Genomic DNA, 224,796 nt, shown 5'->3' on the forward strand with positions numbered 1-224,796 from the left:
CCACAAATCACTTAATTTCAATATATCATGGAATTACCCAGATAGCTGCAATCAAATCTCTGCCCCAGATTTTCGCTTGGCCGACTTCATGGGACTGAAAAATTACCTGGGTGGGCTAAATTGGGATGTCCTGACTATGGGTCAGGTAGGTGAGCTTGGTTGCCAATATGACGTTTTTCAGAGCATAGTTCTAGCTGCCCAGATAACTTTTGTTCCGAGTAGGGAAATTAGATCAAACAAAAATGATCCCAAATGGATGAACAATAGATTAAAACATCTCATTGGTCAAAAGAGAGGCATATATAGGCATATCAAAAGAGGGGATGGGCAGTTAAGAAATCAATATATTCAATTAGAGAGAGAAATATTGAAAGGAATAAGAAAAGCAAACAGAGATTATGAGGCTAAGGTCCCAAGGGATTCAAAGACTAACCCAAAAGGGTTCTTTCAGGTATACAGAAGTAAGACTAGGGACAAGATTGGCCCACTTAAGAGTAACTCTGCTCAAATCACTGACATTGATAAGGATATGTGTGAAATTCTCAATACCTACTTCCTCTCAGTTTTCACCCAGGAAAATACTAGCAATATTCCTGAAATAATAGATTATGTAGAACAGGATGATAAACTATGCACGATTGTGGTAACTAGTGACATGGACCTCAGACAAATAGAGAAACTAAAACCTAACAAATCCCCAGGTCCTGATGAACTGTTTGCAAGGGTGTTAAAGGAATGTAAAGAGGAACTTAGCATACCTTTGGCTAATCTTTTTAACATATCGCTACAAACTGGCATAGTGCCTGATAAGTGGAAAATGGTAAATGTAATACCTATTTATAAGGCAGGTGACAGGTCCTTGGCTTCGAACTATAGACCAATAAGCCTTACCTCCACAGTGGGAAAATTTATGGAATCAATAATTGCCGAAGCAATTTGTAGCCATCTTGATAGGCACAGATTGATTAACGAATCTCAACACGGTTTTACAAAGGGGCGTTCCTGTCTTACGAATTTACTAACTTTTTTCACTAAGGTGTTTGAGGAGGTAGATCATGGTAATGAATATGATATTGTGTATATGGACTTCAGTAAGGCTTTCGATAGAGTTCCACATCAGAGGCTATTGAGGAAACTTAGGCACACGGAATAGGAGGAGAAATTTTTTCCTGGGTAGAGGCATGGCTAACAAATAGGCAGCAGAGAGTTTGCATAAATGGGGAGAAATCAGAATGGGGGCACGTCACAAGCGGTGTTCCTCAGGGGTCAGTGTTGGGCCCGTTGTTGTTCACAATTTACATAAACAACATAGATGAGGGATACACAAATAACCCGCACATAAAAGACAGAAGCTTACGACGACGTTTCGGTCCGACTTGGACCATTGACAAAGTCACACGACATAGCGACATAAGCAAATTTGCTGATGACACCAAAATAGGCCGTCCAATTCATTCTAATGAGGACAATAGAGCACTCCAGGATGATTTGAATAGACTGATGCAATGGTCGGAGAAGTGGCAGATGCAGTTTAATATTGACAAATGCAAAGTTCTAAATGTTGGACAGGTAAATAACCATGCCACATATAAACTAAATAATGTAGATCTTAATACTACTGATTGCAAAAAGGATTTAGGAGTTCTGGTTAGTAGTAATCTAAAACCAAGACAACAGTGCATTAGTGTTCGCAATAAAGCTAACAGAATCCTTGGCTTCATATCTAGAAGTATAAATAATAGAAGTTCTCAGGTTGTTCTTCAACTCTTATCCTTGGTTGGGCCTCATTTAGACTATGCTGCTCAGTTCTGGTCACTGTATTACAGAATGGATATAAATGCTCTGGAAAACATACAGAGGAGGATGACAAAGATGATTCCATGTATCAGAAATCTTCCCTATGAGGATAGACTGAGGGCCCTGAATCTGCACTCTCTCGAAAGGCGTAGAATTAGGGGGGACATGATCGAGGTGTATAAATGGAAAACAGGAATAAATGAAGGGGATGTAAATAGCGTGCTGAAAATTTCCAGCCAAGACAGGACTCGAGCAATGGTTTCAAGTTGGAAAAATTCAGATTCAGGAAGGATATAGGAAAGCACTGGTTTGGTAATAGAGTTGTGGATGAGCGGAACAAACTCCCGAGTACAGTTATTCAGGCTAAAACGTTGTGTAGTTTTAAAAATAGGTTAGATAAATACACGAGTGGGTGTGGGTGGGTGTGAGTTGGACCTGACTAGCTTGTGCTGCTGGGTCTGGTGCCGTGCCCCTTCCTTGAGTGGAGGTGACCAGACTGGGTGGGTCATTGGGCTAATCCAGGGGGAACATGGCCCTGCTCCGCATGGGTCAGTAGGCCTGTTGCAGTGTTCCTTCTTTCTTATGTTCTTAACACAAACTCCATCTTCACAGTAACCCCCCACAGTTCCTCGTCAGGTTGCCCGCTTCCCCAACCCCTACGTACCCCCCCCCCCAACTAAAGTTTTAGAAAAGACACTGAAGATTTGGTATACACAGATGGAATAATAAATAAATGTGAAGGGTGGCATGAAAGAATCAAGGAGATGTCCCCAGACATCATAGCACTCACAGAAATGAAACTCACCTGCATGATAACAGACACAATCTTTTCACCCAGATATCAGACCCTGAGGAAAGATAGAGGGAGCAGAGGGGAACTAGGAGTTGCACTTCTCATTAAAAACCAGTGGGGATACGAGGAAACAGATGGAATGAGCGAAAGGGACTACATAGGAACAATTCAGTCTGGGGGCATTAAGGTGTTAATTGAAGTAAGGTACAACCCACCACTGAACTGCAGGAGGCCAAAAGAAGAATACGAAGAGAGCAACAGAGTAGTGGACACACTAGTTGAGGTAGCCAGAAGAGCTCACATGGGAAGAACAAAGTTATTAGTTATTGGTGATTTCAATCACAAGGAGAGTGACTGGGAAAACCTGGAGCCACATGGAGGTCCCAAAACATGGATAGTCAAGATGATGGATTATTATTTTTTTTATTAACACACTGGCCGATTCCCACCAAGGCAGGGTGGCCCGAAAAAGAAAAACTTTCACCATCATTCACTCCATCACTGTCTTGCAAAAAAGGGTGCTTTACACTACAGTGCAGACACTGTACTTCCCATCTCCAGGACTCAAGTCCAGCCTGCCGGTTTCCCTGAATCCCTTCATAAATGTTACTTGGCTCACACTCCAACAGCACGTCAAGTATTAAAAACCATTTGTCTCCATTCACTCCTATCAAACACGCTCACGCATGCCTGCTGGAAGTCCAAGCCCCCTCGCACACAAAACCTCCTTTACCCCCTCCCTCCAACCTTTCCTAGGCCGACCCCTACCCCGCCTTCCTTCCACTACAGACTGATACACTCTTGAAGTCATTCTGTTTTGCTCCATTCTCTCTACATGTCCAAACCACCTCAACAACCCTTCCTCAGCCCTCTGGACAACAGTTTTGGTAATCTCGCACCTCCTCCTAACTTCCAAACTACGAATTCTGTGCATTATATTCACACCACACATTGCCCTCAGACATGACATCTCCACTGCCTCCAGCCTTCTCCTCGCTGCAACATTCATCACCCATGCTTCACACCCATATAAGAGCGTTGGTAAAACTATACTCTCATACATTCCCCTCTTTGCTTCAAAGGACAAAGTTCTTTGTCTCCACAGACTCCTAAGTGCACCGCTCACCCTTTTCCCCTCATCAATTCTATGATTCACCTCATCTTTCATAGACCCATCCGCTGACACGTCCACTCCCAAATATCTGAATACATTCACCTCCTCCATATTCTCTCCCTCCAATCTGATATCCAATCTTTCATCACCTAATCTTTTTATCCTCATAACCTTGCTCTTTCCTGTATTCACTTTTAATTTTCTTCTTTTACATACCCTATCAAATTTATCCACCAATCTCTGCAACTTCTCTTCAGAATCACCCAAGAGCACAGTGTCATCAGCAAAGAGCAACTGTGACAACTCCCACTTTATGTGTGATTCTTTATCTTTTAACTCCACACCTCTTGCCAAGACCCTCGCATTTACTTCTCTTACAACCCCATCTATAAATATATTGAACAACCACGGTGACATCACACATCCTTGTCTAAGGCCTACTTTTATTGGGAAATAATTTCCCTCTTTCCTACATACTCTAACTTGAGCCTCACTATCCTCGTAAAAACTCTTCACTGCTTTCAGTAACCTACCTCCTATACCATACATCTGCAACATCTGCCACCTTGCCCCCCTATCCACCCTGTCATACTGAAAACCTCATGTATCAATATGTTAGGGACACTACCAGAGTGAGAGGTGAGGATGAACCAGCAAGACTGGACCTAGTATTCACTTTGAGTAGCTCAGACATTGAGGACATCATATACAAAAGGTCCCTCAGAGCTAGTGATCATGAGGTTCTGAGCTTTGAATACACAGTTGAGTTACAAGTGGAGAGGGTAGCAGGAATAGGATGGGAGAAGCCAAACTACAAAAGGGGGAACTACATAGGCATAAGGAACTTCCTGGAAAAGGTTCAGTGGGAAAGAAAACTGTTAGGAAAATCAGCAAATGAAATGATGGACTATGTGACAACAAAATGCATGGAAGCAGAGGAGAGATTTCCTCCCAACGGCAACAAAAATAATGGGAAGACCAGAACAAGCCCTTGATTCACCCAAAAGTGTAGGGCAGCAAGAAACTAAGTGTACTAGAGAAAGGAAAAAGTAGAGAAGGCAAAGGACCCAGGAAAATAGAGAGATTAGTCAGAGAGCCAGAAATGAATATGCACAAATAAGGAGGGAGGCCCAGCAACAATATGAAAATGATATAGCATCGAAGCTCAAGTCTGACCCGAAGCTGTTGTGTAGCACATCAGGAGGAAAACAACAGTCAAGGACTAGGTAATTAAGATGAGGAAGGAAGGTGGGGAGGTCACAAGAAACGACCAAGAAGTATGTGAGGAGCTCAACATGAGATTTAAAGAGGTATTCACAGTGGACACAGGAAGGACTCCAGGAAGTCAGAACAAGGGGATTCACCAACAAAAGATACACCAACATGTGCTGGATGAAATACACATAACCGAGGAGGAGGTGAAGAAGTTGCCATGTAAACATGATACCTCGAAGGCGGTAGGACCGGACAGACGCTGTGTGTGCCACTAACAAAAAACTTCAACACATCTACTGAAACTGGGCGACTACCTGAGGTATGGAAGATGGCAAATGTAGTCCCAATTTTTAAGAAAGGAAACAGACATGAGGCATTAAACTACAGACCAGTGTCACTGATGCATATGTTATGCAAAGTCATGGAGAAGATTATCAGGAAAGTGGTGAAGCACTTAGAAAGGAACAAGCTTATAAACGACAACCAGCACGGTTTCAGGGAAGGGAAATCCTGTGTCACAAACCTACTCGAGTTTTATGACAAGGTAACAGAAGTAAGACACGAGAGAGAGGGGCAGGTAGATTGCAAGAAGGCCTTCGACATGGTTCCTCACAAGAGGTTAGTACAAAAAATAGAGGCTCAGGCATACATAACAGGAAAGGCACTCAATGGATGAGAGAATATCTGAAAGGGAGGAAATATCAAGTCATGGTACGTGACGAGGTGTCAGAGTGGGTGCTTGTGACGAGTGGGGTTCCACAGGGGTCAGTCCTAGGACCAGTGCTGTTTTTGGTATATGTGAATGACATAATGGAAGGGATAGACTCAAAAGTGTCCCTGTTTGCAGATAATGTGAAGTTAATGAGAAGAATCAAATCTGATGGGGATCAGGCAGGGATTCAAAGAGACCTGGACAGGCTGCAAGCCTAGTCCAGCAACTGGCTCCTTGAATTTAACCCCACCAAATGCAAATTCATTAAGATCGGGGAAGGGCACAGAAGACCATAGACAGTATAGGGTAGGTGGCCACAGACTGCAAACCTCACTCAAGAAATAGGATCTTGGGGTGGGTATAATACCGAGCACATCTGAGGTGCACATCAATCAGATAACTGTTGCAGCATATGGGAGCCTGGCAAACCTAAGAATAGCATTCTGATACCTCGACAAGGAATCATTCAAGACTCTGTACATTGTGAATGTCAGGCCCTTATTGGAGTATGCAGCACCAGTTTGAAACCCACACCTGGTCAAGTATATCAAGAAATTAGAGAAAGTGCAAAGGTTTGGAACAAGACAAGTCCCAGAGCTAAGGAGATGTCCTACAAGGAAAGGTCAAGGGAAATCGGCTTGACAACACTGGAGGGCAGCAGGGTTAGGGGAGACATGATAATAACAAGGTGATGACCCAGATGAGTCAAAGGGATGTCAGGAAGTATTTTTTTCAGTCACAGAGTTGCCAGGAAGTGGAATAGTCTGGACAGTGATGTAGTGGAGGCAGGAACTATACACAGTTTAAAGACGAAGTTTGATAAAGTTCATGGAGCAGGGAGAAGACCTAGTAGCAATCAGTGCTGCGAATTGACCCCTGCAACCACAGATAGGTGAGTACATAAGTGCTCTCTCCCTCACAGTACTACTGTGTCTAACTTGTGTTAGAATCTAACCTCCTGACTTATAATATGTGATGTTATGGTTAATGTTATTTGTGATGTTTGCTTGTGGATAATATCTGACCTTCAGTCTTAGAGTAAGACAGGTTGTGGGTAGTTAGTCTGAAGAAGCGAGTTTTAAAATTCTTGATTCCAAATTTTTTTCTTCCTTGCGCTCGCTTGATCATTATTCTGAAAAAATAAGTAAAACATTAGAAAACATTCCAAAATAATGGGTTTTTTACACACACACACACACACACAAGGAGACATCCCCAGACATCACAGCACTCACAGAAACAAAACTCACTGGGTTGATAACAGATGCAATCTTTCCACCTGGATATCAGATCCTGGGGAAAAACAGAGGGAGCAGAGAGGGAGGAGCTGCACTGGTCATAAAAAATTGGTGGGGATTGGAGGAAATGGAAGGAATGAATGGAATGGGCAAAAGAGACTACACAGTAGGAACAATTCAGTCTGGGGGCCCTAAGGTGGTAATTGCAGTGATGTACAACCCACCACAAAACTGCAGGAGGCCAAGAGAATATGAAGAGAGCAACAGAGCAATGATGGATACACTAGCTGAGGTGGCCAGAAGAGCTCACATGGGAAGAACAAAGTTACTAGTTATGGGTGATTTCAATCACAAGGAGACTGACTTGGAAAACCTGGAGACACATGGAGCTCCCAAAACATGGAGAGCCAAGATGATGGATGTGGAACTGGAAAACTTAATGCATCAACATTTTAGGGACACTACCAGAGAGAAAAGTGAGAATGAACCACCAAGACTGGACCTTGTATTCACCTCGAGTAGTTCTGATATCGAGGACATCACGTATGACAGGACCCTGGAGCTACTGATTACATGGTTCTGAGCTTTAAATACATCAAGTTACAAGTGGAGAGGGTAGCAGGAGTAGGATGGGAGAAGCCAAACTACAAAAGGGCATGAGGACCTTTCTGCAAGAGGTTCAGTGGGAAAGAGAGTTGGTAGGAAAAATCAGTAAATGAAATGATGGGATATGTGACAAGAAAATGCAAGAAGGCAAAGGGAAGATTTGTTCAAAGGGCAACAGAAAACCAGAATGAGCCTTTGGTTCACCCAAAGGTGTAGGGAGGCAAAAACTAAGTGTGCTAGAGATTGGAAAAAGACAGAAGACAAAGAACCAAGGAAAATAAAGAGATTAGTCGAAGAGCCAAAAATGAGTATGCACAGATAAGGAGGGAGGCCCAGCGGCAATACGAAAATGACAGAGCTTCGAAAGTCAAGTCTGACCCGAAGCACTGGCATAGCCACATCTAGAGGAAAACAACAGTCAAGGAGCAGGTAATCAGGTTGAGGTGGGGAGTTCACAAGAAATGGCCAAGAAGTATGTGAGGAGCTCAAAATGCGATTTAACCCTTTGACTGTTTCGGTCGTATATATATATATATATATATATATATATATATATATATATATATATATATATATACATCTTACACGCCAATGTGTTTGACGTAGTAATACACATAAATTCTAGAGGCTTCAAATCAAGCGGGAGAAAGCTGGTAGGCCTACATGTGAGAGAATGAGTCAACTTGATGGGTGTGCGCAGTATAAAAAAAAATTGGGGTTTCAGTGGTGCATCGTGGGAACGCCATTTAGTAGTCCTTGTTCACGATGCCTTGCGGTAAGAAGTACCTTACTCCTCGCTGAATTGGAGGTCTTCTGTTCCCATGGAACAGAAGACCAGTGAATAGGGACGTGTAGCAGACGAGGGCATAGTCACTGGTAGGCGAGATTCCCCAGTGGAAGTAGGTCCTTCCTTGAAGGAAGTAGGTCCTTCCTTGAAGGAAGCAGGTCCTTCCTTGAAGGAAGCAGGTCCTTCCTTGAAGGAAGCAGGTCCTTCCTTGAATGAAGCAGGTCCTTCCTTGAAGGAAACAGGTTCTTCCTTGAAGGAAGTAGGTCCTTCCTTGAAGGAAGTAGGTCCTTCCTTGAAGGAAGTAGGTCCTTCCTTGAAGGACCTACTTCCACTGGGGAATCCCGCCTACCAGTGACTATGCCCTCGTCTGCTACACGTCCTTATTCACTGACGCCTATATAAGCGCCAGTCTCCTTACCTGTGCTTCAGAATCTCTACAACCATGGTGCTGTAAACACCACCTCCAAGGCTGAGGGACTGATTACCTCATCTTTTGTACATAGTTCTTCTCTTTTCTAATTATGTCCAAGAATCTGTATTGATAAAGCCACTGGATGGCAAAACATCCAGATAGCCAGATGTTGCACAAGTGTCTTAACTTTCATCTGTCACTCTATGTTGCAAAATTTTTGGAAAAAAAAAATTATTTTTTCTTATGAAATGATTGATAATCTTTTCCCAATGGTAATGACACCAAAGGTACAAAATTTGATCGAAAACTTACGGAATTATGCTCCCGCGAAATTAGTGATCTCTGCGACCAATTCCATTGTACCAGTCAACCAAGCTCATAGCTATTTCTTTAGAACACCATTTTTTCTATCAATTGAGTACAAGAAACTGCCCATTTACCGATTTGAACTACCCAATAAAGTGGTCAGAAATTGGCAATTTGGCCAATTTTGTGCAAATTAAAAAAGATGCCAATTTCAAAATAGGGTCCAGAATAAACAATGTAGACATTCTTGGCACTAAAATAACATATCCTCTGTTCATTAGTCACGTCTCCAGGCCCCTCTTACATTACTCTTGCTTTCTATTTTGATTTTTTATTCACACAAAAAATAGAAGATTTACTGTTATGCAGACTACTGCATTATTGTAAAAATGGTATAAATAATATCAGTGCACTAGTGAAAGAATATTAGACTCCCCAGCTGACGTGTATTGGACGTGTGGTATGATTTGCTTACTCTTGAACGTTGGTAAAAATCTAACATTTCCACTATTTTGAGCTTGATTTCAAGGCCGTTTTCTTCGTGAAACTAATCAAAATCACATCTATTTCTGTAATATGTTTTCTATGCTATCAAATGAGACCAAGAATACAACAACAAATTCTAAAGGAAAATACACCTCAAAGTTGGCATTTTAATCCAAAAACACAGTTTTTTTTTTTCTCATTATGGACTGCATGCTGAAGGATTTTTTTATACAGTGCACACTGACCACACAGACCCATTCTCTCACATGTGGGCCTACCAGTTTTCTCCTGCTTGATTTGAAGCCGCTAGAATTATTGAGTAGTATATATGTATACATCTGAAACACTGGCTCATAAGACGTATATATACGGCCGAAACAGTCAAAGGGTTAAATCAGATGAGGATCAGGCAAGACTACAAAGAGACCTGGACAGGCTGCAAGCCTAGTCCAGCAACTGGCTCTTCGATTTTAACCCCACCGAATGCAAAGTAATGAAGACTGGGGAAGGGCAAAGAAGACCGCAGACAGAGTAGTATTGGCTAGGTGGACGAAGACTTCAAACCTCACCCAAGGAAAAGGATCTTGGAGTAAGTATAATACCGAACACATCTCCTGAGGTGCACATCAACCAGGTAACTGCTGCAGAATATGGCTGCTTGGTAAACCTAAGAATGGTGTTCCAATACCTCAATAAGGAATCGTTCAAGACTGTACACTGTGTACGTCAGGCCCATATTGGAGTATGCAGCACCAGTTTGCAACCCATACCTGGTCAAGGATGTCAAAAAATTAGAGAAAGTGCAAAAGTTTACAACAAGACTAGTCCCAGAGCTAAGGGAAATATCCTGTGAAGAAAGGTTAAGGAAAATCGTCCTGACAACACTGGAGGACACGAGGGTTAGGGGAGACATGATAACGACATATAAAATACTGCAAGGAATTGACAAGGTGGATATAGACAGGATGTTCCAGAGATGGGACACAGAAATAAGGGGTTACAATTGGAAGTTAAAGACTCAGATGAGTCAAAGGGACATTGGGAAGTATTTCTTCAGTGAAAGAGTTGTCAGGAAGTGAAATAGTCTGGAAAGTGACAGAGGCAGCAGGAACCATACATAATTTTAAGACGAGGTATGATAAAGCTCGTGGAGCAGGGAGAGAGAGGACCTAGTAGCGATCAGTGAAGAGGCAGGGCCAGGAGCTATGATTCGACCCCTGCGACCACAAATAGACGAGTACTAATAGGTGAGTGTACACACACACACACACACACACACACACACACACACACACACACACACACACACACACACACACACACACACACACAAATCACACACAAATATGCACACACACACACATACACAAAACACAAATAAAGCACATACACATAGTAGTAGTTAACACATGATAGAGTAAGTGGGTTACTATAATGGCTAAATGTGCTAAACCCACAAGAATCACAAGACAAAGGTGACATACACAATAGAACCCCCATATCCATGGATTTGGTATCTGCAGTTTCAGTTATTCATGGTTTACTGTGGGACAAAAATAACTCTTAATTATGCTTAATAATGAAATCAAAGTGCTGGCAGGTCTTCAAACCCTAAGCATTGTTGTGAAGTGCTTCCCATCAGTGAAAATGCTAATTCTAGACTTATTTTGCATAATTTATTAATTAAACTTTATCATGGGTATGTATGTAAATGAAGAATGACCTATATATAGTGTTCATTAGTACCCAGGATTTAAGGTATCCATGGCAGATCTTGGAAGATATTCTCAGCGGATACAGGAAGGGCTACTGTATTCCACTTTACAAGTGAGAACCTCCTCACAGTAATATACTGAGGAGGACATCAAATGCATGGTAAGGTACAGTAGTCTTCCCTCGTACCCACGGCAGATACCTTCTAAGATCTACCCAGGATGCCCAAAGCCCACGACAGTAGTGAACCCCATATACAGTGGACTCCCGGATTTTGTAGTCGTCGGATTTCGTAATACAGCGCATTCGGAAATAGTAACGTTTTTTTCGTCAAAATATTGGCTCGGTAATCGTCACTGAGCTCGGTAATAGTCATTCCTCCCGAACGCGTCTGCACAGCAACAGCAGCCTGACACTCAGTGTGCCACTGTTTATCAGCCAGTGAGCATGATCCCAAGCATTAATAAAATACATTTCATATTATTTCATTCTTTTTAGTGCTTGCAACTGCTAAATAAGCCACCATGGGCCCCAAGGAGGTTCCCAGTGCCAGTCAGCCCTTTGGTAAAGGGCTGAGAGAGAGGGAAGAATGTGCCTTCTTCAGTGATTTTGTGATATGTACGATACTAAAGCAGTAGGAGTCGATAAAGGCTATAGTGCCAGCCAGCGATGAAGTGTAGCAAGCAAGTAAGTTAAGCGATTAATCGACAGAAAAAGGACGGCACGAAACTGACTCCTCCAAAGTTGTTGGAGTTATATAGGGCAACTGACAACACCGTTGTCTCTGCTGCCGCCATCACCACCACTATGTAAGGCTTATCTTTCAGTGGCCCCTTATACACCCAACAACAAACAACAGAGACATATGACGTATTTTATTCATTCTAGAGTATATATCATGTTTCTATGTTATTAATATTGTTTATTATGTCATATTAGATGAATTGTGCTATATAGATAAGCCGCAGAGTTGATATTAGTGTCATATTGAAGGACTATCTTGTCCTGTCTTCCAACATAATTCCTAACATATGCCAAAAACAGACCTCTCTGGGACACTTTTTTGAGCGACAGGGGTCCAGTGATTTTCAACCTGGTCCTAGTGGCATTAACCCTTTCAGGGTCCAGAGGCCAAATTTCAAAGTGCACACCAGGGTCCAAGAATTTAAAAAAAAAAATTATTTTGTCTTATGAAATGGTAGAGAATCTGTTTCTGAAGGTAATAAAATAAAAAGTACAAAATTTGATGGAAAGCTGACAAAATTATGCTCTCGCGAATTTTGATGTGTCAGCGATATTTATGAATCGGCGATTTTGCCGACTTTGACTCCCATTTTAGGCCAATTACATTATTCCAGTCGACCAAATTATTAGCTATTTCACTAGTATTACTTCTATTCTATCAATTGAGCACAACAAATCACCAACTACAAAACAAAGTGATCGGAAATTTGTAATTTGGCCAATTTAACACAAAGTTCAAAATATTCAATTTCAAAATAGGGTCCAGAATAAACAATGTATGTATTCCTGGCACTAAACTAACATTTCCTCTGTTTATTAGTTACGTTTTGAAGCTTTAGAAATGAATTCCATTTTGATTTTTTATTCACAAAGAATTTTTATTCAAACCAAAAAATAGAAGATTTACTGTTATGCAATATTGTAATAATTGTATAAATATCATCACCACATTTGAGAATGTATATTAGACCCACCAGCTAGCGTGTATTAGACGTGTAAGGTCATTTGTTTACTCTTGAACATCGGCAAAAATTTAACATTTCTGCTACTTTGAGCTCAATTTCAAGGTACTTTTCATTGTAAAACCAGTCAAAATCATCCCAATTTATGTAATATGTCTTCCATTCTATAAAATGAGACTAAAAAAACTAGAATAAAACAATAAATACTATACGAAAATGCAGTGCAAAGTCGCTGTTTTAATCCAAAAACACGGTCAAAGTTTTTTTTTTTTCATTACGCACTGTGAGTTGCAGGATTTTTTTTATACTGCGCACACTGACCACATAGACCCATTCTTTCAAATGTAGACCTATCAGCTTTCTCTCACTAGATTTGAGGGTGCTAGAATTTAGGAGTACTAGTACGTCAAGGACCCTGGGGTGTAAGCCGTACTAGTTGTTTTTTTTTCATTACGCACTGTGAGTTGCAGGATTTTTTTTATACTGCGCACACTGACCACATAGACCCATTCTTTCAAATGTAGACCTATCAGCTTTCTCTCACTAGATTTGAGGGTGCTAGAATTTAGGAGTACTAGTATGTCAAGGACCCTGGGGTGTAAGCCGTACTAGTACGGCCAAAACCCCCAAAGGGTTAAGCAAAATTAAGGGCTATTTCCACAACAACACTGCAATAACATGGCAACGAATGCAGATAGCAAGAACACTTGAGGCTAAATGGATGAGAGTATAGTGGGTCAGCATGGGTACTGAGGACAGAGAGATGACTCACATACTGAGCACAACAGGGCGGGAGGCTTTCACAAATTACTCAAAATGGTGTACAATCTGAAACTTACAAATCATTTGATACTTTCGTACCGCAGTAAACAACTGATAACAAACTATGGAAAGTGAACCCGTGAATGCGGGGGTCTTCTGTACATACAGGTATATATACATTAAAGCTCTCAGCTTGTACTGGATTATTACCCCATGTAGGTTACCTTGTACTAGTGATCAATGCTTATTACACTTCTATATACTATACCTCAAAAATTTAGTCCTCTTATATTGCTAAGATATAGTTAGTTTGAACAAGAGATATTTAATCTATATGGTTAATATATAGTTTTGTTTATAAAACTATAGAATAATAACTAACCTTCTCATTCCTGTGTCAGCAACAAGGAAATACACACATATTAACTTTTATTATTATTAAATTAACAATATCCTATAATGTAGAAATTATAACATAAGTCAACTATTTAACACTAGATTCTTGATTATTATTATTACAATAAATTAACAACAACCTATAATGTAGAAGACATGACATAAGTCAGCTTGCCATTACTATCTAGTCTTTGAGAAAGTAATTCATAAGAGAGCTTATGCCTACCTAGTACCACAACATACTCAACCCTGGCCAGTTTGACTTTAAATAAAAAAAGTACTTGTGATGCAATTATAAAAATGCTTGAACTACTTTAAGCAGCTCTTGAAAATATTGAATATCCTCTGGGACTCTTCAGGGACCTGTGGAAACTTTCTGATACAGTGGACCATAACATCCTGCATCTTAAACTAGAACATAATGGGGTCAGAGGACATACTCTTGCATACTTAGTCTTAGTAAGAGACACCAGTATGCTCCACCAATGGTGTAACCTCATCAACTCAGACTTTAGACCTAGGAGTGCCTCAAGGCAGTGTTCTTGGCCCTTTGCTCTTCTCATATACTTCAATATCTCCCCAGTATATTTCATCTCCTTGAACATGTTCCATTCACAGACGACACAACATTTGTCAACTCTTGCTAAAATCCAACCACTCTCAGCAGCACTTAATGATGAACTCCTAAAAATATCCACATACTAAACAAACTGATCAACAATTATCCCAATGCAAGACACAATGAGCCTTGCAGGCAACCTGAAATTTAATACCCAGTGGGGTAATACCAGTGGGGAGAAATAAATGGGATTAGGTCAGGGGTTTCAAATAGAGAGAGCTAAATGAGTAGCAATTATATGGAGTAAAATAAAGGTTGGATGTGAAGTGGGTTAGAGTAAGCATTTATGCACCAGAGAAGAGAGAAGTGTAGAGGAGAGTGTGTGTGTTTGGGAAATGTTGAGTGAGGGTGTGGGGAGTTTTGAACCAAGTGTGAGAGTACTTGTGGTTGGAGATTTCAATGCTAAAGTGGGCAAAAATTTTGTGGACAGAGTACTAGGTAAATTTGGGGTGCCAGAGGTAAATGAAAATTTGGAGCCTTTAACTGAGCTATGTGTAGAAAGGGGTTTGGTAATAAGTAATACATATTTTATGAAAAAGAGGATAAATAAGTATACAAGATATGACATAGCACGTAAGTGCTATGTCATATCTTGTATACTTATCTTGTATACTTATCTTGTATACTTATCTTGTATACTTATCTTGTATACTTATCTTGTATACTTATCTTGTATACTTATCTTGTATACTTATCTTGTATACTTATCTTGTAGTATCATATCTTGTAGTTTGTTTATGTATTGGTGGATAAAAGGCTGATGGGTAGGCTTCAGGATGCACGTGTTAATAGAGGGGCAACTGATATATCGGATCATTATTTAGTTGTAGCTACAGTTAGAGTAAGAGGTAGATGAGACAAAAGGAAAATGCCAACAACAAGAAAGAGAGAGGTGACAGGGTATAAACTAAGGGAGGAGGAAGTTAGGGTGAAATATAAGCAACTACAGTGGACCCCCGCATAACGATGGCATCGCATAGCGATTTTTCCGCATAACGATTACTTTTATCGCAAAATTTTTGCCCCGCATACCGATTAAAAACCCGCATACCGATTTTCGTCCGAGACGCGTCCAATGTGCCCTCACATGTGCCGGCCGTCCCATTGTTTACCAGCCAGCCTCCGCGGTAACATCCAAGCATACACTCGGAATATTTCGTATTATTACAGTGTTTTCGGTGGTGTTTCTGGAAAATAAGTGACCATGGGCCCCAAGAAAGCTTCTAGTGCCAACCCTGTGGTAAAAAGGGTGAGAATTAGTATGGAAATTAAGAAAGATTTTGAAGGGTTTGGGGCTAACCCTGAGAAGCCTATGCCAGTTGTGGAATCCATTGTGCCTACTTCAAAGATTAAGGAAATGTGTGCAGAGTGGTTTGAACTGCAAACCTTTATAGATGAAAATCACCCTGACACAGCTGTTGCAAGCCGTGCTTGTGACTATTTCAATGACAATGTTATGGCCCATTTTAGGAAAGTCTTGAAGAAACGGGAGGTACAGAGCTCTATGGACAGATTTGTTGTGCGACAGAGGTCCAGTGACTCTGAAGCTGGTCCTAGTGGCATTAAAAGAAGAAGGGAAGTAACCCCAGAAAAGGACTTGCTACCTCAAGTCCTAATGGAAGGGGATTCCCCTTCTAAACAGTAAGAAGATAATGCTCTCCCCTCCTCCCATCCCATCAATCATCACCAGATCTCAATAAAAGTAAGTGTCATGTAATTGTGCATGCCTTTTTCAGTTTGTGTGTATTAAAATTAACATTTCATGTGGTAAAAAAAATTTTTTTTCATACTTTTGGGCGTCTTGCACGGATTAATTTTATTTCCATTATTTCTTATGGGGAAAATTAATTCGCATAACGATTATTTCGCATAACGATGAGCCCTCTTGCACGGATTAAAATCGTTAACCGGGGGTCCACTGTATTGGCAGAAAGGTGGGCTAGTGCAAGTATGAATAGTGGGGGGGTTGAAGAGGTTTGGAATAGTTTTAAAAATGCAGTATTAGAATGTTGGACAGAAGTTTGTGGTTAAAGGAGGGTGGGTGCAGGAGCAAAGAGGAGTGATTGGTGGAATGATAAAGTACGTAAAGGGTGTGATAAAAGAGAAAAAGGTAGCTTAAGAGAAGTTTTTACAAAACAGAAGTGTTATAAGAAGAGCAGAGCATATGGAGAGTAAAGGAAAGGTGAAGAGAGTGGTGAGAGAGTGCAAAAAGGAGAGCAGATGATAGAGTGGGAGAGGCACTGTCAGGAAATTTTGATGAAAATAAGAAAAAATTTTGGAGTGAGATAAACAAGTTAAGAAAGCCTAGGGAATGAATGGATTTGTCTGTTAAAAACAGAGTAGGGATGTTAGTAGAGGGGGAGCTGGAGGAATTGGGTAGATGGCGGGAATATTTTGAGGAACTTTATATGTCGGTGAAGTAAGGGAGGTGGTAATTTCATGCACTGGTCAGGGAGGTATAACATCTCTTAGGAGTGAAGAAGAGCAGGATGTGAGTGTGAGGGAGGCGCATGCAGTATTACATAGAATGAAAGGGGGTAAAGCAGCTGGAACTGACAGGATCATGACAGAAATGTTAAAACCAGGGGGGGATATAGTGTTAGAGTGCTTGGTATTTTTGTTTAATAAATGTATGAAAGAGGGGAAGGTACCTAGAGATTGGCAGAGAGCTTGTATAGTTCCTTTATATAAAGGGAAAGGGGGACAAAAGATATTGTAAAAATTATAGGGGAATAAGTTTACTGAGTGAGTGTAAAACGAAAGCCTCTAATTGTTTTACACGATGGTAGGATTGCTGGTGTCCTTTTTTTCTGTCTCATAAACATGCAAGATTTCAGGTACGTCTTGCTACTTCTACTTATACTTAAGTCACACTACACATACATGTATATATATACACACCCCTCTGGGTTTTCTTCTATTTTCTTTCTAGTTCTTGTTCTTGTTTATTTCCTCTTATCTCCATGGGGAAGTGGAACAGAATTCTTCCTCCGTAAGCCATGCGTGTTGTAAGAGGCAACTAAAATGCTGGGAGCAAGGGCCTAGTAACCCCTTCTCCTGCATGAATTACTAAATTTAAAAAGAGAAACTTTTGTTTTTCTTTTTGGGCCACCCTGCCTCGGTGGGATACGGCCGGATTGTTGAAAAAAAAAAAAAACATGCAAGATTTCAGGTAAGTCTTGCTACTTCTACTTACACTTAGGTCACACTACACATACAGATACAAGCACATACATACACACCCCTCTGGGTTTTCTGCTGTTTTCTTTCTAGTTCTTGTTCTTGTTCATTTCCTCTTATCTCCATGGGAAAGTGGAACAGAATTCTTCCTCCGTAAGCCATGCGTGTTGTAAGAGGCGGCTAAAATGTCGGAAGCATGGGGCTAGTAACCCCTTCTCCTGTATAAATTACTAAATTTAAAAAGAGAAACTTTTGTTTTTCTTTTTTGGGCCACCCTGCCTTGGTGGGGTATGGCCGGTTTGTTGAAAAAAAAAAAAAGTTTACTGAGTATACCAGGAAAAGTGTACAGTAGGGTTATTATTGAAAGAATTAGAGGTAAGACAGAGTAGGATTTCAGATGAGCAAAGAGGCTTTAGAGTGGGTAGGGGATGTGTAGATCAAGTGTTTGCATTGAAGCATATATATGAACAGTATCTAGATAAAGGTAGGGAAGTTTTCAATGCATTTATGGATTTAGGAAAGGCATATGATGTACATGTTTATAGAGGGGCCACAGATATATCAGATCACTTTCTAGTTGTAGCTACACTGAGAGTAAAAGGTAGATGGGATACAAGGAGAATAGAAGCATCAGGGAAGAGAGAGGTGAAGGTTTATAAACTAAAAGAGGAGGCAGTTAGGGTAAGATATAAACAGCTATTGGAGGATAGATGGGCTAATGAGAGCATAGGCAATGGGGTCGAAGAGGTATGGGGTAGGTTTAAAAATGTTGTGTTAGAGTGTTCAGCAGAAGTTTGTGGTTACAGGAAAGTGGGTGCAAGAGGGAAGAGGAGCGATTGGTGGAATGATGATGTAAAGAGAGTAGTAAGGGAGAAAAAGTTAGCATATGAGAAGTTTTTACAAAGTAGAAGTGATGCAAGGAGAGAAGAGTATATGAAGAAAAAGAGAGAAGTTGAGAGAGTGGTGAAGCAATGTAAAAAAGAGAGCAAATGAGAGAGTGGGTGAGATGTTATCAACAAATTTTGTTGAAAATAAGAAAAAGTTTTGGAGTGAGATTAACAAGTTAAGGAAGCCTAGAGAACAAATGTATTTGTCAGTTAAAAATAGGAGAGGAGAGTTATTAAATGGAGAGTTAGAGGTATTGGGAAGATGGAGGGAATATTTTGAGGAATTGTTAAATGTTGATGAAGATAGGGAAGCTGTGATTTCGTGTATAGGGCAAGGAGGAATAACATCTTGTAGGAGTGAGGAAGAGCCAGTTGTGAGTGTGGGGGAAGTTCGTGAGGCAGTAGGTAAAATGAAAGGGGGTAAGGCAGCCGGGATTGATGGGATAAAGATAGAAATGTTAAAAGCAGGTGGGGATATAGTTTTGGAGTGGTTGGTGCAATTATTTAATAAATGTATGGAAGAGGGTAAGGTACCTAGGGATTGACAGAGAGCATGCATAGTTCCTTTGAATAAAGGCAAAGGGGACAAAAGAGAGTGCAAAAATTATAGGGGGATAAGTCTGTTGAGTATACCTGGTAAAGTGTATGGTAGAGTTATTATTGAAAGAATTAAGAGTAAGACAGAGAATAGGAGAGCAGATGAACAAGGAGGCTTTAGGAAAGGTAGGGGGTGTGTGGACCAGGTGTTTACAGTGAAACATATAAGTGAACAGTATTTAGATAAGGCTAAAGAGGTCTTTGTGGCATTTATGGATTTGGAAAAGGCGTATGACAGGGTGGATAGGGGGGGCAATGTGGCAGATGTTGCAGGTGTATGGTGTAGGAGGTAGGTTACTGAAAGCAGTGAAGAGTTTTTACGAGGATAGTGAGGCTCAAGTTAGAGAATGTAGGAAAGAGGGAAATTATTTCCCAGTAAAAGTAGGCCTTAGACAATGATGTGTGATGTCACCGTGGTTGTTTAATATATTTATAGATGGGGTTGTAAGAGAAGTAAATGCGAGGGTCTTGGCAAGAGGTGTGGAGTTAAAAGATAAAGAATCACACACAAAGTGGGAGTTGTCAGAGTTGCTCTTTGCTGATGACACTGTGCTCTTGGGAGATTCTGAAGAGAAGTTGCAGAGATTGGTGGATGAATTTGGTAGGGTATGCAAAAGAAGAAAATTAAAAGTGAATACAGGAAAGAGTAAGGTTATGAGAATAACAAAAAGATTAGGTGATGAAAGATTGGATATCAGATTGGAGGGAGAGAGTATGGAGGAGGTGAATGTATCCAGATATTTGGGAGTGGACGTGTCAGCGGATGGGTCTATGAAAGATGAGGTGAATCATAGAATTGATGAGGGGAAAAGGGTGAGTGGTGCACTTAGGAGTCTGTGGAGACAAAGAACTTTGTCCTTAGAGGCGAAGAGGGGAATGTATGAGAGTATAGTTTTACCAATGCTCTTATATGGGTGTGAAGCATGGGTGATGAATGTTGCAGCGAGGAGAAGGCTGGAGGCAGTGAAGATGTCATGTCTGAGGGCAATGTGTGGTGTGAATATAATGCAGAGAATTCGTAGTTTGGAAGTTAGGAGGAGGTGCGGGATTACCAAAACTGTTGTCCAGAGGGCTGAGGAAGGGTTGTTGAGGTGGTTCGGACATGTAGAGAGAATGGAGCGAAACAGAATGACTTCAAGAGTGTATCAGTCTGTAGTGGAAGGAAGGCGGGGTAGGGGTCGGCCTAGGAAAGGTTGGAGGGAGGGGGTAAAGGAGGTTTTGTGTGCGAGGGGCTTGGACTTCCAGCAGGCATGCGTGAGCATGTTTGATAGGAGTGAATGGAGACAAATGGTTTTTAATACTTGACGTGCTGTTGGAGTGTGAGCAAAGTAACATTTATGAAGGGGTTCAGGGAAACCGGCAGGCCGGACTTGAGTCCTGGAGATGGGAAGTACAGTGCCTGCACTCTGAAGGAGGGGTGTTAATGTTGCAGTTTAAAAACTGTAGTGTAAAGCACCCCTCTGGCAAGACAGTGATGGAGTGAATGATGGTGAAAGTTTTTCTTTTTCGGGCCACCCTGCCTTGGTGGGAATCAGCCAGTGTGATAAATAAAAATAAAATATGATAGAGTGGACAGGGGAGCAATGTGGCAGATGTTTCAAGTATAAGGAATAGGTAGTAAGTTACTAAATGCTGTAAAGAGTTTTTATGAGGATAGTGAGGCTCAGGTTAGTGTGTGTAGAAGCGAGGGAGATTATTTCCTGGTAAAAGTAGGTCTTAGACAGGAATGTGTAATGTAACTATGGTTGTTTAATACATTTATAGATGGGGTTGTAAAAGAAGTAAATGCTAGGGTGTTGGGTAGAGGGGTAGGATTAAGTTATGGAGAATCAAATACAAAATGGGAGTTGACAAAGTTACTTTTTGCTGATGATACTGTGTTTATGGGAGATTCTAAAGAAAAGTTGCAAAGGTTAGTGGACGAGTTTGTGAGGGTAAGGTGATGAGGGTATCAAATGATTTAGATAAAGAAAAATTGGATATCACATTGGGGAGAGGGAGTATGGAAGAAGTGAATGTTTTCAAATATTTGGGAGTTGACATGTCAGCAGATGGGTTTATGAAGGATGAGGTTAACCACAGAACTGATGAAGGAAAAAAGGTGAGTGGTGCGTTGAGGTATATATTTTTATTTTTTTTTATTATCACACTGGCCGATTCCCACCAAGGCAGGGTGGCCCGAAAAAGAAAAACTTTCACCATCATTCACTCCATCACTGTCTTGCCAGAAGGGTGCTTTACACTACAGTTTTTAAACTGCAACATTGACACCCCTCCTTCAGAGTGCAGGTATATGTGGAGACAAAAAACATTATCCATCTAGGCAAAGAAGGGAATGTATGAAAGTATAGTAGTACCAACACTTTTACATGGGTGTGAAGCTTGGGTTGTGAATGCAGCAGCGAGGAGGCAGTTGGAGGCAGTGGAGATGTCCTGTCTAAGGGTAATGTGTGGTGTAAATATTATGCAGAAAATTCGGAGTGTGGAAATTAGGAGACGGTGTGGAGTTAATAAAAGTATTAGTCAGAGGGGGCTGAAGAGGGGTTGTAGATGTGGCTTGGTCATTTAGAGAGAATGGATCACAGTAGAATGACATGGAGAACATATAAATCTCTAGGGGAAGGAAGGCAGGGTAGGGGAGGGGGTAAAGGAGGTTTTGTGGGCGAGGGGCTTGGACTTCCAGCAAGCATGCGTGAGCCTGTTAGATCGGAGTGAATGGAGACGAATGGTTTTTGGGACCTGTCGAGCTGTTGGAGTGTGAGCAGGGTAATATTTAGTGAAGAGATTCAGGAAAACCCGTTATTTTTATATAGCAGAACTTCAGTATTGGAAATGAGAAGTACAATGCCTGCACTTTAAAGAAGGGGTTTGGGATATTGGCAGTTTGGAGGGGCATGTTATATATCTTTATATATGCTTCTAAACTGTTGCATCTGGGCACCTCTGAAAAACCAGTAATTATGTATAAGTGAGGTGAAAGTGTTGAATGATGAAAGTATTTTCTTTTTGGGGATTCTCTTCTTTTTGGGTCACCCTGTCTCGGTGGGAGACGGCCGACTTGTTGAAAAAAAAAATGCAGCACATAGAAAGCGGAGCAGAATTCTTCCTCCATAAGCCATGTGTGACTTAAGAGGCAACTAAAATGCCAGGAGCAAGAGGCTAGTAACCCCCTCTCTTGTATACGTTACTAAATTTCAAAAGAGAAACTTTTTCTTTTTAGGTCACCCTGCCTCAGTGGGATATGGCCGGTTTGTTTAAAAAAAAATCCTGTACATATCCAAGGTCTCGAAAACAGTTGGTATTCTCTCCGAGATGCATTGCTGTGTACCTCAAACAACAATACTTACACTGTACTACTCTCTTATCTACCCTTACCTCACCTAAGGTATTTGTGCCTGGGGATCTATTAATAAAATCACATAAAACCATTAATAACCCAACAAATAGCAGGTGTGCAGACTATCACCCACTCTAGTGCCAGACAACACATTCCCTCACTCTTCAAAGCTTGAACTTACTTAATGTACAAAATATGCACTCATACTGCAACAGAACACAAAGGCCTAATTCAAGACACAATAACCTCTTGACATCCCCAGTGTCCAACTCAACCTGTGTAAAAAGTCAATGCACATGAAAGGCCCTCAGATCTAGAATTCACTACCTGAAGCATCAAAAGGTCCCCTGACTGCCAATCAATTCAGAGCTGTTGTTAAAAAGCACCTCATCTTCCTAACTAAACCTGCAATATGCTATGTCAAACAAAACAAGCTTTCATCCAACTCTGCCACTGTTCTTCCATCTTCCTTCAACTCTATCCCTGTTCTGCTTCCATCTTCCTTCAACTCTGTCCCTGTCCTTCTTCCAGTCTTCCTTCAACTCTGCCCTGTTCTTCTTCCAATCTTCCTTCAACTTTGTCCCTGCTCTTCTTCCAGTCATTCTTCAAATCCCATACATAAATGGCAACATATCACGTCTCATTATTTTCATTGTAACTAAGTAACCTGCTGTATTTTCACCATTTCAATTCAATTATTTCCCTGTACAGTGCTAGTACTGTACTTCCCACCTCCAGGACTCAAGTCAAGCTAACCAGTTTCTCTGAATCCTTTCATAAATGCTACCTTGCTCACACTCCAACAGCATGTCCAATTCCAAAACCAGTTTGACTCCACTTTGATCTAAGAAGCTGACACAAGCCTAATAATACTCAAACATTTACTACTCAAAACCTTTTTCAAGCCTTTCTCCAACCATTCCTGGGACAGAAGGCAAGACTTACCCTTCCTTCAGTATAACTGGGGTATCATAGGCTTTATGGCTTCCATTGGGCATCGATGAGATGATCTCCAGGAACTGAAGAAGAAAACTTTGTTAGAATAAATCACGATACTGCAGCTGCAATAATTTACAATTAACCCACAATACTGTCTACAAAAATTTACAACTAACCCACAATACTTAGTCTACAACAATTTACAACCCAGAATACTGTGTCTACAACAATTTACGACTAATCCACAAAACTGTGTCTACAACAATTAATGACTGACAATACCTCGGCTGCAACAATTCACAGCCAACCCTTAATACACTGTCTGTAACAATTCATAACTAACCCACATTATTGTGGCAGCAATAATTCACAGCTAACCCTAGGTAAAGTTGAGAGATAAGCCAGGATAACCCAGGAAAGTCAAGTAGTATGGCTTATGGACACTGATGTCATTAGGTCCTCTCCCAGGATGCCACCCACAACAGTCCATTAAATCTCAAGTTCCTGTTTACTATTAGGTGAAGAGGGACAGTAGCAGGTGCAGAGACTTGCCCATACTTCTCACCCTGCCCAGGATGTCACATAGCAGTGCACTAATACCCAGATACCTATTTACTGCTAGGAGAACAGGGGTAACAGGTGTAAAGAGACATACCCACAAGTCTCCCCCTGCCCAGGATTAACCCTAAGTGTTTCAATTGTGGGAATTACTTCCATAATACAGTACTCTGCTATAGCTTGTCACAGTAACAAACCTTTCTATCAAATGTCTTGTCAGGATTTTTTTTTTTCAATACACCGGCCGTATCCCACCAAGGCAGGGTGACCTAAAGAGAAAAACAAGTTTTTCTTTTGAAATGTTGTAATTTATACAAGAGGAGGAGTTATAGTATTGTTATTTTTGAACCCATCAGCTGTCCCCCACCAAGGCAAGTGGCCCAAAAAATAAGAAACAAAAATTTTTCTTCATTTTAAATTTAGTAATTTATACAGGAGAAGGGGTTACTAGCCTCTTGCTCCAGGCATTTTAGTCGCCTCTTACGACACACATGACTTACGGAGGAAGAATTCTTCTCCACTTCCCCATGGAAAATTATTATTACTATTATTATTAATCATTGGAAGGGTAGACACAAATGCAGTATAGGGACGGGCTCTGCTTTACAGCGCTTCACTTTATGGTGTTTCACTAATACAGCAGTTTTCAATTCTAGTCATTCTTCATTCATTCAGACTTGCTACAATAAATATATTCACCAATCACTATAAGCTAAAGAAGAAAATATTTTAAGGTAATTTTTGTACTGCATATGCATTTTTGAGGCCTAGCATTATTGCTCACTTATTTATGATAGTGCAAAAACATGTTATCAGGCTTTCATATGCATCTGAAAGTGAAAAAAAAGACTGTTTCAGTTTAGAGCAGCAGCCTGGAACCTGACCTGCTGTATAAGTGGGACTGGAACCTGACCTGCTGTATAAGTGGGACTGGAACCTGACCTGCTGTATAAGTGGGACTGGAACCTGACCTGCTGTATAAGTGGGACTGGAACCTGACCTGCTGTATAAGTGGGACTGGAACCTGAGTATAAGTGGGACTGGAACCTGACCTGGAACCTGACTGGAACCTGACCTGCTGTATAAGTGGGACTGGAACCTGACCTGCTGTATAAGTGGGACTGGAACCTGACCTGCTGTATAAGTGGGACTGGAACCTGACCTGCTGTATAAGTGGGACTGGAACCTGACCTGCTGTATAAGTGGGACTGGAACCTGACCTGCTGTATAAGTGGGATAACCTGCTGTATAAGTGGGACTGGAACCTGACCTGCTATATAAGTGGGATTGGAACCTGACCTGCTGTATAAGTGGGACTGGAATCTGACCTGCTGTATAAGTGGGACGATCCTGTGCAACTTTATCAAGTCACAACCCACTGTTTTGGGCTAAACTTTGCCAATAAAACACTGCATTATACTACAGCATTTGTGTCTTGTTTTATACTGTGTCGGTATTTTAAACCTTTTATCTCCATTTATTCTTATTATTTATTACACATAGCAAGAGCATCGGTGGGTGGTAGAGAGGGTAAGAATGACCATGTGGGCAGTAAAGAGAGTAAGAGTGACTGTGTGGGTGGTAAAGAGAGTAAGAGTGACTGACCGTACGCATGCCTTCCACATGTTTGTCAGTCACACAGTGACCAAACACTTCCCGCATGTAACTCTCCCGGAAGTTGTGGTGTGAGGTGCGAGAACTGACCAGGTTGCCCACACTCTGAACCGTCTTGCTCAACAATGTTAGTGTTCGATGAGTTGATGAATCCTGCAACCATTACCAACACTCAACAACACACAAACAAAAAAAATTCCAGAATGAAGAAATTAGCAAAAATACTTTGACTGATGATTTATTATTGTTATTATCATTATTATTATTATTATTATTATTATTATTATTATTATTATTAAAGTGAATAATTGTCTCTGCTAAGGCAGGGTGATCAAAAGAAGAAAATACATTAACTAATTACTATTATTATATTATCAATGTTTTGTTACTATAGTATTATGATAATATAAAAACCTAAGGCTGGAGGAACACTGCAGTAGACCTACTTGCTGAAAAATGAGACTTTTTTATTTATATCATAGGCCTATGGCCTGCACAAAACCCATAAGGTCATACAAAAGGCAAGCTAAAAAATTGAGACAGCAAAATTCAAAATTATTTTTTGACAAGCATAAGGAGTATTTTAAATCGGTTTTTAACACAAGTAAAATAGTTCAAACTTACTACTCTCAAAACCTTAATTTTGAAAAGCTTCATAAGTACTTTGAAGAAATAATGATATTAACTTTTTCAGGTCCTTACTAACTGTAACAAGTGTTACAATGTGTTACTGCAACACAAGCATCTACTTACTATCTGGTCAACACAAACATTAACTAATTTTCTTTAATAGAGAGGCTAAATGACCACTTATTACTTGTTCAGTAGTGAGGTTAAACCACCACTATCTCTTCAACAGAGGTTTATCTCTTCAACAGAGGTTTATCTCTTCAACAGAGGTTTATCTTTTCAATATCAAATCAATCAAATCAAAATTTATTTATTTCCTAAGGTTACAATGTGTGTTTACATTTCATAATTTAATTGGTACAAAGAAAGCCACTATCATGCTGAGGCATTTCGGGTTTATCTCTTGAACAGAGGTTTATCTCTTCAATGGAGAGATTGAACAACCACTATCATTTCAAAAGAGAGGTTAGTCCTTTCGGTGTCGGTCCCGTCATATAATGGCTTTGATGCCATTATATGACAAGGAATACTAGCAAAATAGTTATGAGTTTGGTTCACTGGAACAATGGAATTAGTCGAAAGACTGGGGCACAAAGTGGACAAAATCACCAATGCGAAAACATTGCCGAAACCACTAACTTTGCAAGAGAGTAATTCCCTAATTTTTCCATCAAATTTCATACTTTTGGTTTCATTACCTTCGGAAAAAGATTCTCTATCATTTCAGAAAAAAATTTAATTCTTTGACCCTGAGAGCAAGTTTGAGATCAGGGCTCTTGACCCTAAAAGGGTTAAACAACAACTCTCTCTTCAACAGAGCTTAAACAACGACTATCTCTTCAATAGAGAGCTTAAAAGACCACCAGCTATCTCTTCAAAAAAGAGCTTAACCTTTCAGGGTCTGAAACTTGAGCACGGGGTAAAAGAACATTAAAAAGAAAAATATTTTTTTTTATAAAATGGTAGAGAATCTTTTTCTGAAAGTAACAAAAAGTACAAAATTTGATGGAAAATTGACAAAATTACACTTTCAGGAATTTTGTTGAGTCAGTGATATTTACGCATCAGTGATTTTGCCTACTCTGTCTTATGGCCAATTACATTGTTCCAGACAACCAAATTCTTAGCTATTTCGTTAGTATGTCTTCCATTGTATTGAGTAAACACAAAAAACACCTAACCAACATTTCAACTCCCCAATAAAGTGATCAGAAATTGGTAATTTGGCCAATTTTACACAAATTTCAAAATATGCCAATTTCAAATTAGGGTCCAGAATAAACAATGCAGGCATTCCTGGCAGTAAAATGGCATTTCCTCTGTTCATTAGTTACATTCCCAGGCTTTACACATGAATTCCATTTTGAATTTTTATTCAGACAAAGAATTTTTATTCACAAAAAAATTGAATATTTACCGTTATGCATTACTGTAATAATTGTATAAATAATGTCAGCACTAATTATCTCTTCAAAAGAGAGGTTAAATGACCACTATTTCTTCAATATAGAGACTGAACCAGCACTTACTATTTGTTCAGTAGTGAGGTCAAACAACTTGGGATAGAGTATTGCTGGAGCGAAGAACCTGAGGAAGACGAAGCCGGATATCACTGAGTAACGCACTTCTCGCTCATCTGTTCAAACAATAACAACATAACAACATAAGAAAGGAGGAACACTGCAGGAGGCCTGCTGGCCCATACTAGGCAGGTCCTTTACAATTCATCCCACTAACAAACATTTGCCCAACCCAATTTTCAATGCTACCCAAGAAATAAGCTCTGATGTGAAAGTCCCTCTCAAATCCAACCCCTCCCACTCACGTACTTATCCAACCTAAATTTGAAACTACCCAAAGTCCTAGCCTCAATAACCCAACTAGGTAGACTGTTCCACTCATCTACTACCCTATTTCCAAACCAATACTTTCCTATGTCCTTTCTAAATCTAAACTTATCTAATTTAAATCCATTACTGCGGGTTCTCTCTTGGAGAGACATCCTCAAGACCTTATTAATATCCCCTTTATTAATACCTATCTTCCACTTATACACTTCGATCAGGTCTCCCCTCATTCTTCGTCTAACAAGTGAATGTAACTTAAGAGTCTTCAATCTTTCTTCATAAGGAAGATTTCTAATGCTATGTATTAATTTAGTCATCCTACGCTGAATGTTTTCTAACGAATTTATGTCCATTCTGTAATATGGAGACCAGAATTGAGCTGCATAATCTAGGTGAGGCCTTACTAATGATGTATAAAGCTGCAGTATGACCTCTGGACTTCTGTTGCTTACACTTCTTGACATAAATCCCAGTAATCTATTTGCCTTATTACGTACGCTTAGGCATTGCTGTCTTGGTTTAAGGTTGCTGCTCACCATAACCCCCCAAGTCCTTTTTGCAATCTGTATGGTTAAGTTCTACATCATTTAACTTATAAGTACTAGGGTTATGGGCACTCCCAAGCTTCAGAACCTTGCATTTATCTACATTGAACTGCATCTGCCACTTTTCTGACCAAGAATAGAGTTTGTTTAAATCCTCCTGAAGTTCCATAACATCTACGTTTGAATCAATTATCCTACCTATCTTTGTGTCATCGGCGAATTTGCTCATATCACTAGTAATTCCCTCATCAAGATCATTGATATATACATGTATTATAAACAACAACGGGCCCAAGATTGATCCCTGTGGAACGCCACTTGTTACAGATCCCCACTCGGATTTAACCCCATTTATGGACACTCTGCTTCCTGTCAGTGAGCCATGACTCGATCCACGAGAGCACTTTTCCCCCAATGCCATGAGCTGCCACTTTCTTTAACAGTCTATGGTGCAGAACTCTATCAAAAGCCTTACTAAAATCTAAGTAAATAATATCAAATTCCTTATCGTGGTCAACAGCCTCGAAAGCTTTACTGAACAAAGTTAATAAATTAGTTAGACAAGACCGGCCTCTTGTGAATCCATGCTGAGTATCATTAATCAAGCTATGCTTATCGAGATGGCTTCTTATAATCTCAGCTATAATTGACTCTAGTAATTTGCCTACAATTGAGGTCAGGCTTATTGGGCGGTAATTTGACGGTAACGACTTGTCCCCTGTTTTAAAAATAGGAATTACATTAGCCATCTTCCACATATCAGACACTACACCTGTTTGAAGAGATAAATTAAAAATATTAGTTAATGGTTCACAGAGTTCCATTTTGCATTCCTTAAGAACCCTTGAAAAAACCTCATCAGGACCCGGCGACTTATTTTGCTTCAGTCTGTCTATCTGCTTCACAACCATTTCACTAGTGACTGTGATGTTACATAATTTATCTTCTTCTAGCCCACTATAAAAATTAATTACTGGAATATTGTTAGTGTCTTCCTGTGTAAAAACTGAGAGAAAATAATTATTAAAAATCGAGCACATTTCATTCTCTTTGTCAGTAAGGTGCCCATAGTTATTTTTAAAGGGACCTATCTTATCTCTAACTTTTGTTCTATAGACCTGGAAAACACTCTTTGGGTTAGTTTTAGAATCCCTAGCAACTTTAATTTCATAGTCCCTTTTAGCTTTTCTTATCCCCTTTTTAATGTCCCTCTTAATGTCAATATACTGATTCATAAGATGACCCTCACCTCTTTTGATACGCCTATAAATTCCTTTCTTATGCCCAAGTAGATATTTGAGCCTATTATTCATCCATTTTGGGTCATTTCTATTTGATCTAATTTCTTTATATGGGATAAACGTTCTTTGAGCAGCATGTATTGTGTTCAGAAAACTGTCATATTGATAGCTCTCTTCGTTACCCCAGTCAACAGATGATAAGTGTTCTCTAAGCCCATCGTAATCTGCTAAGCAAAAATCTGGGACTGTTACTGAGTTATTGCTACTATCGTACTTCCATTTAATGCTAAAAAAAACTGGACCATTCATTCTGAAAATAATCAGATATTCTATTTTTTCTTCTAAGAGTAAAGGAAGAAATCTAACAATGATTTTAGGTTGTGCATCTCACGTTGAATATTATCGTCATCGTTAACAGGGAACACTAAACCTGTAGGGGTCATATAACATTAGATTAAGAGCCCTTTGGCAGCATCAAGAGACCTCCCCCAGCCCGAAAGACAGACTTAGGAAAAATTAACATTGAGAATAGATTACAAATTACATTTATTTATATGTGATAAAAACACATGATGTTGCAACTATGTATGTCGTATATTGTATACATTTTGGCAGAATTACCAACAATATGTAAAGTAAAAGGGTGCAAGTGCAACTAATGTGATATTTTATTGTGGCAACGTTTCATTTTCCAGGAGCTTTGTCAAGCCGTCAACGGCTCAACAAAGCTCCTGGAGAGCAAAACGTTGCCACAATAAAATGTCACATTAGTTAACCATGTGTCTTTTTACTTTACATGTTGTATATTGTATGATGTATACCATATATTGTATACTGCTAGAAACAAACCCAACTGACAAAGAGTGAACCCACTCACAGCCGACCCAAATATAGCAAATTTAGGTACAAGAAGAGATTACTGGTCTGTACTTGCATTCTCACACCTTATTGAACACTCAACACTAAGTGCAATATTGTTTGACACCTTATTGAACACTCAACACTAAGTGCAATATTGTTTGACACCTTATTGAGCACTCAACACTAAGTGCAATATTGTTTGACACCTTATTGAACACTCAACACTAAGTGCAATATTGTTTGACACCTTATTGAACACTCTCAACAGTTTAAGTGGAATAAAATACTGACACCTTATTGAGCACTCTCAACAGTGTAAGTATAATAAAGATTATTTACACAGCATAAAACAAAACCTTACTGACACTTTGCCTGTTTAATTAAAGAATATCTGTAGAGCATAAACAAAAAGTGTTGAACTTACTTGGAAAGTAAGTGTTGGCTAGTTCCTTGAGTTCTGAGAATATTTGGCACATGACTGGCGGACAGTTGAGTGCTGAGTTGATGATGGCCTTTAAGATGAGACTGATATATTCCTGAGAAAGACGACAATCCTTTAGTTATTACTGAGAGATATATTCACCATTATGGATTGCCTTCAAGACAAAGCTAAAAGAGGAGTAAGATTATATTAGGATCATTAACCAGGAAGGTTATTAACCCAGGATAACCCAACAGGTGTGCGTGAGCACGTTCGATAGGAGTGAATGGAGACGAATGGTATTTGGGACCTGACAATCTGTTGGAATGTGAGCAGGGTAATATTTAGTGAAGGGATTCAGGGAAACTGGTTATTTTTATATAGCCGGATTTGAGTCCTGGAAATGGGAAGTACAATACCTGCACTCTAAAGGAGGGGTTTGGGATACTGACAGTTTGGAGGGATATGTTATGTATCTTTATAGGTATATGCTTCTAAGCCGTTGTGTTCTGAGCACCTCTGCAAAAACTGTGATTATGTGAGTGAGGTGAAAGAGTTAAATGATGATGAAAGTATGTATTTTCTTTTTGGGGATTTTCTTTCTTTTTGGGTCACCCTGCCTTGGTGGGAGACGGCCGACTTGTTAAAAAAAAAAAAATAATGCCACTGCTATCAAACTGGCTCATTTCCATAGTGGTGCTTTAATCCTCTTCCCCAGGATGTCATACACACCAAAATTCAAACAGATCACAGCTGGTCACTGCTTATATGCTGCATATAAAGTCATTTTTTAACACACCGACCATCTCCCACAAAGGTAGGTAAGCCGCAAAAGAAGAAACACTTTCACCATCACTCATGCCATCAATGTCTTGCCAGAGGCAAGTTTTAAATCTTACTCCTGAAGATCATTGTACTTTCAATGTTGAATATACATTACTGGAAGACATAAGTGTTTTCTACTGTGTAAGATGAACACTTCTTCAAGGCAACTTATACTCACTTCTACTGTGTAAGATGAACACTTCTTCAAGGCAACTTATACTCACTTCTACTGTGTAAGATGAACACTTCTTCAAGGCAACTTATACTCACTTCTACTGTGTAAGATGAACACTTCTTCAAGGCAACTTATACTCACTTCTACTGTGTAAGATGAACACTTCTTCAAGGCAACTTATACTCACTTCTACTGTGTAAGATGAACACTTCTTCAAGGCAACTTATACTCACTTCTACTGTGTAAGATGAACACTTCTTCAAGGCAACTTATACTCACTTCTACTGTGTAAGATGAACACTTCTTCAAGGCAACTTATACTCACTTCTACTGTGTAAGATGAACACTTCTTCAAGGCAACTTATACTCACTTCTACTGTGTAAGATGAACACTTCTTCTAGGCAACTTATACTCACTTCTACTGTGTAAGATGAACACTTCTTCAAGGCAACTTATACTCACTTCTACTGTGTAAGATGAACACTTCTTCAAGGCAACTTATACTCACTTCTACTGTGTAAGATGAACACTTCTTCAAGGCAACTTATACTCACTTCTACTGTGTAAGATGAACACTTCTTCAAGGCAACTTATACTCACTTCTACTGTGTAAGATGAACACTTCTTCAAGGCAACTTATACTCACTTCTACTGTGTAAGATGAACACTTCTTCTAGGCAACTTATACTCACTTCTACTGTGTAAGATGAACACTTCTTCAAGGCAACTTATACTCACTTCTACTGTGTAAGATGAACACTTCTTCAAGGCAACTTATACTCACTTCTACTGTGTAAGATGAACACTTCTTCAAGGCAACTTATACTCACTTCTACTGTGTAAGATGAACACTTCTTCAAGGCAACTTATACTCACTTCTACTGTGTAAGATGAACACTTCTTCAAGGCAACTTATACTCACTTCTACTGTGTAAGATGAACACTTCTTCAAGGCAACTTATACTCACTTCTACTGTGTAAGATGAACACTTCTTCAAGGCAACTTATACTCACTTCTACTGTGTAAGATGAACACTTCTTCAAGGCAACTTATACTCACTTCTACTGTGTAAGATGAACACTTCTTCAAGGCAACTTATACTCACTTCTACTGTGTAAGATGAACACTTCTTCAAGGCAACTTATACTCACTTCTACTGTGTAAGATGAACACTTCTTCAAGGCAACTTATACTCACTTCTACTGTGTAAGATGAACACTTCTTCTAGGCAACTTATACTCACTTCTACTGTGTAAGATGAACACTTCTTCAAGGCAACTTATACTCACTTCTACTGTGTAAGATGAACACTTCTTCTAGGCAACTTATACTCACTTCTACTGTGTAAGATGAACACTTCTTCAAGGCAACTTATACTCACTTCTACTGTGTAAGATGAACACTTCTTCAAGGCAACTTATACTCACTTCTACTGTGTAAGATGAACACTTCTTCAAGGCAACTTATACTCACTTCTACTGTGTAAGATGAACACTTCTTCAAGGCAACTTATACTCACTTCTACTGTGTAAGATGAACACTTCTTCAAGGCAACTTATACTCACTTCTACTGTGTAAGATGAACACTTCTTCAAGGCAACTTATACTCACTTCTACTGTGTAAGATGAACACTTCTTCAAGGCAACTTATACTCACTTCTACTGTGTAAGATGAACACTTCTTCAAGGCAACTTATACTCACTTCTACTGTGTAAGATGAACACTTCTTCAAGGCAACTTATACTCACTTCTACTGTGTAAGATGAACACTTCTTCAAGGCAACTTATACTCACTTCTACTGTGTAAGATGAACACTTCTTCTAGGCAACTTATACTCACTTCTACTGTGTAAGATGAACACTTCTTCAAGGCAACTTATACTCACTTCTACTGTGTAAGATGAACACTTCTTCTAGGCAACTTATACTCACTTCTACTGTGTAAGATGAACACTTCTTCAAGGCAACTTATACTCACTTCTACTGTGTAAGATGAACACTTCTTCTAGGCAACTTATACTCACTTCTACTGTGTAAGATGAACACTTCTTCAAGGCAACTTATACTCACTTCTACTGTGTAAGATGAACACTTCTTCTAGGCAACTTATACTCACTTCTACTGTGTAAGATGAACACTTCTTCAAGGCAACTTATACTCACTTCTACTGTGTAAGATGAACACTTCTTCTAGGCAACTTATACTCACTTCTACTGTGTAAGATGAACACTTCTTCAAGGCAACTTATACTCACTTCTACTGTGTAAGATGAACACTTCTTCTAGGCAACTTATACTCACTTCTACTGTGTAAGATGAACACTTCTTCTAGGCAACTTATACTCATTTCTACTGTGTAAGATGAACACTTCTTCAAGGCAACTTATACTCACTTCTACTGTGTAACATGAACACTTCTTCTAGGCAACTTATACTCACTTCTACTGTGTAAGATGAACACTTCTTCAAGGCAACTTATACTCACTTCTACTGTGTAAGATGAACACTTCTTCAAGGCAACTTATACTCACTTCTACTGTGTAAGATGAACACTTCTTCTAGGCAACTTATACTCACTTCTACTGTGTAAGATGAACACTTCTTCAAGGCAACTTATACTCACTTCTACTGTGTAACATGAACACTTCTTCAAGGCAACTTATACTCACTTCTACTGTGTAAGATGAACACTTCTTCAAGGCAACTTATACTCACTTCTACTGTGTAAGATGAACACTTCTTCAAGGCAACTTATACTCACTTCTACTGTGTAAGATGAACACTTCTTCAAGGCAACTTATACTCACTTCTACCGTGTAAGATGAACACTTCTTCTAGGCAACTTATACTCACTTCATACATAATGTTACAGAAGGTTTTTAAATAAGCTGAGATAAGTAACAACTCAAAGCTTGTAAAATAGTTTATCCTAACTGAGCTGAGGTAAGTACCAGTTCTTAACTTGTAAAATAAGGTAGTTTATCCTAGCTGAGCTGAGGTAGGTACCAGCTCTTAACTTGTAAAATAAAGTAGTTTATCCTAGCTGAGCTGAGGTAGGTACCAGCTCTTAACCCTTTGATTGTCGCAGCCCCTTTCTAAAACTGTCATTCTGTCGCAAAATTTTTGGGAAAAAAATTTTTTTTTCTTTTGAAATGGTAGAAAATCTTTTCCCGATAGTAATGACACCAAAAGTATGAAATTTGGTCAAAAACTTACGGAATTACACTCCCACGAAGTTAGCGGTCTCAGCGACATATACGCATTGGCAATTTTGCCGACTTTGAGCCCTGTTTTTGGCCAATTCTGTTGTTCCAGTTGACCAAGCTCATAGCTATTTCTTTAGAACTCCATTTTTTCTATCAATTGAGTACAAGAAACCGCCCATTTACCGATTTCAACTACCCAATAAAGTGGTCAGAAATTGGCAATTTGGCCAATTTCACGCAAGTTAAAAAGATGCCAATTTAGAAATACGGTCCAGAAAAAACAATGTAGACATTTTTGGCACAAAAATAACATATCTTCTGTTCATTAGTCATGTCTCTAGGCCCCTCTTATATTACTATTGCTTTCTATTTTTATTTTTTATTCATACAAAAAATACAAAATTTACTTTTATGCAGACTACTGCATTATTGTAAAAATGGTATAAATAATATCAGTGCACTAGTGAAAGAATATTAGACTCCCCAGTTGACATGTATTGGACGTGTGGTGTGATTTGCTTACTTGAACATTAGTAAAAATCGAACATTTCCGCCACTTTGAGCTCAATTTCAAGGTCGTTTTCATCGTGAAACTAATCAAAATCATCTCTATTTATGCAATATGTTTTCCATTTTATCACGTGAGACCATGAAAATGAGAATACAACAATAAATACTATACGAAAATACACCTCAAAGTCGGCGTTTTAATCCAAAAAAACGGTCAGTTTTTTTTCTCTTTATGCACTGCGTGTTGAAGGATTTTTTTATGTGGTGCACACTGACCACACAGACCCATTCTCTCGCATGTGGGCCTACCAGCTTTCTCCCAGTTGATTTGAAGCCGCTAGAATTAGAGTATATATACGTCTGAAACAGTGGCTCAAAAGACGTATATATACGACCAAACAGTCAAAGGGTTAACTTGTAAAATAAGGTAGTTTATCCTAGCTGAGCTGAGGTAGGTACCAGCTCTTAACTTGTAAAATAAGGTAGTTTATCCTAGCTGAGCTGAGGTAGGTACCAGCTCTTAACCCTTTGACTGTTTCAGTCATATATATACGTCTTACGAACCACCACGTTTGACGTATATATACAGTGGACCCTCGCCTAACGATATTAATCCGTTCCAGAGAGCTCAACGTTAGGCGAAATTATCGTTAGCCATATTAATTTTCCCCATAAGAAATAATGGAAATCAAATTAATCCGTGCAAGACACCCAAACGTATGAACAAAAAAAATTTTTACCACATGAAATATTAATTTTAATATACACAAACTGAAGAAGACATGCACAGTTGCATGACACTTACCTTTATTGAAGATCTGGTGATGACTGATGGGATGGGAGGAGGGGAGACTGTGGATGGTGTTAATGTTTAGAAGGGAAATCCCCTTCCATTAGGACTTGAGGTGGCAAGTCCTTTTCCAGGGTTACTTCCCTTCTTCTTTTAATGCCACTAGGACCAGCTTGAGTCACTGGACCTCTGTCGCACAACATATCTGTCCATAGAGGCCTGTACCTCCCGTTCCTTTATGACATTCCTAAAGTGTTTCACAACACTGTCAGTGTAATAGTCACCAGCATGGCTTGCAATAGCTGTCTGAGGGTGATTTTCATCAAAAAAGGTTTGCACTTTAAGCCACATTGCACACATTTCCTTAATCTTTGAAGTAGACAACTTCTTCAATTTCTCAATCCCCTCCTCCGGAGCTGTTTCCTCAGGTCTGGCCTCTTGTTGTTGAAGATGATCCAGCAGCTCATCAGTGGTTACTTCGTCATTGTCCTCCTCTAACAACTCTTCCACATCCTCCCCACTAACCTCCAACCCCAAGGACTTCCCCAATGCCACAATAGATTCCTCAACTGGCAAAGGATTCCCAGGGTTAGCCTCAAACCCTTCAAAATCCCTTTTGTCTACACATTCTGGCCACAGTTTCTTCCAAGCAGAGTTCAAGGTCCTCTTAGTCACTTCCTCCCAAGCCTTACCTATAATGTTTACACAATTGAGGATGCTAAAGTGATCTCTCCAAAACTCTCTTAGAGTCAATTGAGTTTCCGAGGTCACTACAAAGCACCTTTCAAACATAGCTTTTGTGTACAGTTTCTTGAAGTTGGAAATGACCTGCTGGTCCATGGGCTGCAGGAGAGGAGTGGTATTAGGAGGCAAAAACTTGACCTTAATGAAGCTCATTTCCGCAGAAAGTCACTCTGCCACGTCTGAAGGATGACCAGGAGCATTGTCTAATACGAGGAGGCACTTAAGGTCTAATTTCTTTTCAATTAGGTAATTTTTCACAGTGGGGGCAAATGCATGGTGTAACAAGTCATAAAAAAAGTCCCTAGTGACCCATGCCTTACTGTTTGCCCTCCACAGCACACACAAATTAGCCTTGAGGACATTGTTTTTCCTGAACACACTGGGAGTTTCAGAGTGATACACCAATAAAGGCTTCACTTTGTAATCACCACTAGCATTAGCACTCATCAACAGAGCAAGCCTGTCTTTCATAGGCTTATGTCCTGGGAGTGCCTTTTCCTCCTGAGTAATGTAGGTCCTGCTTGGCATTTTCTTCCAAAACAGGCCTGTTTCGTCACAATTAAACACTTGTTCAGGTTTCAGTCCTTCACTGTATGTACTCCTTGAATTCCTGCACATATTTTTCAGCCGCTTTGTGGTCCGAACTGGCAGCCTCACCATGCCATATCACACTATGTATGCCACTGCGATTCTTAAATCTCTCAAACCAACCTTTACTGGCCTTAAATTCACTCACATCACCACTAGTTGCAGGCATTTTTCTAATTAAATCGTCATGCAACTTCCTAGCCTTTTCACATATGATCGCTTGAGAGACGCTGTCTCCTGCTATCTGTTTTTCGTTTATCCACACCAATAACAGTCTCTCAACATCTTCTATCACTTGCGATCTCTGTTTCAAAAACAAAGTTGCACCTTTGGCAAGAACAGCTTCCTTGATTGCCATTTTCTTGGCCACAATAGTAGCAATGGTTGATTGGGGTTTTGTGTACAACCTGGCCAGCTCGGAGACACGTACTCCACTTTCATACTTAGCAATGATCTCTTTCTTCATATCCATAGTAATTCTCACCCTTTTTGCTGTAGGGTTGGCACTAGAAGCTTTCTTGGGGCCAATGGTGACTTATTTTGCAGGTGCAATCACTAAAAAGGCTGTGATAATATGAAATGTTCCGATTGTATGCTTGGAAGCAACCGCGGTGGCTGGCTTGTAAACACTGGCACCCACGGAACAAGTGAGGCGGGCTCAGGCTGCACGTGGACGTGTCTCGAGCGAAACGCGTTGAGCGAGTTTTTTAGCGCTAGCCGAGGCAAAATTTTTGCGTTAAAATGTATCGCTATGCAGATTTAACGTTATGCAATGCGTTTGTTAGGCGAGGGGTCCACTGTACTCAAATTCTAGCGGCTTCAAATCAAGCAGGAGAAATCTGGTAGGCCCACATGTGAGAGAATGGGTAATGTGGTCAGTGTGCACCATATAAAAAAAATCCTGCAGCACGCAGTGCATAATGAAAAAAAAAAAGCTCCGACTGGTTTTTTTTAACCCTTAAATGGTCCAAACGTATATATACGTTCACGTGCGTAGCGCCCCAAACGTATATATACGTTTTCTTTGTCATTCATTCAACACTGCCACGATAAGCCTGAGTCACCTAGACATGAGAGAATGAGTGTGCGCACTCACTGTGCGCCATATTAAAATAACTGTGGACGCCTGGGTACCATATGCTCTTTTTTCCTATTAAAAAAAAAAAGAATTTTTTTTCTCTCAAAAAATTTGAGGCGCTACGCGAGTGAACGTATATATACGTTTGGACCATTTAAGGGTTAATTAAAATGCCAACTTTGTGGTCTAGTATTTTCATTTAGTATTTATGGTTGTATTCTCGTTTTCTTGGTCTCATTTGATAGAATGGGAAACATGTTACAGAAATAGTGGTGATTTTGATTGCTTTTACTATGAAAAGAACCTTGAAACGGAGCTCAAAGTAGGGGAAATGTTTGATTTTTGCCAATGTTCAAAAGTAAACAAATGATGTCATTGTCCAATAAATGTCCAACTAGCCATTCTAATATGCAGTCATGAATGGGTTGACATTATTTATACAATGATTACAATATTGTAGTAGTCTGCATAACAGTAAATCTTCTATTTTTTGTATGAATAAAAATTCAAAATAGAAAGCAAGAGTAATATCAGAGGGGCCTGGAGATGTGACTGATGAACAAAGAAAATGTAATTTTGGAGCCAGGAATGTCTGCATTGTTCATTCTGGACCCTAATTTTGAAACTCATTTTTTAATTTTCGTGAAATTGGCCAAATTGCAAATTTTTGACAATGTTATTGGGTAGTTGAAATTCAGTAAATGGGCAGTTTCTTGTGCTCAATCAATAGAAAAAATGGAGTTCTAAAGAATTAGCTATGAGTTTGGTTGACTGGAACAATGGAATTAGCCGAAAATAGGTCTCAAAGTGGGCGAAATCGCCGATTTGTAAATATCGCCGAGGTTGCTAACTTCGTTACCATCGGGAAAAGATTCTCTATCATTTCATAAGAATAAATTATTTTTTTTTTTTTTTCAAAAATGTTTCGACACCAGGAGACACCTCAGGATTTGGGGTTTCGACAGTCAAGGTTAACTTGTAAAACAAGGTAGCTCATCCTAACTGAGCTGAGGTAAGTACCAGCTCTTAGCTTGTTAAAGAACATATATATCTTAGGCTACTAATGTAATACCTTTGTGTTGCCAATATTTCAGGTTGAATTAGGGACCATCATTAGGTGATATGTGTAGAATAAGACACTTGTGCAACAAATAATCAATCCCTCAGCCTTTTTTTTTTTTTTTCCAACAAGTCGGCCGTCTCCCACCGAGGCAGGGTGACCCAAAAAAGAAAGAAAATCCCCAAAAAGAAAATGCTTTCATCATCATTCAACACTTTCACCACATTCACACATTATCACTGTTTTTGCAGAGGTGCTCAGAATACAACAGTTTAGAAGCATACACATATAAAGATACACAACATATCCCTCCAAACTGCCAATATCCCAAACCCCTCCTTTAAAGTGCAGGCATTGTACTTCCCATTTCCAAGACTCAAGTCCGACTATATGAAAATAACCGGTTTCCTTGAATCCCTTCACTAAATATTACCCTGTTCACACTCCAACAGATCGTCAGGTCCCAAGTACCATTCGTCTCCATTCACTCCTATCTAACACGCTCACGCATGCTTGCTGGAAGTCCAAGCCCCTTGCCCACAAAACCTCCTTTACCCCCTCTCTCCAACCCTTTCGAGGACGACCCCTACCCCGCCTTCCTTCCCCTATAGATTTATATGCTTTCCATGTCATTCTACTTTGATCCATTCTCTCTAAATGACCAAACCACCTCAACATCCCCTCTTCTGCCCTCTGACTAATACTTTTATTAACTCCACACCTTTTCCTAATTTCCACACTCCGAATTTTCTGCATAATATTTACACCACACATTGCCCTTAAACAGGACATCTCCACTGCCTCCAACCGTCTTCTCGCTGCTGCATTTACCACCCAAGCTTCACACCCATATAAGAGTGTTGGTACTACTATACTTTCATACATTCCCTTCTTTGGCTCCATAGATAACATTTTTTGCTTCCACATATACCTCAATGCACCACTCACCTTTTTTCCCTCATCAATTCTATGATTAACCTCATCCTTCATAAATCCATCCCTCAGCCTTGCACAACTATATACAGGAGATAGTGGATGATGAGGTAATCAGTCCCTTAGCTTGAAAGCCAATGTTAAAACTATAAGAACATAAGGAAGAGCACTGCAGGAGAAGAAAATATTTTCATCATTCAACACTTTCACCTCACTCATACATAATCACTGTCTTTGAAGAGGCGCTCAGATACAACAGTTTAAAGCATATATAAAGATATACAACATATCCATCCAAACTGTCAATATCCCAAACCCCTCCTTTAAAGTGCAGGCATTGTACTTCCCATTTCCAGTACTCAAGTCCGGCTATATATTAAAATCACCAGTTTCCATGAATCCCTTCACTAAATGTTACCCTGATCACACTCCAACAGCTTGTCAGGTCCCAAAAACCACTCATCTTCATTCACTTCTATCTAACACAAACAAGCACACTTGCTGGAAGTCCAAGCCCCTCGCTCACAAAACCTCCTTTACCCCTTCCCTCCAACCTTTTCGAGGACAACCCCTACCCCGCCTTCCTTCCCCTACAGATTTATATGCTCTCTATGTCATTTGATCCATTCTCTCTAAGTGACCAAACCACCTCAGCAACCCCTATTCAGCCCTCTGATTATTACTTTTATTAACCCTTTGACTGTCGCAAGCTCATTTCTGAAACTGTCATTCTATGTTGCAAAATTTTTGGGAAAAAAATTATTTTTTCTTGTGATATGAGAGAATCTTTTCTCGATGGTAATGACACAAAAAGTACAAAATTTGATTGAAAACTCATGGAATTACGCTCCCGCAAAGTAAGCGGTCTCAATGATATATACGCATCAGCGATTTCTCCAACTTTAAGCCCTATTTTTGGCCAATTCCACTGTTCCAGTCAACCAAACTCATAGCTATTTCTTTAGAACATCACTGTTTCTATCGACTGAGTACAAGAAACCGCCCATTTACCGATTTCAACTACCCAATAAAGTGGTCAGAAATTGGCAATTTGGCAAATTTCATGCAAATTAAAAAAGATGCCAATTTCAAAATAGGGTCCAGAATAAACAATGTAGACATTCTTGGCACTAAAATAACATATCCTCTGATCATTAGTCACATCTCCAGGCCCCTCTTATATTACTTTTGCTTTCTATTTTGATTTTTTAGTCGCACAAAAAATAGAAGATTTACTGTTATGCAGACTACTGCATTATTGTAAAAATGGTATAAATAATATCAGTGCACTAGTGAAAGAATATTAGACTCCCCAGTTGACGTGTATTGGACGTGTGGTGTGATTTGCTTACTCTTGAACATTGATAAAAATCTAACATTTCCGCTAATTTGAGCTCAATTTCAAGGTCGTTTTCATCATGAAACTAATCAAAATCATCTCTATTTCTGTAATCTGTTTTCCATTCTATCGAATGAGACCAAGAAAACGAGAATACAACCATAAATACTATACAAAAATACACCTCAAAGTCAGTGTTTTAATCCAAAAACAGTCAAGAGTTTTTTTTTTCTCATTATGCACTGTATATTGCAGGATTTTTTTTATACAGTGCACAATGACCACACAGACCCATTCTCTCACATGTGGGCCTACCGGCTTTCTCTTGCTTGATTTGAAGCCGCTAGAGTTATTGACTATACATATGTCTGTAACACTGGCTTGTAAGATGCATATATACGGCCGAAACAGTCAAAGGGTTAACTCCACACCTTCTCCTAATTTCCACACTCATTGCAGCATTTACAACCCAAGCTTCACACCCATAAAAGAGTGTTAGTACCATTTAACTTTCATACATTCCCTTCTTTGCCTCCATGGATAACGGTTTTTGTCTCCAGAAATACCTCAACTCGCCACTCACCTTTCTTCCTTCATCACTTCTATGAGGTTTAGTAGATCTAGAATAATGGCCGGTACACTGGCATGTATTGTTAGTGCTGGTTCATGAAAATTTAGCAAGTTTCTGCTAGTTTTTAGACAAGAGCCTAGTGGTGTTTGAAAATTGCATTTGGCAAACCTGCTAGGGTGGCTGCATCAGTGGTAAATAATCATAGAACAAACCATCGATGTGTATTTTTATAAATAATGCTTCAGGCTTAATCTAACTTTGTTACCATGTGTTGCGACCCCTGAATGGGTCACAATGTATATAATGTATATTACCTGTTCATATAATTTTATATTGCTTATATTTGCGATATTAGCTAAATCGTAAATATATTGCTTTATATTATTATTTAACTTAGTTATATTATTAGGTAGGATGTAACATTTATATATTATTCAGTGCTCATAGTTCGAGAGTGTTAAGTAGCTGACAGCATTGTATAACTACTGTATTATCACTCCACTTGTTTCCCTGCCAGCTTCTCTGTGTTGCTGGGCAGCAGCAGTCCACGGAGAATCACGTGATCGGGGGGGGGGGGGGGAGATGATCACACCTCACCTTGAGTAGTCTGCCTGGCCTGCGCTTGCTCTTGTCTGTTTGACGCTCTTCTAACAAACGTGCCTCTAGCTCTCCCTTGCTGGCCCTTGTTGGAAGATCATCTCTGTCGCTTTCTTGTTGTTGGTTCTGTGTAATTCTGTTCACAGAACATGGTCTAGACTTAGTGATTTTCGACGCTGTACTGAGGTTGTGTGTCTCATAGACACTCTGAGAAACTCAGGTCCTGAGCTGTAGCTTCTGACCTAATTTGTACTCGTATCTGTTTACTGTAAGTAGTAGGTTGGTAGACAGCAACCACCCAGGGAGGTACTACCGTCCTGCCAAGTGAGTGTAAAACGAAAGCCTGTAATTGTTTTACATGATGATAGGATTGCTGGTGTCTTTTGTCTGTCTCATAAATATGCAAGATTACAGGTACGTCTTGCTATTTCTTCTTACACTCAGGTCACACTACACATACGTGTACAAGCATATACATATATACACACCCCTCTGGGTTTTCTTCTATTTTCTTTCTAATTCTTGTTCTTGTTTATTTCCTCTTATCTCCATGGGGAAGTGGAACAGAATTCTTCCTTTGTAAGCCATGCATGTCGTACGAGGCGACTAAAATGCCGGGAGCAAGGTGCTAGTAACCTCTTCTCCTGTATATATTACTAAATTTAAAGGGAGAAACTTTAGTTTTTTTTTTTTGGGCCACCCCGCCTCGGTGGGATACGGCTGGTACATTGAAAGAAGAAGAAGATTACAGGTATGTCTTGCTGCTTCTACTTACACTTAGGTCACACTACACATACATGTACATGTTTATTTATACACACTCATCTGAGTTTTCTTTGATTTTATCTTTAATAGTTCTTGGTCTTATTACTCTTCCTTTTATATCCATGAGGAAGTGGAGTAAGAATCTTTCCTCCGCAAACCATGCGTGTTGTAAAAGTCAACTAAAATGCCGGGAACAATGGGCTAGTAACCCCTTTTCCTGTAAAGATTACTAAAAAGAATAAGAAGAAGAAAATTGTCAAAGTGGGAAGTCTGAATGTGCATGGATGTTGTGCAAATGATAAGAAAGAGATGATTGTGGATGTTATGAATGAGAAGCTGGATGTCCTGGCTTAAAGTGAAACAAAGCTGAAGGGGGTGGGAGAGTTTCAGTGGAGAGGAATAAATGGGATTAGGTCAGGGGTTTCAAATAGAGTTAGAGCTAAAGAAGGAGTAGCAATATTGTTGAAGGATAAGATATGGCAGGAAAAGAGTGACTATAAATGTATTAATTCAAGGATTATGTGGAGTAAAATAAGGTTGGATGTGAAAAGTGGGTTACAGTAAGCGTATATGCACCTGGAGAAGAGAGAAGTGTAGAGGAGAGAGAGAGAGATTTTCGGAAATGTTGAGTGAATGCATGGGGAGTTTTGAACCAAATGTGAGAGTACTTGTGGTTGGGGATTTTAATGCTAAAGTGGGTAAAAATATTGTGGAGGGAGTAGTAGGTAAATTTGGGGTGCCAGGGGTAAATGTAAATGTGGAGCCTTTAATTGAGCTATGTGTAGAAAGAGATTTGGTAATAAGTAATAAATATTTTATGAAATAGAGGATAAATAAATATACAAGGTATGATGTAGCACGTAATGAAAGTAGTTTCCTCGATTATGCATTAGTGGACAAAGGTTGATGGGAAGGCTCCAGGATGTACATGTTTATAGAGGGGCAACTGATGTATTGGATCATTATTTAGTTGTAGCTACAGTTAAAGTAAGAGGTAGATGGGACAAGAGGAAGGTGGCAACAACAAGTAGGAGGGAAGTGAATGTGTATAAACTAAGGGAGGAGGACGTTCGGGTGAGATATAAGCGACTATTGGCAGAAAGGTGGGCTAGTGCAAAGATGAGTAGTGGGGGGGTTGAAGAGGGTTGCAGGAGTTTTAAAAATGCGGTATTAGAATGTGGGCAGAAGTTTGTGGTTATAGGAGGGTGGGGGCAGGAGGAAAGAGGAGTGATTGGTGGAATGATGAAGTAAAGGGTGTGATAAAAGAGAAAAAGTTAGCTTATGAGAGGTTTTTACAAAGCAGGAGTGTTATAAGAAGAGCAGAGTATATGGAGAGTATAAGAAAGGTGAAGAGAGTGGTGAGAGAGTGCAAAAGGAGAGCAGATGATAGAGTGGGAGAGGCACTGTCAAGAAATTTTAATGAAAATAAGAAAAAAATTTGGAGCGAGTTAAACAAGTTAAGAAAGCCTAGGGAACATATGGATTTGTCAGTTAAAAACAGAGTAGGGGAGTTAGTAGATGGGGAGAGGGAGGTATTAGGTAGATGGCGAGAATATTTTGAGGAACTTTTAAATGTTGAGGAAGAAAGGGAGGTGGTAATTTCATGCACTGGCCAGGGAGGTATACCATCTTTTAGGAGTGAAGAAGAGCAGAATGTAAGTGTGGGGGAGGTACGTGAGGCATCACGTAGAATGAAAGGGGGTAAAGCAGCTGGAACTGATGGGATCATGACAGAAATGTTAAAAGCAGAGGGGGATATTGTGTTGGAGTGGTTGGTACTTTTGTTTAATAAATGTATGAAAGAGGGCAAGGTACCTAGGGATTGGGAGAGAGCATGTATAGTCCCTTTATATAAAGGGAAGGGGGACAAAAGAGACTGAAAAAATTATAGAGGAATAAGTTTACTGAGTATACCAGGAAAAGTGTATGGTAGGGTTATTATTGAAAGAATTAGAGGTAAGACAGAATGTAGGATTGTGGATAAGCAAGGAGGTTTCAGAGTGGGTAGGGGATGTGTAGATCAAGTGTTTACATTGAAGCATATATGTGAACAGTATTTAGATAAAGGTAGGGAAGTTTTTATTGCATTTATGGATTTAGAAAAGGCATATGATAGAGTGGATAGAGGAGCAATGTGGCAGATGTTGCAAGTATATGGAATAGGTGGTAAGTTACTAAATGCTGTATAGAGTTTTTATGAGGATAGTGAGGCTCAGGTTAGGGTGTGTAGAAGAGAGGGAGACTACTTCCCGGTAAAAGTAGGTCTTAGACAGGGATATGTAATGTCACCATGGTTGTTTAATATAGTTATAGATGGGGTTGTAAAAGAAGTAAATGCTAGGGTGTTCGGGAGAGGGGTGGGATTAAATTATGGGGAATCAAATACAAAATGGGAATTGACACAGTTACTTTTTGCTGATGATACTGTGTTTATGGGAGATTCTAAAGAAAAATTGCAAAGGTTAGTAGATGAGTTTGGGAGTGTGTGTGTAAAGGTAGAAAGTTGAAACTGAACATAGAAAAGAGTAAGGTGATGAGGGCATCAAATGATTTAGATAAAGAAAAATTGGATATCAAATTGGGGAGGAGGAGTATGAAAGAAGCGAATGCTTCCAGATACTTGGGAGTTGACATGTCGGCGGATGGATTTATGAAGGATGAGGTTAATCATAGAACTGATGAGGGAAAAAAGGTGAGTGGTGCGTTGAGGTATATGTGGAGTCAAAAAACTATCTATGGAGGCAAAGAAGGGAATGTATGAAAGTATAGTAGTACCAACACTCTTATATGGGTGTGAAGCTTCGGTTGTGAATGCAGTAACGAGGAGGCGGTTGGAGGCAGTGGAGATGTCCTGTCTAAGGGCAATGTGCGGTGTAAATATTATGCAGAAAATCGGAGTGTGGAAATTAGGAGAAGGTGTGGAGTTAATAAAAGTATTAGTCAGAGGGCTGAAGAGGGGTTGTCGAGGTGGTTTGGTCATTTAGAGAGAATGGATCAAAGTAGAATGACATGGAGAGCATTTAAATCTGTAGGAGAAGGAAGGCGGGGTAGGGGTCGTCCTCGAAATGGTTGGAAGGAAGGGGTAAGGGAGGTTTTGTGGGCGAGGGGCTTGGACTTCCAGCAAGCTTGCATGAGCGTGTTCGATAGGAGTGAATGGAGACGAATGGTATTTGGGACCTGACGATAAGTTGCAGTGAGCAGGGTAATATTTAGTGAAGGGAGTCAGGGAAACCAGTTATTTTTATATAGCCGCACTCGAGTCCTGGAAATGGGAAGTACAATGCCTGCACTCTAAAGGAGGGGTTCGGGATATTAGCAGTTTGGAGGGATATGCTGTGTATCTTTATACGTATATGGTTCTAAACTGTTGTGTTCTGAGCACCTCTGGAGTTTACCTGGAGAGAGTTCCGGAGGTCAACGCCCCCACGGCCCGGTCTGTGGCCAGGCCTCCTGGTGGATCAGAGCCTGATCAACCAGGCTGTTACTGTTGGCTGCACGCAAACCAACATACGAGCCACAGCCCGGCTGGTCAGGAACCGACTTTTGGTGCTTGTCCAGTGCCAGCTTGAAGACTGCCAGGGGTCTGTTGGTAATCCCCCTTATGTATGCTGGGAGGCTGTTGAGCAGTCTCAGGCCCCTGACACTTATTGTATGGTCTCTTAATGTGCTAGTGACACCCCTGCTTTTCATTGGGGGGATGTTACATCGTCTGCCAAGTCTTTTGCTTTCGTAGTGAGTGATTTTCGTGTGCAAGTTCAGTACTAGTCCCTCTAGGATTTTCCAGGTGTATATAATCATGTATCTCTCCCGCCTGCATTCCAGGGAATACAGGTTCAGGAACCTCAAGGACTCCCAGTAATTGAGGTGTTTTATCTCCGTTATGCGCGCCGTGAAGGTTCTCTGTACATTTTCTAGGTCAGCAATTTCACCTGCCTTGAAAGGTGCTGTTAGTGTGCAGCAATATTCCAGCCTAGATAGAACAAGTGACCTGAAGAGTGTCATCATGGGCTTGGCATCCCTAGTTTTGAAGGTTCTCATTATCCATCCTGTCATTTTTCTAGCAGATGCGATTGATACAATGTTATGGTCCTTGAAGGTGAGATCCTCCGACATGATCACTCCCAGGTCTTTGACGTTGGTGTTTCGCTCTATTTTGTGGCCAGAATTTGTTTTGTACTCTGATGACGATTTAATTTCCTCGTGTTTGCCATATCTGAGTAATTGAAATTTCTCATCGTTAAACTTCATATTGTTTTCTGCAGCCCACTGAAAGATTTGGTTGATGTCCACCTGGAGCCTTGCAGTGTCTGCAGTGGAAGTCACTGTCATGCAGATTTGGGTGTCATCTGCAAAGGAAGACATGGTGCTGTGGCTGACATCCTTGTCTATGTCAGATATGAGGATGAGGAACAAGATGGGAACAAGTACTGTGCCTTGTGGAACAGAGCTTTTCACCGTAGCTGCCTCGGACTTTACTCTGTCGACTACTACTCTCTGTGTTCTGTTAGTGAGGAAATTATAGATCCATCGACCGACTTTTCCCATTATTCCTTTAGCATGCATTTTGTGCGCTATTACGCCATGGTCACACTTGTTGAAGACGTTTGCAAAGTCTGTATATATTACATCTGCATTATTTTTGTCTTCTAGTGCATCTAGGACCTTGTCGTAGTGATCCAATAGTTGAGACAGACAGGAGCGACCTGTTCTAAACCCATGTTGCCCTGGGTTGTGTAACTGATGGGTTTCTAGATGGGTGGTGATCTTGCTTCTTAGGACCCTTTCAAAGATTTTTATGATATGGGATGTTAGTGCTATCGGTCTGTAGTTCTTTGCAAAAACAGTGATTATGTGTGAGTGAGGTGAAAGTGTTGAATGATGATGAAAGTATTTTATTTTTGGGGATTTTCTTTCTTTTTGGGTCACCCTGCCTCAGTGGGAGACAGCCAACTTGTTGAGAGAATAAAAAAAAAAAATATCTGTGGACTGTCACAGTCGTGGATTTTTCTAATCAGTAATATGGGAGTTTCTGTGACTTTTGTGGAGGATCTGCAGATGGTCCCTACTTAGTGTCGTTATATTATCTCCTTGTTCCTGATTTTGTGTTGCAATTGCTTGTAATATTGCTGTTCGGCTTATCAGTCGTTTTATTGTTCAAGCAAGCTGTTCTGATTGCCAGGTTAGTTAAGAAGTTAGTTTATGTGAGGACTTTTAGACAGTATAGAGCGTCTGCTCAGCGCGAAAGAAAAATTTTGTCGAAAAATTCACAAATTGAATTAATCTTATAGAAAAATAGCTTAACTCTCTGGCAACACAATGGTACAAGAATCATTGTTCTACGACATTCCTACAAGGAATTATGGTCATTTAAAACACCTAGGGTGACGTCACCACCTGCGGCAGGTGTGCTCACCTGTCGTCAATTTTAATTTTTTTTCCGTTTTTTTTCGTGTATTTATTGTATTACTCTTTCTAAGATAATAATTGACGATCTGGCATCATAATACAGTGGGTTGGACTTATCCGTAGACTTCCAGCCAACCAGGAACCTCCTGGCACCATTTTGCTGACGTCATGGAAAATTCCAGTCTCAGGATGGCCGGGGAATATGCTTCAATATAACGCTATTATAACTTCTACGGCTTATTTATCTATCACAATTGATCTAATATGACATAATAAACAATATAAATAACAAAGAAATATGGTAAATACTCCAGAATGAATAATATATGGCATATTCCTAGAGCGTTCCCACAGGAATATAATATTCCCATAGTCAGGGATGGGCTTCCATTCTCCTTCTTTCACCTCCAGGGTCCTTATATTAAAGAAAACAGACATGGGTAACTATGATATACACTCATAATGCAGTATAAGACTGAGAAAAATGCTATTTTCTCGAAAAAAAATCGGTGGTCCGGCTGTTTCGCGGATTATCTCGGAAGTAAGTTATTCACATATATATGACTGTATTTTTGCTAATAATAGCAAGAATGCAATGAAATTCACAGACAACATAAAGGAAAGATTGTTTTACAAACAAATGATTAGCATTTTGAGATATCATAATTTGTTTTTTTATTTTTGTGAGGGCAAAAGTCAGATATTTGGCTGAATGTCAAAACCATACAAACTTTATTTTTTTTAAGAATGAAGAAAGGATAAATTACAGTTCGGATAATCATGATAAATACAGTTTAGCATTGTTTTATGCGTAGATAATGCCAAAACAGCTTCTCCAAGTCCCATTACGAAAATACAGTTCAATATGTGTGATTATAAGTAAATAAATTTTTTCTCAGTTGTTTTTTGAGCTATCTTATTGAAACTTGGTCACATTACTATTGAAAGGTGCTTCTTCACGCTCTATACTGCCTAAAGGCAGTATAGAGCGTCCGCACCTGTCTCAAGTCTTGAGACAGCGAACTACTTAGAGCACTTACATACAAACTTACTTGTATATATTTGTATTATGTTATTAAATGCTAACTATGTACCAGACAGTACTTAAAAGCCATAAAGATGTGATATGTGCCTTCAGCACTATACTACTGTACACGAGAGAAGTGTAGGAACTTGTGTCCTATATTATATTCAATTGATTAATTTAATTTACTTCGATAATATACGCCTAGACAACTTTGTTATTAATAGACTTATTAAATTTTAATTTCTATAGTTAGTAGCCTACTAGTTGTAATCCTGAAGCACTATTGAATCTTACTAAATTCTAATGGATAATTGGACCAGGATACTGACTACTTGTTACAAAAACCCAGTAACAGGCTGGATGCTAGAAGGGCAGTCCTTTCTAGTATTCACTGGAGATCTCTATCATTATTAGAAATCGCACTTTTTGTAACACCATGGATACTGTTTATCTTCTTTTTCCAAAATTTAGCCAGTCAAAATTTGAGGGGGTTAGGGATCTTCAACAACAGATGGTCTTGTTTACTGTAAAATACAGTATACAGTGGACCCCCGGTTAACGATTTTAATCCGTGCAAGAGGGATAATTGTTATGCGAAATAATCGTTATGCGAATGAATTTTCCCCATAAGAAATAATGGAAATAAAATTAATCCGTGCAAGACGCCCAAAAGTATGAAAAAAAATTTTTTTTACCACATGAAATGTTAATTTTAATACACACAAACTGAAAAAGGCATGCACAATTACATGACACTTACTTTTATTGAAGATCTGGTGATGATTGATGGGATGGGAGGAGGGGAGAGCATTATCTTCTTACTGTTTAGAAGGGGAATCCCCTTCCATTACGACTTGAGGTAGCAAGTCCTTTTCCGGGGTTACTTCCCTTCTTCTTTTAATGCCACTAGGACCAGCTTGAGAGTCACTGGACCTCTGTCGCACAACAAATCTGTCCATAGAGCTCTGTACCTCCCGTTCCTTTACGATTTGTCTAAAATGGGCCACAACATTGTCATTGAAATAGTCACCAGCACGGCTTGCAACAGCTGTGTCAGGGTGATTTTCATCTATAAAGGTTTGCAGTTCAACCCACTGTGCACACATTTCCTTAATCTTTGAAGTAGGCACAATGGATTCCACAACTGGCATAGGCTTCTCAGGGTTAGCCCCAAACCCTTCAAAATCTTTCTTAATTTCCATACTAATTCTCACCCTTTTTACCACAGGGTTGGCACTAGAAGCTTTCTTGGGGCCCATGGTCACTTATTTTCCAGAAACAGCACCGAAAACACTGTAATAATACGAAATATTCCGAGTGTATGCTTGGATGTTACCGCGGAGGCTGGCTGGTAAACAATGGGACGGGCGGCACATGTGAGGGCACATTGGACGCGTCTCGGACGAAAATCGGTGAGCGGGTTTTTAATCGGTATGCGCGGCAAAAATTTTGCGTTAAAAGTAAGCGGTATGCGGAAAAATCGCTATGTGATGCCATCGTTATGCGGGGGTCCACTGTATATGAGAGTGTTAACACATTATTAGGCATTTTAGACAAATCTGGTAAAAAAAAAAAAACACTTCCAGCAGCCAGCTACATTCACTTACCACACAAGGGGATGCTAAGAGCCATATAAACAGAGCCAACCTCTACTTACCTACCTCCTTTCTTAATCTCAGTTTATCTAATTTCTTCTTTCTACAAACTGGCTGTATCCCACCGAGACAGGGTGCCCCATGAGGTAAAATGAGTTTCTCATTTTAAATTTAGTAATGTATACAGGAGAAGGGGGTTACTAGCTCCTTGTTCCAGGGATTTTAGTCGCCTCTTAAGACACACATGACTGACGGAGAAAGAATTCTGTTCCACTTCACCATGGAGATAAGAAGAAATAAACAAGAACAAGAACTAGTAAGAAAATAGAAAACCCAGAGGGGTATGTGTATATATATGCTTGTATATGCATGTGTAGTGTGACCTAAGCTTATCTAATTTATATACATTATTTCTAGTTCTTACTTAAAAAATATCTTCAAGCCTACTCAGGTGTTGCAAGTGTCAAATTCCTCATCTTCTGGGAATGGTATAGCAATATTAATACAGGTCAGCCATCACTAATCCGGCAATCAGTTATCCGGTTCCATCAGTAATCCGGCACTAATTCCGGCTAGCATAATTTCAAATTTCATCAATATACTGACTCAGAAATTGTGCAGATGGTTGTAAATCCACATCAGCAAGCCAGTGGAGGAGAAAGCAGTGATGAAAATAAGGAAGATGTAGCAGAGTCTCTAATGATAGGTTAATTAAGTGTATTCAAACCTAACCACTCTGTAATCTGGTAAACTCACTAATCTGACACACTACAGGTCCCAATGATGCCGGACTAGTGATGGCTGACATGTAGTAAAAAAAGGTAACATTACAAGGCAATGTAAAAAGAGAGCAAATGAGAGAGTGGGTGAGATGTTATCAACAAATTTTGTTGAAAATAAGAAAAAGTTTTGGAGTGAGATTAACAAGTTAAGAAAGCCTAGAGAACAAATGGATTTGTCAGTTAAAAATAGGAGAGGAGAGTTATTAAATGGAGAGTTAGAGGTATTGGGAAGATGGAAGGAATATTTTGAGGAATTGTTAAATGTTGATGAAGATAGGGAAGCTGTGATTTCGTGTATAGGGCAAGGAGGAATAACATCTTGTAGGAGTGAGGAAGAACCAGTTGTGAGTGTGGGGGAAGTTCGTGAGGCAGTAGGTAAAATGAAAGGGGGTAAGGCAGCCGGGATTGATGGGATAAAGATAGAAATGTTAAAAGCAGGTGGGGATATAGTTTTGGAGTGGTTGGTGCAATTATTTAATAAATGTATGGAAGAGGGTAAGGTACCTAGGGATTGGCAGAGAGCATGCATAGTTCCTTTGTATAAAGGCAAAGGGGATAAAAGAGAGTGCAAAAATTATAGGGGGATAAGTCTCTTGAGTGTACCTGGTAAAGTGTATGGTAGAGTTATAATTGAAAGAATTAAGAGTAAGACGGAGAATAGGATAGCAGATGAACAAGGAGGCTTTAGGAAAGGTAGGGGGTGTGTGGACCAGGTGTTTACAGTGAAACATATAAGTGAACAGTATTTAGATAAGGCTAAAGAGGTCTTTGTGGCATTTATGGATTTGGAAAAGGCGTATGACAGGGTGGATAGGGGGGCAATGTGGCAGATGTTGCAAGTGTATGGTGTAGGAGGTAGGTTACTGAAAGCAGTGAAGAGTTTTTACGAGGATAGTGAGGCTCAAGTTAGAGTATGTAGGAAAGAGGGAAATTTTTTCCCAGTAAAAGTAGGCCTTAGACAAGGATGTGTGATGTCATCGTGGTTGTTTAATATATTTATAGATGGGGTTGTAAGAGAAGTAAATGCGAGGGTCTTGTCAAGAGGCGTGGAGTTAAAAGATAAAGAATCACACACAAAGTGGGAGTTGTCACAGCTGCTCTTTGCTGATGACACTGTGCTCTTGGGAGATTCTGAAGAGAAGTTGCAGAGATTGGTGGATGAATTTGGTAGGGTGTGCAAAAGAAGAAAATTAAAGGTGAATACAGGAAAGAGTAAGGTTATGAGGATAACAAAAAGATTAGGTGATGAAAGATTGAATATCAGATTGGAGGGAGAGAGTATGGAGGAGGTGAACGTATTCAGATATTTGGGAGTGGACGTGTCAGCGGATGGGTCTATGAAAGATGAGGTGAATCATAGAATTGATGAGGGAAAAAGAGTGAGTGGTGCACTTAGGAGTCTGTGGAGACAAAGAACTTTGTCCTTGGAGGCAAAGAGGGGAATGTATGAGAGTATAGTTTTACCAACGCTCTTATATGGGTGTGAAGCGTGGGTGATGAATGTTGCAGCGAGGAGAAGGCTGGAGGCAGTGGAGATGTCATGTCTGAGGGCAATGTGTGGTGTGAATATAATGCAGAGAATTCGTAGTTTGGAAGTTAGGAGGAGGTGCGGGATTACCAAAACTGTTGTCCAGAGGGCTGAGGAAGGGTTGTTGAGGTGGTTCGGACATGTAGAGAGAATGGAGCGAAACAGAATGACTTCAAGAGTGTATCAGTCTGTAGTGGAAGGAAGGCGGGGTAGGGGTCGGCCTAGGAAGGGTTGGAGGGAGGGGGTAAAGGAGGTTTTGTGTGCGAGGGGCTTGGACTTCCAGCAGGCATGCGTGAGCGTGTTTGATAGGAGTGAATGGAGACAAATGGTTTTTAATACTTGACGTGCTGTTGGAGTGTGAGCAAAGTAACATTTATGAAGGGATTCAGGGAAACCGGCAGGCCGGACTTGAGTCCTGGAGATGGGAAGTACAGTGCCTGCACTCTGAAGGAGGGGTGTTAATGTTGCAGTTTAAAAACTGTAGTGTAAAGCACCCTTCTGGCAAGACAGTGATGGAGTGAATGATGGTGAAAGTTTTTCTTTTTCGGGCCACCCTGCCTTGGTGGGAATCGGCCGGTGTGATAATAAAAAAAAAATAATAAAAATAAAATTACAAGGCATTATGTGTGAAGGCTGCCAGATAATGACACTGTCAAATTATTATTAATACATATAGTGGTACCCCGAGTTTCATATAGCTCCCAACTAGAACAATTATGTAAGTGTATTATTATAAGTGCTTATGAAAGTGTATTTTTGGGGGTCTGAAACGGGCTAATCTAATTTACATTATTCCTTATGGGTACAAATTCGTTCAGTAACAGTACTCGAACAGCCTTCTGGAACAAATTATGGCCGAAACTCTGGGTACCATTGTACTCAGGAAAGATAATAAACCCTCAAACAGCAGTTGGTGGAACTGGAAGGTAATCATGTTTGACATGAGGAAAGAGAAAACAGCTCCAGTTCCAGAGATCAAAATTTTTATCATAATCATAACTAAGCACTAAACCCATAAGGATCATACAACGCTGTATCCCCAAAGATCAAAAGTACTTCAACAAATTGTAACTTTATATAAAACAATCATAATTTAATACAGGTCTCTCTCAACATTCGTGTTTTCCACTTTCGAGGCTTCGAACACTGGTGACTTCCCAGCTGCTCAATCATATTTAAAATATGTCATTACATATGTTAGGAATTATGACGGGGGCAGAGTTTGTTTGGAGACAAGACAAGACAGTCCTTCAATATGACACTAATATCAACTCTACGGCTTATTTAACTATCACGTTTCATCTGACATAATAAACAATATTAATAACATAGAAACGTGACTGTTGCGGCCCCCTACCAAACTAGCGGTTAAATAGTTAACCTGCCGGCCGGCAGTACCACTGGGTACGTCATCAAACCCAATGTGGGGACTGCTGAGCCGGCCTTAGAGCATTATGTACCTGAGCACCTCACGGTACGCATGTAAGCATTAAGTACCTGAGCACCTCACGGTACGTATCTAAGCAGTAGGTACCTGAACCCCTAATGGTACACATCTACTGGCCTTAGAAGCAGTAGGTACCTGAACACCTAATGGTACACATCTACTGGCAGTAGAGAGTATTCTACTGGCTTCTACTGGCGTTAGAGGAAGCGCTCACCACAGCTCACTGAGTCTGTTGGCCTCAGTTACTTGACGGCCGCATTCAGTGAGCTTGCAGCATGGTGTTCGGCAAGCAGGATTAACCGAACCACCTTGCGGTGTGTCAACTGGTCTTGAAGGCGGTAGATAGTACTCACCAGACCATCTTACGGTGTACTTCTACCGGCCTTAGAGAGTATTTACAGGACTACCGGTGATGTCTGCGGACTCACCGCCTACGCTGGTCAACTGTGGGCCGGAGTCATCGGATGCTGTTTAGTGGGACATTACATGAAGAAAAGGTTGGAGTGTTACACTGAACTGGGCTAGGACTGTAGTGTGACACTTAAGCAAGTATGATGGAGTGGAACACTGATATATGCTACAGGACCGTAGTGGAACACTGAGAAGAAAAGGGTGTCGTGTGACACTGAAGATGGCTTGGTTGTAGTGTACATTGAATAGTGTCATGTGACTGGCCTCGATAAAGACGCTATGCGGGTAGTGTGACGCAGAGACAAGGGTGTCAAGTGTGACACGGTTGCGAAAGTGTGTATTACACGGAGAAAAGGGTGTCAAGTGACACGGTGGAGAAAGAGCGTCACAACTCGGACAAGTGTCGTGAGAAACGCAGTTGATTGTAATTTATTATTCTAAATGTTACTTAATTTATTATTTTAGCATAGATATATATATATATATATATATATATATATATATATATATATGTCTTGCTACTTCTACTTACACTTAGGTCACACTACACATACATGTACACATTTATTTATACACACTCATCTGAGTTTTCTTTGATTTTATCTTAATAGTTCTTGGTCTTATTAATTTTCCTTTTATATCCATGGGGAAGTGGAATAAGAATCTTTCCTCCGTAAGCCATGCGTGTTGTAAAAGTCAACTAAAATGCCGGGAACAATGGGCTAGTAACCCCTTTTCCTGTAAAGATTACTAAAAAGAATAAGAAGAAGAAAATTGTCAAAGTGGGAAGTCTGAATGTGCGTGGATGTTGTGCAGATGATAAGAAAGAGATGATTGTGGATGTTAGGAATGAGAAGAAGCTGGATGTCCTGGCTTTAAGTGAAACAAAGCTGAAGGGAGTGGGAGAGTTTCAGTGGAGAGGAATAAATGGGATTAGGTCAGGGGTTTCAAATAGAGTTAGAGCTAAAGAAGGAGTAGCAATAATGTTGAAGGATAAGCTATGGCAGGAAAAGAGGGACTATAAATGTATTAATTCAAGGATTATGTGGAGTAAAATAAAGATTGGATGTGAAAAGTGGGTTATAATAAGCGTGTATGCACCTGGAGAAGAGAGAAGTGTAGAGGAGAGAGAGAGATTTTGGGAAATGTTGAGTGAATGCGTGGGGAGTTTTGAATCAAGTGTGAGAGTAATGGTGGTTGGGGATTTCAATGCTAAAGTGGGTAAAAATGTTATGGAAGGAGTAGTAGGTAAATTTGGGGTGCCAGGGGTAAATGTAAATGGGGAGCCTTTAATTGAGCTATGTGTAGAAAGAAATTTGGTAATAAGTAATACATATTTTATGAAAAAGAGGATAAATAAATATACAAGGTATGATGTAGCACGTAATGAAAGTAGTTTATTAGATTATGTATTGGTGGATAAAAGGTTGATGGGTAGGCTCCAGGATGTACATGTTTATAGAGGGGCAACTGATATATCGGATCATTATTTAGTTGTAGCTACAGTTAGAGTAAGAGGTAGATGGGAAAAGAGGAAGGTGGCAACAACAAGTAAGAGGGAGGTGAAAGTGTATAAACTAAGGGAGGAAGAAGTTCGGGTGAGATATAAGCGACTATTGGCAGAAAGGTGGGCTAGTGCAAAGATGAGTAGTGGGGGGGTTGAAGAGGGTTGGAATAGTTTTAAAAATGCAGTATTAGAATGTGGGGCAGAAGTTTGTGGTTATAGGAGGGTGGGGGCAGGAGGAAAGAGGAGTGATTGGTGGAATGATGAAGTAAAGGGTGTGATAAAAGAGAAAAAGGTAGCTTATGAGAGGTTTTTACAAAGCAGAAGTGTTATAAGAAGAGCAGAGTATATGGAGAGTAAAAGAAAGGTAAAGAGAGTGGTGAGAGAGTGCAAAAGGAGAGCAGATGATAGAGTGGGAGAGGCACTGTCAAGAAATTTTAATGAAAATAAGAAAAAATTTTGGAGTGAGTTAAACAAGTTAAGAAAGCCTAGGGAAAATATGGATTTGTCAGTTAAAAACAGAGTAGGGGAGTTAGTAAATGGGGAGATGGAGGTATTGGGTAGATGGCGAGAATATTTTGAGGAACTTTTAAATATTAAGGAAGAAACAGAGGCAGTAATTTCATGCACTGGTCAGGGAGGTATACCATCTTTTAGGAGTGAAGAAGAGCAGAATGTAAGTGTGGGGGAGGTACGTGAGGCATTACGTAAAATGAAAGGGGGTAAAGCAGCTGGAACTGATGGGATCATGACAGAAATGTTAAAAGCAGGGGGGGATATAGTGTTGGAGTGGTTGGTACTTTTGTTTAATAAATGTATGAAAGAGGGGAAGGTACCTAGGGATTGGCAGAGAGCATGTATAGTCCCTTTATATAAAGGGAAAGGGGACAAAAGAGACTGTAAAAATTATAGAGGAATAAGCTTACTGAGTATACCAGGAAAAGTGTACGGTAGGGTTATAATTGAAAGAATTAGAGGTAAGACAGAATGTAGGATTGCGGATGAGCAAGGAGGTTTTAGAGTGGGTAGGGGATGTGTAGATCAGGTGTTTACATTGAAGCATATATGTGAACAGTATTTAGATAAAGATAGGGAAGTTTTTATTGCATTTATGGATTTAGAAAAGGCATATGATAGAGTGGATAGAGGAGCAATGTGGCAGATGTTGCAAGTATATGGAATAAGTGGTAAGTTATTAAATGCTGTAAAGAGTTTTTATGAGGATAGTGAGGCTCAGGTTAGGGTGTGTAGAAGAGAGGGAGACTACTTCCCGGTAAAAGTAGGTCTTAGACAGGGATGTGTAATGTCACCATGGTTGTTTAATATATTTATAGATGGGGTTGTAAAGGAAGTAAATGCTAGGGTGTTTGGGAGAGGGGTGGGATTAAATTATGGGGAATCAAATTCAAAATGGGAATTGACACAGTTACTTTTTGCTGATGATACTGTGCTTATGGGAGATTCTAAAGAAAAATTGCAAAGGTTAGTGGATGAGTTTGGGAATGTGTGTAAAGGTAGAAAGTTGAAAGTGAACATAGAAAAGAGTAAGGTGATGAGGGTGTCAAATGATTTGGATAAAGAAAAATTGGATATCAAATTGGGGAGGAGGAGTATGGAAGAAGTGAATGTTTTCAGATACTTGGGAGTTGACGTGTCGGCGGATGGATTTATGAAGGATGAGGTTAATCATAGAATTGATGAGGGAAAAAAGGTGAGTGGTGCGTTGAGGTATATGCGGAGTCAAAAAACGTTATCTATGGAGGCAAAGAAGGGTATGTATGAAAGTATAGTAGTACCAACACTCTTATATGGGTGTGAAGCTTGGGTGGTAAATGCAGCAGCGAGGAGACGGTTGGAGGCAGTGGAGATGTCCTGTTTAAGGGCAATGTGTGGTGTAAATATTATGCAGAAAATTCGGAGTGTGGAAATTAGGAGAAGGTGTGGAGTTAATAAAAGTATTAGTCAGAGGGCAGAGGAGGGGTTGTTGAGGTGGTTTGGTCATTTAGAGAGAATGGATCAAAGTAGAATGACATGGAAAGCATATAAATCTATAGGGGAAGGAAGGCGGGGTAGGGGTCATCCTCGAAAGGGTTGGAGAGAGGGGGTAAAGGAGGTTTTGTGGGTAAGGGGCTTGGACTTCCAGCAAGCGTGCGTGAGCGTGTTAGATAGGAGTGAATGGAGACGAATGGTACTTGGGACCTGACGATCTGTTGGAGTGTGAGCAGGGTAATATTTAGTGAAGGGATTCAGGGAAACCGGTTATTTTCATATAGTCGGACTTGAGTCCTGGAAATGGGAAGTACAATGCCTGCACTTTAAAGGAGGGGTTTGGGATATTGGCAGTTTGGAGGGATATGTTGTGTATCTTTATATGTGTATGCTTCTAGACTGTTGTATTCTGAGCACCTCTGCAAAAACAGTGATAATGTGCGAGTGTGGTGAAAGTGTTGAATGATGATGAAAGTATTTTCTTTTTGGAGATTTTCTTTCTTTTTTGGGTCACCCTGCCTCGGTGGGAGACGGCCGACTTGTTGAAAAAAAAAAAAAAAAAAAAAAATATATATATTCTAGGTAGTAGGTTGGTAGACAGCAACCGCCCAGGGAGGTACTACCGTCCTGCCAAGTGAGTGTAAAACTGAAGCCTGTAATTGTTTTACACGATGGTAAGATTGCTGGTGTCTTTTTTTATCTGTCTCATACACATGCAAGATTTCAGGTATGTCTTGCTACTTCTACTTACACTTAGGTCACACTACACATACATGTACAAGCATATATATACACACCCCTTTGGGTTTTCTTCTATTTTCTTTCTAGTTCTTGTTCTTCTTTATTTCCTCTTACCTCCAAGGGGAAGTGGAACAGAATTCTTCCTCCGTAAGCCATGCGTGTTGTAAGAGGCGACTAAAATGCCGGGAGCAAGGAGCTAGTAACCTCTTCTCCTGTATATATTACTAAATGTAAAAGGAGAAACTTTCGTTTTTCCTTTTGGGCCACCCCGCCTCGGTGGGATACGGCCGGTGTGTTGAAAGAAAGAAAGAAAGAAATATATATATAGATATATATATATATATATATATATATATATATATATATATATATATATATATATATATATATATATATCTATTTCTTCTTTCTTTCACCGTACCAGCCGTATCCCACCGAGGCGGGGTGGCCCAAAAGGAAAAACGAAAGTTTCTCCTTTCAAATTTAGTAATATATACAGGAGAAGGGGTTACTAGCCCCTTGCTCCCATATATATATATATATATATATATATATATATATATAAATATAAATATATATATATATATTTTTTTTTTTTTTTTCAACAAGTCGGCCGTCTCCCACCGAGGCAGGGTGACCCAAAAAAGAAAGAAAATCCCCAAAAAGAAAATACTTTCATCATCATTCAACACTTTCACCACACTCGCACATTATCACTGTTTTTGCAGAGGTGCTCAGAATACAACAGTCTAGAAGCATACACATATAAAGATACACAACATATTCCTCCAAACTGCCAATATCCCAAACCCCTCCTTTAAAGTGCAGGCATTGTACTTCCCATTTCCAGGACTCAAGTCCGACTATATGAAAATAACCGGTTTCCCTGAATCCCTTCACTAAATATTACCCTGCTCACACTCCAACAGATCGTCAGGTCCCAAGTACCATTCGTCTCCATTCACTCCTATCTAACACGCTCACGCACGCTTGCTGGAAGTCCAAGCCCCTTACCCACAAAACCTCCTTTACCCCCTCTCTCCAACCCTTTCGAGGACGACCCCTACCCCGCCTTCCTTCCCCTATAGATTTATATGCTTTCCATGTCATTCTACTGTGATCCATTCTCTCTAAATGACCAAACCACCTCAACAACCCCTCTTCTGCCCTCTGACTAATACTTTTATTAACTCCACACCTTCTCCTAATTTCCACACTCCGAATTTTCTGCATAATATTTACACCACACATTGCCCTTAAACAGGACATCTCCGCTGCCTCCAACCGTCTCCTCGCTGCTGCATTTACCACCCAAGCTTCACACCCATATAAGAGTGTTGGTACTACTATACTTTCATACATTCCCTTCTTTGCCTCCATAGATAACGTTTTTTGACTCCACATATACCTCAACGCACCACTCACCTTTTTTCCCTCATCAATTCTATGATTAACCTCATCCTTCATAAATCCATCCGCCGACACGTCAACTCCCAAGTATCTGAAAACATTCACTTCTTCCATACTCCTCCTCCCCAATTTGATATCCAATTTTTCTTTATCTAAATCATTTGACACCCTCATCACCTTACTCTTTTCTATGTTCACTTTCAACTTTCTACCTTTACACACATTCCCAAACTCATCCACTAACCTTTGCAATTTTTCTTTAGAATCTCCCATAAGCACAGTATCATCAGCAAAAAGTAACTGTGTCAATTCCCATTTTGAATTTGATTCCCCATAATTTAATCCCACCCCTCTCCCAAACACCCTAGCATTTACTTCCTTTACAACCCCATCTATAAATATATTAAACAACCATGGTGACATTACACATCCCTGTCTAAGACCTACTTTTACCGGGAAGTAGTCTCCCTCTCTTCTACACACCCTAACCTGAGCCTCACTATCCTCATAAAAACTCTTTACAGCATTTAATAACTTACCACCTATTCCATATACTTGCAACATCTGCCACATTGCTCCTCTATCCACTCTATCATATGCCTTTTCTAAATCCATAAATGCAATAAAAACTTCCCTATCTTTATCTAAATACTGTTCACATATATGCTTCAATGTAAACACCTGATCTACACATCCCCTACCCACTCTAAAACCTCCTTGCTCATCCGCAATCCTACATTCTGTCTTACCTCTAATTCTTTCAATTATAACCCTACCGTACACTTTTCCTGGTATACTCAGTAAGCTTATTCCTCTATAATTTTTACAGTCTCTTTTGTCCCCTTTCCCTTTATATAAAGGGACTATACATGCTCTCTGCCAATCCCTAGGTACCTTCCCCTCTTTCATACATTTATTAAACAAAAGTACCAACCACTCCAACACTATATCCCCCCCTGCTTTTAACATTTCTGTCATGATCCCATCAGTTCCAGCTGCTTTACCCCCTTTCATTTTACGTAATGCCTCACGTACCTCCCCCACACTTACATTCTGCTCTTCTTCACTCCTAAAAGATGGTATACCTCCCTGACCAGTGCATGAAATTACTGCCTCTGTTTCTTCCTTAACATTTAAAAGTTCCTCAAAATATTCTCGCCATCTACCCAATACCTCCATCTCCCCATCTACTAACTCCCCTACTCTGTTTTTAACTGACAAATCCATATTTTCCCTAGGCTTTCTTAACTTGTTTAACTCACTCCAAAATTTTTTCTTATTTTCATTAAAATTTCTTGACAGTGCCTCTCCCACTCTATCATCTGCTCTCCTTTTGCACTCTCTCACCACTCTCTTTACCTTTCTTTTACTCTCCATATACTCTGCTCTTCTTATAACACTTCTGCTTTGTAAAAACCTCTCATAAGCTACCTTTTTCTCTTTTATCACACCCTTTACTTCATCATTCCACCAATCACTCCTCTTTCCTCCTGCCCCCACCCTCCTATAACCACAAACTTCTGCCCCACATTCTAATACTGCATTTTTAAAACTATTCCAACCCTCTTCAACCCCCCCACTACTCATCTTTGCACTAGCCCACCTTTCTGCCAATAGTCGCTTATATCTCACCCGAACTTCCTCCTCCCTTAGTTTATACACTTTCACCTCCCTCTTACTTGTTGTTGCCACCTTCCTCTTTTCCCATCTACCTCTTACTCTAACTGTAGCTACAACTAAATAATGATCCGATATATCAGTTGCCCCTCTATAAACATGTACATCCTGGAGCCTACCCATCAACCTTTTATCCACCAATACATAATCTAATAAACTACTTTCATTACGTGCTACATCATACCTTGTATATTTATTTATCCTCTTTTTCATAAAATATGTATTACTTATTACCAAATTTCTTTCTACACATAGCTCAATTAAAGGCTCCCCATTTACATTTACCCCTGGCACCCCAAATTTACCTACTACTCCCTCCATAACATTTTTACCCACTTTAGCATTAAAATCCCCAACCACCATTACTCTCACACTTGATTCAAAACTCCCCACGCATTCACTCAACATTTCCCAAAATCTCTCTCTCTCCTCTACACTTCTCTCTTCTCCAGGTGCATACACGCTTATTATAACCCACTTTTCACATCCAATCTTTATTTTACTCCACATAATCCTTGAATTAATACATTTATAGTCCCTCTTTTCCTGCCATAGCTTATCCTTCAACATTATTGCTACTCCTTCTTTAGCTCTAACTCTATTTGAAACCCCTGACCTAATCCCATTTATTCCTCTCCACTGAAACTCTCCCACCCCCTTCAGCTTTGTTTCACTTAAAGCCAGGACATCCAGCTTCTTCTCATTCATAACATCCACAATCATCTCTTTCTTATCATCTGCACAACATCCACGCACATTCAGACTTCCCACTTTGACAATTTTCTTCTTCTTATTCTTTTTAGTAATCTTTACAGGAAAAGGGGTTACTAGCCCATTGTTCCCGGCATTTTAGTTGACTTTTACAACACGCATGGCTTACGGAGGAAAGATTCTTATTCCACTTCCCCATGGATATAAAAGGAAAATTAATAAGACCAAGAACTATTAAGATAAAATCAAAGAAAACTCAGATGAGTGTGTATAAATAAATGTGTACATGTATGTGTAGTGTGACCTAAGTGTAAGTAGAAGTAGCAAGACATGCCTGTAATCTTGCATATTTATGAGACAGACAAAAGACATCAGCAATCCTACCATCATGTAAAACAATCACAGGCTTCGTTTTACACTCACTTGGCAGGACGGTAGTACCTCCCTGGGTGGTTGCTGTCTACCAACCTACTACCAATATATAGATATATATAGATATATATATATAGATATATATATATATATATATATATATATATATATATATATAGATATATATATATATATATATATATATATATATATATATATATATATATATATATATATATATATATATATATATATATATATATATATATAACCTGACGATCTGTTGGAGTGTGAGCAGGGTAATATTTAGTGAAGGGATTCAGGGAAACCGGTTATTTTCATATAGTCGGACTTGAGTCCTGGAAATGGGAAGTACAATGCCTGCACTTTAAAGGAGGGGTTTGGGATATTGGCAGTTTGGAGGAATATGTTGTGTATCTTTATATGTGTATGCTTCTAGACTGTTGTATTCTGAGCACCTCTGCAAAAACAGTGATAATGTGCGAGTGTGGTGAAAGTGTTGAATGATGATGAAAGTATTTTCTTTTTGGGGATTTTCTTTCTTTTTTGGGTCACCCTGCCTCGGTGGGAGACGGCCGACTTGTTGAAAAAAAAAAAAAAAAAAAAAAAAAAAAAAAAAAAAAAAAAAATATATATATATATATATATAAATATAAATATATATATATATATATATATATATATATATATATATATATATATATATATATATATATATATATATATATATATATAGACACAGTAGTGTCAAGAGAGTTGTACCCTGTGTAGGGTCACGAATTATTTATTATTTTTGTAAAATCCTAATTTTTTTTTTTTTTTTTTTTTTTTTTTTTTTTTTTCAACAAGTCGGCCGTCTCCCACCGAGGCAGGGTGACCCAAAAAAGAAAGAAAATCCCCAAAAAGAAAATACCTTCATCATCATTCAACACCTTCACCACACTCGCACATTATCACTGTTTTTGCAGAGGTGCTCAGAATACAACAGTCCAGAAGCATACACATATAAAGATACACAACATATCCCTCCAAACTGCCAATATCCCAAACCCCTCCTTTAAAGTGCAGGCATTGTACTTCCCATTTCCAGGACTCAAGTCCGACTATATGAAAATAACCGGTTTCCCTGAATCCCTTCACTAAATATTACCCTGCTCACACTCCAACAGATCGTCAGGTCCCAAGTACCATTCGTCTCCATTCACTCCTATCTAACACGCTCACGCACGCTTGCTGGAAATCCAAGCCCCTTACCCACAAAACCTCCTTTACCCCCTCTCTCCAACCCTTTCGAGGACGACCCCTACCCCGCCTTCCTTCCCCTATAGATTTATATGCTTTCCATGTCATTCTACTGTGATCCATTCTCTCTAAATGACCAAACCACCTCAACAACCCCTCTTCTGCCCTCTGACTAATACTTTTATTAACTCCACACCTTCTCCTAATTTCCACACTCCGAATTTTTTGCATAATATTTACACCACACATTGCCCTTAGACAGGACATCTCCGCTGCCTCCAACCGTCTCCGTAACATGTATATATTATCAGATGTTAGTTCAAATACCTCTAGACCAAAGAAAGTTGATTTTTATATAATATTAAAGATTAATTTATTTTAAGGTGTGTATTTATGTATCCCGAACTCTTTATTACAAAAGGAGTAAAACTACCATCTTTTAAAAATAACTTTTTTTGTAATAGTGACATATACTCTAGAATGAATAAAATACGTCATTAAGTATGTCACGAATGTTGCTGTGTTGTTGTTGTTGTTGTTGGGTGTATAAGGGCCACTGAGACATATGCGATACATAGTGGTGGTGGAGGTGGTAGAGACTAGAGATGGTGGTGTTGTCAGTCACCCTATATAACTCCAACAACATTGGAGGAGTTAGGTTCGTGCTGTCCTTTTTCTTTTGATTAATCGCTTCACTTACTTGCTACACTGTTAATGCTACATTTTATCGCTGGTTGGCGCTATAGCCTTTATCGACTCCTGCTGCTTTAGTATCATACATATCGCAGAATCAGTGAATCACTTCCTCCTCCACTTTGGTACTCTGCTACGAGTTCTTTCTTGAATTCTATAGTTTTTCTCACCTTCTTTACCAAAGGGCTGGCACTAGTACAATATTTTACAATGTTTTCATGTGTTTTATGATTGTTCATGGTTCAATAGGTTAAGGAAGCAGTATTGTATTATATTTCCTTACAATATATTGGGGCACCAAACATTCACGATTTTTCAACATTCACGAGGTTCTTGATCCCCTAAACCCTCATGAATGTTGATGAAGACCTGTGTTTAAATTAATATTTCTTTCTTTTTGGGCTTTTCTTTCTTTTTGGGTTTTTCTTTCTTTTTGTTGTTTTTTTTCTTATTGGGTCATCCTGCCTCAGTGGAATATGGCCGATGTGTTAAAAAAAAAATTTAATATTAAGTTAGGTTTGCTTCCTGGCTCTCTTTTCCTTGGATCAAGAGCCCTTCACCAGTGGAAGAAGGGTAACTATCGTATTAAATACAAACATACCTTAAGATTAGTTAGGTTTGCTTCTCGACTTTCTCCTTGCTGTAGTTTGGTTGGGTCGATCTCACAAGGTTTACGCTCACGGAAGATGAGATCGAGTGTGGGTTTGAGCGTTGAGCGCAGGTAGTGGTGACCAACCAGCTTCATCAACTCATCAATACACTTGGAAACAAGTGTGTTGCCACGGAAGATGGTATTAGTATCCCTGCAACACAAACAACATACATTATTCCTCACTTAATTAACACATGGCAATCTCCCACCGACATACGCTCACACACAAAAAAACACACATGCATCATCATTCAGTCAATGAGTCTTAGCAGAAGTGTGTTGACCTGACAGTTCAGATGATACTCTCACTGCAATATCCTCACATCTCCTCTCTCTTATACTTTATATAACACAAGTTATCTGTTGCTTCTATATCAACCATTAGTCATGTACATCATATACATCAATAGTAATGTATATAATGTCATCATAATAACAGTTACTTCAGAGTAAATAAGATTCTCAGCATATCATGTAAGAAATCTTTGTAAGACAAGTGGATCTTCTTGAAAAATAGATGTTTATCATTACAATAATTACAAATTATGATTACAGGAAAATGGGTGCGAGAGAGAAGAAGTGATTGGTGGAATAGTGAGGTAAAGAGAGTAGTAAGAGAAAAAAAAAAAGTTTTTTTTTTACAAAGTAGAAATAATACAAGGAGGGAGGAGTATTTAAAGAAAGAGAGAGAGATTAAGATAGTGGTGAAGGAATGTAAAAGGAGAGTGATAGAGTGGGTGAGATATCAATGAATTTTGTTGAAAATAAGAAAAAGTTTGGGAGTGAGATTAATAAGCTGAGAAAGCCTAGGGAGAGAATGGATATGACAATTGAAAATAGGAGAGAAGAGTTATTAGACAGAGAGTTAGAGGTATCAGGAAGATGGAGGGAATATTTTGAGGAACTGTTAAATGTTGATGAAAACAGAATTTGTGATTGTGTGCATTGGGCAAGGAAGTATAGCATCTTGTAGGAGTGAGGAAGAGCCAGTTGTGAGTGTAAGGGAGGTGCATGAGGCAGTGGGTAGACTGAAAGGGGGTACAACAGCTGAGACTGATGGGATAAGACAGAAATATTAAAAGCAGGTGGGATATAGTTTTGGAGTGGTTGGTGGTTTTATTTTAACAAATGTATGGAAGATAAGGTACCTAGTGATTGGCAGAGGGTGTGCAGAGTACCTTTGTATAAAGGCAAAGAGGAGAAAAGAGAGTGCAAAAATTATATAGAAATAAGCCTGTTGAGTATACATGGTAAACTGTAGGGTAGAGTTATTATTGAGAGAATTAAGAGGAAGATGGATAGCAGGATTGCAGATGAACAATGAGGTTTTAGGAAGGGTAGGGGATGTGTAAACCAAATGTTAACAGTAAAACGTATAGATGAACAGTATTCAGATAAGGGTAAAGAGATTTTTCTTGCATTTATGGAATTGGAAAAGACATGTGATAGGGTGGATAACGAGACACTGTAGCAGATGTTGCAAATGTATGGAATAGGAGGTAGGTTACTGAAAGCAGTGAAGAGTTTTTACAAGGATAGTGAGGCTCAGCTTAGACTATATAGGAGAGAGGGAGATTATTTCCCAGTAAAAGCAGGCCTTAGACAGGGATGTGTGTTGTCACCATGGTTTTTTTTTTTTCAACAAGTCGGCTGTCTCCCACCGAGGCAGGGTGACTCATAAAGAAAGAAAATCCCCTAAAAGAAAATACTTTCATCATCATCCAACACTTTCACCTCACTCACACATAATCACTGTTTTTGCAGAGGTGCCCAGAATACAATAGTTTAGAAGTACGTATATACGTATAAAAATACACAATATATCCCTCCAAACTGCCAATATCCCTTTAGAGTGCAGGCATTGTACTTCCCATTTCCCATTTCCATGGTTGTTCAATATATTTATGGATGGGGTTGTAAGAGAAGTGAATGCTCGGGTGTTGGAAAGCTTTAGGTGTGGGACTAAATGATAAAGAATAACACAAAGTGGATGTTGTCACAGTTGCTTTTTGCTTATGACACTGTGCTTTTGGGAGATTCTGAAGAGAAGTTGCAGTGACTGGTGACAGTTTCAGAGGGTATGTAAAAAAAAGAAATTCAAAGTGAACATAGGAAAGAGTAAGGTGATGAGGATAAAAAAAAAAATTTGGTATTGAAACACTGGAAATCAGATTGGAATGAGGGAGTATGGAGGAAGTGAATGTATTCAGATACACAAATGACCCACACATAGAAGAGAGGAGCTTACGACGACGTTTCAGTACAACTTGGACCAGTTACAAAGTCACAGTGTGACTTCGTAAATGGTCCAAGTCGGACCGAAACACTATCATAAGCTCCTCTCTTCTATGTGTGGGTTATTTGTGTATTGTTCCAGTCACGGTATTGTGCCTTTTTTTGTTATTAATGTATTCAGATAACTGAGAGTGGACTTGTCATCAGATGGGGTCTATGAAAGACGAGGGAAAAAGACGAGTGGTGCATTGAGAAGTCTGTGAAGACAAAGAATGTTGTAATAATGTTGGTAGAATTACTGACAGTATGTAAAGTAAAAGGACACAAGTGCAACTAATGTGACATTTTTATTGTGGCAACATTTCGCTCTCCAGGAGCTTTGTCAAGCTGTTACAAACAGTACATGGACACAGAGGGTATATTTAGGCTCAGAGTGAGGTGCAATACTAGTGGTGGTAGTAATAATACAATATGGTAAAACAATTAACTTGCACATGAGTAAAAGGATATATAAGCTATTACTTGGGTAACATAAAAATAGGTTAGACAAATATTTCTATAGGAGGCTGGATAGAGAAGGCCTGTTTCAATATTCATTCTCTGTAATGTGCTTGTGTAGTATTAACAGGAGAGACTATGTGATGGCAGGGTTTACTGTTTTCAGGAGAATTCTTGTTAAAACTTCAGAGATGGTGAAGCTGCCTTTGTTTTATTAAATTGTATTAGAAGCAGCGATTAGTGATGATTCAAGGCACTTGTGTCTGCAGAAATTAGTTTCTTTCATCACTAATTGGGCGTCCCTGAAGCCACTAGTATTGCACCTCACTCTGAGCCTATACATACCCTCTGTGTCCATGTACTGTTTGTAACGGCTTGACAAAGCTCCTGGAGAGCAAAACGTTGCCACAATAAAAATGTCACATTAGTTGCACTTGTGTCCTTATACCTAACAAAGAATGTTATCCATGGAAACAAAGATGGGAATGTATGAGTATATAGTTATACCAATGCTCTTATATGTAGAGAATCTGTAGCATGGAGATTAGGAGAAGGTGCAGGTTGCTAAAAGTATTATCCACAGGGCTGAGGAGGGATTGTTGAGGTGGTTCAGACATTTTGAGAGGATGGAACAAAACAGAATGACTTGGAGAGTGTATAAACCTGTAGTGGAAGGAAGGCGGGGTAGGGATCAGCCTATGAAAGGCTGGTTGAAGGGAATAAAGGAAGTTTTGTGCGTGAGGGGCTTGGACTACTAGCACACATGCGTGAGCATGTTAAATAGGAGCGAGTGGAGATGAATGTTTTTTATGATTTGACATGCTGTTAGAGTATGAGCAGGGTAACATTTCTGAAGGGATTCAGGGAAACGGCAAGCTGGACTTGAGTCTTGGAGGTGGGAAGAACAGTGCCTGTGCTCTGAAGGAGGGGTGTTGAGATTACAGGTTTTTATCTTTAGTGTAGCAGGTGCATCTCTGACAAGACAGTGATGGAGTGAATGATGATGAAATTTTTTCTTCTTTTTTGGGTCATCCTGCCTTGATGGAAAATTGCCATTGTGTTAATAAAAAAAATATAATGATTACTATGAGCAGAAGTGTTTTGTTGCAGCTGTAAGTCACAAAGTGCGTAACCCAGCCACAGTGTGTACTGGATGTATCAACCCAGCCACAGTGTGTACTGGATGTATCAACCCAGCCACAGTGTGTACTGGATGTATCAACTCAGCCACAGTGTGTACTGGATGTATCAACCCAGCCACACTGTGTACTGGATGTATCAACCCAGCCACAGTGTGTACTGGATGTATCAACCCAGCCACAGTGTGTACTGGATGTATCAACCCAGCCACAGTGTGTACTGGATGTATCAACCCAGCCACAGTGTGTACTGGATGTATCAACCCAGCCAGAGTGTGTACTGGATGTATCAACCCAGCCACAGTGTGTACTGGATGTAACAACCCAGCCAGAGTGTGTACTGGATGTATCAACCCAGCCACAGTGTGTACTGGATGTATCAACCCAGCCAGTGTGTACTGGATGTATCAACCCAGCCAGAGTGTGTACTGGATGTATCAACCCAGCCACAGTGTGTACTGGATGTATCAACCCAGCCACAGTGTGTACTGGATGTATCAACCCAGCCAGAGTGTGTACTGGATGTATCAACCCAGCCACAGTGTGTACTGGATGTATCAACCAAGCCAGAGTGTGTACTGGATGGATCAACCCAGCCACAGTGTGTACTGGATGTATCAACCCAGCCACAGTGTGTACTGGATGTATCAACCCAGCCAGAGTGTGTACTGGATGTATCAACCCAGCCACAGAGTGTACTGGATGTATCAACCCAGCCACAGTGTGTACTGGATGTATCAACCCAGCCAGAGTGTGTACTGGATGTATCAACCCAGCCACAGAGTGTACTGGATGTATCAACCCAGCCACAGTGTGTACTGGATGTATCAACCCAGCCAGAGTGTGTACTGAATGTATCAACCCAGCCACAGTGTGTACTGGATGTATCAACCCAGCAACAGAGTGTACTGGATGTATCAACCCAGCCACAGTGTGTACTGGATGTATCAACCCAGCCACAGTGTGTACTGGATGTATCAACCCAGCCACAGTGTGTACTGGATGTATCAACCCAGCCACAGAGTGTACTGGATGTATCAACCCAGCCACAGAGTGTACTGGATGTATCAACCCAGCCACAGTGTGTACTGGATGTATCAACCCAGCCACAGTGTGTACTGGATGTATCAACCCAGGCACAGTGTGTACTGGATGTATCAACCCAGCCACAGTGTGTACTGGATGTATCAACCCAGCCACAGTGTGTACTGGATGTATCAACCCAGCCACAGTGTGTACTGGATGTATCAACCCAGCCACAGAGTGTACTGGATGTATCAACCCAGCCACAGAGTGTACTGGATGTATCAACCCAGCCAGTGTGTGTAATGGATGTATCAACCCAGCCACAGTGTGTACTGGATGTATCAACCCAGCCACAGTGTGTACTGGATGTATCAACCCAGCCAGAGTGTGTACTGGATGTATCAACCCGGCCACAGAGTGTACTGGATGTATCAACCCAGCCACAGTGTGTACTGGATGTATCAACCCAGCCACAGTGTGTACTGGATGTATCAACCCAGCCACAGTGTGTACTGGATGTATCAACCCAGCCACAGTGTGTACTGGATGTATCAACCCAGCCACAGTGTGTACTGGATGTATCAACCCAGCCAGTGTGTGTACTGGATGTATCAACCCAGCCACAGTGTGTACTGGATGTATCAACCCAGCCACAGTGTGTACTGGATGAATCAACCCAGCCACAGTGTGTACTGGATGAATCAACCCAGCCACAGTGTGTACTGGATGAATCAACCCAGCCACAGAGTGTACTGGATGTATCAACCCAGCCACAGAGTGTACTGGATGCATCAACCCAGCCACAGTGTGTACTGGATGCATCAACCCAGCCACAGTGTGTACTGGATGTATCAACCCAGCCACAGTGTGTACTGGATGTATCAACCCAGCCACAGTGTGTACTGGATGTATCAACCCAGCCACAGTGTGTACTGGATGTATCAACCCAGCCACAGTGTGTACTGGATGTATCAACCCAGCCACAGTGTGTACTGGATGTATCAACCCAGCCACAGTGTGTACTGGATGTATCAACCCAGCCACAGTGTGTACTGGATGTATCAACCCAGCCACAGTGTGTAATGGATGTATCAACCCAGCCACAGTGTGTACTGGATGTATCAACCCAGCCACAGTGTGTACTGGATGTATCAACCCAGCCACAGTATCTACTGGATGGATCAACCCAGCCACAGTGTGTACTGGATGGATCAACCCAGCCACAGTGTGTACTGGATGGATCAACCCAGCCACAGTGTGTACTGGATGTATCAACCCAGCCACAGTGTGTACTGGATGTATCAACCCAGCCACAGTGTGTACTGGATGTATCAACCCAGCCACAGTGTGTACTGGATGTATCAACCCAGCCACAGAGTGTACTGGATGTATCAACCCAGCCACAGTGTGTACTGGATGTATCAACCCAGCCACAGTGTATACTGGATGTATCAACCCAGCCACAGTGTGTACTGGATGTATCAACCCAGCCACAGCGTGAACTGGATGTATCAACCCAGCCACAGTGTGTACTGGATGTATCAACCCAGCCACAGTGTGTACTGGATGGATCAACCCAGCTACAGTGTGTACTGGATGTATCAACCCAGCCACAGAGTGTACTGGATGTATCAACCCAGCCACAGTGTGTACTGGATGGATCAACCCAGCCACAGTGTGTACTGTATGGATCAACCCAGCCACAGTGTGTACTGGATGATTCAACCCAGCCACAGTGTGTACTGGATGTATCAACCCAGCCACAGAGTGTACTGGATGTATCAACCCAGCCACAGTGTGTACTGGATGTATCAACCCAGCCACAGTGTGTACTGGATGTATCAACCCAGCCACAGAGTGTACTGGATGTATCAACCCAGCCAGAGTGTGTACTGGATGTATCAACCCAGCCACAGAGTGTACTGGATGTATCAACCCAGCCACGGTGTGTACTGGATGTATCAACCCAGCCACAGTGTGTACTGGATGTATCAACCCAGCCACAGAGTGTACTGGATGTATCAACCCAGCCACAGTGTGTACTGGATGTATCAACGCAGCCACAGTGTGTACTGGATGTATCAACCCAGCCACAGAGTGTACTGGATGTATCAACCCAGCCACAGTGTGTACTGGATGTATCAACCCAGCCACAGTGTGTACTGGATGTATCAACCCAGCCACAGTGTGTACTGGATGTATCAACCCAGCCACAGTGTGTACTGGATGTATCAACCCAGCCACAGTGTGTACTGGATGTATCAACCCAGCCACAGAGTGTACTGGATGTATCAACCCAGCCACAGTGTGTACTGGATGTATCAACCCAGCCACAGTGTGTACTGAATGTATCAACCCAGCCACAGTGTGTACTGGATGTATCAACCCAGCCACAGTGTGACTGGATGTATCAACCCAGCCACAGTGTGTACTGGATGTATCAACCCAGCCAGAGTGTGTACTGGATTTATCAACCCAGCCACAGTGTGTACTGGATGTATCAACCCAGCCACAGAGTGTACTGGATGTATCAACCCAGCCACAGAGTGTACTGGATGTATCAACCCAGCCACAGAGTGTACTGGATGGATCAACCCAGCCACAATGTGTACTGGATGTATCAACCCAGCCACAATGTGTATTGTTTGTATCAACCCAGCCACAATGTGTACAGGATGTATCAAACCAGCCACAGAGTGTACTGGATGTATCAACCCAGCCACAGAGTGTACTGGATGGATCAACCCAGCCACAATGTGTACTGGATGTATCAACCCAGCCACAGAGTGTACTGGATGGATCAACCCAGTCACAATGTGTACTGGATGTATGAACCCAGCCACAGTGTGTACTGGATGGATCAACCCAGCCACAGTGTGTACTGGATGTATCAACCCAGCCACAGAGTGTACTGGATGTATCAACCCAGCCACAGAGTGTACTGGATGTATCAACCCAGCCACAGAGTGTACTGGATGTATCAACCCAGCCACAGAGTGTACTGGATGGATCAACCCAGCCACAGAGTGTACTGGATGTATCAACCCAGCCACAGTGTGTACTGGATGTATCAACCCAGCCACAGAGTGTACTGGAAGGATCAACCCAGCCACAGAGTGTACTGGATGGATCAACCCAGCCACAATGTGTACTGGATGTATCAACCCAGCCACAGAGTGTACTGGATGGATCAACCCAGCCACAATGTGTACTGGATGTATCAACCCAGCCACAGTGTGTACTGGATGGATCAACCCAGCCACAGAGTGTACTGGATGTATCAACCCAGCCACAGAGTGTACTGGATGGATCAACCCAGCCACAGTGTGTACTGGATGTATCAACCCAGCCACAGTGTGTACTGGATGTATCAACCCAGCCACAGTGTGTACTGGATGGATCAACCCAGCCACAGTGTGTACTGGATGTATCAACCCAGCCACAGAGTGTACTGGATGTATCAACCCAGCCACAGTGTGTACTGGATGTATCAACCCAGCCACAGAGTGTACTGGATGTATCAACCCAGCCACAGTGTGTACTGGATGGATCAACCCGGCCACACTGCGTACTGGATGTATCAACCCAGCCACAGTGTGTACTGGATGTATCAACCCAGCCACAGAGTGTACTGGATGTATCAACCCAGCCACAGTGTGTACTGGATGTATCAACCCAGCCACAGTGTGTACTGGATGTATCAACCCAGCCACAGTGTGTACTGGATGTATCAACCCAGCCACAGTGTGTACTGGATGTATCAACCCAGCCACAGTGTGTACTGGATGTATCAACCCAGCCACAGTGTGTACTGGATGTATCAACCCAGCCACAGTGTGTACTGGATGTATCAACCCAGCCACAGTGTGTACTGGATGTATCAACCCAGCCACAGTGTGTACTGGATGTATCAACCCAGCCACAGTGTGTACTGGATGTATCAACCCAGCCACAGTGTGTACTGGATGTATCAACCCAGCCACAGTGTGTACTGGATGTATCAACCCAGCCACAGTGTGTACTGGATGTATCAACCCAGCCACAGTGTGTACTGGATGTATCAACCCAGCCACAGTGTGTACTGGATGTATCAACCCAGCCACAGTGTGTACTGGATGTATCAACCCAGCCAGCCAGTGTGTACTGGATGTATCAACCCAGTATCAACCCACACGGTGTGTACTGGATGTATCAACCCAGCCACAGTGTGTACTGGATGTATCAACCCAGCCACAGAGTGTACTGGATGTATCAACCCAGCCACAGTGTGTACTGGATGTATCAACCCAGCCACAGTGTGTACTGGATGTATCAACCCAGCCACAGAGTGTACTGGATGTATCAACCCAGCCACAGTGTGTACTGGATGTATCAACCCAGCCACAGTGTGTACTGGATGTATCAACCCAGCCACAGTGTGTACTGGATGTATCAACCCAGCCACAGTGTGTACTGGATGTATCAACCCAGCCACAGTGTGTACTGGATGTATCAACCCAGCCACAGAGTGTACTGGATGTATCAACCCAGCCACAGTGTGTACTGGATGTATCAACCCAGCCACAGTGTGTACTGGATGTATCAAGCCCAGCTGGATGTATCACAGCCACAGTGTACTGGATGTATCAACCCAGCCACAGTGTGTACTGGATGTATCAACCCAGCCAGAGTGTGTACTGGATGTATCAACCCAGCCACAGTGTGTACTGGATGTATCAACCCAGCCACAGAGTGTACTGGATGTATCAACCCAGCCACAGAGTGTACTGGATGTATCAACCCAGCCACAGAGTGTACTGGATGGATCAACCCAGCCACAATGTGTACTGGATGTATCAACCCAGCCACAATGTGTATTGTTTGTATCAACCCAGCCACAATGTGTACAGGATGTATCAAACCAGCCACAGAGTGTACTGGATGTATCAACCCAGCCACAGAGTGTACTGGATGGATCAACCCAGCCACAATGTGTACTGGATGTATCAACCCAGCCACAGAGTGTACTGGATGGATCAACCCAGTCACAATGTGTACTGGATGTATGAACCCAGCCACAGTGTGTACTGGATGGATCAACCCAGCCACAGTGTGTACTGGATGTATCAACCCAGCCACAGAGTGTACTGGATGTATCAACCCAGCCACAGAGTGTACTGGATGTATCAACCCAGCCACAGAGTGTACTGGATGTATCAACCCAGCCACAGAGTGTACTGGATCGATCAACCCAGCCACAGAGTGTACTGGATGTATCAACCCAGCCACAGTGTGTACTGGATGTATCAACCCAGCCACAGAGTGTACTGGAAGGATCAACCCAGCCACAGAGTGTACTGGATGGATCAACCCAGCCACAATGTGTACTGGATGTATCAACCCAGCCACAGAGTGTACTGGATGGATCAACCCAGCCACAATGTGTACTGGATGTATCAACCCAGCCACAGTGTGTACTGGATGGATCAACCCAGCCACAGAGTGTACTGGATGTATCAACCCAGCCACAGAGTGTACTGGATGGATCAACCCAGCCACAGTGTGTACTGGATGTATCAACCCAGCCACAGTGTGTACTGGATGTATCAACCCAGCCACAGTGTGTACTGGATGGATCAACCCAGCCACAGTGTGTACTGGATGTATCAACCCAGCCACAGAGTGTACTGGATGTATCAACCCAGCCACAGTGTGTACTGGATGTATCAACCTAGCCACAGAGTGTACTGGATGTATCAACCCAGCCACAGTGTGTACTGGATGGATCAACCCGGCCACACTGCGTACTGGATGTATCAACCCAGCCACAGTGTGTACTGGATGTATCAACCCAGCCACAGAGTGTACTGGATGTATCAACCCAGCCACAGTGTGTACTGGATGTATCAACCCAGCCACAGTGTTTACTGGATGTATCAACCCAGCCACAGTGTGTACTGGATGTATCAACCCAGCCACAGTGTGTACTGGATGTATCAACCCAGCCACAGTGTGTACTGGATGTATCAACCCAGCCACAGTGTGTACTGGATGTATCAACCCAGCCAGTGTGTACTGGATGTATCAACCCACCCACAGTGTGTACTGGATGTATCAACCCAGCCACAGAGTGTACTGGATGTATCAACCCAGCCACAGTGTGTACTGGATGTATCAACCCAGCCACAGAGTGTACTGGATGTATCAACCCAGCCACAGTGTACTGGATGTATCAACCCAGCCACAGAGTGTACTGGATGTATCAACCCAGCCACAGTGTGTACTGGATGTATCAACCCAGCCACAGTGTGTACTGGATGTATCAACCCAGCCACAGTGTGTACTGGATGTATCAACCCAGCCACAGTGTGTACTGCATGGATCAACCCAGCCACAGAGTGTACTGGATGTATCAACCCAGCCACAGAGTGTACTGGATGTATCAACCCAGCCACAGAGTGTACTGGATGTATCAACCCAGCCACAGAGTGTACTGGATGTATCAACCCAGCCACAGAGTGTACTGGATGTATCAACCCAGCCACAGAGTGTACTGGATGTATCAACCCAGCCACAGTGTGTACTGGATGTATCAACCCAGCCACAGAGTGCACTGGATGTATCAACCCAGCCACAGAGTGTACTGAATGTATCAACCCAGCCACAGAGTGTACTGGATGTATCAACCCAGCCACAGTGTGTACTGGATGTATCAACCCAGCCACAGAGTGTACTGGATGTATCAACCCAGCCACAGTGTGTACTGGATGTATCAACCCAGCCACAGTGTGTACTGGATGTATCAACCCAGCCACAGTGTGTACCTGGATGTATCAACCCATCCACAGAGTGCAATGGATGTATCAACCCAGCCACAGAGTGTACTGGATGTATCAACCCAGCCACAGTGTGTACTGGATGTATCAACCCAGCCACAGTGTGTACTGGATGTATCAACCCAGCCACAGAGTGTACTGGATGTATCAACCCAGCCACAGTGTGTACTGGATGTATCAACCCAGCCACAGTGTGTACTGGATGTATCAACCCAGCCACAGTGTGTACTGGATGTATCAACCCAGCCACAGTGTGTACTGGATGTATCAACCCAGCCACAGTGTGTACTGGATGTATCAACCCAGCCACAGTGTGTACTGGATGTATCAACCCAGCCACAGAGTGTACTGGATGTATCAACCCAGCCACAGTGTGTACTGGATGTATCAACCCAGCCACAGTGTGTACTGGATGTATCAACCCAGCCACAGTGTGTACTGGATGTATCAACCCAGCCACAGTGTGTACTGGATGTATCAACCCAGCCACAGTGTGTACTGGATGTATCAACCCAGCCACAGTGTGTACTGGATGTATCAATGTTCATAGGACTGAAAGAGCATAATGAGAAGAATAAATCTGCCAGAGCTACGTAACAGTTAAGCATGACTGAGGAACATGTCAGTCAGACCTGTGTTCAGAAGGTAAGAACAGTGCCTGCACTCTGAAGGAGGGGTGGGGATGCTGAACATATTAGGGTTACTCAAACTCCAATGTCTGCACTTTTGAAAAGACATCTAATGAATTAGAAATGGTGAATGTGTCTTCTTCCTTGGATCACGCTACCTTAATGGGAAAAAGTTGATATAAAAAAAACAAGTTCTTCATTAAAAAGGTGCAGTTTACTAGTTAAAAAAGCCAGTGTATGTATATATAACTCGCAAATAACTCACACAGAGAAGAATAAAATTTATAACAATGTTTCGGTCTGACTTGTAGCATTAACTAGTCCTATGTGCAGGTTATTTGTGTATTGTTCCAGTCACGATAGTGTAACTTTTTATTCTTGACATATATAATAGTTATAGTGATGGTGGGTTGGAGGAGGTAGAGTTGTACCACCGCTCTAGTGTCAACAACACAAGTTCCCCGAGGCTGCGGCAAACTAAAAACCGAGACCCACACACGGTTATGCCTGAGAAATAAATCTGATTTCAGATTTGGTTTCATTTAGAGTTTTCAAGATCACATATCTGTAATATATCTCACTAATGATGAGAAATAATAATGAGAATGAACAGAGAGCAAAGTCTGTCCATCAGTATACTATTCTGTAGTTACCCATCAATAAAACCTCTAACGAACACAATAATAATGCATAGTATAATCAACATGTGTTAAACCTGAAGGGGTCAAACAGCGTTCATCAGTTAAGATGAACAACTGTATAGTGCACACTGTACACCTACACACACTGTACAGCACACTCAGTGTACCTCCACTTTACAGTACACTCAGTATACCTCCACAGACTGTATAGTACACTCAGAGTGTACTCCACAGCCTGTATAGTGCACACTGTACACCTCCACAGACTATACAGTACACTCAGTGTACCTCCACAGACTGTACAGTACACTCAGTATACCCCCACAGGCTGTACAGTACACTCAATATACCTCCACAGACTGTACAGTACACTCAGTATACCCCCACAGGCTGTACAGTACACTCAGTGTACCCCCACACTGTACAGTACAATCAGTGTACCTTCACAGACTGTACAGTACACTCAGTATACCTCCAAAGACTGTACAGTACACTCAATATACCTCCACAGACTGTACAGTACACTCAGTGTATCTCCACACACTGTATAGTACACTCAGTGTGCCACCATGGATGACTGCTGTCTATCAACCAACTACATTACAATCTATCAAACAAAGTAATGTACAAAGTACACTTACGTGATCTTAGATATTTCATGTCTTGCAAAGGCTGAGACAAAGGGGACCACTTGACCATGATGGAGGAAGACCCGGGTGAGCGGTTGTACTACATCTTGCTTCTGTGGTACCACCTCTCCCAGCAACCATGCCACAGATGATGTGATGGGCTGCATGGTTGTAAACATTCTCTTAGTCCTTCCTTATAAATGTTACAAACATTGTACATGTTTGATAAATTAGACTCGTGTGCAACATTGGATCCGTCTAAGGTGATACTGCCTACAACTGCTTTACCTCACCTGTTTACCTGGAGAAGGTTTTGGGGGTCAATGCCCCCATGGCCTAGTCTGAGACCAGGCCTTGTGGTGGATCAGGGTCTGATCAACAAGGCTGTTACTGCTGGCTGCACATAAACCGACGGACGAACCACAGCCCGGCTGATCAGTTACTGACTTTAGGTGCCTGTCCAGCACCTTCTTGAAGACAGACAGGGGTCTATATTTGTAGTATATAAGCCCCTTCTTCATGAATATGCTGTGTTCTTGTAAAGATTGATGGACTGATTACAATGACTCCACTCTGAGGGACTGATTACCTCAAACTCCTTCTGACCTTCAACCATTCTTCCTTGTATTGGACTGATGAAGCCACCGTGTGGCAAAATGCTTAAACAATAAAGATACAAAAGTGTTGCACATGTGTCTGATTTATCAACATGTGGGTTCTCTGAACCATTTATCACCTTACTTTATGTGGGTTCTCTGAACCATTTATCACCTTACTTTATGTGGGTTCTCTGAACCATTTATCACCTTACTTTATGTGGGTTCTCTGAACCATTTATCACCTTACTTTATGTGGGTTCTCTGAATCATTTATCACCTTACTTTATGTGGGTTCTCTGAACCATTTATCACCTTACTTTATGTGGGTTCTCTGAACCATTTATCACCTTACTTTATGACACAACAACACTTTATGACACAACAACAGTTCATGACACAACACTTTATTGCAAAATACCTCTGAAATATGACACTTACCACCACCCCAGTACAGTGAAGCATGACACTTACCACCACCCCAGTACAGTGAAGCATGACACTTACCACCACTCCAGTACAGTGAAGCATGACACTTACCACCACCTCAGTACAGTGAAGCATGACACTTACCACCACCCCAGTACAGTGAAGCATGACACTTACCACCACTCCAGTACAGTGAAGCATGACACTTACCACCACCTCAGTACTCTAAAGGATGACACTCACCTCCACCCCAGTACTCTAAATGATGACACTTACCACCACCTCAGTAGTCTGAAGGTTGACACTTACCACCACCCCAGTAGTCTGAAGGATGACACTTACCACCACCCCAGTAGTCTGAAGGTTGACACTTACCACCACCCCAGTAGTCTGAAGGTTGACACTTACCACCACCTCAGTAGTCTGAAGGTTGACACTTACCACCACCTCAGTAGTCTGAAGGATGACACTTACCACCACCCCAGTAGTCTGAAGGATGACACTTACCACCACCTCAGTAGTCTGAAGGTTGACACTTACCACCACCTCAGTAGTCTGAAGGATGACACTTACCACCACCCCAGTAGTCTGAAGGATGACACTTACCACCACCCCAGTAGTCTGAAGGTTGACACTTACCACCACCCCAGTAGTCTGAAGGTTGACACTTACCACCACCCCAGTAGTCTGAAGGATGACACTTACCACCACCCCAGTAGTCTGAAGGATGACACTTACCACCACCCCAGTAGTCTGAAGGATGACACTTACCACCACCCCAGTAGTCTGAAGGATGACACTTACCACCACCTCATTAGTCTGAAGGATGATACTTACCTCCACCCCAGTACTCTGGAGGATGAGGTTGCGCAGAGAGTCATATGACTGACTAGAAAACACGTGATCGGAGGTATAGTATATATTAAGCCGTAGAGTTCCCAAGTCTGCACGCTGATGCTTCCCTGCTGACTCTCTGGGCTGAAGGAAGTACCTGCAAGAACAAAAGAATCATCATAAACCATAGATAGTGTAGATAGGGATGAGCACTGTCAGGGATGCAACAACAAGAGGATAAATCATAGATAGAGAAGATAGGGATGAGCACTCTGTCAGGGATACAACAACAAGGGGATAGAGAAGATAGGGAGGAGCACTCTCTCAGGGATACAACAACAAGGGGATAGAGAAGATTGGGAGGAGCACTCTGTCAGGGATACAACAACAACAACAACAACAACAACAACAAAAAAGGGATATGCTTGGCAATTTAGAGCTAACAATAAATAAGTTTGGGTGCCTCTTGACTTACGATATTTCAACTTTATGATGTTGCAAAAGCAATACTTTGGAGATGAACTCTTGAAATTCTTGGAGAAAATTCCCTATAAAATGTATATTTTATTAATATTTTTGGGTGTTTGGAATTGATTAATGGGTTCCATTCCAGACACCCAAAAATATTAACAAAAAAATACATTTTATAGAGAATTTTCTCCAAGAATTGTCTCCAACTAGGGCATACGAAAACCGAGGTTCCATTGTTTTTATTTACAGTAGTTATTTATTTATTTACCATATATTTATATTCAACTTATATTTTAGACTTATGATGGGTTCATCAAAACGTAACCCCACAGCAAGTCGAGGAGCAGCCACAGAGTTAAGAAAGAGGAAGAGGTAGATTAGGTAGTAAGAACAAAATAGGATTGCTCACCATGCATTGTGTTCATGGGTGGGAAGCATATCACTGAGGGGTATCTTCACTTCTCCCAGGAAAACATTACCAAAGACAGCAGGAGAGTCGTGCCACAGTGCTACACGTACTTCCTGGAAGCCAGCATCCTCATCCACCAGACTGTACATGTTGTCACGCTCTTGACTCCCACCTCTCTGACCGTTCTGCTGCCGTGGCCACCACAACAAAAATAAAGACCTCACATTCGTTATTTACAATTTTAATACAAATTATTATAGTCCAGAGGAAGAGCTAAAGCACTAAGGGTCATAGAATGACTAAGGAATGAGAAGTAATTATTACTGTTATTGTTATTCTAAGGAGAGTGCTAAACTCACAGGGGTCACACATCTGAGGAATGAAGGATAAATAGGTTTGATGCAAGGCATGTAACAACCAAGAACACTTCATCACTCTACTAACCTCAACAAAGAAGACTTTGTTCGGGTTATTAACCTGAAGGATTAATAATCCCAAAAAACACAATAGTCAGAATGTTATCAAAGACTGTTTATCTTATTCCCATTGTGGGCCTTTAATGTTCTTCCCCAGGATGCCATCCATGACAGTCCATTAACACCCACGTACCTACTTACTGCTAGGTGAACAGGGGCAGCAGCAGCTGCAGGTATAAACAAACAAGCCCAATGTTTCACCCATGCTGGGGATCAATCTCCAGTCCTTCAATATGAGTTTTGACAACACTACCAACTGAGCAATAAGACACCCACACAGACATACATACTACTACAATCTCACATAGTTTTCTCTACATCATGAGCTCAGCTTACTCAGATAAGCTGAGAGTGATAAATTTTGGCCTAGATATAAGATATTGGCTATGAGGTGAATATGCAGTATAACAAAATCCTGCCTCACACAGTGCATGATGGGAAAAACTAAATTCTGACTCTGGTTTTGGTTTAAAACAGCAACTTTAAGGTGCTTTCTAGGATAATTTTTATGGTTTAATTGGCTGTTTTTTTTTTGGTACCATTCAATAGAATGGAAGACATACTACTGAAGTAGATGAATTAGATTGATTTCAGGGCTGGAGGTAGCTTCGTATCGGCCTCAAAGTAGCAGAAATATTCTATTTTTGATGATTTTCCTGAGAACAGGTAAGGCCTCCCCTACACCCCTGGTCTGTTTTGTGGGTTATTGCAAGGTCTGATTCAATTATTGTGATGCCATAAACCATGACCAATCGTAAGCTCCTCTCTTCTATGTGCGGGTTATTTACGTATCGTTCCAGTCACGGTATTGTGCCTTTTTTTTTCTGATTATATTTTATTATCTGAGAAATAGAGTAAATCTTTGAATTTTTTGTGAAAATTAATTCAAAATGGAAGGCAAGTGTAATATAGTTGAGGTTGGGGAGGACATGATTAACCCTTTGACTGCTGCAACCCCAAATCCTGAGGTGTCTCCTGGAGTCACAAAATTTTTGAAAAAAAAAAAAAAAATCTTATGAAATGATAAAGAATCTTTTCCCGATGGTAATGACACCAAAAGTTTGAAATTTGATGGAAAATTTATGGAATTACGCTCTCATGAAGTTAGCAACCTCTTGCTATATTTACGAATCAGCAATTTCACCCACTTTGAGCCCTATTTTCAGCTAATTCCATTGTTCCAGTCGACCAAACTCCTAACTATTTCTTTAGAACTCCATTTGTTCCATCAACTAAGTACAAGAAACTGCCCATTTACCGAATTCAACTACCCAATAAAGTGGTCAAAAATTGACATTTTGGCCAATTTCATGCACATTAAAAAATATATCAATTTCAAAATAGGGTCCAGAATGAACAATGCAGACATTCCTGGCTCTAAAATAACATTTTCTTTGTTCATCAGTCATGTCTCCAGGCCCCTCTGATATTACTCTTGCTTTCTATTTTGAATTTTTATTCAAACAAAAAATAGAAGATTTACTGTTATGCAGACTACTGCAATATTGTAATAATAGTATAAATAATGTCAACCCATTCATGACTGCATATTAGAATGGCTAGTTGGACATTTATTGGGCAATGACATCATTTGTTTACTTCTGAACATTGGCAAAAATCGAACATTTCCCCTACTTTGAGCTCCATTTCAAGGTCCTTTTCATAGTAAAACCAATCAACATCACCTCTAATTCTATAACATGTTTTCCATTCTATCAAATGTGACTACGAAAACAAGAATATAACCATAAAAACTATACGAAAATACACCTCAAAGTCAGCGTTTTAATCCAGAAACAGAGTCAGAGATTTTTTTTTCTCATTATGCACTGCTCGCTGCAGGATTTTTTTTTATATGGTGCACACTGACCACACAGACCCATTCTCTCACATGTGGGCCTACCAGCTTTCTCCTGCTTGATTTGAAGCCGCTAGAATTTTTGAGTATATATACGTCAAGCACATTGGCTCGTAAGACATATATATACGACCGACACCGTCAAAGGGTAATTAACCCTTTCAGGGTCCGTCCTGTAGATCTACGGCTTTACGTTCAGGGTCCAAACCGTAGATCTATGCCAAAATTCTAGCGCCGTCAAGTTTAGCACGAGAAGGCTGGTAGGCCTACATCTAAGAGAATGGGTCTGGGTGGTCAGTGTGCACACCATAGAAAAAATCTGGATGCCCACATGGCATTGTGGGAACGCCGGCAAAGTAGCTTTGTTCATAGTGCCTGGCGGCAAGGAAGCTCTCACTCCCCACTCACTCTCGGGGCGAATTCTGACTCTCCTCTTCACAACTTACAGTTCTAAGACTGATGGAAGTGGAGCTGAAGATGAATTCTATGGTTTTGAACCATATGGTACCATTGTGCCATATGGTACAATGGTACCATATGGTACAATGGTGCCATGTCATACAATGGTATATGGTACAATGCTATATGGTACAATGCTATATGGTACAATGGTGTATGGTACAATGTACCATATAGTACACTGTACCATATAGTACATTGTACCATATGGTACAGGGTACAGGGACCCTAATGGAAATAAATCTGTCTGACTTTTTTGGGTTATCCTAGGTTCTCCAAACATATGCTGCTAAGTATGATATTCTATGTAACTTTATTTGTGTATACCTAAATAAACTTACTTATGATGCCACATGCACTTGAGTAAGTTTATTCGGGTGTACAGAAATACAATTACATAGATTATCATACATAGCAGCATATGTATAAAATCCTAGGATAACCCAAAAAAGCCAGGGTGACTTATTTCCATAGTTATCCCTGTATCTGTACCATATGGTGTCCTGTGCTGTATGGTACCCTATACCATATGGTACCCTATACCATATGGTACCCTATATCATATGGTACCCTGTACCATATGGTACCCTGTACCTTATGGTACCCTGTACCTTATGGTACCCTGTACCATATGGTACTCTGTAACATATACCGTGTACCATATGGTCAATAGGCGTTGGTGGCATGAGACACCAGCCAAGACTGAGTGAGTGGTGACACAAGCTAGCTACTGACTCCGCAGTTTCCGAGACAAAGCTCCACCTCGAGGAACATGTCGAGTTCCTGTACACTTGTAAATATATAATAGAACATTACTAATATACAACATTTTTGCATATTTTTGTTGTAAACAACTATTGTAAACAAAATAATAATGAAAATATTAGTGTGTTTATTGTGTTGAATACAACAGTACCATATGGTACAATGTATCATATGGTACCATAAGGTACCATTGTATCATATGGTACCATTGTACCAAATGGTGCCATTCTACCATATGGTACCATTGTATCATATGGTACCATTGTATCATGTGACATTTTGCCATATTGTATCATATGGTACCATTGTATCACATGATGCCATTGTACCATATGGTACCATTGCACCCTATGGTACCATTGTACCATATGGTACTATATGGTACCATTGTATTCAGCAAAATAACTGCACTAATATTTTCATCATTTTGTTTACAATAAACTTGTAAACAAGTTTTGTAAGCAATATAATGATAAATTAGTGCAGTTATTGTGTAGAATACAATGAGTGTACACTTATACAATATACATTATACTGGTCTCACAGGCCACAAATGTTATTAGAAAAAGAAAAAAAAATTAGAAAAGAAAAGAAAAAAGTATAAAAAACATAAAATAAAAAAATGGGATTTTTCAGAAGTCACTGATGTTGCCGCCACCCGGTCATTTTGGGTCAACTTCCCGCCGCTGTATCTCGGTAAGTACTGACCAGAAAAAAAAAAAATTTTATCTTATTACCTTCACAAAAACATACTCTTTAATTCTGTAGGAAAAAAATTTTTTTTTTTTTTTTTCAAAATTTCTTGTACACTGGAACACTACTTCAGATTTCGGCCTCGGACCCTGAAGGGGTTAACAGAAGAAATGTTTTAGTGCCAGCAATGTCTACACAGTTTATTTTGCACTGTGTAAAGGAAGAAAGTTGAAAGTGAACAAAGATAAGAGTAAAGTGAAAAGGGTATCAAACAATTTAGATAAAGAAAAATTGGATATCACATTGGAGGAGTATGGAAGAAGTGAATGTTTTCAGATATTTGGGAGTTGACTTGTCAGCTGATGGGTTTATGAAGGATGAGGTTAACCACAGAATTGATGAAAGAAAAAAGATGAGTGGAGCTTTGAGGAACCAGTCATCCAATTTTCCGCGCGCGCTCAAAAAAATATCGAAAAATTATGGAAATTGAGTTAGTCATATAGAAAAATAGCTCAACTCTTTGGCAACACAATGGTACAAGAACCAATGTTCTACGACGCTTCTACAAGAAATTATAGTAATTTATATCAGGTATGGTGATGGCGATATGCGTAGCGCGTCTGCTCACAGCCCATATATTTTTGGGAATTTTTTCCTTGCTTTTTATCGCTTTTTCTTGCATTATTCTTTCTAATATAATAATTGACTATTTGGCATCATATAAGAGTAGGCGGAGCTTATCCGTGGAGTGCCAGCCAATCAGGAACCATCTGGGAACACTCGGCAGTACTCCCACTCCAGAGAGAGCCAGGAGAAATCTCTTCAATATTACGCTTATATCAGCTTATATATCAACTCTATGGCTTATTTATCTATCAGAATTGATTTAATATGATATAATAAACACTATAAATAACATACAAACATGTTATATACTATAGACTGAATAAAATAGGCCATAATATGGCGAGAGTCCACCACCAATATTTCGATATAAATGAGTTACTCCTCTCCATGTCGTCTTTGAGTAAGAGAAAACGGTGTTTTGAAGAGGATAACTGCACTAGAACATCAGTTTACTAAGAAATGCAACCAAACGTGATTTTCGCAAAAAAAAAATTTTTTCGAGACGGTGGGCCGGCCGGCACTCCAGGCCAATATCTCGGAAGTAATTTATTCACTTATTTCGCTAAGGTACGCCTTTATTACTTAATTAAGTGGAATAATATTCACAGAAATGGTAAAATAACGATTTCTCTAATTAATTTCGAGGGAATTTTGGAAATATTCCAAATACTTTGGGATTTATGTGGGAGTAAAGGGCAGATTTTTTTCAACATTCCAAGAGCTAACAAACTTTATTTTTTTTGTGAAATAAAGATAAGTTATTTAGAGGAAAGGTCTCGAGGAAAATTAGTATTAGCATTGTTCTCTCGCACCAAGTGTCCAAACAATGTCGTCCCATGTAGGACTACCTTCCTGCCGAAGGGCAATGTTTGATTTTTGCCAATATTCTAGAGTGCCCAAATGACATCACTCGCCCAATACGCATCCAACTGCTCAGTCTAATATGCATTTAGGAATGAACTGACATTATTTATACAATTATTACAATAATGCAGTAGTCTGCATAAAAGTAAGCCTTTTATTTTTTATTTTTTTTTTTTTTATTATCACACTGGCCGATTCCCACCAAGGCAGGGTGGCCCGAAAAAGAAAAACTTTCACCATCATTCACTCCATCACTGTCTTGCCAGAAGGGTGCTTTACACTACAGTTTTTAAACTGCAACATTAACACCCCTCCTTCAGAGTGCAGGCACTGTACTTCCCATCTCCAGGACTCAAGTCCGGCCTGCCGGTTTCCCTGAATCCCTTCATAAATGTTACTTTGCTCACACTCCAACAGCACGTCAAGTATTAAAAACCATTTGTCTCCATTCACTCCTATCAAACACGCTCACGCATGCCTGCTGGAAGTCCAAGCCCCTCACACACAAAACCTCCTTTACCCCCTCCCTCCAACCTTTCCTAGGCCGACCCCTACCCCGCCTTCCTTCCACTACAGACTGACACTCTTGAAGTCATTCTGTTTCGCTCCATTCTCTCTACATGTCCGAACCACCTCAACAACCCTTCCTCAGCCCTCTGGACAACAGTTTTGGTAATCCCGCACCTCCTCCTAAATTCCAAACTACGAATTCTCTGCATTATATTCACACCACACATTGCCCTCAGACATGACATCTCCACTGCCTCCAGCCTTCTCCTCGCTGCAACATTCATCACCCACGCTTCACACCCATATAAGAGCGTTGGTAAAACTATACTCTCATACATTCCCCTCTTTGCCTCCAAGGACAAAGTTCTTTGTCTCCACAGACTCCTAAGTGCACTCACTCTTTTTCCCTCATCAATTCTATGATTCACCTCATCTTTCATAGACCCATCCGCTGACACGTCCACTCCCAAATATCTGAATACGTTCACCTCCTCCATACTCTCTCCCTCCAATCTGATATCCAATCTTTCATTACCTAATCTTTTTGTTATCCTCATAACCTTACTCTTTCCTGTATTCACCTTTAATTTTCTTCTTTTGCACACCCTACCAAATTCATCCACCAATCTCTGCAACTTCTCTTCAGAATCTCCCAAGAGCACAGTGTCATCAGCAAAGAGCAGATGTGACAACTCCCACTTTGTGTGCGATTCTTTATCTTTTAACTCCACGCCTCTTGCCAAGACCCTCGCATTTACTTCTCTTACAACCCCATCTATAAATATATTAAACAACCACGGTGACATCACACATCCTTGTCTAAGGCCTACTTTTACTGGGAAAAAATTTCCCTCTTTCCTACATACTCTAACTTGAGCCTCACTATCCTCGTAAAAACTCTTCACTGCTTTCAGTCACCTACCTCCTACACCATACACTTGCAACATCTGCCACATTGCACCCCTATCCACCCTGTCATACGCCTTTTCCAAATCCATAAATGCCACAAAGACCTCTTTAGCCTTATCTAAATACTGTTCACTTATATGTTTCACTGTAAACACCTGGTCCACACACCCCTTACCTTTCCTAAAGCCTCCTTGTTCATCTGCTATCCTATTCTCCGTCTTACTCTTAATTCTTTCAATTATAACTCTACCATACACTTTACCAGGTATACTCAACAGACTTATCCCCCTATAATTTTTGCACTCTCTTTTATCCCCTTTGCCTTTATACTTTATATTTTTGTGTGAATAAAAATTCAAAATGGAAAACAAGCATAAAGTAAGAGAGGCCTAGTAAGAGAGGAAATGTTTTTTAGTGCCAGGAATATCTATATTGCTTATTCCAGACCCTATTTTTAAATTGGAATTTTTTTTATTTTATGTGAAATTGGCCAAACTGCCAATTCCTGATCACTTTATTGGGCAGTTGAAATAGGTAAATGGGTGGTTTCTTATACTCGGTCACTAGAATAAAAGGAATACCAGCAAAATAGCTATGAGTTTGGTTGACTGGAACAATGGAATTGGCCGAAAATGGCTCAAAAAGGGTGAAAAACTTTGCGAGAGCATAATTCCATAACTTTTCCATCAAATTTCGTACATTTTGTTTCATTTGACCCTGAGAGCAAGTTTGAGATCAGGGGTTTCGACCTCAAAGGGTTAAATACTGATGATAGATGAAGTGGAGCAGTGGTAGGCGAACAAAGCCAATAGTAAAAGTAGATCATTTCTGTAGATTAGACAAGTTTTGAAGAAATCCCTGCATCAAGATTGATGGACCGAACACATCGACTCCAGGCTGAGTGACTAATTACCTCAAACTACTCCTCATCTTCCACCTTTTTCTGCATTGGACTGAAGAAGCCACTGTGTGACAAAACTTTTCCAGAATAAAGATACCCAAATATAGCACAGGTGTCTCATTTATCAAGGTGTAAGTTATTGCAGTCTACTGTATCAAATACTTTCCACAAGTCTATGAAGAGCCACAGAGGATATTCATTTTTCCCAGTGCTGCATAAGGCAGTTTGAGCATTTGTATAATTGCATCATTCATATTTTTTTTTGGCCTAAACCCAAACTGGCAGAGCTCAAGTATAATGTGAGATATTTGGTAGGAGTAAACTCGTGTGTATATTATTTTTTTGAATATTTTAGACAGTAGGGGCAAGTTTGATACAGGTGTATAGTTATTCACTTCAGTTGGATTGCCTCCTTTGAGGATATGGGTGACCTTTACTGTCTTCAGTATAGATGGGAAAGTTGAAGATTCCAATGATTTGTTAAACACAGTTGCAATAATGGGTGACAACATATGAACTGCTTTTTTTTGTACATGACTGGTGGCAAGTTATTTAAATTTCCTGCCTTGTTTTTCAGTGACTATGAGTGAGACTTCAGTAGAAATTGTAGGAGTTACATATAGAGTACAGTGGACCCCCACTTTACGATCAGCTCCTAATGCAACCAATTATGTAAGTGTATTTATGTAAGTGCGTTTGTATGTGTATGTTTGGGGGTCTGAAATGGGCTAATCTAATTCACAATATTCCTTATGGGAACAAATTCTGTCAGTACTGGCACCTGAACATACTTCTGGACTGTATTTGGGTAACTTCCAGTGAAGTTGTCTTTCACCTAAGTATTTGAGACTGGGATTTTGCTTGCTAGTTTTTATCCTATAGTAGAGAAGACATTAAGTTTGTTAGCAATGTCTATAGGCTGGATCTGTGGTTCATCTGGTTTTGTTGAAGTTGATATCTCTGTTTCTGGATAGTTTTCTAAAGCCCAGGATTTTAGAGGGGCTCTTCCACGTCTTTTTCATATCCCCTTTTATTTCATTAAATCTGTTTGCATAATAAAGTTGTTTAGGCTTCTGTATTAGATTACTAGTATTGTTTAATCTATTCTTTGGTTAAGCCCAGTCTGAACTGTTTTTCATAATGATGCTTTTTATCAATATTATTTGTAAGTCGTGGGCTGTTTAGTCTGCTGTGATCTGTTTAATTTTAGTTAGACAATGCCTGTTATAGAGGTTTTGTGTTTTTGAAGAAAATTTTTGACACATTCATCAACAGAGGAGCTGTCAGGTGACTGTGTGTGCCGGTCAATGTCACTTAACACATAAAACAAACTTCAGGGTGTAGGGAAGGGGCCTTACCCAGCCTCTGGAATATTGACAAAAATCAAATATTTCTGTTACTTTGAGCCCAATTTCAAGCTATGTCCAGTCCTGAAACCTATCAAAATCATCTCTACTTCAGTAATATGTCTTCCATTCTATACAATGATACCAAGAAACTGCCAATAAAACCATAAAAATCATCCAAAAATACACCACAAATTAGCTATTTAAAACCACAAGCCCTGTCAGTTTTCCTTTTCCCATGCACTCTATGGGGCAGGATTCTTTTTAAATGGTGCACACCCATCACACAGACCCATTCTTTCATAGACTAACCACAAACAAGAAGACTGCATCAAAGCAGCTTAAAGACTAACCTCAAACAAGAAGACTTCATCAAAGTGTGGTGATATGGTCTTCTTCTTGACCTTGGTCCTCTTGGACTCTTGTTTCTTGTTAGTGTACAGCATCGTTACTATGGCAAATGGATCGCAAGATCCACTAATTATTGCTAAGTCACTGCACTCCTGTATCCTGTCACAAACAAGTACCATACATTAAGTTGTGTATACTAGACATCTCTCAACCTGTCACAAACAAGTACCATACATTGTGTATACTAGACATCTTTGAACCTGTCACAAACAAGTACCATACATTGTGTATACTAGACATCTTTGAACCTGTCACAAACAAGTACCATACATTAAGTTGTGCATCCTAGACATCTCTCAACCTGTCACAAACAAGTACCATACATTAAGTTGTGCATCCTAGACATCTCTCAACCTGTCACAAACAAGTACCATACATTAAGTTGTGCATCCTAGACATCTCTCAACCTGTCACAAACAAGTACCATACATTAAGTTGTGTATACTAGACATCTTTGAACCTGTCACAAACAAGTACAGTACCATACTTTGTGTAAACTAGACATGGAGAAATGGTTAGTGTTTCCTTATTTGTCTTACACTACCTTGGTGGTCAACACCTGTGACAGCAAGACATTTATTGACCAAGTAATGGTGAATGTGTTTCCTCCTTTAGCTCACTATCTCGGTGAGTGGTAAACAGTGTTTAAAACACTATTGGATGAACTTACTTGACTTCAAGGACATGTTGTGGGTAGCCATCGTTCATGTGTCTGACTACCAGCAGTCGCAGAGCAACATGCACCTTCCCCTGCAACACAACACAAATATCTGAGCAACACAAAACAAACATCTGAGAAACACTAAACACTTACATTACACTTGAACTCCATTCATAGTCATCATGCAACATCTGGGGCAATGAGAGGGATGCAGATTTGATGCAATGAAGTTCATGTTACTTAGAATAAGAGTCTCTCCCTAGAGAGGATGATTACACTAAAACAACTGCCTGAAGTTAACACTCAAGTAACTACTTTGTGCTGTATATCACACACTAATAATATATGCAACATTTACCATCCCCCTCAAACAACATATATATATATATCTCTCGGGTTTTTTTTTTTTTTAACACGTCAGCCATCTCCAACCAAGGTAGGGTGACCCAAAAGAAAACCCCCAAAAAGAAAGAAAAAGCTTTCATTATCAGTCAACACTTTCACCACCACTCATACATAATCACTGTCTTAGCAGAGGCACCCACATACAACAGTTTAGATAGTCACTCAAAACTGCTAATATCCCAAACACCCCCTTTACAGTCCAGGCATTGTACTTCCCATTTCCAGACTTAAGTCCAGCTAACCGGTTTCCCTGAATCCCTTCACAAAATATTACCCTGCTCACACTCCAACAGCTTGTCAGGTGCCAAAAACCATTTGTCTCCATTCACTTCTAACACCCTCACACATGCTTGCTGGAAATCCAAGCCCCTCGCCTCCTTTACCGCCTCCCTCCAACCTTTTGAGAACAACCCCTACCCTGCTTTCCTTCCCCTACAGATTTATATGTTCTCCAAATCATTCTACTTTGTTCCATTCTCTCTAAATGACCAAACCACCTCAAGAACCCCCTCTTCAGCCCCCTGACTAATACTTTTAGTAACTCCATACTTTTAGTAACTCCTAATTTCCACACTATGAATTCTCTGCATAATATTTACACCACATATTTCCCTTAGACAGGACATCTCCAATGCCTCCAGCCACCTCTTCGCTGCAGCATTTACAACCCAAACTTCACACCCATATAAGGGTGTTGGTACCACTATACTTTCGTACATTCCATTCTTTGCCTCCATGGATAACATTTTTTGTATACAACAGAAATAAATCATTATTTCAGGTTTAGACTTGCACAATGTTACATTTTACCCTGTACCTGACACTCAACTATAAATGTAACATGGACCTTGCCTCACCTTTGATATACCTTTGATGAGTTGGAAGTGTCTTTCTACTCCTGGAGCCCGGCCATGGGCCAGGCTCGTCTAGTGCTAGCCTGATCAACCAGGCTCATCTAGTGCTAGCCTGATCGACCAGGCTCGTCTAGTGCTAGCCTGATCAACCAGGCTCGTCTAGTGCTAGCCTGATCAACCAGGCTCATCTACTGCTAGCCTGATTGACCAGGCCCATCTACTGTTACCCTGATCAACCAGGTTAACTTCTTCTTTCTTTCTTTCAACATATCGGCCGTATCCCACCGAGGCAGGATGGCCCAAAAGGAAAAACAAAAGTTTCTCCTTTCAAATTTAGTAATATATACAGGAGAAGGGGTTACTAGCCCCTTGCTCCCAGCATTTTAGTCGCCTCTTACAACACGCATGGCTTACGGAGGAAGAATTCTGTTCCACTTCCCCATGGAGATAAGAGGAAATAAACAAGAACAAGAACTAGAAAGAAAATAGAAGAAAACCCAGAGGGGTATGTATATATACGCTTGTACATGTATGTGTAGTGTGACCTAAATGTAAGTAGAAGTAGCAATCCTACCATCATGTAAAACAATTACAGGCTTTCGTTTTACACTCACTTGGCAGGACGGTAGTACCTCCCTGGGCGGTTGCTGTTTACCAACCTACTACCCAGGAACCAGGTTAACATCAGATATAATTATCTCCAGCATTACACTGGAAATAAATTGCTTTAACATTACACCAGACTACCATTAAAAACAAGCATGCCACAATTTATGCTGTACAACTGCTCTCCTTATTCTCCTGGGTCCTTCACTTTCTATACTTCTTCCATTCTCTAGCACACTTAGTTTTGGCCTCTCTACACCTTTGAGTGAACCAAGGGCTCATTCTTGCCTTCTCGTTATATCTGAGTTTTCAATTACAATAAAGGAAAACCAGCACTAATGAATAACATCTAAAACAAAATTAATAAATGGTCCTCCTATATTATAATATAAATAATACTCTACATCAATACTCTATTGCAGTGTCATCAAGACCATTAAAAATATACTGCAGAAGAATCATTGTTTAAAAAAAAAGCCTACATGGAGATTTAAAATAAAGCATGGTGTAAAGGGCATGTAATGTTTGTCTGTGTAGAGCTTTATCAAGACTATTATTACACTTGATAAAGCTCTACACAGTAACACTCACATTATGCTTGATAAAGCTCTGTACAGTGGGTAACACTCTCATTACACTTCATACAGCTCTACACAGTAATACTCATACTACACTTGATAAAGCTCTACACAGAGCAAGTATATGTAACAATGTTTTGTTTGAGTAAAGGATAAGTAAGAAGGGTAAGTATGGTGAAGGGTTCACAGATGATGGAGGTGAGAGAGCCAAGTGAAGGACATTGACCTTAGGAAGGTTAAGTGTGGTGAAGGGAACCATAGGTAACGTAATTCTGTTCTTGGCTTGTTTGCAATCGTGTTATTACGATTTTGTGAGTCATAATGACAGCTTGAGGGAACTTGAGCTAGAGTTTATCACGGCCACGCTGGTGGGAGATTCATCCGTAAAAACTTGCATTTGTGATCACGGTGGGACCCATGCTAACCTCCCTATGGTGTATAAATATACCTGGTTTGATGAATCTTATTGTAGCCAACTGGCCCAGTGACTTATGCGCTGGCCTCAAGTTTTATCACTCACTTGTCATGAGTTCGAACCCCACCCGCCCGTACCCTGGTTTGATAAATAACGTAGTCAGCCATACAGTTAAGATGTACCTGCAAGTATCACCTTTGATAGGCATTGAGTTTTTTCCTACTGCCACAGCCCATCCCCAGGCCAGGTATGTCTGGTGCTTACCTGGTCAACCAGGCTGTTGCTGCTGGTGGCCCACTGACCTACATATGCATCACAGTCTGGTTGATCCAGCAATTGGTGGAGGTACTTGTCAAGTTTCCTCTTGAAGACTTCTACACTTGTTCCAGCAGTGTTTCTGGTATCTTCTGGTAGAGTGCTCAATACTCTGGGATCACAGACACAACATCCTTTTATTGTGCTCATGGCACCATGTTATTCACTGGGTTCACTTTATATTTTCTCTTACATCTTTCACTCCACTCTTATTATGGCAGTATATAGCCGGACTCGAGTCCTGGAAATGGGAAGTACAATGCCTGCACTCTAAAGGAGGGGTTTTGGGATATTAGCAGTTTGGAGGGATATGTTGTGTATCTTTATATGTATATGCTTCTAAACTTTTGTGTTCTGAGCACCTCTGCAAAAACAGTGATTATGTCTGAGTGAGGTGAAAGTGTTGAATGATGATGAAAGTATTTTCTTTTTGGGGATTTTCTTTCTTTTTTGGGTCACCCTGCCTCGGTGGGAGACGGCCGACTTGTTGGAAAAAAAAAAAATGCAGATTTGGGGCAAGGCCCTTATGTATCTTGTAGGTAGAAGGTTGGTAGACAGCAACCACCCAGGGAGGTGCTACCATCCTGCCAAGTGAATGTAAAACAAAAGCCTGTAATTGTTTTACATGATGGTAGGATTTCTGGTGTCTTCTGTCTGTCTCAAACATGCAAGATTTCAGATACATCTTGTTACTTCTTCTTACACTTAGGTCACACTTCACATACATGTACAAGCATATATATACATACCCCTCTGGGTTTTCTTCTATTTTCTTTCTAGTTCTTGTTTATTTCCTCTTATCTCCATGGGGAAGTGGAACAGAATTCTTCCTCCGTAAGCCATGCGTGTTGTAAGAGGCGACTAAAATGCCGGGAGCAAGGGGCTAGTAACCTCTTCTCCTGTACAAATTACTAAATTTAAAAAGAAAAACTTTCATTTTTCTTTTGGGCCATTTGGTGGGATATGGCCAGTTTGTTGAAATAAAGAAGACCTACCCACCCACCCACCCACCCACCCACCCACCCTCCCTCTCCCTCCCTCCCCCTCCCTCCCTCCCTCCCTCCCTCCCTCACTCCCTCCCTCCCTCTCTCCCCCTCTCTCCCCCTCTCTCCTCTCTCTCCTCTCTCTCTCTTTCTCTCTCTCACTCTCTCTCCAATCAGTACATATTCAGGATTTTGAGGCATTCCCAGCAAATTAAATATATTACTTTGTTGGTTCTATGTGGGGGAGTAAATGTTGTGTTGTGTTCCACATCTGATATTGACCCTGAAACTTCTCCAGTTTTGCCAGAGGAACACACAGAAAATGCTACTGTATTTTCCAGCATACAAGAAGCACCATTACTTTAAACACTAACTTTGGGAGGAGTTTTTGTGAAAAAATGTTTTGTGTATGTTGTCAGGCATATACTCTACTGCTGCCATAATTGCATGGAGTAAAATGACATCTTATACTGCATCAGTAGTTCACTAACGTTTTTCTCTGGGCCAAACTTTCGGAATAAAAATTTGCTCAAGCCACAACGAATCTTTTGTTGATAAGAAATACGTACATTCAAAAAATACATTCAGGTTCTTTGCAAAACAGTAACTGTGTTTATTTCATCATTGTGAATGAATCTGACATAGGCAAGTAACTGTGCTCTTCCACTAATGTCAGTTGATTCATCAATTTGAAAGAAATTTTGAATTCATATTTTCAGAAACACGCTTCTCAAAATCTGTAGGGGAAGGAAGGCGGGGTAGGGGTCGTCCTCGAAAAGGTTGGAGGGAGGGGGTAAAGGAGGTTTTGTGGGCGAGGGGCTTGGACTTCCAGCAAGCGTGCATGAGCGTGTTAGATAGGAGTGAATGGAGACGAATGGTATTTGGGACCTGACGATCTGTTGGAGTGTGAGCAGGGTAATATTTAGTGAAGGGATTCAGGGAAACCAGTTATTTTTATATAGCCGGACTTGTGTCCTGGAAATGGGAAGTACAATGCCTGCACTCTAAAGGAGGGGTTTTGGGATATTAGCAGTTTGGAGGGATATGTTGTGTATCTTTATACGTATATGCTTCTAAACTGTTGTGTTCTGAGCACCTCTGCAAAAACAGTGATTATGTGTGAGTGAGGTGAAAGTGTTGAATGATGAAAGTATTTTCTTTTTGGGGATTTTCTTTTTTTTAGGTCACCCTGCCTCGGTGGGAGACGGCTGACTTGTTAAAAAAAAAAAATCAACTACTCTTCTGCAAATTGTATTATCAGACAAAAGGAATTTGCAAAACTTCTCTCTAAGCATGATGAGCAAACACTGCACTTGACACAAAGATAGATGGCAGCAAACACTGCACTTGACACAAAGACTGATGGCAGCAAACACTGCACTTGACACAAAGACTGATGGCAGCAAACACTGCACTTGATACAAAGACAGATGGCAGCAAACACTGCACTTGACACAAAGATAGATGGCAGCAAACACTGCACTTGACACAAAGACTGATGGCAGCAAACACTGCACTTGACACAAAGATAGATGGCAGCAAACACTGCACTTGATACAAAGACTGATGGCAGCAAACACTGCACTTGACACAAAGACAGATGGCAGCAAACACTGCACTTAACACGAAGACAGATGGCAACACACAATGCACTTGACACAAAGATAGATGGCAGCAAACACTGCACTTGACACAAAGACAGATGGCAGCAAACTTCTGCAGGTTTCCATACAAGAATGTTTTAATGTTTCTTTGAGTGTCTTTGAATCTCCATGCCACACCTGCCATTCTTTATCTTGCCACACTTACCATCCTCTCTCTTGCCACACTTACCATCCTCTCTCTTGCCACACTTACCATCCTCTCTCTTGCCACACTTGCCATCCTCTCTCTTGCCACACCTGCCATCCTCTCTCTTGCCACACCTGCCATCCTCTCTCTTGCCACACCTGCCATCCTCTCTCTTGCCACACCTGCCATCCTCTCTCTTGCCACACCTGCCATCCTCTCTTTTGCCATACCTGCCATCCTCTATCTTGCCACACCTGCCATCCTCTATCTTGCCACACTTACCATCCTCTCTCTTGCCACACTTACCATCCACTCTCTTGCCACACTTGCCATCCTCTCTCTTGCCACACTTACCATCCTCTCTCTTGCCACACTTGCCATCCTCTCTCTTGCCACACTTGCCATCCTCTATCTTGCCACACTTGCCATCCTCTATCTTGCCACACTTGCCATCCTCTCCCTTGCCACACTTGCCATCCTCTCTTGCCACACTTGCCATCCTCTCTTGCCACACCTGCCATCCTCTCTCTTGCCACACTTGTCATCCTCTCTCTTGCCACACTTGTCATCCTCTCTCTTGCCACACTTGCCATCCTCTCCCTTGCCACACTTGCCATCCTCTCCCTTGCCACACTTGCCATCCTCTCTCTTGCCACACATGCCATCCTCTCTCTTGCCACACTTGCCATCCTCTCTCTTGCCACACTTGTCATCCTCTCTCTTGCCACACTTGCCATCCTCTCCCTTGCCACACTTGTCATCCTCTCTCTTGCCACACTTGTCATCCTCTCTCTTGCCACACTTGTCATCCTCTCTCTTGCCACACTTGTCATCCTCTCTCTTGCCAAACTTGCCATCCTCTCCATTGCCACACTTGCCATCCTCTCTCTTGCCACACTTGCCATCCTCTCTCTTGCCACACTTGTCATCCTCTCTCTTGCCACACTTGCCATCCTCTCCCTTGCCACACTTGCCATCCTCTCTCTTGCCACACTTGTCATCCTCTCTCTTGCCACACTTGCCATCCTCTCCCTTGCCACACTTGCCATCCTCTCCCTTGCCACACTTGCCATCCTCTCCCTTGCCACACTTGCCATCCTCTCTCTTGCCACACTTGCCATCCTCTCCCTTGCCACACTTGCCATCCTCTCCCTTGCCACACATGCCATCCTCTCTCTTGCCACACTTGCCATCCTCTCCCTTGCCACACTTGCCATCCTCTCTCTTGCCACACTTGTCATCCTCTCTCTTGCCACACTTGCCATCCTCTCTCTTGCCACACTTGCCATCCTCTCTCTTGCCATACTTGCCATCCTCTCTCTTGCCACACTTGTCATCCTCTCTCTTGCCACACTTGTCATCCTCTCTCTTGCCACACTTGCCATCCTCTCCCTTGCCACACTTGCCATCCTCTCTCTTGCCACACTTGTCATCCTCTCTCTTGCCACACTTGTCATCCTCTCTCTTGCCACACTTGCCATCCTCTCTCTTGCCACACTTGCCATCCTCTCTCTTGCCACACTTGCCATCCTCTCTCTTGCCATACTTGCCATCCTCTCTCTTGCCACACTTGTCATCCTCTCTCTTGCCACACTTGTCATCCTCTCTCTTGCCACACTTGCCATCCTCTCCCTTGCCACACTTGCCATCCTCTCTCTTGCCACACTTGTCATCCTCTCTCTTGCCACACTTGCCATCCTCTCTCTTGCGACACTTGCCATCCTCTCTCTTGCGACACTTGTCATCCTCTCTCTTGCCACACTTGCCATCCTCTCCCTTGCCACACTTGCCATCCTCTCTCTTGCCACACTTGCCATCCTCTCTCTTGCCACACTTGCCATCCTCTCTCTTGCCACACTTGCCATCCTCTCTCTTGCCACACTTGCCATCCTCTCTCTTGCCACACTTGTCATCCTCTCTCTTGCCACACTTGCCATCCTCTCTCTTGCCACACTTGCCATCCTCTCTCTTGCCACACTTGTCACCCTCTCTCTTGCCACACTTGCCATCCTCTCTCTTGCCACACTTGCCATCCTCTCTCTTGCCACACTTGTCATCCTCTCTCTTGCCACACTTGCCATCCTCTCCCTTGCCACACTTGCCATCCTCTCTCTTGCCACACTTGCCATCCTCTCCCTTGCCACACTTGCCATCCTCTCCCTTGCCACACTTGCCATCCTCTCTCTTGCCACACTTGCCATCCTCTCCCTTGCCACACTTGCCATCCTCTCTCTTGCCACACTTGTCATCCTCTCTCTTGCCACACTTGCCATCCTCTCTCTTGCCACACTTGCCATCCTCTCTCTTGCCATACTTGCCATCCTCTCTCTTGCCACACTTGTCATCCTCTCTCTTGCCACACTTGTCATCCTCTCTCTTGCCACACTTGCCATCCTCTCCCTTGCCACACTTGCCATCCTCTCTCTTGCCACACTTGTCATCCTCTCTCTTGCCACACTTGTCATCCTCTCTCTTGCCACACTTGCCATCCTCTCTCTTGCCACACTTGCCATCCTCTCTCTTGCCACACTTGCCATCCTCTCTCTTGCCATACTTGCCATCCTCTCTCTTGCCACACTTGTCATCCTCTCTCTTGCCACACTTGTCATCCTCTCTCTTGCCACACTTGCCATCCTCTCCCTTGCCACACTTGCCATCCTCTCTCTTGCCACACTTGTCATCCTCTCTCTTGCCACACTTGCCATCCTCTCTCTTGCGACACTTGCCATCCTCTCTCTTGCGACACTTGTCATCCTCTCTCTTGCCACACTTGCCATCCTCTCTCTTGCCACACTTGCCATCCTCTCTCTTGCCACACTTGCCATCCTCTCTCTTGCCACACTTGCCATCCTCTCTCTTGCCACACTTGCCATCCTCTCTCTTGCCACACTTGCCATCCTCTCTCTTGCCACACTTGTCATCCTCTCTCTTGCCACACTTGCCATCCTCTCTCTTGCCACACTTGCCATCCTCTCTCTTGCCACACTTGTCACCCTCTCTCTTGCCACACTTGCCATCCTCTCTCTTGCCACACTTGCCATCCTCTCTCTTGCCACACTTGCCATCCTCTCTCTTGCCACACTTGCCATCCTCTCTCTTGCCACACTTGCCATCCTCTCTCTTGCCACACCTGCCATCCTCTCCCTTGCCACACTTGCCATCCTCTCTCTTGCCACACCTGCCATCCTCTCCCTTGCCACACCTGCCATCCTCTCCCTTGCCACACCTGCCATCCTCTCCCTTGCCACACTTGCCATCCTCTCTCTTGCCACACTTGCCATCCTCTCCCTTGCCACACTTGTCATCCTCTCCCTTGCCACACTTACCATCCTCTCCCTTGCCACACTTGCCATCCTCTCCCTTGCCACACTTGTCATCCTCTCCCTTGCCACACTTGCCATCCTCTCTCTTGCCACACCTGCCATCCTCTCCCTTGCCACACTTGCCATCCTCTCCCTTGCCACACTTGCCATCCTCTCCCTTGCCACACTTGCCATCCTCTCTCTTGCCACACTTGCCATCCTCTCCCTTGCCACACTTCCCATCCTCTCTCTTGCCAGACTTGCCATCCTCTCTCTTGCCACATTTGCCATCCTCTCTCTTGCCACACTTGCCATCCTCTCTCTTGCCATACTTGCCATCCTCTCTCTTGCCACACTTGTCATCCTCTCTCTTGCCACACTTGTCATCCTCTCTCTTGCCACACTTGCCATCCTCTCCCTTGCCACACTTGCCATCCTCTCTCTTGCCACACTTGTCATCCTCTCTCTTGCCACACTTGTCATCCTCTCTCTTGCCACACTTGCCATCCTCTCTCTTGCGACACTTGCCATCCTCTCTCTTGCCACACTTACCATCCTCTCTCTTGCCACACTTGTCATCCTCTCCCTTGCCACACTTGCCATCCTCTCCCTTGCCACACTTGCCATCCTCTCTCTTGCCACACTTGCCATCCTCTCTCTTGCCACACTTGCCATCCTCTCTCTTGCCACACTTGTCATCCTCTCTCTTGCCACACTTGCCATCCTCTCTCTTGCCACACTTGCCATCCTCTCTCTTGCCACACTTACCATCCTCTCTCTTGCCACACTTGCCATCCTCTCTCTTGCCACACTTGCCATCCTCTCCCTTGCCACACTTGTCATCCTCTCCCTTGCCACACTTGCCATCCTCTCTCTTGCCACACTTACCATCCTCTCTCTTGCCACACCTGCCATCCTCTCCCTTGCCACACTTGCCATCCTCTCCCTTGCCACACTTGCCATCCTCTCTCTTGCCACACTTGCCATCCTCTCTCTTGCCACACTTGCCATCCTCTCTCTTGCCACACTTGCCATCCTCTCTCTTGCCACACTTGCCATCCTCTCTCTTGCCACACTTGTCATCCTCTCTCTTGCCACACTTGCCATCCTCTCTCTTGCCACACCTGCCATCCTCTCCCTTGCCACACTTGCCATCCTCTCTCTTGCCACACCTGCCATCCTCTCCCTTGCCACACTTGCCATCCTCTCTCTTGCCACACCTGCCATCCTCTCCCTTGCCACACTTGCCATCCTCTCCCTTGCCACACCTGCCATCCTCTCCCTTGCCACACTTGCCATCCTCTCTCTTGCCACACTTGCCATCCTCTCCCTTGCCACACTTGTCATCCTCTCCCTTGCCACACTTACCATCCTCTCCCTTGCCACACTTGCCATCCTCTCCCTTGCCACACTTGTCATCCTCTCCCTTGCCACACTTGCCATCCTCTCTCTTGCCACACCTGCCATCCTCTCCCTTGCCACACTTGCCATCCTCTCCCTTGCCACACCTGCCATCCTCTCCCTTGCCACACTTGCCATCCTCTCCCTTGCCACACTTGTCATCCTCTCCCTTGCCACACTTACCATCCTCTCCCTTGCCACACTTGCCATCCTCTCCCTTGCCACACCTGTCATCCTCTCCCTTGCCACACTTGTCATCCTCTCTCTTGCCACACTTGCCATCCTCTCCCTTGCCACACTTGCCATCCTCTCTCTTGCCACACTTGCCATCCTCTCCCTTGCCACACTTGCCATCCTCTCTCTTGCCACACTTGCCATCCTCTCCCTTGCCACACTTGTCATCCTCTCCCTTGCCACACTTGCCATCCTCTCTCTTGCCACACTTGCCATCCTCTCCCTTGCCACACTTGCCATCCTCTCCCTTGCCACACTTGCCATCCTCTCCCTTGCCACACTTGTCATCCTCTCTCTTGCCACACTTGGCAACCTCTGCCTCACATGATGGAAAACATTATAATTATTTTCTGAAGAATTTAACAGAAAAATGATTCGGCACAGACGTAACTGCTAGTTAAAAAATTGGAACTGGGAAAACTAATTGTGTTCAATATGAAAAACCTTGGGTGGTGAACGCTGCAACAAGGAGGAGGCTGGAAGCAGTTGTGGTGTGAACATTATGCCGAGAATCCATGGCTTGGAGATTAGGAGGAGGTGCGGGGGTTACTAAAAGTATTATCCAGAAGGCTGATTAGGGGATGTTGAGGTGGTTCAGACATTTAGAGGGGATGGAACAAAACAGAATGACTTGGAGAGCATATAAATCTGTAGTGGAAGGAAGGCAGGGTAGGGGTGAGCCTAGGAAAGGTTGGAGGGAGGGGATAAAGTAGGTTTTGTGTGTGAGGGGCTTAGAATTCCAGCAAGCATATGTAATCGTTAGATAGGAGCAAGTGGAGGTAAACGGTTTTTATGACTTGATGTACTGTTGGAGAGTGAGCAAAGTAATATTTATGAAGGGATTCAGGGAAACCGGTTAGCTGGACTTAAGTATTGAAGGTGGAAAGTACAGTGCTCGTCATGGTATTATGCCAGGCGAGCGCCCCTGCATAATGCCATGATAAAAATCAAGGGCCTATCATACAGGGGGGTCTTTTTTGTCAGTGAATTATGCCGGGTAGCAGCCATTAGCATGATGACATGGCCTGCCACCACACTCCACAGTGACTCTTAAGTGTTCACGTGGCTGCCGTGGTGAGAGGAAGTGTTGCACTTTTGTCTCTCATCCACCCCATCTTTTATCCAGTGTTCCCTTTGGTTTTGGGGCTATATATGTTTGACTATGGACAAAAGAAAGTCTTTAACAGCTGAAACTATAGCTCAAATCACAGGGCTTCACAAAGCTGGGCACCAGACGAAAGAAATAGTGGAGAATGTTGGTATGTGTGAGCATTCAGTGAGGAACTGGGTGCAGCGTTTCAAGGCTGGTGGCGGTGTCGAGATACCATCTGCCAAGCCTCGGCCTGGCCCCTCGAAGAAGACATTTGTTCATACCTTAATTGTGTTACAGAAACAGTTAGAGATTACACCTAAGATAACTGTTAGAAAACTGAAAGAAAAGAACCCACATCTTCTCTCAGAGGTGTCTGTAAGAACTGTTAGCAGGCGTGTGTCAGAACTAGGCTACAGTAGTCACTGCCAGGTTAAGAAACTAATCCTCTCCAAGACACAGAAGAAATGTAGGCTGGATTATGCAAAGAAATATCTTCACTGGAATCCTCAACAGTGGTCTGAAGTACAGTGGTACCTTGGGTTACGAACTTAATTCGTTCCAGAAGGCTGTTCGAGTGCCGATACTGAATGAATTTGTTCCCATAAAGAATAATGTAAATTAGATTTATCTGTTTCAGACCCCCAAAAATATACTTACAGAAGCACTTACAAAAATACACTTACATAACTGTTTGAGTTGGGAGCTGTTCGTGTGCCGAGGTACCACTGTACTTTGGAGTGATGAAGCAACCTTCACCATCACCTGTAACCATGGTGAACATGTGTACCGGCCCAGAGACAGTGACCCGATAGACCTGTGGGACCAAACACCCAGACTCGCTCATGGTTTGGGGGGGATGTTTCAGTGCTCCAAATATTGGTAAACTCATTGTGCTTCCCAAAAACCAGTATATGAACCAGTATAATTACCCAGAGTTATTGTGTGACAATTTACCTGAGGCGTTGGACAAGTGTGGTGCTACGGTTTTTATGTAGGACTGTGCACCATGTCATACCGCCAAATCTGTAGTTCAGTGACTTAAGGGCTGTGAAGTGAGGTTCTCTAATAACTGGTTAGGTAATTCCCCAGACATAAACCCTATTGAGAACCTCTGGTAATAGTGAAATGAAGTTTACTGGGCAAGGATGATAGTTCCATCCCGCGGCTGAATGCTACTCTACATGAGGCATCGAATAATATGCCTCCCCAAACCCTCAAGAATTTGTGTGAGAGTCTTCCTACATGCCTGAGGGATGTGATTAAGCGTAAAGAACACAGCACTAAGTATTAAAATCTCAGTAAGTGTGCAAATATATATATTATAATCTTTCACAGTATATGTCTGTGTTTTGGTACATGTGTGGGGGAGGGGTGGCATAATGCTGTGACAAGCACAGTACAGTGCCTGCACTCTGAAGGAGGGGTGCTGATAAGTTGCAGTTTTTAAATGTAGTGTAGGTGCACTGCTGGCAGGACAGCAATGGAGTGAATGATGAAAATTTCTTTTTTTTCAAGCCACCTTGCCTTGGTGGGAAATGGCCGATGTGTTAAAAAAAAAAATCCTCTTGTAAAAAAAAATATATTTTAACTCATAGCAAAAGATTAGATAAAGAAACTGAAAACTCTTAATCAAAACTGAAGGATAACTGAAAGTGCAGTTTTTGTTCAAACGTTCACCTGAACTTCAGAATCAGCATCGACGGGCGTGATGGGGAACCACTGATCTTTACCATTGTACTTGTGTAGGTCATCCTTCTTGATGGAAACTTTACCCATTATTCTGTCAGTCTTCATGGGGCGGTCGCGGTCGTACAGGTAAAATGAAAGAAACCGGAATTCTCGTGGAATGTCAAACTGAAATTCTTCCCCGAAGAATGCTGACAGACTGAAACAATAAAACGCTTTCAGCATATTCTGAGTCCTTTAAAACTGATAAAAAATCCATAGTAACAACTAAGTCTCGATTAGTGCAAATAATGAATCCCATGAAGTGGTCACATTATTCAAATTATACGTAATTTTTGTACACAATTTGAAGAGCTTGAGGGGAAAAACTAGCATTAATTTTGCATCACATTGTTGAAATTCACACAAATCAAGTACAGTGGACCCCCGCGTAACGATATTAATCCGTGCAAGAGAGCTCATTGTTATGCGAAATTATTGTTATGCAAATGAATTTTCCCCATAAGAAATAATGGAAATCAAAATAATCCGTGCAAAACACCCAAAAGTATGAAAAAAAAAAAAAAATTTACCACATGAAATATACATTTTCCTACACACAAAGAGAAGGATACATGCACAATAGTAGAGTAGTACATGCACAATATATATTGTGCATGTACTACTCTACTAAATGAAGAATAAATGACACTTACCTTTATTGAAGATGCAGCAATGACTGATGAGACACTGTGTCCTGGGAGTGCCTTTTCCTCCTGAGTACTGTAGGTCCTGTTTGGCATTTTCTTCCAGAACAGGCCTTATCACACTGTGTATGCCACTACGATTCTTAAATCTCTCAAACCAACCTTTGCTGGCTTTAAATTCACCAATATGAGCACTAGTTGCAGGCATTTTTCCCTGTTCACCTGGGTGTTAGTCGACTGGTTTGGGTTGCATCCTGGGAGACAAGATTAAGGACCCCAATGGAAATAAGTTAGACAGTCTTCGATGACACTGACTTTTTTGGGTTATCCTGGGTGGCTAACCCTCTGGGGTTAATTGTTTCTTGGTATTCTCAATAAGCCACACCAGCAACAGTGCTACAGCAGCAGCTGACAATGCTACAGCAGCAGCAGCTGACAGTGCTACAGCAGCAGCTGACAGTGCTACAGCAGCAGCAGACGGTGCTACAGCAGCAGCAGATGGTACTACAGCAGCAGCAGCAGCTGACGGTGGTACAGCAGCAGCTGACGGTGGTACAGCAGCAGCAGCAGCTGACAGTGCTGCAGCAGCAGCTGACAGTGCTACAGCAGCAGCTGACAGTGCTACAGCAGCAGCAGACGGTGCTACAGCAGCAGCAGATGGTACTACAGCAGCAACAGCAGCTGACGGTGGTACAGCAGCAGCAGCAGCTGACGGTGCTACAGCAGCAGCAGCAGCTGACAGTGCTACAGCAGCAGCAGCAGCAGCTGACAGTGCAGCAGCAGCTGACGGTGCTACAGCAGCAACAGCAGCTAACAGTGCTACAGCAGCAGCAGCATCAGCAGTTGACCATGGTACCACAGTATTTCAATAATATTTCTCACCCTTTTTACCACAGGGTTGGCACTAGAAGCTTTCTTGGGGCCCATGGTCACTTATTTTGCAGATAAAATCACCAAAAACGCTGTAATAATACAAAATGCTCCGATTGTATGCTTGGATGTTACCGCGGAGGCTGGCTTATAAACATTGCCACCGGCGGAACATGTGAGGCTGGCTCAGGCCTCACACAGACGCGTCTCGGACGAATAGCGTTGAGCGGGTTTTTTAGCACTATGCGAGGCAAAATTTTAGTGATAAAATGTATCGCTATGCGGATTTAACGTTATGTGATGCCAACGGTATGCGGGGGTCCACTGTACAATTAATCTGAAAATAGCTTGTACAGATATTTAAAAGTGTTTCAGTTAATGATCCCGAAATTAAAAACAATCAACTTGAAAAATTGTACTAGTTTCTCTTTACCATATCTGACACTTCCTTATAAGGTAGGGTGATGCCCTAAAATATAAACACCTTGACCATCACCGACTCACTCTAAAGTCTTTTCCGCCGTCGCTGATCTAAATATTTCTTCTTGGTCCAGTGATATTGAACAGTAAACATCCCGTTGACCTGAGGTTCCATGGTTACGAAGGACAAGATTTTTCGCCTCTCCTGGAAAAAACAAAACAAAGTTAGTAGTGATGGGAGTGAGTGAGTGAGTGAGTGTGGGGACAAACTGGGGCAGAGCAATTAGTGCTCACTTGGAACAACCAAGTACTATATTATTATTATTATAATCAAGGGGGAAGCGCTAAACCCGGAGGATTATACAGCGCCTGGGGGGGGGGATGTGGAAGGCATTCAGGCTTAATTCGGAGAACTGGAGCACAGATCCAATTCCCTAAATCAAGAGCCCCTCACTAACATCAAGGAACCTTCCTTGAGGGGACAACCAAATATAAACTTTAACCCTTTGAGGGTTTTGGTCGTACTAGTACGTTTTACGCGTAGGGGTTTTTGACGTACTAGTACTCATAAATTCTAGCGGCCTCAAATCTAGTGGGAGAAAGCTGGTAGGCCTTCATATGAAAGAATGGGTCTATGTGGTCAGTGTGCACAGTCTAAAAAAAATCCTGCAGCAAACAGTGCATAATGAGAAAAAAAAAACTTTGACCATTTTTTTTTAATAAATCAGCGACTTTGCAGTGTATTTTCGTATGGTATTTATTGTTGTATTCTAGTTTTCTTGGTCTCATTTTATAGAATGGAAGACATATTACAGAAATTGAGATGATTTTGACTGGTTTTACAATGAAAGGTGCCTTGAAATTGAGCTCAAAGTAGCAGAAATGTTCGATTTTTACCAAACTTCAAAAGTAAACAAATCGTGCCAAGCGTGCAATACACGTCAACTGGTGAGTCTAATATTCTTTTACAAGTGCACCAATAATATTTATACCATTTTTTACACTAATGCAGTAGTCTGCATAACAGTAAATCTTATATTTTTTGTGAGAATAAAAATTCAAAGTGGAAAGCAAAAGAATATAAGAGGGGCCTTGAGACGTGACTAATGACTAGAGGAAATGTCATTTTAGTGCCAGGAATGTCTTTCTTGTTTATTCTGGACCCTATTCGGAAATTGGCATCTTTTGAAATTTGTGTGAAATTGGCAAAATTGCTAAATTCTGACCACTGTACTGGATAGTTGAATTTATAAATGGGTGGTTTCTTGCACCCATTCGATAGACAAAATGGAGTTCTAGCGAAATATTCATGTTTTTTGTCGACTAGTACAGTGAAATTGGCCGAAAATGGGACTCAAAGTGGGCAAAATCGCCGATGCGTAAACATCGCCGAGACCGCTAACTTTGCGAGAGCATAATTCCGTAAGTTTTCTATCAAATTTCAAACTTTTGGTGTCTTTATGATCGGGAAAAGATTCTCTATCTTTTCATAAGAGAAAATAATTTTTTTTTTTTTTTAAATTTGGCCGACCCTGAGAACGAGTTTCGGAGAGGGCCTGTCGACCCTCAAAGGGTTAACTACACTCACCAATGACCACTGAAATATAAAGTATCATACACTGCATACCAGTGGCTTTCTTTTGTGCCTAATGTTTTATTACATGTAAACTACATTATTTTTGTACGGTATAAAGCTCCCGCTTCACACACGGAGGGCCCGGGTTCGATTCCCAGCGGGTGGAAACATTTCGACACGTTTCTTTACACCTGTTGTTGTCCTGTTCACCTAGCAGCAAATAGGTACCTGGGTGCTAGTCGACTGGTGTGGGTTGCATCCTGGGGGACAAGATTGAGGACCCCAATGGAAATAAGTTACAGTCCTCGATGACGCACTGACTTTCTTGAGTTATCCTGGGTGGCTAACCCTCCAGGGTTAAAAATCCGAACGAAATCTTATCTTATCTCATCTTATCCATGGGAAGTGGTGAAGAATCTTTCCTTGCTAAGTCATGTGTGTTGCAAGAAGCCACTAACATACCAGCAACAAGGTGCTAGTAATCCCTTCTCCTGTATAAATTCCTAAATACCAGCAACAAGGTACAGGTTGGCCATCACTAATCCAGCAATCGGTAATCCGGTTCCATCAGTAATCCAGCACTAATTTCAGCTAGCATAATTTCAAATTTTCAAGGTCGCCACACATACCTGCCACTACTGTTTGGTGGTGCTACTTGCTGCATAAGTCATTCCAATTTCTTTTTCTCCATTTATTGTTATAACCTGCCTACTTTTAGCCCTAACCATGGTTCCAACGAATAAAAGAAATGCTTCTCGTTGTGTAAAGCACATACACCATACACTGTTCATAAAAGATAAGGAGGCTTTGAAGCCACTGTCAGTCGCCATGAGCTCGGTCACTCACATAAGCTATGACCGGTAAATTTGGCCCTACATATGACAGAATAGGTCTGTGTAGTAAGTGTGCACTATAAAAAAAAATCCTGCTGCATACAGTGCGTGATGAAAAAAAAAACTGCGACAGTACACTCATTACTTACCTTAAAATATGTGTAGTCTTAATATAGGGTGAGAGGTGAGTAGTACTTATTTGTAGGTGTAACTACAGTGGACCCTCGGGTAACGACATTAATCCGTTCCAGAGAGCTTGTCTTTAATCTATTGTTTTGTTATCCAAATTAATTTTCCCCATAAGAAATAATGGAAATCCAATTAATCCGTTCCAGAAACCCACAAGTATTAAACAAAATATTTTTTTTACATGAAATATACATTTACCTAAACAAAAAACAATGAGACATGCAGAATAAACAATACTGAAATGACACTTACCTTTACTGAAGAAGTATTGATGAATGATGAGATGGGAGGAGGGGAGAGGATGGAGGAGTTTACAACTGTTTGCAAGGGGAATCCCCTTCCATAAAGACTTCAGGTAACAAGTCCTTTTCTGGGGTTACTTCCCTTCTTTGTTTTTTAATGCCACTAGGGCCAGCTTGAGAGTTACTGGACCCCTGTTGCACCAAAAATCTGTCCAGAGAGCTTTGTTTCTGGCATCTCTAAGATTTCCCTAAAACGGGACACAACACTGTCATTGTAGATGTTGCAGCACGGCCTGCAACAGCTGTGTCAGGGTGATGTTCATCCATAAATGTTTGCACATAAGAAAGTAGGAACACTGCAGCAGGCTTGTTGGCCCAAACTAGGCAGGTCCTTCACAAACCATCCCTTTAACAGAATCATATTTGCACAACCCAATTTTCAATGCTTCCCAAGCAATAAGCTTTGATCATTCTATTCACTCATGCACAAGTCCCAATCAAATCAAATCGTGTGTATGGGGAAGTACCTTGGCTAGTATGTGGGGAAGTTCCCTGGCTGGTGTGTGGGGAAGTTCCCTGGCTGGTGTGTGGGGAAGTACCCTGGCTGGAAGATGGGGAAATACCCTGGCTGGTATGTGGGAAAGTACCCTGGCTGATATGTGGGGAAGTACCCTGGCTGTTATGTGGGGAAGTACCCTGGCTGGTATGTAGGGAAGTACCCTGGCTGGTATGTTGGGAAGTACCCTGGCTGGTGTGTGGGGAAGTTCCATGGCTGATGCATGGGAAGTACCCACGCTGGTGTACGTAAGAAAGCTCATCACTCCCACCCTCTACCACCACCACTTTCATATCTTTCTACAAACTTTTCTTGAATTCTGTAGTGTTTCTCACCCTCTTTACCAAAGGGCTGGCACTAGAACCTTTCTTTGGGCCCATGGTGGCTTATTTAGCAGTTACAAGCACTAAAAACAATGGAATAATACAAAATATATCGCAATGGAAATAAGTCACTCTGACTTTTTTGGGTTATCCTAGGTTCTCTACACATATCCTGCTATGTATAATAATTTATGTACAGTGGACCCTCGCCTAACGAATGCATCGCATAACGTTAAATCCGCCTAGCGATACATTTTAACGCAAAAATTTTGTCTCGGCTAGCGCTAAAAAACTCGCCCAACGTGATTCGTTCCGTTCGAGACGCATCCACATGTGGACTGAGCACGCCTCACTTGTCCCATGGGTGCTAGTGTTTACAAGCCAGCCACTGCGGTCGCATCCAAACATACAATCGGAACATTTCATATTATCACAGCATTTTTAGTAATTGCACCTGCAAAATAAGTCACCATGGGCCCCAAGAAAGCTTCTAGTGCCAACCCTGTGATAAAAAGGGTGAGAATTAGTATGGAAATTAAGAAAGATTTTGAAGGGTTTGAGGCTAACCCTGAGAAGCCTATGCCAGTTGTGGAATCCATTGTGCCTACTTCAAAGATTAAGGAAATGTGTGCAAAGTGGGTTGAACTGCAAACCTTTATGGATGAAAATCACCCTAACACAGCTATTGCAAGCCATGCTGGTGACTATTACAATGACAATGTTATGGCCCATTTTAGACAAATCTTAAAGGAACGGGAGGTACAGAGCTCTTTGGACAGATATGTTGTGCGACAGAGGTCCAGTGGCTCTCAAGCTGGTCCTAGTGGAATTAAAAGAAGAAGGGAAGTAACCCCGGAAAAGGACTTGACACCTCAAGTCCTAATGGAAGGGGATTCCCCTTCTAAACATTAACAACATCCACACTCTCCCCTCCTCCCATCCCATTAATCATCACCAGATCTTCAATAAAGGTAAGTGTCATGTAACTGTGCATGTTTTCAGTTTGTGTGTATTAAAATTAATATTTCATGTGGTAAAAAATTTTTTTTGTTCATACTTTGGGGTGTCAGGAATGGATTAATTTGATTTCCATTATTTCTTATGGGAAAAAATTAATTCGCCTAACGATAATTTCGCCTAACGTTGAGCTCTCAGGAACGGATTAATAGCGTTAGGATGGGTCCACTGCATTTGCTTTGACTTGCAAGCCAAAATCCAAGTTACGAGTGAGCTTCAGATATGCCGCCACTAGTTGGCACAGCAAACACCACAACATCCGCCCAGCATCCCAGCGTTTTGTGCTTTCTGTGCAGTCATTTTGCCAAATTTTTTCTTTCTAACCATGGGTCATAAGAAAGTAAGTGCAAAGGACAGTGCTGAAAAGAGGATGATGATGATGCCCATTGAATTAACCCTTTCAGGGTCCCCAGGCCCTCTCCGAGACTTGTTCTCAGGGTTGCCAAATTTAAAAAAAAAAAATTCTTATGAAAAGAGAGAATTTTTTCCCAATCATAATGACACCAAAAGTGTGAAATTTGATGGAAAACTTATGGAATTATGCTCTCGCAAAGTTAGTGGTCTCGACAACGTTTATACATCAGCGATTTTGCACACTTTGAGCCCTATTTTCGGCCAATTCCAGTGTACTAATCGACAAAAATCATAACTACAGTGGACCCCCGACATTCGATGGCATCGACATTCGATAAATCCGACATTCAATGCATTTTAACGCAAAAATTTCGCCTCGACATTCGATACGATTCGTACGAGACGTGTCCACGTGTGGCCTGAACTGCCCCGTGTGTGCCAGTGTTTACAAGCCAGCCAGTGTGCGCGCATCTAAGGATACATTCGGTACATTCCATATTATCCATATTATCACTGTTTTTGGTGCTTGTTTCTGCAAAATAAGTCACCATGGGCCCCAAGAAAGCTTCTAGTGCCAACCCTGTGGTAAAAAGGGTGAGAATTAGTATGGAAATTAAGAAAGATTTTGAAGGGTTTGGGGCTAACCCTGAGAACCCTATGCCAGTTGTGGACTCCATTGTGCCTACTTCAAAAATTAAGGATATGTGTGCAAAGTGGGTTGAACTGCAAACCTTTATGGATGAAAATCACCCTAACACAGTTATTGCAAGCCGTGCTGGTTACTATTACAATGACAATGTTATGGCCCATTTTTGACAAATCTTAAAAGAATGGCGACAGAGGTCCAGTGACTCAAGCTGGTCCTAGTGGCATTAAAAGAAGAAGGGAAGTAACCCCAGAAGAGGACTTGCTACCTCAAGCCCTAATGGAAGGGGATTCCCCTTCTAAACAGTAACAACTTCGACATTCTTCCCTCCTCCCATCCCATCAATCATCACCAGATCTTCATTAAAGGTAAGTGTCAATTATTCTAATGTTATTATTCTATTGTTATTGTTGTTTTTGTAATTATTCTATTGCATTAAACTTAATATTTCATGTGGTAAATTTTTTTTTTCATACTTTTGGGTGTCTTGCACGGATTAATTTGCTTTCCATTATTTCTTATGGGGAAAATTAATTCGACTTTCGATATTTTCGACATTCGATAGCTCTCAGGAACGGATTAGTATCGAATGTTGAGGGTCCACTGTATTTCGCTAGAACTCCATTTTTTCTATCAAATGAGTACAAGAAACCACCCATTTACTGATTTCAACTATCCAATAAAGTGGTCAGAATTTAGCAATTTTGTCAATTTCACACAAATTTCAAAAGATGCCAATTTCCAAATAGGGTCCAGAATAAACAAGAAAGACATTCCTGGCACTAAAATAACAAGTTCTCTGTTCGTTAATCACATTCCCAGGACCCCTTATATTTCTTTGGCTTTCCACTTTCAATTTTTATTCTTACAAAATATAGAAGATTTACTGTTATGCTGACTACTGCATTAGTGTAGACATGGTATAAATAATATCAGCGCACTTGTGAAAGAATATTAGACTCACCAGTTGACATGTACTGGACCCTTGGCATGATTTGTTTACTTTTGAACTTTGGTAAAAATCGAACACTTCTGCTACTTTGAGCTCAATTTCAAGGTACTTTTCATTGTAAAACCAGTCAAAATCGTCCCAATTTCTGTAATATGTCTTCCATTCTATAAAATGAGACCAGGAAAACTAGAATACCATCATAAATACCATATGAAAATACAATGCAAAGTTGCTGTTTTAATCCAAAAAACACAAAGTTTTTTTTTCTCATTACGCACTGTGTGCTGCAGGATTTTTTTTATACTGCGCACACTGACCACATAGACCCATTCTTTCATATGTAGGCCTACCAGTTTTCTCTCACTAGATTTGAGGGCGCTAGAATTTAGGCGTACTAGTACGTCAAAAACCCTGGGGCGTAAGCCGTACTAGTACGGCCGAAACCTTGAAAGGGTTAAAGCATGAAATCAGAAAAACATCAGAAAATCGCTTTTGTTTCAGTGTTTTCCTTATGAAACCAGTGATCTAGTACAGTTAGTACACTCCGGGAAGATAAGGTCAGTGATAATTATTTTTACCTCGGGAGTGGCCGCCACCACATCACATGACATATTTTATTCATTCTAGAGTATTTATCATGTTTCTATGTTATTTATATTGTTTATTATGTCATATCAGATCAATTTTGATAGATAAATAGGCCATGGAGTTGATATTAGCATTATACTGAAGTATTTTCTCCTGCCTCCCGAGAGCCAGGAATTCCGCTGGAATGGATTAATGGCATCTCAATTAATTTCAATGAGGAAAACTAATTTGATATACAGTGGAATCTCGGCTTACGAATGCCCCACCATGCAAATTTTTCAGGATACGAACCACTGTTCAGTTGATTTTTTGCTTCTGGATACGAACAAAATTTCAGGATGCGAACTTCCCCCTCAAGTGAGGTTCCTTAAATAAATAAATAAATAAAATATTTATTTCTTTGCAAAGGTTACAATGTGTGTTTACACATCATAATATGATTGGAGCAAAGTCACTATCATGCCGAGGCATTTCAGGCAGACTTAGCCTAATACTAATTGACTACTTAAGTCTAGACAGGTGAAAAGTGTACTAGTAGTGGTTACCAATGGTTTGGTGATGGTGGCACCAACTACTAGCAGCCTTTTGAAGTTTCTCCTTACTGTTATTATTAGTATTATTACTATTATATTGTATTATTATTATTATTATTATTATTATTATTATTATTAGTATGTACATGGTGATGGGCTCTTGATCTAGCGAACTGGATCTGTGCTCCAGTTCCCTAAATTAATAATAATAATAATAACAATAATACACAAGTAGACAGACACACAGGTAGACAGAAAGACACACACAGGTAGACAAAGACACACAGGTAGACAAAGGCACACAGGTAGACATAAAGACAGACACACAGGTAGACACAGACACAGGTAGACAGAAAGACAGACACACAGGTAGACACAGACACAGGCAGACAGAAAGACAGACACACAGGTAGGCAGACAGATAAACAGACACACAGATATACACATATATAGGCAGACAGATTCAGACAGGTTTATGTGCAACAGTGAAAACAAATAGAGAGTTCGAGAGTAAGAGCCTTTCTTGCCACAATCTCCAGAGCAAGATTCGGACTTCATCTTAGGGGCCATGGTGAAATTTACTGTCCAGTTAGTGCAGTTAATACAGTATGATGCTGCTGATAGGACAGGGTTACTCAAACTGATGCAGCCTGCATGACGCATTGCCCCCGCGAGTATTGTCAAATATTGCACAGTGGTGTGCATCAGCCGGCCCAGCCCAGCTGCCAGATGCACTGTCGTAAGTCGAGTGGACATATGTCGAGCAGGTCGTAAGTCGGGTGGTAGGTGTAATAATAATAATGTAGTAATAATAATAATAATAATATGTTGTCATTTTGAGACATTTTTCGTAATTTTTTTTTTTTCATATTTTTGTGGCAAATGCTTCAAAATACAAATTGGTAACCCTCCTGGGTGGCTGTAGGTACTTCTAGACCACAGTTACCTCAGTGCCAGCCAAGGGTTAATAGGAAGGGGAGGTGTGCCGCTCTGGGTGACCGCAGCAGACCCTTGGGATGCATAATTTTGTCTTTTATTGTACAAATTTCTTACACAATGCCTCACCCAAAGAGACAGTATTCACGTACAATTAGTAAGAAGCTCAGGAAGTGATTAGAAACAATGAAAAAAGATAGAGAAATGAAGAAGGCAGCAGCAAAGAGTGAGGCAGCTGGCCACCACCACCACCACTGTGGGCGCAGTGATCATGTCTTCACCTATACATGTATATACATCTGTTTTGACCACACCTGTGGTTACATATGTGACAACCTCACCACTAAACATAGGTAAACACAAGCTAGGTGTGGGGTTATGGACTGGGAAGATACCAGAGTGGGAGAGTAAATGACGGCAGGATGTTGCCGCCAGCGTTGCCATCACTCGCCATATTATGGTCTATTTTATTCATTCTAGAGTATATTTCATGTTTATATGTTATTAATATTGTTTATAATGTCATATTAGATGAATTGTGATAGATAACTAAGCTATAGAGTTGATATTAGCATTACTTTGTCATGCCTCTTGAGAAGCTGGAACGGATTAATTGCATTTCAATTAATTTAAATGAGAAAACCAATTCAGCATATGAACAAATCAGGATACGAACCAGGTCACGGAACGGATTAAGTTCATAAGCCGAGGTTCCACTGTACAAGTTAACTGAGCTACGAGCTTGGTCACGTAACGAATTAAACTCATAAGTCAAGGTACCACCGTACAATACATTACTGTATAAACATTTAAAAACATACCAGAAATATTATAAATGGTGCAAAGGTGACATTAAAACAATGTCAAAGATGGTTGACACAAACTCACTACCTTTATAGTATGCTCCTCACTTAGCGACAAATTCGTTTAACGGCGTGGTCTTAGGAACGGAACTCCATCATTAAGTGAGGAGAGGCCGTACCAGCAACAAGGTGCTAGTAATCCATTCTCCTGTATAAATTACTAAATACCAGCAACAAGGTGATACTAACACCTTCTCCTGTATAAATTACTAAGTGTAAACAGAAGAAAAACTTCACATTTCTTTTTTATCAGGTCACCTTGCCTCGAAGGGAGACGGCCGGTGTTAAAATCCTGAAGAAGACTCAAGCTCTCTTATAAACCTGTACAGTCAGGTCTTGATTAGCTCAAGTTTGTGTCTTGCAAATTTAGATTTATGTAGTTCAAAATTAATTATTACTAGTTCCCCTGGCACAAAATCTTAAAACTGTGTACAAAAATTTCATATAATTTGAACAGTGCAAATTTGAATAATGTTACCATTTCACAGAATTTATTATTCACACTTATCAAGACCTTGTTGTATATTACAGCAGAGGCGGCGGTGTTCTCAGTAGCCTTATATACCTCCAACAACATTGGACGAGTTAGGTTCATGCTGTCCTTTTTCTATTGATTAATCGCTTAACTTACTTGCTACACTGTTAATGCTACACTTCATCACTGGCAGGCGCTATAGCCTTTATCGAATCATGCTGCTTTAGTATCCTATACATGTATATAGTAGAAACACTGAAGAAGGCACATTCTCCTCTCTCTTTTCCTCTTCCACTCTAGTACACTGTTACGAGTTCTTGAATTCTATAGTCTTTCTCACCTTCTTTACCAAAGAGCTGACACAAGTACAGTGGTCCCTCTGTCAGCATAGTTGCTGATCCCTGTGTTATATAGCATAGCATATAGTATCATCCATGTGCTTTAGATAGGAGATCCCTTTTAGGCCTGTGACTGTTGTGTGACGTCACGGGATGCGCATGTGCACGTTCGTACCTCTGCCCCGCTCTCAGTCGGCGTAGACATCCAGGCTAAGACAGGCAGAGGCTGGGCTCCACATTCATCATCACAGTCTGACAATATACGTTACCATCCAACAAGTGTGTCTACCTTCAACCCTCGATATCTCCATTTAAGAACCCCTACGATAAATGGTGCCAGCGGTGTGGGCATAAAATTGATAATTACGCCAATGTACGGAGATTTCTTTCGACCAGCAAGACGGCCATTTCGTGTCACCAGTAGGCCGACCTAGCCAAGCCTGCTACCTCAAGTCAGCTACTCTCTCAAGCTCCTACCAGCTTCTACACCATTCACTGGTCAGTCTCTTTGTATTAGTGTTTATCTGCTTATTTGCATCACTCCCGAGGGGTTGACCCAAGTTTGCAAAATAAGCCAGCTTCCAGTCTGTGGTGAGGGAGCCCAGTCGAGCCTAGTCTATTTCATCCAGTTCTTTGCCTGCCAAGCCAGCTTCCACCTCTGCTGTGCTCATCGTGTGAAGTTATCAAGCTATTCTGTGTGAAGGGTTAAGATAAGCCAGCTAGCAACTAACCCAGGTGTCTTACCCCAGTATTCAAGCAAGCCACGTGAGTAGTCTTCATCGCTTGTGATTCGAGCTCCAAGCCATCCTGAGTGCTCTTTTTCATCCTTGTGGTGTTGTGGTATTTCGTGGGTGTATTTTAAGCTAGCCAGCTTAGAATATCTTCGCGGCAGTGTGGTTGTTCTCAGTGAGGCTTACGCCGTTCAACCCATAGGCCCAACACCCACTCACCACGTGTGTCGCACCATTGACGGTCTTAGCCCTGTTTACCCACAAACCCAACCTCTCTCACTGTGTTTTGGTACTCACCCAACCTCCACCAGTGTTTTGGTGCACTACTAAGGGTTATAGCACCATATTTTAAGGACCACATAGGGGGTCAAGAGCTAGAGTGTGTCTTCGACAGTGGCGCCACCGTTAAAAGCCTCCTGTGTGAGTTCATCGTCGATGTAAGCGCAATTCTACGATCACGTGTGCAGAGGACAGCAGCAAGACGACATAAACAATCCTCCAACCTTCCACCATCAACCTTATTCTTCACCAAGTCGTTACAGCGATAATTAAATATTTTTTTTCATAGAGACATTTGAGAGTGTTGAGACATTTCTTTTGTGTTTCCAGTGATTTTTCTCTTAGCGACATTCAGTGACTCTCGATCAGACTCAGTGTTTGTTTGCAAAAATCTTTTAGTCTCCTTAATTCAGTGTTAATTTTCGTGCTTTATCTTATATCTGTTGTGTTGCGTGTCTTTTTATACACTTGAAGTAAGTACCTTAGTGTTTTTCCTTTGTTGTGTGTGCAACATATGAGCAATATAGAACTTGTGTTTACACTTCAGAATCACCTTGTGTTCTCAGTATTCCAGTGAAGTATTTCAGTAATTTATCAGCTTTATTCTGCATCACAACTCAGTGTTGTCTCAGTTATATATATTCTGCATCACAATTCAGTGTTGTCTGTTATATTTTTTTTTTCTTCCCAGCATTTGTGTATTTTTGTTTTGTTCCCTGTGTGTTGAACATTCTTGTGTTCATATTCTTTCATTTAGCCAGTGTCTAATTTGTCTTATTTCCACAGACAATAGTGCCATTATTTTGTGCAAGCAAGAAATCATTTTTACAAAATTTTTCACACATCAAGTTTCATTGCAAGAAAATTCTAGTATTGTGTTTATGTTGATGTGTTGTGTTCTGCATCACTGTAAGTGTTGTGTTCTGCATCACTGTAAGTGTTCAAACTTTTTGTTCTGTGTTTTAGCACCTATTATTTTTTCATATTTCATTGAACAAATTCACTCTTAGTGCAATTTTTAAGTTCTTTTAGAGTAAATTGTTCTTTTGCTTGTTAAGTGTTGCTTGAGTGCAGTTAAGAATTAAAGTGTTCATTCCTTGATATATTTCTTTTCTTGTGTGTGTAATAATTTTTTTTTATTATTGCACTTTGACTCATTTTGCAATAATTCTTGTGCAATATTGTGTTGCCATTAAAGTTTCCTTGCAGAAATTTTATGCAGTACTTGTTGATTAGCAATTGTCATTTGCAATATTGCTACAGTTTATTTCAGTGCAGTTTCTTATGCTCTGTTCTGTGCATATTTTATTCTGTCTGTGCCATTTTATTTTATTTCAGCGAATTGTGTCTCAATTTGTTTCATTTTTGCACAAGCTTTATTGAGTCCATTTTATCATTTTATTGTGTATTTCCCTGTTGCATTGAAAGTAAAGACAACTCACTGTGCCATTTATTCAATTTAAAGTAAAAGTTGAGCAAATCAGATTTGAGTAAAGTACAAGTTCTCTTGATTTTCAAAGTGTTGTTCATTCAGTTGCATATTTTTCTTGTGTGAGTTCTTTGCTTACTGTGTGACCTGTCAATTTTCAATTACTTATGCAGAATCGTTAAACATTTTCTTCCCGTTTAAGCTTATTGTGTCATTCTCTCCATTTTTCTTGTCTTTATGTCCTTCAGTAAGTTCACTGAGAAGATGTCCCAGTCACTTTTGAATGTTAACTTAGTGTATCATGCCAGTCAAAGTCAATATGAATCAGTCCACAGTACCAATATTCCCTTACTGACTGAAAGACAATACCTAGCCCTTGAGCAATGTGTTTGTTCTCACAGCTTGTATCTGAGATTTGTTAAAGTGCTGCGAAATGTGAAGTTCAGATTAAGTTCCTATAGATCCATGAATTACTTATTAACGTAGCCGAGCGGTCAGGCACTAGTAATACTGTCACTCCTGTCTGGACTCCAGCCACAATATCGTGCACGCAGGATAGTGCTGAGACTACTATCCTTGCGATGGCGACTTGTTCAAGTACTCGTTCCTTCCCAGGGGACACTGAGAAGAACTTTACTTGCAACGAGTTATGCCATCTCTTGCTGATGCCACAAGCCGTTGCAGAAAGAAGTTTCTGTGGCTAGTGTGCTCACTTGAGTGTTGTTGTTGTCCCTTGTGTTTCAGATTGTGATCCCATCCTAGTTGACAGTAATCAGTGCATTGTAAGAAGTTATTTCTCGAGTAACTTTCACATGTTGTTAACGTTTGTAAGTGAAGTTTCTTTATAGCTGATACCTCGTGTCACTGTGTGCAACTCAGATTGAATATCAGCATTGTTGACCGTGTTCATTTATTTTCTCCTGTGCTTGCAGTTTGAGATAGTAGATTCATTCTCCCTTGCTCATATTAGGTGTTATAGCGTTAATTTTTTCAACCGGGGGGAGTCATCCACTCCACCGAGTTTGTTCATTCCTCCAGTAAGAAAGAACCGATCCCTTGTGTTCTGGTGATTCGATTCCTGCTCCTGGTCCCTCAATAATCTTCCGGCTTGATAATTGTCCTTTTCGGAAATCTTCCCGTTATTTTGTCAAAACATTGGCTCGCAAATGGTCCGTTGACTCGCTAATCATCTTTCGTCCTGGACACGTACTCACGCTCTGAGCCGCCTCGGCCTCCCTTCCCAGCCAGTGTGCCATTGTTTACCAGTGAACGACGGTCCCCTCACTTGTTCATATGAAACATTTCATAATATTCCATTCATTTTAGTGCTTGCAAGTGCTAAATAAGCTACCATGGCTCCAAAGAAAGCTTCTAGTGCCAAGCCTTTGGTAAAGAAAGTGAGAAATACGATTGAATTTAAGAAAAACATCATTGAACAATATGAAAGTGGCGTACGTGTGGGCGAACTGGCCAGGATGTATAACAAATCCCATACAACCATATCTTCCATCATGGCCAAGAAAAAGGAAATCAAGGAAGCTGTTGTTGCAAAGGGGGTAAATATGCTGACAAAAATGAGATCACCAGTACTCGAAGATGTTGAGAAGTTATTATAGGTGTGGATAAATGAGAAACAATTAGCAGGAGATAGTCTTATGACGTCGATTATTTGTGAAAAGGCTAGGCAGCTGCATGACGATTTGGTAAAGAAATTGCCTACAACTAGTGGTGATGTGAGTGAATTTAAGGCCAGCAAAGGCTGGTTTGAGAGTTAAGAAGCGTACTGGCATACACAGTGTGATAAGGCATGGTGAGACTGCCAGTTCGGACCAAAAAGCGGCTGAAAAATGTGTGCATGAATTCAAGGAGTACATAGAGGCTGAAGGACTGAAACCTGAACAAGTGTTCAATTGTGACAAAACAGGCCTCTTTTGGAAGAAAATGCCAAAGAAGACCTACATTACTCAGGAGGAAAAGGCACTGCCAGGACACAAGCCTATGAAAGACAGGCTGACGCTCATGTTCTGTGCTAATGCTAGTGGGGATTTCAAAGTGAAGCCGTTACCAGTGTACCATTCTAAAAATCCCAGAGTGTTCAAGAAAAACAATGTTATGAAGAGTAAATTGTGTGTGTTTTGGAGATCTAATAATAAGGCATGGGTCACGAGGGAAATTTTCGTCGAGTGGTTCAATGAAGTGTTTGGCCCTAGTGTGAAGAATTACCTCCTGGAAAAGAAATTGGATCTCAAGTGCCTCCTAGTAATGGACAATGCACCTGCTCATCCTCCAAACTTGGATGACCTAATTCTGAAGGAGTTCGGGTTAATCACAGTAGAGTTCTTGCCCCCGAATACCACTCCTCTCCTCCAGCCCATGGACCAGCAGGTCATTGCAAACTTTAAAAAACTCTACACCAAAGCAATGTTTGAAAGGTGCTTTAATGTGACTTCAGACACTCACTTGACCCTAAGAGATTTTTGGAAAGAACACTTCAGTATTCTCCATTGCATAAGCCTTATAGGTAAGGCTTGGGAGGGAGTGACTACCAGGACTTTGAACTCTGCTTGGAGAAAATTGTGGCCAGAGTGTGTCCACAAGAGGGATTTTGAAGGGTTTATGGCTGACCCTGATGAGCCTATGTCAGTTGTTAAATCCATTGTGGCACTGGGGACTTCCATGGGGTTGGATGTGAGTTTGGAGGATGTGGAAGAGTTGGTGGAGGACCACAACGAAGAGCTAACCCCTGAGGAGCTGCAAGAGCTTCAGCAGGAAAAGCAACTGATCGCAGCTCAGAATCTTGCTGCAAAGGAGGAGGAAGAGAGATGGAAGAAGGTGCCTTCTTCAGAAATTAAAGAGATTTTTGAAATGTGAGGTAGGATGGAAAGATTTATGGAGAAACATCAACCTGAGAAGGATGTTGCAAGCCATGTCAGCAACTTGTACAGTGACAGAGTCTTGGCCCATTTTAGGGAAGTTTTAAAGAGACGCCAGAAACAGAGCTCTCTGGACAGTTTTTTTGCGAGACAGGACTCCAGTGACTCTCAAGCTGGTCCTAGTGGCATTAACCCCTTGACTGTCGCAACCCCCAATCCTGAAGTGTCTCCTGGTGTCGCAAAATTTAAAAAAAAAATTTATTTTTTCTTATGAAATGATAGAGAATCTTTTCCCAATTGTAATGACACTAAAAACATGAAATTTGATGGAAGACTGACGGAATTACGCTCTCGCGAAGTTAGCGACCTCGGCGATATTTACAAATCGGCGATTTCACCCACTTTGAGCCCTATTTTCAGCTAATTCCATTGATCCAGTCGACCAAACTCATAGCTATTTCTTTAGAACTCCATTTTTTATATTGATTGAGTGCAAGAAACTGCCCATTTACCGATTTCAACTACCCAATAACGTGGTCAGAAATTTGCAATTTGGCCAATTTCACGAAAATTAAAAAATATGACAATAACAAAATAAGGTCCAGAATGAACAATGCAGACATTCCTGGCTCTAAAATAACATTTTCTTTGCTCAACAGTCATGTCTCCAGGCCCCTCTGATATTACTCTTGCTTTCTATTTTGAATTTTTATTCAAACAAAAAATAGAAGATTTACTGTTATGCAGACTACTGCAATACTGTAATAATTGTATAAATAATATCAACCCATTCATGACTGCATATTAGAATGGCTAGTTGGACATTTATTGGACAATGACATCATTTGTTTACTTTTGAACATTGGCAAAAATCAAACATTTCCCCTACTTTGAGCTCCATATCAAGGTTCTTTTTATAGTAAAATCAATCAAAATCACCTCTATTTCTATAATATGTTTTCCATTCTATCAAATGAGGCCAAGAAAACGAGAATACAACCATAAATACTATACGAAAATACACCACAAAGTCAGCATTTTAATTAAAAAAAAACGGTCGGAGTTTTTTTTTTCTCATTATGCACTGCATGCTCCAGGATTTTTTTATAAAGTGCACACTGACCACACAGACCCATTCTCTCTCATGTGGGCCTACCAGCTTTCTCCTGCTTGATTTGAAGCTGCTAGAATTTATGAGTATATATACATCAAACACAGTACCTCGTAAGACGTATATATACGACCTCGACAGTCAAAGGGTTAAGAAACAGAGAAGTAACCCCAGAAAAGCACTTGGTACCTGAGGTGTTGATGGAAGGGGATTCCCCTTCCAAACTGTACAGTAGGGCCCCGCTTTACGGTGTTTCGCTTTATGGCGTTCCACTAATACGGTCATTTCAAATTATGACCAAAACTCGCTATACGGCTCCCCCACCTGACTTTCTAATACGGTCACCGTGCCCCACCCGGTTTGTTTACATATAAAAGAAACACTACCTGTTTATAAATTCAAGTCTCTTCTCAAAGATCACTTACTCACCCAAAACCAAATAAATACTGAATAACTGAACCTTATAAATTGTATATCTTAAATGTTTCTCACAATTATATCACATAAATGTTAAACCTAAAACCCAATCTAACTTTATTATTTTTTAAATACACTACCTAACAGAATACTCCATTCTACTGAATGTACAACAATGCATACAACCATATGACCTGTCTTTGTAATACTCACTTGTGCTTTATAGTAATCTGTTTACATTAAAGTATTATCACTGATGTCATCATTGCTTAGTTCATCTTAAGTTAATTTTAAGCCAGCCCGTAATGCTATGCATAGTATAAGTGGCTTTGGCATGCTGCTCTTATCTGTATTTTTTGTACCTCTGTATGTGTGCTCAAATTTTTAAATAAATAAAATAAATAAATAAATAAATAAATTATCTGTGAGATCCGTAAGCACTAAGTCTCTCCATTATGTCTGGAAACTCCAAAATTTCAAGTGTTTTTAAAAGTTATTTCATATTTTATATATACTCTGATAATTATACTTATGTATACCTGTACCTAAATAAACTTACACACTGTGCTGGCATGCAAGTACACATTAAAATCAGTAAGAGTGTCTTACGTCTCCAGATGTCATATTAGTAATGATAATAATAATCACCTAGTCTCATTTAAATGTCATATATAACGTTAATATACACATTTTCATTAATCCATCTATAATATTTTTTCAAAATTATGTAATAAACACGATGCATAACATATAAATATGATAAATACACCCCACAATAGAATAAATAAACATAAATATGAGATGTGGTAGCCAGATAACTTGTACAAGTGATGCCAAGAATAACATTTTCTCTAGTCAAACATAATAGAAAATGTGTTACTGAGGGTAACTGTAGAAAATTATTCCTTTCGTATGTAAGTTTATTCAGGTATACACAAATAGAGTTACATAGATTATCATACATAACAGCATATATGTAGAGAACCTAGGATAACCCAAAAAAGTCAGTGACTAATTTCCATTGCCTTCACTCAGTGTGTCATTTCTTCTCAAAATGATGTTACATGAGAATGGGAGTGTTCTTCTTTATTTATTCTACCGTATCAATGTAGACAAAACCTGTACACAATGTAACTTGTACACAAACCAGACATGTACACTTTGTTGTTTAAAATACTTACCTTCGCCTGGTTTGTTTACATAAGTCGGTGCCTGTCCTCTCTCATGCACTCATTCTTTCTCTCTCTCATTTATTTGTTTTATCTCATTTACTTACTCCTGGCCCTACATTAAGACTACAAATATTTTAAGGTAAGTAATGAGTGAACTGTATATACATTTTATCACTCTGGGATGCTTAAATATCATAGAATAGTATGTGTGGGTGGGTTGGCCTGGTATGGTAGCCTGGCTGACTACCATACATACCACACTTGATTTTTTACAATAAATACTACTCATCTCACCCTAGATTAAGACTGCAAATGTTTTAAGGTAAGTAATGAGTAAACTGTATATGCATTTTATCGCTCTGGGATGCTTAAATGTAATAGAATATTGTGTGTAGGTGGGTTGGCCTGGTATGGTAGCCCGGCTGACTACCATACATACCACACTTGATTTCTTACAATAAATACTACTTGTCTCACCCTAGATTAAGACTATACAGTGGATCCCCGCATACCGTTGGCCTTACATAACGTTAAATCCGTATACCACTACATTTTATCGCTAAGATTTTGCCTCGCATACCGCTAAAAAACCCGCTCAACGCTGTTCGTCCGAGACGTGTCTATGTGCGGCCTGAGCCACACTCACATGTTCCGCCGGTGGCATTGTTTACCAGCCAGCCTCCGCGGTAACATCCAAGCATACAATCGAAACATTTCATATTATTACAGTGTTTTTGGTGATTTTATCTGCAAAATAAGTGACCATGGGCCCCAAGAAAGCTTCTAGTGCCAACCCTACAGCAATAAGGGTGAGATGACACCACATACGTCTTCTCTCACCCGAGCCCAGTCACGCTAGCCAATACTGTAAACACCGAATTACAGAAAATATCTACCTGGATGAGGACTAATAAACTTACACTAAACATTGACAAAACCTACTTCATTCAGTTTGGTAGCAGAGCTACAGATGTACCTCTTAACATAACGATAAACGGATCACCTATCACAAAGCTAACAGAGGGAAAATTCTTAGGAATCCACCTCGATAATAGACTCAAATTTCATACACATATACAACAAATTTCTAAGAAAATTTCCAAGACTGTAGGCATACTATCGAAGATATGGTACTATGTTCCACAGTCAGCCCTCCTGGCCCTTTATCACTCTCTTATTTACCCCTATCTCACCTATGGAATTTGTGCATGGGGCTCAACAACAACTAACCATCTCAGACCACTAATTACCCAACAAAAGGCTGCAGTTAGAATAACAAATTCTCACTACAGGCAGCACACTCCACCAATATTCAAAACACTCAACCTACTCACCATACAAAACATCCATACTTATTATTGCACTTATTACATACATAGAACACTTAACTCTGATATTAACCCTCCCCTCAAACATCTCCTTGCCAACCTCAACAGAACACATGACCATAATACAAGGCACAGATCACTCTTTGATGTTCCTCGTGTCCATCTCACGCTATGCAAAAACTCAATGCACATAAAAGGCCCTAAAATCTGGAATTCATTACCTGTAAATATAAAAGAAACACTACCTGTTAATAAATTCAAGTCTCTTCTCAAAGTTCACTTACTCACTCAAAACCAAATAAATACTGAATAACTGAACCATATAAATTGTATATCCTAAATGTTACTCACAATTATATCACACAAATGTTAAACCTAACTTCGTTATTTTTTTAAATACACTACCTAACAGAATACTCTATTCTACTGAATGAACAGCAATGCATGCAACCATAGGACCTGTCTTTGTAATACTCATTTGTATTTTATAGTTATCTGTTTACAATAATGTCTTATCACTGATTTCATCATTGCTTAGTTAATCTTAAGTTAATTTTAAGCCAGCCCGTAATGCTATGCATATAAGTGGCTTTGGCATGCTGCTCTTACCTGTATTTTTTGTACCTCTGTTTGTATGCTAAAATTTCTAAATAAATAAATAAAAAAGAGATGAAGAAAAAGATCATTGATAAGTATGAAAGTGGAGTGCGTGTCTCCGAGCTGGTCAGGTTGTATAATAAACCCCAATCAACCATCGCTACTATTGGTGGTACAGCTGCTGCTGCTGCTGTACCACCGTCAGCTGCTGCTGCTGCTGCACTGTCAGCTGCTGCTGCTGCTGTAGCACCGTCAGCTGCTGCTGCTGTTGTACCACCGTCAGCTGCTGCTGCTGCTGCTGTAGTACCGTCTGCTGCTGCTGTAGTACCGTCTGCTGCTGCTGTAGCATCGTCTGCTGCTGCTGTAGCATCGTCTGCTGCTGCTGTAGCACTGTCAGCTGCTGCTGCTGCTGTACCACCATCAGCTGCTGCTGCTGCTGCTGCTGCTGCTGCACTGTCAGCTGCTGCTGCTGCTGTAGCACCGTCAGCTGCTGCTGCTGTTGTACCACCGTCAGCTGCTGCTGCTGCTGCTGTAGTACCGTCTGCTGCTGCTGTAGTACCGTCTGCTGCTGCTGTAGCATCGTCTGCTGCTGCTGTAGCATCGTCTGCTGCTGCTGTAGCACTGTCAGCTGCTGCTGTACCACCATCAGCTGCTGCTGCACTGTCAGCTGCTGCTGCTGCTGTAGCACCGTCAGCTGCTGCTGTAGCATCTGCTGCTGCTGTCGTCTGCTGCTGCTGTAGCACTGTCAGCTGCTGCTGCTGCTGCTGCTGTAGCACAGTTGTTGGTGTGGCTTATTGAGAATACCAAGAAACAATTAACCCCAGAGGATTTGCCACCCAGGATAACCCAAAAAAGTCAGTGTCATCGAAGACTGTCTAACTTATTTCCATTGGGGTCCTTAATCTTGTCTCCCAGGATGCAACCCACACCAGTCGACTAACACCCAGGTGAACAGGAAAAACGCCTGGAACTAGTGCTCATATTGGTGAATTTAAAGCCAGCAAAGGTTGGTTTGAAAGATTTAAGAATCGTAGTGGCATACACAGTGTGATAAGGCCTGTTCTGGAAGAAAATGCCAAACAGGACCTACAGTACTCAGGAGGAAAAGGCACTCCCAGGACACAGTGTCTCATCAGTCATTGCTGCATCTTCAATAAAGGTGTCATTTATTCTTCATTTAGTAGAGTAGTACATGCACAATATATACTGTGCATGTACTACTCTACTATTGTGCATGTATCCTTCTCTTTGTGTGTAGGAAAATGTATATTTCATGTGGTAATTTTTTTTTTCATACTTTTGGGTATCTTGCACGGATTAATTTGATTTCCATTATTTCTTATGGGGAAAATTCATTCGCATAACGATAATTTCGCATAACAATGAGCTCTCTTGCACGGATTAATATCGCTATGCGGGGGTCCACTGTAAATATTTTAAGGTAAGTAATGAGTGCACTATGTGTGTATTGTACTTTTTTATTGTTTTTTGATGCCTAGTTCTATTGCTAACTTAATATATGTTAGTGTAAACTTGTTATCTAGTATTTGTATGCATTTATAAGTGGAAAAAAGGGTGTTCCACTTTACGGCGATTTCCGCCAATAAAGGTAAGTGTTATGCTGTTAATGTTTCATTCATCATGTCCCATTGTATTGTTTATGTACTACATCTATATTTCATGTAAAAAAAAAAAAATTTAACCCCTTCAGGGTCCAAGGCCCAAATCTGAAGTGGTGCCCCTGTGTCCAAGAATTTTCAAAAAAAAAATTTCTTATTTTTTCTTATGAAATGGTAGAGAATCTTTTTGTGAAGGTAATAAAACAAAAAGTACGAAATTTGATGGAAAATTGACGAAATTATGCTCTCGCGAATTTTGATGTGTCAGCGATATTTACGAATCGGCAATTTTGCCGACTTTGACTCCCATTTTAGGCCAATTACATTATTCCAGTCAACCAAATTCTTAGCTATTTCACTAGTATTACTTCTATTCTATCGATTGAGCACAAGAAATCGCCAAGTCAACTGTTTCAACTACAAATTAAAGTGATCGGAATTTGTTAATTTGGCCAATTTAACACAAAGTTCAAAATATTCCAATTTCAAAATAGGGTCCAGAATAAACAATGTAGGTATTCCTGGAACTAAACTAACATTTCCTCGGTTCATTAGTTACGTTTTGAGGCTTTACAAATAAATTCCATTTTGATTTTTTATTTACACAATGAATTTTTATTCACACCAAAAAAATAGAAGATTTACTGTTAAGCAATACTGTAATAATTGTATAAATATCATCACCATATTTGAGAATGCATATTAGACCCACCAGCTGGCGTGTATTAGACGTGTGAGGTCGTTTGTTTACTCTTGAATATCGGCAAAAATTTAACATTTCTGCTACTTTGAGCTCAGTTTTCAAGCCATTTCCAGTGCTAAAACCAATCAAAATCATCTCTATTTCTGTAATATGTCTTCCATTCTATCAAATGAGACCAAGAAATCGCAAATACAACTATAAAAACATACAAAAAAACACTGCAAATTCGCTGTTTTAATCGAAAAATCATGATTTCAGTTTTTTTCTCTCATTATACACAGTGTGCTGCAGGATCTGTTTTATGTGGTGCACACATACCACATAGATGTATTCTCTCATATCTAGGCCCAAATGTACCACTCACAGTTTATCAGAGTGAGCTGAGCTCATGACGTAGATCTACGGTTTGGACCCTGAACGTAAAGCCGCAGATCTATGGGACGGACCCTCAAAGGGTTAATACTTCTGGGTGTCAGGAACGGATTAATTGTATTTACATTATTTCTTATGGGGAAAGTTGATTCGAAAATCTTCTATTTCAATAATAGTCCCACTTCCAGGAACGGATTAAGGACGATAAACGAGGGACCACTGTACAATATTTTATGATATTTTCACGTGTTTTATGATTGTTCATGGTTCAATAGGTTAAGGAAGCAGTACTGTTAGGCTAATTAAATGCTATTATTATATTACCCTACAATATATTTGTGCACCAAACATTTGCAATTTTTCAACATTGACGAGGTTCTTGATCCCCTAACCCTCGCAAATGTGGAGGGTGACCTGTATAGCATTTCTTGTGAATACAACTGAAAAAATTACATTTTAAAATCGGACACCACATGAAAAGACCTTCAGAGTGCTGCACAATTTTTGACAAACTTTTTCAATTGCATTTGCAAAAAATAAAAGCAGGTTAGAACTGTGACTAGCACTGGGGATGGGTCTACCAGTTACTAATACTGGGATGGTTCTACCAGTTACTACTACACTGGGAATGGTTCTACCAGTTACTAGTACTGGGGATGGTTCTACCAATTACTAGTACACTGGGGATGGTTCTACAGGTTACTAGTGCACAGGGAATGGTTCTACCAGTTACTAGTACACAGGGAATGGTTCTACAAGTTACTAGTACCGAGGATGGGTCTACCCAGCAACCAGGCTGTTACTGCTAGCAGCTCACAGACCCACATAATGCAAACACAATTTACTATCGTATTAACTCTTTCAGGGTCGAGAGGCCCTCTCCTAGACGTGTTCTCAGGTTCGAAAATTTTTTGGAAAAAAAAAAAACTATTTTTCTTAAGAAAAGATAAGAGAATCTTTTCCTGATCATAATGACACTAAAAGAATGAAATTTGATGGAAAACTTACAGAATTATGCTCTCATGAAGTTAGCGGTCTCGACGATGTTTACACATTGGCGATTTCACCCACTTTGAGTCCTATTTTCGGCCAATTCCAGTGTATTAGTCGACAAAAATCATAACTATTTCTCTAGAACTCATTCAATAGAAAATTGAATGAGTACAAGAAACCACCCATTTACCAATTTCAACTATCCAATAAAGTGGTCAGAAATTAGCAATTTTGCCAATTTCACACAAATTTCAAAAGATGCCAATTTCCAAATAGGGTCCAGAATAAACAAGACAGACATTCCTGGCACTAAAATAACATTTCCTCTGTTCATTAGTCATGTCCACTTTGAATTTTTATTCTCACAAAAAATAGAAGATTTACTGTTATGCAGACTATTGCATTAGTGTGGAAATGGTATAAATAATATCAGTGCACTTGTGAAAGAATATTAGACTCATCAGTTGATGTGTATTGGATGCATGGCACGATTTGTTTACTTTTGAACTTTGGCAAAAATCTAACCCATTCTTTCATATGCAGGCCTACTAGCTTTCTCTCGCTAGACTTGAAGGCACTAGAATTTAGGCGTCCTAGTACGTCAATAACCCTGGCGCGTAAGCCATACTAGTACGTCGGAAACCCTGAAAGGGTTAAATCAGGGGAGGTGCTAAACCCATAAGGATAATATAGTACAGTGGAACCCTGGTTTTCGAACTTAATCCATTGCAGGTGGTGGTCCGAAATCCGAAATGTGTGAAACCTGAATCAATTTTTCACATAAGAAATAATGTAAGTACAATTAATCAGTTCCAGACACCCAAAAACATTCGCAAAAAAATTCATTTTTTAAAGAATAAATGTAGTTTTACATACACAAAACAATGGTAAATAAATATAAATAAATATAAACATTACATGCTTATGGAAGACAGGGAGGAGGAGAGAGGGAGTTGGGGTTATTGTTTGGAAGGGGAATCCCCCTCCATAATGACTTTAGGTAACAAGTCCCTCTCCGGGGTTACTTCTCTTCTTTGTCTTTCAATGCCACTAGGACCAGCTTGAGAGTCACTGGACTCCTGTCGCACAAAATATCTGCTTGTTTCAGCTTGGTCAGGGTGATATTTCTCAGCAAACACTTGCACCCTACTCCACACTGCACAAATCTCCTTAATCTCTGAAGAAGGCACCTCCTTCCCTCTCTCTTCCTCCTCCTCTGAAGAAATTTCCTCAGCTGCAGTCTGTTGCTATTCAAGTTGAAGGTCTTGCAGGTCTTCAGTGGTTAGCTCTTCCCTGTGGTCCTCCACCAATTCTTCCACATCCTCGTCACTCACCTCCAACCCCATGGACTTCCCCAGTGACACAATGCATTCCACAAGAAGCAGAGGGTTGACAGGGTCAGCCTCAAACCCTTCAAAATCCTTCTCAAGGACACAGTCTGGCCACTATTTTCTCCAAGCAGAGTTGAAAGTCCTGGAAGTCACTTCCTGTCAAGCCTTACCTATAAGGCTTATGTAGTGGAAGATACTGAAGTGATCCCTCCAGAACTCACTTAGGGTCAATTCAGTGTCCGAGGTCACTTCAAAGCACCTTTGAAACATTGCTCTGGTGTAGAGTTTTTTGAAGTTAGAAATGACCTGCTGGTCCATGGGGTGGATGAGAGGAGTGGTGTTAGGGGGCAAGAACTTCACTGTTATAAAACTGAAGTCCCTAAACATTTGGTCTTCCAAGTCTGGAGGATGAGCAGGAGCATTGTCCATTGCCAGGAGGCACTCAAGTGGCAATTTCTTTTCCAGGAGGCATTTTTTCACAATCGGGCCAAACACATCATGGCCAAACACATCATTAACCCACTCTTTGAAAATTTGCCTCATGACCCATGCCTTATTATTAAATTTCCATATCACACACAATTTACTCTTGAAGACATTGTTTTTCTTGAACACTCTGGGATTTTCAGAGTGACACACCGATAAAGGCTTCACTTAAACCCTTTGACTGTTTTGGTCATATACGTACTGTATATACATCTTACGAGCCACCGTGCTTGACGTATATATACTCATAAATTCTAGCGGCTTCAAATCAAGCAGGAGAAAGCTGGTAGGCCCACATGTGAGAGAATGGGTCTGTGTGGTCAGTGTGCACCACATAAAAAAAAATCCTGCAGCATGCAGTGCATGAGAAAAAAACTCCGTTTTTTTTTCATTAAAATGTCGACTTTGTGGTCTATTTTCACATAGTATTTATGGTTGTACTCTCGTTTTCTTTGTCTCCTTTGATAGAATGGAAAACCTATTATAGAAATAGAGGCGATTTAGATTGGTTTTACTATGAAAAGAACCTTGAAATGGAACTCAAAGTAGGGGATGTTAGGTAAGACACATATGCAACAGTTAGGTATCTTTATTATGAAACGTTTCGCCTACACAGTAGGCTTCTTCAGTCGAGTACAGAAAAGTTGATAGAAGCAGAAGATACTTGAAGACGATGTAATCAGTCCATCACCCTTAACCCTTTCAGGGTCCAAGGCCCAAATCTGGAGTCACGCACCAGTGTCCAAGAATTTAAAAAAAAAAAATTTGTTATTTTTTCTTATGAAATCGTAGAGAATCTTTTTGTGAAGGTAATAAAACAAAAAGTACGAAATTTGGTGGAAAATTGACGAAATTATGCTCTCGCGAATTTTGATGTGTCAGCGATATTTACGAATCGGCGATTTTGCCGACTTTGACTCCCATTTTAGGCCAATTACATTATTCCAATCAACCAAATTCTTAGCTATTTCACTAGTATTACTTCTATTCTATCGATTGAGCATAAGAAATCGCCAAGTCAACTGTTTCAACTACAAAATAAAGTGATCAGAAATTGTTAATTTGGCCAATTTAACACAAAGTTCAAAATATTCCAATTTCAAAATAGGGTCCAGAATAAACAATGTAGGTATTCCTGGCACTAAACTAACATTTCCTCTGTTCATTAGTTATGTTTTGAGGCTTTACAAATAAATTCCATTTTGATTTTTTATTCACATAATGAATTTTTATTCACACCAAAAAATAGAAGATTTACTGTTATGCAATACTGTAATAATTGTATAAATATCATCACCATATTTGTGAATGTATATTAGACCCACCAGCTGACGTGTATTACGTTTGTTTACTCTTGAATATCGGCAAAAATTTAACATTTCCGCTACTTTGAGCTCAGTTTCAAGCCATTTCCAGTGCTAAAACCAATCAAAATCATCTCTATTTCTGTAATATGTCTTCCATTCTATCAAATGAGACCAAGAAATCGCAAATACAACTATAAAAAACATACGAAAAAACACTGCAAAGTTGCTGTTTTAATCGAAAAATCATGATTTCAGTTTTTTTCTCTCATTATACACAGTGTGCTGCAGGATCTGTTTTATGTGGTGCACACATACCACATAGATGTATTCTCTCATATCTAGGCCCAAATGTACCACTCACAGTTTATCAGAGTGAGCTGAGCTCATGGCGTAGATCTACGGTTTGGACACTCACCGTAAAGCCGTAGATCTACGGGACGGACCCTGAAAGGGTTAAAGTTTTGAGGTGGTCAGTCCCTCAGTCTGGAGAAGAGCATTGTTCCATAGTATGAAACAATATTGTTTCATACTATGGAACAATGCTCTTCTCCAGACTGAGGGACTGACCACCTCAAAACTTTAAGGGTGATGGACTGATTACATCGTCTTCAAGTATCTTCTGCTTCTATCAACTTTTCTGTACTCGACTGAAGAAGCCTACTGTGTAGGCGAAACGTTTCATAATAAAGATACCTAACTGTTGCATATGTGTCTTACCTAACATCCTGTCGGTATTTTATACCATTTTAATGTTCAAAGTAGGGGAAATGTTTGATTTTTGCCGATGTTCAAAAGTAAACAAATGATGTCATATCCCAACAAATGTCCAACTAGCCATTCTAATATGCAGTCATGAATGGGTTGACATTATTTATACAATTACAGCATTGCAGTAGTCCGCATAACAGGAAATCTTCTATTTTTTGTTTGAATAAAAATTCAAGAGAGAAAACAAGAGTAATATCAGAGGGGCCTGGAGACATGACTGATGAACAAAGAAAATGTTATTTTAGAGCCAGGAATGTCTGCATTATTCATTCTGGACCCTATTTTAAAATTGTCATATTTTTTAATTTTCGTGAAATTGGCCAAATTGCAAATTTCTGACCAGGTTATTGGGTAGTTGAAATCAGTAAATGGGCAGTATCTTGTACTTAATCGATAGAAAAAATGGAGTTCTAAAGAAATACCTACGAGTTTGGTAGACCGGAACAGTGGAATTAGCTGAAAATAGGGCTCAAAGTGGGCAAAATCACCGAATCGCAAATATCGCCGAGGTCGCTAACTTTGCGAGAGCATAATTCTGTCAGTTTTCCATCAAATTTCATTCTTTTGGTGTCATTACAATTGGGAAAAGATTCTCTATCATTTCATAAGAAATTTTTTTTTTTAAATTTTGTGACATCAGGAGACACCTCAGGATTTGGGGTTGCGACAGTCAAGGGGTTAAAATCCCCACTAGCATTTGCACAGAACAAGAGAGTTAGCCTGTCTTTCATAAACTTGTGTCCTGGCAGTGCCTTTTTCTTCTGTGTGACGTAGGTCCTCTTCGGCATTTTCTTCCAAAAGAAGCCTGTTTCGTCACAATTAAACACCTGTTGGAGAGGAATTCTTCAGCCTCTACATACCCGTTGAATTCATGCACGAATTTTTCAGCCACAAGTTTGTCTGAACTTACAGTCTCACCATCCCTTGCAACACTGTGTATGCCACTAAGCTTCTTAACCCTTTGACTGTCGCGGCCGTATATATACGTCTTACAAGGTACCGTGTTTGACATATATATACTCATAAATTCTAGCAGCTTCAAATCAAGCAGGAGAAAGCCGGTAGGCCCACATGTGAGAGAATGGGTCTGTGTGGTCAGTGTGCACCATATAAAAAAAATCCTGGAGCACGCAGTGCTTAACCCTTTGAGGGTCGACAGGCCCTCTCCGAAACTCGTTCTCAGGGTCGGCCAAATTTCAAAAAAAAAAAAAATTATTTTTTCTTATGAAAAAATAGAGTATTTTTTCTAAACATTATAGGCTAAACAAAAAAATTTTAACGTCAATACTTACCGAGATATGGAGGTGTGAAATTTGCCAAAATTGAACAACATATGGTAACATCGCCGACTGCCGTCACCCGGTATTTTTCTATTTACTTTTTTATGTACTATTTTCAATTTTTTTTCAATTTTCCTTTTTCTGAGTAACTTTTATGGCCTCTGAGGCCAACATGATCAGTATTTTGTAAGTTATTTCTTTTTCAATACTACACAATAAGGGCGTAAACACTGTTGTCATTATTTTGTTTACAGAAAATATTTACACAAACAAACAATATGAAATGTTGTTTATTACTATTTTTCTATATTTTATATACACATATACAGTCACAGGACATGTTTCTAGAAGTTCTGCAGCCTGTGGAACTCTTTGAAACATGGTGTCATGCACAGTGGAGTTTTGCACTCCTCACACATAAAACGAGTGTCTCTGCGTTGTCGTGGGCGTTTTTTTGTATGTGAACAGACGTAACACCTCTTCTGAGCCTTTTTCTTCAAAGCAGTAGCAGGCAGTTTTACCAGGAAGTGATCACCATGCTTCAGACGAGCAGGTAGTTGTTGATAATTTGGTGGGCGGTCAATTGCAGGTGCATTTCCTTGGTACTTGAATACTATTTGTCTGATGACAGACAAACAGAATTCGCCGTACTGTGGTTTGTTTCTGGTGCTCATCTTATACATATTATAAGCATTGAGCATGGAAATGTCCAGAAGATGGAAAAACAGTTTGATGTACCACTTATAACTCTTGCGAACACAATCAGCAAACCCAATCTGCATGTCACATTTGTCCACTGAACGCATGTTGAAGGTGTAATCAATCACAGCTGCAGGTTTTAGAATGGGTTCATTTCTCTCTCTATGCTGCCTGCCACTGTCTGCCATTTCATTAGGGTGAATTGATGACAACAGTGTGACATCTCGTTTGTCATGCCACCGAAATGCCATGATGTCATTGGCAGCAAACGCCTGCACCTCACCTCTGCGAGTGCCAGCATCAAACCTGGGCATATGTTTTCGATTTGCACGCACTGTGCCACACACATCTGTCATGTTCACTCGCAAAAAATCACTGAGTGAGGGGCTTGTGTACCAGTTATCTGTATATAATATATGCCCCTTACCAAGGTATGGTTCTATCATTGTTCGAACCACATCACCTGAGATGCCCAATAACTTCCTGGTATTTTGCAATGTATAACTTCCAGTGTACACAATAATATCCAATACCAGACCACTGTAACAATCACAAAGCACAAACAACTTTATACCAAAGCGTTTCCTCTTGCTTGGTATGTACTGCTTGAAAGAGAGTCTTCCTTTGAACAGAATCAAAGACTCGTCAATTACAAGCTTCCTGAAGGGATAAAAATGAGTACTGAATTTCTGTTTCAGATACACAAACACATTCCTAATCTTATATAACCTGTCAGTTCTGTCAGGCCTGGTTTTATCTGAGAAGTGAAGCATACGTAACATTAGCACAAATCGATTCACTGGCATTATATCACTGAAACCTGGTGTTGCAATCAGGGGGTCTGTTGACCAGTATGATTTCACTTTGTGCTTATACACATGTGGCATAAGCATTATTGTGGCAAAGAAAAGATACATCTCAGCCACAGTTGCCTCCTTCCATTGGTGTAGACGTGATTTTGGTGAAAGTATTGTGTTTGCCATGGTGTACTCGTAGTATGTGTTGCTTTCCATGACAATACTTTTCATCAGTGGTTCGTCAAAGAATAACTCGAAACATTCCAGTTCAGTGGCATTGTTCCCAAGTGCACAAGATGGCCGTATTCCACTTTGGCTGCCATCAAACTGGTGGGGATTTGGAACAAAATTGACAGCTTCCTGCCAATCCCAGGTGCGGTCTGCTGGTGGGTACTGGACAATGACAGGTGGTTGTGGTTGTGGAGGTTGTGGTTGTGGAGGTTGTGGTTGTGGAGGCTGGTGTGGTGGGGGAGTGGGGGATGGTGGCCTTTGTTCTAGATCAGCTGAGGCAGCGGCGTGGCTGGCAGCGTGGGTGGCAGCATGGCCCACTGCTGGTGCCTCACCGCCGGCACCACTACCACCACGCACATTTTCCATCCCAATTGCAACAGTATCTTCGTCATTTTCACTGTCTGTTCCTGTTGTACAGCCACGGGATGTACTCCGAGATACACTCCTTCCCCTTGGTATAACATATGGCACACTTCCAGAGCGCATATATCGTCGTATATACTGACGCTTCACTGGGGAATATTGCACTTCACTATCACTACTGGAACTAGTTTGAAGAGCTTGTAATTCATATTCACTATCACTATCATCACCCATGCTCTCATCTGAGTCTGGGATTTGGGAAAATAGAAGTTTCCTCTTGGGTTCTGGAACAACTGAACGTGAACACGAGGGCCCAGCACCAGAGGTGGAAGGCTGAGGGTCGTCTGGGTTTTCTTCACTATTACCGATATTATGGTCATTAGTTTCGGTCAAAACCTCACTAAAACCACGAAACTCATCTTCACTGGCACTTCCATCACTATTAGAACTGTCACTGGGGAACAAAAGTGTCCCAATTCGCCGAGGAGTGAGGAGCTTCTTACCGCGAGGCATGGTGGACATTGTTTACTAAGAGGGCATTCCCACAATGCACCACTGGGTCCCAGATTTTTTTTCTACCGCGCACACTGACCACGCAGACCCATTCTCTCACACCTAGGCCTATCAGCCTTTTCGCGCGAGATTTGAGGCCGCTAGAATTTATGCGTACTAGTACGTCAAAAACCCCTACGCGTAAGACGTACTAGTACGACGAAAACCCTCAAAGGGTTAATGAGAAAAAAAAAAACTCCAACCGTTTTTTTTAATTAAATTACCGACTTTGTGGTCTATTTTCGCATAGTATTTATGGTTGTATTCTCGTTTTCTTGGTCTCATTTGATAGAATGGAAAACATATTATAGAAATAGAGGTGATTTTGATTGATTTTACTATAAAAAAACCTGGAAATGGAGCTCAAGGTACGGGAAATGTTTGATTTTTGCCGATGTTCAAAAGTAAACAAATGATGTCATTGTCCAATAAATGTCCAACTAGCCATTCTAATATGCAGTCATGAATGGGTTGATATTATTTATACAATTATTACAGTATTGCAGTAGTCTGCATAATAGTAAGTCTTCTATTTTTTGTTTGAATAAAAATTCAAAATAGAAAGCAAGAGTAATATCAGAGGGGCCTGGAGACGTGACTGATGAACAAGGAAAATGTTATTTTAGAGCCAGAAATGTCTGCATTATTCATTCTGGACCTTATTTTGAAATTTTCATATTTTTTAATTTTCGTAAAATTGGCCAAATTGCAAATTTCTGACCACATTATTGGGTAGTTGAAATCGGTAAATGGGCAGTTTCTTGTACTCAATAGATACAAAAAACGGAGTTCTAAAGAAATAGCTATGAGTCTGGTCGACTGGAACAACGGAATTAGCCGAAAATAGGGCTCAAAGTGGGCGAAATCGCCAATTTGTAAATATCGCCAAGGTCGCTAACTTCACGAGAGCATAATTCCGTCAGTTTTCCATCAAATTTCGTTTTTGTGGTGTCATTACAATCGGGAAAAGATTCTCTATCATTTCATAAGAAAAAATAATTTTTTGTTTTTTTTTAAATTTTGCGACACCAGGAGACACCTCAGGATTGGGGGCTGCAACAGTCAAGGGGTTAAATCTGCCAAACCAGCCTCTGCTGGCCTTAAATTCACTAACAGCAGCACTCGTTCCAGGCATTTTCTTTACAAGATCCGCATGTAACTATCTTGCCTTTTCACAAATGATCAATCCACAACACTATCTCCCGCTATCTGTTTTTCATTGATCCACACCAACAGCAACAACTCCATATCTTTCACTGTTTGTGATTTCTGTTTTGTAAGCACATTCACCCCTTTTGCAACTTTAGCTCCCTTTATTTCTTCTTTCTTTTCCAGAATGGAGAAGATTGTTGATTTCAACTTCTCATACATCCTGGCAACCTCTGCTAAACGTACGCCACTCGTATTTTTCAACTATCTCTTCCTTTATTTCTATTGTGTTTCTCGCCTTCTTTATCAAAGGACTGGCACTAGAAACTTTCTTTGGGCCCATGCTGGCTTATTTTGGAGTCACAATTAAAAAACAAGCACCAAAAACAAGGAATTATTACAAAATGTTTTGGAATGAGTGAAGTAATGCTCGCTCCACCAGTGACAGAAGCAAACTGAGCAGTGTAGCGGCAGCATCCCCCGGGCAACCGGGCGGGCAGATGCATATCATACGTCCAATAACCAGAGCACAGTCCGATATCCGAAGCAAAATTTCGCACAAAAAACAGTCTGAAAACCGAAACGTCTGATAACTGGAGGGTGCGAAAACCAGGGTTCCACTGTACTTTGGGCATGGGAGTCACATTTGATCCAAGGAAGAGGAAGATAAAACAAGTTCCAACATCAAGAAACTGAATGATCCATATCATACTGGTTTAGTACTGATTCATACTGGTTCGGTACTGATTCAAACTGGTTTAGTACTGAATGATTCAAACTGGTTTAGTACTGAATGATCCATAGAATTTTTCTTACTGGTTTGGTACTAAATGATCCTTACTGGTTTAGTAATGAATGATCCTTACTGGTTTAGTAATGAATGACTCATACTGGTTTAGTACTGAATGACTCATACTGGTTTAGTACTGAATGACTCATACTGGTTTAGTACTGAATGACTCATACTGGTTTAGTACTGAATGACTCATACTGGTTTAGTACTGAATGACTCATACTGGTTTAGTACTGAATGACTCATACTGGTTTAGTACTGAATGACTCATACTGGTTTAGTAATGAATGACTCATACTGGTTTAGTACTGAATGACTCATACTGGTTTAGTAATGAATGACTCATACTGGTTTAGTACTGAATGACTCATACTGGTTTAGTACTGAATAACTCGTACTGGTTTAGTACTGAATGACTCATACTGGTTTAGTACTGAATGACTCATACTGGTTTAGTACTGAATGACTCATACTGGTTTAGTACTGAATGACTCATACTGGTTTAGTAATGAATGACTCATACTGGTTTAGTACTGAATGACTCATACTGGTTTAGTAATGAATGACTCATACTGGTTTAGTACTGAATGACTCATACTGGTTTAGTACTGAATAACTCGTACTGGTTTAGTACTGAATGACTCATACTGGTTTAGTACTGAATGACTCATACTGGTTTAGTACTGAATGACTCATACTGGTTTAGTACTGAATGACTCATACTGGTTTAGTACTGAATGACTCATACTGGTTTAGTACTGAATGACTCATACTGGTTTAGTAATGAATGACTCATACTGGTTTAGTAATGAATGACTCATACTGGTTTAGTACTGAATAACTCATACTGGTTTAGTACTGAATGACTCATACTGGTTTAGTACTGAATGATCCATACAGGTTGAGGCCTGGTCACAGCCCACGCCACGTGGACACTGACCCCCAAAACACTCTCCAGGTAATGATCCATACTGTTTTAGCATTGAATGATTCATACTGGTTTAGTACTGATTCATACTGTTTTAGTACTGAATGATCCTTACTGGTTTAGTACTGATCATTTTGGATTTAGTTCTTCAAGACTATGCTCAGGCATATTAGTGACTTTCTTTGACTTAACAGTATCTTATAATATGCAAATCACACATCGTAAATTTTGCAAAGAAATAAAAATCTGAATGTGAACTATAATGTGAACTATAATGTGAACTATAATGTGAACTATAATGTGAACTATAATGTGAACTATAATGTGAACTATAATCATGATGTAGAGAAGAATTTTATAAATATTGTCACATTATTGTGCAGGAAGATTGAGTTACCAATAAAAGTTCATGCCTGCAATGCTACTGCTGAATGGCCCACACAGGTTTAGAGCTTGACACAAATGAAATACAGGAGGGCCCTGCTTATACAGAAGGTTAACTTCCAGACTACTGCTGTACAGGAGGGGGCCACTTATACAGCAGGTTAGGTTCCAGGCTACTGCTGTATAGGAGGGCCCTGCTTATACAGCAGGTTAGGTTCCAGGCTACTGCTGTACAGGAGGACCCTGCTTATACAGCAGGTTAGGTTCTGGGCTACTGTTGTACAGGAGGCCCCTGCTTATACAGCAGGTTAGGTTCTAGGCTACTGTTGTACAGGAGGCCCCTGCTTATACAGCAGGTTAGGTTCTGGGCTACTGTTGTACAGGAGGACCCTGCTTATACAGCAGGTTAGGTTCTGGGCTACTGCTGTACAGGAGAACCCTGCTTATACAGCAGGTTAGGTTCTGGGCTACTGCTATACAGGAGGCCCCTGCTTATATAGCAGGTTAGGCACAAGGCTACTGCTGTACAGGAGGGCCCCACTTATACAGCAGGTTAGGCTCCAGGCTACTGCTGTACAGGAGGGCCCCACTTATACAGCAGGTTAGGTTCTGGGCTACTGCTGTACAGGAGGCCCCACTTACACAGCAGGTTAGGTTCTGGGCTACTGCTGTACAGGAGGCCCCACTTATACAGCAGGTTAGGTTATGGGCTACTGCTGTACAGGAGGTCCCTGCTTATACAGTAGGTTAGGTTCCAGGCTACTGCTGTACAGGAGGCCCCACTTATACAGCAGATTAGGCTCCAGGCTACTGCTGTACAGGAGGCACCACTTATACAGCAGGTTAGGCTCCAGGCTACTGCTGTACAGGAGGCCACACTTATACAACAGGTTAGGCTCCAGGCTACTGCTGTACAGGATGGCCCCACTTATACAGCAGGTTAGGCTCCAGGCTACTGCTGTACAGGAGAGCCCCACTTATACAGCAGGTTAGGTTCCGGGCTACTGCTGTACAGGAGGTCCCTGCTTATACAGCAGGTTAGGTTCCGGGCTACTGCTGTATGGGAGGCCCCACTTATACAGCAGGTTAGGCTCCAGGCTGCTACTGCTCAACAAGATGGCCCCACTTATACAGCAGGTTAGGCTCCAGGCTACTGCTGCACAGGAGGGCCCCACTTATACAGCAGGTTAGGCTCCAGGCTACTGCTGTACAGGAGGGCCCTGCTTATACTGCAGGTTAGGTTCCAGGCTACTGCAGTACAGGAGGACCCTGCTTATACAGCAGGTTAGGCTCCAGGCTACTGCTGTAGAGGAGGCCCCACTTATATAGCAGGTTAGGCTCCAGGCTACTGCTGTACAGGAGGGCCCACTTATACAGCAGGTTAGGCTACTGCTGTACAGGAGGGTCCCACTTATACAGCAGGTTAGGTTTCAGGCTACTGTTGTACAGGAGGCCCCACTTATACAGCAGGTTAGGCTCCAGGCTACTGCTGTAAAGGAGGGCCCCACTTATACAGCAGGTTAGGTTCCAGGCTACTGATGTACAGGAGGGCCCCACTTATACAGCAGGTTAGGCTCCAGGCTACTACTGTACAGGAGGCCCCACTTATACAGCAGGTTAGGCTCCAGGCTACTGCTGTTCAGGAGGACTCACTTATACAGCAGGTTAGGCTCCAGGCGACTGCTGTACAGGAGGACCCACTTATACAGCAGGTTAGGCTCCAGGCTACTGCTGTACAGGAGGGCCCTGCTTATACAGCAGGTTAGCCTCCAGGCTACTGCTGTACAGGAGGCCCCACTTATACAGCAGGTTAGGCTCCAGGCTACTGCTGTACAGGAGGCCCAACTTATACAGCAGGTTAGGCTCCAGGCTACTGCTGTACAGGAGGGCCCCACTTATACAGCAGGTTAGGTTCCAGGCTACTGCTGTACAGGAGGGCCCCACTTATACAGCAGGTTAGGTTCAAGGCTACTGCTGTACAGGAAGGCCCCACTTATACAGCAGGTTAGGCTCCAGGGTATTGCTGTACAGGAGGGCCCCACTTATACAGCAGGTTAGGTTCCAGGCTACTGCTGTACAGGAGGCCCCACTTATACAGCAGGTTAGGCTCCAGGCTACTGCTGTACAGGAGGGCCCCACTTATACAGCAGGTTAGGTTCCAGGCTACTGCTGTACAGGAGGCCCCACTTATACAGCAGATTGGGTTCCAGGCTACTGCTGTACAGGAGGGCCTCACTTATACAGCAGGTTAGGCTCCAGGCTACTGCTGTACAGGAGGGCCCCACTTATACAGCAGGTTAGGCTCCAGGCTACTGCTGTACAGGAGAGCCCCACTTATACAGCAGGTTAGGCTCCAGGCTACTGCTGTACAGGAGGGCCCCACTTATACAGCAGGTTAGGCTCCAGGCTACTGCTGTACAGGAGGACCCACTTATACAGCAGGTTAGGCTCCAGGCTACTGCTGTACAGGAGGGCCCCACTTATACAGCAGGTTAGGCTCCAGGCTACTGCTGTTCAGGAGGACTCACTTATACAGCAGGTTAGGCTCCAGGCTACTGCTGTACAGGAGGACCCACTTATACAGCAGGTTAGGCTCCAGGCTACTGCTGTACAGGAGGGCCCTGCTTATACAGCAGGTTAGCCTCCAGGCTACTGCTGTACAGGAGGCCCCACTTATACAGCAGGTTAGGCTCCAGGCTACTGCTGTACAGGAGGCCCCATTTATACAACAGGTTAGGCTCCAGGCTACTGCTGTACAGGAGGGCCCCACTTATACAGCAGGTTAGGTTCCAGGCTACTGCTGTACAGGAGGGCCCCACTTATACAGCAGGTTAGGTTCAAGGCTACTGCTGTACAGGAGGGCCCCACTTATACAGCAGGTTAGGCTCCAGGCTACTGCTGTACAGGAGGGCCCCACTTATACAGCAGGTTAGGTTCCAGGCTACTGCTGTACAGGAGGCCCCACTTATATAGCAGGTTAGGCTCCAGGCTACTGCTGTACAGGAGGGCTCCACTTATACAGCAGGTTAGGTTCCAGGCTACTGCTGTACAGGAGGCCCCACTTATACAGCAGGTTAGGTTCCAGGCTACTGCTGTACAGGAGGGCCCCACTTATACAGCAGGTTAGGCTCCAGGCTACTGCTGTACAGGAGGACCCACTTATACAGCAGGTTGGGTTCCAGGCTACTGCTGTACAGGAGGGCCTCACTTATACAGCAGGTTAGGCTCCAGGCTACTGCTGTACAGGAGGGCCCCACTTATACAGCAGGTTAGGCTCCAGGCTACTGCTGTACAGGAGAGCCCCACTTATACAGCAGGTTAGGCTCCAGGCTACTGCTGTACAGGAGGACCCACTTATACAGCAGGTTAGGCTCCAGGCTACTGCTGTACAGTAGGGCCCCACTTATACAGCAGGTTAGGCTCCAGGCTACTGCTGTACAGGAGGACCCACTTATACAGCAGGTTAGGCTCCAGGCTACTGCTGTACAGGAGGACCCACTTATCCAGCAGGTTAGGCTACAGGCTACTGCTGTACAGGAGGGCCCACTTATACAGGAGGTTAGGCTCCAGGCTTCTGCTGTACAGGAGGGTCCCACTTATACAGCAGGTTAGGCTCCAGGCTACTGCTGTACAGGAGGGCCCCACTTATACAGCAGGTTAGGCTCCAGGCTACTGCTGTACAGGAGGGCCCCACTTATACAGCAGGTTAGGTTCCAGGCTACTGCTGTACAGGAGGGCCCCACTTATACAGCAGGTTAGGTTCCAGGCTACTGCTGTACAGCAGGACCCACTTACACAGCAGGTTAGGCTCCAGGCTACTGCTGTACAGGAGGCCCCACTTATACAGCAGGTTAGGTTCCAGGCTACTGCTGTACAGGATAGCCCCACTTATACAGCAGGTTAGGCTCCAGGCTACTGCTGTACAGGAGGACCCACTTATACAGCAGGTTAGACTCCAGGCTACTGCTGTACAGGAGGCCCCACTTATATAGCAGGTTAGGCTCCAGGCTACTGCTGTACATGAGGGCCCACTTATACAGCAGGTTAGGCTCCAGGCTACTGCTGTACAGGAGGGCCCACTTATACAGCAGGTTAGGCTCCAGGCTACTGCTGTTTAGGAGGGGCCCACTTATACAGCAGGTTAGGCTCCAGGCTACTGCTGTAGAGGGCCACACTTATACAGCAGGTTAGGCTCCTGGCTACTGCTGTACAGGAGGGCCCCACTTATACAGCAGGTTAGGCTCCAGCCTACTGCTGTACAGGAGGGCCCCACTTATACAGCAGGTTAGGCTCCAGGCTACTGCTGTACAGGAGGGCCCCACTTATACAGCAGGTTAGGCTCCAGGCTACTGCTGTACAGGAGGGCCCCACTTATACAGCAGGTTAGGCTCCAGGCTACTGCTGTACAGGAGGGCCCCACTTATACAGCAGGTTAGGCTCCAGGCTACTGCTGTACAGGAGGGCCCCACTTATACAGCAGGTTAGGCTCCAGGCTACTGCTGTACAGGAGGGCCCCACTTATACAGCAGGTTAGGCTCCAGGCTACTGCTGTACAGGAGGGCCCCACTTATACAGCAGGTTAGGCTCCAGGCTACTGCTGTACAGGAGGGCCCCACTTATACAGCAGGTTAGGCTCCAGGCTATTGCTGTACAGGAGGGCCCCACTTATAAAGCAGGTTAGTCTCCAGGCTACTGCTGTACAGGAGGGCCCACTTATACAGCAGGGTAGGCTCCAGGCTACTGCTGTACAGGAGGGCCCCACTTATACAGCAGGTTTGGCTCCAGGCTACTGCTGTACAGGAGGGCCCCACTTATACAGCAGGTTAGGCTCCAGGCTACTGCTGTACAGGAGGGCCCCACTTATACAGCAGGTTAGGCTCCAGGCTACTGCTGTACAGGAGGGCCCCACTTATACAGCAGGTTAGGCTCCAGGCTACTGCTGTACAGGAGGGCCCCACTTATACAGCAGGTTAGGCTCCAGGCTACTGCTGTACAGGAGGGCCCCCTCTTATACAGCAGGATAGGCTCCAGGCTACTGCTGTACAGGAGGGCCCCACTTATACAGCAGGTTAGGCTCCAGGCTACTGCTGTACAGGAGGACCCACTTATACAGCAGGTTAGGCTCCAGGCTACTGCTGTACAGGAGGGCCCACTTATACAGCAGGTTAGGCTCCAGGCTACTGCTGTACAGGAGGGCCCCACTTATACAGCAGGTTAGGCTCCAGGCTACTGCTGTACAGGAGGACCCACTTATACAGCAGGTTAGGCTCCAGGCTACTGCTGTACAGGAGGGCCCACTTATACAGCAGGTTAGGCTCCAGGCTACTGCTGTACAGGAGGACCCACTTATACAGCAGGTTAGGCTCCAGGCTACTGCTGTACAGGAGGGCCCCACTTATACAGCAGGTTAGGCTCCAGGCTACTGCTGTACAGGAGGGCCCACTTATACAGCAGGTTAGGCTCCAGGCTACTGCTGTACAGGAGGGCCCACTTATACAGCAGGTTAGGCTCCAGGCTACTGCTGTACAGGAGGACCCCACTTATACAGCAGGTTAGGCTCCAGGCTACTGCTGTACAGGAGGCCCCACTTATACAGCAGGTTAGGCTCCAGGCTACTGCTGTACAGGAGGGCCCACTTATACAGCAGGTTAGGCTCCAGGCTACTGCTGTACAGGAGGGCCCCACTTATCCAGCAGGTTAGGCTCCAGGCTACTGCTGTACAGGAGGGCCCACTTATACAGCAGGTTAGGCTCCAGGCTACTGCTGTACAGGAGGACCCACTTATACAGCAGGTTAGGCTCCAGGCTACTGCTGTACAGGAGGACCCACTTATACAGCAGGTTAGGCTCCAGGCTACTGCTGTACAGGAGGGCCCCACTTATACAGCAGGTTAGGCTCAAGGCTACTGCTGTACAGGAGGACCCACTTATGCAGCAGGTTAGGCTCCAGGCTACTGCTGTACAGGAGGGCCCACTTATACAGCAGGTTAGGCTCCAGGCTACTGCTGTACAGGAGGGCCCACTTATACAGCAGGTTAGGCTCCAGGCTACTGCTGTACAGGAGGGCCCCACTTATCCAGCAGGTTAGGCTCCAGGCTACTGCTGTACAGGAGGCCCCACTTATACAGCAGGTTAGGCTCCAGGCTACTGCTGTACAGGAGGGCCCACTTATACAGCAGGTTAGGCTCCAGGCTACTGCTGTACAGGAGGCCCCACTTATACAGCAGGTTAGGCTCCAGGCTACTGCTGTACAGGAGGGCCCACTTATACAGCAGGTTAGGCTCCAGGCTACTGCTGTACAGGAGGGCCCACTTATACAGCAGGTTAGGCTCCAGGCTACTGCTGTACAGGAGGCCCCACTTATACAGCAGGTTAGGCTCCAGGCTACTGCTGTACAGGAGGGCCCACTTATACAGCAGGTTAGGCTCCAGGCTACTGCTGTACAGGAGGGCCCACTTATACAGCAGGTTAGGCTCCAGGCTACTGCTGTACAGGAGGACCCCACTTATACAGCAGGTTAGGCTCCAGGCTACTGCTGTACAGGAGGGCCCACTTATACAGCAGGTTAGGCTCCAGGCTACTGCTGTACAGGAGGGCCCACTTATACAGCAGGTTAGGCTCCAGGCTACTGCTGTACAGGAGGGCCCACTTATACAGCAGGTTAGGCTCCAGGCTACTGCTGTACAGGAGGGCCCACTTATACAGCAGGTTAGGCTCCAGGCTACTGCTGTACAGGAGGACCCCACTTATACAGCAGGTTAGGCTCCAGGCTACTGCTGTACAGGAGGCCCCACTTATACAGCAGGTTAGGCTCCAGGCTACTGCTGTACAGGAGGCCCCACTTATACAGCAGGTTAGGCTCCAGGCTACTGCTGTACAGGAGGGCCCACTTATACAGCAGGTTAGGCTCCAGGCTACTGCTGTACAGGAGGCCCCACTTATACAACAGGTTAGGTTCCAGGCTACTGCTGTACAGGAGGACCCACTTATACAGCAGGTTAGGCTCCAGGCTACTGCTGTACAGGAGGACCCCACTTATACAGCAGGTTAGGCTCCAGGCTACTGCTGTACAGGAGGCCCCACTTATACAGCAGGTTAGGCTCCAGGCTACTGCTGTACAGGACCCACTTATACAGCAGGTTAGGCTCCAGGCTACTGCTGTACAGGAGGACCCACTTATACAGCAGGTTAGGCTCCAGGCTACTGCTGTACAGGAGGGCCCCACTTATACAGCAGGTTAGGTTCCAGGCTACTGCTGTACAGGAGGGCCCACTTATACAGCAGATTAGGTTCCAGGCTGCTGCTGTACAGGAGGGCTGTACCCCACTTATACAGCAGGTTAGGCTCCAGGCTACTGCTGTACAAGAGGGCCCCACTTACACAGCAGGTTAGTCTCCAGGCTACTGCTGTACAAGAGGGCCCCACTTACAGCAGGTTAGGCTCCAGGCTACTGCTGTACAGGAGGACCCACTTATACAGCAGGTTAGGCTCCAGGCTACTGCTGTACAGGAGGGCCCACTTATACAGCAGGTTAGGCTCCAGGCTACTGCTGTACAGGAGGCCCCACTTATACAGCAGGTTAGGTTCCAGGCTACTGCTGTACAGGAGGACCCACTTATACAGCAGGTTAGGTTCCAGGCTACTGCTGTACAGGAGGGCCCCACTTATACAGCAGGTTAGGCTCCAGGCTACTGCTGTACAGGAGGGCCCCACTTATACAGCAGGTTAGGCTCCAGGCTACTGCTGTACAGGAGGGCCCCACTTATACAGCAGGTTAGGCTCCAGGCTACTGCTGTACAGGAGGACCCACTTATACAGCAGGTTAGGTTCCAGGCTACTGCTGTACAGGAGGGCCCCACTTATACAGCAGGTTAGGTTCCAGGCTACTGCTGTACAGGAGGGCCCACTTATACAGCAGGTTAGGCTCCAGGCTACTGCTGTACAGGAGGACCCACTTATACAGCAGGTTAGGCTCCAGGCTACTGCTGTACAGGAGGACCCACTTATACAGCAGGTTAGGCTCCAGGCTACTGCTGTACAGGAGGACCCACTTATACAGCAGGTTAGGCTCCAGGCTACTGCTGTACAGGAGGACCCACTTATACAGCAGGTTAGGCTCCAGGCTACTGCTGTACAGGAGGACCCACTTATACAGCAGGTTAGGCTCCAGGCTACTGCTGTACAGGAGGACCCACTTATACAGCAGGTTAGGCTCCAGGCTACTGCTGTACAGGACCCACTTATACAGCAGGTTAGGCTCCAGGCTACTGCTGTACAGGAGGCCCCACTTATACAGCAGGTTAGGCTCCAGGCTACTGCTGTACAGGAGGGCCCCACTTATACAGCAGGTTAGGCTCCAGGCTACTGCTGTACAGGACCCACTTATACAGCAGGTTAGGCTCCAGGCTACTGCTGTACAGGAGGACCCACTTATACAGCAGGTTAGGCTCCAGGCTACTGCTGTACAGGACCCACTTATACAGCAGGTTAGATTCCAGGCTACTGCTGTACAGGAGGTCCCACTTATATAGCAGGTTAGGTTCCAGGCTACTGCTGTACAGGAGGACCCACTTATACAGCAGGTTAGGCTCCAGGCTACTGCTGTACAGGAGGACCCACTTATACAGCAGGTTAGGTTCAAGGCTACTGCTGTACAGGAGGACCCATACAGCAGGTTAGGTTCCAGGCTACTGCTGTACAGGAGGGCCCCACTTATACAGCAGGTTAGGCTCCAGGCTACTGCTGTACAGGAGGGCCCCACTTATACAGCAGGTTAGGCTCCAGGCTACTGCTGTACAGGAGGACCCACTTATACAGCAGGTTAGGCTCCAGGCTACTGCTGTACAGGACCCACTTATACAGCAGGTTAGGTTCCAGGCTACTGCTGTACAGGAGGCCCCACTTATACAGCAGGTTAGGTTCCAGGCTACTGCTGTACAGGAGGACCCACTTATACAGCAGGTTAGGTTCCAGGCTACTGCTGTACAGGAGGGCCCCACTTATACAGCAGGTTAGGCTCCAGGCTACTGCTGTACAGGAGGGCCCCACTTATACAGCAGGTTAGGCTCCAGGCTACTGCTGTACAGGAGGACCCACTTATACAGCAGGTTAGGCTCCAGGCTACTGCTGTACAGGAGGACCCACTTATACAGCAGGTTAGGCTCCAGGCTACTGCTGTACAGGAGGACCCACTTATACAGCAGGTTAGGCTCCAGGCTACTGCTGTACAGGAGGGCCCACTTATACAGCAGGTTAGGCTCCAGGCTACTGCTGTACAGGAGGACCCACTTATACAGCAGGTTAGGCAGGCTTCTGCTGTACAGGACCCACTTATACAGCAGGTTAGGCTCCAGGCTACTGCTGTACAGGAGGCCCCACTTATACAGCAGGTTAGGCTCCAGGCTACTGCTGTACAGGAGGGCCCCACTTATACAGCAGGTTAGGCTCCAGGCTACTGCTGTACAGGAGGACCCACTTATACAGCAGGTTAGGCTCCAGGCTACTGCTGTACAGGAGGACCCACTTATACAGCAGGTTAGGCTCCAGGCTACTGCTGTACAGGAGGACCCACTTATACAGCAGGTTAGGCTCCAGGCTACTACTGTACAGGAGGGCCCACTTACATAGCAGGTTAGGCTCCAGGCTACTGCTGTACAGGAGGGCCCCACTTATACAGCAGGTTAGGCTCCAGGCTACTGCTGTACAGGAGGACCCCACTTATACAGCAGGTTAGGCTCCAGGCTACTGCTGTACAGGAGGACCCACTTATACAGCAGGTTAGGCTCCAGGCTACTGCTGTACAGGAGGGCCCCACTTATACAGCAGGTTAGGCTCCAGGCTACTGTTCTGAAGTCTTTCTAAACTTTCCAATACATATAAAAGCCTTATAACACGTTAACACTATCATATATTAAGTGAACAATAATGCCAGACCTAATACAGTACAAACATTACTTACCTTCAAATATTTTTGTCATTAGCTTAAAGTGATGGTGAATATATTAACTGTAACAAGTCTGAATAAATTATGTCTAAAGTAGAAAACTGTGTTAGTGAAGTGTTGTAGACGCTGCTGGAATTATTATATTGTCAAACTTATGAGTAAAATATATAAATGAAGGGAGGTGCTTAATACTTGCAAGGAGCTTTTGATCCAAGGAATTGGATTTATCCTTCCTTGGACCGAAGCTTTTTCCCATTTGCAAAGCATTGTGGGATCCCTACAGGTTTAGCACTCACCCTATGATTTTTTTATAATAAAAAATGTATAATATATTAATACTGATAAATAATGGTTGTTGATGGTTGTTGTGGGGACAGAGGCTCGAGCCTGCACCGATCCTCTGTTTAATGACCCACACGGGTTTACTGCTTCATAATAACCAAGAAAAGCGCCACATAATTCTCCATTAAACTTGTTTTGACACAAATAATATAAATTTTTAGTTACAACCCCATTATCTGCAATTTTCCAAAATTTACATAATTCAATAGACCCAAAAGTGTATAGATGGAAATTTTACAATGTTTATAATGTATAATAATATTAAATTACGAAAATAACGAGAATTAAGGTTGTGTTAAGACAAAGAAAACAACAGGTGCTTAAGAGTCATTTTTAGGTCACGTCATGTTAGGTGATCATTGATCCTTATATACACACTACACACTTGTTTATACACACATGTGCAACACAAACAACACCTGAGGCACACACATACTCTGGCTCCTCTACACTCACATGTTTGGCGGGAAAACACAATTATTACTCTGACTTTTGATTCATTGATTGAGAGTAAACAAGAGAAGCTCAACCACAACTCTAACTCACTTTTTATCTCTAAATCAAAGTTACTCATCAAAGTTGATCTAAGTCATCCTGTCGTGCGATCACTTAGGGTGATTTAGGGAGAGTTTAAGGTGTTAAATACGTCTCTACGTACCTATTTTAACTCTTAATCTCTGCTCCAGCCTCACCAGGCCTGGCGAGGCGGCCATCTTGCTCCATCACACTGCCAGGGCTGCCAACCTTACTACATGACAACAACTTGTTCACATCCATCCATTCTGACTTAAACTTAATATTATTATACACTACACCATACATATGCACACAGATGTCTCTCAGTGTATATACACACACATGTATCTCTCAGTGTATATACACACACATGTATCTCAGTGTATATACACACAGATGTATATCTCAGTGTACATACACACACATATGTATCTCAGTGTATATACACACAGATGTATATCTCAGTGTATATACACACACATGTATCTCAGTGTATATACACACAGATGTATATCTCAGTGTATATACACACATGTATCTCAGTGTATATACACACAGATGTATATCTCAGTGTATATACACACATGTATCTCTCAGTGTATATACACACATGTATCTCAGTGTATATACACACAGATGTATATCTCAGTGTATATACACACAGATGTATATCTCAGTGTACATACACACACAGATGTACCTCAGTGTATATACACACACAGATGTATCTCTCAGTGTATATACACATAAGTATCTCTCAGTGTATATACACACACAGATGCATCTCTCAGTGTATATACACACATGTATCTCTCAGTGTATATACACACATGTATCTCAGTGTATATACACACAGATGTATATCTCAGTGTACATACACACACACATGTATCTCAGTGTATATACACACACATGTATCTCAGCGTATATACACATATACATCTCTCAATTTAAACCCAGGGATGTATATCTCAGTGTATATACACACACATGTATCTCAGTGTATATACACACACATGTATATCTCAGTGTACATACACACAGATGTATCTCAGTGTATATACACACACATGTATATCTCAGTGTACATACACACAGATGTATCTCAGTGTATATACACACACAGATGTATCTCTCAGTGTATATACACATATACATCTCTCAATTTAAACCCAGGGATGTATATCTCAGTGTATATACACCCAGCTTCTGTATTTTATGTGCGGGTTATTTGTGTATCGTTCCAGTCACGGTATTGTGCCTTTTTGTTATTTATACTTATATCTCTCAGTGAATACACACCCAGAGATGCGTATCTCTGCGTATATACACCCAGGGATGTATATATCAGTGTATATACACAGATGTATATATCTCTCAGTGTATATATTCTGGTAGTTTGATCTCTATCTTACAGATAAAAATATTAACTTGTGAAGAATAACTTCATGTAAATGTTATCCAACTTATATATATTTTGTTCTTTAAGTTATGTCAGTTTTATATACTTGATTTATTAAGTTGATTTATTCTTTATCATCACTTATAATAACTACTTTTAACTACGTATATCTACATAATACACAAACCTCAGTGGAAATAATACTGAAGATAATGATTATTTTTTTCCAAATTGTTTATAATTGGTTCAGAAAAAAGTGATATAGAAAATCCTTAATTATGAAGATCACTACGTTAATGTATTTGTGTATACCTGAATAAACTTACTTACTTACTTAACTTACTTACATACTTACTTACTTAACTTACTTACATACTTACTTACTTACTTAACTTACTTACATACTTACTTACTTAACTTATTTACATACTTACTTATTTACATACTTACTTACTTAACTTACATACTTACTTACTTAACTTACTTACATACTTACTTACTTAACTTACTTACATACTTACTTACTTACTTACTTAACTTACTTACATACTTACTTACTTACTTACTTACTTACTTACTTACATACTTACTTACTTACTTAACTTACTTACATACTTACTTACTTACTTACTTACATACTTACTTACTTACTTACTTACTTATTTACATACTTACTTACTTACTTTTGGTAAACTTAAAAAAAATTATAACTATTTATAAGTTACTTTCTCTGACATTTTTGGTCCACTAATTATGTAAATTATTGAGAAAAACATTAATTAGATAATGCATATAGGTAAGTTAGGTTTTCAATAATATATTACAAGGACCAGACTGGAAATAAGTCACTTTGGCTTGTTTTGAGTTGTTCTATGAGATAAATATACGTTACTATATATAATAATTGTACTTACCTAAACCTGTGTAACTGAAATACATTTCCAGATGATACATATTTTATATATAAATGGTGATACTTCAGAACTTGAGGAAAACCCAGGGTTATGCAGAGTATTTCAGGCCAATTTAAGACTATAATGACAATAATCATTTGCTGATGTATAACGATATTGAAGTGTACTTATGTGCACCTGTACCTGCATAAAGTTAGTTAAGCCTAAGCCAGAGTGCAGTCATCAGGACGCCGGGTTGTTGACATACCAACACTACTACTCTACTAACACAGAAAATGGAAAATTCATTCACAAATTCGTTTGGCAATTTTTATCGCTCTATAAAAACAACTTTTATAGCCACTTTTCTGCCGTAGCTCACACAAATGTCGCAAATAACAATATAAATATACATTTTTCTGGATTCTAAATGTGACAAAAGATATGAATTTCAAAAATATGTGCAACACAACACTGGACGTCTGCATCACAACACTGGACAACACAACTATAGACAGCTGTAACGCATCACTGGACAGCTGCACCACAACCAGAGACAGCTGCAACACAACACTAGACAGCTGCAACACAACACTAGACAGCTGCAACACACTAGACAGCTGCAACACAACACTAGACAGCTGCAACACAACACTAGACAGCTGCAACACACTAGACAGCTGCAACACAACACTAGACAGCTGCAACACAACAATGGAAAACTGCAACACAACAATGGAAAACTGCAACACAACACTAGAACAGCTGCAACACAATACTGGACACCTACAACACAACAATGGAGAACTACAACACAATGTACAGCTGCAACACAACACTGGACAGCTGCAACACAGCACTGGACAGCTGCAACACAGCACTGGACATCTGCAACACAACAATGGAGAGCTGCAACACTGGACGCCTACAACACAACATTGGAAAGCTGCAACACTGGACACCTACAACACAACACTGGACAGCTGCAACACAGGACACCAACACAACACTGGACACCTACAACACAACACTGGAGAGCTGCAACACAACAATGGACACCTACAACACAACACTGGACAGCTGCAACACAACACTGGACAGCTGCAACACAACACTGGACAGCTGCAACACAGGACACCTACAACACAATACTGGACAGCTGCAACAATGGACACCAACACAACACTGGAAAGCTGCCACAAAACACTGGACAGCTGTAACACAACACTGGACAGCTGCAACACAACAATCGGCACCTACAACACAACACTGGACAGCTGCAACACAACATTAGACAGCTGCAACACAACATTGGACACCTACAACACAACGTTGCACACCAACACAACAATGGACACCTACAACACAACACTGGACAGCTGCAACACAACACTGGACACCTACAACACAATATTGGACATCTGCAACACAACGCTGGACATCTACAACACAACACTGGACAGCTGCAACACAACACTGGACACTTACAACACAACACTGGACAGCTGCCACACAACACTGGACAGCTGCAACACAACACTGGACACCTACAACACAACACTGGACAGCTGCAACACTGGACACCAACACAACACTGGACAGCTGCAACACTGGACACCAACACAACACTGGACAGCTGCAACACAACACTGGACACCTACAACACAACATTGGAGAGCTGCAACACAACAATGGGCACGTACAACACAACACTGGATAGCTGCAACACAACACTAGACAGCTGCAACACAACACTGGACACCTACAACACAACATTGGAGAGCTGCAACACAACAATGGGCACGTACAACACAACACTGGATAGCTGCAACACAACACTAGACAGCTGCAACACAACACTGGACACCTACAACACAACATTGGAGAGCTGCAACACAACAATGGGCACGTACAACACAACATTGGACAGCTGCAACACTGGACACCTACAACACAACACTGGACAGCTGCAACACCGGGCACCAACACAACACTGGACAGCTGCCACACAACAATGGACTCCTACAACACAACACAGGAGAGCTGCAACACAACACTAGACAGCTGTAACACAACAATGGAGAGCTGCAACGAAATACTGGACACCTACAACACAACACTGGACAGCTGCCAAACATCATTGGACACCTACAACACAACAATGGAGAGTTGCAACACAACATTGGACACATACAAAGCAACACTGGACAGCTGCAGCACAACACTGGACAACTACAATACAACACTGGACATCTGCAACACTGGACACCTACAAAACAATACAGAGCTGCAACACAGCACTAGACAACTGCAACACAACACTGGACACCTACATCACAACACTAGACAGCTGCAACAAAACACTGGACAGCTGCAACACAATGGAGAGCTGCAACACAACACTAGACAGCTGCAATACAACACTAGACACCTACAACACAACACTGGAGAGCTGCAACACAACACAGGACACCTAAAACACAACAGTAGACAGCTGCAACACAACACTGGACACCTACAACACAACACTGGAGAGCGGCAACACAACACTGGACACCTGCAACAACATTGGACAGCTGCAATACAACAATGGAGAGCTGCAACACAACACTGGACACCAACACAACACTGGACACCTACAACACAAAACTGGACACCAACACAACACTGGACACCTACAACACAACACTGGAGAGCGGCAACACAACACTGGACACCTGCAACAACATTGGACAGCTGCAATACAACAATGGAGAGCTGCAACACAACTCTGGACACCAACACAACACTGGACACCTACAACACAACAATGGAGAGCTGCAACACTGGACGCCTACAACACAACATTGGACAGCAGCAACACTGGACACCTACAACACTGGACAGCTGCAACACTGGACACCAACAAAACATTGGAGAGCAGCAACACAACACTGGACACCTACAACACAACACTGGACAGCTGCAACACAACACTGGACACCTACAGCACAACACTGGACAGCTGCAACACAACACTGGACAGCTGCCACACAACACTGGACAGCTGCCACACAACACTGGACACCTACAACACAACACTGGAAACCTACAACACAACACTGGACACCTACAACACAACATTGGACACCAACAACACAACACTGGACACCTACAACACAACACTGGACACCTACAACACAACACTCAACACCTACAACACAACACTGGACAGCTGCAACACAACACTGGACACCTACAGCACAACACTGGACAGCTGCAACACAACACTGGACATCTGCCACACAACACTGGACAGCTGCCACACAACACTGGACACCTACAACACAACACTGGACACCCACAACACAACACTGAACACCTACAACACAACACTGAACAGCTGCCACACAGCATTGGACACCTACAACACAAAGATGGACACCAACTCAACAATGGACACCTACAACACAACACTGGACAGCTGCAACACAGCACTGGACACCTACAACACAACACTGGACAGCTGCAACACAATACTGGACATCTACAACATAACACTGGACAGCTGCAACACAAAACTGGACACCTACAACACAACACTGGACAGCTGCCACACAACACTGGTCACCTACAACAACACTGGACAGCTGCCACACAACACTGGACACATACAACACAGCACTGGACAGCTGCAACACAACACTGGACACCTACAACACAACACTGGACAGCTGCCACACACCACTGGACAGCTGCACCACAACACTGGACAGCTGCAACACAACTCTGGACAGCTGCAACACAACTCTGGACAGCTGCCACACAACACTGGATACCTACAACGCAATACTGGGCAGCTGCAACACAACACTGGACACCTACAACACAACACTGGACAGCTGCCGAACACTGGACACCTACAACACAACACTGGACACCTACAACACAACTGGACACCTACAACACAACACTGGAGACCAACAACACAACACTGGACACCTACAACACAACACTGGACACCAACAACACAACACTGGACAGCTGCCACACAACACTGGACACCATAAACACAACACTGGACACCTACAACACAACAGAAGACACCTACAACACAACATTGGACACCTACAACACAACACTGGACACCTACAACACAACACTGGACACCAACAACACAACACTGGACACCTACAACACAACACTGGACACCAACAACACAACACTGGACACCTACAACACAACACTGGAAACCTACAACACAACACTGGACACCTACAACACAACATTGGACACCAACAACACAACACTGGACACCTACAACACAACACTGGACACCTACAACACAACAGTGGACACCTACAACACAACACTGGACACCTACAACACAACACTGGATACCTACAACACAAGAGTGGACACCTACAACACAACACTGGACACCTACAACACAATACTGGACACCTACAACACAACACTGGACACCTACAACACAACACTGGACACCTACAACACAACACTGGACACCAACAACACAACACTGGACACCTACAACACAACACTGGACGCCAACAACACAACACTGGACACCTACAACACAACACTGGACACCTACAACACAACACTGGACACCTACAACACAACACTGGACACCAACAACACAACACTGGACACCGACAACACAACACTGGACACCTACAACACACCACTGGACACCTACAACACAACACTGGACACCTACAACACAACACTGGACACCTACAACACAACACTGGACACCTTCAACACAACACTGGACACCAACAACACAACACTGGACACCAACAACACAACACTGGACACCAACAACACAACACTGGACACCTACAACACAACACTGGACACCAACAACACAACACTGGACACCTACAACACAACACTGGACACCTACAACACAACACTGGACACCTACAACACAATACTGGACACCTACAACACAACACTGGACACCTACAACACAACACTGGACACCTACAACACAACACTGGACACCAACAACACAACACTGGACACCTACAACACAACACTGGACGCCAACAACACAACACTGGACACCTACAACACAACACTGGACACCTACAACACAACACTGGACACCTACAACACAACACTGGACACCAACAACACAACACTGGACACCGACAACACAACACTGGACACCTACAACACACCACTGGACACCTACAACACAACACTGGACACCTACAACACAACACTGGACACCTACAACACAACACTGGACACCTTCAACACAACACTGGACACCAACAACACAACACTGGACACCAACAACACAACACTGGGCACCTACAACACAACACTTGACACCTACAACACAACACTGGACACCTACAACACAACACTGGACACCTACAACACAACACTGGACACCTACAACACAACACTGGACACCTTCAACACAACACTGGACACCAACAACACAACACTGGACACCAACAACACAACACTGGACACCTACAACACAACACTGGACACCAACAACACAACACTGGACACCTACAACACAACACTGGACACCTACAACACAACACTGGACACCTACAACACAATACTGGACACCTACAACACAACACTGGACACCAACAACACAACACTGGACACCAACAACACAACACTGGACACCTACAACACAACACTGGACACCAACAACACAACACTGGACACCTACAACACAACACTGGACACCTACAACACAACACTGGACACCTACAACACAACACTGGACACCTACAACACAACACTGGACACCTACAACACAACACTGGACACCTACAACACAACACTGGACACCTACAACACAACACTGGACACCTACAACACAACACTGGACACCTACAACACAACACTGAACACCTACAACACAACACTGGACACCTACAACACAACACTGGACACCTACAACACAACACTGGACACCTACAACACAACACTGGACACCTTCAACACAACACTGGACACCAACAACACAACACTGGACACCAACAACACAACACTGGACACCTACAACACAACACTGGACACCAACAACACAACACTGGACACCTACAACACAACACTGGACACCTACAACACAACACTGGACACCTACAACAGAATACTGGACACCTACAACACAACACTGGAAACCTACAACACAACACTGGACACCTACAACACAATACTGGACACCTACAACACAACACTGGACACCTACAACACAACACTGGACACCTACAACACAACACTGACACCTACAACACAACACTGGACACCAACAACACAACACTGGACACCAACAACACAACACTGGACACCTACAACACAACACTGGACACCTACAACACAATACTGGACACCTACAACACAACACTGGACACCTACAACACAACACTGGACACCAACAACACAACACTGGACACCTACAACACAACACTGGACACCTACAACACAACACTGGACACCTTCAACACAACACTGGACACCAACAACACAACACTGGACACAAACAACACAACACTGGACACCTACAACACAACACTGGACACCTAGAACACAACACTGGACACCAACAACACAACAGTGGACACCAACAACACAACACTGGACACCTACAACACAACACTGGACACCTACAACACAACACTGACACCTACAACACAACACTGGACACCAACAACACAACACTGGACACCAACAACACAACACTGGACACCTACAACACAACACTGGACACCTACAACACAACACTGGACACCTTCAACACAACACTGGACACCAACAACACAACACTGGACACAAACAACACAACACTGGACACCTAGAACACAACACTGGACACCTAGAACACAACACTGGACACCAACAACACAACAGTGGACACCAACAACACAACACTGGACACCAACAACACAACACTGGACACCTACAACACAACACTGGACACCTACAACACAACACTGGACACCTACAACACAACACTGGACACCTACAACACAACACTGGACACCTGCAACACAACACTGGACACCAACAACACAACACTGGACACCTACAACACAACACAGAACACCTACAACACAACACTGGACACCTACAACACAACACTGAACACCTACAACACAACACTGGACACCTACAACACAACACTGGACACCTACAACACAACACTGGACACCTACAACACAACACTGGACACCTACAACACAACACTGAACACCTACACTCGCCTTGTAAGTTTTTCTCAGGTTTGTATTTTAAGACGACTTAAACAATACTTACATATTTCTCAGCCGAGGTTGCAGGATGTTCATAGCTCCTGGCCCGCCTCTTCACTGGTCACTTCTAGGTTCACACCCTGTTCCATAAGCATTATCATACCTCTTCTTATAGCTATGTATGGATCCTGCCTCTACTCCATCGCTCTCCAGATTGTTCCACTTCCTGACAACTCTGGGAGATAAATATACTTCCTACATGATATAATGTTTGTGTAAATATGAATTACCTTCAGGTGAGCAGGAACCTCTTCATTCTGCACATCATCTCAGCAGGAACCTCTTCATTCTGCACATCATCTCAGCAGGAACCTCTTCATTCTGCACATCATCTCAGCAGGAACCTCTTCATTCTGCACATCATCTCAGCAGGAACCTCTTCATTCTGCACATCATCTCAGCAGGAACCTCTTCATTCTGCACATCATCTCAGCAGGAACCTCTTCATTCTGCACATCATCTCAGCAGGAACCTCTTCATTCTGCACATCATCTCAGCAGGAACCTCTTCATTCTGCACATCATCTCAGCAGGAACCTCTTCATTCTGCACATCATCTCAGCAGGAACCTCTTCATTCTGCACATCATCTCAGCAGGAACCTCTTCATTCTGCACATCATCTCAGCAGGAACCTCTTCATTCTGCACATCATCTCAGCAGGAACCTCTTCATTCTGCACATCATCTCAGCAGGAACCTCTTCATTCTGCACATCATCTCAGCAGGAACCTCTTCATTCTGCACATCATCTCAGCAGGAACCTCTTCATTCTGCACATCATCTCAGCAGGAACCTCTTCATTCTGCGCATCATCTCAGCAGGAACCTCTTCATTCTGCACATCATCTCATCAGGAACCCCTTCATTCTGTGCATCATCTCAGCAGGAACCTCTTCATTCTGCACATCATCTCAGCAGGAACCTCTTCATTCTGCACATCATCTCAGCAGGAACCTCTTCATTCTGCACATCATCTCAGCAGGAACCTCTTCATTCTGCACATCATCTCAGCAGGAACCTCTTCATTCTGCACATCATCTCAGCAGGAACCTCTTCATTCTGCACATCATCTCAGCAGGAACCTCTTCATTCTGCACATCATCTCAGCAGGAACCTCTTCATTCTGCACATCATCTCAGCAGGAACCTCTTCATTCTGCACATCATCTCAGCAGGAACCTCTTCATTCTGCACATCATCTCAGCAGGAACCTCTTCATTCTGCACATCATCTCAGCAGGAACCTCTTCATTCTGCACATCATCTCAGCAGGAACCTCTTCATTCTGCACATCATCTCAGCAGGAACCTCTTCATTCTGCACATCATCTCAGCAGGATCCTCTTCATTCTGCACATCATCTCAGCAGGAACCTCTTCATTCTGCACATCATCTCAGCAGGAACCTCTTCATTCTGCACATCATCTCAGCAGGAACCTCTTCATTCTGCACATCATCTCAGCAGGAACCTCTTCATTCTGCACATCATCTCAGCAGGAACCTCTTCATTCTGCACATCATCTCAGCAGGAACCTCTTCATTCTGCACATCATCTCAGCAGGAACCTCTTCATTCTGCACATCATCTCAGCAGGAACCTCTTCATTCTGCACATCATCTCAGCAGGAACCTCTTCATTCTGCACATCATCTCAGCAGGAACCTCTTCATTCTGCACATCATCTCAGCAGGAACCTCTTCATTCTGTACATCATCTCAGCAGGAAACTCTTCATTCTGCACATCATCTCAGCATGAACCTCTTCATTCTGCACATCATCTCAGCAGGAACCTCTTCATTCTGCACATCATCTCAGCAGGAACCTCTTCATTCTGCACATCATCTCAGCAGGAACCTCTTCATTCTGCACATCATCTCAGCAGGAACCTCTTCATTCTGCACATCATCTCAGCAGGAACTCTCTTCATTCTGCACATCATCTCAGCAGGAACCTCTTCATTCTGCACATCATCTCAGCATCTCAGCAGGAACCTCTTCATTCTGCACATCATCTCCGCAGGAACCTCTTCATTCTGCACATCATCTCAGCAGGAACCTCTTCATTCTGCACATCATCTCAGCAGGAATCATCTCAGCAGGAACCTCTTCATTCTGCACATCATCTCAGCAGGAACCTCTTCATTCTGCACATCATCTCAGCAGGAACCTCTTCATTCTGCACATCATCTCAGCAGGAACCTCTTCATTCTGCACATCATCTCAGCAGGAACCTCTTCATGCTGCACATCATCTCAGCAGGAACCTCTTCATTCTGCACATCATCTCAGAAGGATCCTCTTCATTCTGCACATCATCTCAGCAGGAACCTCTTCATTCTGCACATCATCTCAGCAGGAACCTCTTCATTCTGCACATCATCTCAGCAGGAACCTCTTCATTCTGCACATCATCTCAGCAGGAACCTCTTCATTCTGCACATCATCTCAGCAGGAACCTCTTCATTCTGCACATCATCTCAGCAGGAACCTCTTCATTCTGCACATCATCTCAGCAGGAACCTCTTCATTCTGCACATCATCTCAGCAGGAACCTCTTCATTCTGCACATCATCAGCAGGAACCTCTTCATTCTGCACATCATCTCAGCAGGAACCTCTTCATTCTGCACATCATCTCAGCAGGAACTCTCTTCATTCTGCACATCTTCATCATCATCTCAGCAGGAACCTCTTCATTCTGCACATCATCTCAGCAGGAACCTCTTCATTCTGCACATCATCTCAGCAGGAACCTCTTCATTCTGCACATCATCTCAGCAGGAACCTCTTCATTCTGCACATCATCTCAGCAGGAACCTCTTCATTCTGCACATCATCTCAGCAGGAACCTCTTCATTCTGCACATCATCTCAGCAGGAACCTCTTCATTCTGCACATCATCTCAGCAGCTCTTCATTCTGCACATCATCTCAGCAGGAACCTCTTCATTCTGCACATCATCTCAGCAGGAACCTCTTCATTCTGCACATCATCTCAGCAGGAACCTCTTCATTCTGCACATCATCTCAGCAGGAACCTCTTCATTCTGCACATCATCTCAGCAGGAACCTCTTCATTCTGAACCTCATCATTCTGCACATCATCTCAGCAGGAACCTCTTCATTCTGCACATCATCTCAGCAGGAACCTCTTCAGGAACCTCTTCATTCTGCACATCATCTCAGCAGGAACCTCTTCATTCTGCACATCATCTCAGCAGGAACCTCTTCATTCTGCACATCATCTCAGCAGGAACCTCTTCATTCTGCACATCATCTCAGCAGGAACCTCTTCATTCTGCACATCATCTCAGCAGGAACCTCTTCATTCTGCACATCATCTCAGCAGGAACCTCTTCATTCTGCACATCATCTCAGCAGGAACCTCTTCATTCTGCACATCATCTCAGCAGGAACCTCTTCATTCTGCACATCATCTCAGCAGGAACCTCTTCATTCTGCACATCATCTCAGCAGGAACCTCTTCATTCTGCACATCATCTCAGCAGGAACCTCTTCATTCTGCACATCATCTCAGCAGGAACCTCTTCATTCTGCACATCATCTCAGCAGGAACCTCTTCATTCTGCACATCATCTCAGCAGGAACCTCTTCATTCTGCACATCATCTCAGCAGGAACCTCTTCATTCTGCACATCATCTCAGCAGGAACCTCTTCATTCTGCACATCATCTCAGCAGGAACCTCTTCATTCTGCACATCATCTCAGGAATCTCATTCTGCAGGAACCTCTTCATTCTGCACATCATCTCAGCAGGAACCTCTTCATTCTGCACATCATCTCAGCAGGAACCTCTTCATTCTGCACATCATCTCAGCAGGAACCTCTTCATTCTGCACATCATCTCAGCAGGAACCTCTTCATTCTGCACATCATCTCAGCAGGAACCTCTTCATTCTGCACATCATCTCAGCAGGAACCTCTTCATTCTGCACATCATCTCAGCAGGAACCTCTTCATTCTGCACATCATCTCAGCAGGAACCTCTTCATTCTGCACATCATCTCAGCAGGAACCTCTTCATTCTGCACATCATCTCAGCAGGAACCTCTTCATTCTGCACATCATCTCAGCAGGAACCTCTTCATTCTGCACATCATCTCAGCAGGAACCTCTTCATTCTGCACATCATCTCAGCAGGAACCTCTTCATTCTGCACATCATCTCAGCAGGAACCTCTTCATTCTGCACATCATCTCAGCAGGAACCTCTTCATTCTGCACATCATCTCAGCAGGAACCTCTTCATTCTGCACATCATCTCAGCAGGAACCTCTTCATTCTGCACATCATCTCAGCAGGAACCTCTTCATTCTGCACATCATCTCAGCAGGAACCTCTTCATTCTGCACATCATCTCAGCAGGAACCTCTTCATTCTGCACATCATCTCAGCAGGAACCTCTTCATTCTGCACATCATCTCAGCAGGAACCTCTTCATTCTGCACATCATCTCAGCAGGAACCTCTTCATTCTGCACATCATCTCAGCAGGAACCTCTTCATTCTGCACATCATCTCAGCAGGAACCTCTTCATTCTGCACATCATCTCAGCATTCTGCACATCATCTCAGCAGGAACCTCTTCATTCTGCACATCATCTCAGCAGGAACCTCTTCATTCTGCACATCATCTCAGCAGGACCCTCTTCATTCTGAACTGCACTCTTCATTCTGCACATCATCTCAGCAGAACCTCTTCATTCTGCACATCATCTCAGCAACCTCTTCATTCTGCACATCATCTCAGCAGGAACCTCTTCATTCTGCACATCATCTCAGCAGGAACCTCTTCATTCTGCACATCATCTCAGCAGGAACCTCTTCATTCTGCACATCATCTCAGCAGGAACCTCTTCATTCTCATTCTGAACCTCTTCATTCACATCATCTCAGCAGGAACCTCTTCATTCTGCACATCATCTCAGCAGGAACCTCTTCATTCTGCACATCATCTCAGCAGGAACCTCTTCATTCTGCACATCATCTCAGCAGGAACCTCTTCATTCTGCACATCATCTCAGCAGGAACCTCTTCATTCTGCACATCATCTCAGCAGGAACCTCTTCATTCTGCACATCATGTCAGCAGGCAGGATCCTCTTCATTCTGCACATCATCTCAGCACCTCTTCATTCTGCACATCATGTCAGCAGGAACTTCTTCATTCTGCACATCATTTCAGCAGGAACCTCTTCATTCTGCACATCATCTCAGCAGGAACCTCTTCATTCTGCACATCATCTCAGCAGGAACCTCTTCATTCTGCACATCATCTAAGCAGGAACATCTTCATTCTGCACATCATCTCAGCAGGAACCTCTTCATTCTCATCATCTCAGCACCTCTTCATTCTGCACATCATCTCAGCAGGAACCTCTTCATTCTGCACATCATCTCAGCAGGAACCTCTTCATTCTGCACATCATCTCAGCAGGAACCTCTTCATTCTGCACATCATCTCAGCAGGAACCTCTTCATTCTGCACATCATCTCAGCAGGAACCTCTTCATTCTGCACATCATCTCAGCAGGAACCTCTTCATTCTGCACATCATCTCAGCAGGAACCTCTTCATTCTGCACATCATCTCAGCAGGAACCTCTTCATTCTGCACATCATCTCAGCAGGAACCTCTTCATTCTGCACATCATCTCAGCAGGAACCTCTTCATTCTGCACATCATCTCAGCAGGAACCTCTTCATTCTGCACATCATCTCAGCAGGAACCTCTTCATTCTGCACATCATCTAAGCAGGAACCTCTTCATTCTGCACATCATCTCAGCAGGAACCTCTTCATTCTGCACATCATCTCAGCAGGAACCTCCTCTTCATTCTGCACCTCTTCATTCTGCACATCATCTCAGCAGGAACCCTTCTTGTGCACATCAGCAGGAACCTCTTCATTCTGCACATCATCTCAGCAGGAACCTCTTCATTCTGCACATCATCTCAGCAGGAACCTCTTCATTCTGCACATCATCTCAGCAGGAACCTCTTCATTCTGCACATCATCTCAGCAGGAACCTCTTCATTCTGCACATCATCTCAGCAGGAACCTCTTCATTCTGCACATCATGTCAGCAGGAACTTCTTCATTCTGCACATCATCTCAGCAGGAACCTCTTCATTCTGCACATCATCTCAGCAGGAACCTCTTCATTCTGCACATCATCTCAGCAGGAACCTCTTCATTCTGCACATCATCTCAGCAGGAACCTCTTCATTCTGCACATCATCTCAGCAGGAACCTCTTCATTCTGCACATCATCTCAGAACCTCTTCATTCTGCACATCATCTCAGCAACCTCTTCATTCTGCACATCATCTCAGCAGGAACCTCTTCATTCTGCACATCATCTCAGCAGGAACCTCTTCATTCTGCACATCATCTCAGCAGGAACCTCTTCATTCTGCACATCATCTCAGCAGGAACCTCTTCATTCATTCTGCACATCATCTCAGCAGGAACCTCTTCATCCTGCACATCATCTCAGCAAGAACCTCTTCATTCTGCACATCATCTCAGCAGGAACCTCTTCATTCTGCACATCATCTCAGCAACCTCTTCATTCTGCACATCATCTCAGCAGGAACATTCTCTTCATTCTGCACATCATCTCAGCAGGAACCTCTTCATTCTGCACATCATCTCAGCAGGAACCTCTTCATTCTGCACATCATCTCAGCAGGAACCTCTTCATTCTGCACATCATCTCAGCAGGATCCTCTTCATTCTGCACATCATCTCAGCAGGAACCTCTTCATTCTGCACATCATCTCAGCAGGAACCTCTTCATTCTGCACATCATCTCAGCAGGATCCTCTTCATTCTGCACATCATCTCAGCAGGAACCTCTTCATTCTGCACATCATCTCAGCAGGAACCTCTTCATTCTGCACATCATCTCAGCAGGAACCTCTTCATTCTGCACATCATCTCAGCAGGAACCTCTTCATTCTGCACATCATCTCAGCAGGAACCTCTTCATTCTGCACATCATCTCAGCAGGAACCTCTTCATTCTGCACATCATCTCAGCAGGAACCTCTTCATTCTGCACATCATCTCAGCAGGAACCTCTTCATTCTGCACATCATCTCAGCAGGAACCTCTTCATTCTGCACATCATCTCAGCAGGAACCTCTTCATTCTGCACATCATCTCAGCAGGAACCTCTTCATTCTGCACATCATCTCAGCAGGAACCTCTTCATTCTGCACATCATCTCAGCAGGAACCTCTTCATTCTGCACATCATCTCAGCAGGAACCTCTTCATTCTGCACATCATCTCAGCAGGAACCTCTTCATTCTGCACATCATCTCAGCAGGAACCCTTCATTCTGCACATCATCTCAGCAGGACATTCTGCACATCATCTCAGCAGGAACCTCTTCATTCTGCACATCATCTCAGCAGGAACCTCTTCATTCTGCACATCATCTCAGCAGGAACCTCTTCATTCTGCACATCATCTCAGCAGGAACCTCTTCATTCTGCACATCATCTCAGCAGGAACCTCTTCATTCTCTCACATCATCTCAGCAGGAACCTCTTCATTCTGCACATCATCTCAGCATTCTGCAGAACCCTTCTTCATCATCTCAGCAGGAACCTCTTCATTCTGTACATCATCTCAGCAGGAACCTCTTCATTCTGCACATCATCTCAGCAGGAACCTCTTCATTCTGCACATCATCTCAGCAGGAACCTCTTCATTCTGCACATCATCTCAGCAGGAACCTCTTCATTCTGCACATCATCTCAGCAGGAACCTCTTCATTCTGCACATCATCTCAGCAGGAACCTCTTCATTCTGCACATCATCTCAGCAGGAACCTCTTCATTCTGCACATCATCTCAGCAGGAACCTCTTCATTCTGCACATCATCTCAGCAGGAACCTCTTCATTCTGCACATCATCTCAGCAGGAACCTCTTCATTCTGCACATCATCTCAGCAGGAACCTCTTCATTCTGCACATCATCTCAGCAGGAACCTCTTCATTCTGCACATCATCTCAGCAGGAACCTCTTCATTCTGCACATCATCTCAGCAGGAACCTCTTCATTCTGCACATCATCTCAGCAGGAACTCTTCATTCTCATCATCTCAGCAGGAACCTCTTCATTCTGCTCATCATCTCAGCAGGAACCTCTTCATTCTGCACATCATCTCAGCAGGAACCTCTTCATTCTGCACATCATCTCAGCAGGACCCTCTTCATTCTGCCTCATCTCATTCTGCACATCATCTCAGCAGGAACCTCTTCATTCTGCACATCATCTCAGCAGGAACCTCTTCATTCTGCACATCATCTCAGCAGGAACCTCTTCATTCTGCACATCATCTCAGCAGGAACCTCTTCATTCTGCACATCATCTCAGCATTAACCTCTTCATTCTGCACATCATCTCAGCAGGAACCTCTTCATTCTGCACATCATCTCAGCAGGAACCTCTTCATTCTGCACATCATCTCAGCAGGAACCTCTTCATTCTGCACATCATCTCAGCAGGAACCGCTTCATTCTGTACATCATCTCAGCAGGAACCTCTTCATGCTGCACATCATCTCAGCAGGAACCTCTTCATTCTGCACATCATCTCAGCAGGATCCTCTTCATTCTGCACATCATCTCAGCAGGAACCTCTTCATTCTGCACATCATCTCAGGAGGAACCCCTTCATTCTGGACATCATCTCAGCAGGAACCTCTTCATTCTGCACATCATCTCAGCAGGAACCTCTTCATTCTGCACATCATCTCAGCAGGTACCTCTTCATTCTGTACATCATCTCAGCAGGAACCTCTTCATTCTGCGCATCATCTCAGCAGGATCCTCTTCATTCTGCACATCATCTCAGCAGGAACCTCTTCATTCTGCACATCATCTCAGCAGGAACCTCTTCATTCTGCACATCATCTCAGCAGGATCCTCTTCATTCTGCACATCATCTCAGCAGGATCCTCTTCATTCTGCACATCATCTCAGCAGGAACCTCTTCATTCTGCACATCATCTCAGCAGGAACCTCTTCATTCTGACATCATCTCAGCAGGAACCACTTCATTCTGCACATCATCTCAGCAGGACCTCTTCATTCTGCACATCATCTCAGCAGGAACCTCTTCATTCTGCACATCATCTCAGCAGGAACCTCTTCATTCTGGACATCATCTCAGCAGGAACCTCTTCATTCTGCACATCATCTCAGCAGGATCCTCTTCATTCTGCACATCATCTCAGCAGGAACCTCTTCATTCTGCACATCATCTCAGCAGGATCCTCTTCATTCTGCACATCATCTCAGCAGGAACCTCTTCATTCGGCACATCATCTCAGCATGAACCACTTCATTCTGAACATCATCTCAGCAGGATCCTCTTCATTCTGCACATCATCTCAGCAGGATCCTCTTCATTCTGCACATCATCTCAGCAGGAACCTCTTCATTCTGCACATCATCTCAGCAGGAACCTCTTCATTCTGCACATCATCTCAGCAGGAACCTCTTCATTCTGCACATCATCTCAGCAGGAACCTCTTCATTCTGCACATCATCTCAGCAGGAACCTCTTCATTCTGCACATCATCTCAGCAGCACATCATCTCAGAACCTCTTCATTCTGCACATCATCTCAGCAGGAACCTCTTCATTCTGCACATCATCTCAGCATGAACCACTTCATTCTGCACATCATCTCAGCAGGAACCTCTTCATTCTGCACATCATCTCCTCTTCATTCTGCACATCATCTCAGCACATCATCTCAGGAACCTCTTCATTCTGCACATCATCTCAGCAGGAACCTCTTCATTCTGCACATCATCTCAGCAGGAACCTCTTCATTCTGCACATCATCTCAGCAGGAACCTCTTCATTCTGCACATCATCTCAGCAGGAACCTCTTCATTCTGCACATCATCTCAGCAGGAACCTCTTCATTCTGCACATCATCTCAGCAGGACCTCCTCTTCATTCTGCACATCATCTCAGCAGGAACCTCTTCATTCTGCACATCATCTCAGCAGGATCCTCTTCATTCTGCACATCATCTCAGCAGGAACCTCTTCATTCTGCACATCATCTCAGCAGGATCCTCTTCATTCTGCACATCATCTCAGCAGGATCCTCTTCATTCTGCACATCATCTCAGCAGGAACCTCTTCATTCTGCACATCATCTCAGCAGGAACCTCTTCATTCTGCACATCATCTCAGCAGGAACCTCTTCATTCTGCACATCATCTCAGCAGGAACCTCTTCTCTCTCAGGAGGAACCCCTTCATTCTGGACATCATCTCAGCAGGAACCTCTTCATTCACATCATCTCAGCAGGATCCATCATCTCAGCACCTCTTCATTCTTCATCTCAGCAGGATCCTCTTCATTCTGCACATCATCTCAGCAGGAACCTCTTCATTCTGCACATCATCTCAGCAGGAACCTCTTCATTCTGCACATCATCTCAGCAGGATCCTCTTCATTCTGCACATCATCTCAGCAGGATCCTCTTCATTCTGCACATCATCTCAGCAGGAACCTCTTCATTCTGCACATCATCTCAGCAGGAACCTCTTCATTCTGACATCATCTCAGCAGGAACCACTTCATTCTGCACATCATCTCAGCAGGATCCTCTTCATTCTGCACATTATCTCAGCAGGATCTCAGCAGGAACCTCTTCTTCATTCTCAGCAGGAACCTCTTCATTCTGGACATCATCTCAGCAGGAACCTCTTCATTCTGCACATCATCTCAGCAGGATCCCTCTTCATTCTGAACCTCTTCATTCTACACATCATCTCAGCATTCTGCACATCATCTCAGCAGGATCCTCTTCATTCTGCACATCATCTCAGCAGGAACTTCTTCATTCTGCACATCATCTCAGCAGGAACCTCTTCATTCTGCACATCATCTCAGCAGGATCCTCTTCATTCTGCACATCATCTCAGCATTCTGCACATCATCTCAGCAGGATCCTCTTCATTCTGCACATCATCTCAGCAGGAACCTCTTCATTCTGCACATCATCTCAGCAGGAACCTCTTCATTCTGCACATCATCTCAGCAGGATCCTCTTCATTCTGCACATCATCTCAGCAGGAACCTCTTCATTCTGCACATCATCTCAGCATGATCCTATTCATTCTGCACATCATCTCAGCAGGAACCTCTTCATTCTGCACATCATCTCAGCAGGATCCTCTTCATTCTGCACATCATCTCAGCAGGATCCTCTTCATTCTGCACATCATCTCAGAAGGAACCTCTTCATTCTGCACATCATCTCAGCAGGAACCCCTTCATTCTGCACATCATCTCAGCAGGAACCTCTTCATTCTGCACATCATCTCAGCAGGATCCTCTTCATTCTGCACATCATCTCAGCAGGAACCTCTTCATTCTGCACATCATCTCAGCAGGAACCTCTTCATTCTGCACATCATCTCAGCAGGAACCTCTTCATTCTGCACATCATCTCAGCAGGAACCCCTTCATTCTGCACATCATCTCAGCAGGAACCTCTTCATTCTGCACATCATCTCAGCAGGAACCCCTTCATTCTGCACATCATCTCAGCAGGAACCATTCATTCTGCACATCATCTCAGCAGGAACCTCTTCATTCTGCACATCATCTCAGCAGGAACCTCTTCATTCTGCACATCATCTCAGCAGGAACCTCTTCATTCTGCACATCATCTCAGCAGGAACCTCTTCATTCTGCACATCATCTCAGCAGGAACCTCTTCATTCTGCACTTCATCTCAGCAGGAACCTCTTCATTCTGCGCATCATCTCAGCAGGAACCCCTTCATTCTGCACATCATCTCAGCAGGAACCTCTTCATTCTGCACATCATCTCAGCAGGAACCTCTTCATTCTGCACTTCATTTCAGCAGGAACCTCTTCATTCTGCACATCATCTCAGCAGGAACCTCTTCATTCTGCGCATCATCTCAGCAGGAACCTCTTCATTCTGCACATCATCTCAGCAGGAACCCCTTCATTCTGCACATCATCTCAGCAGGAACCTCTTCATTCTGCACATCATCTCAGCAGGAACCCCTTCATTCTGCATATCATCTCAGCAGGAACCTCTTCATTCTGCACATCATCTCAGCAGGTACCTCTTCATTCTGCACATCATCTCAGCAGGAACCTCTTCATTCTGCGCATCATCTCAGCAGGAACCTCTTCATTCTGTACTTCATCTCAGCAGGAACCTCTTCATTCTGCGCATCATCTCTACAGGAACCTCTTCATTCTGCACATCATCTCAGCAGGAACCTCTTCATTCTGCACATCATCTCAGCAGGAACCTCTTCATTCTGCACATCATCTCAGCAGGAACCTCTTCATTCTGCACATCATCTCAGCAGGAACCTCTTCATTCTGACATCATCTCAGCAGGAACCACTTCATTGTGCACATCATCTCAGCAGGATCCTCTTCATTCTGCACATTATCTCAGCAGGATCCTCTTCATTCAGCACATCATCTCAGCAGGAACCTCTTCATTCTGCACATCATCTCAGCAGGAACCTCTTCATTCTGGACATCATCTCAGCAGGAACCTCTTCATTCTGCACATCATCTCAGCAGGATCCTCTTCATTGTGCACATAATCTCAGCAGGAACCTCTTCATTCTACACATCATCTCAGCAGTATCCTCTTCATTCTGCACATCATCTCAGCAGGAACCTCTTCATTCTGCACATCATCTCAGCAGGAACCTCTTCATTCTGACATCATCTCAGCAGGAACCACTTCATTCTGCACATCATCTCAGCAGGATCCTCTTCATTCTGCACATTATCTCAGCAGGATCCTCTTCATTCAGCACATCAACTCAGCAGGAACCTCTTCATTCTGCACATCATCTCAGCAGGAACCTCTTCATTCTGGACATCATCTCAGCAGGAACCTCTTCATTCTGCACATCATCTCAGCAGGATCCTCTTCATTGTGCAGATAATCTCAGCAGGAACCTCTTCATTCTACACATCATCTCAGCAGTATCCTCTTCATTCTGCACATCATCTCAGCAGGATCCTCTTCATTCTGCACATCATCTCAGCAGGAACTTCTTCATTCTGCACATCATCTCAGCAGGAACCTCTTCATTCTGCACATCATCTCAGCAGGATCCTCTTCATTCTGCACATCATCTCAGCAGGATCCTCTTCATTCTGCACATCATCTCAGCAGGATCCTCTTCATTCTGCACATCATCTCAGCAGGAACCTCTTCATTCTGCACATCATCTCAGCAGGAACCTCTTCATTCTGCACATCATCTCAGCAGGATCCTCTTCATTCTGCACATCATCTCAGCAGGAACCTCTTCATTCTGCACATCATCTCAGCATGATCCTATTCATTCTGCACATCATCTCAGCAGGAACCTCTTCATTCTGCACATCATCTCAGCAGGATCCTCTTCATTCAGCACATCATCTCAGCAGGATCCTCTTCATTCTGCACATCATCTCAGAAGGAACCTCTTCATTCTGCACATCATCTCAGCAGGAACCCCTTCATTCTGCACATCATCTCAGCAGGAACCTCTTCATTCTGCACATCATCTCAGCAGGATCCTCTTCATTCTGCACATCATCTCAGCAGGAACCTCTTCATTCTGCACATCATCTCAGCAGGAACCTCTTCATTCTGCACATCATCTCAGCAGGAACCTCTTCATTCTGCACATCATCTCAGCAGGAACCCCTTCATTCTGCACATCATCTCAGCAGGAACCTCTTCATTCTGCACATCATCTCAGCAGGAACCCCTTCATTCTGCACATCATCTCAGCAGGAACCATTCATTCTGCACATCATCTCAGCAGGAACCTCTTCATTCTGCACATCATCTCAGCAGGAACCTCTTCATTCTGCACATCATCTCAGCAGGAACCTCTTCATTCTGCACATCATCTCAGCAGGAACCTCTTCATTCTGCACATCATCTCAGCAGGAACCTCTTCATTCTGCACTTCATCTCAGCAGGAACCTCTTCATTCTGCGCATCATCTCAGCAGGAACCCCTTCATTCTGCACATCATCTCAGCAGGAACCTCTTCATTCTGCACATCATCTCAGCAGGAACCTCTTCATTCTGCACTTCATTTCAGCAGGAACCTCTTCATTCCGCACATCATCTCAGCAGGAACCTCTTCATTCTGCGCATCATCTCAGCAGGAACCTCTTCATTCTGCACATCATCTCAGCAGGAACCCCTTCATTCTGCACATCATCTCAGCAGGAACCTCTTCATTCTGCACATCATCTCAGCAGGAACCCCTTCATTCTGCATATCATCTCAGCAGGAACCTCTTCATTCTGCACATCATCTCAGCAGGTACCTCTTCATTCTGCACATCATCTCAGCAGGAACCTCTTCATTCTGCGCATCATCTCAGCAGGAACCTCTTCATTCTGTACTTCATCTCAGCAGGAACCTCTTCATTCTGCGCATCATCTCTACAGGAACCTCTTCATTCTGCACATCATCTCAGCAGGAACCTCTTCATTCTGCACATCATCTCAGCAGGAACCTCTTCATTCTGCACATCATCTCAGCAGGAACCTCTTCATTCTGCACATCATCTCAGCAGGAACCTCTTCATTCTGACATCATCTCAGCAGGAACCACTTCATTGTGCACATCATCTCAGCAGGATCCTCTTCATTCTGCACATTATCTCAGCAGGATCCTCTTCATTCAGCACATCATCTCAGCAGGAACCTCTTCATTCTGCACATCATCTCAGCAGGAACCTCTTCATTCTGGACATCATCTCAGCAGGAACCTCTTCATTCTGCACATCATCTCAGCAGGATCCTCTTCATTGTGCACATAATCTCAGCAGGAACCTCTTCATTCTACACATCATCTCAGCAGTATCCTCTTCATTCTGCACATCATCTCAGCAGGATCCTCTTCATTCTGCACATCATCTCAGCAGGAACTTCTTCATTCTGCACATCATCTCAGCAGGAACCTCTTCATTCTGCACATCATCTCAGCAGGATCCTCTTCATTCTGCACATCATCTCAGCAGGATCCTCTTCATTCTGCACATCATCTCAGCAGGATCCTCTTCATTCTGCACATCATCTCAGCAGGAACCTCTTCATTCTGCACATCATCTCAGCAGGAACCTCTTCATTCTGCACATCATCTCAGCAGGATCCTCTTCATTCTGCACATCATCTCAGCAGGAACCTCTTCATTCTGCACATCATCTCAGCATGATCCTATTCATTCTGCACATCATCTCAGCAGGAACCTCTTCATTCTGCACATCATCTCAGCAGGATCCTCTTCATTCTGCACATCATCTCAGCAGGATCCTCTTCATTCTGCACATCATCTCAGAAGGAACCTCTTCATTCTGCACATCATCTCAGCAGGAACCCCTTCATTCTGCACATCATCTCAGCAGGAACCTCTTCATTCTGCACATCATCTCAGCAGGATCCTCTTCATTCTGCGCATCATCTCAGCAGGAACCTCTTCATTCTGCACATCATCTCAGCAGGAACCTCTTCATTCTGCACATCATCTCAGCAGGAACCTCTTCATTCTGCACATCATCTCAGCAGGAACCCCTTCATTCTGCACATCATCTCAGCAGGAACCTCTTCATTCTGCACATCATCTCAGCAGGAACCCCTTCATTCTGCACATCATCTCAGCAGGAACCATTCATTCTGCACATCATCTCAGCAGGAACCTCTTCATTCTGCACATCATCTGTGGCATGCAAAGAGTACGTAATCTTTATTCGGCGCATGGACACACCCTCATTTACAGGCTATCTCCCCCAACCAGCGAACCAGGTTGCTAAGAGTTGATGATGGGGCCCCATCGTTCAACTAGTGACCAGGTTCTAGCCAATAAGAAGGTGGGATTGACAATCGCAGAGGTTATGTGGATACCGCTCTCCTGTCTGCCCTTGTCATTCCCATTCTAGAGCTGGTTGAAGCACGGTCTGCTATCTTGTGGCTTCTATTTCTGCCTTGCTCACCGTGACGTGCACTATATTTATTACTGTACATAGTGTACATATCTTGCTGTTCTAAATTTGGTGAAGGATAATATAAGTCTAAACTTTTTCTACTGTGTTTATTTGCTCCCATTACACCTGGGATAACAGGCCATTTGGATCCTAGGATGTAATATGGGTAGCCTGTCCGAGAGCTGGACTTAGAGAAAAGGTTGAACTTAGGGTGAAGCTTGTAGCAGGAACATTGTGTAACTTGCTGTTTCGCTTCGCTTTTTTTGCGTGTCAGTTGCTTATGATAAGCCTTGCTATTGTGTGATCGTTCAGCAGCTCGCTACTAGCTTGTTCAGTGTGCTCGCTTCGCTACGGTCAATCCTGTGTGCAGTCGGCTTTGCTTGTATGCGTATTTTGCAATCGTACTGTGCATAGCTGAGCGTGTTCTGCAAATTAACGTGTTACGTTGGGGTATTCGTACTGTGCATAGCGAATAACTTATGCCACCTAGACGAGTCAGACGCCTGGTGTCGGCATATACTTTGCATAACCTACCTAAATTGTCCCTACAGCGTTGTTGGCAAATTGCTCGTTCCATTGGCATTCCCTATAAACGCACTCTTACAGCTGCGCAATTGCGTTCACTTATTGCTGACATACTTATTGAAGAAGAGATGGCACATCAGACTCCTCCCTCTACGGGAGCTAGGGCAAAAACTACTATGTTCTCGCAGGAGGAAGATGATACACCTACGGAGCAAAATGGTCAGTATAGTGCAGCTGGGTTGTCTCAGGGTGAATCAGCGTCGTTGGCACTTCAGCTGGCAAAAATCAATCTTGAGCAAACTAGGGAACAGAGAGCATTCGCAAGGGAAGAATTTGATAGGGAAAGAGAAAGGAGGCAGTTTTCGCATTCTGTAAACGATTTCAGTTTACAAAAAGCAGTACAGCTTGTTCCCCGCTTCAATGAGGCCGAACCAGAGCAATTTTTCGAAAGCTTCGAAAATCAGGCTCGAGCCTTGAGGTGGCCGGAACAGCACTGGGCAGCGTTGGTTCATACAGCATTATTGGGTAAGGCACAGGAATTTACGTCGGTATTAACTGACGCTGAATTCTCTGATTATCAAATAGTGAAGACCACAGTGTTGGGAGCATATACATGTATCCCAGCTAAATATCGTAAGACCTTCAAATTGAACAGGCGGCAGCTTGGTCAATCCCTGGTGGACTTTGTGAGACAGCAAACCAAAGCTTTTACCAGCTGGTATAAAGCGAGTGGTGTCTCTAACTTTGAGGAGCTGGTGCAGCTTATTCTGATTGATAACCTGCTGGAGTCTGTGGGACCAGAGGTTCGTGTCTTTCTGCAGGATCGTGACTTAACCACTGCATTGGAGGCGGCCAGGTTGGCTGATACCTTCGAAACGAACCGCTCCTTGTCCGAGCGGTCCCGTCTCTCTTTTCAACAGTCTGGCGTGAGCAGAGATCGACAACATTGGAGAATGAAGTGCCAGCCGGAGGGAGAGCGTCTACGACATCCAACCAAGTCACCTGGTGAGCCACGCTTCTCAACATATGGTCCCCCTGCGGAGAGGCAAACTACTTATGGAGCATCTCGACAACAATATCCAGAGAGGCACCAGCCAGAACGACACCACTTGCAACGTCATCAGGGAGTAAAGGGCAAGCCTGTCGTCTGCTTCAGGTGTAATAAAGTAGGTCATATCAGTTCCAACTGCCCCCAAAAACCTCAACCCATCGGGAAAATCTCTAATATCCCTAGTAACATGTCCCCTAGAGAAGTAGAAAAAGGTATGGCCCCTTATTATTGCGAAAGTCTTATTTCCCTTCAGGAAAACTCAGAACCAACTAAAGTAAATACCTTTAGAGATACTGGAGCATATTGCTCACTAGTCAGAGAAGGAATATTACCCCTTTCAGAGAATACTTCCTTGAATTCATCAGTTTTATTGGAAGCCTATGGAGGAACTATATATTCTGTTCCTTTGCATAAAATTTATGTACAGTGCAAATATTACACTGGGTACTTGACTGTAGGTATCTCAAAAGGATTTCCCATGAAAAATGCCATGTTATTACTGGGTAATAACATTACTACTGTTACTTCGTGTCCTGAACCTATAATGATTAATGCTTCTCCAGTGTTGGCCATAACTCGGGCAACATCCCAAGGGTTGTCTGGGGAGAATGTTGACCTATCCTTGGACGACTCCGATCTCGGAATAGCCACATTGTTTTACGAGGAAAACTGGCCAGAGCCTCGTAGATCAAGTGAACAGACCCCGATCAAGCCTTCCTATTCCCAGGTTGCAGGATTGCCAGATGTCTCTGTTTCCATGCCCGAGGGACTGTCCTTCCGGGAGGAACAACGTAAGGACCCTTCGTTAAAATTCGCTTTTGAGGCAGCCATGGGTAAATCCTCTTTGGGTCATCCAGTCAAGTATGAAGTTAAAAATGATTATTTGGTATGCACTGAGACTGGTAAGGAGACAGAGGGCCGGCAATTATACGACAGGTTAGTGGTTCCAACCAAGTATAGACCTCAGATATTAAATATAGCTCATAATACGTCATCAGGAGGTCACTTAGGAATTACAAAAACCTTGTATAGAATCACAAAAGAATTTTATTGGCCAACATTAAAGAAAGATGTGAAGAATCATATTAGGTGTTGCCGAGAATGTCAGCAAGTTGGAAAACCTGGACATTCCATTAAACCTGCACCTCTCCAACCCATACCTGCTGATGGAGAACCTTTTGCAGATTTAATTATAGATTGTGTAGGTCCACTACCTAAGTCAAAGTCTGGAAATCAGTATTTATTTACAATTATGGATAAAGTAACCAGATATCCTGAAGCGATCCCAATGCGTAGTATCAATACTAAAGCTATTCTCAAAGCTTTAACAAAATTCATTTCTTGTTTTGGCATTCCTAAAACTATACAAAGTGATCAAGGTACTAACTTCACTGCCAAAGCATTTAGGGAAGTATTAACTAGGTTAGGGATAATTCACAACTTATCCACTGCCTATCACCCTCAGTCCCAAGGCGCCTTGGAAAGATTCCACCAAACATTAAAAACAATGATGAGAAGTTTTTGCATGCACTTTCCGACAGATTGGGATGAATCTCTACCATTGTTGCTGTTCTCAGTACGAGAGACGGTGCAAGAGTCTACAGGGTATAGTCCGTTTGAGCTGATCTTTGGGCACAATGTACGAGGTCCTCTTCGGGTGCTCAAAGAAGGATGGATGGGAGAAGACGTAAGCTCAGCACTCTACAACCCGTCTTCAAGGTTGCAGGTGGCACGTGAGTTAGCCACGGCTAACCTAAAGACGGCTCAAAGTAAGATGAAACAGAGGTATGACAGAAGTGCACAATTCCGCTCCTTCCATCCAGGAGACAAGGTGTTGGTGCAGGAACCTATACCTGGCCACACCTTGAAAGCTAGATTTACGGGACCTATGCAGATAGTAAGTAGATTATCTGATTTAAATTATGTGGTAGCTCCCATTGATAAGACCTCAAAGACAAAAACTTACCACATTAATCAAATCAAGGCCTTTCATACACCAGATAAAGTCCCAGTAATGACTCTGTCCTCTACCTCTGAGGACGACTCTGACTCTTTGCACTCTATCTCTGAAATTAATACTAAACTTTCAAATTCTGTCCTCCTCAAGGATCCTAGCCCGTTAATGGATGGATTATCTGAGATACAAGCAACCAATTTAACTGAGCTTCTACAGTCATATCCTAATATTTTTTCGGATGTGCCGAAAAAATGTACGTTAGGTTACCATGATGTAGATGTGGGAAAATCTAAACCAATCAAACTCTCCCCCTACAGAGCTAATCCTGAAAAGCAAAGGTTACTTCAGCAGGAAGTAGACTTCTTGTTAGAACATGGTTTAGTGGAGGAGTCATCTAGTCCATGGGCTTCACCGTGCATCCTAGTAAAAAAGGCTGATGGAGGGTTTCGTATGTGCACAGACTACCGTAAAGTGAACGAGGTCACAATTACAGATGCTTACCCTCTTCCTCGTCTGGATGACGTAATTGACTTTGTGGGTAAGGCTACTTTTGTGTCCAAATTAGATCTCCTTAAAGGTTACTATCAGGTACCTTTGACAGATAAGGCGAAGGAAATCTCTGCCTTCGTTATTCCAGGAGGTCATTATCAGTATACAGTTACCCCCTTCGGAATGAAAAATTCCCCCTCTTCATTCCAGAAACTCGTCCATCAGGCTATTAAAGGACTTGAAGGCACGGCAGCATACCTAGATGATATTGTTGTGGTGTCTGATACTTGGGATCAACACCTACTTAGACTTAAAGCTCTGTTTGAGACCTTTAAGAATTCCCAATTAACAGTTAATTTGTCTAAATCTTCCTTTGGCCAGGCCACTGTCACTTTTCTAGGCCATGAAGTAGGTAGTGGTAAAGTTGCACCTAAACTTGCTAAAGTTCTTTCAATTAAAGAATATCCAGTTCCTCATGATAGGAAATCTCTTCAACGTTTCCTAGGCATGATAGGATTTTACAGAAGATTCTGTAAGAATTTCTCAGATATTGTAGCCCCTCTTACCTCTCTTACCAGTCATAAAGTTCCCTTTATTTGGACTTCAGATTGTAACACTGCTTTTAATAAAGCAAAAAGATTATTGTGCTCTGCACCCATTCTCTTGTCTCCAGACTTCTCCAAACCTTTTTCATTACAGGTTGATGCTTGTGAGTCTGGGGTTGGGGCGGTACTATTACAAATCGGGAACAAGGAGCTGCAGCCAATAGCATACTTTTCAGCTAAGTTCCAGCCACATCAGAGAGCTTACTCTACCATTGAAAAAGAAGCCCTCGCGCTGGTAATGGCTTTGGAGCATTTCGATGTTTATGTGGGCCAAACATCGCAGGTGGTCACAGTCTACAGTGATCACAACCCGTTAGTCTATCTCCAAGCCATGAAGAATCACAACACAAGGCTTATGCGTTGGACTCTCAGGCTGCAGCCCTACAATATTACAATTAATTATATTGCCGGCAAAGAAAATGTGTTGGCAGACTCTTTGTCAAGAGTCTAGTTTAATATTTTATTTAGGTTAGGATGTATTTGTGGTAACCCCCCTTTCAAGCTCTTTTTTTTATCCCCTGATGTGGGGTTTTTTTTTAGTGAGGGGATACGGGCTACCGTCCGCTTGTATCTTGGACCTATGTTGGCTTATCTGACTGCTGTCTCACTCTGAGTTTAGGGTTTGGCTTTCAGTCACTAAGAAAGCTGAGCTCTATCTAAGAGTTGGATGGTGGAGAGGATAGGCGGTCCCATTATTTTGTGCCATGGCGGCACGGTTACCACTGGGAGGTGGCAGCCTAATCCTGAGCCTTCTCGGGGGTGGGGGTGTGGCATGCAAAGAGTACGTAATCTTTATTCGGCGCATGGACACACCCTCATTTACAGGCTATCTCCCCCAACCAGCGAACCAGGTTGCTAAGAGTTGATGATGGGGCCCCATCGTTCAACTAGTGACCAGGTTCTAGCCAATAAGAAGGTGGGATTGACAATCGCAGAGGTTATGTGGATACCGCTCTCCTGTCTGCCCTTGTCATTCCCATTCTAGAGCTGGTTGAAGCACGGTCTGCTATCTTGTGGCTTCTATTTCTGCCTTGCTCACCGTGACGTGCACTATATTTATTACTGTACATAGTGTACATATCTTGCTGTTCTAAATTTGGTGAAGGATAATATAAGTCTAAACTTTTTCTACTGTGTTTATTTGCTCCCATTACACCTGGGTTAACAGGCCATTTGGATCCTAGGATGTAATATCATCTCAGCAGGAACCTCTTCATTCTGCACATCATCTCAGCAGGAACCTCTTCATTCTGCACATCATCTCAGCAGGAACCTCTTCATTCTGCACATCATCTCAGCAGGAACCTCTTCATTCTGCACTTCATCTCAGCAGGAACCTCTTCATTCTGCGCATCATCTCAGCAGGAACCCCTTCATTCTGCACATCATCTCAGCAGGAACCTCTTCATTCTGCACATCATCTCAGCAGGAACCTCTTCATTCTGCACTTCATTTCAGCAGGAACCTCTTCATTCCGCACATCATCTCAGCAGGAACCTCTTCATTCTGCACATCATCTCAGCAGGAACCTCTTCATTCTGCACATCATCTCAGCAGGAACCCCTTCATTCTGCACATCATCTCAGCAGGAACCTCTTCATTCTGCACATCATCTCAGCAGGAACCCCTTCATTCTGCATATCATCTCAGCAGGAACCTCTTCATTCTGCACATCATCTCAGCAGGTACCTCTTCATTCTGCACATCATCTCAGCAGGAACCTCTTCATTTTGCGCATCATCTCAGCAGGAACCTCTTCATTCTGTACTTCATCTCAGCAGGAACCTCTTCATTCTGCGCATCATCTCTACAGGAACCTCTTCATTCTGCACATCATCTCAGCAGGAACCTCTTCATTCTGCACATCATCTCAGCAGGAACCTCTTCATTCTGCACATCATCTCAGCAGGAACCTCTTCATTCTGCACATCATCTCAGCAGGAACCTCTTTATTCTGCACATCATCTCAGCAGGAACCCCTTCATTCTGCACATCGTCTCAGCAGGAACCTCTTCATTCTGCACATCATCTCAACAGGAACCTCTTCATTCTGCACATCATCTCAGCAGGAACCATTCATTCTGCACATCATCTCAGCAGGAACCTCTTCATTCTGCACATCATCTCAGCAGGAACCTCTTCATTCTGCACATCATCTCAGCAGGATCCTCTTCATTCTGCGCATCATCTCAGCAGGAACCTCTTCATTCTGCACATCATCTCAGCAGGAACCTCTTCATTCTGCACTTCATCTCAGCAGGAACCTCTTCATTCTGCGCATCATCTCAGCAGGAACCCCTTCATTCTGCACATCATCTCAGCAGGAACCTCTTCATTCTGCAAATCATCTCAGCAGGAACCTCTTCATTCTGCATTTCATTTCAGCAGGAACCTCTTCATTCTGCACATTATCTCAGCAGGAACCTCTTCATTCTGCGCATCATCTCAGCAGGAACCTCTTCATTCTGCACATCATCTCAGCAGGAACCTCTTCATTCTGCGCATCATCTCAGTAGGAACCTCTTCATTCTGTACATCATCTCAGCAGGAACCTCTTCATTCTGCACATCATCTCAGCAGGAACCTCTTCATTCTGCGCATCATCTCAGCAGGAACCTCTTCATTCTGCACATCATCTCAGCAGGAACCTCTTCATTCTGCGCATCATCTCAGCAGGAACCTCTTCATTCTGCACATCATCTCAGCAGGAACATCTTCATTCTGCGCAACATCTCAGCAGGAACCTCTTCATTCTGCACATCATCTCAGCAGGAACCTCTTCATTCTGCACATCATCTCAGCAGGATCCTCTTCATTCTGCGCATCATCTCAGCAGGAACCTCTTCATTCTGCACATCATCTCTGCAGGAACCTCTTCATTCTGCACTTCATCTCAGCAGGAACCTCTTCATTCTGCGCATCATCTCAGCAGGAACCCCTTCATTCTGCACATCATCTCAGCAGGAACCTCTTCATTCTGCACATCATCTCAGCAGGAACCTCTTCATTCTGCACTTCATTTCAGCAGGAACCTCTTCATTCTGCACATCATCTCAGCAGGAACCTCTTCATTCTGCGCATCATCTCAGCAGGAACCTCTTCATTCTGCACATCATCTCAGCAGGAACCTCTTCATTCTGCGCATCATCTCAGCAGGAACCTCTTCATTCTGTACATCATCTCAGCAGGAACCTCTTCATTCTGCACATCATCTCAGCAGGAACCTCTTCATTCTGCGCATCATCTCAGCAGGAACCTCTTCATTCTGCACATCATCTCAGCAGGAACCTCTTCATTCTGCGCATCATCTCAGCAGGAACCTCTTCATTCTGCACATCATCTCAGCAGGAACCTCTTCATTCTGCACATCATCTCAGCAGGAACCTCTTCATTCTGCGCATCATCTCAGCAGGAACCTCTTCATTCTGCGCAAGGCTTATTCCTCTAAGAAAAAGGAGGAGTAGATGTAAAATAGAAAGAGACAGGCGCTCCCTTTACAGGCGACGGAAAAGAATAACAGAGCGGCTAAAAGAGGTCAATATATCTGAAATGCGCAGGGAGACACTGGTCAGAGAAATAGCATGCATCGAACTTAAGCTAAAAGAATCCTTTAGGAGTCAGGAATCGCGGGAAGAACTAAAAGCTATAAATGAAATCGAAAGAAACCCAAAGTATTTCTTCTCCTATGCCAAATCAAAATCGAGAACAACGTCCAGTATTGGGCCCCTACTTAAACAAGATGGGTCCTACACAGATGACAGCAAGGAAATGAGTGAGCTACTCAAGTCCCAATATGACTCAGTTTTTAGCAAGCCGCTAACCAGACTGAGAGTCGAAGATCAAAATGAATTTTTTATGAGAGAGCCACAAAATTTTATTAACACAAGCCTATCCGATGTTATCCTGACGCCAAATGACTTCGAACAGGCGATAAATGACATGCCCATGCACTCTGCCCCAGGGCCAGACTCATGGAACTCTGTGTTCATCAAGAACTGCAAGAAGCCCCTATCACGAGCCTTTTCCATCCTATGGAGAGGGAGCATGGACACGGGGGTCGTCCCTCAGTTACTAAAAGCAACAGACATAGCCCCACTCCACAAAGGGGGCAGTAAAGCAACAGCAAAGAACTACAGACCAATAGCACTAACATCCCATATCATAAAAATCTTTGAAAGGGTCCTAAGAAGCAAGATCACCACCCATCTAGAAACCCATCAGTTACACAACCCAGGGCAACATGGGTTTAGAACAGGTCGCTCCTGTCTGTCTCAGCTACTGGATCACTACGACAAGGTCCTAAATGCACTAGAAGACAAAAAGAATGCAGATGTAATATATACAGACTTTGCAAAAGCCTTCGACAAGTGTGACCATGGCGTAATAGCGCACAAAATGCGCGCTAAAGGAATAACAGGAAAAGTCGGTCGATGGATCTATAATTTCCTCACTAACAGAACACAGAGAGTAGTCGTCAACAGAGTAAAGTCCGAGGCAGCTACGGTGAAAAGCTCTGTTCCACAAGGCACAGTACTAGCTCCCATCTTGTTCCTCATCCTCATATCCGACATAGACAAGGATGTCAGCCACAGCACCGTGTCTTCCTTTGCAGATGACACCCGAATCTGCATGACAGTGTCTTCCATTGCAGACACTGCAAGGCTCCAGGCGGACATCAACCAAATCTTTCAGTGGGCTGCAGAAAACAATATGAAGTTCAACGATGAGAAATTTCAATTACTCAGATATGGTAAACATGAGGAAATTAAATCTTCATCAGAGTACAAAACAAATTCTGGCCACGAAATAGAGCGAAACACCAACGTCAAAGACCTGGGAGTGATTATGTCAGAGGATCTCGCCTTCAAGGACCATAACATTGTATCAATCGCATCTGCTAGAAAAATGACAGGATGGATAATGAGAACCTTCAAAACTAGGGAGGCCAAGCCCATGATGACACTCTTCAGGTCACTTGTTCTATCTAGGCTGGAATATTGCTGCACTCTAACAGCACCTTTCAAGGCAGGTGAAATTGCCGACCTAGAAAATGTACAGAGAACTTTCACGGCGCGCATAACGGAGATAAAACACCTCAATTACTGGGAGCGCTTGAGGTTTCTAAACCTGTATTCCCTGGAACGCAGGAGGGAGAGATACATGATTATATACACCTGGAAAATCCTAGAGGGACTAGTACCGAACTTGCACACGAAAATCACTCACTACGAAAGCAAAAGACTTGGCAGACGATGCACCATCCCCCCAATGAAAAGCAGGGGTGTCACTAGCACGTTAAGAGACCATACAATAAGTGTCAGGGGCCCGAGACTGTTCAACTGCCTCCCAGCACACATAAGGGGGATTACCAACAGACCCCTGGCAGTCTTCAAGCTGGCACTGGACAAGCACCTAAAGTCAGTTCCTGATCAGCCGGGCTGTGGCTCGTACGTTGGTTTGCGTGCAGCCAGCAGCAACAGCCTGGTTGATCAGGCGCTGATCCACCAGGAGGCCTGGTCACAGACCGGGCCGCGGGGGCGTTGACCCCCGAAACTCTCTCCAGGTAAACTCCAGGTAAACTCCAGGAACCTCTTCATTCTGCACTTCATTTCAGCAGGAACCTCTTCATTCTGCACATCATCTCAGCAGGAACCTCTTCATTCTGCGCATCATCTCAGCAGGATCCTCTTCATTCTGCGCATCATCTCAGCAGGAACCTCTTCATTCTGCACATCATCTCAGCAGGAACCTCTTCATTCTGCACTTCATCTCAGCAGGAACCTCTTCATTCTGCGCATCATCTCAGCAGGAACCCCTTCATTCTGCACATCATCTCAGCAGGAACCTCTTCATTCTGCACATCATCTCAGAAGGAACCCCTTCACTCTGCACATCATCTCAGCAGGAACCTCTTCATTCTGCACATCATCTGAGCAGGTACCTCTTCATTCTGCACATCATATCAGCAGGAACCTCTTCATTCTGCACATCATCTCAGCAGGAACCTCTTCATTCTGCACATCATCTCAGCAGGAACCTCTTCATTCTGCACATCATCTCAGCAGGAACCTCTTCATTCTGCACATCATCTCAGCAGGAACCTCTTCATTCTGCACATCATCTCAGCAGGAACCTCTTCATTCTGCACATCATCTCAGCAGGAACCTCTTCATTCTGCACATCATCTCAGCAGGAACCTCTTCATTCTGCACATCATCTCAGCAGGAACCTCTTCATTCTGCACATCATCTCAGCAGGAACCTCTTCATTCTGCGCATCATCTCAGCAGGAACCTCTTCATTCTGCGCATCATCTCAGCAGGAACCTCTTCATTCTGCACATCATCTCAGCAGGAACCTCTTCATTCTGCACATCATCTCAGCAGGAACCTCTTCATTCTGCACATCATCTCTGCCAAACTTAACACTTTTTTACTCTCTATTAGCCGTGATTTTCTTTGCCATTATAAAACAATGGCTAGGACGGCTGATTAGCTTAATATGTTTATTATGTATCCCATACCATCCTGTGGGTGGTAGTCACCCCATGCCATCCTGTGGGTGGTAGTCACCCCATGCCATCCTGTGGGTGGTAGTCACCCCATGCCATCCTGTGGGTGGTAGTCACCCCATGCCATCCTGTGGGTGGTAGTCACCCCATGCCATCCTGTGGGTGGTAGTCACCCCATGCCATCCTGTGGGTGGTAGTCACCCCATGCCATCCTGTGGGTGGTAGTCACCCCATGCCATCCTGTGGGTGGTAGTCACCCCATGCCATCCTGTGGGTGGTAGTCACCCCATGCCATCCTGTGGGTGGTAGTCACTCCATGCCATCCTGTGGGTGGTAGTCACCCCATGCCATCCTGTGGGTGGTAGTCACCCCATGCCATCCTGTGGGTGGTAGTCACTCCATGCCATCCTGTGGGTGGTAGTCACCCCATGCCATCCTGTGGGTGGTAGTCACCCCATGCCATCCTGTGGGTGGTAGTCACTCCATGCCATCCTGTGGGTGGTAGTCACCCCATGCCATCCTGTGGGTGGTAGTCACCCCATGCCATCCTGTGGGTGGTAGTCACCCCATGCCATCCTGTGGGTGGTAGTCACCCCATGCCATCCTGTGGGTGGTAGTCACTCCATGCCATCCTGTGGGTGGTAGTCACCCCATGCCGTCCTGTGGGTGGTAGTCACTCCATGCCATCCTGTGGGTGGTAGTCACGCCATGCCATCCTGTGGGTGGTAGTCACTCCATGCCATCCTGTGGGTGGTAGTCACCCCATGCCATCCTGTGGGTGATAGTCACGCCATGCCATCCTGTGGGTGGTAGTCACGCCATGCCATCCTGTGGGTGGTAGTCACTCCATGCCATCCTGTGGGTGGTAGTCACGCCATGCCATCCTGTGGGTGGTAGTCACTCCATGCCATCCTGTGGGTGGTAGTCACCCCATGCCATCCTGTGGGTGATAGTCACGCCATGCCATCCTGTGGGTGGTAGTCACGCCATGCCATCCTGTGGGTGGTAGTCACTCCATGCCATCCTGTGGGTGGTAGTCACCCCATGCCATCCTGTGGGTGATAGTCACGCCATGCCATCCTGTGGGTGGTAGTCACCCCATGCCATCCTGTGGGTGGTAGTCACGCCATGCCATCCTGTGGGTGGTAGTCACCCCATGCCATCCTGTGGGTGGTAGTCACTCCATGCCATCCTGTGGGTGGTAGTCACCCCATGCCATCCTTTGGGTGGTAGTCACGCCATGCCATCCTGTGGGTGGTAGTCACTCCATGCCATCCTGTGGGTGGTAGTCACGCCATGCCATCATGTGGGTGGTAGTCACTCCATGCCATCCTGTGGGTGGTAGTCACCCCATGCCATCCTGTGGGTGATAGTCACGCCATGCCATCCTGTGGGTGGTAGTCACGCCATGCCATCCTGTGGGTGGTAGTCACTCCATGCCATCCTGTGGGTGGTAGTCACCCCATGCCATCCTGTGGGTGATAGTCACGCCATGCCATCCTGTGGGTGGTAGTCACCCCATGCCATCCTGTGGGTGGTAGTCACGCCATGCCATCCTGTGGGTGGTAGTCACCCCATGCCATCCTGTGGGTGGTAGTCACGCCATGCCATCCTGTGGGTGGTAGTCACCCCATGCCATCCTGTGGGTGGTAGTCACCCCATGCCATCCTGTGGGTGGTAGTCACCCCATGCCATCCTGTGGGTGGTAGTCACCCCATACCATCCTGTGGGTGGTAGTCACCCCATACCATCCTGTGGGTGGTAGTCACCCCATGCCATCCTGTGGGTGGTAGTCACCCCATACCATCCTGTGGGTGGTAGTCACCCCATGCCATCCTGTGGGTGGTAGTCACCCCATGCCATCCTGTGGGTGGTAGTCACCCCATACCATCCTGTGGGTGGTAGTCACCCCATGCCATCCTGTGGGTGGTAGTCACCCCATGCCATCCTGTGGGTGGTAGTCACCCCATGCCATCCTGTGGGTGGTAGTCACCCCATGCCATCCTGTGGGTGGTAGTCACCCCATGCCATCCTGTGGGTGGTAGTCACTCCATGCCATCCTGTGGGTGGTAGTCACCCCATGCCATCCTGTGGGTGGTAGTCACTCCATGCCATCCTGTGGGTGGTAGTCACGCCATGCCATCCTGTGGGTGGTAGTCACTCCATGCCATCCTGTGGGTGGTAGTCACCCCATGCCATCCTGTGGGTGATAGTCACGCCATGCCATCCTGTGGGTGGTAGTCACGCCATGCCATCCTGTGGGTGGTAGTCACTCCATGCCATCCTGTGGGTGGTAGTCACCCCATGCCATCCTGTGGGTGATAGTCACGACATGCCATCCTGTGGGTGGTAGTCACCCCATGCCATCCTGTGGGTGGTAGTCACGCCATGCCATCCTGTGGGTGGTAGTCACCCCATGCCATCCTGTGGGTGGTAGTCACTCCATGCCATCCTGTGGGTGGTAGTCACCCCATGCCATCCTGTGGGTGGTAGTCACCCCATGCCATCCTGTGGGTGGTAGTCACCCCATGCCATCCTGTGGGTGGTAGTCACCCCATACCATCCTGTGGGTGGTAGTCACCCCATACCATCCTGTGGGTGGTAGTCACCCCATGCCATCCTGTGGGTTATAGTCACCCCATACCATCCTGTGGGTGGTAGTCACCCCATGCCATCCTGTGGGTGGTAGTCACCCCATGCCATCCTGTGGGTGGTAGTCACCCCATACCATCCTGTGGGTGGTAGTCACCCCATGCCATCCTGTGGGTGGTAGTCACCCCATGCCATCCTGTGGGTGGTAGTCACTCCATGCGATCCTGTGGGTGGTAGTCACCCCATACCATCCTGTGGGTGGTAGTCACCCCATGCCATCCTGTGGGTGGTAGTCACCCCATGCCATCCTGTGGGTGGTAGTCACCCTATACCATCCTGTGGATGGTAGTCACCCCATGCCATCCTGTGGGTGGTAGTCACCCCATGCCATGCAGAGTGTGGTAGTCACCCCATGCCATCCTGTGGGTGGTAGTCACCCCTTACCATCCTGTGGGTGGTAGTCACCCCATGCCATCCTGTGGGTGGTAGTCACCCCATGCCATGCAGTGGGTGGTAGTCACCCATGCCTTCCTGTGGGTGGTAGTCACCCCATGCCATCCTGTGGGTGGTAGTCATCCTATACCATCCTGTGGATGGTAGGCACCCCATGCCATCCTGTGGGTGGTAGTCACCCCATGCCATCCTGTGGGTGGTAGTCACTCCATGCCATCCTGTGGGTGGTAGTCACCCCATGCCATCCTGTGGGTGGTAGTCACCCCGTGCCATCCTGTGGGTAATAGTCACCCCATGCCATCCTGTGGGTGGTAGTCACCCCATGCCATCCTGGCAATATAAACACAAATGCAGTATAATGTGATCCTTTATTGACTACGTTTCGCCCACACAGTGGGCTTTTTCAAGTCACAAACAGAACTACCTGGGGTGGAAGGAACGCGAGTATTTATAGTCCGGCTGAGGTCAGGTGAAGAATGCTGCATCTGATGATGTACCGAGTTGGGTTGTAGAGTCTAAAAACTTGGGTAGCTTGGAAAGGAGACTGGACAAGTTTGTGAGCAGACCTTCTACAGTGTTCTTATGTGGGATAGCGATAAAGAAGTTTCTTGGCAAGTGGTTCAGCTATGTTATAGAAGCCACTATTCTGGTTGAAGTTGTCGGATATAGAAATAAGTGATGATTCCAGGATTCTTCGGTATTGAGTGTTGTCTTCTGTGGCGATAAGTCTTGAGTTTCTGTAGTTTATCAAGTGGTAAACTACAGAAACTCAAGACTTATCGCCACAGAAGACAACACTCAATACCGAAGAATCCTGGAATCATCACTTATTTCTATATCCGACAACTTCAACCAGAATATAGCTATAAGCTATGCTGATGATATCATGATCCATACAACAGGGCATAAGAAGATGAATACCATTCTTAATGAAGTTCAAGCAATTTGTAATCGACTAGGCCTCATAATATCTTCCTCTAAAACTAAGATATTAACAAGCAAACGACATCCCCCACCCATCTATTTGCAGGGTGAAATCATTAGCTACGTTAAAACTTACAGATATCTTGGTGTAGATGTACCCTTTAACAAATCCACTATACCACAACTAAACAAGAAATGTAAAGCTAGGCTAAATGCTCTCAAAGCTGTTGCTGGCTACAATCCCAACTATGGTGCAAATGTGAGAATCGTGAGAATGATGTACATAGCCTATGTTAGGTCCTTAATTGATTGTGCTGCTCCCATGTTGATATTAGCTAGAGAAAGTTCTCTCCGACCCTTGGAGTTAATGCAAAATGAAGCTCTCAGGATTATTCTTGGCTGTCCCAGATCTGTTAGGTAAGACACATATGCAACAGTTAGGTATCTTTATTATGAAACGTTTCGCCTACACAGTAGGCTTCTTCAGTCAAGTACAGAAAAGTTGATAGAAGCAGAAGATACTTGAAGACGATGTAATCAGTCCATCACCCTTAAAGTTTTGAGGTGGTCAGTCCCTCAGTCTGGAGAAGAGCATTGTTCCATAGAATGAAACAATATGGAGATGAAGTGACAGAATGGAGCTTTTTATAGCGCCAAGAGGTGAGACGTAGGCCACTAGGAGAGGTAAGAACTCAGATGTACAAAAGTTCTTAACATGAGGAAGGAGCTTGGTATTTGTGGCATGCAAAGAGTACGTAACCTTTATTCGGCGCATGGACACACCCTCATTTACAGGCTATCTCCCCCAACCAGCGAACCAGGTTGCTAAGAGTTGATGATGGGGCCCCATCGTTCAACTAGTGACCAGGTTCTAGCCAATAAGAAGGTGGGATTGGCAATCGCAGAGGTTATGTGGATACCGCTCTCCTGTCTGCCCTTGTCATTCCCATTCTAGAGCTGGTTGAAGCACGGTCTGCTATCTTGTGGCTTCTATTTCTGCCTTGCTTACCGTGACGTGCACTATACTTATTACTGTACATAGTGTACATATTGCTGTTCTAAATTGGTGAAGGATAATATAAGTCTAAACTTTTTCTGCTGTGTTTCTTTTGCTCCCATTACACCTGGGATAACAGGCCTTTGAAATCCTGGGTTGTAATATGGGTAGCCTGTCCGAGAGCTGGAGCTGGACTTAGAGAAACGGTTGAGCTTAGGGTGAAGCTTGTAGCAGGAACACTGTGTAGCTTGCTGTCTCGCTTCGCTTTACAAATTTTGCGTGTCAGTTGCTTATGATCAGCCTTGCTATTGTGTGATCGTTCAACAGCTCGCTACTAGCTTGTTCAGTGTGCTCGCTTCGCTACGGTCAATCTTGTGTGCAGTCGGCTTTGCTTGTATGCGTATTCTGCAATCGTACTGTGCATAGCTAAGCGTGTTCTGCAAATTAACGTGTTACGTTGGGGTATTCGTACTGTGCATAGCGAATAACTTATGCCACCTAGACGAGTCAGACGCCTGGTGTCGGCATATACTTTGCATAACCTACCTAAATTGTCCCTACAGCGTTGTTGGCAAATTGCTCGTTCCATTGGCATTCCCTATAAACGCACTCTCACAGCTGCGCAACTGCGTTCACTTATTGCTGACAAACTTATTGAAGAAGAGATGGCACATCAAACTCCTCCCTCTACGGGAGCTGGGGCAAAAACTCTTGTGTTCTCGCATGAGGAAGATGATACACCTACGGAGCAAAATGGTCAGTATAGTGCAGCTGGGTTGTCTCGAGGTGAATCAGCGTCGTTGGCACTTGAGCTGGCAAAAATCACGCTGGAGCAAACTAGGGAACAGAGAGCATTCGCAAGGGAAGAATTTGATAGGGAAAGAGAAAGGAGGCAGTTTTCGCATTCTGTAAACGATTTCAGTTTACAAAAAGCAGTACAGCTTGTTCCCCGCTTCAATGAGGCCGAACCAGAGCAATTTTTCGAAAGCTTCGAAAATCAGGCTCGAGCCTTGAGGTGGCCGGAACAGCACTGGGCAGCGTTGGTTCATACAGCATTATTGGGTAAGGCACAGGAATTTACGTCGGTATTAACTGACGCTGAATTCTCTGATTATCAAGTAGTGAAGACCACAGTGTTGGGAGCATATAAATGTATCCCAGCTAAATATCGTAAGACCTTCAAATTGAACAGGCGGCAGCTTGGTCAATCCCTGGTGGACTTTGTGAGACAGCAAACCAAAGCTTTTACCAGCTGGTATAAAGCGAGTGGTGTCTCTAACTTTGAGGAGCTGGTGCAGCTTATTCTGATTGATAACCTGCTGGAGTCTGTGGGACCAGAGGTTCGTGTCTTTCTGCAGGATCGTGACTTAACCACTGCATTGGAGGCGGCCAGGTTGGCTGATACCTTCGAAACGAACCGCTCCTTGTCCAAGCGGTCCCGTCTCTCTTTTCAACAGTCTGGCGTGAGCAGAGATCGACAACATTGGAGAATGAAGTGCCAGCCAGAGGGAGAGCGTCTACGTCATCCAACCAAGTCACCTGGTGAGCCACGCTTCTCAACATATGGTCCACCTGCGGAGAGGCAAACTACTTATGGAGCATCTCGACAACAATATCCAGAGAGGCACCAGCCAGAACGACACCACTTGCAACGTCATCAGGGAGTAAAGGGCAAGCCTGTCGTCTGCTTCAGGTGCAATAAAGTAGGTCACATCAGTTCCAACTGCCCCCAAAAACCTCAACCCATTGGGAAAATCTCTAATATCCCTAGTAACATGTCCCCTAGAGAAGTAGAAAAAGTTATGGCCCCTTATTATTGCGAAAGTCTTATTTCCCTTCAGGAAAACTCAGAACCAACTAAAGTAAATACCTTTAGAGATACTGGAGCATATTGCTCACTTGTAAGAGAGGGAATATTACCCCTTTCAGAGAATACTTCTTTGAATTCCTCTGTTTTATTGGAAGCATATGGAGGAGCTATATATTCTGTTCCTTTGCATAAAATTTATGTACAGTGCAAATATTACACTGGGTACTTGACTGTAGGTGTCTCAAAAGGATTCCCCATGAAAAATGCTATGTTATTACTGGGTAATAACATTACTACTGTTAGTTCGTGTCCTGAACCTATAATGATTAATTCTTCTCCGGTGTTGGCCATAACTCGGGCAACATCCCAAGGGTTGTCTGGAGAGAATGTTGACCTATCCTTGGACGACTCCGATCTCGGAATAGCCACATTGTTTTACGAGGAAAACTGGCCAGAGCCTCGTAGATCAAGTGAACAGACCCCGATCAAGCCTTCCTATTCCCAGGTTGCAGGATTGCCAGATGTCTCTGTTTCCATGCCCGAGGGACTGTCCTTCCGGGAGGAACAACGAAAGGACCCTTCTTTAAAATTCGCTTTTGAGGCAGCCATGGGTAAATCCTCTTTGGGTCATCCAGTCAAGTATGAAGTTAAAAATGATTATTTGGTCTGCACTGAGACTGGTAAGGAGACAGAGGGCCGGCAATTATACGACAGGTTAGTGGTTCCAACCAAGTATAGACCTCAGATATTAAATATAGCTCATAATACGTCATTAGGAGGTCACTTAGGAATTACAAAAATCTTGTATAGAATCACAAAAGAATTTTATTGGCCAAAATTAAAGAAAGATGTGAAGAATCATATTAGGTGTTGCCGAGAATGTCAGCAAGTTGGAAAACCTGGACATTCCATTAAACCTGCACCTCTCCAACCCATACCTGCAGATGGAGAACCTTTTGCAGATTTAATTATAGATTGTGTAGGTCCACTACCTAAGTCAAAGTCTGGAAACCAGTATTTATTTACAATTATGGATAAAGTAACCAGATATCCTGAAGCAATCCCTATGCGTAGTATCAATACTAAAGCTATTCTCAAAGCTTTAACAAAATTCATTTCTTGTTTTGGCATTCCTAAAACTATACAAAGTGATCAAGGTACTAACTTCACTGCCAAAGCATTTAGGGAAGTATTAACTAGGTTAGGGATAATTCACAACTTATCCACTGCCTATCATCCTCAGTCCCAAGGCGCCTTGGAAAGATTCCACCAGACATTAAAAACAATGATGAGAAGTTTTTGCATGCACTTTCCGACAGATTGGGATGAATCTCTACCTTTGTTGCTGTTCTCAGTACGGGAGACGGTGCAAGAGTCTACAGGGTATAGTCCGTTTGAGCTGATCTTTGGGCACAATGTACGAGGTCCTCTTCGGGTGCTCAAAGAAGGATGGATGGGAGAAGACGTAAGCTCAACACTCTACAACCCGTCTTCAAGGTTGCAGGTGGCACGTGAGTTAGCCAAGGCTAACCTAAAGACAGCTCAAAGTAAGATGAAACAGAGGTATGACAGAAGTGCACAATTCCGCTCCTTCCATCCAGGAGACAAGGTGTTGGTGCAGGAACCTATACCTGGCCACACCTTGAAAGCTAGATTTACGGGACCTATGCAGATAGTAAGTAGATTATCTGATTTAAATTATGTGGTAGCTCCCATTGATAAGACCTCAAAAACAAAAACTTACCACATTAATCAAATCAAGGCCTTTCATACACCAGATAAAGTCCCAGTAATGACTCTGTCCTCTACCTCTGAGGACGACTCTGACTCTTTGCACTCTATCTCTGAAATTAATACTAAACTTTCAAATTCTGTCCTCCTCAAGGATCCTAGCCCGTTAATGGATGGATTATCTGAAATACAAGCAACAAATTTAACTGAGCTTCTACAGTCATATCCTAATATTTTTTCGGATGTGCCGAAAAAATGTACGTTAGGTTACCATGATGTAGATGTGGGAAAATCTAAACCAATTAAACTCTCCCCCTACAGAGCTAATCCTGAAAAGCAAAGGCTACTTCAGCAGGAAGTAGACTTCTTGTTAGAACATGGTTTAGTGGAGGAGTCATCTAGTCCATGGGCTTCACCGTGCATCCTAGTAAAAAAGGCTGATGGAGGGTTTCGTATGTGCACAGACTACCGTAAAGTGAACGAGGTCACAATTACAGATGCTTACCCTCTTCCTCGTCTGGATGACGTAATTGACTTTGTGGGTAAGGCTACTTTTGTGTCCAAATTAGATCTCCTTAAAGGTTACTATCAGGTACCTTTGACAGATAAGGCGAAGGAAATCTCTGCCTTCGTAATTCCAGGAGGTCATTATCAGTATACAGTTACCCCTTCGGAATGAAAAATTCCCCCTCTTCATTCCAGAAACTCATCCATCAGGCTATTAAAGGACTTGAAGGCACGGCAGCATACCTAGATGATATTGTTGTGTGGTGACCTTTAAGAATTCCCAATTAACAGTTAATTTATCTAAATCTTCCTTTGGCCAGGCCACTGTCACTTTTCTAGGCCATGAAGTAGGTAGTGGTAAGGTTGCACCTAAACTTGCTAAAGTTCTTTCGATTAAAGAATATCCAGTTCCTCATGATAGGAAATCTCTTCAACGTTTCCTAGGCATGATCGGATTTTACAGAAGATTCTGTAAGAATTTCTCAGATATTGTAGCCCCTCTTACCTCTCTTACCAGTCATAAAGTTCCCTTTATTTGGACTTCAGATTGTAACACTGCTTTTAATAAAGCAAAAAGATTATTGTGCTCTGCACCCATTCTCCTGTCTCCAGACTTCTCCAAACCTTTTTCATTACAGGTTGATGCTTGTGAGTCTGGGGTTGGGGCGGTACTATTACAAATCGGGAACAAGGAGCTGCAGCCAATCGCATACTTTTCAGCCAAGTTCCAGCCACATCAGAGAGCTTACTCTACCATTGAAAAAGAAGCCCTCGCGCTGGTACTGGCTTTGGAGCATTTCGATGTTTATGTGGGCCAGACATCGCAGGTGGTCACAGTTTACAGTGATCACAACCCGTTAGTCTATCTCCAAGCCATGAAGAATCACAAAACAAGGGTTATGCGTTGGACGCTCAGGCTGCAGCCCTACAACATAAAAATTAAATATATTGCCGGCAAAGAAAATGTGTTGGCAGACTCTTTGTCAAGAGTCTAGTTTAATATTTTATTTAGGTTAGGATGTATTTGTGGTAACCCCCTTTCAAGCTCTTTTTTTTATCCCCCTGATGTGGGGGTTTTTTTTTAGTGAGGGGATACGGGCTACCGTCCGCTTGTATCTTGGACCTATGTTGGCCTATCTGACTGCTGTCTCGCTCTGAGTTTAGGGTTTGGCTTTTGGTCACTAGGAAAGCTGAGCTCTATCTAAGAGTTGGATGGTGGAGAGGATAGGCGGTCCCATTATTTCGTGCCATGGCGGCACGGTTACCACTGGGAGGTGGCAGCCTAATCCTGAGCCTTCTCGGGGGTGGGGGTGTGGCATGCAAAGAGTACGTAACCTTTATTCGGCGCATGGACACACCCTCATTTACAGGCTATCTCCCCCAACCAGCGAACCAGGTTGCTAAGAGTTGATGATGGGGCCCCATCGTTCAACTAGTGACCAGGTTCTAGCCAATAAGAAGGTGGGATTGGCAATCGCAGAGGTTATGTGGATACCGCTCTCCTGTCTGCCCTTGTCATTCCCATTCTAGAGCTGGTTGAAGCACGGTCTGCTATCTTGTGGCTTCTATTTCTGCCTTGCTTACCGTGACGTGCACTATACTTATTACTGTACATAGTGTACATATTGCTGTTCTAAATTGGTGAAGGATAATATAAGTCTAAACTTTTTCTGCTGTGTTTCTTTTGCTCCCATTACACCTGGGATAACAGGCCTTTGAAATCCTGGGTTGTAATAGTATTTCTAGTATCAGTGATAGGATTGTTGAAATTAACACTGTACTCGGTATTAGAATGTTGAGAAACGAACCAGACACTGTCACAGTGAATCTTACCAAGTGTCTAGAGGTAAATACACACAGATCTAAATGGATTGTGAAAACGTGCAATTGCATTAAGTTTTATAACCTGCATGAACTGTATCACTGTAGGCAACAAGAGCATTTCACCCCTCCATGGAAGATGTGTTCATTTAATATCACATACCTACAAGTCCCTCCCAAGAAGCTCATTGCTAGTAATCCCTTCCTTAAATCTCTTGTTAGAGCAACTGCTCAAGAAGAAATTTCTCACCTAGCTGGTAGTAACAAGTTATCACAAGTTATATACACTGATGGATCTAAACAGGAGTCTTCTGGCAGGGCTGCATCTGCTCTTGTTGCCACCTCCCTAGTTAAGAACGATAATAAATTTGTTGAGTTAGGCATAAGAATTAACAACTGGGCGTCTACACTGCAAACTGAATTGTTTGCAATCCTAATGGCGCTAAAGCTAACCTATGACACTGAGCTTGACTCTATCATCATTACTGATTCTATGTCATCATTGAAGGCTCTTGGCTCATATAATGACTCCAACAACATGCTCATTGGGGAAGCCAGGTATAGATACTCAAAAATTAGGGACAAAGGAATTAATGTGCAATTGCTATGGATCCCATCACACATTGGATTACTCCTTCATGATAAAGTTGATATGTTAGCCAAGAAGAGTACCCAGAAGGAGAATGTAGAATATAACTTTGGTATAACTGTGTCTAGCATTAGGAATAATATTAGGAGAGAAGTAAATAATGAAAATGATTGTTATAGGAATGCAGTTAGAAGCCTGAGTAGATCTATAACCCACTATGATAACATGAACGTAGATAAGTATGTTTATGGAGCAACTTGCAATGTGAACAGACTGACTGATGTTGTAGTGGCCAGGCTTAGGCTTGGTTACAAGTACTTCTGGCAGTTTGGGAGACACACAGATGATGATCAAACTAAATGTAAATTATGTGATCAGGCATATGGTCACTCTCTTGAACACTATGTGCTTAATTGTCCACTTATTGAGGAATACAGAGACAGACAGTATAATAACCTATGTGACATGTCAAGATATCTTATTAATGAAAATAAGATACCAGATATACTAAGCAAATTTCCTAAATTTGCTTGTAACAGATAAGTGAACTATAGATATGTAGATATAAATCCATATGTATTCCTGTTAACCCTTTGGGGCCTAGTTCCTAGGCCTTTTGTGTATCCATATGCTCTCGCGCTACCGTCCACAGGATGGATATGGGGTGCACAATAAACTAGCCACTTCGGTGGCAAAATCTAAATCTTTCAGTAACACGATCTCTGATGCTTGGAATATCAAGTTCTTTTTGCATATTTAAAATTTTGGCAGTACGAGGGCATCCTAAAATGATCCTCATTGCTTGGTTGTGCAGTTTTTCCAGCCCTCCAAGCTTTCAGGCAGACACGAGTGCAGGTAGTGGCGCAGCATAATCAACCAATTTTAACATTAGCACCATACCTGGGGTGAAGCCCTGCCACAACTCTAAGTGCTCTTAGTCGTTACCATTGGACTTTTGTTTTCAACTGAAAAATCACTGAGATTGGTTGTTTCCCCAGCTGATTTATCCAACTAAAAGTTGAAAAAAACGTTAATGTAATTTCTTAATCGTATTCTCCAATTTTTTCTCTTTTGAATTCAGTAAAGAAAACATAGTGTCACAACAGAAAATCTCCCGTAACTCGCTTCTCAAGTTGAACATCAAAATTTGGCCAAACATCCCCTCAAATACCATGATTTTCTGAAGGATTCCCAGGGAATTTCAGCACAACAAGCGGTTAATAACATAATTTATTTCATGAGACTTTCAGATCCAAAAGGATTTTTTTATTATTTTATTTAAAAGAACATTACACATACAATCCTCATATAATTACATACATCATGTATTACAATCATGTCATATAAGGGGTAAAACTCCAGCTCCCGGTCCACTCTGAAAGTGTACTGGACTCTACCCTGGACGACTTAACTATACAACTTAAGGCTACAAGGAAACATAAAATATCAAGTTGACTGGTAGTCGTCCAGCGCCTGACTGCAGCTGCTGTACAATATCAGTAATATCAAGTTGACTGGTAGTCGTCCAGCGCCTGACTGCAGCTGCTCTACAATATCAAGTTGACTGGTAGTCGTCCAGCGCCTGACTGCAGCTGCTCTACAATATCAGTAACATCAAGTTGACTGGTAGTCGTCCAGCGCCTGACTGCAGCTGCTCTACAATATCAGTAACATCAAGTTGACTGGTAGTCGTCCAGCGCCTGACTGCAGCTGCTCTACAATATCAGTAATATCAAGTTGACTGGTAGTCGTCCAGCGCCTGACTGCAGCTGCTCTACAATATCAAGTTGACTGGTAGTCGTCCAGCGCCTGACTGCAGCTGCTCTACAATATCAAGTTGACTGGTAGTCGTCCAGCGCCTGACTGCAGCTGCTCTACAATATCAAGTTGACTGGTAGTCGTCCAGCGCCTGACTGCAGCTGCTGTACAATATCAGTAATATCAAGTTGACTGGTAGTCGTCCAGCGCCTGACTGCAGCTGCTGTACAATATCAGTAATATCAAGTTGACTGGTAGTCGTCCAGCGCCTGACTGCAGCTGCTCTACAATATCAGTAATATCAAGTTGACTGGTAGTCGTCCAGCGCCTGACTGCAGCTGCTGTACAATATCAGTAATATCAAGTTGACTGGTAGTCGTCCAGCGCCTGACTGCAGCTGCTCTACAATATCAGTAATATCAAGTTGACTGGTAGTCGTCCAGCGTCTGACTGCAGCTGCTGTACAATATCAGTAATATCAAGTTGACTGGTAGTCGTCCAGCGCCTGACTGCAGCTGCTGTACAATATCAGTAATATCAAGTTGACTGGTAGTCGTCCAGCGCCTGACTGCAGCTGCTGTACAATATCAGTAATATCAAGTTGACTGGTAGTCGTCCAGCGTCTGACTACAGCTGCTCTACAATATCAAGTTGACTGGTAGTCGTCCAGCGCCTGACTGCAGCTGCTCTACAATATCAAGTTGACTGGTAGTCGTCCAGCGCCTGACTGCAGCTGCTGTACAATATCAGTAATATCAAGTTGACTGGTAGTCGTCCAGCGCCTGACTGCAGCTGCTGTACAATATCAGTAATATCAAGTTGACTGGTAGTCGTCCAGCGCCTGACTGCAGCTGCTGTACAATATCAGTAATATCAAGTTGACTGGTAGTCGTCCAGCGCCTGACTGCAGCTGCTGTACAATATCAGTAATATCAAGTTGACTGGTAGTCGTCCAGCGCCTGACTGCAGCTGCTGTACAATATCAGTAATATCAAGTTGACTGGTAGTCGTCCAGCGCCTGACTGCAGCTGCTCTACAATATCAGTAATGACAACAATATCTATAACCAGAAAATTTAAAATATATACATGTGTTGACATACAGCAGTGCATAACATACATAATTATAAAGGCTATTTTCTAGTATGATTTATTTACAAAGATAAGTTAATTAGGTTTATTAAAAGATAAACCCAGGTAAACCTTCCACAAAAGTGTCCTAGACACTACCCTAAAGTGACATAGTCCCCCCCCCATCTATACTAATCAATCCTCCTTAATTTCAAAACACAACATTTCCATAACTAGATATCACTGCAAGCTTGTTGCAACAAGAATATATAAGCTAGTACAATAATATATATGTATAAACTTTAAAAAGGAGATGCATACTTATGATGCACATACAACCGTAAAATTACAGTAGGTTAGAACAATTAAGTTTAGTAATGGTTTACTCCAATCAGTATCTACCTGCACAATATGTTATACCCAGACCTGGTGTTACATAACAATATCTATCTGCACAATATGTTATACCCAGACCTGGTGTTACATAACAATATCTATCTGCACAATATGTTATACCCAGACCTGGTGTTACATAACAATATCTATCTGCACAATATGTTATACCCAGACCTGGTGTTACATAACAATATCTATCTGCAAAATATGTTATACCCAGACCTGGTGTTACATAACAATATCTATCTGCACAATATGTTATACCCAGACCTGGTGTTACATAACAATATCTATCTGCACAATATGTTATAACCAGACCTGGTGTTACATAACAATATCTACCTGCACAATATGTTATAACCAGACCTGGTGTTACATAACAATATCTACCTGCACAATATGTTATAACCAGACCTGGTGTTACATCACTCAATATCTATCTGCACAATATGTTATAACCAGACCTGGTGTTACATAACAATATCTATCTGCACAATATGTTATAACCAGACCTGGTGTTACATAACAATATCTACCTGCACAATATGTTATAACCAGACCTGGTGTTACATAACAATATCTACCTGCACAATATGTTATAACCAGACCTGGTGTTACATAACAATATCTACCTGCACAATATGTTATACCCAGACCTGGTGTTACATAACAATATCTACCTGCACAATATGTTATACCCAGACCTGGTGTTACATAACAATATCTATCTGCACAATATGTTATACCCAGACCTGGTGTTACATAACAATATCTATCTGCACAATATGTTATAACCAGACCTGGTGTTACATAACAATATCTACCTGCACAATATGTTATAACCAGACCTGGTGTTACATAACAATATCTACCTGCACAATATGTTATAACCAGACCTGGTGTTACATAACAATATCTATCTGCACAATATGTTATAACCAGACCTGGTGTTACATAACAATATCTATCTGCACAATATGTTATAACCAGACCTGGTGTTACATAACAATATCTATCTGCACAATATGTTATAACCAGACCTGGTGTTACATAACAATATCTATCTGCACAATATGTTATAACCAGACCTGGTGTTACATAACAATATCTATCTGCACAATATGTTATACCCAGACCTGGTGTTACATAACAATATCTATCTGCACAATATGTTATAACCAGACCTGGTGTTACATAACAATATCTATCTGCACAATATGTTATAACCAGACCTGGTGTTACATAACAATATCTATCTGCACAATATGTTATAACCAGACCTGGTGTTACATCACTCAATATCTATCTGCACAATATGTTATACCCAGACCTGGTGTTACATAACAATATCTATCTGCACAATATGTTATAACCAGACCTGGTGTTACATAACAATATCTATCTGCACAATATGTTATAACCAGACCTGGTGTTACATAACAATATCTATCTGCACAATATGTTATAACCAGACCTGGTGTTACATCACTCAATATCTATCTGCACAATATGTTATACCCAGACCTGGTGTTACATAACAATATCTATCTGCACAATATGTTATAACCAGACCTGGTGTTACATAACAATATCTATCTGCACAATATGTTATACCCAGACCTGGTGTTACATAACAATATCTATCTGCACAATATGTTATACCCAGACCTGGTGTTACATAACAATATCTATCTGCACAATATGTTATACCCAGACCTGGTGTTACATAACAATATCTATCTGCACAATATGTTATACCCAGACCTGGTGTTACATAACAATATCTATCTGCACAATATGTTATACCCAGACCTGGTGTTACATAACAATATCTATCTGCACAATATGTTATACCCAGACCTGGTGTTACATAACAATATCTACCTGCACAATATGTATATACCCAGACCTGGTGTTACATAACAATATCTATCTGCACAATATGTTATAACCAGACCTGGTGTTACATAACAATATCTACCTGCACAATATGTTATACCCAGACCTGGTGTTACATAACAATATCTATCTGCACAATATGTTATACCCAGACCTGGTGTTACATAACCACTCACACCTTCAATAGGCATATTATCCTAACAGTGTGACTGAAAGGGTGCACAGCCACGGCAAATCTATCCTCCCAGTGCTTTATTACTGAAATCGTGAGTGTTGCAACTAGTATATATAAAGCCCTAACACGCCCTTCCAACACCCCCCCCAGCATTGTTCCTCATATAACTGAGTGCCACAATAATATGTTTTGCATAGATTACATGCAATACTATTATTAAATATTAAAAACGTGTCCCAAAAAACACAAACGCCTTAACAAATTAACACACCATTCGCCTGTGCGTAAAAGGGAACAGGTATTTTGTTCCAGGTGTTAAACCACTAAACTTCATACCTTAAGCCACTAATTTTACAACAATACAAATATGCAGCGTCACAGTGCCCCACAACCAATTTCGTTGAACAGCAATTAAATTTAACATGGGTATTGAATTAACACAGTAGTGTGCCTAACCTGAGATCCCAAGGTTTAGTTACCATGGCTAGAAAGGTTATTCTGTATGCAGGGAACATAACCATAGGTTAAACTAGTTTATCACATATTTCATTCCTTCACATCATCCATTCCTCACACACTATCCACACAACTTTGTTGCTGAACCACCTTACCCTCATACATCCCTCGGAAGGAGACCAACCCTTTGCCCGCCTCCTGGGTTCACGAGAAGGAGGCGACCCACAGTGAGATTCCGGTAACCCTCCGAGAAGCTGTTTGCCCACTGCCCCCCATAGACTTGTCTATTTCTACAAATCGTTCTATAAAACCTCACCGCTAACACTTTTATCCTCAAATCTCACCTTACCTCCCTCATCCCCCAAGAAACATATAAATAATCCACTATGACATACATTAAAGTCCTTCCCACATCCCTTGGCACCCCATTTACATCCAACAATAAAGCCCGTAGGAATGACCACCTCTCCCCCCAAAGTCTGATAACACCCCCCCCATCCATAATCTCACCCCCTCCAAAGAGGGACAAAAAATACTGCAAGAAAAGCTGTTTCGACGTCCCCACAGTGCAAGCATGAGGCCTCCCTTACAAAACCCATTTTATGCAGCTCATCCTTAGAGGCCAAAATTCCCATAATAAAACGATATACTAACTCCCTTACCCTCGCTGGTATCCTAAGCAAGCTAAACTCCCTCCAAATGATCTGCCAGTCATACGTTGGGTATACAGTGACCCCTTGTAAAACACTCTGACCTCCCACAGCATGCACCAACCTTTTTACCTTTAATTTGGACACCTGTCTTACAGTCAATAAAAACCTCAACACATCCTCACAATCCCTCAAATCCCTACCACACCACCATCTGCGTGCATCCTCATTAACCCTGCCCACCCTAATACCCCGATCCCCCCCCCCTGCCCATATATACCTTTGTTTAATATATATAGCCATTACTCTAGGACCCAACACCAACAGGCCGAGACCCCTTCGTCGCACATCCATCATTACTACTTCTTTACGTAACCAAGCCCTCCCAACCCCCCACACATACCTTAAAACTCTCCTCTGGATTTCCAAAATGTCCTGTACTCTTAAAGGAAACACCTCTGCCACCCCCCACACCTTACTATAGACCAATGAGTTAACCACTAATACTCTCCGTTGTAACGCTACATCCATAGCCCTTAAACTTCTAAGCCTACCCAAAACCCTGCATGTAACTAATTCTGAATTGACCCTCCTGCATTCTTGCACCTCTGCCATGTACCATACCCTACATACCTTAATTCTGTCAACTACTGTCCAACCCAACCCCTCCCCCAATCTTCCACCAATCCAATTCCCCACCTCTAATAATTTCGACTTCATTAGATTGACTCTCATACCCGTAGCATCCCCAAAAATCTGAATTACTCCACCAACCATTCTTAAATCTTCCTTACCCATTACCAGTACAGTAGTATCATCCACATATCCAACAATACCCCTGCTGCAAGCCCCCATCATCCCTTGTCTATCCATCACCTCATCCACAAGCCCATAGAAACAGTTCTGCACACAGGCAAACACCAACTGAGAGAGCAGACAACCCTGTTGCTAACCTCTCTCCATCAGTACCAGATCCCCCAACCTCCCATTAACCTGTACCCTCATCACCACTCCCTCATACATGGTTTGCACCCATCTCACCCACCCCAAAACCCATCTTCTCCAAACAAACTCTTAAGAAATCCCTGTTCACACAATCTTACGCATCCGCCCAGTCTAACCTGAGTATTTCCCCTCCTGGACATCTCTCAATAAATTCCCTTATATGACAATGACCATCCCTCATACTATGGACCGGGATGCCATACTGCCTCCTATGTATCACTGATCCTATCACCTTCTTCAGTCTATTGCCCAGAATTTTAGCAAAAATTTTATAATCCGAACATAGTAAGGACAATGCTCGGTAATCACTCAATACTTTCCCTTCCTTCTTTTTCGGCACTAAAACAACGATCCCAGTTTTTTGTGACTTCCCCATCCTCCCACTGCTCAACATATAATTCAAGACCCCCACCAAACAATGCCTAATACACTCCCAATTAGCTCTATAAAAATAATTCGGTATCCCATCTATGCCCGGTATCTTACCCTGACTCATCCCGTAAACTGCCTCCTCCACCTCCATTTCACTAATACCACCCTCCAACGTTTCCCTTTCCTGCTGTCCTAATACAATGTTTCTCCCCATGTCCCCCCAAAATTCCTCCCTGACTTCTTCCCCTCTTCAACTCCATTTCTCCCTAAACCAATAATCTGCATAAATACTGATGCTGTCCGTATTGGAAAGGCCTTGTCCCTCCACATAACCTCCCCCCCTCGAATCGACGACTAGATGCGCTACGGTAGTCACCATCTGCCTTTCCTTAAATTTCTTCAGGACGTACCCTGACGGTCTGTCTCCCATTAATACATCCTCCAATCCTGCCCTAACTCTAATTGCATTAAACCTTTCATTATGGATCTCCACAATCTGACTCCTTAGACCATCCATATCCCCTCTCATACCTTCCCTGCCCCCCCCCGCCATAACAATCATTCAATTGTCCCTCTAGGAGTCTAGGTAGTTCTGTAACCCATACCGCCACTGCACCTGTTTCCTGCCACATACCCTAAAAAACTCTGTAATCTCTATCTAAGTCCTTACCTCCCACCATTCAAGCAAATTCATCTCCCCATCCCTAGTATCCCAGAACACCTTCCACCAATCCTTGAAGGATAAACCTTCATCCCCCTCCTGTACGAGCCTCACATTCAGTTTCCAATACCCTGCCTATATACACACTTTACCATCCACCCATAGATCAGCTATCACTGCTCTATGGTCCGAAAACCCCATGTTGAAAGTCCTTACCCTATCCACACCTATCCCCTGCATGACATAAATCCTATCTAACCTCGCCTCATAACCCCTACGAACGAACGTGTTCTCTACTCCATACCCCCCTCTCCCCACCACATCTACAACCCCTACATCCCTTAACACATCCCTCAGAGCTCCCAATACACATCCCGCCCCCCTTGGTATTACATTCCCATGCCTAATCACACAATTCCAATCACCCCCAAGCACTGTAATAGAAGGTAAGCCCCACAAATAATACATCAAAACATCCCGGACAAAATCAACTTTCACCCTTTTCACCCTTGCGTTGTTGATTGCCGGCATATAAACACCTATGAAGCATACCCTCCCCCCCCAGTACCCATCCACCCTTACAACCCTCCCACCTCCCCTTCCTCCCAACCCATGACGTGCAATGGGCTGGTCTCCTTTACCGCCACTGCCACCCCTCCTTTCAATTGCAACGCATTGCTGACAAACAGCTTATAACCCCACAAATGCAGTTCACACCCTAACCTATGGTTAGGCTCCTGCAAAAAGCATACATTTACATCAAACATTCTTAAGAACCATTCTAACCAAACCCTTTTAACCTCAGTTTTAAGACCATTTACATTTAATGTTATACACTTGAATTTTCCAGGAAAGGCGGCTTACCCGTGCCGCTGTGGCTTACTCAATCCTTTCATGGTACCCGTACTCTCTTTTCCATTCTTCCTAACCTGTCCACCAACCCCCCTCTTGCCCTCCCCAACCAGGATTCCCCGGTGCACCCCCACCCCTGCTTGCCTTCTCCACCACAGCTGCCCATGCCTTCTTCCCAGGCCTCTGCCCAGGTGTTAGGACCTCGTCCATTTTGGACACTCCCGCAGTCCATTTGAGTGAGCTACCACTCACACACATATCTACCTTCTGCAAGTCCTCCTGATGAACCTCCACCACCACTTCCCTCTTCTTTCCTTATGCAAGGCCTCTACTTGTTCCTGCTGCCCATCCAGCTGCTGCCCATCACTTAACTGCATGGCTCCTTCCTCACTGGCCTCCGTCTCTCCCAAAAACTCCTGCAGCACTGCTTCCAACATCCTCTCCTGGGTAATCTCTTCCACGTTCACTATTTCCTCAGACCTCGGTGAGCTCTCCCTTGTTACCCCCAGGAGGACCCCAATGGAAATAAGTCACTCTGTCTGACTTTTTTGGGTTATCCTAGGTTCTCTACACATATGCTGCTATGTATGATAATTCTATGTAACTGTATTTGTGTATACCTGAATAAACTTACTTAATTACTTACTTACTTACTGAGGGTGACACACGTCCCCAACACCTCATCCACTCTCTCCACCTCCTCGCTCCATAGATCCGGTCTCCGACCATCTGAAACACCCAACTCCACATCCACGGTACTCGGTTGCTGGTCTAGCGTCATTGATGTCATCATCCTAGGGGCCTGCCTTCGTGTACACTGTGTCGTCATATGGTCATAAGAGTCACATAATCGGCACGTTTTTCTCTGCCCTGCATAGTGGACGAATACCTGGGTCCAATATCCTGTCAGCATGACATACGATGGTATCGGCCTCTTCAATGACATCTTTAGGGTGTAGGATCCTTCAAGCAGCCCTTTATATTGGCTATCCCTCCACACCCCCATACTGGCCGAATGAACAGTTCCATAACTACTAAAGACACCCTGAAGTTCATACGGCATCGCCTCAAATGGGACATTCCTTACCTTTACCCACGTGAAGTATTTAGAGACATCATATAGACACACCTCCACTGTCGAATTCACACACATCCGTCGCTCTTGAAATTCATCTACTATACTGGTGTAAAATCCAGCTCTTGCAAACTTCACAAAGACCTGTGTCATTCCATTAAGGGCCACGCCATACAATTCATCATTAGGTATTCCATAGACGTCCCTGATGATGCCTGGCAGCAGAACATTCGTTGTCGCACTGCTTAATGTCCCTCGGACCAACTCGATACAGTGTTTACTCGCCGGCTCATACGATCAGCCATCTTGGAGCGTAAGTGTAGCAGTTCACACAAGGTGGCATGCAGGCAGACCTCAGGTAGTGTCCTCTCTCACCAGAGGTCGAGAGACGAATGATCCAAAAAGAATTAGGTGTCTATCTTATATAGAGAAAAAGCATTGTTAGTGTCGGCAAGCCTAACACTGCTTTTGTGCTCCCTAAGTCCATCAGAAAGAGATCGGCCAGTTTCTCCAAAGTACTGAAGAGGACAGGAGGAACAAGAAATAGAGTAGACACCAGGAACATCTGTAGAGGGAGGAGAAGTATGAACGAGGTTAGTGCAAAGAGTGTTAGTCTGGCAGAAAGTAAGTTTGATGTTTAAGGAATGGAGAGAGTTGTTGAAATTAGAAAGACCGGAAATGTGGGGAAGGCATTTGTGATCCTCAGTTCCTTCAATCAAAATTTCCACTCTTCATAATTCACTTTCCAGTCTTGGCTACCCTTCCCATTTCATATACTCTGCCTTCTCAAGCACTAAATGTAATTTCTTCTCTCCCAAACTCTCTACTCCTGAGAAATCTTCTGTCCTCTGCCTTCCCTACATTTCCGGTCTTTCTAATCTCAACAACTCTCTCTGTTCCTTAGACATCAAACTTACTTTCTGCCAGACTAACAATCTTCACACTAATCTCGTTCATACCTCTTCTCCCTCTATAGATGCTCCTGGTGTCTGTTTCTTGTTCCTCCTGTCTTCTTCAGTATTTTGGAGAACTGGCTGATCTCTTTCTGACAGACTAAGGGTGCACAAAAGTAGTGTTAGGCTTGCCGACACTAACAATGCTCTTTTCTGTCATGTCAGAGATCACAGTCACCCATTGACTGGTCTTCTGCTAAAACTGTCTTCCCTACTTCCAACTTCAACAGTCGCAGTCTGGTTGAATCCTCCCTAATACACAACTTTCCTTGTATGAATCTTAGTCCTGGCTTCGTCTCTGTAGATTCCTTCTTTTCCCACTACATTGTAAAATGCTCCAAACTTCAGAACACCCGTGACAACCTGATTCCTCCTTTTTCTTCTTCTCCCTCTTCCCCTTTCCTCTTTCCTTTTTCTCCTTTGGGTTGTCTTTCTTCTGCCTTGGGTATTTGTTCCTTCATTTTTTTATTTATTTTCCCCCCTCTGTGTTCTTGCTCTTACCCTCTGTGGGCACCTAGCTCCCTTGCAGTGTTCCTCTTTCTCAGTATTTGACTAGCTCCTCCTCCATCATACTACCTTCCCCACTACTACCACTACCACCTCCTGCCTATATATACTCCTTCCTTCTCTCCTTTTCGTTAGTGTGACTTTGTAAATGGTCCAAGTTGGACAGTAACGTCGTCGTAAGCTCCTCTTTTCTATGTGCGGGTTATTTGTGTATCGTTCCAGTCACAGTATTGTGCCTTTTTTTGTTATGTTGTTATCATGTCCCCCCCCCCATCCCTCCTGTCCTCCAGTGTCGTCAGGCTGATTTACCTTAACCTCTCCTCATAGGACATACTTTTTAGCTCCAGGATTACTCTTGTGGCAAACCTTTGCACTTTCTCTAATTTCTTGACCAGGTGTGGGTTGCATACCAGTGTTGCATACTCTAATATGAGCCTGACATACATAGTGAACAACGTCTTGAACGACTCATTAGTGAGGTGTCGAAATGTTATTCTCTGGTTTGCCAGGCGCCCATATACTGCAGCAGTAAATTTGGTTGATGTGCACCTCAGGAGATGTGTTCGATATGACACTCACCCTAAAATCCTTTTCCTTGAGTGAGGTTTGCAGTTTTTGATCCCCTAGCCTGTACTCTGTCTGTGGTCTTCTTTGACTTTCCTAGATACTCGTTACTTTGCACTTAGTGAGGTTAAACTCCAGAAGCCAGTTGTTGGACCAGGCTTGCAACCTGTCCAGATCTCTTTGTAGGCCTACCTGATTTTCGCCTAATTCTCCATATTAGCTTCACATCGTCTGCAAATAGGGACATCTCCGAGTCTACTTTCTGTCATGTCAGGGAGGGGTGAGCCATTTCTCAGTGATCTGGAAATTAAGATTGAAAAATTATTGAAAAAATGTTTTCTTACTGAAAAATAGTCCATAATTCTGGCAATATATTGCTGTAATAAGCTTGTTTCTATCATATTTGTAAGTATGTTTTTCTTTAAATATAATTTTTTTGATTCTTGCTGTCAGCAAAAATACATGTTGGCAATTAGTGTTTTTTTTTCCTCCAAAAATTGCGATTTTTATGATTGTTTCATTGTAAATACTGTACATGGCAGCTTGTGTGCTGACTGAAGTATAGAAGATGGTGAGTGTCCCTCAGGAACCTGCTGGATGTTAACATGGACGGTGACTGAAGTATAGAAGAAGATGGTGAGTGTCCCTCAGAAACCTGCTGGATGTTAACATGGACGGTGACTGAAGTATAGAAGAAGATGGTGAGTGTCCCTCAGGAACCTGCTGGATGTTAACATGGACGGTGACTGAAGTATAGAAGAAGATGGTGAGTGTCCCTCAGGAACCTGCTGGATGTTAACATGGACGGTGACTGAAGTATAGAAGAAGATGGTGAGTGTCCCTCAGGAACCTGCTGGATGTTAACATGGACGGTGACTGAAGTATAGAAGAAGATGGTGAGTGTCCCTCAGGAACCTGCTGGATGTTAACATGGACGGTGACTGAAGTATAGAAGAAGATGGTGAGTGTCCCTCAGGAACCTGCTGGATGTTAACATGGACGGTGACTGAAGTATAGAAGAAGATGGTGAGTGTCCCTCAGGAACCTGCTGGATGTTAACATGGACGGTGACTGAAGTATAGAAGAAGATGGTGAGTGTCCCTCAGGAACCTGCTGGATGTTAACATGGACGGTGACTGAAGTATAGAAGAAGATGGTGAGTGTCCCTCAGGAACCTGCTGGATGTTAACATGGACGGTGACTGAAGTATAGAAGAAGATGGTGAGTGTCCCTCAGGAACCTGCTGGATGTTAACATGGACGGTGACTGAAGTATAGAAGAAGATGGTGAGTGTCCCTCAGGAACCTGCTGGATGTTAACATGGACGGGGCAAAGTTACATGCTGAGATTTGTTGTGACGCAACTGTAGTTTTGCACCCAACAATAATAACAACAACTCAGAAACAAATTGACATTGTGTTCCATTTTTTGCGATAAGTATTAATAGGATTATCATGATTTTTGCACAGGTTGTTGAGGAATGATGGTTCTACAAACACCCAGGAGGGATTTGCCATATTGTTTACACCTTTGTTTTTAATTATTTTTTTCCACAAAAAAAAAAAACATTAACTTCAAAATTTTTTTTATGGAATCTACTGACGTTATCGCTGAGACCTTCTGAGTTAACAATAATCTCGCCTTTATCTTTCATCTTAATTAGAACATTGTACATCTTCCCAATTTAGTAGAAAATGGAAAGTTTTATGACCCATAAAATTGTGCATAATTTATTTTTTCTGTCTAACTTGAAGGCTAACAGTCAAAACAAACACAGTCTACGTTTTTTTTTTCTTTGATGCTTAAATCACTGTCAAAATCTCACTGAAATTTGATTAAAAAAGAAAAATTGGTGATTTTGTTTGCCTCTCCCTGAATTCACATATACTAGCAACAGCACCGGCCTTAGGACTGACCCTTGTGGAGCCCCACTCATCACATACACCCAGTCTGACACCTCGTCACATACCATAACTCACTGTTTCCTTCCTGTCAGGTATTCTCTTATCCATTACAGTGCCTTTCATGTTATTCCTCCTTGCTCCCCTATCTTTAGCACTAATTCCCCCAGTGAAAAGCAAGGGTGCCACAAGTACATTGAGAGACAACACACTAAGCGTCAGGGGCCCAAGACTGTTCAACTGCCTCCCAGCATACATAAGGGGATTACCAATAGACCCCTGGCTGTCTTTAAGAAGGTACTGGACAGGCACCTTAAGTCAGTACCTGACCAATTGGGTTGTGGTTCATATGTCAGTTTGCATATGGCTGGCAGTAACAGCCTGGTTGATCAGACCCTGATCCACCATGAGGCCTGGTGGGCATTAACCCCCGAAACCCTCTCCAGGTATACTCCAGGTAATCTCTTGTGTGGAACTGTCTTGAAATCCTTCTTACAGCCCAGGAAAATGCAGTCTACCCACCCCTCTTTCTCCTGCCTTGCTTCTGTCACCTTGTAAAACTTCAGAAGGTTTATGATGCAGGATTTCCCCTCCCTGAAACCGTGCTGGTTATCATGTACAAGCTCATTCCTTTATAGCTACTCCACCATTTTTCTGATAAGCTTCTTCATGACTTTGCATACATATCAGCAACACTGGTCTGTAGTTTAATGCTGTCTGTCTGTCTGTCTGTCTCCTTTCTTTAAAACTGGGACTACAGTTGCTGCCTTCCACACCTCTGGTAGCTGCCTTGAAGATCGTTGTTAGTGGCACAATTAGTGCCTCTTCTTCCTCTATCAAGACCCATGGAGAGATGTCCGGTCCCACTGCCTTGGAAGTATATAGTTCACTAAGCAGTCTTTTCACCTCCTTCTGGGTTGTGTGTATTGTCCAGCACTTGCTGGTGTGTCCTACCATCCAAGTTTTCTGGAGTCCTTTCTGTCTTCACTGAAAATACCTACTTAAATCTTGTGTTGAGCTTCTTGCATACTTCTTGATCATTTCTTGTGATCTCCCCTCCTTCCTTCCTCAGCCTGATTATCTGGTCCTTGACTGTTGCTTTCCTTCAGATGTGGCTGTACAACAGCTCTGGGTCTGATTTAGCTTTCGAAGCTATGTCATTCTCGTATTGCTGATGAGCCTCCCTCCTTATCCCTGCATATTCGTTTGTGGTCCTTCAGCTCATCTTTACTTTCCCTGAGACCTTTGTCTTTTGTATGTTTTCCATGCTCTAGCACACTTTAACCTCTCTACATCTCCAGGTTAACCAATGGCTCATTCTGGTCTTCCCATAGTTTCTGTTGCCCTTGTGTATGAACTCTGCCTCCCTGCATTTTGTGGTTACGTGATCCATCATTTAATTTACTGTCTTTCCCTCAAGTTCTCTTCCCCACTGCACCTGGTGAAGTAATTGCCTTATGCTTGTGTAGTCCTCTCTTTAAGTTTGGCTTTTCCCATCCCTCTCATGCTGCTTCCCAATCCACTGTTAACTCTAAAATGTATTTGAAGCTCAGGACCACGTGATCATTGCTCTGAGGGGACTTTCATATGTGATGTCCCCAATGTCTAAACTACTCAAAATGAATACAAGCTCCAGCCTTGCTGGTTCATCCCTTCCCTTTCTCTCTAATAGTGCCCCTAACATGTTGATGCATGAGGCTTTCCAGTACCGCCTCTATCATGATAGCCTTCTAGGTTTCTGGTCCTCCATGTGGCTCCAGGTTTTCCCAGTCAATCTCCTTGTGATTGGAATCATCCACAACTAGTAACTTTGCCCTACCCATGTGAGCCCTTCTGGCCACCTCAGTTAGTGTGTCCACCATCACTCTGCTGCTCATATCATACTCTTGTCTTGGCCTCCTGCTATTCTGTGGTGGGTTGTACACCACTGCAACAACACTTTCAGACCCCCAGTCTGAAGTGTTCCTATGTGTCTTTGTAATGTTGATGTACAGTCCCTACACCAATTATTGTGTCTCTGTAATGTTGAGGTATAATCTCTAGACCCATTATTGTGTTTCTGTAATGTTGTGATACAGTCCATGGGCCTATTGTATGCCTTTGCAATGTTGAGGTACACTCCCTAGACCCATTATTGTGTTTCTGTAATGTTGTGATACAGTCCATGGGCTTATTGTATGCCTCTGCAATGTTGAGGTACACTCCCTGCGCCCATTATTGTGTCTGTAAGTAAGTTTATTCAGGTATACACAAATACAGTTACATAGAATTATCATACATAGCAGCATATGTGTAGAGAACCTGGGATAACACAAAAAAGTCAGACAGAGTGACTTATTTCCATTGGGGTCTGTAATGTTGAGGCACAGTCTCTGGACCTATTATGTGCCTTTGTAATACTGAGGTACAACTCCTTGACCCATGCTGTGCCTCTGATGTTGAGGCACAGTTCCTGGACCCATTGTGGTATGGGGTGTATAATATAAATATTACATTCCCTATATACATTCTCTATATACATTAATAATTCTCTAAATACATTAATAATGTTTTATTTCCACTTATTCAGCTTTATTGTCATAAGGATGCGGCTTATGGGTGAGTAAGCGAGCACGGCTGACAATGAAGGGGTGCGGGGTTCGACTCCCGGGTCAGGTCGATATATGTCACGTAGCTTTATATAGGTATTAATGGACTCCTATCGGATGCATTTAGGGACAAAATTGCCAGGTAAATAGCTGGGAAAAGGTCAAAATAAATGAAAATATTGAGAATTTAGGTTAAAAGGAGTTTTATATACGTCTGTCAAACAAAAATTATCCGCCCGTGGGCGTGAGTGTAAAGTTTAAAGAATGGCAATAAGAAATTATATTAAAAATTTCTTTCATAAATGCTTATTTTCTGTTAATATAAAGAACAGAAATTTCATCTGGATTTAATTAAAAAATTCGACTGTTCTATATTTTGATGAAGGTGGTATAAAAACATAGATAATAGAACACAAGAGCGATAAGTAGAAGAAACTTCTCAGCAGAAGAAAAAACGCGCTTAAATAAACTTAAGCTAGAAGATCCGATGCTTTTTTGTTAGTTTAGATCTTACTTATAGAGTTAAGTTGTAGTGTTGTGAACATATTACGTCAGTGTGAGTGTAGGTGTCACAGGAGAAGCATCTCTCACGCTCCTTTTACTTAACATGCATTTATTAAATTAATATGTGCTCTACTGCACTACCATTTTGAGAGTCGTGACGGCAGCAGCATCCCTCCGGCGCCAAGGTAACTAATGACCTCCTCAGGAACCTCTTAGGTGACTTAACGTATGTTTTTGTGATGGTAAATTTCTCCTGTGACACAGATTTGGGTTATCACCTTGGCTCTTATTTTACCTAATTACAGCTGCTGTGGCTGGGGTAATTAGGCTGTGTGAGCGTACCAGTGTCACCTACTGTGAGCTTGTCACCTGAGTACCGTTGGTAGGTGAGAAAAGTGTCTGTTTTGGGGGCTATGGTGGTGGTATTAGGTGCTACAGGTGTTTATTGGCACGGCTTATGTACTCTGGGTGGGGAAGTAGGTACCTGCTTGTCTACACCTTATATTGCACCTTATCTTTATGTACTCAACAGGTGATATGCGGCTTCCTGAGATGTGTGAAGTAGGTACTGGTACCCCTGTCTATATTGTGGGAAGTAGGTACTGGTACCCCTGTCTATATTGTGGGAAGTAGGTACCAGTTCCTTTTATATACTGTGGGAAGTAGGTACCAGTTCCTTTTCTGTGCTGTGGGAAGTAGGTACCAGTTCCTTTTATATACTGTGGGAAGTAGGTACCAGTTCCTTTTCTGTGCTGTGGGAAGTAGGTACCAGTTCCTTTTATATACTGTGGGAAGTAGGTACCAGTTCCTTTTCTGTGCTGTGGGAAGTAGGTACCAGTTCCTTTTATATACTGTGAGACGTAGGTACCAGTTCCTTTTATATACTGTGGGAAGTAGGTACCAGTTCCTTTTCTGTGCTGTGGGAAGTAGGTACCAGTTCCTTTTATATATCATGCAAAGTAGGTACCCTGTCTTATGTACTGTGGGAAGTATGTACTATTCTCCATCTTATGTACTGTGGGAAGTAGGTACTAGCTCCTCTTGAATACCATGGGAAGTAGGTATTAGTATCCTTCTTATATACTTTGGGAAATATTTATCAGTCACTGTCTTGTCTACTGTGTGCAGTAGGTACTAGTACCTCTTAATAACCATGGGAAGTAGGTACTAGACCTGTCTTATATAGTGGGGGAAGTAGGTATGTACTAGTACCCCTGTCTTGTATATTGTGGGAAGTAGGTACCACCCATGATGTCTTGTGTACAGTAGGTACTCAGTTTTGTGTAATGTGGGAAGTGTACCTGATCAACCAGACTTACTGCTGGCCGCACGTAAACCAACGTTCAAACCACAGCCCGGTTGGTCAGGTACTGACCTTAGGAGTCTGTCCAGCTCCCTCTTGAAGACAGTCAGGAGTCTATTGGTAATCGTCTTTATGTATGCTGGGAGGCAGTTGAACAGTTTTGGGCCCCTGTCACACTTACTGTGGGAAGTAGGTACTGTCACTGTCTTATGTTCTGAGAAGTATATATCAGTCAGTCTATGTGCTGTAGGCAGTAGACACCAATCACGTAGTCATCTTGTGTACTATGGGAAGTAGGTACCATTTGCTGTCTTGTGTACTGTGGAAAGTAGGTTCCATTTGCTGTCTTTTGTACTGTGGAAAGTAGGCACCATTTGAGACCAGATTGATTAAAATTGTGTTTTGTTTTTTTTTACCGAGATAGCTGTCCAATCTTTGCATTTGACGACTTTTCAAATTTTTTCTAATGTGATCAGCAATATTGTCACTGAACAAGTTGATGCTCCTATTCACAACAGTGATGTTAGGATACCATTTTTCCACCAGGCTGTGTTTGAACCCAATAGTAACACAGTTCCATAATTTCTTCAGTGGAAATGTTACCCTCACTGCTTCCCTCCTCTGAAGGAGAAATTTCCTCAAGCACTTCTTGCTGCTCCTTGTGCAGATCTTGAAGTTCTTCTGTTTTGAGCTCATTCTTGTGATCCTCCACCAACTCAACATGCTCATCATCCATTTCCAAACCCATGGACTCGCCCAGAGAAACAATATCCTTCACTACAGGCTCTGCCTCAAAGCCTTCAAAATCTCTGACAGTCTGCCACAATTTCTTCCAGGCAGAGTTCATTGTCCCGAAAGAAACTTTCCCCCAGGCTCTGTCTATTGTCTTGAATTAAACACATGAGGCTATTAAAATTATTTATCCAAAATTCCCAAAGCTCTGTTTGAGAGGTCACTTCAAAGCACCTTTTAAACAGTGCTTTTGTGTAAAGTTTCATTAAATTGGAAATTGCCTTGTGGTCCATAGTCTGGATAAGAGGAGTGGTGTTAGGGTGCAAGAACTTCACTTTAATGAAGCTGTATTCATCCACCAAATTTTCCTCCAAGCTTTACTATTAGCCCTCCACATTACACAGTTTACTTTTTATCACATCGTTTTCTTAAACACCCTTGCCTTTTCAGTGGTAGATTAGCAATGGTTTAATTTTGCAGTCCCCACTAGCATTACCACACATAAAGTGTCGGCACATCTTTCATGGGTGTGTCCTGGTAATGATTTTTCTTCTTGTCTGATGTATGTTCATTTAGGCATTCTTTTCCAAAGGAGGCTGGTTTCATCACAATTAAAAAACTTGTTAAGGAATAAATCCCTCACTTTCTACATAGGTTTTAAATTCCTTAACAAATTTTTCAGCCTCTTCTCTGTTAGCACTGGTAGCTTTCCCATGCCTTACTATATTATGAATCCCACTCCTCTTTTTAAACCTATCTAACCAGTCCCTACTTGCCTTAGTCATCACTTTCAGCACTGTTTCCTGGGGTGTCTCACCTAAGATCATTATATAACTGCTTTGCTTTTTCAAAAATTGTAGTTTCAGAAACACTGTCACTGGCCAATTGTTTTTCATTGACCCACACTAACAAAAGTTTTTCCATTTCTTCAATTATATGACCTTTTCACAGCAAGAATTTTCACTCCTTTCACCACATCAGCCCCTTTTATTGCCTTTCTATTTTTTAATATGGACAATATGGTGGATTTCTCCATACCATGTGTGTCCAGATTCGACACCCATGTTCCACTTTCCTCACTTTGCAGT

At 42.6% G+C, this 224,796-nt stretch overlaps 1 protein-coding gene across 4 annotated transcripts; it reads right to left on the reverse strand.

Moving 5' to 3' along the window:
• Nucleotides 1-6,656: 6,656 nt before the first annotated feature.
• On the reverse strand, nt 6,657-156,318 carry RasGAP1 (Ras GTPase activating protein 1; the record flags this gene model as incomplete). Of its 4 annotated transcripts, none has more annotated exon segments than XM_070099462.1 (15): nt 6,657-6,763; nt 23,609-23,682; nt 24,358-24,429; nt 25,766-25,927; nt 27,934-28,040; nt 31,323-31,434; nt 67,660-67,861; nt 81,335-81,483; nt 83,185-83,338; nt 84,062-84,246; nt 93,823-93,979; nt 94,551-94,630; nt 108,196-108,403; nt 110,265-110,385; nt 156,236-156,318. In XM_070099462.1, coding segments are annotated over 15 exon segments (1,945 nt in total), but the record flags the coding sequence as incomplete, so codon positions are not given.
• Nucleotides 156,319-224,796: the final 68,478 nt, after the last annotated feature.

The sequence above is a fragment of the Cherax quadricarinatus genome, chromosome 67, assembly GCF_038502225.1.
Source record: "Cherax quadricarinatus isolate ZL_2023a chromosome 67, ASM3850222v1, whole genome shotgun sequence".
Taxonomy (NCBI): Eukaryota; Metazoa; Arthropoda; class Malacostraca; order Decapoda; family Parastacidae; genus Cherax; species Cherax quadricarinatus.